The sequence below is a fragment of the Macaca mulatta genome, chromosome 10 (assembly GCF_049350105.2).
Source record: "Macaca mulatta isolate MMU2019108-1 chromosome 10, T2T-MMU8v2.0, whole genome shotgun sequence".
Taxonomy (NCBI): domain Eukaryota; kingdom Metazoa; phylum Chordata; class Mammalia; order Primates; family Cercopithecidae; genus Macaca; species Macaca mulatta.
The window spans coordinates 108,367,965-108,656,322 of NC_133415.1; the positions used below are offsets into that span (position 1 = coordinate 108,367,965).

General features: G+C 38.4%; 1 long non-coding RNA gene across 1 annotated transcript; it reads right to left on the reverse strand.

Moving 5' to 3' along the window:
* Positions 1–31,494: 31,494 nt before the first annotated feature.
* Positions 31,495–175,938, reverse strand: LOC144331561 (uncharacterized). The gene is made up of 4 exons (XR_013398847.1): positions 175,799–175,938; positions 152,982–153,094; positions 51,247–51,470; positions 31,495–34,878 (listed from the first exon to the last, which is right to left on the reverse strand). It is a non-coding gene; the product is annotated as an uncharacterized LOC144331561 (long non-coding RNA).
* Positions 175,939–288,358: the final 112,420 nt, after the last annotated feature.

Sequence of the window (288,358 nt, forward strand, 5' to 3'; positions counted from 1 at the left end):
GTTCACTGTGATGTTTGAGACCACTATTCCTGTGGGTGGGCAGAGAATAGTGAAAGTCATGAAGAAAGTGTAGATGCCAGAGTACGGTTAGAAAAGCAGGAATCATACAAGGTGTTTTAATTTTAACAGAATTTAATACAAGGAATTCACTTAAAGGGTATGAGAAAATTGAAAATCTAAAGGGGACAGTGAAGCAATACAGGCATATTAAATGCACCCATAAAAAGCAGGAGGAGCAGCCACACTGTCTAGGGTTGAGCAATTACGAGAAAGGTATTGGGATTACAAGAATTAGAATCTTTGAGATGTAACCCCATGCAGCCAGGACTCAGCTCTGAAAGCCAGGACTGGCTCGTTCTAGCACCTTAAAACCTTGGCAAAGGGCTCAGTAGACATTTTACCATGCTAGTCATTCTTTGCTCCAATGGGAAAGGATTTTCTGTCCCACATTGTGTTGTGTTCCTTTATTCTCTCATACCCACAGATACTGAACCAGGAATAATGACAATATAATATTGAAATAATAACGACAACCACATGAACTAAATGTGTCATTTACTGTGCTAAATACTTTTCACACATTTTCTCCCTTAATATTCAAAATATGTATATGAGTCGGAAATAATTATCCCAGAGCCTAACATTTTACAGCAGATGAAACTATGATTCTAAAGGTGAAGAAAACTGTACAAGGTACCAAAGTTAAAGTAGTAGAACTATGATTTTAAGATTTTTTTTTCCTCTGATTCCAAAGCCTCTGTTTTTAATCATTATGCTCCAATGCTTGAATCTTCAATCATAGATTAAAAAGTAAGTCATAGTATATCCACACAAGGGAACATTGTACATCTATAAAAAGTGGTGTTATAAAAGTACAGTTATTTATGTGAGGGAAAAAAACAGGTTGTAAGAGGATGTATACGCTGATCACATCTTTCTTTTCTTTTTTCTTTCTTTTTTTTTTTTTTTTTTGAAACAGAGTCTCACTGTGTTACCTAGGCTGGAGTGCAATGGCATGATCTCGGCTCACTGCAAGCTCTGCCTCCTGGGTTCAAGCGATTCTCCCGCCTTAGCCTCTGGAGTAGCTGGGATTACAGGCACCCGCCACTACGCCCAGCTAATTTTTTGTATTTTAGTAGAGACGGGGTTTCACCATGTTGGCCAGGCTGGTCTCAAACTCCTGACTTCAGGAGGTCCACCCACCTCGGCCTCCCAAAGTGCTGGGATTACAGGCATGAGCCACCATGCCCAGTGTGATCACATTTTTCTTTAAAAAAAAAAAAAATCTATTTATTTAAAAAATGAATAAAGATGATCACTCAGTGTGAAGGGTTAGGAATGTTTACTATCTTTCAGAAATCTATATTTACTTTTATAAAAGTAAGCATGTATTACACAAGAGCATGCTTTAAAGACATAGTTCATAAAAAAAGAAAGTTTTCATGATAAAATATATATACTTTAAATATGCTCTTCACCATGATCTCTATTTTGTTACTTTTTAAAAGTAAAATATTTAAAGGAAAATTAATATGTGTTGGCAATCTCTAGATACAAAAAGCCAGGTGATTTTAATTTTTTTCCTTATACTTTTTTAGTTTTATAGTTGTTTTCTAGAATTAACCATAGAATAAAAGTAAGAGCTAGTATTGTGTGTGTTTATCTGTGTATGAGTATGCATATATTTTATTCTAGACAATGTCCTAAATGTTGAGAATAAAACACATAGCTTATGTCATTTAAATTTATTATGAGGTAGTTTCCATTTCTACATTTTTTACTTTAGTGGACTAAAGCTGAGATTGTTTAAGTAACATGTTCAAGGTCACTCAGCTAACAGGCAGCAAAGCCAGAATTTTAACCCAGGTCTATAAAAACCAAAAAGAAAGACCTTAATGAATATACTATGTTATAATGCTAGTATGTATATTTTTAAATCGCCCTGCTAAATTAACTGACCTTTTACTCTTTGATGAGACTAAATTGAATTTACCTATATAATAACATTAATTCATCCAACAAATATTAATTAAGTGCCCTACTACATCTGACACATAGTGCCCTAATAGAGAACCAAACAAAACCCACTCTGGTAGATTTTATATTCTACTGGAAAGTCATAGAAAACAAACAAATAGGTCTTATTGCGGGATCTGGCCAGCAGCCCACAGTGCAACGGGGCTCTCTCTTTGCTCCCAGGCGGATCAGCAGGTCGAGAAATAATAGACACACACAAAATAGTGAAAGCTGCGTCCAGGGGGGTCACTGCCTTCTGGTCCCGTGGTGCCAACAATGCACTGGATATGCCAGCATTTATTAAGTTTAGTGAGGGCAGGGGTAGGTTAGTGAGGGATTTAGGATCATTTGATTATGAGGTGAGATGGTCACATGGGGATGAAGTAATTCTTTAACATAACATCGTTATGCAGAAGTACAGTATACAGAGGTAAGAATTTACAATATAGTGTGTGCATCAGTAATTTCTAACAGAGCCTTAAAACAGAAACACAATCTTTCCATAACCTATGATTAGCAAGATATTAATCAGCAGTAACAGTTGCAGCAAAAGCTGGTTACAAACAATCCATAGAGACAGGATGTGAAGCTAGACAACCGGTTAGACCAAAAATTCTCAGAAGGGAGTATGCCTTAACCCTAAAGAGGGCTAGAAGAGCCGTGGCAAGATGAGGGCATTTGTAGCCCTATCTTATCCATATGGACAGGCGCCCTCCATGCGTCCATTTATAAGCTCCCCACGAGGGTCGCATTCCATTCCCAGAGCTGTGAACATCTGCTTTTCTGGGATAGGAATCTTGGCGATGTGAAACCTCCCTGACTGCACGTCCATTCACAGGCTCTCTGCAGGCGGAAGCACATGACATGCTGTTGGCTCATTCTGGCACTCCATCCTGGCATTGTCTTGACACAATCCTGCATGCAGTTTTGTATTTACAATAATCAGGAGCATTTCATCTTTTATTCCGTAGCAATAGTTTCAGGGGGGTCTCCCTACAAGGTCTGACTCTGAAAAAATGAATGAATGAATGAATGAAAAAAACTGTGTAAAAGGCTGTCAAGTAAATATGGTATTCTGGTTTTTCTGATGAGGTAACATTTGGATAGAGGTCTAAATGCATTGAGGGAAAAGGCAACATTGATATATTTGGGGACAGTTTTTGAAGCAAGAAAATGATTAAATGCAAAGCTCCTGGGGTGGGATCAATAGGAATAGCGCCATTCAACCAAACAGAGAGGTTGGTTGCAGGTGAGGTGCAGATGAAGTCTTATATACCCTGATAATGACATTGTATATATGAAATGGGAAGTCATCCTAGAGTTTTAAGCCTAGAAAGTGTGATTATCTGGTTTATTTAAAATATATTATTTTCAATAATATGAGATTAGATTTTTCAGTATAGAAACAGTGAGAGCACGAAGCTTACTTAAAATGTCCAGATAAGAGATAATGGAGCCAGAGACTGGGATGATTCACAGTTGAAGTGTATGAAGATGTTTAGTAAGCAACCTTTTTTCTTTCATTTTTTTAAATTTAATAATGTAATATCTTTAAACCTTGGATTTAGCCCCAGGGTACTTAAAATGGTAAGGATTATTTTGGGGGAGTCAGGAGGTGAAGTTAAGCTCTTGATAGCATTCTGATGGCAGTGGGTGGTATAAAAGGTAGTACATCTGTGTCTGTTCAATTATTATACCCAGAAATTCACTTCAGATGGCAAATCTACTTTGGGACTCAGTGGATATGGGCTGGGATGCACAAATCTACTTGAGAACTTACCAGTTAACAACTACACATATATATATATATCTACCACGGATAGCCATTTCATGAGGACTTTCATATAGATATATATAAATATATATATGAGGACTTTCATATAGATATATAAAAATATATATGTGAGGACTTTCATATATATAGGAACAGTACCATGTAAGATGCACCATGTAATATATAATTCATATATATGAATATATATGTGAATAGCACCATGTAATATATAATTCATATATATGTGTATACATATGGGTGTTAGAAGTTTAAATGAACTCTGAACATCATCTGCAATATTTCCCTAGTTAGTAAGCTGAATAATTGTCTATTAAAAATGCACTCTATTCTCTCTTCAAACAAGAACAATTTAATGAGTGGCAGTGGATTGTTTTGCATTTGAAAAATATTTAAGTTGACTTGCCACACTTTGATTTCAATGCAGGTTGTGTGTTGTTTTTGTGTTGTTTCAAACCACACAGGTGTCATTTCTCAAAATGATCTGGAACATAATTACTCATCAATGAGTAAGAAAAATTTTTCTTAGTCCTTCTTTCTTCCTCTACATAAAGATTGACATTCATTTTCATAGAGCACAATTTTGAGGCTTAGATTTTAAGCTTTCTAATTGTATTTTCAAATAAATGTTATGCTTCCTGTAATTGAATAATGGAAACAGGAAATGATAGTTTATCTCAATGAGATAAGCAGCATCATTATTTTCCTATTTTTCTGGAACCCATAGGGCCAGATTCAGCACTTGAGGTGACTAGCAATACTCCAGCATCTCAATTAAGAAAATGCTTTGAGAGACATTATGAATATCTTCCAATCCTTATTGATCTAGTTTGTAGATGAGAATCCTGACATCTGTTCTTTGTTGTTCTCAAAGTGCTTTTCTGTAATCATTTGGTCCTTATACCACCTTCAGCATTAGGGAAATGAATTTTACTTTCATGTTTTATAGAAATGGGAAGTGACATGCTGAGTGATTAGGAGATCGGCCCCAGGTCATGTAGCCAAAAAATGATGAAGAAGAGAGTCAAACATAGGTCTGCAGATTGGAAGTTCACAGCTCATTTTGTGCCTCCACTGTCCCTCCCAATTTGGATGGGGTAGATGCAATAATAAAGCAGACTCCTCCAATTACAAGTGACCAAAAACCCAATTCAACCTGGTTGAAGCCAAAACATGAATCTATAACGTGATGTTAGAGTCCACAAGCATGACTGCTATAAGACTGGACTTACAGGTAAAAATGTGCTTACAGTAGAAAAGACAAGGTAGAAATGCTATCATTGCAAATCTGTTTCTTTCTATCAGCTCCGCCTTCTACTCTGTCAGCTTTAGTTTCAGGTTCCAAGTGGTGGTGTCCGGTCGGTCCAGGGCAAAAGAAAAAACTCACTTTCTAGTAGTTCTAGCATTGTCTTAGTCCATGTTGTGTCTCCATAACAGAATGCCTGAGGCTGGGTAATGTATAAAGAAAATAAGTATTTGGCTCATAATTCTGGTGGCTGAAAAGTTTAAGATTGAGCAGCTCCATCTGGTGAGGGCCTCATGGTGCTTCCAGTCATGGTGGAAAGTGGAAGGGGAGCAGGTATGTGTAAAGAGATCATATGTGTAAAGAGATCACCTGGGGAAAGAGAAAGCAAGAGAGAAATCGGGAAGGCCAGACACTTTTTAACAGCTCATTCTCATGGGAACGAATCCATCCCTGCCAGAGCAGGAATTTGTTCACCCCACAAGAAAGGGTTTTGATCTATTTTTGGGGGATGCACCCCCATGACCCAAACTGCCTCCTACTAGGTTCCATCTCTCAACATGGCCACACTGGGGATCAAATGTCAACATGAGTTTTGGTGAAGACAAACCATATCCAAATGATTCACTGTGATTGAATGACTTGGATCATGTGCCCGCCCTGGACCAATTGCATCATTCAGGAAGATAAAATTACTCTGATTAGCCAGGTCTAGGTCTCCATTCAGAGCATGTGGATTGAAAATAAAGAACTAATGTTTCCTCCAATAGGCTCAGGGTGCTGTTACAAAAAAAGGTTAATAGCAAAACAGATATCCATTACCAACTGACAAGAAAATGAGACAGTTTTATCTGACCTGGTCCTGACATGTTCAGTTTTTTCCTCTCTTTTAACAATTGTGTTAAGTGAGTGTTTCTAAAATTGCAATATGAAAATTTGTAGTTGATTAATTTAAAATGTCTGTTAATAATTTCTGTTAAATGCCTTTCAATTGTGTGTTTTCCTGTCTCCATCTCTCTAGAGGCTTCTGGTACATAAATAAATGGTGATAGCAGGTAACAGCCCCAGCAGCAGGCTGAGTGGGTTCAGGTCACAGCTCTGTGACTTTTCTTGACTTGGATAAGTTAGTTAACCTCCTGGGCTCCAGTCCCTTTTCTTCATTTGTAAAGTAGAGATAAAGAATACTCACCTCATCGGATTGTTGGGAGGATTAGAGATAATGCCTAAAAAGTGTTTGGCATATGTAAGTGTTCAGCAAATATTCAACATGATTATTGAACAAATCCCTAACTGATTGGGACAGCTTCTGGAATTTAGTAAGTTATCAATAAATATTACTTTTTGCTATCTTCCCTTCACCCAGCAGCATTTTTTGGGATCTCAAGAAAGGGTAGATTCAAATCTTCTCTTTTACATTGCTTTCGATTATCTTTCAGTAAATGCAAGATGAAGCCTTTACAAATTGATGTATGTGAAGCCCACACATCTGGCTAGTTGACTGGTTCTAATTGCCCAATCTAATGTTTTTAGAAAATAATCACTTTCTTACAAAACAAACAAACAAAAAAATTTGTACTTCGCCAAAGAGAAATCAATCCTGTGTTCTGAATAGCTGAGTTCTCAACATACAGAGCCATGCTCAGAATGGAAACAAGCATATAAATAACAGCTACAGAAAATTCAAAGCCTAGGTACAGAGCACCTTGATTCAGCACCTCTGGGAAATTAGAAACAGAGGCTCATTTCAATTTAGTCTTTTTGGCTCTAAAAAATCAGCTTCGTCCACTTTGTTCTTAAGAAAAATGGAAGTTACAGTCAGAATTAAGTTTCCTGTTACCTGTATTAGAGTGACCATTGTCCCTGTTCTTACTTGAAGCTGTAAATTTGATTATAAATACTTGCATACAAATGCCAAACGAAAGTCCTGGGGGAGAAGATGAAGCAGAGGAAGTTACCTCCAACTGTCTAAGTCAGTCATATCAATGACCAGCTTGGGATCATGTCATTGACCTTTGAAAATCCCCATTGCCTGCACCACCAGCTACCTCCAGTTAAGCCAGGTTTATGTGTAACTGTGGTTGAATATCAAGTGGATCAGCAGACTCAAAGCAGGAGTTGATGCTGGATGCTCCCATAGTAATATGACAATATCACGATTATTTTGATATTTTTCTTAGTTTATATATATATATAGAACTTCATGAAGTACTTACATTTTCTAATAGCATTCACTCTTTAATCCACTAAAATGGGTTACTGTGTTCATTTTTTAAATGTGGAGATGGAAATTGTAATTCAGGGAGGTTTGTGGTTTGTAAGCAGTAAGGAAGCCAGGCAAAAGCAAACACTGAGTCAGCGTAGTATCATAATTAGGGTGAGTTTAGGAGCTAGACTCCAAGTATGTGGTCGTATTTAACATTCTAAGACTGAGTTTCTACCTCCACAAATAATTATAATGAGACCTGCCAAGGATTAAACGAGTTAATACATGTAGGACATTGATGTAGAAATGGCTCACAGAAATGGTAATTGCAATACCATTGTGATAATGGTAGCTTTTAGTAGTAGTATTTTCATTCTCTCTCTAGAATTTTTTAGGCAACATATTTTATTTCCTCATAGTCAATAACATACATGTGTAGTTCCAGCCATGAGCATTTTCTATAGAAAAATCAACATGATCTTTTCTATTTCCCTGGGAAAATTTAGTTAGTTCATGATAGACAAAATCTCCAGCACCCATACAACTATTGCATTTGAAACCAGACCTCTGGGGATTATATGTCTAGATATTTGCTAAATCTTCATTGAAAATTGTTTCCTTGCAGAACATGCATGTTTAAAATAGCCGAAGAAATGTGCGTTGAATCACCTAGATTATTGACTTAAAAAAATTAAATGTCAAATATCCTCCTAAAAGCTTTCTGACAGAATGACAAGCTAAATTTTTCACAAAACGGTTTCGCCTCTAAAACAATCAGTTGCAAAATGCCAAAAGTAACCAGGAGGGGTGATTCATGACTTCCACACCTGTTTTGAGGTAAAGAAGCCAACAGTGGGTGGCAATTACGCCAAGGCAGCCATGTGGACTTCCCCTCCTACTTGGCCAATTAATGCTAAAAAAGATCCTTTGTATTTGTGTAAAAGATAACTTGGGCCTATCTCTTGAAAATTCAAGGTTGGCATATTATGGGTGCATATTGAAATATTCTGATCATTAGGCAAAAAAAGAGACTGTAAATAAGTTGGCTTTAATAATGCTATTTTTCAAGTCAACTTATTACTTTCAGGGTTTCTCAAAGCATGACACACAGCTCACCTTTATGAAAACCATCCAGAGTAATATAAATTTGGGTTTTCAGGCCCTGCCTTGGATGGACTAAATTAGAATCTTAGGGCATAAGGCCCTGAAATCTTTATTTCTAAAAAGAACCCCAAGCGATACTTCTATGAATGGGTTGAATAAGCTTGTATGCACGTGTGCAAATCTTTTTAAACAATCCTACAAGAAAAAATAAGTCAATGCTTGTTTGGATTTCAATCCAGAATGACTCTGATCCCTTTCTAAATATTTATCTTCTTGCGTGTGCAGTCCCAGGTTTCATCCTAACAATAAATTTCAATAAGAAACAGCTCTAAGAACTCTAGCAGCTTGAAGCTGGGAGCCATCATTCTCAGCAAGCTAAGACAAGAACAGAAAACCAAACACCGCATGTTCTCACTCACAAGTGGGAGTTGAACAATGAGAACACATGGACACAGGGAGGGGAACATCACACACCGGGGCCTGTCGGGGGGTGGGGAGCTAGGAGAGGGATAGTATTAGGAGAAATACCTAATGTAGATGACGGGTTGTTAAAAACAAAAACAAAAGAACTCTAGCAGCTTGTGCAACGTGGAGAACCAAGGCCATTTCTGGATCTCAGACCTGTTGGACACTGGGTGCGTTTCTGAGACACTGGGCAACTCACCATGTTCTTTTCCTTTCCCACTGGCCTTAATAGCAGATCTCTCCTCTCACTTCTTGTATATACATGGTCTTCAACTCTGTCATTTAGGGAATACAATTAGAAATAAAATTCTGGAGTCTGCCTGCAGTTATTTAAGTAGGTTACTAATAAACACACGGTAAAATTATTTTATATTTTTTCATTTTAGCAATGTAGTGATAGTTACATTCAAAACACATGCCCTCATGCAACTGTAGGTACACACACACACACACACACACACACACACACACACACTCACACACAAGTTGAGGTGTTCAATTAGAAAATTTAAAAAATATGTAGTATATATCTTAACAATTTTCTCCATCTTGTATTTTAAAATCCCTTCATATTGTATTCAGCTGTTCTGCAGTGGGGGAGGGACAGAATTGAAACGGGAGTCACCTTGTAATGTCATTAATGGGTAGGATGTTTTTCCTCATTCTTGCCAATTACAAACAATAATGTTCTCTGCCCTCCTGTCATAGGATGTAAAATGCCCTTTGCTCTCACTTAATTAAAAACAAAATTCAGCTTTTTTCAAATCTCTAAATTAACATAGGAAGAGTTATTAAATTAAACCTGTGCTGTGCAATTAAAAAAAAACTTTCACGTCATTTCTCTAGAGGTGATGAAAAAGGTTAAATGTGCAACCAGAGCTTTCTGCTAATCCATAAAGACGCCCACAGGGCCCAAGTGAGTTGCAGAGCCATCTCCGAGACGGAGTGACTGCCGCGCGAAGCAGTCAAGGCCCTCTGAAAGCGTAAGACTCATTTCCTGTATTTCAAGAAAAAGCAGCCACTTCACACTGTCTACAAGGGAATTGAGATTTATGGAATTTGTTGAATATGTGTATTCTATAGGCATACATGTTGTTTCATGTAATCCTTATAACTGCCCTAATGGGTGGGCCCAGCTATCTCCTTGATAATATGAAAATGAAGGTTGTTAAGCCAGCAAGGGGCAGGAAATACTCCATCCCACGATGGCCTGATTAGGGACATCCACCCTAATTGTTCATTCCACCAAGGAGGTTCCAGTTCAAGAGCCTACATGTGCTGGCAGTGTCTCTCCTCAGTGTCCCCACATTGAACCCCAATACCTTTTTTTTTTTTTTTTTTTTTTTTTTTTTTTTTTTTTTTTTTGAGACGGAGTCTCGCTCTGCCGCCCGGGCTGGAGTGCAGTGGCCAGATCTCAGCTCACTGCAAGCTCCGCCTCCCGGGTTCCCGCCATTCTCCTGCCTCAGCCTCCCGAGTAGCTGGGACTACAGGCGCCGCTACCTCGCCCGGCTAGTTTTTTGTATTTTTAGTAGAGACGGGGTTTCACCGTGTTAGCCAGGATGGTCTCGATCTCCTGACCTCGTGATCCGCCCGTCTCGGCCTCCCAAAGTGCTGGGATTACAGGCTTGAGCCACCGCGCCCGGCCACCCCAATACCTTTTATTCCTTCCATTCTTGTCTAGGGATTGGAAGACTATGGCCAAATCCAGCCACTGCCTGTTCTTGTAGATAAATTTTTATTGGAACTTAGCCACCTCCATTTATTTAAATATTGTTCATGGCTGCTTTTATGCTATTACAGTCAAGTAGTTGCAACAGAGACCTCATAGCCCACAGATACTAGAATATCTGTTACCTAGAATTTTTTTTTTTTTTTTTTTTTTTTTTTTTTTTTTTTTGAGACGGAGTTTCGCTCTGTTGCCCAGGCTGGAGTGTGGAGTGCAGTGGCACGATCTCCGCTCACTGCAAGCTCCGCCTCCCGGGTTAAGGCCATTCTCCTGCCTCAGCCTCCCAAGTAGCTGGGACTACAGGCTCCCGCCACCACGCCTGGCTAATTTTTTGTCTTTTTAGTAGAGATGGGGTTTCACCATGTTAGCCAGGATGGTCTCGATCTCGATCTCCTGACCTCGTGATCCACCCACCTCGGCCTCCCAAAGTGCTGGGATTACAGGTGTGAGCCACCGTGCCTTGCCTACCTGGATTTTCAAATAAGTTTGCTGGCCCCTGCTCTAGTCATACTGGGAGTCTTCTCTGTCCCAAGATTAGAACAGGTCCTTTCTTGTCCCTCAGGTTCTCCCCACATGCTGTCCCCTCTGCCTGAAGCTAACTTCATGATATCTTTTTATCGGGGACTCTCTCATCATTCAGGACTCATTTCAAAGGTCATTTCCCTGAGAGGTCACCACTCATTAGGCCCAAGCTTTATTTTTCGTGGCTGCCATCCTCTTTGTTTTAAGTGTAATACTTTATATGTTGTCAGCCTAGAATGGAGCTCCACTTGGGTAGGGATCACATCTATGTATTCATTTGACACAACCAAGGCCCAGCTGTCGTGAAATAGGTGCTCACATAACAAATTAATATTCTAGAAGAAATTTGGCAGAAAAAGATAAACAGTAGCAGAAATAGTCTCTCTGACTTATTCTGGAAAAACACTGTTTAAAATGAGAAAAATTCTCTCCTTAAAACTACCATCACAGGTAGAGATACAACTACATAGAGTTAAAAATATATTTGTAGATACAGAACTGGTCACATGAATAAGCTGTTGTTAAAAGAGATTAAACACGCCCAATTCTTATAAGGACAAGTAGCACCCAGAATTAGGTTAGATTTTATCTCAAAAGATGGCTTATTACAACCCCAGATGGTTTTTCCATTGTCATATCTGGTGGTTAAGTTTCAAACTGCTCCTCAAAAACTTTAAGAAGACTAACAATCTTAGTAGTTAGGAAGAAAGGCAGACATTTAGGGCATAAGAGAATATTCTAATTCTTCCTTTCCTAGATGAAAAGCAGACACCACGGGCATTTTTACAAACAGGTTAAAAGTGAATCGAATCTTGGTCAGCCTGTCTCACCAGACTTTGTGCACCTGCCCTCACTTCCTAATCAGTCCCTTCCAGGCCCTCATTAATGCACGATTTTATCTAGCAGATAGGAACTCAAGAATGTTATGGTTTAATAGACTGATTAAGCACACCTAATTGTGTTAGACAGTGCCCCCAAGAAAGGTAAGAAAAAGTGTAGTGAGGGCTAAAAAGCACTGTTCAGCCGAGCAGTTAAAAAAAAAGTTAGATTCAAATCCATGTATGTGAGGATGCGTGTGTGTGCACACGTGCCTATATATATGAAATACACATTTGATTAATGTTTCAGTATAACTTCTTCAGTGTTTTCCCCGGGGCAATATTTTTTATGTTGCAATCTTAAATATCTTCCCTATTCTTTTTAATGGCTGTGTAATATTCCACGAGAAATTAGACACTCTTGTGTTCCCTAAACATTTCAAGCTTCTGTTACGATAGCCCCCATGACTATTACTGTACATGGGCTGTGGGAACTGAGCTGATCGGGGCTGAGAAAACAGTTACTAGAGAGGCTGTTTTCAATCTCAGTGGTTTTAAGTCAGGAACTGAATGCACTTGAAGGACTTAGAATTTGGTATGCAATTAATATATAAAATATGAGTATATAGTTGAGTATAGAAAGGAGCATTATTAGTGGACATAGGTGGAATAAGATTTAGTGAAAAGAGTTTAGATCATTTTTATTTTTAGGCCTCAGAGATAAATCTGGAATGCTTAACAGAATAGAGTGTGGCAAAGAAATACTTTTCAAAATTATACAAAGTAATTTTCAGTAATTTACTAAAAGTAAATTTGGAACACCAAAATTTCAATATATTATTAGATTCTCCACCTAGAAGTCCCCACGTGTGCTATTTCCCAATACCATCATTCTGTCCCTATTATACCCTTGAAATACCTATGTTATTGCATTGTGTTGTGTTTATTTGTGCATGCCTGCTGCCTTAATTCTGAGCTTATTGTGAAGGTAGAAGGTCTTGTTCATTTGTATATTACCGGTATCTGACATGGTACCCGACACAATGTAGGTCCTAAAAAAGGTTTTGGAATGAATGAATTAATCAATGACTTCATTAAAAACATTTGATCCATATGCCAATGTTAGGAAGACTGTTTGCTTTGGGATCAAGCAAACCTGGTTTTTAAATTGCTCTGCCATTTACTAGCTACGTGACTTTGGAGGAAATAAACTCTCAAGGCCCGATTTTCCACCTGTAAAATGGAGGGTGATAATAGCCTTATAGAAGCATTGCAAGGATTAAATGAAGTAGGACATCTGTACTGGTTAGCTTTTGATGCATAACAGATCACCCCATATTTGGCGCCTTAAAACAATAAACATTTATTGTTTCTCACACATCAGTGTCAGTTCATCTAAGACGGTCTCGCTCACGTGTCCAATAATTGACAGGCTATTGGCTCAGACACCCTGGTTCTCCTCCACAGAACTTCTCTAGCAGATGATTTCAGGTTCATTCTCTTGGTGGCCTTGGGGTCCAAGGGAAGTGGGAGAGAGCAAGCCCAGATGTGCAAAGCACCCTTCAAGCCTCTATTTACATCACATTTCCCATTGTCTCATTTGCCAGAGTAAACTACATGACCAGTCCCGGGATCAGTATGGGAGGGGTCTACCCAAGATGCAGATGCAGCTAGAGGTTGGGCAATTATTGCAGCTATTTTGTAAACAATCGACACCCAGCATCTTAAGTGTTTAGCAGTGTCTAGAAAATAAAAACGTTTAATTTAGGTTAGCAATAATCATAGCACAATTGTTATACAGAAAAGCATTTTCTATAAAGAAAATATATATGATCATATACATCATATATGATCATATTTAATTTCCATGATACTTTGAGATCCTTCTTAGCTTCTGACTACTCCTTAAGTCTCTGCCTTACCAGGACTCCATCAGTCTTCCTTCACATAGAATTATTACTACTGACAGCTGATGATGATGCTTATATCTTGAGATGGAATCTAAGTCTGGGTTCCCTCCAAATCAGAATTCCAGCAAGAACTTGGAGGCAGATGGTTTATTTGGAAGGGAACGCTAGGAAACAGGAGAGAGACAGAACAAAGTGGGGAAGAGAAGACAGCCCATCATAGGAAGGAGATGCCTGTGATGTTGGCAGAAAAGCAGATGAATTGCTTTGGATCTCTGGGAAGCATAAATATGCTTCTCGGTATTGTCTAACCAACAGACAGGAGACTGAGCATTAATCCCCTGGCTCCTGCCTCCCCTGCGTTGAATTTGCTCATGGAGCATTAGGCCCTTCTTACCTCACTCCCGTACTTGGCAGCTATGCTTGCCCACGGGTGCAGGAGACTCACAGATCAGCCCTAGAGCTTGAGTTTCAGAGACTACAGGGGCACACTTTAGGTGGGAATCTTTCCGTGGGAGGTGAGTTGGAAATGGCCACCAAAGCTGCCACTGAAATGGAATACGTCCCAAAGAGATATAACAGGAACACCCTAGCATCTTCTGTGGATGGTAAAAAGAGAAAAAAAAAAAAATTGCAGGACTTGCAGACGAGAGTCTCCCATCATAACTCCACTCCACAAGTAAGTCCACACTGCCCTGGGGGGCTTTCACTGCCAGTGCATTTCTAGCAACATTGGAAACATAACCAGGAAAACAGTGATGCATGGCCCATCGAGGAAAAGGCATAATCATCAATAAAGCTACAGTTTCTTTCACAATTTGATCTGAGCAATATTTTATGCAAGTCTTTCTTCAAGTATCTTCCAAGCCACTTTACTTTTTAAATGTTACAAATCCTAATACCCATGTTTTGGTTGGTTTTGCTAATTTTTTTGAACAGGTAACTTTAAGAAACTGTCTCTCATATAAAGAACTGGCCATCAGGTTCTTCAAAGAAGCACTTAAACCTAAATGGAGAAGAAAATCCTGGAGTTGTATTTATTCGAATAAGTTGGTGCTTAAGGATTCAGTGTGATTTTCTTTTCTGATTTTTAGAAGCAGCAGAAACAATTATCTCTTGGCATACCCTTGATCAAGAGAGCCAATTACAAATCCTCTGTATTTACCTTTCCTGTGTTGGGTAAGACAATTTTCAATATAGACATCGTTGACATTGAAATTATACCCTGTCCAATTGTCTTGCATATACAAGGAACCTTACAGGTTGAAGAATTCACTCCAACTTCTCACTTGGTTTTTCAAAAAGAAAAGTGAAATTGGTTAAATTGAGAAAATCTAACAGATATCTTGATGTCAGAACACAAAGTCAATGGCGAAGTTTCCAGAACATCAGAGGCACTTACATCCTCTGCTCGGCTTGTAGAGAATGTGGCATGTTTTAGTTCCTAATTAATCACAGCTTAGTCACGTGGCACTTAAGTGCCCACAACTTGCTTGGAAACCAGTAGGAATTAAGCTCGGCTGGGAAGGCTGTTAAGATCAAGCCTTTTATGATTGTTCTTGCGAATTAACTGATAAATAATATATGCAACATCCCACTGATTCAAGGAACACTGAGTTTGATCGTAGAAATCCACTTACAGAATTTTTGTAAACAAGTCTGATATGATTCCTGATATATTGTATGCTTTCTCATGAGAGTAATATGCACACATAGGCAGTCTGATTCAGGCATATGTGTATTATGTCTTTATTATTCAATTTGACAAAACTTTTATTTGAAAGTAGTTTTAACAAAAGATAGATAAAAAATATGCTTTTGGGTTGCTCTTATGAAATAATGATATTGCCTTGTCATATGTAAATATGATTTTAACCAAGTAAAAACTTAGTTTCAAAAACACAGTAGTCTGATTTCAACAGTTACATTATACACACAAAATCTCCTGTGATATTGATGAAAAGAAAAGAGGCTTGAGAAAGCTGAATATGAAATTCTGCAATGATGCATGATCTTATAGACAAGAACTCGATATACTGGGGCATGAACAGGGATATATAGTTCTGATTAACACGTCAGCAAGACGCCATTCATGTGGCCCCTGGGTTGCAAATGACAGCCCATTTACTGGGGTTACACACATATTGCTCAAATGAAGAATCAGTCAACTAAGGCATTTTAACACACTTCATGTAAGCAGTGTTTTCTAGCAAGCATTACTAAAGAACATTGCATGGAGAGGGCTTTGTGCACATGAGCAGAATAAGATAATGTACCTGGTTGTGCAAACATAACCTCAAATATGTCATTTTTTTTCATTGTAATCCCTCTTTCTCCAAAAAAAAAGTATTTTATGTGAAAAAAAATAGGTAGATGAGCTAAGAAGGACATATGTCACGACACTGTTCAAGTTTCAAGATGGGAACCTGAGGTCTGAGCACAATTTCTCCCTCTCACTAAACCCTTAGAAATGAGGAAAAATAGATGAAATAACTTTTGAAAAAATATATTTTCATATTTGTTATGTTTTCCGCTATACTCTTCTGTGTGCTTAAAATACCATAATAAAATTACCAAAAAAACAAAAAGGAAAGAGAAGATACTTCATCAAGCAAAGAATTAATCTTTGTATTTCCAAGCTTTGGTAGGGATTGATCCTGACCTTGTTGCTCTTTAACCTTTCAGATGACTGTGCCTTGTCTCATAAACTGTCTCGGAATCATACCTCAGCTGCAACAAATCTCCCTCCACGTTGAAGCATCTGCATATTTAACCAATATGCTCCAATTCCAGTAGACTGTTTGTTTATGATGTAATTTTCTGCCTCCTGTGTCTAAAACAGAGGACTCTGACACCCTGCTGTCCCATAGGGAAGCCCTCTTACTGCTTAATTTTTAATCTTCATATATTAAAAACCCTCTGGTGCTCTTTCCAGGCAAAGTAAAATCAGAAGTGCAAGGCTGGTATCCACAGAAATCTGCCAGTCCTGACAACTGGGAAAGAAAGAAAAAAACTTGCCATTTCCTAATGAAATGGGAGAATTTCCTGATGCTCTCATGGGACTTGTGACATGGGTGCTTCATGCTCAAACCCATTAGGGGAAGGGGAGCATGCACACAGGCAGGTGCAGGAGCCAGGGAGAGCACTGTTTGGCTCCAGGGCAGTGGTAGCATCCAGGGGTGTGTTACAATTTAATGCTCTTTTAGCAGTTACCTGTCCACAGATGACTAAGTGTTAGAGTCAGGGTGACAGCCTTTTACACCCTGCCCTCTTGGTACCCAGGTCCTTGTCTGGTGTCCAGGAAAAATCAGGTCACACGTACTTGAAAAATGGTGAATGCAGGGATTTTATCGAGTGATCGAAGTGGCTCTCAGCAGGATAGATGGGGAGCTGGAAAGGGTATACAGTGGGAAGATGATCATCTTCTAGAGTTCAGCCATCGGTGGTTGATCTCCGCTCTGACCATCCCCAGTTGAAGTCCTCTTGATGTTCAGACACCCCTTCTCTTCTTTCCTTCTCTGCTGCTCTGCCGCTCTTTGGTTCCTCTGCTGTGGAGCTTGGAGTTTATATGGGTACAGGATAGGGGTGTGGTGAGCCAGAGTGGTCTTGGAAAAGGCAACATTTGGGCGTGAAAACAGGAATGCCTGTTCCCATTTAGGGCCACATGATTCCAGGCTTCAGGATGGGGCCTTTACTGGGGAACCACCCTCTTTTACCCAGTATTTCCTTGCCTCCTGTTCATATCACTAATTATTAACCTGTCTTGTGAATGACTACAATAGAAACACATTTTAATCATTGTTACTGATGCTCTGGAAAGCACTTTCTCTCATTAGGGTGAGTACTCCCAAAATGACTGAAAGAGTTCTTCAGCCTCTACATGATCAATAGTATAGCTAAATGATTCTCACTTGTGGGGATTGTGCTGTGAGACGTTTAGCAGCATCCCTGGTTTCTATCCAATAGCTTCCAGTAGGATTCTCCCAGTTGTAATGACAAAAATGTCTCCAGATTTACAAAATATCCATGCAGTGGGAGCAAAATTGCCCCCAGCTTAAAGCCACTGGTTTAAACACAAAAGGATTTAATGTATAAAATGATGTACTTAAAATGTGTTCCAAGTTATAGTGAATCAAGCTCCATGGAATCTTCTGAAGATACTTCTCAGGACACCACAGAAACTGAATCTCCAGAAAATAGTGGGAGATCAGGATGCCACTGACCTAACTCTTAGATGACTTGGGGATAAGGATGTCATAGACCCGACTCCTACATCCAAGACCACCTGGTCACCATCACATTTTTTTCCCAGTGCAATAGATAACTCTCTCTTCCTTTAACATCCACAACTTTAGAGACTGCACGCTATTCATCTTTGCCTACAGTCTAGTAACCAGCTAACACAATAGCTACAATCTGGCAAAACAGCTCACTTGGAATTGGATCTTCATGCAAAGGGCACAGCACATGGAACAGAATAAGCCCCCACTCAATAGAACTGTGTCTCTACAATAGAGAGATGGCACCGACTAACATCACAGATCTAAAACTTTACTGATGAGATATTTCATATTTTGTGTGTGTGTGTGTACTAAATCTTCAAAATCTGCCATGTATTTTATAGTCAGAGAACCTCTTGTTAAGTGGTTAACATGTTAAGTACTCAGTAGTATATAGCATATGGAACAGCCTGGGTCTAAATAATTTAAGGTCATCATTCCTAAAAGAAAAGCTTCATGCTGTGGAAAAAGTATATTGTCATTAGAGTAGTTGTAGTAACAACAATAGCTAACACTAATATGGTACTTATGATGTGTTCTGTTCTGAGCACTTCACAGAGATAAACTCAGTTACTCTTCTCAATAATGCTGTGAGGATAGCAATATTATTAAGAGATGAAGATTGAAAGGCATGGGAATATTTGATGCCTGTCCAAGGCCACAATAAGACATAAATCTCAGAACATACTTAAAAAATCAGGAGAATGGAAGAGAATATGGAAGGTAAATGTACTAATTGCCTGAGTTTTATTTTGTTTTTCTTGTTGTACAAAAGGAAGCAATGAAAGTTATTTTGTTCCGAAGTTGTTAATAATATAGGATTAAAATATGCTAATTAAGGAAATACAAGTAACATTAAAATACTTTCAAAATGCTGGAAGAAGTGCATGTGGGAAAATGCTAATTACCCGAAAATGAAATTAATGCTAAATAACTGCCCATGTACAACTAAAGCCATCTTACCACCACCAGGTGTAAGAATCCCACACACTGTGATATGTAGCAGAACCTTCCAGGAATAGCAAGAACACAAAAATCATATGAACACACTAGTGGTTGTAACCATCATCATACTATTCCATCCTTCAAAAATGACAAAGATATAACAAAAGTTAAATGCTGAAATCAGAGTACAGCATTTTAAAAAAGGAAACACACAGAGCCTACCACAGAAATAAGAGCAATGTCTCAAACATAATAAATAGAAATCACATATTCATTAAAAAGACTTTCATAATGAGTAAAAAATCAAAATATACTACAAAATAAAATACATACCAAATCAAAGTAATGAAAATTGTTTTAAAATAAAAGGATGAACAACAACATACAAGAGAAATAGAAAAATATTGTGATTATATAGCATCAGGCCTGGTATTACTGACTGCATTATAATGTATAAAGAAATAATGTATAATGTAGCTTTGAAATGTATAAAGCAGTGCTTTTAAAACTTGCTTAATTCATAGACTAGTTTCATAAGTTTTTGTTATGCCTTCATGAAATTTAAATTGTAATTTGCTCTATGATTTCTTTACATTGAGTTCTTTTAAATTAAATATATGCATCTTAAACAGAAGCAATATATCACTATCAAAATACAAAATCATTCTCTATTGCAAAAAATAGAAGGTAACCTATTAATGGGAAATTTCCCTAGATGTGCTAGTGTCACTGAAACTCTCAGAAAGAAACAGATAAAAGGAGTTTTGAAACTAGACTATTTACAAAGGTTTGGACTGGTGGGGACAAGTATAAAGAAGTTGACAAGGAATAGAGTGATGCCCTGGAAATAGCAGCCCCTGGGGACAGTTACCCACCCTTGGCAGGAAGGACACAGAGTGGACAGTTTTTCGGGAGGCATGGCTCCTAGAAGCTGTTGCATTTGGAGAAAAAAATGTAGCCAACCCTAAGTGGCCCAGAGAGAAGGATCCAGCAGTTCTCAAATCTCTTGCCATTGCCCTGTTCGAACATACGTGTCTGCCTCCTGGGGCAGAAAACAGAGGCAAGAAGAATGGAGAGTGGATGGGTGTGGGCAACTAGAAGATTCTCAAAACAACTCTATTCTACCCAATATTCTTACCAAGTCTTGCTCTTCTCTAGTAAAAATATACTAATACCGCCAAGTTCAGATTTTCTTCTATTATAATGAGACTTGAAGATAAATGAAACGGAAAGCACTGCCCACAATGGTCATGCCATGCCCATGTACAGTTGAAGCCATCTTACCACCAGTCATAAGAATCGCACACACTGAGATATGTAACAAACCTTCCAGATAGAGCACAAACACAAAATCACATCAACATACTATTAGTTGTGAACACAATCACTCCATTTCATCTTTTACAAGCACAAAGATACAAGACAAAAGTTAAATATAGATGAATCTGAATAGCATAGCCTGTAAATGTAGATTATATTTTATAGACAGAGAATGCAGCTACTACTTATGTGTATATGCGTTATTTAGAAATATTGACCACAAATTAGATTCCAAACAAATTCAAAATTCTGAAGAATAGAAATTACACATACATAATTGCCCATAATCTCTGACAACAATGTAATATACCTAGAAACACGTAACAAATGAAAAAACTGAAACTTGACTAATTTGAATTTAAAAGAAAATATTTTCTACTGAGTAACTCTTGAACCACAGAAAAAAATGAGAAAAGCAATTGCTAAATAGCTAAAACACAATGATACTGAAAACTCTCAGTATAAAAAATAGGGAATGATGCCAAAGAATTTGTTCAAAAGAAAATCAGAATCATAAATGTTTTCCTTACCAAAAACAAAGAATGAAAACAGAAAAATAGTGTATTCAACATAAAAAATATATTAAAAAAATAAAGAGCTAAGGAAAGCAGACAAGCAGATCAATATAAAAGCATGAATTAATTTGTTGGAAAAGAAAAGTAAAATTGATAAGTACATGAAATAATTGAAAAAAATAGAATCAATAGAGAAGAAAGCATACATTGGAAAATAGGAAAACAGAACTGAAAAATGTATAAAATAATTCTTTTTAAAATAAACAATTTTATTATAAGAAGGAAATAATAGATCAATATGTAACCTTATGATTAGGAAAATGGAACTGATTAAAAGAATATTTAACAGAATACTTGCTCAAATCTATGCTAATAAATTTGAGAATGTGAATAGACCATTTTCTATAAATATCAAAGTACTATACTGCAAATTGGTCCCACAAAAAAATAGAATTCTTCAACAAACTCAAAACCAAGGAAGAAATTGAGAAAGTTGTCAAAGATCTAGTTCTCAATAAAGTTTCAGACAATTTCATGCATGAATTCATACAAACCTTCAAGAAACAGATAATTCATGAGCTTTTTAGATTGTCCTAAAGCAGAAAGTTAGAATTAATGCTTTCTAATTCTTTTTACAAAACCACCACAGCACAAATACCTAAGCTTAACAAAAATACCACTGAAAACAGAACCTATAAACCAAACCCATGAATATTGATTGAAAAATTACAAAATATCAACAAATAGAATCCACATAACATTTTTAAAATAATACATTGAACTAAGCGGGTTTTAGTTCAGATATTCAAGAATAATCCAATGTTAGAAAAATATCATTTTCATTCAGCATATAAATCAGCAGAAAAGTAATAAAAATGATATGATCGTATCAATAAGGCCAAAAACACATATGATACAATTCAGCATTCAATCCTATATTTAGTAATATCTATATCATTTATTATAAAGTAGATGTAGCTGCTAAAATTTAACATGTGATATATAAATAACATTTCATAAATGAATGAATCACAATAATTTGTTCCTGCATCTACAGCTTTCAATCTGAATAGAAGAGTCGCTTCCTCCTGAACAGAAAATAGTAGCCTGGATAGGAAAGCATGTATGTCAAAATTGTGCAAACACAGGCACAAATAGGGCTCACCCAGGTATTAGCTAGGTAATTATGTCCAATTATGTAATCTATTCAAGACTCAAAGTTGTAAAAGTAACATGAGGGCAATAAAACACATCTTGCCAGGTTATTTTCAGGACTATAAAAAACAAATGCAGAACACAGTACAAAGCAGGCACTCAACTAATGCTCTCTTCATTGCCTTTGTTGCTAGCTGAGGTATAATAATTTGCACAATTTGCATTTGAATCCAAACTTACAAGATAACTATTTTCTTATAAGATCTCTACCCCTCTACCACATCCATTTAGGAAGAAGACATAACAGGTCAAAAATATTTTTTCCTTTATAAGATCATTCTTGCTTATGTGAAAAAGAATGTATAAAATGAAAATGCATAATACAGAATTAAAGTTTCTCATAGTTAATTCTCTGTCATAGGCTTCATTACATTTGACATATATTCCTCTATGCTTGGGATCCTAGTTGGAACTGTACCCTTTAAATACATTTTTTAAACAAAATTGTAAAGTCTTCAACAGAAAAATACTTAATTTGATAACTTCATTTCACACATTGCTTTACAGTTACTTACCTATTTTACAACACCCAAACTGGCTGTGTCTTTGATCTGATCCAAAGTCATATAGTACATAATATAATCTGTCAATATTTAAAAACCTAGGTCATTGGTCAAATGTGGAAATGTTTCAAGAGATTATGACTGTGCCAACCTTATCCCTTCTCATCATGTAAACAAACAAATCAGTTGGAAGTGGATGACTCTTAGTGGTAGCTCAGTCATAAACATTTTCAAATATGAAGGACCAGAAATAAAAACAGATGGAACAGAATCCCATCAGATGACATACAGGTATGCTTAATTATTAGTCTATATAACAAAACATTTTAAAGTTGCCCAGTTTTCCAGTTAATTTGATCAATATCGATAACTATAAATTGGAGGTTCCTCAGTGGCAAGTAATACAAATAAATCATTGTCTCATCTTGAATTATCTCATTGAACTGTCTACAATTGATGAGATTAACCATGTAATTGCCAAGATTCCAATTTCCACTGGGCTAATGAAAACCTCAACACACTGATAATACCTCAAAGTTTTTGCCTGTCCAAGTTTTTAATGTTGCTTATGGTTAAAGTTGGCCACAATTACATTCCAGACTATTGTCTAAAATGCTTATTGTTGTTCTTGTTTAGCTGTCTAATTTATTTTCATTAATATGCTCTTAAAGCTGTTACAAAATGCTTTTTCCAAGCTAATTTGGGAAACACATTTTACAAAGAGCAGGTAGTTTCAAAAGCATCATTCTAAAGTTGATCTTTCATTATTTCTCTAATAAACAACATAATTGGTAGGACCAAGGCCACCTACAGATCCGTATTTAGGCAAATCTTGTATATTCAAGGTATAAAACTTCTCTCTGAGCCCAATCTCATTATCTTATGGGAAAGTGTTGAGAAAGATCAAAGTTATAAGATTTTTTTTCCCCTTGCTTTCTACCCCACCTCCCTACTTTCACAAAACATCTTTTATCAGGTCATGTCCTGGAAAATCAGACATAATTGCAGTAACCTTAACAAATAAAGGGAAGAATCTGTCATATCCTATTTTTATCAACTTCGTTTTGAAAGCTTTCCGTGTGTGGCTTCTTCTATTAAATGACTTAATGCATATGTGCTCTGCAAGAGGAGAATAAGCCATGTGTATGCTGTCTGCTGTATCTAGGGGTGTCATTTTGAGAATCAACTTCAATTAAATGTAATTACATTCCCCTTCAACTAGAGAGGCATGAAAAGGACCCATAAACTTAATTTTAATTGTAAGCCAATTACATTGTGAAGACGCAGAAAAAATATTAAATGAGTATGACAGAGTCATCCTGCATGGATACTATACTCTCAGACCTCATGCAAAGAGCATTACTAGGAGTGAATTTAAATAAAAATCCATATTCAAATGTTCCCCAAAATATTGTACCCATTTTTTTTAACTAATACCCATATTTCCAATGGGAACACAATCTAATGTCAAAAGACATCATAGTTCATTGGGAATGAAGAATGAAAATTCCATGAATTCAGATCATTCAAGGGAATAGACAGACAGGGATTCTTTAAAACTCAGACAACCAGCCTGCTCTGTAATCATGGCCAAAAATAACAAAGTTATTTTTATACATACCTTTCAATTATTTAATAGACTTTTGGAAAATAATGCTCATAATTTTAGAGGAATGTGATGTTATCATTGGCCAGACCCAACTTACAGAACCTCTCCTATAACTAAAGGTGGAGACGGTGTCAAAGTGCATAGACCAAGAAACAGGGCAGGGTGCCCCTACAGGAATATGGCACATCGTGAACACAAGCGAGGCGAATGGATACTAAGTAACACAAACAACAGATTTCCATCATAGGCATTCTAAAATTATTTCTTAGATTAAGACATATTGGTGGCGATTTTAATTACTGTGCTATATTGCCTGTCCTCTCTCCAAGGCACTTTAATGAAACTGGTTTATTTTATGAGATTAAATGAAACAGTCTTCTAGAAATAGTCCTCATCTTCATTGTGAAGGTATTATTCAGGACATTTTTTTCGTATATTCCACACTGTTCTTTTTCTTTCTTTTTTAGAATCCATGTGAGAAATTTTTATCTGCTCTTAGCATCAAGAATAGTTATGACTCCTCTGAGAAATATGTTCAGTTTCATTTTCTAGAATCCTGGGGCTTGTGTAACTAATCATATTTCCCTAATGTTTTCCTATTTTTAACTCTCTGAGAATACTAGCACCCTTAGCAAGGAAATGTACAGGAAACTTATGTATGCTTTTTACAAAATTGTTATTACACAGACTTTTATTTACTTTTAACTTACTGTTTGAATTCAGTGCATTTTATATTTTCTTGTAAGATATAAAATTTGTTTCATCAAATGAGCAAAGATATGAATACATCAGGAGTAACAAACTCAGTAGCTTATGGGAATCAAGCTAGTGATGGAAATGGGTCAAGCATCCCACATAGGAAGGGCATCTGGTTCTCTTTCTAATGATACACTAGTTCCTCTGATCCAGCCAATTAGTGTCATATAAAGGATTGAGACCCATATGGCCAGATCTTTTAAGAAAAGGCAAAACTCCATCCTAAACCCATGCTCCCTTCAAAAATAGATGGTAGATAATACAGAACTATATAATCTTCCTTAACATATTTTTGTCTTCATTAAAAGCGTAACAAATGAGAAACATTTTATTTATTAAATCAGTAAAGAAAATGATGGAAAGGGTATTTGTTAGCTCATGGAGTCATTGAAGAGTCCACAGTGGCTGGTTGGGAAAATGGGCAAGAACCAAGGATGCGAGTCTGAGCACAAACTTGACTGCAGGAATGGGAAGCCCTAGTTCTGCCACTCTGGACATTCATCAACATGCTGCTGCATCGGCTGCCACCAGCACCCTGCACACTGGATTGTCTCCACCTTTGAAATTAATCCCAAATGCACCCTGCCTCTTACAGGAGCATTCAGTAGACTAAGCTTAACTGCATGTTTAAAGCAAAGCTGCCAGAAATTGGTGAGAACCTGCACCTGGGCTTTGATCCTTCATTGCAGGAGGGTTTTCTAAACATTGGACGGAGATTCACAGATGTGGTATGCATAAGAAGGGCACATCTCCACCATGTGACCCAAGTGCAATATCCAGCTAACAGTTTTTTGAAACGAACAACAAACAACCTATTTTATGTTAAGCAATATTTTTTTTTCTTCTAAAACATCCAGTTGACTATTCTCTTAATAGGCGATGAGAACAGTTTTATCTTTGGGACTAGTAGTTATTATCCATTAGGTTAGGGCTCTTTTTGAAACTTATGTGGCATTATTAAATAATAATATTCCCCTTATTGGGGTGATTAAACAAAAATTTAATGATCTGTGAGAGAGAAAAATAAAAATACCTAGATAACGAAGCAAAAGTCTTTCAAATACCCTTAGAGGAAACCAACTACAAGGCCTTAGTGACGGCCTCCACATGCTATCAAAAACCAGTAGCTCAACCTTATTTAGACTCACCTGGAAAGGTTAAAAGTTTTAAAGTACAGATTCCCAAGCCATCCCAGAGATTCTGATATAACCTGCCTGGGTTGGGGCCCAGCCTTGGTATTTGTTAAATGTTTTTCCAGGTATTTTCAGCACTGAGATCAGCAATGTTCTGATCCCAATAAGAAGGAATTGGTACCATAGATAAAGGGGAAAAAAAGGGGAAAGGAAACTTCCTTGAGAAGACCACAAGTAATCACCTTTATAAAAACATTTATCCCACTGGCATATTATTAGAGCCATTTATTTGCATCAAGGATGAGATGAGAAAAAAGTTTATATAATTTCCACAGGATTGTAGTACTATTGAGGGCTGATATAATAATGATGATGATAATAATTGTGAGCTCAACAGGAGAAAGTACAGTGACCAACTACCAAGGCCGGCCATGGGTGCAAGTAGAGTGACTTACCACGTACTCCAAGTATTTGCCATTCTTAAAGTGTTTTCTTGAAACATGCTACTCAGTATGTATGATCTCTGATTAAAACTATCCACTTGACTAGCTCTGACATAGCAGAGAATCTGGCTCTGCGAGGAGACAAGAAACAGGTGAATTATTTGCAAAGCAGAAAGAACTAAAGCAGTGGCAACAAGTCAAGACAATGAGACCAAACTGGACTAGTAGCCTCTGTATTCCTCTGCTCCAATCACTTGGCAGTTAATTATATACACAGTCAGCCCTTCTTATCCACAGTTCCACATCTGCATCTGGAGATTTAGCCAACTGCAGGTGGAAAACACAGTGATGGTAGGATGCAGAATCTGTGGATAAGGAAGATGGACTTTTTGTATCCATGGGTTCCACAGGGCTGACCACTGGACTTGAGCATCCTCAGATTTACGTATTGTTGGGGCTCCTGGAACCAATACGTGTGTATATGTGTGATATGGTTAAAATACATATTTAGTCTTCATTCCCATTTCTTGACAATATAGCTTCTAAAATGCTTGGAATCTCGGGAGTGATGTCTTCTGTACACCAGTGCTGAGCTGACTGGCAACTGGCAGTCCCTGGGCAGCTTCAGGTTGGGCTGGTAGCAAGAAACACTAAGGCAGGATTAAAGGGTTGGGGGTTTCAGACCCACCACAACCTTCAGGGACGGGAGGAGGATGAAAGCTAAGTTGATCGCCAACTATTTAATCAATCATTCCTACTTAATGAAGTTTCCATACCCAACCCCTCAACCTGAAACACAAAAACAAAAAAAAAATAAACAAAACACACAGGGTTTGGGGAGTTCACGGATAGCGGAACACGCAGAGGTTCCCAGAGTGCAGTGCACTCAGAGATGGCATAGAAGCTCCAAGCCCCTTCCCACACACCTCGCCCTATGCATCTCTTCCATCTGGTTCTTCATCTGTATCCCTTGTAATATCCTTTATAATGAACTTGTAGAGGTACTTCTGAGTGTTTCCCTGAGTTCTGTGAGCTGCTGTAGTAAATGAATGAAACCCAAGGAGGAGGTTGTGGGAAGCCTGATGTATAGCCAACTGGTCAGAAGCATGGGTGAAACAACCTTGAGCTTGTAATTGGCATGGGAAGTTTGGGGGCAGTCTTGTGGGACTGAGCCCTCAACCTGTGATATCCAATGCTATCTTCAGGTAGATAGTGTCAGAGCTGAATTGAATTAGAAGACATCCAACTGATGTCTGCTGGAGAATCTGTGGAATTGCTTGCTTGGTGCGAGAAATCCCCGCACTTTGGTGATTAGAAGTCACAGAAACATTTGTGTTATGTTGAGTACAGAGTAGAGTAGGAGAAACTATTTGTTCATTCCTGTATTATAGTATGAATTTAATTTGTATATGTCATTAATATAAGTAGATATACATGGCTCATTAGGTAAAGAGCAAGTGTTCATTTGAGAACATATATATTCAATTTAGTAAGTTCAAGGAAATATATGTGCTTGAATGAAAACTGGATCTTTACCCAATATATAAAATGTATAATATTAGAGAACCAGTTTTACTCAAGAATTCTTGATGAAGCAATAAATATTATTAATTTTATTAACTCTTGACCCTTAAATACATTGCCTTTTAGTGTTGTTTGGTGAAATGGGAAGTTCCCATAAAGCACACCAAAGTATTGGTGGCTATCACATACCAAGGAAAAGGACTTGCAGGGAAAATTAGCCTCTTTTTACCTGTAGTGCCATTTTTAACTATAGTATATGATAGGAAAATTATGGTTACTCAAACTTGTGTAGTTTGAAGGTATATTTTTGAAAGTGAATGAAAGGAGTTATCATTTTAAGGGGAAAAACAAACTGTTTGCCACCAGTGATAAAATTGGACTTTCAAGTGAACATTAGAATTTTTAAGTTGTGTGTGCCACCATGAGCCTGGCAACTTCACAATACTTAAAATACTTTTCTGCTGAGATAGCTGGTAACATTAATGAATGTGAGTTTTTTGTATATTTGAGAATGTATTAGATCAATATTTGGAAAAATGCATGATGCAGTGAACCAGTAGTTCCCAAATGACCCCTGTGAGATGCCATGCATGGGAAAAGGACCCCTTCATAGTGGAAGATAGACCAAATGGATTTTACCATCATAAAGTACAAATGCATTGATATAATTTTAGATTTTTCACCTAGCAACTAATGTATAACTGCTCACCTCTTGTTGAATTTCACTGTGCTATCAAGCAAAGTACCAACAATGAATCTAAAGAGACTTAACATTCTCCCTCCCAGTGGCATGTCATGGTCACTTTGCAAAGACAAAGACAGCCAAGGAGAAATAGAAGGAAGCAGAAGAAAGGGGAGAGTAGAGTACCCTGAAGACAAACTGACTAGCTCCACCTTTCTTTTTTTACCAAAAGAAGGGCCCTGTGATAATGGGAAGTGTCTATGAGTGTACTTTTAAATCTTGTACATTCTTGCCTTACCTTAGACCCAGCCCTATTCTCCCCTATATTATTAATTTCATTTTTTCCTGTAACTCATCTTTCCTTTACATGCGTTTGAAAAGCAAGGTTTATCTCAGTAATGCAAATGATACACCAAAAACATTTGTCTTAAGTGGAACTTAACTCTCAAATCAATGCACAGAATTAAGATAAATGTATCTTTCAGTCTATCCATATAACACCCAAAATCATTGACATTCTAACAGAGGTGCATCTATTGTTTTTCAAGTGTCTTCCTTAGCTTCATTTTAATTTCTCATGTGTTGTTCAAAAATTAATAAAAACCTTCAATGTGAAAATTCTTTCTACACTAAGAAATTTTCATTACAGTCTTTGGTGAATGTGTTTGATCTTGGAGTAAGATTAAGTGAAAATAACTAGCCAAACCAGTCACCTCTCCTTGACCATATCCTCTCCTACTATAATCTATTCTCCACCGCAGCCAGACTTATCTCTCTGGAAATTTTATCCAGTGATATTAATGCTCTGCTTATAGTTCTCTTCCTTAAACTCATTGTTTATTTCTAACTCAGGACCCTTGCACATGCTGTTTTCTCTGCCTGGAAAGCTATTCCCAGAGATCTTTAATGGCTGGTTCCTCTTTATAAATGCTGTCTTGACAACCTCCCCATCCCCCCGCCACCCAGTCTCAGGAATCACCCCTTTCCAGAGTGCAGTAACTGTGGCACCACTCTGTTTTCTTCAGATCACCAATCAATATCTGAAATTATTTGTGTACTTATTTTCTCTGCCTCTAGCATTAGGTTTCACTCATCACTTATGGAAGATTGATTGCAAAAATGGCTTTGATTATTCCCCTTCCTGTATCTTTACCCCTTACAATGTGGCTTTGCACCTCATCTTTGAAGAGGTAAAGTCTAGTCCCTGAGCCCTGAAATCTAGACTGGTTTTTAATTTGCTTTAGCTAACAGAATGCATAAGAACTGGTAGTAGGTGACTTCTGAGCATAGGTTTAAGTGCTTTCCACTTCCTCCTTAGTACTCTGGCTTTACTAGGAGATAAAACTCTGGCTAAGCTGAGGATGAAAGACTATAGGAGAGACTATAGGAGAGAGTCTAGTTGTCTAGACCCATCAACAACCAACTAACCCCCCAAACAAGTGGGAGGGCCCAGCCAAGATTAGCTCATCTGTGCACCCTATCTGTACCTGAGTGCAGATTTGTGAGTGAACCCAGATGAGAACGGCAACCTAGGTGCCCCATAGGCTGATGAGCAGTAATAGATGCTTATTGTTCTAGATAATTTTTTGCTGTTTTTGATAATTATTCACATAATTAATGTGTCAAATGATAACAGATTCACCACTGTATCCCAAGAATCTTGAGTAATGCTTGGCACATAGAAAAATATTTTGATTAAAAAAAAAAAAGTTAGTGGATATTTGAAAGAATGAAGAAATGAACTAAAAAATAACTTCTTTATATATTAGTCCAATTACATTTTCCCACCTTGGTCTAGAACTAACCTAAACAATATAATAAGTTTGCTCATGCAATTAATTCAGTTCTTCTAGGCATCCACACCAATTACTGGAAAAGACAAAAAAATAAAACATTAGAATAGACATTGCTACTAAATAAAAGGTATTCAAATATTTATATCTACTCACTCTGCAGTCTATAAATACACCTGTCCAGACAAGCTTTATTGGTGTTAGATGAAGCAGATTGCAGCTCAGAGACAACCGTTGTTTTCTACTTCCCTTTGAGCCACTGCTGGCTCATACAGAATGAAGATTTTCCTGTTTTGTTTCTGCCTAATCATTTACTGTAATGCCGAAGGGAAGAAAATAAATCTTGGAAACTTTGACCAAATCAGTTTAGTTTTTCCATTATCACAGCAGGAGAGGAAAGTGCAGGGTTTTCATTTTTAAGGATAATGTCTCTTAAAGTGTGTGCAATAACAAGCTAGGCTGAAATAATATTAAAGACATTGGAAATGTTTTTAAAGGGATTCAGGGCTACACTGGTTTCTGGCTTTAGTCAGAAGTTCATTTGTTGCCTCCTTTCATTTTCTCTGGACAGTTGCAAAGGAATTAAGTATTCTTATAGATAGATGCCATTGACCAATTCAGAGAAATGCCTGGCTTGAACTTTTCCAAATGATGTTACCATTTAAAGATTCTTCCTTGTATTTGGGGGGAAAAAGGTTAAATGCAATTTTTATTTGTTTTGAATGTAATGTTTTAATTAATTTCAACTCATAAGGCACTATCAATGTAATTAGAACATTGGACTTTGAAATTAATTGAATATTTATACAGAAATGAGTTTTCTGTGTGTGCCAACAATCTTCACCTACCTATGTGCCAAAAATTTTCTTTCATCTTTCCCTCTCTTCCTTCCTCGCTCAGTTGTTGATTTCCTCCTCCTTTTCTTCCTGCCTGCCTCCTTTTGTGAGCTCTCTCCACTTTTTCTTTCCTTCTTTACTTCCTTTCTGTCTGTTTTATTTCTTCCGTCCTTTTTCTCTTTCTATACTCCCTTCCTCTTCTGTCCCCTTCCTTCCGTCTTTTCTTTCTTTTTCTTCCTTGCTTGCTTGCTTGCTTCTTGTCTCTCCCTCTTCTCATCTTTACTCCTTCCGCCTTGCCCTTCCAGCCTCTCAGTAGCCTCTTGGTGATGGTAAGGAGGATGATAAGGATATTCCTTGTTTTAGCACATTTACTCAGATAATTCACAGCATGGGTCCAGCATGTCTAATTTATTCTTTTTCATGAGCCGAATATAATCACTGAGAGATAGAAAAATAGATTGAGTGTGGTCAAGGATCATTCAACTTCTAACATTCTCAAATGCAGACTGAATTTTGTCTTCTATCTGTTAGAATTAAGAAAAAAAAATCATGTTTGGAGTACCTTTTCTGTTAACCAACTTTCACATTTTACATATTTAACAGTTTTAGGCTAATTAACAACACGGTTGTGTATATGTAATTTTGATGTAATTCTGAAACATATTAGAACTTACCTTTGTTAACTATATGAAATTTCAATTGGATGCTAGATGCTGTTATTTGATCAATTTGTGATGTATACTTTGTATCTGTACCCACTTATATTAATCAAAACAGGTGTTTTAACTAAATTGGTATACTAGTTCAATTTGACTTCAGTTTCATCGACTTTATCAGTTGACTGATAATCTGATTTAATCAATGTCTTCTTTCTTCTGTATAACTTTCCTCAGGATTTAGAACTAGCTTTGTTACTGGAAGTCCAAAATTAATCTACATTTCAATAAGAGAATGAGAAAGAGCGTGGTTAGGATACTTGCTAAAGTGGGCTTGAAATTAAAATGACTAAACTCAAAGCAATTATAACCTCACTAATAAGATTTAAAAATCACGGTGAATGTTAACCCAATGTGGAGGTGAATCTTATAAAATATTTACACTTATGCCTTACTATAAAGAGTTCCTTTTTGATCTGTTGTAAGCTAATTTGATAAATTTTAAAATCATAGAAATGTTCAAACACTTAATGGTTTATCATAATAAGAAACATTTCTATCCTCAAAAATTAGAAAAATGCCTGGGCATGACACCATTCATAGTGGTGTTATTTATAATAGTAGAAATTGAAATGAACACAAATGCCCCACAATAAGAGAATGACCAAATAAATTGCAGTAACATGAAATTGATTAAATTTTATAGAACCAATAAAAATAAAAATGATGATGACTATGCAGGAACATAGAACATTCCTATAACAAACTGTTGTGTTATTTGTGTTATCATTAAATTTGTATGAGGATCATAGAACCATAACTATTTATTCAATATGTACTCACTGAGAATGCACTGGACCCTGTGCTAAAAGTGGCAGACATAAAACTGTCAGATAAAACGGAGGGAGATATGATCTCTGCCCTCTGCATTGGACAGACCCAGAGGAGCACCCCCAACTTCCCACTTAGGAGCTGTGCATACTTAATCTCTTTCAGTCTGTTTCTTTCTCATCTGCAAAATGGGGATGAAATGAGTAACCACCTCTACAGGGCATCTTTGAGTATTTAACTGATATTATGTGTATTTGTTTAATCCATTGCTTGGTGTGTTAGTTTGCTAGTTTGTAAACTGAGTGGCTTAAACAACAGGAATCTATTGTCTCAGTCCTGGAAGCTAGATGTCTCAGATTCAAGCACTAGTGGAGTTGAGTACTTCTGAGGGCTGTGAGGGAGAATCTGTTCCATATACCTCCCTTGGCTCTCGTAATTTGCTAGCAATCTTCGACGTTTCTTGGCTTGTAGAAGCATCACCGCAATCTCTCCCTTCATCTTCCCATGACATTCTCTCTCTCTACATGTCTGTCTTCATATTTCCCCTTTTTATCATGACACCTGTCAGATTGGATTGGGGCCAACTTTAATGACCTCCTTTTAGCCATATTACCTCTGTACAGATCTTATGTCCCAAGAAGGTCACATTCTGAGGTACTGAGGGTTAGAATCCCAACATAGCATTTTGGGGAGACACTAATCGATAATACTTTGTATGGTGTAAGTTTTCAATAAATGTTAGCTACTATTACTACCAATATTGTTAAGACTAATAGTCTTATGACATTATAATGGTGTATGTGGCAAGACCTGACATGCTAACCAAATAAGATGAAAACAGTAGATTAGTTGGATGATAAGAGTCTAAGTTATCAAGTATCTTTTTACATTTTTCTTATCATTTTTATAATGCCCACCCATCCCCCTGGAGTTTGCACTATTTAGGGAGGGGAAAAAATCTGCACTGTCTCTTAAATATAAGCAACTGCCATTCATCCATAAATACCATTTCACTCACTTCCCACTGATTCCCACTCTCAAATAGAAACATCCATAAAAAAGTCCAGCTCACTTTTGGAGAATGAAAAAGTCTCTCTTTTACTCTATTTTGTATTCTGTCTTAATTATTGCATGAAACAGTAGCCTTTTTACCTTCCTTTGTGTTCCTTCCTAGTATTTTATTTCAATATTTATGTCTTTCTTCTCCAGAAAAGAAAGCATTGTTTTCTAATTTCTCTCATCTCTCCTGACTGCTGTGTAGTGATTATGACATATGGATTACCACCTATAGATTCTTTATAGCAAGCAGGTCCTCGGGCCAAGTGACAAAATCTTTGACTTTCTTAGAGTTATTCTTTTCTCTCGCAGTCTTTTTAAATATTTATTTTCCTTCAGGTAACTTTGGCTGTTGGATTTCTTTCTTCCTAGTATGTCACAACCCTTGGCATAAAAACTCAATGTTTTATTTTCAAAATAAAGTATATTGAATTGTGCAGTTTTCAGATTAAGGGAAAGAAAGATAAAAGTAAGCATTAACTTGGAGTATTTGATGAACCATTTACAAAAATATTTTTTATGGATGATTCAGCTAAAATTGAATACATAAGTCCACATGAAAAATTGTGTCCACAAAAATATTTAATTTCAAGTCATGAAAAGTCCAAGTAAGTAGATTAATATAAAGAGAAGATGTCAGGTCATGTAACAGAAAAGTCCAAGATACATCTCTTCAGGTGAGGCTAGATCCAGCAACTTTAGTCATGCAACAGATGATTTTTCTCTTTATCCCTCTGTTCTGTTTTCTAAATACTGACTACATCCTCAGACAGAGACCTATCTGGAAATCTCAGGACATCTCCTCACAGTTATAAACAGTAGCTGTAGGTTCAAAGCTCTCATCCTCCTTTCACACACCCAAGAGAATTAGAACGAGTCACCTATTTGATTCTTCAGAAAAGAGAGGTAGCGTCTCCTCCTCAAATGTTTCCTCACAGGTCATTGGCATCGATGCTGCTTGACTTATGCATCCAGCTCTGAAAGGCTATGGACAAGAAGACATTAGCATTCTGTGTGAGCCACATGACTGAGAATGAAAGAAAGGTCCCTTCACAAAGAAAATTCAGGGTGCTGTTCTTAGCAGGAATGGGAGTGGGGCATTGCTGCCAAATAGAAAACAACAGATGTCCACCTCCAGAATATATTTAATAGTGGAAACAATTTTTTTTAATGATCATAGCCTTGTATTTTATAGAAAGGTGATCTATACCTTGCCTGAGGTGTTCAACAGACAAGTTTGTTTTATATAGTTTAGTCAAGATTTCAAATGTAGTGTTCTGTACAGCCCAAGAGGCAAGGACTCCTTCTCCTAGAAAGTGTTCTTTTCATACCTCACTCGAGGGGTTCGCAGAAGGGGCCCTGAAAAGCCAGTTTGGGTAGCTTGATCCCATTACCCTGTTCATAGGTGACTGAACCAGGGGTAAGCTGCCGACCTAAAATGAGCCATCAGATTCTCTAGCCTATGCATTTGGAAATGGTGGTGGGGATGGGGAAAAAAGCTACCTAATAAAGAACTTATCCCATTTATAATAAACAGAAGCATACGCCAATAAAAATACAGGAAAGGAAAATAAATGGGAAATTCACAAAATTAAAACTTTAAAAAGTTTGTATTAGCAAGGTTCATACAAAAAATAGAAAGAGTAAGAGCAACTTACTGAGAGATTTACTGCAAGGACTCAGCTTGGGCAACTGTGATGTCTGGTTGGGTAGGTCTAGAATCTGGGGAGCAAGTTTTCAGGAAGCTGAGACTCTAAAACATGGGCTGAGACTCTGTCCTCAGGCAGTATTTCTTCTTCAGGGAGCCTGAGCTCCTTCTCTTGAAACCTTTTATGTGATTGGATCAGGCCTGATCAGCTTATCTATGATAATATCTCTTACTTAAAATCAACTGATTATGGACTTATATCTACAAAGTACCTTCCCAGCAACACTTAGACAACTATTTGATTGAATAACTAGGAACTGTGGCCTCGCCATGTTGACACATCAAATTGTCCATCACGATATTCAATCACATTGATAACCTAGGAAGGGAATATGAAAGTCACAAGCATATTACTTTTACCTAATAAATTAAAAATTGTCTTAAAATACTAAGATTTGGTATTACTATGAAAGAAAAGCAAAAGACACATCTACTGGAGACCATAAGTTGTAAGCTCTCTGTCTAGCAGTGTGGCATTCAGGGACACCAACATTTTAAAAAGAAATTTAATGTGAAAGAAAATAGAGGATAAATTAGGTAAATTATTATTTAACCATAAGATAGAATGTCACATAACTATTAAACATTGAATTAAAGGACAATATTTCATGGTATAAAAAATGCCCTCAATATATTAAAGTAGGTATATTAAAGAGGTAGTTGATAAATATCATAGACATTCAATTTTGTACAGCAATAAATAAAAAGGGTAGAAGTATATAAATCAAACTATAAGAGTAATTAATTCTAGGTAATGGGTAAATTTGTGGCTTTTAGCAATTTCTAATTCTTACAATAAACATGCTCTTGTTCTGAAGTTAGTTAAAGTTGGGGTTTGTTAGAATATTGGGGAGTTAAATAATGCCATAATATAGAGAATCTTGAATATAAAATGCATTTGGAGGTTCACATACACTCATGTACTTTATCACTGAACCATTAACTCAACAAATACATTCTAACCTTTCATTTTATGATAGTCACTGTTTTAGGCAATAAAGATAACATAGTGAGCAAAGCAAACTGAGGCCCTGCTGTCATGGAGCTTAGCAGGTAAGACAGAAAATAAAGAATCAGATAAATACACTTGTAATTGCATTCTATAACAAGTGCACTGAAGGAAAGAGTGCTCTGAATGTACCAATATTTATATTAAAATTTTAAATTATTATATAATGAAAATATGTAGTGTGTGTTCGTTTGGTATGCTTGCGCATGTGCGTGCTGTGTGTTGTGTGCTGTCACCAGCATCAACATCTCAAATTAGCACTTGCAGAATGAGATTCCAGGAAAAAATATCCAGAAACGCCTAAAATTGCTGAAACTCTGCAAAAGAAATATTGAAAAAAAAATGCACCATTGCATAATGAATCCTGAGTAATTGGCTGAGGCTCTGAATGGCACACCCACATACATTTAGAGTTTTCCGCTGGGCTCATATCATTCATGCATTTTCCCCCAGAATCTGAAAGATAAATCTGACAAGCTCTGGATAAACACTGGCTGAGGCTCTATAGTTTCTGGGTATGGAGAGGTGACATGACTTATTCTCTGTTATCATCGGGTCTCCTATTAGGCAGCTTCAGCAAAGACTCTGGATAGATCAACATGTCAGGCTGGAGGCTTAGTGATAATTCAGACTGGGTTGAGTTGAAGCAACTGCTCAGGCAATCAGGAGAATATAGCCATGCATAGTTCCTTTCAAACTACAGGAAAACTGAGAAGAGAAATAGGGTTTTGAACTCTTAGGTATAATGAATCAGACCACAAAACTGGAAACTTGCCCACTAAATTAGGCCAATTTTATTGTTCCCCTCTAGATGAGATCAAATAATGGTCCTCATGGAGGTGTCAGAAATAGGATTGCAAACGAGAGTCCATATACAATCAGGAAAAATAGATCTTGCATTAAGATATCTTGGCATGCATGACTATGGTGATGGCTTCCTCATTTCCCCCCAGATACATTTTGAGTGAATTATTCCTCCTCATATAGTTGTAGCACAGGGAGAGATCATATTCTTAGAATGAGAAAGGAACTAGGTTTAGCTACCAACTATGACTTTTTGCCTGTGAAGACCCATCTGTCTGCTATTGATTTAATAACCAAACAAAGTTTCAGTAACTTGGTAAAATTTTCATTTGCTATCTGCATTAGGTGGAATTCTGAAATGGCCCCCAAATTCTCCTTGGATGTGGATGCCTTAGCATCATACCTTCTCCTTGAGTGTGGGTGGGTCTGCCCTAAGCAAGTGAGCCCTTTAAAAAGAGTCTCTAGGGTCAGAGACCAGAAGTTAGAGACATTCGAGGCAGCAGAATATATTCTCCTGCTGGTGTTGAATAAGAAAACTGCCGTGCTGTGCAGTGAACCATGTGGTAGGGAACATGGAGAACTAAGGGTCAGCCCTATAACTGCAATGAATTGAATTCAGCCAACAACCAGTGAGCCTGGAAGAGGACTCCTGGCCTCAGATGAAATCACAGCCCTGGCTGACACCTGAATGCAGAATTGTGAGATCCTGCACAAAGAAACCAGCTAAAACATACCAGAAAACTGCAAGAAAATAACTTCGTTTTTGTTGTTGTTGTTGTTAATTGTACTTTAAGTTCTGGGGTACATGTGCAGAATGTGCAAGTTTATTACATAGGTATACATGGGCCATGGTGGTTTGCTGTGCCCATCAACCTGTCATCTACATTAGTATTTCTACTAATGCTATCCCTCCCCTAGCCCCCCATCCCCTGACAGGCCCCAGTGTGTGATAGCCCCCTCCCTGTGTCCATGTGTTCCCATTGTTCAACTCCCACTTATGAGTGAGAACATGCAATGTTTGGTTTTCTGTTCTTGTGTCAGTTTGCTGAGAATGATGGTTTCCAGTTTCATCCATGTCCCTGCAAACAACATAAACTCATCCTTTTTATGGCTGTATAGTATTCCATGGTGTATATGTGCCACATTTTCTTAATCCAGTCTATCATTGATGGACATCTGAGTCAGTTCCAAGTCTTTGCTATTGTGAACAGTGCTGCATTAAACATACGTGTGCATGTGTCTTTACAGTAGAATGATTTATAATTCTTTGGGTATATGCCCAGTAATGGGATGGCTGGGTCAAATGGTATTTCTAGTTCTAGATCCTTGAGGAATCACCAAACTGTCTTCCACAATGGTTGAACTAATTTACTCTGTGTAAAAGTGTCCCTATTTCTCTACATCCTCTCTAGTATCAGTTGTTTACTGACTTTTTAATGATTGCCATTCTAACTGGTGTGAGATGGTATCTCATTGTGGTTTTGATTTCCGTTTCTCTAATGACCAGTGAGGATGAGCTTATGTTTGTTGGCTGCATAAATGTCTTCTTTTGAGAAGTGTGTGTTCATATTCTTTGCCCACTTTTTGATGGGGTTGTTTTTTTCTTGTAAATGTAAGTTCTTTGTAGATTCTGGATGTTAGCCCTTTTTCAGATGGATAGATTCCAAAAATTTTCTCCCATTCTGTAGGCTGCCTGTTCACTCTGATGATAGTTTCTTTTGCTGTGCAGAAGCTACAGTACCATTCAGGACATAGGCATGGGCAAAGACTTCATGACTCAAACACCGAAAGCAATGGCAACAAAAGCCAAAATAGATAAATGGGATCTAACTTTGTTACTGAGTTACGTTATGAGCTAAGTACGTGAGATTGCTTATGCAGAAATAGAAACCTAGTAACACTATCTATGCTTCCTTTCTGTTTTTTGTTTTTTTTTTTTAATTCAGTTAAATGAATTATTTCTTCCTCCATGGTCAAAACTCTAATCATGATGTGTCCAGAGACTGCAGATTTCAGTACAACATAAATGCAAAAATCATACCCAGTGATCTCTTTTAAAAATTTAACACTAACATTCACACTGAGATAATTTCTTTGGCTTGAATCTCATAAATAAAACTAAAAATATTACAGAAGTTAGCATCTAGAACTTGGTATCTGAATAACAATATTAAAGATTAACTCGTATTCATTGCTTGTTCTTTGCCATTCATTGAACTTTTTTCTTCACTACATTTTCTCATTTAATCCTCCCCCAAAATGATAAAAATGGGGAGATACTGTATAATTTATGGATGAAAACACTAAAATTTAGAAAATAGGTAACTTGCCAAGGGACACACACGGCTGTAAATAGTAGAGGCCAGATCGAAATTCCCCATTCAGCTGCTATGCCAGCACTATATATTAACGCAGGCTTTGTCTTTTAGCCTCCTATAACCAACCTCTTACCCTGGAAAGTGACTGCATTGTCATAGCAAATGCCTCTTGCCTGACTAAACAACAGATGTTGAGAGTTCTTCCTTTTTGCTTTTTCCTCCATGCTTGCTTTAGTAGGATCTAGATCTCTGGTCTCATGAAATGGCTCGCTTACATTATCACCACTTCGTTACATGTTTACTTAGTTACAATTAAAAAAAAAAAAAAAAGGACAGAAATCCCCCAGCTGGTCTGGGAATTTGCAACTAGAGAGGCGCCTGATACTCTCTCTGCTTAGCCTGCCTGGCCTCCAGCAGCTCCGCTGCTGGGCTCAGACATATTTTGATTCCCTAGTTTCCTACCGAGTCAGAGTCAGGTGCTGTATCACTTCCCAGCATCAATAAAGCAGGTCTAATTTCCCTAAGTTGATGAGGGTCTGATAGATCCGATGACCTTTTGTTGGAATGTCATTTACAAGTATGATTAAATTATTCTCCATGGCTGAATTGATACCTACAGCTGATATATCTTCCTCCAGAGGCAGCAGAAAAACCCACTGCTTCACCCTCTCATGCACGGCAGAGATCTTCTGTAGGCAGATTACAGATTTTCAGCTTTGAGTTTGAAAAGGTGACCCTGGTGATGACGACTTTTTTTTCAAATGTGTTTTAGCCGATACCATTTCTCTCCAAACCGATTAACTGTATCTCTATAGCTATACCTAAAAAGGCTATTTATTTAATCTGTTAGGGGAAATAGAAAAAAAAGAAAGGATGCCAGTCAAATTTCTTGAACTACATCTTCTTGGGAAGTAAGAAAAGTGACATTTTAGAGCATTGTCTATTTGCTATGTTAAACATTGTATTTTTGTTATTTTGACAATAACATATGAAGTATAATATTTGCATTAAACTTATATTTTGAGCCTACTGTGTGTCAAACACAGCTCAAATAACTAGAGATACAGTAAATTCTGCCCTTGTCGAACTTAACTGCATAGGAGGAAACTGAGGCAAGGAAGATTAAGTAGGCTCCCTGTGTGCACAGCTCGTGCCTAGAATATGGTATGTGTTCAATAAGTGTTGAATGAATAAAACAGAATCAAGGTTGACCCAGGTCTGCCTGCCTCTACAACCCAAGCTTTGTTCTCTACCATATGAGAAAAAGAGATGAGCATAAGAAATTCATAAAGTAAAAATATTCAAGGGGAAAGATGAGGCTTCAGAGTTTGCTGTGAGCTGCTAGTCTTGACCTCTGACTGCACCTCTTGTGTTAATTCTATACCATGCACAGAGCTAAGCTTACTGCTACATGTGTTGTCAATAGATGGTGGCTCATAGGCCAAATTCAGCCCACTGCCTGTTTTTGTAAATAAAGTTTCATTGGAACATAGCTAAGCTCATTTGTTTACCTATTGTCTACAGCTGCTTTTGTGCTAGTTTGAGTCATTGTGACAGAGACTGTATGATCTATGAAGCCTAAATGTATTTAGTATCTGGTCCTTTACAGAAATGTTTGCAGACTTCTGTAGGAACTTGTCAAAATAATCTTAACAATTCTAAAAGACAGATACTATTACTATCCCTGTTTTACGAATGTGGAAAGTCATGCAGTTAGTAGGTAATTATGTCAGTATTGGAGACCATAAATAAAGTCTTTTAAATAAATTATTACACCACCTCCCCCCCACACACAGATGCCTTCTGGGAGATGAGGGTGTGTGTGTCTAAAATGCTCGTGAATTGGAGAGGATGTGTCTTAGCTACTGGGCTTCCAGAGTTTTAAGCACTGACAACTTCTCTCAGCTCTAATCCCTCGATGTACAGTTGGTGAGCTGGCTCAGGTTCTTGACTTCACCATGCAAAAGAATTTGAGAGTGAGTCCAAAGGAAAAGTTAGCAAGAGACTTGATTGCACAGCAAAAGTGCACTCTGCCAGCTGATCAGAGCAGGTCGCTCAAAAGTGAGACAGCACTGAGTGACACTGGGGAAGCCCCCTTATGGTAGTCTGACCTGGTTATTCATAAAGGGGTGCTGCTGCTAAGCATGTTCTGGGCTGTCTTCGGGTGGCACGTGCGCTGTGGTTGAGCATGCTAGTACATACGTCACACGTCTTATTAGCATCATAAATCCCCACCCAGGTGTGGGTTCTTCACTATTATAATGAGCACAGGTCAGTCCAAGGACACTAATCATGGGTTTCTGCACTTGCATGAATTTGAGGATTTTCCCTTTTGCTCTTCTACCTCCTTGCTGGAGGATGTTCTAATCACAAACCCAGGATATGGCTCCTATTGTGTTGGGTGGCTTGTTCTCTCCATCTGTTTAGCAAGTCTGTTCACCTTTAAGGGAAGCTATGACCATGCCCCCAACCTACCTCCTGTGTAGCTGTGAAGCCCTGTGCTGAGACTTACCATGAACTTCTTTCAATTCCATTTTTATGCTGGTGATCATGGCATCTCATGCTACATATTCCCTTCCAAATGATGATGTCATCATCGATTGGAAAAGAAACCCAGAACCTTCAGAAGCAGACAATGTTTTGGTTGCCCTCAATTATTGGACTATCTTGAAGAGATTTTATTTTGCCTTAAATTAAAGGTGGTATCGCCATTTTCCACATAATCAAAAATGTTTCCATGTTTAATTTTTATTGTAAATTGAAATTTTACAATGATACTGAGTTTTTTATACCTACATTTTCTTTCATGATGCCTAAACGTTCTCTTTGAAATCTATAAAAATCTTCAAATTGTCTTCCAATAATAAATACCATTTGGTAACATTTCGTAACCTTTACAATATAAGGCTGTTACAACTCAGCTCCAGCTAATAATTGACATTCAGACGTGTAAGCCCGATATAGCCAGATCTTCCGTATTAAAAAAAAAAAAAATTTTTTTTACACGTGTTGAGTCATACAAACTTTGATGGCAGGCAGCTTCAGCTTGATGGGCACCAGGTTGTTTTCACCACAGTGTGCTAAACTGCATCCCCAGATAGCCCAGGGCTGCATAACTGAACTCACAGCTCCCAAATCTGGATGCACAAATAAACCATTGAATTTGGTGTAAAAAGAATTTAAATACCCACTTAAAATAATGTATGTCTTACAATTTTCAAAAAATAAGAAATAAATTAACTTTAGTAACACTCAATAATGCAGAGAGACACTGACATCCCTCACTTGGATCCATAAACCTGATGCTGCTGTGTCCGCTATGATTTGCTGGGTATCCCAAGAAAGACTGCAGTTTCCAATGGAGAGATGCCAGGGTAGGCTAGATGCATAATGAAACTTACTGAAAATCACAAATGACCAGGTGAGTGAGTTTTTGAACAATAATATGTCATTTCAATTAAGCTAACCCCTTCCCAAATGGGGAAGTAGCATAAAAATATTTATATAAAGGACTATAAACTGAAGATAATGCTAAGGAAACAAAAAACACAAGCATAGAAAGATAATGGAAAACGTGGCATTATACAACTCCTATTTCAATTGCTTGGTAAGCAATATAGTAAGAAGAACAGCAATCTAAAAAGAATTAGCCAATTATCGCAGCACCATTTGTTGAAAAGGGTGTCCTTTCCTCACTTGTTTTGCGTTGTCAAAAATCAGTTGACTGTAAGTATTTGGGTTTGTATCTGGGTTCTCTATTCTGTTCCATTGTTCTATGTGCCTATTTTGATATCAGTACCATGCTATTTTGGTGACTATGGCCTTAGTTTCAGATCAGGTAGTGTGATGCCTCCAGAGTTGTTCTTTTTGCTTAGTCTTGCTTTGGCTGTGCCAGTTATTTTTTGTTCCATATGAATTCTGGAATTGTTTTCTCTAATTCTGTGAAGAATGATGGTGCCATTTTGATGGGGATTGCATTAAATTTGGAGATTGCTTTTGGCAGTATGGTCATTTTCACAATACTGATTATACCCATCCATTAGCATGGAATGTGTTTCCATTTGTTTGTGTAGTCTATGATTTCTTTCAGCAGTGTTTTGTAGTTTTTCTTGTAGAGGTCTTTCACCTCCTTGGTTAGGTATATTCCTAAGTATTTTATGTTTCTTCTTCAGCTCTTGTGAAAGGGGTTGAGTTTTTTATTTGATTCCCCACTTGGTCACTGTTGGTATGTAGAAGAGCTACTGATGTGTGTACATTAATCTTGCACCCAGGAACTTTGCGGAATTCTTTTATCAGTTCTAGGAGCTTTCTGGAGGAGACTTTAGGGTTTTTGAGGTAAATGATCGTATTATCAGCAAACAGTGAGTTTGACTTCCTCTTTACCAATTTGGATACCCTTTCTTTCTCTTGTCTGATTGGTCTGGCTAGGACTTCCAGTACTATGTTGAAGAGGAGTGGTGAGAGTGGGCATTCTCATCTAGTTCCAGTTCTCAGAGGGAATGCTTTCTGCTTTCCCCTGTTCAGTATTATGTTGGCTGTGGGTTTGTCATTGATGGCTTTTATTACATTGAGGTATCTCTCTTGTATGCTGATTTTGCTGAGAGTTTTAATCATAAAGCAATGCTGGATTTTCCTGAATGCTTTTTCTGCATCTATTGACACTATCGTGTGATTTTTGTTTTTAAGTTTGTTTATGTGGTGTATCACATTTTTTGACTTGCATATGTTAAACCATCCCTGCATCCCTGTTATGAAACCCACTTGATCATGGTGGTTATTTTTCTGATCTGTGGTTGGATTTGGTTAGCTAATATTTTGTTAAGGGATTTTAGCATCTATGTTCATCAGGGATATTGGTATGTAGTTTTCTTTTTTGGTTATGTCCTTTCTTGGTTTTGGTATTAGGGTGAAACTGGCTTCACAGAATGCATTAGGGAGGGTTCCCTCTTTCTTTAGCTTGCGAAATAGTGTCAAAAGTATTGGTATCAATTCTTCTTTGAATGTCTGATAGAATTCTGCTTGCTATAGCAGCACAATTTGCAATTGCAAAATTGTAGAACCAACCCAAATGTCCAGCAATCAAAAAGTGGATAAAGAAACTGTGGTATATATGTATGTATGTATGTATGTATGTATGTATGTATGTATGTATGTGTATACACACATACACATACACACACAATGGAATACTACTTGGCCATGAAAAGGAATGAAATAATGGCACTTGCAGCAATCTGGATGAGATTGTAGACTACTATTCTAAGTGAAGTAACTCAGGAATGGAAAGCAAACATCATACTTCCTCACTGATATGTGGGAGCTAAGCGATGAGAATGCAAAGGCATAAGAATGATAGGATGGACTTTGGGGACAGGGTGGGAGGGAGGCGAGGGATAAAAGACTACAAATAGGGTACAGCATATACTCCAGTGAAGGATGCACCAAAATCTCACAAATCACCACTAAAGAACTTACTCATGTAACCAAATACAACCTGTACCCCCATAACCTGTGGAAAATAAATATAGAGATTAGAATAGTGTCTGACTTAAAGGGTTCAACAAATGAGTCAACTAGTTAAAAAGAACTAATGAACAGTCAGCCACAAATTTTCCAAATTATTAAGAATATTATTGCTATGTCACTTTATTTTTAATTTTTAGAACATGCTTTTATGTATGTTGAAACGTTAGTCAATGAGAGTAGTAGATGTGTATGAATGTATGAAGTCAGAATGCCTTCTTGAGATTAGGGAACATGATTGAAAATATAACACTATAAAATACTCAAAAAGCTATTCAGTTTACTTTGAGGTAAAAGGCATTTTTAAAATGGCAAATCCACATGGTAGAAGCAATCCAGGTGTCCATCAACAGATGACCAGCTAAGCAAAGTGTGGTGTAGATACACAAGAGAATAGTATTTAGCCTTAAAAAGGAAGGAAATTCTGACATATGCTATCACATGGATGAACCTTGAGGACATTATGCTAAATGAAATAATCCAGTCACAAAAGGACATATATGTATGATTCCACTTCTATGCGGTTCTTAGAGTAGTCAAATCCAAAAAGACAAAAAGCAGAAGAGTGGTTGTCAGGGGCCAAGCAGTGAGGGAGATGAGGGGGTTGGTGTTTAATGAGCCAGAGTTTCAGCTGGGGAAGATGAAAACATTCAGGAGATGAGTGGGGTAATAGTTGCACATCATTGTGAATGTACTTAATGCCACAGAACTGTACACTTAAAATTGTTGAGATAGTAAATTTTATGGCATGTTCTTTTTATCCATCCCCACAGAACAAACTTTTGAAAAAATACACCAAGATTGTCTATTTGGAATCACTAATGACATGTATACATTCATGGGGAAAAACATTTAAAAATCCCTAAAAATAAAAATGACAACTCACATGGCTCAGTCCCCTTATCCTCACATCATTGTAGGGAAATGGAGGACCAGCCTTGGGGCATTGCTGCTTTTCCCTTTCTCCAAACTTGTACATTTCAGAGTGAAAATCAGCACTGAGACTTTCTTAGCTGTCTCAGCTTATCTCCTCTACCCACATCATAGAAGAAAACTGAAGTGAATCATTTCCAATAGTTATAAAATGAAAAACAACAAAAGTAACCTCCCAATAAATATGTGACTAGTGCCAACATATTTCCAGAACTGCAATGCACATCTGCGAAATATGCCTGCTTCATTCTAGGAAGCTAACATAACAGCTGTACAATAAAGAAAGATCTCTGATAGCTTCTACCATAAGCTTTCTAACTTTAGAGAACATACGAAGTCTAACACAACTACATTCTTTTATAAAAAGCATCATCAACTAGTTACAACTCATAACTGATTGGCTCCTTACCATCTCATCTCATCTTTCTCATTAATAATTTTAGCATAGTGGCTAATTCTTCCTGGCTTTTAACCTTCACCCATATTAGTCAATATTGTTTTTACATTTATGGCAGTGGTTATTCATACTTGCTCACATTTTATCAATTTCTCTGCCTGCCATTGTTTATTTTTTGGAATTTTTACCATATATGATTAACATCCTATAAAATTTACTATTTTAAAATGGGCCATTTAGTAGCTTTAATATATTCAGAAAGTACATCACCATCATCACAATCTAATTGCAAAACATTACTATAAAAAAATCAAGTACTTATTAGTAGTCACTTCCCATTTTCTCATCCCCAAGACCTTGGCAGCCCCTAATCTATTTCTATGAATTTGCCTATTTTGGATTTCTACAAATGGAATTGTATAACATATAGCATTTTGTGGCTGATTTATTTCACATGCCTCATGTTTTGTTACTAAACACATTGTAGCCTGTATCGGTAATTCATTCCTTTTTATTGCCAAATAATATTCTATTGTATGGTATACTATATTTTGTTCATTCAACAGCTGATAGACATTTAGATTGTTTGAATATATGTTTAATTCTTGTTAGAAACAAATGCTTGGTGCCACAAAGAATAATCAGCACTCCAGCAAAAGTTTTCTCAGCAAGGCAATTTACTTCTATAGAAGGATGTAAATTTCTCCACGGATGGAGAAATGGCAAGAGCACACTGAATAAAGAAAAGCAGGGGTTTTTATATCCAATGCAATTGGTTTCTACTACTGTGTCCTGTCTCCATTGGCTGGAGCTGGACTGCACAATCTAAACTGGTCCTGGTTGGCTAATTTGAAGGGTGCAGGAAGGGGGTTACACTGGCAAGAACGACAGTTTTGATGGGAAAAACCATTGTGGTGGGAGGGGTAATTTACAGGGTGAGCAGCAGATATGGAACGTGGGCTCTATAGATTAGAACTGATGGGCAGATGTTTACTGAGACCAGGATAGGGAGACATAAAGAATAAGAAAGTTCCACCTTAAAAACAGGAAACAAAGAACAAGGGAACTTAGATAAGCTAAAACTTCTTACTGTATTTAACATTCCCTTGGGTATACACTTCTGAGTAGAATTGCTGGCTCACATGATGACTCTATATTTAACTTTTTGAAAAACTGCCAAACTTTTCAAAATTGGCTGCACTATTTTACATTCTTAACAATGTCTCCATATTCTCAACACTTACTATTGCCATATTTTTATTATAGCCATCTTAGGTATGAAGTGGCTTTGATTTTTATTTGTATTTCCCTAATAACGTTGAGCATTTTTCATGTTCACTGTTGGTTTTTGCATCCAATGTCTTCCTTCAGCATTCAAATTCCTTCCAGCTGAAGTATAACCTGTAACAGTTCTTTCAGAATACATCTTGGAGAGGTGAACTTTCTTAATTTACATATATCTGTAAATATCTTTTTGTCTGTATCTTTTGACTATTTTTTGTTGTTGTTGAGACGGAGTCTCACTCTGTCGCCCAGGCTGGAGTGCTGTGGCTGGATCTCAGCTCACTGCAAGCTCCGCCTCCCAGGTTTACGCCATTCTCCTGCCTCATCCTCCCAAGTAGCTGGGACTACAGGCGCCCGCCACCTCGCCCGGCTAGTTTTTTGTATTTTTTTAGTAGAGACGGGGTTTCACTGTGTTAGCCAGGATGGTCTCGATCTCCTGACCTCGTGATCCGCCCGTCTCGGCCTCCCAAAGTGCTGGGATTACAGGCTTGAGCCACCGCACCCAGCCTCTTTTGACTATTTATTGACGTAACAAATACAGTACAAATTATAATCATGTAGCTCAATACATTTTCACAAATTCAGAAAAAAACACTTGAATAACCAATACCTATAATAAGAAATAAAAGCTTAACAGCATCTTGGAAGCCCCACTGGGCCACTCTAAGTTACTGCTCTCTCTGCCCACCCCAGAGATAACGTTTATCCTGGCTTTTGCACCACACACCAGTTTGCCTAGGTTTAAACTTCAAATAATTGGAATAGTATCAATCTTTCCTAATTGTTTTAGTATATCATGTGCTGTGGGGATACATATTCTCTTTAGTTGTATCTATTGACTAATTATATTCTTATGCAATTTGCAAATTTTGTAGTGACCTTATATTTCATAGGGTCATATGTTATTTTCCTCTTGGATTCCCACGTTCCCTGGTTTAGAAAAACCCATACAGAAGAGGTTGTTTTTAGACTGACTGCACTGACCACTTGGAATGGCCTAGGATTATATATTAACTGGTCTGGCTTCAGATTTTCCTGCCTTAGAGTTAGTGAAAATGCAATGCAACACCTGTGCATCTTGCTTGAGATTAAAACATACACACCTCTGGCAGATCCTCAGGATTTTCCATAACTTGTCCTTCATAAGACTTTTTTCGAATTGAAGCAAATCTTTTTTTTGCCCCTTTTGTAAATTCAAAACCAGATTCTTTGTATGACAATGCAAATATGATAAACAAGTGTGTGGGTTAAATGACAAATAACCCAAAGACTCTCAGTTTTTATCAAGAGCTTATTTCTAGTTAGCACATAAATATATATTTTTGCTTATGTAAGACACTAAATGGGATCTGAATACTTAAAAGGATAGATATATTCTATGAAGACATGCAAATACAAATAATTAACTATCAAGTTTCCCTGTGGGCAGGTGTATTGAATCCAAGTTCCTCTTCTTGGTTTCTTGATCCCACCCCTCCTTACCAACATTTCCTTTTGCTTCTCAATCTGCATAATTCATCATAGTTTGAGTTCTTGATAGCCCTTTTCCCTGTAGCACATTCTAGATTTCTGGCCTTGCTATTGACAGCCCCACCTCTGAAAAACCAGCTCATTTTATTCTTTAACTATACTTTTTATAATATCCCTCAGGCTATATTTTTTTCTGAAGAACTATCATTTTTTTCTAACACTTTGTCTATGCTAAGACCATTAGTGCTTCATAAAATGTAGTTTAATTATTCATACGTAGCTATAACAGTAGGATCTGCTTTATATGCTCCTGAGCTTTGCATAGCTCAGGGTAGGCCGTATACTTCTTAATCCCTTAAGTGAAGATTTGGGATCTTGTTCTCAGCACCATGTTGTATGTTTAGTGGTCCTCTTTGACCCTCTAGTTATCTCTGCAGAGTTACTGTAGTGATACACCTTTCACGAAATGAGCATTGTTTCTGGGTCAACCAGTTGGATCCTTGGTGCAAATAGATTTGTCTTTATTTAAATTAAGAATGAGATGCTGGACGTAAAGATACAGGTTCTGAGAACTTAAATAGCATCCTTCACAGCAGTCTTTCTTGATTAACTTTCCTAGAACTGCTAGGTGGCAACTTCCAAATTGGATCCTCTCTTTCATCTTAGGATGCCTCTGGGGTCAAGATCTTCTTGTTTCTCATCTCTCCTACTTTCCCAAAACTTTCTTCCCCATACCCACTTACCCTTCACACCATAAATTTTATTACTCTCTTTACCTTTATCCCCTTCAATTATGAATCCCATCATTCAGCTCATTAAAATATGACTTCAGGCTTGGCACGGTGGCTCATGCCTGTAATCCCAGCACTTTGGGAGGCCACAGCAGGTGAATGATTTGAGGCCTGGAGTTCAAGACCAGCCTGGCCAACATGGCAATAACCCATCTCTACTAAAAATACAAAAATTAGCCAAGCGTGGTGGTGCACACCTGTAATCCCAGCTACGTGGGAGGCCGAGGCACAAAAATCACTTGAATCAGTGAGGTGGAGGCTGCAGTAAGCCAAGATCATGCCACTGCACCCCAGCCTAGGTGACAGAGTGAGGTCCTGTCTCCCTGTCTCATATACACACACACACACACACATAATATATAAAGACATATATATAGTCTTCAAAATGAAGATCCTGTATCCTATATAACTTCAAAAGTGAGATATATATATCATATATATGAAGTATCTCACTTTACTTCAAAAGTAAAGTATCTCACTTTTTACTTTTGAAGTAAAGTGAGATACTTCATATATATGATATATATATATTATATGAAGACATATACGTATGTCTTTAAAAGTGACATCCTGTCTCTCATATGTATATATGAAGACATACCTATACATACATATATATAATATACGATGTAGGAACTTTAGAATATACAAAATTCTCTTCTTCAGGATAAGAAAATCCTGATATTCAGCCTAACCTCCACTGCCTATAAAGGAAGAATTGGTTTCACTTTCAGGGAAGGTCACCTTCATCCTCATGAAGAACTGTCAAAAAATAGCCTGCAAAGAGTCCCAGATTAAACACCTTCTATGTAGGCGACAAAAGGACAACAAAAATAATCAGTTCATGGTTCACGGGCTGATACGGGATATTAACAAATGCAAACATTGTAATAGTTAATGTCATTCATTAAAGGCCATCGTGTGCTGGTAGGATGCTCCACATGAAACTGACTATGCAGATGGTATGTCATTCCAAGTCACTGTATGCTCCCTACAGATAATAACTATGTTATAACTACCTTGCAAAATCAGGACTGACCCCCACCCAAAGTTCAGATGGCAAGGCTGACGAAATCACACACACACAAAGAGGGTATGGAAAGGCTGATTACTTACATAACTGAGGTCTCTGGGAGAGCAGGGCAGACCTCTCAAGGTCAGAAATGGTCTGCAAGGGCCAGGAAAGGCGATTGGCTTGGGTCTTTATTATGATTCACGGTGGTTCCAGGGTGAGCATTCCATATGCGCAGGCGTTTCCATGGTTTGGATGTCTCACTGGTGCCAAAGGAGAAAGCACCCAGGATTTTTTTTTTTTTTTTAATGAACTTGTACAGATGTGACTACAAGGGAAAGCAGAGGGGTGAGGCTTAAAATCTATCAACAGTCAGACAGCAAAAATGGGAGTCAGACTCCTCATTACAGAGCATTTGTTGACAGTTCTTCATAGCTGTCATTTTGCTTCCATCATGCTAAATATTTTGTAGTCCACTCAGTAAATGCTTCTAGGTTGACTGTTTGGATCACAAACTTTATTTTTTGTCTAATGTCAAGAGGAAACTCTAAAAGCATAAAATCTTTGTAAGGGCATTAAGCTCAATCCCAAAAGTGCAATGCTTTCAGAAAGCCAAGCTGACGCTGGTTGAGTCCATCCAGCTCTATCCTGCTAGAGCTGCCAGCACTCTCCCTCAGTTGTCTGAAATATGCCTTCTTCCGTAATTGGCCTTGCACCTCTGCTCCAAAGGAAGGTTCAGTTCTGTCTACTCATTGTCTTCTAAGTCTTACTTCCTTTGGCAGTATCTAAGGTTAGGTCAGCAGCATGTTTTCTATTGTAGTAGGTGATCTCATCCCCTAGGACCCTACATGAATTGTGATCTCAACAATCACTCTCTCTTTCCCTTTGCGTCCCCATTAGCACCCCTTGGTTGATTTGTGCCAAAGCCTATTGTCCTTTAAGTTATGAGGAAGAAAAAGGAAATCTGATAAATCAATTTCCTCCTCAACAAAAAGGAAAATATTTTATACTTCTTAACTGTGCTTTGATATGCACATATTATCAGCTATCCACTACATACTTAGAAATTTAGCTAATTGTCATAACATAAATTAACATTTTATGGCCATGCAAAGAGAGTAGAAATGGATTTTAGAATGTCAAGTATTTATCACTAGTATGTGTTAATACAAATATCTAACTTAATTAAAAACAGGGCATTTATATGTATATATGTGGGTGTGCATGTGTACATGCACATGTGTGCATGCACACACACACAGATATGTTGGTTTTGTGTAATGCAACCACATGAATTAAGTATACATAGGATAGAGTCACTGCCCTGACTCTTAAATGTAACCCTTATTAGATAAAAAATGAACTAAAAAATTTTATCAACCCTGAAATCTGCAATCAATGATATTTGGTTATAAGCAAAATAACATGAATGATAATCTAAAATTTCTGACCAAATAACACTGGGATAATTGCATTGTTACCTCTAGTACTCTTAGAAATTTCATTCAGCAGTTATAATATTGTTGGGGGGTGAGTAAACTTTTCAATAGCAAGTACTTTACCATTGAAGAAATGCATTCTGGGTATTTCCCAAAGTACACCTGAAATTTAGATTATTTTATTGATAGTTTTTGAGAAGAAAATAATAATCATTTTTCTGGTTCACACCAAAAATTTTTAAACGAAGCTGGGCATTTTAAATACTCTTTGGATTTAGAGCTCTCTAATTATATTTGAATCAGATAATAAAATTCCATTAAAATAATTTTAATTTCCAATATTATGCACCAAGCATCTGATTTTTCATGAGTTTGCCAATGGAAGTTCATTCTGCTGGTCAACGTTCCCACTCATATAAGAATAATGCCTCTTACCCTTGAGGCCTCCTGATTGCTGCAAGCAGTTTGTCTCTGAAATTTAAAATTTTTTTTTTTTTTTTTTTTTTTTTTTTGAGATGGAGTCTTGCTTTTTCACCCAGGCCGGAGTGCAGTAGTTCACTGCAACCTCCGCCTCCCAGGTTTAAGCGATTCTCCTGCCTCAGCCTCCCAAGTAGCTGGGAATACAGGTGTGCACTACCACACCTGGCTAAATTTTGTATTTTTAGTAGAGTCAGGGTTTCACCATGTTGGTCAGGCTGGTCTCAAACTGCTGACCTCAGGTGATTCACCTGCCTTGGCCTTCCAAACTGCTGGGAGTACAGGCATGAGCCATCACACCCAGCCTGACCCATTCTTTAATGGAAAAAGAAAATGCACATATTATTCCCAAATGCTACTGTCAGCAGTCAACCTATCAATGATTGACATATTTTATTTTCTCAAATACAAGAAAAGCAATCCTTAGTATCTAAAAGGTGATGTTGTATAGTATATATGGTATTATCTCATCTGTTTTTTCAAATTAAAATAATTTTTAGTGAATGATTAAAATTTACTAAATCTCTCTATAGCCATGCCTAGGGATCTGACTTGTTCCATATCTAAGTACATGCCCCATATATTGACACAATTTTAGAAATGGCTTTTAGCTGTTATCTCTGGGAGGAAGGATTAGTAGAGACTCATTTTAACTTTTATATTACCATATTGTTTGAGGAATACATAATCACATTTATCAGATACAGATCTCAGTTTATAAACTCAAGTGTGAAAGAAATCTTTTCTCAGAGTGTGTCTTATTTCCGCAAGGGGACACACCTGTTGAAGTGGCATTTACAGGATGAGATAGCAATCTAGATTTCTGTATTTCCTTTCTTTTGTCTTGGTGTATGCAGACACCCTGTTCCCATCTGGCCTTTATATACTGACCCATGAAGCCATGCTGTATTATCCTCTTCCTGTCTGTGAATCCCTTCACCCTCACTGGCTGACCTTAAACCAAGTTATTTCTGCTCCCAGAGGAAAACATTCTCCATCTCCTGCTCTGCTACAGTTGGCAAAAGGAACTGTGAAGCCAAACTGCTCAGATATACTGTAATGATTTACAACAGACAAGAGAAGGTCAGGTGGTAAGAACGACTGGGAAGCATCTTACAACTGGACATTGTAATAGTTGGGAAGGCCACTTCATAGTGGACAGTCAAGGAGGGCTTCTTGGAAATCATGCCGTTTGCACTAGTAGCGTCCATTGCTGTCTCCATTAAAAAATTATGAATTCGATCATGTGTTATGACTGTAGAACATGATCAAATTCATTGAAGAGCTGATAACTTGGCTTGAAAGGGGTGCAAAATGGAACAACAACTAGCATCCAGGCAGCAGGTATCAATCAGCCATCACATCTCGGCCTGGCCTCCTAGGAGAAATTAGTTCCATTATTTGTTTTCTCCATCCCTGTGAGACCCCATTCAAGGCTCAACATTCATGAATGCCTTAAAGGCATTGTACTATGTATACCCGCTAAACAATCAATTTTATATGTAATCATAACATTGATTTGAAACATAGGTTCCTCTCCTTTTTTCAGTGGTGTGCCAGGTAAAGGAAAGAGTCCAGGGGCGTGTAGTTAAGGAGAATTGCAGGTGGAGAGGCTCTGCCTCACATCATCAGCTTCAGCTGTGATTTACATTCATATTAAATGTTAGCTTGTGTGTTGCACACCCTGAGGCTTTTTACTCCACCTGGGGGTGGAAATTTGCATTATTATGCATTTCTGACTCTAGATATAGTGGGGATTTTATTTTTGTCTCTGAGAACAAGCTAAAATCAAATCTTACTTAAATAGGGGCCGAATATGCTGCTTAGGAGAAGCACAGAGAGAAGATAGGGCAAAGATGGGGCAATGAAAACTTGGGAATGAGGCAGATATCAACATTCGATACATTATTGTCCATTCATTTTTTCTCAGTCTTACAATATGTAAGAATTAATTAAGCCAGTGCTTCACATTTCTTCTCCTTGCCTTATAAAATAAAGTTAACAAAATCTGTGTATAACACGTTTTCTGTCAACAAAACCCATTCCATACCAAGTACATTGAGTAAATATCTATGTAGGAAAATGTATGTTAGGCAGTGCCATCATGTCCTCCTACCAAAGACCAACACCCCATGTAGTATTTGAATTATTCCTTAAAGCCACATTGTCACCAGATTCTCTGGTATTTGTGTTTTGTTTATTTGTGAAATGGGTATTTTGGTGCCTTTTCTTCCCCCTTTCTTTTTTTTTGAAATAGGGTCTTACTCTGTTTCTGAGGCTGGAGTGCAGTAGGACAATCATGGCTCATGGCAGTCTGAACCTCCCCAGACTCAAGCAATCCTCCTGCCTCAGGTTCCCAAGTAGCTGTGACTACATGTGCACACCACCACCACACCTGGCTAATTTTTTTTTTTTCTTTATTTTTTTAAAGACAGGGTCTCACCATGTTGCCCAAGCTGGTCTCCAACTCCTGGACTCAAGCAATCCTCCTGCCTCAGCCTTTCAAAGTGCTAGGATTACAGGCGTGAGCCACCAGGCCTTGCCAAATCCTTCCATTTTTGCCTGTAAGTTTAAAAGGATTTAGAAGATTTAAGCTTGAAAAATCAAGCAGAGATTTGGCTCAGGTAAGGTTTTGGTTTTGTTTTGTTTTACCAAACAATAGGGTCAGAGAAATTGAGTATTCTCTCTCAGGGTAACTCCTACCAGCAGAGGCAGTTGCCAGGACAATAGGGGCTGTTTCTACACTGGCAAATAATATTGTGTAAAATTGCCTTGGTTATTGTTGTTGTTTTCTACTACTAGGGCAACAATCACACGTAGTTACTTTTTCTTCTACAATGTACATTGAGCTCATATTATTTTAGAAATGTATTTTACTTTGCCTAATTCTAGAACCAGTTACTTACATGTCTGCCTCTCCCTTAACTCCTAACAATGAGGCAGATAGCATATTTTTGACATTTCCCGATCCTTGTGTTACAGAATTTTTGGGATGTCACTTTTCTGGCCGGAAACCTCTGTGGCCAGTAGCACCTCTGCCTGAGTTTTGCTTGGGCCCACTGGGCTCGTTCTGCCCACTCAGCCTGGCAGGCTGTGCTTGGCTACACTACCAGTCTCAATCCCATGCCTGCCAAGGGTGAGTCAGGTGTGGAGTGGCAAGGGGTATGTGAGCGAGTGTAGGGTCCAGCCACTGTGTGCAGTCAGACATGCTGGCTGTTGCTGAGGGGTGGGCAGCTCCAGTGCCAGCACAGGTACCAGCTCTCTGCAAGGCTGCAGCTGGACAAGGCTCACCACAAGCAGCTTCCCCTGCTGGCACCAGGGAATGCAGCAGCACCTGGAACATTGCTTCCAGGTGGAAGGAAGTTCTAGGGGACTCCAGGAACCACAAGGCCCCAAAGAGGGAGTCACAGCCCTGGCTTTGGGAGCTCCCAAGTCTGGGTTCCCTGATGGACTGCAGCTCTTCTCTCCAACCACAATGTGGCAAGCAACATTCCATTCATAATGGATGAGGCCTTTCCAGGTCCTCAAAATTGCAGAGATGGCTGGGTCTGCAGCAGTAGTTCAGATGACTGCAGGTATACTGACAGGGAGGGTTGTGGGTGAGGTTCCTGCCTACTGCATGGAACAGGAGGCCCAGATCTGCAGCTACTACTTGGGCTGCTGAGGCTGCACCTGGGGAGCTCCTATCCCAACATGGAAAGGGCAGGTCTCCCATTTGTCCCTGATTCCCTCCGGCTCTATGGAGTGTGCAGTCCTGACTGCCTCCTCGAAGCCTGGGGCAGGGACTCTGGGTCCTTACTCGGCTCCTCTCTGCCTGCCCCCCTGTTAGTGGCCAGGCCCCATTGTGGTGGCCCCTAAGGCAATGGACTGGGAGTGTTGGGGGTTCCCACCAGCTCTGTGTAGTACAGCACCACCTCTGGCTCAGCTCCACCACCTGCTCGTGTCTTCCCTGCACTGGCCAGTGTGATGGCAGCAGCCATTCCAGGCAGTAATTAAGATATTATTTGGAATAGGTGAGAAAAATGAATGAATGGATAAAGAATAAAAGAAGCTGGGGGTAGGTGAGGAATATAATCTGTAAACCTAAAATTAGCATTGCTATAATATAATGGATATTTCACTATTATAATTTAGGAACGGAAACATTAGATCAATTACTTCCTTTATAACTTAATTTTTATAGGATAATAGTTGTTCACTCTAATCACTAAAAAAAAATGCACATATATGTAAGGATATTTCTTTATATTTTTAATCTTATGGTGATTCTTAATTTACTCTTATTAGTACATTAGTTCAGTCACTTCAAAGACTAAGGGCTAATGTTGCTCATGTATTTGCATGTAATTTTCACAAAAGTTATAAAAAAGGGGAAACAAGAAGTTGTATCCTCAAACTTGCAGGTTGAGATTAGACAATATAATTCAGATATAGAAGTAAACAAGGTTTAATTTTTCAGAATAGACCTCATCCCTAAAATTTATAAATAAAAGAGAAATTAAAAATCCTCTTTGAGCTTAGAATAACCAAGATTCCATTCATAATGAACAAGTCCAAAACTGCCAGTGGAGATTATCCTGAAGTTCAAGGCAACTGCAACTTGAAGTTACAGCTGAAAGGAGAACGCAGTCTGCTGTGGTGCTTTTTTTGCCTTCTCAGAAGGTTTTCTGAGGTGACACTCAGAAAGTAAATGGCACTTTGACACTGTTAAGCAGTAGCAAAGCGAATATTTAGTGTTTCAAAGCAGCATCAATGTCACTTTGATTGGGCTGTTTGTTTTTAAGGCCACTGTCATTTGGACTTGGATTGGTCACTGAATCACCCCTTTGTTATTGACTTGTGTATTGTTATGGAACTGATAAAAATGTTTGGGTTGGTTACAAGTTCCAGGGAACTTCAAACAGCCCTACAGCACAATTCTATGTGCGATTTGGAATCATTCATTTTCCGGATGTCAGGGTTTGAAAGACTTCTCTGTAGAGAATTGAAAATCGTTTGTGCCTGAGGACCTGGGCTATTTTTCTATTCCACACTGCCATTTAAAACATTTAATGACTTTTAATGTTATATTTTATAAGAAAAAAATGTAATGCATTCAACACTTTGGGAAAAAATGAAAAGGAAAACATTTTGACATATCTTGAGAGCATCACAAATGATGTGGGGTCTTGATGAAGGGCCCTCCAGTTTCTGTTTGCCTGTTTTCCACATTGAGATGCAGAAGACAAGGACACTCATGTAGCTGGTGTCATCCTCACCTTCTCTGCATGCCTTTCCGTCCATAAAATTCAACAAATATCAGTCTAGCAGTCCTTCATTAAACACTGCCTACCTATAGAGCTGAAACCAACATTTACATTAATCTTTATCCATTTTACTAGGACTTTTTAATTAATGCACCTCTAAGTCAGAAGGAATAACTGCAAAAATGAATTGATGTGTGATATTCTAGGTTTGGTGGATGTGTCCTAGAAAATGTCCTAGGGAAGACATCGTGGGGAATCAGGAGATGCCTTTATGTTCCTTGTTAGTTACCATGTACAAATTGTGAAAACAGTTTACTGTATAATTCCTGGTGACCAAGAGTTTGCATTTCTCTGTATAGACACAGATGTAGTAATGCTTGTAGTCCTGGTCACAGTCATGCTCAGAGATGTATTTACAGTTGTAGATGTCTCTCAATAGAGAGCCAGAAAAGAAATTATGTCTTACCATATGTCAGATACTGTGCTGGCTTGCAACCCAAGATCATGTTCCTTCTACAGGAAAGTAATGTGATTGCAAACAGGACCATCTGATGCTCTTCATCATTTCTTTACCAACGGGTGTTTTCAACACACCCTCCGAGAGAGTGGTAAAAGTAGAATTTCACTCTGTAGATCCCCTCAGTTTCCTTGGAACTCATTCTCTTTGTTTCTGTAGTACCTCTAACCCTGTTTTTCTTCCTTCTTCAGTGGCCACTGATCCTCGTTGGCAGTGACACCTTATCTCCCTCACCTCTAATGCTAGTGGACTCCAGCACTAAGTATGCAAAACCCATTGTCTACATTCATTTCCAATGTGGTCTGACCAAATCTCAGAGCCTTAAATCGAATCTTTGTCTTTACCAAATTATATTTCTTGCCCAATACTTATTTCCTATTTCCTTAGAGTGAACATTTATATCCAGTAGCCTACTCGAGATCTCCACTGGCATGTGTGGTAGGAATCTCAAATTTAATATGTATAAATTAAACCCTTGGTCTTCCTCCCCATATTTCTTGCTGACTTCCTATCTCTGTGACAACTCCACGGTTCCAGTTGCTTCAGCAAAGTTTCCCATGACCAATCCTGTCAGTTCAACCTTGCCATTATACCCATACTCCAGCCACTCCTTACCACCTCCACTGACAGCTAAAACTAGCACAACCACTTCCTAAAAGGAGTGAAAGACCCTCTACCAACTGATTCTGCTCCCTTCCACACACAAAGGAAAACACAGGGATCCTTTTAAAATGCAAATACAATGAATTTACTACTCTACTCAAAAACACCCAATGGGAAAAACCAAAGCCCTGCCTCATCTAGACCCAGCTCCCCACACCCTACCCATTCTTCTTTCTCATTGACTCCCGTCCAGCCACATTTTCTTCCTAGAATGCTCTTTTCCCTCCTGTGTGTGGCTGGACTCCCTGGCTTCCTTCAGGTCTTAGCCCACGATACTGGCTCAGTGAGAATTTCTTTTTTCATCATCTTCAAAATAGCAGTCTTCATCCTAGGAACAATTCATCTCCTTTCACTGCTTTATTTCGCTATTTCTCTTCTTCACACCTACTACCACAGTCTGACACACTTTGATAAATAGATAAGATATACACATAGATGTAGTGTAGTTATAGTGTAGGTACAGACACGTGTTTACTGTTTCTATATCTCTGCATTACAATGGGAGCAACATGAAAGACAGGACTTTGTTTTACCTACAATTATATTCTCAGCCCTAGAACAGTACCAGATATGCAGCAAGTGCTAAATACTTAAAATCAACAGATAACGGAAAGCACACATATTGCTTACCCTTAGTTAAGTCCTTCAGCCTCAGACATCTCTGGCTTCCCATTGTGTTGCTATTTAAAAATGAATATTGAAGGAGAATTTCATAGGATACAGTGCCTCATCCTTCCATGGACACATGGGAAACAAACGGAAAAAAGGCACCATAATGAAAGAATTGGTATTGATTCAATTCATTCTCGGACTGCGTACCACACAGACACTTTTATAGGGGCAAAAAAACTCATTTATATCTTAAGCATCTTGTGCGAATGGACTGGAAATTCAAGGTGAGTGGTGCCTGAGGGTATGTATTAGAAACACAAACATATGGAAATATTCTGTGTGTGTGTGCACGTGTGGCGTATGCATGATCCTTCCCCTTTATAAAAGAAAAATCCAAGCTGCTTTTGAAATTTGGAGAAGGGGTTAATGTCAAGTACATGCATCTTTACATCAATATCCTGGGTGAATTTCCCCTTTGGGTATATGACATCCTTGAGTCAGATCCTTCTATCAGAGAATGGGAAACAACCATTTCCAGCTTTATTTAGAAATAAATAAATAGTAGACAATAGCAGTTAAGGTATAAATTAATCCTGTCTCTGCCGCTTCCTAGCTGTGACTTCTCCATCAGTATGTAGGAACGATTATAGGTTCTACCTCACGAGTTTACTGGAAGATAAATTAACTAATTCATTTTCAAGTGAAGTACTTGAAAATGTATTTGGCAAATAGTAAGCTTAGAATTAATATCCTCTTTTTAAATTCAGGACTATTAACAATGATCTCTATGTAAGAAAGTTCTCATTCATTTTAGATATTACTTGTATTTAGATATTACTTGTATTTATTTAACAAAATGCCTAAATACTAAAGATCCAGAAGTGAATTCTATAATGCCTTCCCTTAGGAGTGCAAATTTTGATAGAGAAAGGGGTAACTTACTTTCTTTTGATAGAAAAAGGACAAGTAATTATAAATATATACAGCAAAAATTATTGCAGCACTGAAGTCAGGTTAGTTTTAGAATTTGACATAATCACAATGGAATAGTAGCTGCTATCCCCACTTTATTCTTTTACAGAAATAAAATGTTTAGTTAAAAATTAAATAATCACAATACAGGAGACAACACATATTTTAAAGATGACTTGGGAACAGAAATAGTAGCTAGTTCAGGAAAGATGCATCTAAGCCTACGCTGTAAACGAAATGTCAAAGCTAAGAATGAAATGTGACATTGACAAATTAATTTTTAAATGAGTAAGAAAATCAATACTTTGAACAAAACTGTGTTTGCAAAAGGATGTCATTAGAGTTTTAGAGTTTCATAGTCATATTTACTTCTAAGCTCAGGTAGAAATTAAAGGGTAACAGATTGTAGATCTATAAGCTAAGATCAGAAAATGGAAAGGAGAAATAATTAGTATCCAAAATGAATTTTTTTGTTTTGAGATGGAGTCTCCCTCTGTTGCCAGGCTGCAGTGCAGTGCTTGGCTCACTGCAACCTCCACCTCCTGGGTTCAAGCATTTCTCCTGCCTCAGCCTTCCAAGTAGCTGGGGTTGGCCAGCATGGTCCTGATCTCCTGACTTTGTGATCCACCCACCTCAGCCTCCCAACGTGCTGGGATTACAGGCGTGAGCCACCATACCCAGCCCAAAATGGATTTAAGTGCCTGCTAAATTTCAAGGAGACCCTGAAGACCAGGGGCCTTTCCATTAAAGCAGGGTGAGGGTTTCATGGGGTAGGGAAATTTGGGTACATAGTCTTCTGGTTTATGCTCCAAAAGAAGTTTGCATCTTGAAGAGGAACTTGGACAATCCCAGAAAACATCAGAATAGCAATTTCAGAGAACTGTGTTTTCCAACCTTTTGATATGTTAGTCAAAGTCCAACTTTCACAGGGTGAGGATAGAGAAAGAAAAGAGAAGCAACAGAAGTCAGGGAGATGCTAGAGACCCTCCAGGATGTGTGCTTTTGTCCATTCCCATTGGCTTCAGATGTCCCTGAATAAATGGACAGACTAAACTGCTGTCCTTATCCAAGAAGACAGTGTCTACCCCAAGAAAGTTACAATCTCCAACTGCAGTTGGAGTATGAAATTCCTTCAAAACAATTTGAATGTTGGAGAACTCAGTATCTCAATTTCCATGTTGAACACAGGTTCCAGTAAAGTAACAGATCTTGACTTTCTATTTTCTAAAATAATTTACATTTTGATGGGAGGAGAGGTGATTTTGTTTTGTTTTTCTGTCCTGAATGTTGAATAAATTGAAGATTATTTGTCATGGAAATTGGCCAATGATTTAGGGGTAATATATAATCTGTTAAACATGAAACAAGATGCCATTATTTCAAGGGAAATGATATTCCCACCCCAGAGGAAGTTTTTTTTTCTCAATGTCTTACTCAGGTAAAAATATCATTTTTTATTAAGGCTGTTTAAAACAGTAAAGTAGGCTAGATACAAACGATCACTTTGAAAATAAGATACTCTCCCATCTTGAGTTGAAATTTGCCAGGAAACTCGTTTTATAAAATGATCTATGGAACCGTTCTACAAGAATATAAAAAAAGTGTAAAATATTTAGAGTGCAATAAAAACGTAATGTTTTTGTTGTCTGTCTCATACTAATTTCTACATTTATTTTTATATCAAAGAATATTCAATACATCTTGAAACACGAACTCCTTCACAAATGTTAGGTAGAAGACACTAGTAAACCCTGAAGAGAGTTTTAGGGTGGTTGAGCCATTTTGTATGGACCCCTGAAATTGAAAAAGGGCTTGATGCATGACTGGTATCAGAATCAAAGATTACTACCAAGAACAGATTTCTGGCTAGTTTTTAAATCCATGCTTCCCTTTAATAAACAGAAAAAAAAAAAAAAAAGATATGCTCTTCTTTTAAAGCTATTGAAATTTTAGGATTGGTTATGATGATTAAATATGAATTAAAGCAAAGGGACAAAATACTGTTTATTTCCAAACTCTTATCTCCCAAGACTATAATCACTCTAAGGAGAATAGGACTGGACCTGCCTTCCACAGCCCTCTACTCACACAAATCGCTACTCATAGACTTATGCATATTCACCAGCTCTGTGTGTTCTAATGCCCTCAGCAATTTGAGGGGACATCAAAACAGGTAAAAATTACTGAGACCTGACAGCTGCAATAGGTGACCACATTAAATTCATGCGGGTCATCTCCAGTGTATCATAATATTCAGAGAGAAATGAACTCACCCTCACACTTTGGTAGAGGCATCCTTCAAATCTTTTACCATCTGGTTTCATAAGTGAGTCTGACTCCTTGGACTATTTTAGCCTCCACACATATCAGAACACAGATTAACCAGTTGTAAAATACACATTTTTCAAAAATCTTTGATTATCAGAATCAAACCCAAAAAGTTGTTAAAAAAAAAATGGGGTGAGGAGATTAAAGGAGAGAAAGATGAAGTAAAAGTCAATGATGCAGATACTTTAAAATGTGGTTCATTAATTGAAGGTTGAGAGCTCCATGCCTGCCCAAAACCATTTCAGGATTACCCTGATGAGCAGGGGCTCAAATTTGAGTTTAATTTAATTTAGACAAATATATTTGCATATTTTTTCCTTGTAACTGAGTCTTCTTGAAAATGTAGAGCATTGCATAAATTTAGACAATGATAATGATTTCAGGATGTAGTGAAGATGCAAAGGAGGACATTGGCAAATGGGGAAGGAGGCAAAGGGAAGAGCCCATGACCCAGAGAGAAACTGGGGCACCTGTGACAACATAGCTTCTCTGTGAGGACAATGGAAGCAGAGATGTGGGAGCTCCCAGGGTCCCGGAGAGAAGCAAATCTATAGAGAGGTCACTTTTCTGCTGCAGAGCCACATTTTACATCAGATAGACAGGCTAACAAAAAACTTAGGACCTAAGACAAGGGTAGGAGGCAGTTTGAAATGATTCCCAATGGCCCTATCATCTGGCATTCATGCGCTTGTGTAATGCTCTTCCCGAGTATAAACTGGAGCCAGGGACTCACTTCTAATGAAGAAAATGCAGTGATCATGAAGGACTGTCACTCCTGGGGCTAGATTATAAAAGACTGTGGCTTCTATCTTGGCGACACTCTGTCGCTCTCTGTCAGTTAAACACTTTGGCGAAGCCACAGTTTGTAAACTGCTCTATGGAGAGGCCCACGTGGCAGGGAACTGAAAGAGGCCTCCAGCCCACAACAAGGAAGGAACTAAGACCTCACTTCAACAGCTCACAAGGAACTGAATTCTGCCCGCGTGCAGAGTGAACGTGGAAGGGGATCCTGCCCCTGTTGAACTGCAGGATGACTGTGGCCCCCACTGACACCTTGATGGCAGCCTTGGGAGAGACAGACAGAGAACCCAGCTAAACTGCTACTAGATTCCTGATCCACAAAACTGTGAGTGTTATTTTTAGCTACTAATTTGGGGAGGTAAGTTGCTGCACAGTAATCGGTAACTAAAATAAGCTTTCCCATGTGCCATTGCTTGTCCATACCTCACCTTCACTTTTCCTTTGCATGTTATGATAGGCTGACAAGTGCTCATTTCTTCCCTGAAAATGTCGACTTCCTAATCCCCAGAACCTGCGAATATGTTACCTTCCATGGTGAAAGGGGCTTTGAAGATGTGATTAAGGATCCTGTGAGGGGCAAGTTTTCCTGGATGACCTGGGCAGGCCCAATGTCATTACATAGGTCGTTATATGAGAAGGAGAAGAGGGTCGATGTCAGGGAAAGAAAATGTGATATGGAAGCAGAAGTTGGAGCCATGCACTTTGAAGATGGAGATAGAGATGCCAGGAGCTAAGGAATATCATCTGCCTTTAGAAGCTGGAAAGGTAAGGACGTTGATTCTCCCCAGAGCCTCCACAAGGAACGCAGCTCTGCCATACCCTAATTTTAGCCCCCAAGACCCATTTTGGACTTCTGACCCTGGAATTTCAAGACAACAAATTTGTGTTGTTTTAAGCTACTAAATGTGCGGTAAACTAGTACATATGCATATACTCTGTCCTATTATTTTCATTAAATCAGCTCACTTTTGTATATACGTCTATTGTAAAAAGGCTCTGATACTATGAGTTTGGAGTGCTGATTGTATCCATCCCTCCACCATATATCATGAAAGTAAACAGCCAATGAAATTTAAAGATTTAAAAGTGTGCCCCTAACATCATGTTGTGTATAAGAAGTGTGAGGATCTTACTTTAGGATGCAGCACAGAAGGAGAAATGCCCCATCAGGCCTCTCAGAACTCAGTCCTTTGGGCAGGATAAGGCTTTGTGTGCTCAAGTTCATTTTGGCTTTGAGTACAACAGATTTGGAAATGGTCACTAACAACCACAAATCCTCCAGCTGAATTTATCTATCTAATTTGGCTTTCAAACTTGGAGAAAGACTTCACTGGGTCCCAATCTGCTGGCTACATGTAAGACTTCCTCTAAAAGCACAGATATTTTCCCCTCATCATGAAATTGACCTACACTGGAATGTTGTTTGCTGTCTGTGGACTCACTTGAAGAGGGAATTGGTGCCCTACTCAAAACCATGGTCCACAGCTGAGTGAAATAAGCCCATCAGGGCTGGTAGCTTCATGGTGGACCAGTGGTTCTCAACCTGGGTTGATTGGTTCCCCAGGCGACACTTGGAAATGCCTGGAGATTTCCAAGAGTCAAGACTCAAAAATGATACAGACATTTAGTAAGCAGACTCCAGGGATACTGCTATCTATCCTGTGATGTCATCCCCCCTCCTCACACATTCACACATACACAACAAATACTTATTCAGCCCCAAATAGTATTGGTGCTAAGGTTGAGAAACTCGATACAAACCAATACAAATGCTAACTCTACTAAATTACTAAAAACTCAGGGACAGATGGGATAAGATAACCTGGTCCTCTGGTATTATTGTAGACTATCCTTTAAAAGCATAAAGGGTTAAATACAAACAGCCCAGGCAATTACATCAGGACCGGGAAGGTAGAAGAAGAGAACGGTGACAATAACTTCTCTGCAGTGTCAGGTGCCACTTCGTGTCCTATCTGTTCCCAGCACATCAAAATCAGGGGAGAGATAAGTGCAGGGTTAAAGGGAGTGCCAGCTTCACAAGCCCTCGCCATCACCATCATAGCACCAAGTCAGAAACAAAAAGCGAAAAGAGAAGTCCCAACCCCATGAAGGCTAACATTTTAAAATAAATGAAATAAATGCTATATGAAGCAATTGCAGACAAACCAAGAATGCTCTTCAATCAGAATAGAGCTCACAGGAACCAAGGCTGCAATCCTAACATGGATAGGACAGAAGAGGACATGGGATATCCTGGGACATTTTCAAGAATTAGCAAATAACAAGTGATCAGAGTGCCAGAAAATATATGACGTCCCACAAACCAGAAGAAAAGCAAATCCCTTGTTCAAATACAGCAATCCTTCCTAAGTAACAGAAGATCACTAGTTCATGAAGAAGCACTCTATAAAGAATAGATCTGACAGCAGTTGGCCCAATCCTCCCCAGTTGCATTTCTTTTTCCTGTACACACAGAAAAGCTAAATTTCCAATTCTCCTGTGCAGTTAACTTGGCTTCATGTGACTTGATTCTAGACAATGAGATATTAATGGAAATGATGTTCACCATTACAGGCCTACTCTTAAATGTCCCCTTATGTCTGGTCACACTCTTTTTCTCCTCTGTAGCAACTAGGAATTCGAAGAGGTACAGATGATGTCTTCACCCTTTGAGGAGAACAATCCAGGAAAGCCTAATGACCTGCACTTGTCCATGGCATAAGTGATGAAATATATTAAGTCACTAAGATTTACAGCATATATATGCTATATATATAGGTGTGGCATGAGCCACCGCACCTGACTAGAGATTATCTTTTATAGACATCATTGGCTCTAATATAAGACCTTTGGCATATATATATATGCATATATATACACACATATATATGCTGTAAATCTTAATGACTTAGCATATATATATATGTTTATATATATAATATATATGCATATATAGAGAGAGATGCAATTTCACTCTTGTTTCCCAGGCTGGAGTGCAATGACACCATCTCAGCTCACCGCAACCTCCGCCTCCTGGGTTCGAGCAATTCTCCTGCCTCAGCCTCTCGAGTAGCTAGGATCACAGGCATGTGCCACCACACCCAGCTAATTTTGTATATTTAGTGGAGATTGGGGTTTCTTCATGTTGGTCAGGCTGGTCTCGAACTCTCGATCTCAGGTGCTCTGCCTGCCTTGGCCTCCCAAAGTGCTAGGATTACAGGCGTGAGCCACCGCACCTGACTAAAGCTTATCTTTTAGAGACATCACTGGCTCTAATATAAGACCTTTGGAATTCAAAGCCTTAACATATTAGTTTGAACTGTTTGAAAGTATATTAACAAATTACTACAAATTAGGCAGCTTAAAACAACATGTATTTATTATTTAAACTTTCATGGATCAGAAGTCTGGGCACAGAATGGCTCAGCCAGGCCTGCTGCTTAGGTTTCACAAGGCCAAGGTGTGGGCCATTCTGGGCCAGGCACTGAAGAAGATTCCACTTTCAGACTTATTCTGTTGGCCGCATTCAGTTCCTTGTGCTTGTGGGACTGAGGTCCGTACTCCCTTCCTGTCAGCCAAAGTCCCATATTTACACCTGAGGGTGCACACTTCCTTTTCTGCCGTGGCAGGTGGAGTTTCTCTCACTTTTCAGATCTGACTTCTCCTTCTGCCATCCAACTGGAAAAAGTTCTCTGCTTTTAAGGGCTCATGTGATTAGGCAGAGCCCACCCAGATAATCCAGGACCATCTCCCTTTTAAGGTTCAGCACCTTAAAATCTGCAGTCATTTTTGACATGTAACATAACATTTTCACAGGCTCTCAGCACTTAGGGTGTGGACATATTGGGGATCATTCTGCCTACCACAGGGAGTGATACCAAAGTTTCATAACCTGCAGTAAGGTGTCAGGTTTTCAGAGACCCATGTTTATATCATGATCCCTGATATCATGATCACTGCTATGCAACAGCACTTAGCTAGGATGGTCCAGGTCAACCACTCAGCATCCTCACATCCAAGCCCATTCCGCTTACTTACTGCTATTGCTGTGTGGTAACTCTTATGAACTGTTCCTGTGGGATTTTGCCCTTAGAGATTTGCAAGGATCTGAGATTTACCCACTGCCAATGTGAAGAATCAGTATTATTTTTTCACTTGGTTTATATATACATCATACGTATTGTCATTTGTCTAATAAATTACATTTAATTATCCAAGTAGAATAATCTCTTTATTAATACAAAGCATCTGTGGCAAATATACGGCATACATGTTACCTCCACTGCCTCCCATACCCAAGGCAGACATTGCTAGTCATTCATGGCACTCTTTTCTAGTGGATAATCAGCTACAGAATCTCTGAAATCAGAGTTCCAGTAAGTCACTACCAATCAAGTGGAGCTAGCAGGACTTTAATATCGGCAACTCAGAACTTTAACATCGGCAACTCAGAGAAAGCTGCCCAGGTAAACAGAATTATGTGAATTGGCTGCCTTTTCCTACTTGTGTTATTTTTAATATTAAATTTTACAGATTATATACAAGATTTGTTTGTAAGGTTTTTTTTAACTTATAACTTGCTTAAAGAAAAAAAAAATTCCTGAAAACAACCAAATGGGATTTTTTTCTTAAAGTCTAAATCTTTTTACTTATTTCAACCCCTCACTCTAATATCCCTGTAAAGTTCACAAAAGCCTCAATTCAGCCATAGATTCAGAAGCTGGATCACTTCTGAGCTCTACAGACAACAAAATTCTCTTTGTTATGAGCGGGGTAGTTTTTCAAGGTTTTTAAGGAACATTTTAAATGGCTCCAAACTTTATATAATAAAGCTTTATGATGAAATATCTGGCTATATTATAGCACTGACTCTTTTGCCTATTAAATCATATTCTCTTTACTCCATACCAGTAAAATGTTGTGCTATGGCTCTCTAACTTTAGTGTGGAGAGTTACAAACATGGTTGATCTATTTCCTGCACTTTGAGCAACTGTTCATTATACATCCCTCGGGACGTTGCATTTACATGAGTGTTTGTAGCTTTTCTGCTCTCAAGATCAAGATTACATGTGCAAAAGGATAGCAATGTTCTTTCAAGTTTCCTAAACGATACCATTTAGTGATGTGCATATTATCTAGCATTGTTCAGAGGATTCAACAGAGTAGGATGCATTAACCTAAACTCACAGATGGTGACCACAGAGAGATGGGAGATGTTAATTACCATGACTAGCTTAACCTTGTCCTATCTAACTAATAAGCTGATAAAACCATGATAACTCCAAGTTCCACTAACAAATAGATTCTTTATATGCATAACATATTAAAAACCAACTACTCCAGGCTGTCCTCTCTCCTGTCACCATTTGTTTTATAAGGTAATGCCATAGCCTACTGTCGATGGGTCATTAATCTACACTCATTAAGCCAGTGTGACTTTGAGGGCCATTGAGCATGGTGAATTTGCCCTTCTGCACCAGAATTAAATAAACATCGACACTAAATAAAACTGCAGTGATCTTCCAAGATCGCTGGTGGAGTAGTTAATAGCCCTTGGAATGTCTCATTTCCTTCTTGACATGGTGTGTTATGAACAGCTACCCATTTGGGGTGCTGTGTAAAACAGAATACAAGCTAGTTTAACACCTAACATTAAATTGTTGATCTTTTTTTCTTCATTTTATCACTGTCTATGTTTTTCATAATTATTTCATACAAAGGGAATCACAGATCTCCTCAATTTACAGAGGGGTCACATATGAGGTTAAACAATGAAAATCATACATATATACACACTCACACACACATACATACATATATATATATATATATATATATATATATATATATATATGTATGGCTCACTAGTGCTTTATAATTTTGTGACTTGGTTGCCAACACTAACAAATATGAAGATTTTATATAAAAATACAAATTCTTTTGAAGAGTAAGAAGACTGGCAACAATAGACTTGTGGCTAAAGAGGAGACACACACCCTCTAGTTTCTTACGGAGACAATGGTTTTGCTCCTTAGCAATGCATACCTAATGTAATTAATGACTTTCATACTTGCATGTTACCTATACCTAGCCTAAGTCCTTGCAACTCACAGTGTGGTCCATGAGTGTTGTTGTGTCAACATCGCCTGGGACATTACCAGACCTGCAGAATCCCAGACTTCGTCTCAGAAAAGATCCCCAGGCATTTCATGTGCCCTTAAAAGTTCAAAAAGTACTGAGAGAGATTCAGGTTCACACAGGATGGAAACCACATACTCAGTTTCTTTTGGGTTGTCTTGGCTTCTACCTTTGGCTTTTAGTCTCACTTCCACCTTCCTCCTCTACTTACTTTGCTCTTTGAATTTAATGCTACCATTGATACATTCTAGACCTCTCCAGTCTCCACTTGTCCTCTACAGACATTCACCGGATACTGATACCTAAGGGAGCAAAATCATCCTCGTTCTACATTAATAGTGCTATTAAAACTAAGCAAGTTTTCATTAGAATTATAGGATCTCTGGCTTAAATGTGGCATTGTGAAGGTCTTATAGCCACATGGATCCTTCAGTCCGTTGAATGGTTCCCCTACTCCCCAAGATATGTCTATGTCCTAATCCTTAGAATGTGTTAATATGACCTTAATTGGAAAAAGGGTTATTGCTGATGTAATTAAGAATATAGTGATGAGATCATCCTGAAATATCTGGGTTGGCCCTAAATCCAATGACAAGTGTCCTTAAAAGAGGCATACAGAGGAGAGACATGGAGGGGAGAAACCCATGTCAAGACAGAGACAAGGATTAAAGTAATGCAGCCACAAGCCAAGGAATGCTGACAGTCACAAGAAGCTGGAAGAGGCAAGAAACAGAATTGCTCTTAGAGCTTTTGGAGGGAGCACGGTCCTGCTAAAACCTTAGTTTCAAATGTCTGGCCTTCAGAACTGTTAGACAATAAATTTCTGTTCTTATAAGGCAACTGGTTTGTGGTGATTTGTTATGGCAGCCACAAGAAATTAATACAGTTCTCAAATGTGGTTGCCTATCAGCATCACCTGGGTGGTAGGATGAGTGGTGAAAATTGCAGAAGGCAGAGAGTGGAGGTGGGGAGAACTCTTTACAGCTGAGATAGAAAAATAGCCCGCAGCATTGACATCATCAGGAGCTTCTTAGGAATGAGTTAAACATAGAGAATCTGAGGCCCCAGACCTACTCAATCAGAAACTGCATTTTAACAGGATCTCTAAGTGATTCATAGATACATTTTTGAGAAGCCCTTCAATTTCAATTAGCAAATTTGGCAGTGTCTTCTTGATCCTGTGTTTGTGTTGATCAGAAGTACAAAGTGTTCCTTCTCCTCTGTCTTGTCTAAGTCTTTGAGATAATGTTCATAAAAACACAAATTCCAGAACAATTCAGAACCAAAAGACACTCAAATTCTAACTTAGGGGGCGAGAGCCCTTCCAACTCCTTAATAGGACACTGTGAGAACAAAGCTAGATAATGCACCAAACGAGATGTTCGAAACTTGTGAACAAAGGCAAGGTCTGCTAATGCATTCATTTCCACTTACTATCACTACCCAGGCAAAAGAAATTTGTGTATTAAAGTGTTTATCTCAAAAGGGGCTTAATCTGACAATTGAAAGCAACAAAGGTGCACGAAATTGCTGCTGAGAATTTGAATGTAAGAAATTCTCACCTAGGTCTCAAAATAATAGCCTATTAAAATCACATTGGGAGAGTGGAGGCTTATGCAAGCTGGACGATTAAACAAAGTCCAGAGCCAGTGGAAGGAGGGAGGAATGATGAGGGAATAATGACTACATCTGCTGATCCTAAATTCAGAAATGCCAACCCTACAAAGCAATGCCTGGAATGAAAGCCTTTATTGTTTCCGGCTCTCCACAAAGCTGGTACTGCCCAGTTTCCATGGATAACAGTACAGCTGATAGACTAGGGTGGGGAAGGAGTGAGTTTCATACCATCTGCAGATTTTCATGCAATACAGAAAAGAGGTAACGATGGATGAATTAGAAAAATTAGGGAAACTTGAATTGCTCCACCTCAAGGGAACATTTTTGGGTATTTTGAAATCAAAATTTCTATGATGTATGGAGTGAAGGCTTTCTCATTTCACTTTATGTAGATGGAGGAAAAGCAAAATGTGAGTGAATATTGGAAGAGATTCAGTAATGCAAGTAAGAGAATTTTAAAACAAGGCCCACCCAGTTAGGTAACCTATGGAAATACAGGGACACAGAGGATGAAACAGTAACCACAAAAAGGTAAAATGAAAAAAAGCACGAAAAAAAGTGGACAGAATTTAATACTTTTGTACCTACTATGTAGTGAGTATACTTCATATTATCTCATTAATTCATTTAAAATGGGTCAAAGTGGATAAATGTTATCTCTGTTGTACACATGAGAAAATTGAGGCTCAGAGAGGTGTTGACCAAGTCACACAAATAGCAAAATCACAGGGGAAAATGGAAATGAATAACTCATGTTTCAAGAGTCCACAGTATGAGATACTGTGGGTTACAATTATTAACTGATCATTGAAATATTGAGTGATATCTGAAGCAGAATTCAAGTGCATTTGTGTTATTCAAAACATTAATAATGGCCTATATAGTCTGTGTAAAAAACATTCATAGGTTTAAATGAATGATAGAGTTATTACAGATGGCTTTTAATCCCTAAGGCACCTGGGAATTAGCATGAATCTAGAAATATGTAAATGAAGAGAGCAGCTAAAATTGGCAGAAGAAAATAATCTGTTTCGCATAATTGAATCTCATTCATTTATTCAACAATTTGTATTGAATGACTATTTTTGGTTGGCACTTTCAGGCAGCAAGGATGCAAAGGTAAATTAGACAAGGTCTTCATTCTCAGCATTTTCCTTTAGTTGGGAAAGCAGAGGTAATTTGAAAATTAGAATTCAATGTGAAAAGTGCTTTAATAGAGATAAGAAGCACAAAGCACACAAGCATAAAAAACAAAAAGAGAACCAATCACAGCATGATGTTCAACCGCCTTGGGAATTCAGGCACTCAGAACAATAGAAGTTTATTCCATCTGCTAATAAGGCCAAATATCAAAGCAAAGAAATGAAAGAACAAGCCAGGGAAAAGAACCAAGATTCCATATAGAGATAATTTCACCCATGTCCTGTACTCCTCCACTTTCAGTTTGAATACCACAAGTTTTTTTTTTTTATGATTTGGTTAGCAGTTCCCTTTGGGCGTGTAATAATCTTGGCTGTTATGTATCAGCAGCTTTTTAATTGGTCTTCCTACTTCCATTTTGGCCAAGCTCCAATCCATTCTTTCCACTGCAGCCCAAAGTCTCTTTTGAAATTGCAAATCAGAACAAGCCACCTGCCCTCTCTTTGTTTCAAACCTTCAGTATTGTCTCATTGCTCTTAGAACAACATGAAACACCATACAACTTGGACAACCTCACCTGCTCTTCAACCCCATTCCCCCGCCCCTTCTACTTTCCAGCTACACTGATTCTTCCAATTCTGGGATCTGCGGTAGGCTCCTCACTGCCAGAAGTCTTTGCATGTGCTGTTTCTTGACTGCCAAGGTCTCCTGATCTGATCACCCAGTGAACTTCTCCTCATCCTGTATATTCCAATTGAGGATCATGTTACCCTTAAAAAATCTGTTCCTTTATTATAACAAGATAGAAGAGATTAGTCAAATCGCAGTGTTTCTAGAGCTAGAAGACCTGGGTTCAAATTATAGCTGTATCACTTACTAGCTCTGTGACTTTGATGTCAACTTCTTCATTGGTAAAGATGGGTAGCAAAATTAGTACCTGCTCCTAGAATAATTATAAAGTTATATGAATCATACATGCAAAACACTTCCCATTTCAAATTTAGAATTCAATCTCTATCAATCTTTTTACTATTTTTTCAAATATCACTTGTCCTTCTCTTAATTATTTTCCCTGCCTCTCTTAATGTCTGCACTTTTTCTATGATGTATCTGTGAAGAATCTAATTTTACAGATCTGCTTGTACTCACAGTAAAATATTGGTTTAAGGACTCACATCTTGCTTCAATCCCAGAAAAAAAAAAGTCAAGTATTCTCTTTAAATATTACTTCCTTACCATTCTCTCAATTTTCTAGAACTGTATTATTCATGTGGAGAAAATGTTGAGGCTCAATGGAAAAAAGGGCATTGTTTAGACAACCACATCAGCACCCACGTCCCATAAAGGCCAGCTAGTAAATCCTGTTTTGGGCTTCATGGGTTAGGCTTCATGTTACAGGTATTCAACTCTACATTGTAGTGTGAAAGTGGACATTGACAGCATGCAAACATGTGGCTGTGTTCCAACAACACATGACACTTTACTTACAAAAACAGGCAGCAGACTCAACCTGGCCCATTTCTATACTTTGCCAGCCCTTCGCTTGGCACATTCTGGGTCACCTGAGTCTGGCCTTCCATTGCCTTTGCCCTGCTTTACAACTCTTTAAGGATAACTGAAAGCAACGCAACAAATTCTTGTGCCTGGACATGAGAATTCTGACTCATGGAGACTTAGTTCACTTGGCCCTCAACCTTGCACAGAAAAAGCCTGTTTCATGTCATGTATTTGTAAGTTCATTTTAATATCTCTTTATTCTATACAAATTTGTCTTTAACTTATTCAAACCAGTTGTAACATTTTACAGATTCCCTAATTAATAATAGGCTAAATCAGACTGGGCATGGTGGTTCACGTCTGTAATCCCAACACTTTGGGAGGTTGAGGCGGGAGGATCACTTGAGGTCAGGAGTTCAAGACCAGCCTGGCCAACATAGTGAAACCCCCTCTCTACTAAAAATACAACAAAAAAGTAGCTGGGCATCATGGCGCATGCCTGTAATCCCAGCTACTCAGTAGGCCAAGGCAGGAGAATCTTGAACCCAGGAAGTTCTAATTTGATTGCACTGTGGTCATGGTGGCACAAAAAAGAGAGGCTTGAACCCAGGAAGCAGAGGTTGCAGTGAGCCAAGATTGTACCACCGCACTCCAGCCTGGGCAACAGAGTGAGACTCCATTTTCCATTTCAAATATATAGATAAATCAATCAATCAAATCTTTAATGTGTTCATTTTTCATCTGTATGAGAATTATGATTTGTATCTATTAATATTACGTTTCAACATACATGTGTTGGAATCTCTCAGTCTTCATAACACCTAACTGGTTTTTTCATAGTCTTAAACCTCTTAAACCTCATATATTATGGTGAATTCTCAGTAATACTGGCAATACTAATTCTCTTTTTGACAATGTCCATTCTAGAATTTGGCCATTCACTGCATGCCTTACTTGAAGGATTATGCTTCTAATGTCTAACATTTTATTTCCACATTTCCTGTTTCATTGCACCTTGTTTTATACTCTCTTATTCTTCCTCATGGACACAGTTTCTGCAGATAAGCCTTTGAATTTCTTAAACATACCTAAGAAAATAAGCTCCATCTGGGCAAGGCATCCTGAACAGTGCCTGACACATGTCCACACTCAAAAAATAGTTGCTGCCTTACATTAAGTTTTTCCAGACGGGTTGGTCTAATTGTTCTAATTGTTTATTTTGCAGGCTCCTTGGCATTAATTTCCTGTGCTTTATTTACAAACCATTCTGACATAGCACATCTGCACTTAACTGCACATACATATGAAAACTTTGAGTGGAATGCATTATTTTTCACTTTCTCTTGGTGATCACACATATGTACATGCACACATACACACACTACTTTTGTTTATGCCTCCACCAACCCTCTGAGTCTCCTATCTAGTATTGGCCTTTTAATGGCAATTTGAGATTCCAATTTTGTAGAGACAAAGAGGATATCCCATATCCAGCCACTGAATCAGGGGTGATTTCGTTCAAGACTTGGTTTCAAGGCTAAGACTGCAGTCTCATATTTCCCTAGGTCTTCAGCTTTCTGAAATCATAAGCCTGGCAACAATCTGCAGAGTTTCTTCTAGTGGGTTTACAGAGCAGTCCCATACCAACTCTACCTTCTAAGCCATAAGCATGCCTCTGTTTTCTTCATATTTTTAACCTGATTACCTGGAGACACTGTCCTCCTAGTCAGGGCTGCCTGAATCCAGACCAGGAGCTCAGCATGAGATGTTCATTCTGTTTCCAAGCCTAGCTATGTCTTTGTTGGTATTTCTGGCTTGACATTTCATCTATCATGACTTTGTTTCTGAAACTGAGAGATTAAGTCAAAGTATGATAATACCATAATATTTTGACCACAACTGTGTTTATTATTCACATTGTATAACATGACTCATTTGCATATTAACAAAATAAAATAAAACTTTGCATTAACAGAAAAGTCCGCTAGTTACACTTAGAAAGACATAAATAGAAGTGATTAAAAAAAAACTTAATGGGAGCTTGATACATTTTTTTTTCACGTGCCACCACGACCACAGTGCAATCAAATTAGAACTCAGGATTAAGAAACTCACTCACTACTGCATAACTACATGGAAACTGAACAACCTGCTCCTGAATGACTACTGGGTAAATAATGAAATGAAGGCAGAAATAAATAAGTTCTTTGAAACCAATGAGAACAAAGACACAACATACCAGAATCTCTGAGACACATTTAAAGCAGTATCTAAAGGGAAGTTTATAGCATTAACTGCCCACAAAACAAAGCAGGAAAAATCTAAAATCGACACCCTAGCATCACAATTAAAAGAACTAGAGAAGCAAGAGTAAACAAATTCAAAAGCTAGCAGAAGACAATAACTAAGATAATTAATTTTAAAATAACCTTTAGAAAAGCTAATGAATATTGCACTGATATCTACAAACTGATAAAAACTTTGCAGCCATCTCCAACATGCAATATTAAAATATTAAATATTTTTAAATCACTCTAAAAATAATTTTAACCCTTTTTCCCCATAATTTTCCAATTCTAAAGACAATCCACTAGTCTGGTGTACACTTTTGAGCTATTCTGTCTACCACCTATTAAGAAGATAACATCTTAATTCAAAGGAGGTTCATACAAAGAGCAAATTGAGTGCTTAATGAGTTTGCAATGATTCCTTTCAAATAAACTTAGCATATCTGCATTACTGGTCGTATATATGAAGAGTGAAGTTTGAATTTGTTCCTTGAAGCTTGTGTAGAAATGGGGAAAGCAGACATTTTTTCACTGTGATGTCTGAAGATACCTGTGTATTATTTGGGTTCTTCTCATCAAAACTCAGAATAACAGATCCTGGCCAGGTATGGTAGATCACGCCTATAATCCCAGCACTTCGGGAGGCTGAGGCAGGTGGATCACCTGAGGTCAGGAGTTTGAGGCCAACCTGGCCAACATGGTGAAACCCTGTCTGTACTGAAAATACAAGAAGTATCTGGGTGTAGTGGTGGACACATGTAATCCCAGCTACTTGGGAGGCTGAGGCAGGAGAATTGCTTGAACCTGGAAGGCAGAGGTTGCAGCAAGCTGAGATTGCGCCACTGCACGCCAACCTGGGTGACAAGGGCAAAACTCCATCTCAAAAAAAATAATAATAATCCTGGAGATTTTAAAGATGGGTAATATCAATTAGATTGGCAGAAACTCAGGCTAATTTAACTTCCAAGGGACATTCGACACTATCTATCTGGAGACATTTTTGATTATCAAAGTGGACAGAATATACGGTTGGCATTGAGTGGGTAAGAGGCCAGAGTTATTGCAAAACATCTTCCAATGCACAGGACACCCCCCATAAAGATTAATCTAGACCTAAATGTCAGTAGGGCAAATGCTGAGAAACTGAGGGGCAGACTTTACAATTCCCATTTGAGAAGCGTTTAATAAAGTTTATGTCTAATTATATATACATATATACACACATATACATATATATACACAGAGAAGATATGCATATATTTCTAAATTTATGTATACAACATCACTGTGTATGTATATGCAGGGTGTTTTAATTTATAGGAAAACATGTTAAGTTGTTATTAAATTTAGGAAATTTCCTCCCACATGTCGTGGTTTATCCCACAAGAGCTTGCTGTGCTCAAAGATACTGTCTTGACGGAGCACTTTCTAATAAACTTGCTGGACCCTCATCACAATCCCAAGTGGGCATTATTATTGTTCCCACAGTGCAGATGAGAATACTGAGATCTAGAAGCTTTCAGTAACTTCCCTGAGGCCATAGGACTGACAAGTGGAGCATTCTCACCCAGTCTAGTTCATCTTATTTATTTTGCATTGTTTAATTGCTGACCCAATAAAGTCATTAAGGCCCTTTTCACTGTTGCCTTCCATCTTTTAGGAATGACAAATATATGTACTAGGTGGCCCTTCAGAAGCGGTGATATCTGAAACATTAAGAAAACTTCAGCAGTGAAAGGCGGCACACATCAAAGCCACATAAATGAATGTTAATGAGAAGAGTAAACATATAAAACTGCATTTTTTTTCAAAAACAATTTCCAAGTCCCTACCAGGTGCCATGCAGATAAAGCAGGGTCACAGAAGTGCTTCTCTACACAGGTTGAACAGGAGGTGCACTGAGCCACAGTCTTAGCCCGAGGTGTTTCTTATAGCTAAGCCGAGAATTATGTTTGATTCATATTGGCTGGATTTCATTGCAGGATTCTGGAAGGCCCAGAAAACCCAAAAGAAGCAGACTCAGGCCGTGATCAGAAGAATTTTATTATCCAAGTTGCAACATGCAAATATCTTCTTTGCAGTCTGCTTTCCGCAAACATCAAGTGAAAAAAAAATAAGCAGGAAAAATGAGAAAAAAAAAAAAAGCGGTACAGTTCATGCTTCACAAAGTCCTGTAGGTTATTACCATGTTTTAAGTTGTGAGTTGCAAACACAAGCTGTTCTTAAACAAGAACAAAAAGAAAAAGCAGATGGTTTCTTTTTACATCCTGTGAAACTGTTCCTGAATATAAGCGTATGTTCCCTTCTCCCCAGCTGGCATTCCCCATGCAAATGATCAGTTTGGGGGTTTTTTTGGTTTTTTGTTTGTAATTTTGAGGAAAATTCTTGATGCCCATCCCCTATCCCACTCTAAATCCCATAATACCTAGAAATAAGCACAAGGAAAGGCAATCGCCAAAATATTTGTGCAAAGTAAGTCTTTGAGGCATCGTTGCTGTATAGAAGCATGTTTGAGCCTAAGTATCATCCTGACTTTACCACTATTACTATTATTTTTACATTATGTATGTTTTTCTCAACAAACATCTTTCTTGGTACTCAACTGTTTTTGCTATATGTGACATGGTAGAAAGAATGTGAGATTTGCAGTTATAAAGACATGGATTCAAGTTCACTTATTAAATGACTTACCTTTGGGAAAAGTATTTTAAATTTATTTTAAAATATTTTTATTCTCTGTGACCCTCAGTTTTATAATTTGCAAAGTGGAGACAGTAACATCTCCCTTTTCACAGAGATTTAGAAGAGAAATGTATATAAGGTACTGGAACTAAAGCTGACCCTCCATAAATGGTTACTATTTTGAACTCCCAGCAAACTGTTTAACCTCGAACCACTCACTTCTCAAAAATCTGGTTCTTGGACCAGCAGCATCGGCAGGACTCATAAGCTTATCAGAAATCCAAAAATCTCGATTTCCTAAATTTTGTTCTGCATTGTAAACAAGCCCCCCAGATGATTCTTAATCACATTTCAGTTTGAGAGACACTGCACTAAATCCTATTTGCCTCATTCACATATATAATGAGAGCACTAGCACTTACTTCATAGAAGTATTGGAAGATGAAATAAGATAGTGTATTATTTGTATAGTATTGCATAAAGTGCCTAGAACATACTACCTTTTAAATAAGTGGTAGTTATTATTGAGCAGTTGCTGTTTTATTGGTATTGTTGATCTGGAAATGTATATGGGAACTTCAAGAGCCTTGAATGGGCTTCAGTTTTGCTCAATTATCTGCATTGTTTTAAAAGAGTTTCCTACAGATGTTAACTATCATCCTGGCTTAGGTGGACTGCAATTGCGTTTGCTTCACTACACATATTAGCAGCCAAAAGAGTGTCTCTCTTGTTACTACTTAAATTCTTCTTGTGCCTTAAGACGTATAGGAGGAGGAGAATCCAATGTTTCTGAACAGTTTTGTTTCATAGCCAGATAAGAGCTGTTAAAGTCAAAAGCGCTACTTGCTCCAATGTTAGTTATCTATGGCTATGTAAAAAAACTATCTCAAACTTAGTACAAAACAAACAAAAAAAGCCATTTAAATCATGCAGTTTCAGGGGATCAGATATTCAGGAGAAGCCTAGCTGTGAAGATCTGGCATGAGATCATGCCTGAGATCACAGTCCATTTGATGACCAGAGCAGGAATCATCTGAAGGCTTGACTGAGGCTGGAGGTTCAGCTTTCAGGGTGGTTCACACACGTGACGGTTGGGTTGAACCAGCAATCAGAGAGAGACGTTGAGAGGTGAAGGAGAGAAAAGCTGTAGTGGCCTTTATAACCTCATCTCACAAGTGACACACCATCATTTCCATTGTATTCTACTGGTCACACACACCAACCCTGGTACAATGTGGGAACGTACTACAGAAGGGTGTGACTACCAGGAAGCAGAGATTGCTGGGGACCATCTTCAAGGCTGGCTACCACAGTCTCTGGCCCACTAATTTATACGAAAGTAGATGAGTGTAATGAATAAGATGGAAAACAACGCAACTTCCCAATTGATTATTTCATATCCGGTTCAACTTGTCTCTCTTCCAAGAAGCTTCTCTGCCAAGTTATATTTTTCAATCATCTCCCTCCTATAAATGTTGACAGCATTTGTTCATGCTCTACTCTTTTAAAGATGTCATTTTGCTTGATTTTTATTTCACAAATGCCAGTCTAGTCACCTTGAGGGCAAAAGTTGTGTCAAATTATTTTATGGATTCTTTAAAATTTTCAGTATGTGCTAAGTAGATAGTAGGCACTCATGATAATTATACTTTAAATGATTAAAATATAAGTGTTAGCTAAAAACTAAATTTTGTTGGATTAACTGGCTTAGATTCTACAGAATGGTCAAGGCAAAATGTGATTGTTTGCAATTAATGTTTTTTTTTTTTTTTTTTAGTTTCACCAATAATCCTATACAATCATTTTTAGGAAAATAGGTCTTGGAAAGCACATTCTAAACATTATAATGCAGTAAAATCTCAGTTTACAAGAATCCAACTAATTATACTCAGTAGTTTAAAACAGAACCAGAATCTACCTAGAATAAATTAACCACATAATTTTATCCTTAGAATGAATATATATATATATCTCAAAATAATATTAGGTTATTTATTCATAAGATGGGCCACCAGGGTATCTGTCAGAGTCAGTGTAAATTCAAACCCACCTCTTTGATCTTTCAAATACGTAGCCTGAACATTCTTTTTTAAATTGTCTTGAAACCTTATAGAACTCTTGGTCATTAAACTGCAGCTTCATGTTGTCCATTATATGCAAGATAAGAAAACATGCCTATTCACACTGAATCCTTGCACATATCTACTTGACGGTCTTGGCCTTGCCTTTCCCATTGCTACAACCTTCTTTCCCTAGATATCCACCACTCACAGAGCTTGCCTCCTCCTGAAGAACTTCACTCAAGTGGCACCATCTCAATGAGACTAACCCTGGTGATGATATTCCATGTAGCAATCATCATTTATACACCCTCAGCATGGGTGATTCCCATTAACCATGCCTAATGGTTTTCTGACCTAGTACATATCACCTTCTAAAAATATATATAATTTACTAATTTGTTATGTTTATTGTCTTTCTCTGGCAAGTGTCAGCTTCCCCAGGACAGGGACTGTTGCCTGTTTTACTTCCCAATGTATCTTAAGTGCCTGAACCAGTGCCTGGAACGTAACATATGCTTAATGGGAATTTTTTTGAGTAAATGAATGAATTGGAATAATCTTTTCACAATATAATTTGAAACAAAAAAAAATCTTTGCTGGTGAGTCTTGAACTAGGTAGATATTTAATCCAATAAAGACTACTTTCCCAATAATTCTGATTAATTACAGCACATCTCTTATCATATGTGGAAAGCAAATATATTATAAATGGAGAAAAATCTAATGTAAAGCATTTTATTTTAATCATTTCCAAAATTAATTAAAGCTACAATACAGAAGTTGGTAGAGTTTATTAGTCAATTCACTCAAAATCACTTTCAACTGTACAAGCAACTGGCTTGATTGACTTGAATTCAATGACTGAAGTCAACATTTAACCGAATTGATACACATTCTTTTGATATAAAAGTACATTAACTATTCTGAAGCTCTAAGTAATGATAGGTTTTTCTTTTTTTTAACTTTATCACTAAAACCATAAGTATGACTAATCCCTGCCTTCTGTATTAGAACATATGCAGGAAATTTACTTTTTTGTTCTCAAAATGGTAATTCCAGGAGACAATAAAGCCAATATATTTGAAAAGAAATGACATTAAAATAACAATGTAACTTTGGAATCAAATATTAATGTTTTTATAAATGTTTATTGTGCTGTTAAATTAAATGAATTCCATACATGGACAAAGTAAACTATGTCTATTCTGCCATGAAAGAAATGGTAAATCAAACAACTGGGTATTTAACAACCATTTACCTACTTTCAACACTTGCAATTTCCTCATTCCCAAATTAATCCCTAGGAGATAAAGTATGGAAAAATGTAAAAATGAATGAAAATACTCTTATGACATGGAGATTTGTGTAATTATTAGAGTCCAGAATTTACAAATTACATCTTGTGGTGACTGGTGTTTAGCTTGCTTTGTTAACCTTTCATTCATGTAAAAGCTGAATTAATTTTCCCTGAATGACACTGTTCTCTTTGGAAGATTATGTTTAACCACTTACATTAACATTCTAAACTTCTCTCGTATAATAGAAGCAAAATACACACAATTAAGGCAACCACATTAAAAGACCTATGATCCCAAGAGTTGACATATTTTTAATTATAATAATTTCTAGCAAATGTGTGTGAAACTTTTTTGACTTCCATTTCTTGGATGGCCCCAATCCAGTAAATTTTTTGCCTGCCAATAAATAGAGAAGAGCATGCCTGATTTTGCCTGCCAATAAATAGAGAAGAGCAAGGCAGTATGCTGTAGTGCACAAAAAGGTTTAGGTAGATAAATGTCCCAAAGAATCCACTGATACAACGCAAGTCCCTGATTAATGTATGATAGAAGAATGTAATGCTGGAAGACATACTCAATAGTTTAGAATGCCTCCAACATTAATTTAGTTCAGCAAATATTTTTGAGAGCCTATAAATTCAATTTCACAATCTTAAGGTCCTTTTCTATTGAACTGATGTTGCAAATTTGTCGTAACACTGTTGTTAGAAGAAATTCTGAATTTCTTATCAATGAAATTGACTTTGCTATGACCATCATCTACTCATCCACCAATGATGTAGTGGTTGATGTCATAAGAAAAATAGTATTGAGAGCCGTGCACGGTGGCTTGAGAGGTAATGACAACCTGGCCAAGCTCTAAGACAAAACAACCATTTCTGAGGGGATGCTTTCTCTTCAATATTCTACCAACCATCACCTAAGGAAGACAAGCTCTGAATGGCTTGGCTACAGTGTCAGTGCCAGTGTCAGAAACTACAGCATGGGGCAGATAGATTCCTTTTTCTAAGATCACCACAGGTCAAGGAAGGACAGAATGGGAAGCAGCAGCTGAGATCACCAAACTCTCTAATTTAATGCTTAAGAGGAGTGATGCCCAACAAACAGAAAATGGCTTCTCCAAATCCAGGAATTAAGTTGCAAAACTGGGGCCTCAGATTTTATTCTCAGATTTTATTCTGTGAGACCATGATGCCTCATGAACGATAACGTGCTGAGGAATTCTCAGTCTTCTGTCTCTGCCTTTCCAGCCAGTTAGACTAAATCGAAGCTTATTATGTGGCCCCCAGTTTTCCTGCATCAGGATCTCTGATGTGTTTGTTCAAGGTGCAGAATCCCAGAAGGCAAAGTCCTTCCACCTGCATTTTTAACAAGGCTAATTCTGATGCACACTCAAGCTTGATGACCACTGCTCTAGGCATAATTGAGTCCTAATTCATTCTTTTATTAACTCTTTTCTGAGCCCTTGTTGTGAGATGAAGTATGTTAAGCACTGTGACAAACACAGATATAGAAAAGAACCTTTAGGCATTACTAATACACTTTCCTGGGTTTAGATTGTAAATGCATTATCTGCCAACAGGATTACTATAACTTTTTTAAATCTCAGGGGAAAAAGTGTGTACATGTGTGCAAGTGTATACCAAAACAAATATGTTGTGTTACAACTCTTTTGATGACAAGTCACCAAATACTAACTGGAGCAGGAATTTATTTTAAAGAATATTGATACCTATAAACCAGGCTGGAAATCAATGGGGCTTCAGACACACCCAGAATGAGGAACACAAATGCTGTGAGAACACTCACTCCATTATTTATCTAGGTCTTTCTGTTGGTATATGCTTCATTCTTCTCCTCTTTCCTGCCCCCTTTCCCCTTTCTTCTCCCCTCTACAAGCTGAGGCATCTCCACTGACTTCCTGTTCATTTCACTTGTTCACCCCCATTCCCTACAAACACACACTGACCCATTTTTCAAACTCATTGAACTCTTTCTTGCCACAAATCATCTGCATTCACTATGCCCTCTGCCTGGCATGCACTTTGCATAACAGCTGCTTTCTCCATCATTATAATTCAGTTCAAATAGTTACTCTTAAAAGAGGAGTTCCCTAGGTATGTACTACTGGGTATTTACTCTGTGCAATGGGTGGCTCACAAAATCCCTGAATAATGAACAATCAGTTTCCATTTAATTATTCATATTCTATTCCACTGTTTATTTACTTTATAGAATTTATCCAAACCTGAAAGTATCTTGTTTATCTATTAGTTTACCCTTGTAACTCCTGTCTTCTCCCATTAGAGTGTGGGCCCCATGCAGTGGTGGGCTACTGCTAGCTGACACAGGCTCATGAGAGCCGATTGTCAAATATGAGGAGTTCTGTGAACTAGTTGTTACACTTGAAGCTTGAAATTGGTCATGGCAGATATACTTGCAACATGGAAACTGGCAAATGCTACAAGTTAGGACTTTTTTTTTTTTTTTTTAATATTCCCAGTGAGTTGGCACACCACTGGCCCCATGAAAGCAGAGATCTTCTTTCCTTTTTCTCTCTTGCACTCTTAGCAGCAGGTTGCAGTCAATAAGTTGTTGGATGAATACATGCATGACTATTATTACTTTAGACAACTCCTTTTGTCTCAAAAACAATATTCATAGGAAAATTACTCATTTGCTCAACAAGAATAAGGTACTCATGCTTGAACAATTAACTATTTAAAAAGACACCAGGATCATGTTTTAACTCAATGCTGGCCTACACTTAGCTAGCTGTGGTGATGGAGGCAGCGGTACCATTTCTAGTAAAAGGACTGGGTAAAGAAAAGGGAAAAAAATGATTGCTGCACTTATTTCTTCCACTGGATGAGGCTCTTCTTGAAGCTGAGATGATTTTGTATTCCACTTGGTGGTCTGCCTACTCACCAGCACACTTTAAGAATATTATTTATTTAGGTTAGAATGCAATTATATATTACCATTATCAAGTCTTATACTAGTATGCCATGGACACAAAAATAAATTCAGAAAATTTTTCTAAGACACTCCCCACTGGCCAGCAAGCTCTTTAGTAATAATTATCTGAGGATAGAGGGAGACTCCATTTGAAACCTTTTTTTCTAAATATTTTTTCTAAATATTCTAAACCTTAATTTCTAAATATTTGCAAACTATGGATCTGACAAAAGTCTAATATCCAGATTCTATAAGGAACTTAAAAATTAACAAGCAAAAACCTAACAATCTTATTAAAAATGGGCAAAGAGGCCGGGAGTGGTGGCTCACACCTGTAATCCTGGCAATTTGTGAGGCCGAGGCAGATGGATCACCTGAGGTCAGAAATTTAAGACCAGCCTGGCCAACATGGTGAAACCCTGTCTCTACTAAAAATACAAAAAAAAAAAATTAGCCGGGAATGGTGGCAGGCACCTGTGATCTCAGCTACTCAGGAGACTGAGGCAGTAAGAATTACTTGAAACCAGGAGGTGGAAGTTTCAGTAAGCTGAGAATGCTCCATTGCACTCTAGCCTGGGTGACAAGAGCGAAACTCCGTCTTAAAAAAAAAAAAAAAAAGAAAAAGAAAAAAAAGGGGCGGAGCAAGATGGCCGAATAGGAACAGCTCCCGTCTCCAACTCCCAGCGCGAGCGACACAGAAGACCGGTGATTTCTGCATTTTCAACTGAGGTACTGGGTTCATCTCACTGGGGAGTGCCGGACGATCGCTGCTGGTCAGCTGCTGCAGCCCGACCAGCGAGAGCTGAAGCAGGGCGAGTCATTGCCTCACCTGGGAAGTGCAAGGGGGAAGGGAATCCCTTTTCCTAGCCAGGGGAACTGAGACACACAACACCTGGAAAATCGGGTAACTCCCACCCCAATACTGTGCTTTAAGCAAACAGGCACACCAGGAAATCATATCCCACACCTGGCCGGGAGGGTCCCACACCCACGGAGCCTCCCTCATTGCTAGCACAGCAGTCTGTGATTTACCGGCAAGGCAGCAGCGAGGCTGGGGGAGGGGCGCCCGCCATTGCTGAGGCTTAAGTAGGTAAACAAAGCTGCTGGGAAGCTCGAACTGGGTGGAGCTCACAGCAGCTCAAGGAAACCTGCCTGTCTCTGTAGACTCCACCTCTGGGGACAGGGCACAGTAAACAATAACAAATGCAGCTGAAACCTCTGCAGACACAAACGACTCTGTTTGACAGCTTTGAAGAGAGCAGTGGATCTCCCAACACGGAGGTTGAGATCTGAGAAGGGACAGACTCCCTGCTCAAGTGGGTCCCTGACCCCTGAGTAGCCTAACTGGGAGACATCCCCCACTAGGGGCAGTCTGACACCCCACACCTCACAGGGTGGAGTACACCCCTGAGAGGAAGCTTCCAAAGCAAGAATCAGACAGGTACACTCGCTGTTCAGAAATATTCTATCTTCTGCAGCCTCTGCTGCTGATACCCAGGCAAACAGGGTCTGGAGTGGACCTCAAGCAATCTCCAACAGACCTACAGCTGAGGGTCCTGACTGTTAGAAGGAAAACTATCAAACAGGAAGGACACCTACACCAAAACCCCATCAGTACATCACCATCATCAAAGACCAGAGGCAGATAAAACCACAAAGATGGGGAAAAAGCAGGGCAGAAAAGCTGGAAATTCAAAAAATAAGAGCGCATCTCCCCCGGCAAAGGAGCGCAGCTCATCGCCAGCAACGGATCAAAGCTGGACGGAGAATGACTTTGACGAGATGAGAGAAGAAGGCTTCAGTCCATCAAATTTCTCAGAGCTAAAGGAGAAATTACGTACCCAGTGCAAAAAAACTAAAAATCTTGAAAAAAAAGTGGAAGAATTGATGGCTAGAGTAATTAATGCAGAGAAGGTCATAAACGAAAGAGATGAAAACCATGACACGAGAAATACGTGACAAATGCACAAGTTTCAGTAACCGACTCGATCAACTGGAAGAAAGAGTATCTGCGATTGAGGATCAAATGAATGAAATGAAACGAGAAGAGAAACCAAAAGAAAAAAGAAGAAAAAGAAATGAACAAAGCCTGCAAGAAGTATGGGATTATGTAAAAAGACCAAATCTACGTCTGATTGGGGTGCCTGAAAGTGAGGGGGAAAATGGAACCAAGTTGGAAAACACTCTTCAGGATATCATCCAGGAGAACTTCCCCAACCTAGTAGGGCAGGCCAACATTCAAATCCAGGAAATACAGAGAATGCCACAAAGACACTCCTCGAGAAGAGCAACTCCAAGACACATAATTGCCAGATTCACCAAAGTTGAAATGAAGGAAAAAATCTTAAGGGCAGCCAGAGAGAAAGGTCGGGTTACCCACAAAGGGAAGCCCATCAGACTAACAGCAGATCTCTCGGCAGGAACTCTACAAGCCAGAAGAGAGTGGGGGCCAATATTCAACATTCTTAAAGAAAAGGATTTTAAACCCAGAATTTCATATCCAGCCAAACTAAGTTTCATAAGTGAAGGAGAAATAAAATCCTTTACAGATAAGCAAATGCTTAGAGATTTTGTCACCACTAGGCCTGCCTTACAAGAGACCCTGAAGGAAGCACTAAACATGGAAAGGAACAACCGGTACCAGCCATTGCAAAAACATGCCAAAATGTAAAGACCATCGAGGCTAGGAAGAAACTGCATCAACTAACGAGCAAAATAACCAGTTAATATCATAATGGCAGGATCAAGTTCACACATAACAATCTTAACCTTAAATGTAAATGGACTAAATGCTCCAATTAAAAGACACAGACTGGCAAACTGGATCAAGAGTCAAGACCCATCAGTCTGCTGTATTCAGGAGACCCATCTCACACGCAGAGACATACATAGGCTCAAAATAAAGGGATGGAGGAAGATTTACCAAGCAAATGGAGAACAAAAAAAAGCGGGGGTTGCAATACTGGTCTCTGATAAAACAGACTTTAAACCATCAAAGATCAAAAGAGACAAAGAAGGCCATTACATAATGGTAAAGGGATCAATTCAACAGGAAGAGCTAACTATCCTAAATATATATGCACCCAATACAGGAGCACCCAGATTCATCAAGCAAGTCCTTAGAGACTTACAAAGAGACTTAGACTCCCATACAATAATAATGGGAGACTTCAACACTCCACTGTCAACATTAGACAGATCAACGAGACAGAAAGTTAACAAGGATATCCAGGAATTGAACTCATCTCTGCAGCAAGCAGACCTAATAGACATCTATAGAACTCTCCACCCCAAATCAACAGAATATACATTCTTCTCAGCACCACATCGTACTTACTCCAAAATCGACCACGTAATTGGAAGTAAAGCACTCCTCAGCAAATGTACAAGAACAGAAATTATAACAAACTGTCTCTCAGACCACAGTGCAATCAAACTAGAACTCAGGACTAAGAAACTCACTCAAAACCGCTCAACTACATGGAAACTGAACAACCTGCTCCTGAATGACTACTGGGTACATAACGAAATGAAGGCAGAAATAAAGATGTTCTTTGAAACCAATGAGAACAAAGATACAACATACCAGAATCTCTGGGACACATTTAAAGCAGTGTGTAGAGGGAAATTTATAGCACTAAATGCCCACAAGAGAAAGCAGGAAAGATCTAAAATTGACACTCTAACATCGCAATTAAAAGAACTAGAGAAGCAAGAGTAAACACATTCGAAAGCTAGCAGAAGGCAAGAAATAACTAAGATCAGAGCAGAACTGAAGGAGATAGAGACACAAAAAACTCTCCAAAAAATCAATGAATCCAGGAGTTGGTTTTTTGAAAAGATCAACAAAATTGACAGACCACTAGCAAGACTAATAAAGAAGAAAAGAGAGAAGAATCAAATCGACGCAATTAAAAATGATAAAGGGGATATCACCACCGACCCCACAGAAATACAAACTACCATCAGAGAATACTATAAACACCTCTACGCAAATAAACTGGAAAATCTAGAAGAAATGGATAATTTGCTGGACACTTACACTCTTCCAAGACTAAACCAGGAAGAAGTTGAATCCCTGAATAGACCAATAGCAGGCTCTGAAATTGATGCAATAATTAATAGCCTACCAACCAAAAAAAGTCCAGGACCAGATGGATTCACAGCTGAATTCTACCAGAGGTACAAGGAGGAGTTGGTACCATTCCTTCTGAAACTATTCCAATCAATAGAAAAAGAGGGATTCCTCCCTAACTCATTTTATGAGGCCAACATCATCCTGATACCAAAGCCTGGCAGAGACACAACAAAAAAAGAGAATTTTAGACCAATATCCCTGATGAACATCGATGCAAAAATCCTCAATAAAATACTGGCAAACCGGATTCAGCAACACATCAAAAAGCTTATCCACCATGATCAAGTGGGCTTCATCCCTGGGATGCAAGGCTGGTTCAACATTCGCAAATCAATAAACATAATCCAGCATATAAACAGAACCAAAGACAAGAACCACATGATTATCTCAATAGATGCAGAAAAGGCTTTTGACAAAATTCAACAGCCCTTCATGCTAAAAACGCTCAATAAATTCGGTATTGATGGAACGTACCTCAAAATAATAAGAGCTATTTATGACAAACCCACAGCCAATATCATACTGAATGGGCAAAAACTGGAAAAATTCCCTTTGAAAACTGGCACAAGACAGGGATGCCCTCTCTCACCACTACTATTCAACATAGTGTTGGAAGTTCTGGCTAGGGCAATCAGGCAAGAGAAAGAAATCAAGGGTATTCAGTTAGGAAAAGAAGAAGTCAAATTGTCCCTCTTTGCAGATGACATGATTGTATATTTAGAAAACCCCATTGTCTCAGCCCAAAATCTCCTTAAGCTGATAAGCAACTTCAGCAAAGTCTCAGGATACAAAATTAATGTGCAAAAATCACAAGCATTCTTATACAACAGTAACAGACAAACAGAGAGCCAAATCAGGAATGAACTTCCATTCACAATTGCTTCAAAGAGAATAAAATACCTAGGAATCCAACTTACAAGGGATGTAAAGGACCTCTTCAAGGAGAACTACAAACCACTGCTCAGTGAAATCAAAGAGGACACAAACAAATGGAAGAACATACCATACTCATGGATAGGAAGAATCAATATCGTGAAAATGGCCATACTGCCCAAGGTAATTTATAGATTCAATGCCATCCCCATCAAGCTACCAATGAGTTTCTTCACAGAATTGGAAAAAACTGCTTTAAAGTTCATATGGAACCAAAAAAGAGCCCGCATCTCCAAGACAATCCTAAGTCAAAAGAACAAAGCTGGAGGCATCACACTACCTGACTTCAAACTATACTACAAGGCTACAGTAACCAAAACAGCATGGTACTGGTACCAAAACAGAGATATAGACCAATGGAACAGAACAGAGTCCTCAGAAATAATACCACACATCTACAGCCATCTGATCTTTGACAAACCTGAGAGAAACAAGAAATGGGGAAAGGATTCCCTATTTAATAAATGGTGCTGGGAAAATTGGCTAGCCATAAGTAGAAAGCTGAAACTGGATCCTTTCCTTACTCCTTATACGAAAATTAATTCAAGATGGATTAGAGACTTAAATGTTAGACCTAATACCATAAAAATCCTAGAGGAAAACCTAGGTAGTACCATTCAGGACATAGGCATGGGCAAAGACTTCATGTCTAAAACACCAAAAGCAATGGCAGCAAAAGCCAAAATTGACAAATGGGATCTCATTAAACTAAAGAGCTTCTGCACAGCAAAAGAAACTACCATCAGAGTGAACAGGCAACCTACAGAATGGGAGAAAATTTTTGCAATCTACTCATCTGACAAAGGGCTAATATCCAGAACCTACAAAGAACTCAAACAAATTTACAAGAAAAAAACAAACCACCCCATCAAAAAGTGGGCAAAGGATATGAACAGACATTTCTCAAAAGAAGACATTCATACAGCCAACAGACACATGAAAAAATGCTCATCATCACTGGCCATCAGAGAAATGCAAATCAAAACCACAATGAGATACCATCTCACACCAGTTAGAATGGCGATCATTAAAAAGTCAGGAAACAACAGGTGCTGGAGAGGATGTGGAGAAATAGGAACACTTTTACACTGTTGGTGGGATTGTAAACTAGTTCAACCATTATGGAAAACAGTATGGCGATTCCTCAAGGATCTAGAACTAGATGTACCATATGACCCAGCCATCCCATTACTGGGTATATACTCAAAGGATTATAAATTATGCTGCTATAAAGACACATGCACACGTATGTTTATTGCAGCACTATTCACAATAGCAAAGACTTGGAATCAACCCAAATGTCCATCAGTGTCAGATTGGATTAAGAAAATGCGGCACATATACACCATGGAATACTATGCAGCCATCAAAAAGGATGAGTTTGTGTCCTTTGTAGGGACATGGATGCAGCTGGAAACCATCATTCTTAGCAAACTATCACAAGAACAGAAAACCAAACACCGCATGTTCTCACTCATAGGTGGGAACTGAACAATGAGATCACTTGGACTCAGGAAGGGGAACATCACACACCGGGGCCTATCATGGGGAGGGGGGAGGGAGGAGGGATTGCACTGGGAGTTATACCTGATGTAAATGACGAGTTGATGGGTGCAGCACACCAACATGGCACAAGTATACATATGTAACAAACCTGCACGTTATGCACATGTACCCTACAACTTAAAGTATAATAATAATAAATAAATTTTTTAAAAAATTCCACATCCCATATCAGTCAGAATGGCTATTAATAAAAAGCCAAAAAATAATAGGAACTGGTGAGGTTGTGGAAAAAACTGAATGCTTCTATAGTACTGGTGAAAACATAAATTAGTTTAGCCACTGTGGGAAGCAGTGTGGAGATTTCTCAAAGAACTCAAAACAGAACTACCATTTGATCCAGCAATTCCATTACTGGGTATATATACAAAAGAAAATAAATAATTCTACCAAAAAGACACATGTATTTGTATGTTCACTGCAGCACTATTTACAATAGCAAAGACATGGAATCAACCTAAATGCCCATCAGTGGTGGACTGGATAAAGAAAATGTACCATATATACACCATGGAATACTACACAGCCATAAAAAAAGAATGAGATCATGTCTTTTGCAGCCACATGGATAAAGCTAGAGGCTATTATCCTAAGTGAATTAACGCGGGAACAGAAAACCAAATACTTCATGTTCTCACTTACAAGTGGGAGCTAAACATTGACTACACATGGACACAAAGAAGAGAATAATAGACACCAGGGCCTGAGGTGTGGGGAGCGGGGTTGGAAACTGAGTATTGAAAAACTACCTATGGGGTACTATGCTTATTACCTGGTTGATGAAATCATCTGTACACCAAACCCCCATGACATGCAATTTACCTATACAACAAACCTGCACACAAACCCCTGACCCGAAAAAACAAATTGGAAAGAAAAAATTAAAAAAGAAACCTTTCCTCTAAAGCTTCTAGGGTTTATTTAAGGAAACTAGTGAATCTAGGGACACTCATCTGTTGCCTAAACCATTAGGAGAACCCCTCAGGCCAAATTCAACACGCATTCCCTCCATACTCCAATTTGTGCTAACAAGCCACATATTGCGGGCCCTTACGAAAATAATGAGCCATTTTTGGTAAGTAACTTTATTTTTAATTTTTCCCTTGTCCAAATATGTAGTAATAACAAGGGTGATGCGGAGCCCTTTTATAATTCTGCCCCTTAGGTGAGGGGATTTGGAATAGTCGTTAAAATCCAATTCTCTCTTTCAAAGAGTATAATCAAAGTACTATGTCTCTAAGTGGTTGCTTTACTGCCTGACAGAACATGTTATTTGCCTTTTTCTCCAAAAAGGCTTTCCAGCAAGTGCTCTTGGTAAAACGATCTTGACAAAGTTTTGGAGAGAAGAGTGATGCTCCAACATAAAACAGTCTGGAATTAAGCAGCCGAGCTGTATTCACAGTTGCTCTTCACATTCGTCAGAAACGTGGAGCTGATTAAATAGAGGTAACTTTTCTCTTCTTTGTCCCATTGATCGTTCTCCAGGCTTGGCCCGTAAGCAGGTTTTCCTGTGAATTGTGGTCCACTGGAAAAATCAGTTAACATAAAGATATTTGAAAGTTTTCTCTTCCATGGCCCCGGAGCAGGTGGAAGCACTTCACAGCAATGACAACAATCTTGGAAGGATAGTTTTCTGAAATTCACCTGCAATAAACTGCCTGCTAAAGATGGAAGGCCAGGAGGGCATGACCTGGGGATGCTCCCACCACCTCTCAGGTCTCTGAAGATTAGCGATCTCTCTTCTAGTTCTGGGGCAATAGACATTTGCCATTAACTACATTTTCTCAAACATATCTGGCAGCCAGGAGTCATTTTAGGAGGGTGCTATAAATTTTAACTCAGAGAAAGAAAAGGGAATCACGATGTTCAGTTTCTGGTAAAGTTTGGCACGTATTATCAAGTAAACTTCTCAGGCTTGATTTTCTAGATAGAAAACTTGTTCTGAATAAAGGCTTTAAAATCTAGTACTAAGTCAAATGCAAAAATAATAATGTCTAAAAGTTATGTTCTCTTAGGACCCCATTGGACAAAGGAGAGGGTCTCCTGTTCAGAAACTAGCTGTGCTGTTTAATTTTCTTCTCCACCCCTGTGTTTCATATCCTTTTATTTTTCTGATAAGGACAAACACACCCCAAGTAAAAGGTTAGCCAACTCAAGCTGCTATTCTCACCCAGATGGTGAGAATCCCAGGGTCACAACAGGTGGGACAATGTAAAGGTTGGCGATGTTCCCTCTGTGGTCACTAGAATTGTCTTAGGCTTAACCTTAGGCCAAGTCCATGCCAGGCCACCCTAACTGAATGACACTGTCTCCTGCAATAGAAATCAGGAATGAACATTTTCATGGTGGTCTTCCAACTTCACTGTATATTTAGAAATGTCTAAGAACATCAGAGAATTACCAATACTGGGCACCCCAGATCCCAGAAGCTTCTATTTAATTGGTCTGGGACTGGACTGGACATCAGTATTTTCTGTTTAAGTGGCACAGAACAAGTACCTTCAAGATTATCAGAATAGGGGGAAAAAAAAAAAAACTAGACTCACCAGGCTCACTTTGTGATGAGCCAGCTGTGCACACAGAAGGGAGGGGCGCCCACTCATGCTGGCACTGTGTTTGGGTGCATTTACTAAGACACAGGATACGATATTTCGGCTCACCCACACCACGTTGGGGACACATTCCATGTACATGGACACAGGAACATATACATGAGTTGAAGGGGCCTGTGGGGAGAATCCACTTTTTGTCCAAAGAGCCAGATGAGCCTCAGCTCCAGGCAGTGATGCCAGGGGGAACTTTGGCAGGTTTTCTAATTTTTAAGAAAACTAAGAATTGGATTTTTCTATGAAATTTCTTGATTTCCTAAGCATCTGCTACAAACATACAATTTTGACAGGTTGCCTAAAATTCCACCAATGAGATATGGATCTGGATATAACAAAAAATGTTTCACCTGCAAGTACTCTCATGCCTTGGAGTGAATTTGCTCAATGCCATGAGCACTGAAATAGAACCATGTAGGATAATAACAATAAAAGAGAGGTTATTTTGCATCAGAAGGGGATGCTTGCTGAGGGGCACTGGGAAGCCAGGGATCGATGTGTGAGCACTGAATACCTGAAAGACAGGCAGAGATGAGATAAACAGAAAGAAAGGAAGAAATAACAATGACATTGGCTATAAGAATAAACCTAATGCACCCCTGCCTTCCTGGAATTGACATCTTTGAAGAAGAGGCGGGCAATATGCAAATAAATATATGTCAAGTGATAAGTGATATTGAAGAAAAAGTAGAGCAAGGGAATAGATAGCGGAGAGTACTTTCTTAGACAGGGTGGTTCCGGAAGATCTCTTTCTTATGAGGCGTGAAGTAAGTAAGGGAGCAAGCCAGTGATATTCTTGTAATAAGATGGTTCCTGGCAAAGGAAAGAGGAAGAACAAAGACCCAGAAGTGGGAATGAGCCTGGGAAGATTGAGAAACAGCAGTGAGGTCAGCACAGCAGGGGCAGACTGTATGAGGGAAGAGTGATAGGGCATCAATTCAGAACAGTGAGGAGGGACAGAGATGTGCAAGACTCTGAACCATTGCACAGATACTTGCCTTTACCCTAAGGGAGACAGGTAGGTGCTGGGGGTTTTGAAACAGAAGAATCACATTATCTGACATACTTCAAAAGGATCACTTTGCATTGAGAACTGCTCGTGCTGAGAACATGCTGTTCTCAGCTATGGGAAAAGCTGGGATCCCACCTGAGGATATGCAGCAATCCATGCAATGCAGAATGCCTCCAAAGTCAACTCATATTTCTGCTGGCAGAATACTGGGAAACGCAGACTAGGGAGGCAAAGACAGCGGATGTCCAATGCAGGCTTAACCATCTTCCATTAAACCAGGCAATTACTGCTTGCCTTCAGCCTCATCCAGAAATTAACAGCAGAAGAGAGTATGACATTCTCAGCCAGCCCCATCTTAAGGAAAAGAAATTCCTCCACTCATGTTGCAAGGGTCTAAAGGTAGTGGAAGTCGGGGTGGTAAAAAGAGAATGATGGCTTTCCTCCGCAAACAGCCACAAATGTTTGAGTTATGGATAACAATTAAGTCCTAATTGGCAATAATGTAAACCTCTTCTGAATGGATGTGGTAAATATTGAAACAAACGAGCTGCTATTTTTCAGACCTGGATGGCAGTCAGTCAAAATGAAAAGCTAATTTCAGCCTTGGAGGCAAACTCTGTATTTTAATCAAGTGTGACAGAGTGGGAACAATAAATTGGCATTTAAGGTGAGGGGCTATTTACTTCCCTGCTGCAATCCTTGTGATAAGTTGCACTGCCCCCCTTGCAAAATGAAAGCAAGCTATGGCTTTGATCCAGAGCATAAACATCTGGGGAACTGGCCAGAGGCAGAGTTCAAAAGCTGAAGGCAAATGGTCCACCTTCCCAGATGTCCAGTGCTGGGAGGACGCCTTGTGCTATGTGGTTGTCCTCGCAATCGCTGGCCGGTATAATTAATCAAAAGTTTATACTGAGAATCATGAAAATAAAGGAGAGAGAGAGAGAGAGAATGTGTGTGTGTGTGTGTGTGTGTGTGTGTGTGTGTGTGTGTGTGTGAGAGAGAGAGAAAAGTGTGTGTGTGTGCTCTATCATACTGCAACACAGCACTAAAATCTAATTATTAAGGATCTGAAATAGTAATTTAGTAACTGATATATTCAAGAATTATTAGCTATGTGCCAATTACATCCAAGGCACTGTTATAGGCACCGAGGAATCAGCAGCAAACAAAACTTACAGTCCCTTTTCTCAAGTTAACTTACATTCTAGTGAAAATAACAGCTAAAACTTTGGAGTTCTATGCTGGGGGTCTGGACTGTTCTAAGTGTATGTGCATTGACATATGTGTTTTTCATTATAATCCTATGTGTTAACTACCTTTATTACCTCCAATGTACAACTGAGAATGCTGAGGCACAGAGAGGTTCAGGAATGAGGCCGAGGTCACACAACTATGTCTGCTGGGTACAACAGTAAGCCAGGCAATGACATTGTCTTCTTTAAACTTCAAGTCTAGAGGGGAATCAAGCATGAAACAAGGAATTTCAAGTGTTTCAACTGTTACAAAGGAAATGTATGAAATTGGGGCAGGGGAGGGTAATAAGACCCAATCTAGCTTGAATTTTTTTTTATTATAGCAATAAAACTTGTATTATGGCCTCTCATAAAAATGCATCTGTTTTCCTGAATAACATGTCTGGCCGATTTGAGGACAATAGTTGGTTTTGTTCTTTGCTAAAACTGGCAGTCCAAAATCCTAATTTCCTCTCTCCATATTCATTTTAACCTCCCTCCCCGAAACCCTATAAGGATGTGCTAAACATGGAAGAGTGAGATGAATATTTTCTAACACATTAAACTTCTAGAATCAAATGGTGTATATAATTTATATATGTAATGTTCTGAAGATTTCATATCTTCTGTGAGTCTGTCTCCATATAAATTATTTATATGTGTTAATATTTCAAGAAAGCCAGTAGGGTTCATGTTACTCTGAATCCCTCATTCTAATACTCAAGAAAGAAAATCAGCTTGTAAAATATTTACTTTATTAATCTTAACATATTGAGGGCACGTTATTAATTGTACAGGATTTAAGGGTATGATTTTTAAAAATGAAAAGAAAAAAGCTGTCCCTCATAGTCTCAGGTGCTCACCAAGTGACATGATGCTATGTCCTTGTATAACTCCTGCTGTAATTCTCGAGAGGTGAGGAGATGTAGCGAATCAAAAACAAAAACAAACCAAAACAAAAAAAAAAAACAAAAAAAAACCAAAAACAACTGACTTTCTAAATAGGCCTTGTTAATTACCTGAAGAAGGAATTGTGAGCTTTTTCACATTAGTGGGGACAATCTTAACACAGTAAAACTCCAAGTTTCCAGATCACATTCTCCAAAGGTGTTTTCAGGTGGTTAAGTACCACCCAGAAAATATAAAGTCATAGAGGAGGTCAGTTAGCCATGTCATTAAAAACATTTGGGAAGTCAATCAGCCTCTCTTCCTCTGATTCCTGAACTGTTAATGGGAACAATAACTGTGATCTAGTTTAGATATTTGTCCCTGCCCAAATCTCATGTTGAACTGTAATCTCCAATGTTGGAGGTGGAGCCTGGCGGGAAGTGTTTGGATCATGGGTGGCTTGGGCCATCCCACGGGTGACAAGTGAGCTCTCACTCTGGGTTTCCATGAGATCTGGTTGGTTAAAAGTATGTGGTATCCCCCCTTCCCACTCTTTCTGTCTCTCATTGGCCCCTGCTTTCACCATGTGACATGCCTGCTCCCTCTTGATTGTGAGCTCCCTGAGGCTTCACCAGACTCTGAGCAGATGCTGCACCATGCTTCCTGTAAAGCCTGCCAAACTGCTTTCTTTATAAATTAAACCTCCTTTCTTCATAGATTACCCAGTCTTGGGTATTTCTTCTTTCAAAATCTAAAATAAAATTCAGGCTGCGCACATTGGCTCATGCCTGTAATCCCAGCACTTTGGGAGGCCAAGGAGGGCAGATTACTTGAGGTCAGGAGTTCAAAACCAGCCAGGCCAACATGGTAAAACCCTGTCTCTACTAAAAATATATTTAAAAAATTACCTGGCCGTGGTGGTGGGCACCTGTAATTCCAGCTACTCAGGAGGCTGAGGCAAGAGAATCACTTGAACCAAGGAGGCAGAGGTTGCAGTGAGCCATGACTGTGCCACTGCACTCCAGCCTGGGTGACAGAGTGAGACTCTGTCTCAAAAAAATAATAATAAAATGTAATAATTTTTTAACTTTTAAGTTCACAGGTACATGTACAGGATAGGCATGTTTATTACAAAGGTAAATATGTGTCATGGGGTTTGTTGTACAGATTATTTCATCACCCAGGTATTAAGCCTAGTATTCATTAGTTATTTTTCCCGTTCGTCTCCTTCCTCCCATCCTCCCCCTCGGACAGGCCCCAGTGTGTGTTGTTTCACTCTATGTGTCCATGTATGCTCATCATTTAGCTCCCACTCGTAAGTCAGAACCTGAAGTATCTGGTTTTCTGTTCCTGCGTTAGTTTGCTAAGGATAATGGCCTCTAGCGCCAGTATTTCTTTATAGCAATGCAAAAACAACTTAATGTAAACTATATCCATCTCATAAGGCTGATAGTTCAATTGGTCAATATACAAAAACCCCTAGACCAAGCACAAAGTTGTACACACACGTAAGTTGTTATGTTGTCATGTAAATTTATTTTTTTTTTTTGATACAGAGTCTCTCTCACCCAGGCTGGAGTGCAATGGCATGATCTCTGCTCACTGCAACCTCTTCCTCTCGGGTTCAAGAGATTTGCCTGCCTCAGGCACCTGAGTACCTTGGATTACAGGCGTGCACCACCACACCTGGCTAGTTTTTGTGTTTTTAGTAGAGATGGGGTTTCATCATGTTGACCAGGCTGGTATCGAACTCCTGACTTCAAGTGATTGCCTGCCTTGGCCTCCAAAGTACTGAGATTATAGGCATGAGTCATCATGTCTAGCCCACTTTACACATATTTACTGGACACCTACTCTACTGTCTTCTATCTGTGAATGAGAGAGCAACAAAGACAAGTTCTTATTACCATATACTCTTACAGGGAAAACAAACAATAGATAAACAAGACAATTTCAGCTTTGGTTAATGGCTATTCATAAAATTTAAAAAGGCTTATGAGAAAGGATGCCTCCTCGGACATCAGAGAAGCTGCAGAAGCCTCCCTGTAGGGGTGACATTTGAGGTGAGACCTGAATGGTAGAGAAAGTCTTGGCCAGAAGAACAATTAGAAAGAAGTGTTCGACACAGAGAACAGCAAAGGCGAGAATCTTCCTCCAAAATATATTAGCTTGTATTGTGGAGCAAAGAAGCCCACTGGACTGGGGGAGAAGGGTGAGAGATGAGGTGTCAGAGGAGACCGGGGACGAGGTCCAGACATGAGGACTGGCGAGAAGTTGGCTTCTATGCCAAGTATGCTGGGAGGCCATGAGACACCTGCAGGCTTGGAAACAACACTCTTCAACCTACATCTTAAAAGACAACTCTGGTTGTTTCAGCCATTTTCCCAGGTCACCAGAGGTAAACACATCTTTTCCAGACACAGAAGGTAGACTGTTTGAGGGATTTATTGAGAATGTAAATCTCACGGGTGTCAGAGCTAGAGGAGGCCTCTAGAAGGTGAAGTCCAACATCTTCATCTTACAGAGAAGGAAACATGCACATATCTCCCAATACATCAGGCTCAGACTTGAGAGAAATGTTGATTGCTTTGCAAGTGCAGGTGTTGAATTAATTCAAGGTGTGGCCTGAAAGCATAAGCTGCACCTGTGTTCCAGAAACAGGAGGAACCTTGCTAGGTTCTTTATTACCCCATGGAAACAAATGGGCTGCTGCTTCCTAAGTTTTCCTAAGAATATGTCTCCAGCCCCTACCATCAATACTCAGTGTCAAGCAGGGTCTTGCATATGCCAGCTGTGTGCAGAGACCCACCTGAGCAAAGATATAGAAAAAGAAAAGAAATATGCATCAGGGCTCTGCTCCCCAAATTAAGTCTGTGCAGGAAGGACCCAGCCATTAGAGTGCAAGTTCATATGCCAGTTCTGACTGCATTAGGGCATTGGGTCCCAATCTAATGTCATGCTTTCATTAGGTAAGCACATGATCTTCAGGGTGAGAAAAAGGAAAAAATTTAAAAGATCACACCCACATTCTGTTACTGCATTGCACCTCAGAAACCTGAGCTTGGCAGATGGAAGTTAAAAAGAAGTGCTAGTTGCCTGAAGCATGTCTTAATTTGTTATGTTGGTTCTATTTGTTTCTCATTTTAATGGTTCACTTAGCCAAACTGGGGCTGGAAAAAAAAAATCAATCTTTGAAGATGCCCAAACTTTTTTGAAAATAATTTTGAATTAAGGTATCTAGAGAAAAATGAGTTTGGATAGGTCTTACTATTTAATTTACACCATCTAGAAGATTATATAAATCCAGTGCTGGAGTCCCCAACAGGAAGATGAAGTACACAGTTGGGGTACTGACAAAGCTGGGGCATTATTTTTTATTGTGGGGGGGAAGAAATAAATACTTTGCCATGTTCAAAAGTCTAAGTAATCATTACGGGGGGGAAGAAATTTGTTGGACATCCACTCATGCTTGTATTATTGATTACTCTGAACTTCACATGAAGTAGAAAGTTAGGTCATAATCCTAATAATACTGCTAAGGGCTTCTAAGGGGCTTAATCTGAGGACTGTCATAGTCAATGGGATAATGTCAGTAAAGTGTCGTGATTTCTTCCAAAGACCATGGTTGATAAATGTTAGTATTTGTCCTTTACCTGCCTTTTCTCTAAGCTCAGTCCACCTACTAATATAACATTATTCAAAACTTACCTGTATTTTTCATTTTATAGTTTCAAAGCAGTTTGGGGGAACCATCATCCTATGTGATTTTTACAATAAGCCTGCAAGGGAACACACACTAAGAGGCTCTGGCAATGACTGGATTGCTCATGGCATGTTAGAGTTATTTTTTTTAATACAGGCTGAATTGCCTTCTCCCTTACTATAGGTTTCAAGGAAATAGGGTGATGGGGAGGAGGAAGTTGTGAGTTTATTTATCATAAATATGAGTAATAAGATCAATTTTAAGAACATTTTCCTATGACAGAGTTTTATGATACATATTCTCTAAGACACATTTTGTAATTCTGGAGTTAACACATGTCTTGGGGATAAAGGTTGGAGTCCTAAATTAAGATTAAGCAAGTCTGTGTAGTCTAAGAGTTTGGTGGCTCTGAAAAGGTTTATCTTCTTTACATGGACTATGAGAAAACATGAGAAGATGATCTAACTTATGAAAAAGAATTGAGCGTAATCAAATTTCATTTTACCTGAAACCTTTGCCCCATATTTCATTCACAAGTTTTAAATACTCTGTATCCTTCTCTATCTTGTTTATAGAGAAAGATGCTGCACATCACTGCACCTGAATAAAAAAGAATTTGTAGGTCTTCAGGATTGCTTCCCCTTTGCAAAATCCCTTTCCTAACTTATGATTCCTCTCATCAAGGCTGAGTCACAAGAAGATATGAGAGTGGAGACAGGAGAAGACAGAAATGGAGATTTCATTTTCTCTACTCAAAAAGAAGACAACTTTCTGATTCCACAATAGGAGGCCAAGGTGTTATGAACCTTGTTACACAGACAGGCTTAAGTGATTTTCCCAAAATCTCATAGCTGGAAAATTACCACGAGGGGATAAGAACTCTGCCCCTTCAACTCCACCTCTGGAGCCATGCCATACAGGGAAATAAATAGTCCCATTTAACTTGGATCTAATGGGTGATCTGTTGAAAGATAAATGTCCACTTTTTTAAGCTGACATGATCTTGAAACTGCGCTTGAAAACTATGATAGAATCCTAGTGTGGAAAGCCCACCCCCTCCTGCGTCAGTCATTTCATTTTCATCAAACTGAAATGCAGCCATTCTTTGCCCTAATTATCCCCCCTTTGTCAATTCTGCTTGTTCACAATGGATCTTCATTCATTAATGTATACAACACTTTTTTTTATTCCATTCAGACAAACACATATAAGAGTGCTTACCAAATCCCAATGCTGTTCTGGGAACGGGGACTAAAGTGCTAAAGATAGGGCCAGGCATGGTGGCTCATGCCTGTAATCCCAGCACTTTGGAAGGCCCAGGCAGGGAATCTCCTGAGGTCAGGAGTTTGAGACCAGACTGGCCAGCATGGCAAAACTTCATCCCTACTAAAAATATGAAAATTAGCCGGGCGTGGTGGCACGCACCTGTAGCCCTAGCTACTCAGGAGGCTGAGGCAGGAGAATCACTTGAACTTGGGAGGCATAGGTTGCAGTGAGCCGAGATCACACTACTGCACTCTAGCCTGGGTGAAAGAGACTCTGTCTCATACATACATACATGTGCTAACAGTGGACAGTGGCCCAGCTTTCTAGAGTTTAGATTCTACTGTGACGAGAGAGGTAAGTACAAAGTCAATGAGACTGAAAGGACCCAAGATCCTTGGACAAAGTCCAAGGGGTCCTCTGATCAGGGGCTGGTGCTTTTGCAAGAGGAATACAAAAGCCTAGGAAGGTGGATGCACCTCGCCCTTGTCACTCTCTTCCTTTGATTCTTTTCTTGTTCTCTATCTTTAGAGAAGCAAGACCTAGAGCAGGCAATATTATAAACAGAAAAGGAAAAAACACCTCCGAAATATTTAATCAAACAAAATTGAATCCCAAGTTTAAATAACTAAACCAGATAAAAGCAGAGCTACTCAGATTGACTAGAGGGTGGAGGAATTTGAGTCAATCTGCTTGTTCTGTTTTCATTTTGCAAGGGGTCTTTGGCAGTGGTGTGGTTCAGAGGTGCATGGAGCTGTGAAGGCAATGGAGAGCCAAGTTATGAACCATTGACAGCGTTGGTTAGATTTTAGACCTAGCCCACGAAAAAGACCAAAAATGCCAGGTCAACCTGTTTTTAAAGAGGCCTTTGGTCAGTGAAGCCAAAAGACTCTAGGCAGCTCAGCCTTACCCTTCAGGGTCAGAATTTCTCTTTAAGGATATGGGCCATGCATCTTCCACAGAGCTTCTCTTTTTTACATCTTCCTCTCCTTCCAACATGGGAAAACTGTAGGTAACTGGTGAATAAATAATTCAATATTCTACCCACATATATTTTCATCTCAACATGTCTATCATGCTTGGTATTACATTTCAATGATTACTCATTCTAAAAATTTTAACATAAATGATAGACCTACAAAACATGCATACCTATAATAAATTTGGTTTACTCTCAACAGGCTTTTGATAAGTGATACAGATGGCTTTTAGATAATTTCAATATTTTTGGGAAGAGATAGGAACAAAATGGCAACAAAAAGGCAACGTGTAAGAAATGAACCAATTTAATTTTTTATTCTAAATCTGGAGAAACTTTGTCAATTTGTTCAGCATAGTATTACTCCACCTACCCCTCTCCTTGGAGAAAGATTTCTAAGAACTAAATTTTAGTACTAAGTAAGTCTGGATTCAAAGCTCCTCGGAGATCTACCAACTGTCAGCTCTGTAACCCAGAGCAAACAATTTAACTTCTCTTTGCTTCATTTGCTCAGCTGTAAAATGGGATGACAAAAATGACCTCATAGAGTTGTAGTGAGCACTGGATTGAATGAGATCATGTAGGTTAAGAGCTGGGGCCAGGGTCTAGCACATGGTGAGCACTCAATAAATGGTAGCTGTTATTATACACCATGCACCTATTTTTTTTTTCCATTTTGACACTTCCTGGCACAGGACTTCAAATATCTTCTGTGCTCTAGAATCAATCAACTGTTTGGGGGTAATAATTATTAAGCTTAATACGCAGATGTGGAACAGCCAAGTAGGATTAAATAGCAACCATGATCAAGCCTTGGGTCCACCAGACATTTTCACACAAATTATCACCTTTAATCCTTTATGCAGCCGATGAGGTACGTGTGGCCAAGTGGATAACAGAGTGGGAACAAGACTGTGTGACTAAATGCTGAGTCAGACCATGTCAATTCAAATTCTAACTGTACTTCCTAGTAGTTACTTAGCTTTTGGGAAATTACTTCTTTCATCAAATTTCATTTTGCTCCAGGAATATAACAATAATTAAAAGACATAATGCATGCAAACATATCACATGTTCCTAGTACATCAGTATGGAACAATGTTCAGTTTTATTATAGTAGAAGCTCTTTTAATCAACCTCCACTTAACTGACATGAGAATCTCCATTCCTTCAGGAAAACATAGTAACTTATTCTTACTCATCCCTGGATCTCTCATCTTTTTGCACACCTGTGCCTCCACCGGGTAAATTCTATATAAACCAAGATCATTTATGGTTGCTTATTTCACTTGTACCTATTACTGAAAGTATATAATTTTGTTAAACTTTACATAAATTATTGAATATTAGTGCAAAATAATTTCTCTATAAAAATTAAGTTAAAATATTTGGAAAGATAGAAGAAAGACTGCTTATTTTATAAGGCAATTGAACTAGGTTTAAATAGAAAAATCACATAAAAATAGAACAGTCATGAACATAACTAAAAATCATATATATAGCTTCACAATATGTTTTTAAATTTGCTGTTAAAAAAGAAACTGGAAAATTACCAACATGTGTCATGGGTATAGCTTACATAAGAAAGGTGCAGAACTCCAATAAGGAGACATATACTCAAAGAAAAAGCGCTCTCCTTACAAAAAGATTGGCGAATGAATGAACAATTACATGTTTTACTATAAAACAACTCCCACTATGTTAGCTATCATTTCCATCTAATAGAGGGGAGTCACGCTGGGAAGAATTACGGCTCCCAAAGATGTTTACAGACCCTAGATGGAACCTGAAAGATTCCCCTGGAGAAAGCTGGAATTTAGATGCAGGATCAGAAGACAAAGATAAATAAAGCACCACGTCAACAAAGAGCCCTCCCCTTGTAAAATTGCATGCAGTGCTAAGAGGCTCATTTTGGGACATGGTTGTCTCCTGTTCAATACATAGCAAATGACTTCCTTACATCCTCTTAAAGAAATGGGAAATATTGAATGAATTTATCTAACAGCCCACACACTGAGTATAAGCTATTTGCTTCATGTTTAACTATGAATGTGCGTACCTTTTAATCACTGACGTCTCCAAAGCAACTCTCTAACTTTAAATTCCTTTTTAGCCACAGTTCTGCTGATACCTTTAGATCTCCCAAGCCTTCTTACAAGACTGAATATATTACTCATTTATAATACAGTATTTAAATACCCTGTTTGATTTTTTCCTGCTAATCTTATCTTAACCTCCTCTCCTGAAGTACCACCTTTGCATTTCTTAAATCCAACATATACCTAATAAACAGAATTCAAATTTCCCTCATTTCATTGAGAAACCATATTTTTTTCAAGCACTTAGTTATGGGATTCGATACAAAAATCCCTAGGCAGAGTCCATCTCCTTCCCCAAGTTGAAAACAACAGCATTTGTTTTATTAATATTTAATATTTAGTGTGCACCAGCCAAATATACAACTCTGCATCAACTTCCACTGTTACACACTGTACTCTCATGGGTATTTCCAATCTAATGATGTTGTGATCAGATTTTCTTCCACATCAATTTATTTATCATACTTGGCACAAAGCCTAGCATTAGCTCCAAACCTACTCCAAGAGGCAAATCCTTTTTTCTCCAGCAAAAGGTATTTTCTTTAAGAAAGCCAAGAGAGGAGATGGAAGAGGCTATAAAATAATTTCCTACTTGTAAGTTGACTTATTTTTTAGCCAAAATATACTTTAAAATTCAGAGTTCTCATTTTTTAATCAGCAGGTCTTTCTTATCTGTACCAATATTTCTTCATCTGCTTACATCACGACTTGACTTCATATACTTTCCAGCAGTCCTCAGAGCAAAGACATTTAATTTCCTTAATGGTTTGCCAATCCTTGTTCGCAGCATAAGTGCAAATATTTATCTACTATTTTTCCTCTTATCTCCCCAGTCCAGTGCCACCCTCTCCTGTCCCTCATTCGTGTCCCTTGTGCCTTAGGAAAGCCCACGACTTCTGGGATTTTGTCACTAGGTGTTGCTTCAACACTAGGTACACTTGGTTGTCCAGCCAGGAAGTAACTTGTGCCACATCTGCACATGTATAGCCAAGCACTAAGCCACAAATTTGTGTTTCTACTTGCTCTCTTATATGAAATCCTTCTCATTTCTGAAAGCCACTTTTACTGACCCGGGTAGACACTATTTATGATTTTCACTTCTCAAAACTGTTAGATTGAAAATAACTCAAGAATTATCCATTAACCAACACATTCCCCAACTTACAAATTTAAAAAAAGCAAAAGGATCCAGACTGATTCTGTCTTTCCATTCTTTCTTTTTTTTCTCCTTCCCATTTGTTCACCCCTTCCTTTCTCCCTTTCATCCTTCTTTTCCATTCTAGAAATATCTATTGGGCGTCTCCTTTTTGCCAGGAACAGTTCCAAGTGCTGAAGACACAGTAAGGTATAAGGTAGGGGGTCTCCCATCTCACCGGACTTAACATTCTGGTGGAAGAGATGGGCATAAAACAACAAATTTAGTATTCGTTTAGGACTGTGATAAATGCCACTTAGGAGGACAAGATAACATGAAAAAATATTAAATAGGGGCCTGATGCATTATGGGAGTTGGGTGTGCTCCTTAGGGGATGTAGGCCTCAACTCTGCAAAGAAAGATCAAGCAGGAAGAACATCCCAGGCAGAAGGAAGGGAACCTGTGAAGCCCCAAGACGCAGCAGGTCTTGATCCTTCTGAGAAACTGGAACAACTTTAATGTATCTGTGCAGCACATGGCAGGAGGTGAGACCAGAGGGATGGGCTGGAAGCCACTCACTAAGGTTAATGATTGTGGATTTTAACCTAAGAGCAAAGAAGAGCCACCTAAAAGTTCTGGAAAAGTCCCTCTAATTGCTGTGTGGCAAAGGAGCCACTAATTCATAACCAGCAGATAATATATAAGAAGGCACTGCCACCTGTAGAATTCTATGCACCTACAAGAGATGACAGCAACGGTGAGGCAGTATCATTTTTCCTCTTCATGACCCATGACAATGGCCATTTCTTTGATAAATTCCCTGGCCTGGACCAGACAAATTGCTGAGTCTGAAACCTTGTTCAGCCAAGTGCACAGCTCGGTGTAATGGGGACTGAAAGTCACTGTTGATTGCTCCATATCCTTAAACAAGACACAGGTCTTTCAAGACAGCAGATAACTGGATGTCAAAATATGCCCTTTCATTATACTTTTTTTTGTTCAAAAGAACTTCAAAAGTATATCCCCCACTACCGAGGCAGAAGTTCAATCACTGCACCTGCCCCACACACCATAGAGCTTGTCCTCCTTGGGAGGCATTGATAGCAACAGAGTCAGATTGAAGCAAATGGCATCTAGGGACCTTTGAAAGAGGGTCTTTGTTCTCCTACAGCAAATATATAAGCAAGACAGGTAAGGAAGGGAATAAATGAGCAATCTGCAAAATAACAAATATGGTCAAAATGCATATGAAAAATATTCAACCTCACTAGTAATTAGGGCAAAGAATGTTCATACAGGAACAAGACAGCATTTTTCAGCAAATGTTTTAGAAAAGATGAAAAATAAATGACAAACTCTGGACCACAATAGGTATGGGTTCATATATCAGCACAAATTTTCTCAGTGGCCATTTGTTTCTCAGGGGCTGATTTGTTCAAAATCCTCAAAATGTTTGTTTCTTTCCAGGTAGAAATGACACTGCTAAAAATGTATACTAAAGAAATTAAGATGTGCTCAAATATGTATTTACAAGGGCAGTTATTGCAGTGCTACGTACCATAGCAAAGACGCAGTGAATATCCCACATATTCAATATTAGGTTAAATGAAATATGATAGAGTCATATGATGAGTTAGCATGCATTTATTCAAAATCATGCTGTCGGTGAGTATTCATGGCAGAAATGTTAACAATACTAAAAAGGAGACAGGCTATAAAACAATATGCATAGCATGATCCCATTTCATATAAAACATGAAAAGAAGAGACAGACGAGGCTGGGTCAGAGGGACATCAGCAACATCTTGCCAGTACCCATCTCCAAGGAGTGGGATTATGGAAGATTCATTCCCTCATGATTTTTCAGTTGTTCAAATTTTCTTAGATGAGTCTGTCTTGCTTATTTAATAGATCTACTTAATACTAATTGTTGCAAAGGATGTGCAGAAGCATATCCATCTGTGTATTTCCAGCACATAGGATATGCATTCATTAAATGTCTACTGAACAAACTCAAGATATTCAAGAGAAGAAAGTCAAAATTGCATGTGTTTGTGAGTAGTTTTATTCTAATTGAAAGCTTGTGATGTTCTATAAATATAATATCATTCCATGAGAATTTTGTAAATGCTGCCTCATTATAATGTATGTATATATCATAATGAACATCCCAAGCAGAGGGAAGGGATGTGTATGTATACACTGATTTGGGAGGAAAAAAAGGATATTATTGTTAAAAGCAAATAAATTCCCAGTTGAAAATGTAGGCTTCTCATAAGACATAATAATAATAATGGCTCAATACATTGAAGAGCTCTTATGAATGCAAATTCACTTTCAAGTTCTTTCACATTTGTTATCCCCAGTATTTTGTACAGGGTTAAACTCCTTAGGATTCTGGCTGCATTAGCATTTTCTCTTTACACTTTCAAATAAAGAAGTATATATGGGCCAGTTAAAATTCCGTCTTCTCCAACACTGCATGCTGTCACTCATATGTGGAATTTTAAACATTTGATATCCTAGAATTAGAGTAGAATGGTGGTTACTAGGGACTGGAGCAACTGAAAGGGGAGCGATTGCGGAGATGTTGGTCAAATAATACAAAATTTTAATTAGATAGGAGAAATAAGTTCAAGAGATCTATTGTACAACATGGTGGCTACAGTTAATAACATGTTATATCCTTGAAAAATGTTATACCACAACCTTAGTGATAAATTGTGTTCTCGCCACAACAATGGTAACTATGTGAAGTATTGCATATGTTAGTTCGCTAATCATTCCACAATGTATTTAAACTGCAAAACATCATGTTGACCAGGATAAATACAATTTTATCTAATTTCAAAAAATGTTTAAGTAAAATTAAAAGTAAATAGCAAATCTTCAAATATCTCAACAACCACAAACTTCTCATTCACAACTTTTCAAGGATTTCAGTTTCAGTAGGTGCTTAGACATTTCTAAAATCTACTTCATATGCTAACTTCTTCAGTTTGAATAGAAACCCAATCAACCACAGCTATCAAATGTGAGAAGAAAATTCTACCTGAGGTCTAGCACAAGGGGGTTGCATTGAGGTCCAGGCCACAGGGAGAATGGGAGAAAGCATGTCGGCGACAGCTAAGAATGCCTGGAATTACACTGTGCATTTATAATTTTCATAGGAAGTGTAAACTAACAGATGTTGATGTCACCCAAGCGAACACAATTTTTAGGTAAGCATTACTTGAATTCATCCTTAGAACATAATAAAATAGTTAAAGATAATAGTCTTCTCTCAGGTCGCATTTTTGCTTAACAAAATGAATGATAATTATGCTTTTATCTGACAATAAAGGTTACTGTATTTCTCACTCTAATTGAGCATTAATCTCAATGGGTGTCTTCCCCGCCCCCCCCCCCCCCACAACATATATCCTTGTGCTTTCCCTATTTCTACCCTACTTCTGAATACCCACAAATTAATGTTGACTAGATGATGAAAACTCTCTCCAAAAGGTTTGAAATACCAGCACCTTATCCAAGGCTTAATCTCGCACATTACCATCACAATCAAACAATTATCTGAACACACCTTAGATGCTTTCTACAAATCTTTTCAAATTCTACTAAATAGTTTTCATTATGCTGCTTTCAATTCACAATAATTAGGCAGCATTTTGCAATGTTACCTATTGGCCTCATTTTTTTCTGATTATGTGCTAAAGAATAAATTCAAAACAGATCTCTGAAACGAAATGATGCAGCTTAACAGTCTACAGGTATACGGTGAAGGCATTTAAACTCATGTTATGGCCCCAAGCGCCTTTTTGCATTAACTATTGACATATTTGTTTCAAACTTGCTTTGGGTAAAATTCCTCATTATAAGGTTTGGCTGGATGTGGCCAGGGTAAGACAATCTAACAAAACCTGTGACTGGAAGTCAGATCTCAGAGAGGTAATGACCACAATTTAGGAACTACAAATGAACTCGAATGTCAAAGCTCCATGACCAAGGAAGGTGATAGGAGTCTCAATTAAATCTGTAAATATAAAATGGTAGCAGTTCCTACAGTGCTATTGTGAGAAGAAGATGATATGAATGTCAGACTTTTAGTATCATACTTCACACATGGAGTTCAAGAAACATTATAATGATGATGATGATTTATATACAGTAATCATCTTATTTCTCAGAAGAAGAATCTCAAGCTCAGATCTTTTTATTTGCATCTCATTGCTGTTTTCAAATCATCCCACCACCTCTGGTTTAAAATGTTCATTGTATGTCTTAGTTTTGAGTATGTATGCGTGTGTCATATATATGCCTTCATACTAATTTTCTCTCCTCCCTGTTACAGATAAAATTTACACTTACGGTTATGCTTTAAGGTCTATGATTTCCTTATGTTAATCTCCTTTATGATAACTGTAGCTTTTCTATCTGCTAAATACTGTTCTAAACACTCCCCAGATAATAAGCTTATTTAATCCTCACAGCAACTGCATAAAGAAGGTACTACTATTACCTATGTTTTACATGTGAGGAAACAGAGACACAAAGAACTAGGTAATTAACCAAGGTTATCCTGTTAAATGGCAGAGCTCAGGTAATCTGGCTCCAAGGTTTATGGTCTTCCGTCATTCTCCATGGCCTCTGTAAACCAGTAAACTCAGAAATTCAGTTTGGAAGTGAACCTGTGCTTGAGGTTCCTTGCTGAGGCTCTTGATAACACAACAACCAGGCAGTTGTCAATGCCAGCAATCTCTCGGGTACCTACTCTTTGCAAGATGCTATACCCAATGCCTTGTAAGAAATAAGGTGAGACCTGGGCTGTGGATAACTTTTTTCACCTAGCAAGTGAAGTAACAGAGTCCTCTAACAATGATGACCTGTGGCAAAAATGCCAAGGGCTATTAAAGGGTTCTGAAATTAAGTACAACAGGAATTTTGAGAAAAGAGGCATGACTTCAGCAGAGAGCTTAGGGGGATATTGCTTTAATTTAGCCAGTTTCAAAATGGAGAATTTAGACAAGCCATATTAAGAAAATCAATGCCATCCCTAGTCTGAGGGTGGCAGTTTGCACCCTCAATTGAAATGAATTGATGCATCCCTAAGCTGCATCAATTCATTTCATTGTCCTGAATTGTCTGCTGTGAGCAGATTCCTTGATGTTATGTATTCACCACTGTAGAATAAATGGGAAAACTGGGTGATGATTGGACATAAAAGAGCAAGAATACCTAACTCATAGCTAAGTGCACAGATCTTTCAATCAGACAAAACATCTTTTAACAAAGAGTTGTATTTTCAATCTGGCATATAAAAGACTATAAAGAAAAACAGATTTCCTTCCCTGTGGAGTTAAGGATTTTGAGTTATGGAAAATTTAGGAGTATGGCAAATCCCTGTTGTGCCTACAGTCTTCCAAACAAACAGGGATTCAAATACTGAAATATGGGAATAGCTTCCAGGTCCTCAGGTCTCATTTCTCTGAGTTCCAACCAAATGCATTATAATATTATTTTTATAGATATTTAGATATAATATTATTTTACTGAGCAGCTATCATGTGCCATACACGCTACAAAACACCTCAAAATAATTATTTTCCATGATTATTACAACATAGCTATGAAGTAAAGATTATTATTCCCTATAGATGAAGAACTGAAGGCTGAGCTCAGTGGCTCACCTAAGGTCCGGGATTAGTGAATCTTCAAAGAATCACCCCCAGCTCTAACATGGTCCAGACTGAAAAATCTTAACTTGTGCAAAAAGCAGCCAGGGTTGTTTTAAAAATGAAAGTACTCGCTGAAAAGTAGCTCCCAAAAAGTAGCCTAATTTTCTTTCAAATAGAATAACTATTCTAATTGTGTTTTCTTAGATTCTGTATTAGGCAACCTATCATCACAGGGCCAATTATCCTAACTATGTTTTCTTATTTTCTGTCTTTTGGGGACCTTATGGTCCCAGGGTGAGACTGGCCCCCTCAGGGTTAGCTAATTCTTGATTATTTTTTTAATTTTAGCTAATTCACAAAGGCAGTAACAACTGGCCTGAAAGCGCCCCTCAGGATACAAATCAGCCAACCCCGAGTCTCCAGCCCCAGCTACTTCTAACTCTCCCACAGCAAGCCAGTGTTTCCCCTGCCCTACATCACTCAGGGTCAGGAACCAGACAACTGGAGACCACTCCTGGAGCCCAGAGCCTGCAATGTTACTCAAACTGGACTCTGCCCTGCCCTTCCTTTCTGGCAGTAACCCCAATAAAGGCTGTGGCCTAAGCCTTCTCCTTACTCCTGCTTCTGTGTGAGGTGGCGTGTCTCCCTCTCTCAGGAAATTAAATACACACCTCCTTTCAATAGCATTGGTCTCTCTGTATCACCACTTAGTCACCTCCATAAATTAAAATCCCATGGGTATAAATTTTAGAATAAGGGGGAAAATAAAATGACTTTATTGCCAAGTAATATAATAGAAAATCTTCTCTTGGTTGAGGAGAGCTGAAGAAAATACAATCATGAAAAAAAAATCTCAGCCAGGCACAATGGCTCACACCTGTAGTCTCAACTACTCTGGAGGTGGAAGCAGGAGGATCGTCTGAGCCCAGAAATTTGTGTCCAGTCTGGGCAAAATAGGGAGACCCTGGATCTAAAATAAAGAAAAATAAAAATAACCTCTTATGCTCATATGATATAGATAATCAGCAGAAGTGTGTGTGTATGTGTGTGTGTGTTTAAAAAGAACATTGGGAAGCGAAAGTATTCAAAAACAGGAATTTGGACATTTATATTTTTTGTGGGTGACTATTTTCTAAATAAACTTCTCACTTTTTTACTTTAAACTAATTTTAAACTCACTTTAAACTAATTTTAGGTTTTCAGAAGTGTTGCAAAGGTAGTACAGTGAGCCCTGCACACCCTGTATCCACTCTTCTATTGTTAACACATTTCATAACCATGGTACATTTGTCAAAACTTATGAAACCAACACTGATACGTTACCATTAACTCCAGATTTTATTCATATTTCAACAGTTTTCTCATGAAGGTCCTTCTATTCCAGGATCCAATCCAGAATACCACATTGCATCTAGAAAGGATGTTTTTTAATATCAGGTAGTAGGTTATGGATCTGTTATTAAGGAAGCAGAATACCTGCTTTGCACCTATATGGAAAGAAGACTAGGGCAAGGATGTTTCTCTTCAGGTCAGAAGAAATGAGCTAATCATCTTTAAGTGACAAAGCATTCCTACACACAGTTTATGCTTAGTACTCCCGGTTCTATATAAACAAGATAGTTTAGTGTGACAGAGGAAAGCTCCTCCAAAATTTAAGTAAACAGAATTCTATATCAGAGGCAAAAAAACAAAAAAACAAAAACAAAAAACAAGAAAACAAAAACCAAGCATGGGCAGTGAGCCCAGGAACAAGGGGGCAAAGTTGGATCTGTCTTTGGGTTATGCATTGAGGTTTGTGAGTGTCGTGGCCGATGCTCTCACGGAGCTCCAAGGCAGTGGTCAACAGACTTCCTTTGGCGATTACTGTTCATCAGCTATAGGGAGGGATTTGCCACATTTAGCTCCCAATGTGGCAGAAGAAAGAAAAAGTGATTCGGGCCTATTTTATGAGTCTGCCACAGAAAGGGATTTTAGTGGAGAAAAACAATGCAGATGGAGAAAAGGCAGTAATAAAAAATAAATAAAAAACAATGATCAGAACTGAAGGAAGACTTGAATTTTTAAATTGAAAGAGCTCACAGAATTCTGGGCAGAAATATTGATAAATCTGGTCATCTGTGACCGCATTTTAATTATTTTTAATCCTGAGGACTAAAGAAAGAATGCTCAAAAACTTTTGCAGTGGAGGACTAATACTAACTACTCACCTGACACTAAATGCTAGAAGACAATAAAGCATTGCTTTAAGTAATAGGGGAAACTATTGTCATCCAAGAATATTGTACAGAATCAGAATGGCAAAATAATGACAGCGATTTGTGGCAGGCAAAAATAAAAGATTAGGCTGGGCACAGTTGCTCATGCCTATAATCCCAGCACTTTCAGAGGCCAAAGCTGGTGGATCATGAGGTCAAGAGATCAAGACCATCCTGGCCAACATGGTGAAACCTCATCTCTACTAAAAATACAAAAATTAGCTGGGCATGGTAGCGTGCCTGTAGTCCCAGCTACTCAGGAGGCTGAGGCAGGAAAATTGCTTGAACCCGGCAGACGGAAGTTGCAGTGAGCTGAGATCGCACTACTGCACTCCAGCCTGGCGACAGAGTGAGACTCCATCTTAAATAAATAGATAAATAAATAAATAAATAAAAGATTATATTATCAACATATGCTTTTTAAAAAAAAAAAAAAAAAAGGTTATTCAAGGAAGTACTCCAACGAAATGATTATAACAGTCCCAATGAACCCATAAGAAAACCAAAGGCTCAGTGAACCAGGCATTCTGGTCTCAATCTTGGCTTAAGCCCTAATCACAGGTTAATGTGTTTATGTCATGGGGCCTCCTAATAAGCCCAAAGATCTTCTGATTTGGGGAAAGTGTCAGGTGGGTCACACATGGACTACATTTTGACATGTCCCTGCCCTTTTATGGGACTACTGACTTAACAAGGTCCCTGCTTATGCACATGCAAAAACCGCTTGGGTTTCCACCCAAGAATATCCATACCTTCCTTCACATGAAGAATAGGCCGGGCATGGTGGTTCACACCTGTAATCCCAGCACTTTGGGAGGCCGAGGCGGGTGGATCACCTGGGGTCAGGAGTTCGAGACTAGCCTAGCCAACATGGTGAAACCCCATCTCTACTAAAAATAAAAAAAATTAGCTGGGTGTGGTGGTGGGCACCCATAATCCCAGCTACTCAGGAGGCTGAGGCAGAAGAATCGTTTGAACCCAGGAGGCAGAGGTTGAGTGAGCTGAGATTGTGCCATTGCACTCCAGCCTAGGCGACAACAGCGAAACTCCGTCTTAAAAAAAAACAAAAACAAAACAAAAACAAAAAACCACAAAAAAAAACAAACAAAAGGAGTACTTATCAGTTATTATTGTCCTGCATAGTCATGCCAATATGTATGCCAGTTTACAAGACAGTTAGAAAATCAAAACAAGTGTTTATTTATTGGAGCAGGAAGAGGGGAGTGAAGCAGCTAGGGCACAGAATTCAAGGCTCACACTCTAGGGTCACACGAGGAGGGGACTTACACGCTGAGGGCCTCATTTAATTTTGTGCCCAAGTGCTTCACTTGGCTCATGCTATTCCTGAACCTGATAATTAGTCTTACTGATAAAATCAGAAGTTTATTGGTTTAAAAAAATCTATACAAAAAACCCAATCAATAATGTTGGTTGTAGTAAAAATCTGGAAACAACCTAAGTCAATAAGGTACTTCCTAAATAAATTATGATTAATCCATACAATAGAACACCAAGCAGTAATGGAAGGAGTAGTGTTGATCTCTATGTACTGACTTGGAAAGACATCCACAATATATTATCACAGGTGAAATGGCATACGATAGGACACTGTTCTATATTACCACCATGCACTACAAAAGGATGTTTGAATCAACGATGGACAGCATATCGACAGTGGCTCCATAAGATTATAATGAAGCAGAAAAATTCCTATCACCTAATGATGTCATAGCTGTTACAATGTTGTGGCACAATTACTTCTTTAAAAATAAACTTAGGGCCACACACAGTGGCTCATGCCTGTAATCCCAGCCCTTTGGGAGGCCGAGGCAGGCAGATCACTTGAGGTCAGGAGTTTGAAGCCAGAATGGCCAACATGGCAAAGCCACGTCTCCATTAACAAGAAATTAGCTGGGCATTGTGGCAGGCACCTGTAATCCCACCTACTAGGGAGGCTGAGAGGCAAGAATCACTTGAATCCAGGAGATGGAGGTTGTAGTAAGCCGAGATAGCTCCACTGCACTCCAGCCTGGGTGACAGAGCAAGACTCTATCTCAAAAATTAATAGATAACAAATAAATTTAGTTTAGCCTAGGTATATAATGTTCATAAAGTCTACAGTAGTGTATAGTCATGTCCTAGCCCTCTCACATTCACTCATCACTCACTCACTGACTCAGCCAGAGCAACTTCCAGTCCTGCGAGTGACCTATAAAGGCATACCATGTTCATCTTTCATATCATATTTTTGCTATACCTTTTCTATGTTTAGATATGTCTGGATACACAAATATTTGCCACTGTGATATAATTTCCTATAATATTCAGTACAGTAACTTGCTGCAGAGGTTTGTAACCTGGGAGCAACAGGCCATACCATATAGCCTAAGGGCGTACCATCTGGATTTGTGTTAAATACACACTGTGATGTTCAAACAAAGATGAAATCACCTAATGATGCATTTCTTAGAACATATTCATGTCATTAAGCCACACATGACTGTATTTTACTTGTAGAAAAAAATCAGAGATACATTTAATTATTGAGACAGACATCTCAAGCTATTAAAATTTATTTTACTTAATAATTTACACGCTTATTATATTTATGTATAGTTATATTCATCTGCTAATGGCAGAGATCTAAAATAATAGTGATTAAAGCAAGATACATTTTTCTTATCTCTCTCACATACACAACAATTAAGAAACCAGAATTGTTATGGAAGTACCCCATTGTCACCAGTATTCCAGGCTCCTTCTGCCTTTCTTCTTGGCAATTGAGTGACTTCTATCCCTTTATTCATCACATGCAGCAAGACAGCCACTGTAACTTTAACCTGACATTCTTTTTACATGTAGAAAAATTAGGGCATAGGGAAAAGACTATTTTCCAGCTATGTCAGTTAAGCTTTCCTGGAAGGTCCACCCAAATTTTCAATTTATATCTCATTGTCCAATTTTATCTGCAAAAGAGGCTAGGAAATGTAATTTTTAGGCCTGGAAAATTGCTGCCCCAGTGATACAAAGGCTCCTCCCAAGAAAGAAGAAAAACCTTTTTCCCAAGAAAGAAGAAATATTGTCTGTAGGTAATATGAGCTTGGGTAATGTGAGATTGTTTTCACAGTGAACTTGTATTACTTTCATATCTTTTATTATAATAAAAATTAGTTCCCTGTAATCCCAGCACTTTGGGAGGCCAAGGTGGGCAAATCACCTGAGGTTGGGAGTTCAAGACCAGCCTGACCAACACGGAGAAACCCGGGCTCTACAAAAAATACAAAAAATTAGCCAGTCGTGGTGGTGCATGCCTGTAATCCCAGCTACTAAGGAGGCTGAGGCAGGAGAATTGCTTGAACCTGGGAGGCAGAGGTTGCAGTGAGCCGAGGTCGAGCCATTGCACTCCAGCCTGGGCAACGAGAGCGAAACTCTATTTCAAACAAACAAAAAAATTGTTCCATTTTGGAAAAACAGAAAAGAGACTTAAAGATAGCTTATAAATGCCTGCCTTAATGGGGAGGTCTGAAGACCCTGAAATGGTGATTACCCTTTACTATAATTTAAAGCACTCTAGACATGTCTCTGGTCATCTGTCTGCACCGCCAACCCTGACATCCTACAAGGTCCCAGTGCCTCAAAGTCATCATAAGCCACCATCACTAAAGATCTTTGGGGGAATCTTTCAGAAATTATGGCAAATGAAATCTAGGGAAAAGCCTTGGAAAACAAGAGAAGAGAAGCCCTCAAAGGAAGGGCAGGACATTTGGACTACCTTTTACAAAAGGCAGGTAAACTATGAGACAATGTACCTTGTTTCTCAAAAAAATAATAATAATAATTAGACAATCTTTTTTTTTCGTTCCAAGATGCATTAGATGAAACGTTAGATCTCAAGGATTTCAATGTTTGTTGGTTGGAAATAGGATTCCTTGGTCAAATAAGCTTGAGAAAGACCTGAGTTAACACCACTAAGTCATGTATTTACTGCCAAATTTCTCAGAGGCCTTCATCAGTTAATCATGAGCACTGTGATGCTTCAAGGGATGGAGGAATGCTGCTCTTCATTTTCCCCATAGCACTACTTCTTCATGCATGATACATGTTTTGGAAGGTTACTCTGGGGAATTAGATAGTGAAGGTAACACAAGTGTGTTCTGACATCTAAAAAATTACTTTTCCATCATTTTAGTTAATCAGCCATCACACTGAGGTGTAATGTAAGGATAACTCATCATTATTCTTTACATTACCCCTCTGTGACACCTTATATCACACCCCAGTGTGATGCCTGAGCCAATGAAAAACATGAGATGATGCTACAAAGTCAAGGTGATCGTAATACAAAGACCAAGTCATTTGAAATTATTTCAATTCAAGTTTACATCGTGGTATCATCAATTACTGGTGGTGTGACCTTAACCAAGTCACTTCACTTTCTGAGCCTTTATTCTTTTACCTTTAAAATTAGAGAACTATATACCACCCATACATTTTTGCCCCTTAAAGAATAAACAGGGCCAGGTGCGGTGGCTCATGCCTGTAATCCCAGCACTTTGGGAGGCCAAGACCAGTGGATCACTAAGTCAGGAGATTGAGACCATCCTGGCTAACACAGTGAAACACTATCTCTACTAAAAATACAAAAAATGAGCCAGGCGTGGTGGCGGGTGCCTGTAGTCCCAGCTACTCAGGAGGCTGAGGCAGGAGAATGGCATGAACCTGGGAGGCAGAGTTTGCAGTGAGCTGAGATCGCACCACTGCACTCCAGCCTGGGCGGCAGAGCGAGACTCTGTCTCAAAAAAATAAATAAAATACAGTACGCACATTTTCTAGTATGAGATCTAGTCCATGGATACACTTTCTTTGTCCCAATAAAATAGCCAGGCATTCAAATCCTGGATCTCTGAGCTTTTCTGAGACTCAGTACTCTTCTAAGTGGGGGTATAATACCTACATAGAGAGTTACTGAGAAAATTGTAGGAGATGATCTGTGCAGCTTCCTATAATTGCTCAATACAACCTAGTTCAGTAGCACCTTTCCAGTGTCTAACATGTGCTGGATCTTCACTAAGCATCTGTTAAACTTAAGTGAGTCACTTTGTTAATTATAATTTACCCCCTCCCCAAATGGCTTTAATTCTTGTGGTCAATTGGAGTTTAATGAATGGGCTCTATGACTCAATTTTTTACAACCCTTAGCAGTACAAGCAAAGCCACCCAAAGATAGAAGTGATTTAACTTACCAACCACTTTTTCCAGGTTTTGCTCAGTATCTAAACTTACTGCAATTGTCACCAAAACCACATTGACTTACCTATTTCTCAGTGCTTCAGAGACATCCACAACTTTCTAAATTCAACAATCATTTGAGACTCTTTGTTTTCTACATAATTTCATGGCTGTTACACTGTCTTCTTCATATTTAAAGATAAAATATCCTGCTTTTTATTGATCTTTTTATTCTGTGTGATTTATTGCTCCCTCCATATAACAATAATTTTGTCTTTCTAGTTCTGGAGTTATATAAACCAAAGCTGCTTATAAACATGCAGGGTTTATTTTATTTCCATTCATTTCCATTTTAAAGACTGAAGAACAGGAACACTATGTCATCAACTAACTGTCGGAGTGCAATGAGATTGCCATGTGGCATCACTGCCCCCCAAATTTCCAGGAGCTTGGGAAATAATTGCAAAAAGACATCGGCAAATAAGGCAGAAGAGGAATTCACAATTGCTGTCTTGCTTTCCTGACATAATTCAGTTGGTCTCAACAGGCATGTCAAGAGAACTTTTGGGAAATGAAGGGACATTTCTTTTGATTGTCACAGTGGCTGGAAGATGGCATAGACCATGACTATCATTTGCATAGTGGGGTCCCAGGATAGTATATTTCTTTGTTCTAAAGAGCAGAAGATGCGCTTGTATTCTTAATGGCTTTGAAATGTTTCCATGGATGTCATGTAGGTGACAAATTTGTTTATAATCTTGAATCTGGAACCTAACTGAATGTCACATAATGAACATAAAGTATCTTTCGCACAGTTTTAACACTCAAATTTCCAGGGGGCTAATCTCTGAGTAAATTGATAGATATTATTCTGTTTGATTCTGAGCTTCACTGAGTCTTTTATTCATCATTTTGGAAAATCCCGATATTTTCCAAATACAACAACCAACACAACACACCTGTATTAGCTTGCATTTGGAGATGTATAGATGTGTATAAATAGGCAATTCTATATGTAAGTGCAAATTTTGATTATTACATCTTCTAACATGGTCAAGCCTAAATGTTCACGTATCAAAATGCACATTATTTTGTCATAAATCACAATAGTTTTCTCTTTTTTCTCTTTCTATGATTAGGACATTATAGTTTTACATTACATGGTAAATAGGTTGTAACTCCCATGAATTTTACTTCATGAGAGGAAAAGATATATAATGAAATATTTGTTATGAAAATTGGCATTGGATTGGATATACAGGTGTAGTAAAGAAATAATAGTAAATATCAATGAGTGCCAATATTCCATGCCTTTTCATGTACTTTTCCAATAATCCTCCATACTCCCGTGCTGTAGTTAGAGCAGGAGGTTTGTGAGTTCTTGCTGACTGGAGAGAGAAAACATTTTTTCAGGACTACATCATGTGGTCCTATAAATCAGGAAGGCATTAATTTAATACAAGCTCATTAAGCATGTACGAAGTGCAAGACATCGTTCTGAGCAATAAATGGAACCTATCTCCTCATCTTCAGATTTTGCCTAATTGTGGTCAAACTCATCCTTTGAAGATCTCATTGCAAACCAGGTTAAAGAGATGATGGTTACTCAATTTAGCATTTCCAGTTGGTATGGAGTCCATTCTCATTGCAGTCACATCACTGCAGAGTCTTTTTAAAGAAAACATTTTACTTGTATTTTATTTACATTTGTATTTTTATCTTATTAAAACATTTTTATGCAAAGTCTTGTTAGAACATTTTTATTTTTCAAATAATCTTCCTGGATTTTTTTCCTTTTTCTAGGAGCATTCTGTTTGTGCAAGTACTTAGCCGTATGATAAATATTTTTGATTTGTAGTAGCCTCCAGGACATAAAATATTACCAGATTGCAAGCCCAAAGTACCATAAAAGTTTTAAGAATTTGGAGATTATTTAGTAAATTACCGACAACTATATTGTTTGAAACACTTGCAAACTAAAAGTGCATATTTAAGGAGAAAGTCTGCTGATGTGGAATCTCTTAGGCTCTGACCTACCGGTTGGTATGCAACCTTATCTTCAATAGAACACCCTTTGAAATCAACAGAAATTCTGCTGATTTAAGGAGATAGGACTATGCCTCCAATAGTAATGTGTCTGCTGCAGGTACCCTACCTCTCACAGAAGGACTCCAGGCCACACAGGCTGACTACAAAGTCAGGCATCCAGGCCAAGTGAATAGGTTTATTCTTCTGCTTCTAACATGTGACTGATGAGACATATTCTTTTTTAAGGGAAACGGCAAAACTACAAATTCAAGCTTTAGACCCATGGGCCTTTCAAAGTCATATTACCATAAATATCCAACCTTTATCCACATATAAGGGAGACCCTGATATGATTAACAAGCTGAAATAAAGATTAGCTCTATCTTGCACAAATATATCTGCCTTTTGACAAAGCACCTCAAAAGGTTGAATATTTTAAAAACACAGAAAGATGCTTTCTGACCTCCTAACTAAAATAGCTGCTGCTTCAACATCATTGCTGTAACACTTCACCCTTCTTTGTGTGTGATAGTACTTATAACCCTCAATTTTTATATTAAAGACTTGTTCGTTGTCTCCCTGTGCTCCCGTCCAGGAAGATAAGGTCTCTGACAACAATGATTTTTGTCTGCATGTTAATTTCTATATCCTCAGTGCCTACCCACAATGCCTGATACAGAACAATAAGTATTTGTTGAACAAATGACCAAATACTCCTTTATCTTAAAGATCAGCAGGTGTAAGCTGAAGGGCAATTATAAAATAAAGCAGATAAATAAAAGAATTGATGGAACTGTTAAATATTTGAGCATATCATCTGAGATGGTGTGTGTAGGTTATACAGTGCCTAACAGAAAACGTCTGGATTTTGAATCACACTAGAATCTCCAATATCCTTATAACCTGTGGGAGGCTGATTATGCTGTTCCTTGCATCTTGATCTTTTTTAATAGAAACATTCTGATGATAAAGCATAGTGTTTTCTTCAACCTCCCCTATCAACTCTTTGATTCTAGGAGCAGGAATTCTCAGAGGTGAATTACCCTGAGACAGAGGGTCTTTGACTGATCTTTCATGCCAGGCTGCTTCAGAAACGTCATGATTATTCATTAGGAGAAGGCATAGGAGGGCAGACAGGGTCCGTGGGATGATTAGAAAATCCCCACCTTCACTAGTACTTGTCCTAAAAGTGGGATCTTATGCTCTGTGTGGAGACAGTTATAAATGCAGCTGTTCCAATCTCTTTTTGCATTCCAATGGTGAAATGGTCTCAGGTAGGACAGCGACCCTTCAGATGCTTTTATTAGTCTGTCTTAGAAGTAACCTTGCTGTACCTCCACCTAACACAAGACCCTTGCACGTTGATTAGTTTGTCTGATATAAGACTTTTAAAACACCTAAGCTTCTTTGAAGCATTGGTAAAAAATGGTCAGCCAGAATTTCATTGGCTCTGCTCAGTTTGTACTTAGAGAGTTAAGACAGTCTATGATTTTAGTTAATAAAATGACTCTATTTCAAAACACAAATTATGAGAGCAGAACAATCTACCCGGAAATATAAAATATTTTATTATAAAACCATGATATTATATTATTGTTTATGGTATAAAAATTAAAAGGATCTTTACAGGAGGAAAGGTATCTAATTTTATTAAAATATTTTGTTAGAAGGTAATGTTGTGTTTTAAAATTTGAACTACGTGTTCATGTGATAGGAAGCAAATTATAATCAAACATCACATTTTTGAACTAACTGAACTCCAGGTAAATTATAAAACAATTTCAATGAAATGCAATTTCAGTGCTCTCAAGTACCTTAATAAACAGGTAAGATCCTCCCTGGCCAAATTCCTTTACGTAGCAAAGCTAACTCTTTTTGAAGAGAAATAAACATAAATGTTAGTCTAGCCAAGGTCAAATTATTATAAACCTCAAATTCATGAATTATGACTAAATCTGTTTTTATGACGCATTTAAAGTTCCCATTATCTTTAAAGTTCTTAGGAGGAAAAAATAAATCAATAAAACAATGTTTACTATACTTCTCTTTCAAACTTTGCCTGAGTACAAAATCCTCAAATTATACTTCCCTGCTGTGCTTAAATTACAGTTTGGGGTTTGGTACATTTTGTGGCTACTATCAACATATTTATAATATTTTCATTGTCCTGCTATATGTTAGGACATATGTATATTCTTATGTATATATTTTTCTAATATATTTCCCTTTAAATACATGAATCTAACCATTATATACCAAGACTGTTTAAATGTTTATTATATGTGCTTTAATAGAATAAACTTACCAAAACTGGGCTCTTATTTGAAAAGTAGAGCAGTAACAAGTGAACGATTAAATGACCCGCCAAATCTTTTCTGTGATTGACCAATTAATTGCACGATTCAAGATTGCTGCCTGGTAACCCTAGATGCATCCTCTGTGAGATTTCTGTGCAACTTGCACATTGTGAGGGGAGGCCAAATATCCAAGCTTCCCCTCCTTGTGGATTCCTTTGAAAATATGATGCTGTATAAACCCCCAGCAAACCACCATAAATCTGGTAAATGTTCACTGTGTCTGTGAAGATGGAATGATTCTCCCCAGACAAGCTTTGGAAAATAATGTATTGATTTCTGATGGCAATTTATTATTCTTTGCAATCAACAGTGCTTATACTGTGGCCTTAAATTATGGCCCTTCCTTTTTCACTCCTGGTCTTTGGAATGTGAAATCAGAGATCCAGAAGGCTTCAAAGAGGTTATAGCACAAGTATAAGGAATTTAAAGTTATTTTTAGTCGTAAAATGTCTAGTCACTCTGGTCTTTTTTAGTAGAGTCACTTTAATTGACACAGCATTAACTAAATGTTAAGAACTAAACCAAAATATCTCCTGAGTCCTTTCAAAATGAACTAAAAGCAGTTATAGTTCCTAAAATCCACTCTTCTTCCAATACTGGATACTAGGGTCACCCAAGTGGAGGCTTGGGTGACTTGGAGGCTTGGATGACTTGACATTATAAATGTCTCACGAAAGCATATGAATTTGATTTGAGTCTGCATCGAGAGAGAGAGAGAGAGAAGGCACTGTATAAATTTTCTTTACTCTGAAAGGGTCTCAAACAATTGTTTCTGAAATCTCCTATGCACTAACCTGTGCACACATCCACCAAGTAGGAGCCACTGTCCTCTATTATCTCAGATCGTGCAAAAGAAGAACTCATCTCTAGATACATTGTTTTTTCTTGCAGTTTTAGGTCGGGTTTCCTAGAAACAGAGCCTGAGTCAGGGATGCAGAGAACAGTTGATTGAGAAAAATACTGAAAGAGCAATACACGTTTTTCTCCACTGGACTTAAAGCCAGAATAACATAGGTTAAGCATTTCTGTGAGTCCATCTTGCCATTACATAGAACCTGAGCATACAACCCACACAGAAGAGGAGAGAGACAAGAATGGCGAGAGACCTGCCCCCTGGTATTATCCAAGTCCCTGGATCAAACCACACTAAAAACCAACTCTAAATTGGGATGTTTTCATTATATAAATGAATAACTAGACTTTTTTTTCTGCTTAAGTCAATTTGAATGGGGATTCAATCGGAATTCCGGCAATCAGAAGAGTTTTAACCAGTGCAGACAGCAGACGAACTTTTTGAGACTACCAGGTTAAAAATGACTGAGGCGTCTTCGAAACTTCTGTGATCCAAGGCTCGCCTCCCTCCTGCAACATTCTAGCTGTGCCCTCCAGGTGTTTTACCATACTAAGACCATATGTTCCTTTACGGATTATGTATTATTATGTTTTCCTGTTTATGCATATAAATATATTGGGAAAGAGGAAAACTTTAAAAGAAATCAAACTATGAGAATCCTGTCATCAGAAGGAAAGGCACTGGCAGAAAGTTAAATGATGGTAGTATTTGAGCAAAGAGAGCTGGTGATTTTTGTAATAAATGGTTTTCAATGTGTCATGAATTCTCAAATTCACCGCCGTCCCCACTCATCCTAATTATCCTACACATGGACCTTTCAATTGGGGCCAGACGGGAAACAATCTATGGCTTTGATAGCCCCGATTTTAAACTTTATCTTCCCTGTAAGTAAAGATGAAAGTGAACGCTTCTTAATGTGATCTTTTATATTGATAATTGTTTATAAACAAAAACAATGGTTTCAACACAAAGCTTTACCAGTCACAAAATAATCAAATTTACTAACTCTCATAGATGTACCCGATTTTTGAAAATCAGACATTAAAGCACCATATCTGTAATCTACAGTGAGTTGAGAGAGAGATAAAATTGTATATAAGTCTCATGACAATATTCAATACCCTGGTTTTAAGTCCAGTCTCTTCTCTCCTAGGTATCATAAGACAAGTCATTAGGTTACCGGAAATACTATTGTAACTACATTTTTAAAAAATAATTTCAACTTTTATCTTAGATTCAGAGGGTACATGTACAGCTTCATTACGTGAGTATATTGTGTGATGCTGAGATTTAGGATACAACTGATCCCATTACCCAGGAAGTGAGCATAGTACCCAATAGGTAGTTTTTTCCTCCTCTACTAGTCCCCAGTGTTTACTGTAGGCATTTTTTTTTTTTTTTTTTTTTTTTGAGATAGAGTTTTGCTCTGTCACCCAGGCTGGAGTGCAGTGGCATGATTTTGGCTCACTGCAACCTCCGCCTCCTGAGTTCAAGTGATTCTCCTGCCTCAGCCTCTCATGTAGCTGGATTACAGGCACCCACCACCACACCCAGCTAGTGAGAACATGCAGTATTTGACTTTCTGTTTTGGCGTTCATTCACTTAGAGTAATGGCCTTCAGCTGTATCCATGTTGCTGCAAAGGACATGATTCTGTTCTTTTTTACAGCTGCATTATATTCCATGGTGTATTTGTACTATATTTTCTCTATTCAATCCACCATTAATGGGCACCTGAGTTGACTCCATCTCTTTTGTTATTTGAATAGTACTGCAATGAATGTATGAGTACAGGTATCTTTTTGGTAGAATGATTTCTTTTCCTTTGGGTATATACCCAATAATAGGATTGCTGGGTTGAATGGTAATTCTATTTTTAGTTATTTCAGAAATCTCCAAACTGATTTCCACAGGAGTTGAACTAATTTACATTCCAACCAACAGTATGTAAGTGTTCCCTTTTCTCTGCAGCCTTGCCAGCATCTGTTAATTTTTGACTTTGTAATTACAGCCATCCTGACTAGTGTGAGATGATATCTCATTATGATTTTGACGTGTTCTTCTATGACTGCGTTTTTTTTTAGTGTTTAAAAAAAGTTAGTCCTTCCTAATTTTTTAAAGAAACCAAATCAGAAACTATCCATCACTGAAAAACTTTCACTCTCCCCACCCTCCTTCTCACAATGGAATATTCTTTCTTTCTACCTTACATTTTAAGAATATATAGTGTCTCCATGCCATCCAACTTCTGTAGAATTTGAATGTCCAGCCCATCTTGCATCTCTCCCTTCTTCTGGCCTCTGAGAGAGGAAAAACTGTTTCTCCAAGCATAGATCCAAATCCTTATCTCATTGTTAGATGCCTGAGATCTTTGTCTATTATTTTCACTTTAGTGTGGTATTGGGCAGCTAAACACACAGGCAGCAAGTACATAAGCACTTTGAGATATAACCCTACTACCTGTTACTAAGAATTTTTTATAAGATTTCTGATGGCTGCATGATTTTCTATTACAGGGAACAGCCATAAATTATCTAATCCTTTCCCTATTTTGGGGCATCATTTTTAAAAAGGGTTTTCCACAATCTTGAAATGAAAGTGCTGTACTTAAATATCTGTTAATAGCACTAAGTATTTACTTGTAATATGTTCTTAGGCATGGAAATACTATACCAAACAACTAAATTTTTTAAGATAAATTTCATACTAGGGATATATTAGATAACAGCGTATTACTTGATTTGAGTGGACAATATAAAATATATGGAAATAATGCCATATAAGCAAGGACTGCAGTGTGCACATCTCAAGACTACTACTTTGGGATATTGTATTATTTGGTGACAAAGAGACTGTACTATAACCCTTCAAAAGTATGATAGGTTAAATGAAATGGCAGGTTGTCTAGGTGTTTGGAGGAGTGTCATTGGCAAATGTGATACCCTCCACATCTCCCTCTCCTCTACAGTAAGAGTATCATTCTGGCAGGGAGAAGGGGTAGAGCTGAGTATCTTCTATTGAGAGCACAGTTTTAATAAGGCAAGAATCCAACCTAAGAAACATCATATTTGCTGTATTTAGGGAAGATGCAACAGAGTTATTTTATTTCTTGCCAGTTCCATTCCAAATGCAAGCAAGCAGAATGTCTTTTCTTTTTGACAGGCATATGGAAAGCTTATGAATGTAATAATGAGAACTTTGCGTGCCCATTTGGACCCTAGGAAGTTATGTAACTTCATCCTTCTTTTTTATTTCTGGTTAGAAGAACCTAGTGATGCCTTCCATTACCTCCTACACATGGCCACCTACTGCATCCTCTGAGATGTTTCCAGTGACACAGAGGCTGGTGGTGTTGTGCCTAGGTTTATGGCTTAGAAAATGAGGGCAATTTTATTTGACTGTTCCCTTAGTGTTTCTGAAAATACCATCTTAAAATGTACACTTGAAATCATAGGCCATTGGTTTCAACAATATTCCCAAGCAGGACCAGCTACACAATTTGTGGACCTACTGCAAATGAAACTCTTAAGTCCATTGTTCCAAAATCATTAAGAATTTTACCACAGCATTAGGACAGTATTATACCAAGCTTGGGGTCCTTCTAAGTATGAGGCCCTGTGGGATTGTAGAAGTCCCCATCTCAAAAAGACAAAGCATTTTACTATTTTCTTTCCTAAAGTCTCCCAGGAAAAAGGTCCCTCTGCAGTAAATAAATTAAAAAATAATGAACACATGGAGGTAGAGGTATCACAAAGAAAAATAACAAACTGAGAAGGGTTGGTGGAGAGACAAAGGAGGAAGATAAAGAGAAGAGGGTTAAAGGGTACAAAAACATACAGATAGAAAAAATAAATGCAATGTTTGATAGCGGAAGAGGATGACTATAGTTGACAAAAACGTATTGCACTCAGGTGGCGGGCCTCAAATACTCTGACTTCATCGCTGCCTATGCATTTGGTATTAGTTCATTCTCACATTGCTATAAAGAACTACCTGAGACAGTGATTTACAAAGAAAAGCAGTTTGACTCACAGTTCTGCACGCTGTACAGGAAGCATAGCTGGGGAGGCCTCAGGAAACATACAGTCATGGCAGAAGGTAATGAAGAAGCAGACACATCTTACATGGCCAGAGAAAGAGGAAGAGAACAAAGCAGAAAGTCCTACACACTTCTAAACACCAGGTCTCATGAGAACTCACTAACTATCATGAGAACAGGAAGGGGGAAACCCACCGCCATGAACCAATCACTTCCCACAGGGCCGCTTCTCCAACACTGGGGATTACAATTCAACGTAAGATTTCAGCAAGGACACAAATCCAAACCATATCAGTATACATGTAATGAAATTTCACATGTACCCCATAAATTTGTACAAATGGAAAAAAAAATATGAGATTCTGGAGAGATTAATTCAGATTTAATATGCTACAGATGCTATCTTGAACCACATGAAATTGCCAGTATTAAAATATTTTTTATTTCTAAACACAGCAATTTTAAATGGTTCCAACTCATGGCAATTGTCATGGTAATACATTTTTCTTGGGATTAATATCCTTACGAGTTGACACACCACGGGAAAAAAGGGGGTAAGAAATTATGGTAATGATTGCTACACAAGGGTTCCTTTGTATATGTATGTTTGCTATTTGTGTAAAAACTGTGTACATGTGCGCTAAGATATAAACAATGATTCAGCTAGGGTACATTCTATGTTGCTATAACAAGGAGACCACAAAAATGCAGTGGATTAGTGAAGACAGAGTTGATTTCTCAACCCCAAAACAGTATGGGCAGGGAAGCAGAGGTGCTACAGGCTAATGATGCAGTTCCATCCCAGCACAGTACTGCCATCATTCTCTAGGGCCAAGGGAGTTGCTCCAGCACCCACTACTATGTCTGTTACTCAGCCTATGAGTAGGGGAAGATAAAGACGAGCATGTGCCCAGTCTTCTTAATGACTCAACACAAACGAGGCACATCCTTCTGCTCACATTCCAGTGACCGGAGCTTAGTCACATGGTCATACTGAGCTGCAGGGACAGCTTAGAAATTTAGTCTCTAGCTTGGATGCTATGGCATCCAAGAACTCAAAGCTTCTGTTATTAAAGGAAGTGGAAAATAGATACAAGTGGACAACTCACCATATATCTGCCTTAAGCAGTTTAACTTTTTTTTTTTTTTTGAGATGGAGTCTCACTCTGTCACCCAGGCTGGAGTGTAGTGGAGAGATCTTGGCTCACTGCAACCTCCACTTCCTGGTTCAATTGATTCTCCTGCCTCAGCCTCCCAAGTAGCTGGGATTACAGGTGCACACTACCAAACCCAGCTAATTTTTTGTAGAGATGGGATTTCACCATAATGGCCAGACTGGTCTTGAACTCCTGAACTCAAGTGATCCACCTGCCTCGGCCTCCCAAAATGCTGGGATTACAGGCATGAGCCACCATGCCCAGCCAAGTAGTTCAATTTTTTAAAAAAATAATTTCACATATACATCCATAACTTCTCCATATTTTGACATAGATTAGTCCTTGAGTGTAGATCTGCTGGTTGGGGTTCCACATTTTCTTCCTTACACAAAATATAACATAACTCTAATTTCTAGTTTTAATTCCCTGAAAACACTGTAAGATCTCAAAAACTTTTAATGTAATTTAAATTCAGACTCCTAGATTTTCATATTTTCATTGTCTTAACATTTGTCTCCCTTAAACCTAATTTGACAGCATTGTTAGCTAATTGTCGTTACCATTTTTCCCAAAGTATTAAATTTTATTTTCATAGAGATGATTCTCTTTCCACACTCATAATTTGTTTACATAATATTTAATTATATTGTATAGTTACAATAGCAAGCAAAATACCCATTAACATACTAAAGCACAACAAAACTAACACTTGCTGAGCATAGAGCTTAACAGAAGTGTGCAGGAGAAATAGCGATTAGCTTACCAGCCAAGTGTATTTAGCATGGAGGCAGAAGGAGTCAGTATCCTTTACAGAGAGAAGGAGAAGAGTCAATTAATCCAGCAAGTTGGTTGAGTCAATTAACACAGCTGCAACTGTGTCTTCAACAATATAAGTAATTCCTCCCTTCAACCTTCAAACCAATGATTTCCTTTAACCATTGAGCAAATCATTTTAGAGCGATCATGATATGGGAAACACAAATTTGCTATTTCTTCTGTCCATCTCTCTTCTCAATTGCATCTCAGAGTATAAGCATCAGACCCACTGGAGCTTAAAGATACATAACTCACTTTTCTAACAGCATTGTCTAAAACACAAACCATCCACTTCATCGGGTACTCACCTAAAAAGACAGAGGTATCTTCCAACCCAGAAGGAAAGTGGCCAGGTTGAAATTATTGACCTATGCTACACCACTTTCCAACATGATGCCTCCCAAAGAGATTTTCATAGGTGTTTTTCTCTGCAGATTAGTTTTGCCTTGTGTATTGGCCTTAGAACTTTACCTCGGATAGGATGAAAATCCACTGAAAAGGTTTTTGCATTGAAAATACGCCAGTGCTTTTCAATGGTATAATAGATAAAATACTAGGTAAAACAGATAAAATACTAGATAGATGGTACTTTATATTTTAGATAAAATACTGAAATAATTTGTAAACAGCATTCAGTGTTGCTGGGCGTACTCTGACACTTCCAGAAATTTATCTGTACCCCTCAACCCACAGTCTCATCTGATCAATAAATAGCCATCTCATCTCCCCCAACCCCTATTAAAAAATAGCATGGTGCTCACATAATGCTGTTCTAAGAGGATTTATTATTACAAAATTGAACAACATTGATCTTCAAATTGAATTACCAGACCCAAGGCATTTCCTTTAGGTTAACAAAGGGTGACTGATTCTTATCAAGCAACAAGCTCACTGTTACATCAGATACTCTGGGATTCCTGGTTTATCTTGAAATAAGGAAGTAGGTTTTTCAAAAATTCACTTAAAACTAACATATAACTGTTTAAGTTTTTTCTCTTTTTGATTTTATGTTAGGTAGTTAATAACTTACATCAAACAAATGAGTAGTTTATTACTGCCTACTGGTGTTAGAGAATATCTGTCCTCTAAGGAATGCAATGTTATTTTTTCTAATGGATTAATGTCTTCCGAAGTCTCCGCAAAAGTATGCCTGTGTTTACAAACATAGTGTTTGTTGGTGAACCGGAAACATGGAAAAATTCTGCTATTTTCCCTAGGATAAAGACATGTGTTTATGTAGCACTCAAACAATCATACATTTAAGATCCTACTTTGCACCCAGCTTGTCTTGGGATCTAAGGACACAGGACTGACAGAGCCTCTCTCTGCCCTCAGGGACTCTAAGTTTAGGTTGGAAAATGGACATAACTAGGCAGTTTAAATATTCAACATAGAGAAGTACAAGGTGTTAGGGGGATATAAAAATAATTATATTAATACAAGGTGTAATATTAGTACAAGTATATTAGTACTTGTATATTAGTACAAGAAGTACAAGGTGTTAGGGGGGTACCTAAATGCAGCTTATTTAGGGCAACAAATCAGTGATTCCCTTCAACTTCCTCCCTCTCAATAGCCATATAAAATTTGTGACACTCATCTTAGAAACTTGAGGCATTTTCAGATCCTTCTAGATTATTATTGCAAATACCTTACTGAAAGATATTCATGGATTGTCTCAGAGGTAAGAGCAACTAGGAATTTCTACTTTGGCCTAGGGCAGAGCACAGCCAACTACTTTGGCCCACAGGCCAAATCCTGCTGCCACCTGTTTTTACACGGGCCAGCAGCTAAGAATGGTTTCTACAGTTGTGTGAGGTTTTTTTTTTAATGGTTGAAAAACAATTTTTCAAACATGAAGATCACATGAAATGCACATTTTGGTGCCCCTACATAGAGTTCCATCAGAACACTACCTAACTACCATGCCCATTCATTTAATGTCTACGCTTTTGTACTGCAATGGCAGAAATAAGTAGTCGTAACAGAAGCTATGAAGGGTCTCCAGGCCTAAATTATTTACTGTCTGGCCCTTTACTGACAAATTTTGCCAATCCCTGGCTTAGAAAATCCATTGACTTTTAAGACGGTAGTAAAACACAAAGGCACAGGCCTTCCTAATACTCTTAGTTGCATGTTCCAAACAAACATCAATCAGCAGATTCCTCGGCACATTGTCTCTCTATTTATTGTCTTTCCTTTAGTGGTCCCCAGAAAGATATTACTCTGTGGCTGCCTACTCCTTTCTTGTTTTCATACTTAGCAAAGCCTGAGACATGGTAAGGGTACAGGGCTTTTCCGGAGGCTCTGAGATGAGTCCCTTCATTTGCTCTTGGCCATTTACCCTCAACACACCTGATTGCACAGGTGGACTCCATCCACCTGGAGCACCTGGTTGGCTTCCTGAACGTAATCTGAAATCTAAATGAATGGATATGCCTCTTTCTCAGGGCAAGGACTAATATGAGGGAATGGAGGGACTGGTCTTAGGCACAAAATTTAAGGGCAGGGAGGAAACATCAAAGCTCAATCATACAGATAAATAGCATTACAATGCAATATTTTAAAAATCCCAAATTACTACAAATATATCCATGATGGAAATTATATGTGTGTGTATATATATATAAAAAATATATTTATACAATAATATATAATTTATATATATTTATATAATAATTATATATATATATTTGAGACAGGGTCTTGTTCTGTTGCCCAGCCTGGAGTGCAGTAGTACCATCAAAACTCACTGCAGTCTCAACTTCCTGGGTGATTGATCACCTCAGCTTCTTGAGTAGCTGGGACTGCAGAAACAAGCCACCACGCCTGGCTAATTTTTTTGTATTTTACTGTAGAGTCAGGGTTTCGCCACATTGTCCAGGCTGGTCTCGAACTCCTGGGCTCAACTGATTCGCCCACTTCAGCCTCCCAAAGTGATGGGATTACAGACCTGACCTAATATTACAATATTTTTAAAAGACAGAATCAGTATTATGGATGTTTCTTTTGCCTCACGCTCCAATATGGATTGCCGTGGTGCAGTTACAGACCTTGTTTTTCTTTAAAATTTTGTTATTTTGTTCAGTGTGGGATTTTGTGCATTAATGTTGATTTAAAAAAAAATTACTGATTACTGAGTTTTTTGGCACCCACTTAAATTCTGTGCCGAGGTGAGAACCTCAGTCTCTGTACCCCCGTCTTGGCCTTGCTGTGGCTGATTCATGACTGACGTTCCCATAAGGACTAATAAACTTGTGTGGGGAATGAGGAAAGAGAGTAACCCTTAGCATTCGAATGATATAACAGGACTACATCAATTTAGGGAAAACTGAAGCCCATAATACTTAGCATTTTTATAATGGAAAAGTGAAATCCTCCCAGGGTTAAAAAGCCATATATTTGATGCGAATGGGAAGGCTCTAGCCTTCATTTGCTACATTATAATAGGAACCCCACGTGCCCCTCTCTCAAATTTCACTTTGTTCACTTTCACAGAGTGAAATTACTGTGCTACAAAACTATCCCAAGGGACCAACTCCCAAAACGTGTCTGCTGAGCTACTTTGGAGTCAAAAACGACAGAGAAAAAGTTTTGCAGTATTTGTTGGAAGCCAGGCACTGCAGATTCAATGCAATTGCAGAAATTCATTACACATCCAAATCTCTAAAATGCTGAATACAAAATTTTCTACATCAAGCCTCAGCAGTAGGAAAAGGTGAGTCTGGAACAATGTCCAGGAATGAAATGACCTCATTTGATTTAGTGAATATTGACCAAATCCCTACCACATGCTAGGAGCTAGAAATTTAAATATGAAGTCAAATAATGCTGAGCACCTACTGTGTGCTTCATTTTGCACATGAAGAAACTGAGACACAGGGGTGTTAAATAGTCCCAAGGTCACAGCTCACATAGCTAATGAGTAGTGTGCCTGAGATCCCAACCCCAACTGTGTGATGCAGAGATATGACTCTACGCTGAGATCGCTAAGACACTGCAGAACAGTCATTTGAACTTACAGAACCTCCTAATTTCTTTCTAGACAACTAGTGAGTCACTTTACCCATTTATTAGAAAAATATCTTTGCTATTAAATACAGGGTCTTTCAGCCACCATTAGAGTTGTAGAAACCTAAAATTTCAAACTGGAAGGGCCATTACTGTGTCTAGTTCAACCTCCCTCCCCAATTTTATAGTTGAAGGATCTGAGGCACCAAGAGGTTGTAGCTTGTTAGAGTCATAGACAATTATTAATCTTCTACCTGTCTGAAAAACAAGGATTCACTAGCTAAGAATTTTTTTTAATATGTTAATTAAAAAAAGACAGACAGGATGGAGAATTCAATCATTAAGAAAGAAATTTGTTTATTACCAGGAGCTAAAACTTTGGAAGAATGATTAAGGTCTTCTGCTGAACTAAAGCAGAATTGTGCCCTAGATATTTGCATGCAGCTGTGAATGTATTTCAGGTTAACATTTGCCCTCAAATCTTCCTCCAGTTTCCCTTGACAGCAAAGCAACTGAAATGTACTGAATAAGTCTACTTTAAGGTTCCTTTTAAGGAGTTTATACCTTGCCAGTTAGAAGCAAATTTCATCACCTTGTTTGCTATTACTTAGACCTTTCTGTAAATTTAGTACTTTTATACATCTTACAATAATGGGGCTATGACATTTGTAGCAAAAGATTGCTTTTGCCTTTTCTCCCTTAATATTTTTTTTCCCTCAGTAAATTCCATGTGAATAAAATCACACTCGTAAAGTCTGAGTGGGCACTAGGAAAAGCATAGGTGATTCGGTTAATAGGTCCACACAGAAGTGCACATTCATCTCAACCTACGTTAGCAACTAAGGGCAAAAACTTAGCTTTGTTACAACTTAAGTCTTTGGAAGAAGGCACATGAATGATAACTTCCATGCTTTTTGCTCCGAATGAACCTTGGTCCCAAAATCAGAGGAAAAATTATTCATCCATGTAGCTTCAGAGCGAGGCATGTCAATGGGAACAGTGTCATCTTCTAGGCAGCAGGCTGGAAATCCGTGGGAGCATATTTAGGGGCACTAATAGTATTTAGAGGATGGGTCAAGGCTGCTAGGCATCTGAGATATTAGACAGTCCTGAGGTAACAAGCCCATGTGACTTTGGATTGACTTCATTTAGCATATGGAAATGATTTATTTTTGATAATTTTAATAACAGTAAATTTTCCAGGAATGAGATTAGCATGCAAATCAAGGGATTTTTTTTTCTTAGTTTTGTTAAGGATCCATTCATTTTGTTAGGAATTTTACCAAAAGTTTGTTTTTCTTCATTTTGGAAAATATGTTAAAATGACATTATTACTTGGGATATTGCAGTGGCCCTGTATTAGCCCATTTTCACACTGCTATACAGATAGTACCTGAGACTGGTAATTTATAAATAAAAGAGGTTTAATTGATTCACAGTTACGCATGGATGGGGAGGTCTCAAGAAACTTACAGTCAATGAGGAAGGCAAAAGAGAAGCAAGCACCTTCTCGCATGGTAGCAGGAGAAAGGGAGGGGGGGAGAGAGAGGGGGAAGGAGAGAGAGAGGGGGAAGGAGAGAGAGAGGGGGAAGGAGAGAGAGAGGGGGAAGGAGGGAGAGAGAGAGGGGGAAGGAGAGAGAGAGGGAGGGAGGGAGGGAGGGAGAAAGAGGGAGAGAGGGAAGGAGGGAGGGATAGAGGGAGAGAGGGAGGGAGGGAGAGAGGGAGGGAGGGAGGGAGGGAGGGAGAGAGGGAGGGAGGGAGGGAGAGAGGGAGAGAGAGGGAGGGAGGGAGGGAGAGAGGGAGAGAGAGGGAGAGAGGGAGAGAGAGGGAGAGAGGGGGAGAGGGGGAGGGGGGAGAGAGGGGGAGAGGGGGAGGGGGGAGAGAGGGGGAGAGGGGGAGGGGGGAGGGAGGGAGGGGGAGGGGGAGGGGGGGAGGAGGGAGGGGGGAGGGGGAGGGAGGGAGAGGGGGAGTGAGGGAGGGAGAGAGAGAGAGAGAGAGTGAGCGAGCATACGCAAAGGGGAAGAGCCAGATACTTACCAAACAACCAGATCTCATGAGAACAGCAAAGTGGAAATCCACTCCCATGATTCAATCAGCGCACACTAGGCTACTCCCCCAACATGTGGGGATTACAATTCAAGGTGAGATTTGGGTGAGGACACACAGCCAAACCATATCAGGCCCATACAACCTAGCTGACACAGTCTGCATTTGTAACTGCCACAAACACTATAACTCGATGTAAATGCACAAACATAGACATGCCCTAAAATTGACATACTGATGCACACATGTAAGATATGGTTTGGCTGTGTCCCCACCCAAATCTCAGCTTGAATTGCATCTCCCAGAATTTCCACCTGTTGTCAGAGGGACCCAGGGGGAGGTAACTGAATCATGGGGGCCAGTCTTTCTCATGCCATTCTTGTGACAGTGAGTAGGTCTTACAAGATCTGATGGGTTTATCAGGGGTTTCCGCTTTTGCGTCTTCGTTTTTCTCTTGCTGCTGCCATGTAAGAAGTGCCTTTTGCCTCCCACCATGATTCTGAGGCCTCCCAAGTCATGTGTAACTGTAAGTTCACTTAAACCTCTTTTTCTTCCCAGTCTATGTCTTTATCAACATGGTGAAAATGGACTAATACAGTAAATTGGTACCAGTAGAGTGGGATGTTGCTGAAAAGATACCCAAAAATGTGGAAGTGACTTTGGAACCAGGTAACAGGCAGACTTTGGAACAGTTTGGAGGGCTCAGAAGAAGACACAAAAATGTGGCAATGTTTGGAACCTCCTAGAGGTTTGTTGAATGGCTTTGACAAAAATACTAATAGTGATATGAAAAAATAAGGTCCGGGCTGAGGTGGTCTCAGGTGGTGATGAGGAACTTGTTGGGAACTGGAGCAAAGGTGAGTCTTGTGATGTTTTGGCGAAGAGACTGGTGGCATTTTGCCCCTACCCTAGAGATTTGTGGAACATTGAACTTTAAAGAGATGATTTAGGGTATCAGGCAGATGAAATTTCTAAGCAGAAAAGCATGCAAAATGTGACTTGGGTGCTGTTAAAAAGCACTCAGTTTTAAAAGGGAAAGAGCATAAAAGTTTGGACAATTTGCAGCCTAAGTTATAGAAAAGAAAAACTGACACACAGTCCCTACTGGGTCACTGCTTAGTGGAGCTGTAAGATGAGGACCACCATCCTGTCCTCCAGACCCCAGAATGGTAGATCCACCGACAGCTTGCACCATGCACCTGGAAAGGCCAGAGATATTCAATGCCAGCCCATGTAGGCAGCCAGGATGGAGGGTGTACTCTGCAAAGCCACAGGGGTGGAGCTGCCCAAGACCATGGGAACCTACCTCTTGCATCAGCGTGACCTGGAGGTGAGACCTGGACTCAAAGGAGATCATTTTGGAACTTTAAAATGTGACTTCCCCACTGGATTTTGGACTTGCATGAGCCCTGCAACCTCCTTTGTTTTGGGCAATTTCTCCCATTTGGAATGGCTGTATTTACCCAATATTTGTACCCCCATTGTTTCGAGGAAGTAATTAGCCTACTTTTGATTTTACAGGCTCATAGACAGAAGGGACTTGCCTTGTCTCAGATGAGACTTTGACTGTGGACTTTTGGGTTAATGCTGAAATCAGTTAAGACTTTGGGGGACTGTTGGGAAGGCATGATTGCTTTTGAAATGTGAGGACATGAGATTTGGAGGGGCCAGGGGAAAAAATTATGTTTTAGCTGTGTCCCCATCCAAATCTCGACTTGAATTGTATCTCCCAAATTCCCACATGTTGTGGGATGGACCCAGGTGGAGGTAATTGAATCATGGGGCCGGTCTCTCTCAGGCCATTCTCGTGGTAGTGAATAAGTCTCATGAGATTTGATGGGTTTATCAGGGGTTTCCACTTTTGCTTCTTCCTCATTTTTCTCTTGCTGCTGCCATGTAAGAAGTACCTTTTGCCTCCTCCTCATGGTATGATTCTGAGGCCTCCTGAGCCACATGGAACTGTAAGTCCAATTAAACCTTCTTCCCAGTCTCAAGTATGTCTTTATCAGCAGCATGAAAACAGACTAATGTAACGCATATATAAGTCATACATCGTATATTTATTTTCTATTAGAGATACGGCATTTTCTTTGAAATTATATCTGTAAGTAGGTTATATTATCTAAATGTCACTTTTTGATGGTAAGGGTATATTACAAAAATATCTGCCATAAATCAGGGTTGTTCGTTCTAGTAGAAGAGCCACTCTTTTAGAAAGACATTCCAACTACGTACTATGTGTTGATTGTTCAGACACAGACAAGAATCATAAAATATTAGACCCAAAAAGAAAAGAACCTGAAAAATAATTGTGCACAATGCCCTTCTAACAGATGGAACAGAGAGATACGCATCTAAGAAGACCTGGGGTGAGGACAGTAGTTATTAACAGGAGAGCTGTCTTCAAATACGAAAAGAACTGCCCACACAGAAGAAAGATGATAATTGTTCTGTACATCTGTAAGTGATGTTCATGTAAACTAGTTCAGGTAAAGAAAAAACTAGTTCAGGTAAAGAAAAAAAAATTTTTTTCTTTAAAAACTAGTTCAGGTAAAGAGTGAGATTCAAAGAAAACTAGTTGAAGTAAAAATTAAGAAAAAAAACTAGTTCAGGTAAAGAGTGAGATTCAAACAAATTTACTTGATGCAGAAAGCTATACCATGTGATGTAGAATGAGAAGTATTTGTTTTATGGCTAAAAAAAAAATAAGCCAACAAAACACAAAATGGAAGAGAAGACAGAAATGGAGCAGGGAACAGGAAGAGGGAGATGGGCCCAGTGGCTGAGGTTGGGAGTATGGACCGTGCAGCTTCCCTGGTCATGGGTTGGCCAAAAGGCATCTTAAAAATAGGTCTAATCTTCAACCAATATGAACTTGTTTGTATCACTGCAACTTAAACCCATCACAACAAGGCCCTCAAATCTTCAATAAAACTTTTCTGTGTCACAAATACTTAAATTGTCCGGAGCTGCGCGCCCCGGCCATAGCGAATAATAACTGACGATTAAAAACGCCTGAGCTATATTCATTTCCACCCCACACCTTCTCCCTATCTTTGCCTTTTTTCCCTGTATTAATACCTCATAAAAGATGGCGCTCTTCCTGCTTCTTCTTCACCCATTTTTCCCGCGCCCGCGAAAATTACTACCTGACAGCGCAGGTGCAACATGACGTTCGACCAGAGAAACCAATACCTATCTGGCCACGCCTCCACTATGAGATCATTTTCGCCTTGGCCCAACCCTTTTCCCTCCAAGTGTATATAAGGCACTGCATTACCGCCATTAAAAGAGACTTGATCAGAGCACTGTCTTGTCTCCATTTCTCGTATCTCTTGTTCCCCAAATTCCCACCCCCTCCTCCAGGGCCTGCTTCGACTATCCCGCGGGCCGGGATATTAAATGAGTTGGGTTTGGAGGCATGTCTTCATTTAACATTTGGGTTGACATGGTGCAAGAGAGGCACCTTGCATGGAAGTAAGAGCTCAGAGCTAGAAGTGTCTGTGAGTCTACCCTCTGGCCGGTCCTGATCTCCATTTATGATAAAGTTCAAAGATACCTAGGCAGGAATTTTGATGTCTTTAAGGCTTGGAGTAAGTGTTTGAGCTACTCTAACAGGTTGAATCATATGAAGTTGCTTATATCCAACCATACATAAGCTAAAAATCTCAATTGCTTGTTTCACTTTGACAGAAAGTCTGACAGTGCCCATCTGGTGTTTGGTTTAGACTAGATTAAAACTCTCCTATAATCCAGTCTGCTGTGCCATCCTTATAGGTAAAATTCATTCACTGTGTCCTATTTCTCTTTGTGTACCCAGCACATAACACAAAACCAGGGATATGCAGTAAGCACTCTATAGACATGTGATAAACTAATTGAGTAAGTAATAATGGACTCCCCAATCCTGGAAAAATTTGAGAAGAGAAAAAACAATTGGCAATGACTTTATAGAACTCATTTATGCAGCAGGTATTCTCATTATGAGAAATAACTCATACTACATGGATGAGTATGTAGTAAAGGAAGCATTGGATAGTTTGACTTTTAAAGTCTCTTCCATACATGGGAATCTTTAGTAAATGCCACACATTAACTTCTAGAGCGCATCTTGCAGAAAGCTTCATCTGAAGCTAAAATGGTCAAAAAGGTCACCTTCAACCCTGTTATTTTAGAATACATAGTTAGAACTTGGGATGCCCTACAAAAGTCTCCTGCTTTGTAACCCAGTGTTCCTCTCAATTATTTTGCCTATTTTCTGGCATATTGTGAAATTAAGAATTAATTTTGTGGTGACAGGAAGTAATCACCAATAAATCTAAACACAAACTTGTTTCTATTTTACATAGCTTTTTCTGAACATCATTTGGAAGTACATGAAATCTAGGGGCCATCAGTTGTAGATGACAACAGAATAAGCAGTGACTGATCTGCTTTCTTTCTCTCTGTGGAAGACAGAAAAATAGGCTAAGCGAAGTAGTACTAGTGAAGACAACACAGGAAAGAAATGAGACTCATGGACACAGCATTCCAGAGAAAATAAAGCCATGGTTTTTTAGAAGGAAACTGACAGGTATGTTATAGGAACAGTAAAAAGACCAGCATGGCTGGAATAGAATAAAGTAGTAGAAAGGCAGTTGACAAAAATAAGCCAGACAGAGGGGATGCCAGAAAATGGGTGGGGAAGAGCTGTCAGCCATTGTAAGGCTCCTGACTTTTTCTCTGAGACAGGAAGTTGTTGCTAAGACCTCACAGCGTATTCCATCCACTTCACAATCACGAAAGCAAGGACATCTCTGAGTGAGACATTAACAGGAGGAAAGGACAAGGAATAGGATGAACAAAAATCAGGAAAAGTTGTCTTGACAGCTTAATTGTTGCTTTGCAATTTTCCTCCTTTATCTTACTTTTACCCAGTGCAATTTGATACCAAAGTTTTTCAGTGAGTTTCATCAATTCCTTTTATTTCTTTATCATAATCAATTGAACCTAGGTATCAAGACCACAGGCTGATCAAAATAACAGAGAAAGAATGTGGGTATTTTTAAATATGAAAATGTGGTTCCATTTTTGGATTCATTCATTTAGGTTAATCTTGATTACGGTTATTTGGTGAGAAATTAAATATTTTTGAGGACAAAAGGGAATGTCTATTTGGATAAAATATGTTGAACTAAATATGGTTCACCAATTTATTATATCTACAAATTGTCAGCAAACAATTTGAAATCTCCAGTTTCAGTGATCAACTTTTTAACCTTTCAAGGAAATTTTCCTATAGAAAGAAGTAATAGTATATAATGAGATGTGATTATGTTAAGTGGAAGGAGAGGTACTATCCTTGCCAACCGTGCTAGCAAGTTGCTTGCCTGGCCTTCCCGAATGCATCAGCAAGAATTTCTCCAAGACAAGACAAGAATTCCATCCAAGGCCATTTCTCATATAAAAAAGAAGATAGAAGAGTATTTTATATTAAAGGCAAATATGGCAAAGAATTATTCTTAAATCTCAGTCGTTTTTCTTCCAGATTAAAGAAAAGCCAGGCAACTTTTTCTCATCATTTCACATCCAAATTCTGGTTTAGGAATGTGTTCTGAGAAATTTATGAATCAGGAGACACTCTGCTTATTGCGATAGTAACTAGAATAAGAATCTGAATTGTTCCAATTTCAAAAAAAAAACTGGTTTATTTTCTCTGTCAGTTCATGGGCAAGAGCTGGAGGGGTGGGTGTGTGGGGGGAAGTGTGTGAATCCTATCATTTGAAAGTAGGCTTCATCTGGAAGCTAAAAAGATCATGAAGGTCACCTTCAATGCTATTATTCTAGAATTCTAAGACAATACATATAGCTTTTATTTACTATTAAAATAGATTAATACACCAAGACTTCAATAAATTGGATGCAACCTCTATGGCCACCTGAAATAGCCAGAAAAAGTGGATGACCATGTGGAGGCCCCTGTGAAGGCCATAAGATTGGCATCACTGTGGGGTGCACGGTTACTGTGGGAGCTCACTCAGCAGTGGCAGAGGGTAAGGTATTCATGTACCACAAGTATGGTTGAGTCACAGGTGGCTTCCAGGTCTAGCTGAGCCTCAGAACCAATTGCGGGGTTCTTGTTTGTTTTCTTTCTATATGCGGTGTCCAGGGATCTCAAATCAAAATCACCAAGAGTAACCCGAAACATCTATCATTTTAAAAGCTTCCCAGGGATTCTGATGTGGCCAGGTCCTATGCCAGGTTCAGCATCTAACATGTGTTTCTTAAGCCACCCGACGGACCTGGCATTGCTCTAAGCTTTGGCTACAAAGTGGGGTGTAGGGCTGGGGTTGGAGTTTAGGCCCCTGGAACTGTTTTCACGGTGTTCACATCTTCTGTCTCTTTCACTCTACAGATGTCATGATTCTGTGTCCATAATAATGAGAAGTCCACTTAAAAACATATTCTATTGTGAAATATAACCAAATAATATTCACAACTATTAATATTATTACTATTAATAACAGATTGTCAAAGGTACAATCTTAAGTACTAGGCAGGTAATATTTTAATTTTTATTTTAATCCATTTTACAGATGAGGAAATCTAGAATTCAAGAGATTAAATACATGGTTTACACCCCTCTGCCAAGGCAAGTGGGAGGGCATGAGGCAGAAGGAAGAGATAGGTTTAAAGCAACAAGGATGAGATTCTCTTCTACTTCCATCTCACCCTAGAGCCTGTGATCTTAACTCTAATGCTACTCCTCAAATATACATGAGTAGTTCAAAATACATGGTTGAATATACATGTTATTGACATTCCTACAATATGTAGAGTTTTGACAAGCAGAATGGAAAATGTCCCTAGATTCTAAGTAATCTAAAATGAACACCACCTAGGCAATTTCACACTATGATTATAGTGTCATATATCAAAGAGGAGTGAACTTTTTTATTTTCTACCACAGGCAAGGTGTCTATATACATTGTCACTTAATTTAACTATATCAGCAACAAGATTTAATCTAAGCCCCAATTAGTATTGAGAAAGCTGAGTCCGAGGTGGCTTAGTAAAGTTCAAAACTACCTGCCCCAAGAGTGGTATATTTCAGGTCTTTGGATCTAAATGTAGAATGTGCTTTTTTATTGCATCAACTTAGGAATCATATAATGAGCTCCTTTCAAAGGAAAGCTGGGTTTACATCTCAGCTCTGCTGCCACTTAAAAGCAGTATAATCTTGGACAAGTCATGAAACTTCTTTCAATTTCAGTTTCCTCATCTACAAAAGTAGAATAATAATAATAATAGCTATCTCAAAAGGTGAGGATTACATGTTAATAAAGCAGCTAATGAAATGTCTTGGAAATATAGACAATAATGCTATTGTTTATTATTAAAGTTAATTTTAACAATACTTGTGGACAGTATGTTCTATTAAACTCTCAGAAAATGGAAGTTCAAGAGGCAGAAAACAGTGAGAGATGAGAAGAAATTGGAAAGGATATTCCCCAAGAAACAATCAAAATTGTAAACTAAGTAAATAGATAGTGTGATTTATAGTTTTCTTTGCCTTTTTAAAAATTTACCCCTTCAACCAATATTATGAGTGCTTACTATGTGACAGATACTGTTCTAGGTATTGGAGATTCAGGAGTGAAGAAGACAAATAAGATTTTACTCCAGAAAGAACTTAACCTTCTAGAGAAAGAGAAAGTCAATGAGAAAGTAAGTAAGTTAGTTGGGTGTGGTGGCTCACGACTATAATCCCAGCAGTTTGGGAGGCTGAGGTTGCTGGATCATTGAGCTCAGGAGTTCAAGACCAGCCTGGCCAACATGGCAAAACCCTGTTCTAATAAAAATACAAAAATTAGCCAGGCATGATGACGGTACATGCCTATAGTATCAGCTACTTGGGAGGCTGAGGAAGGAGAGTCACTTGAACTCAAGAGGCAGAGGTTGCAATGAGCTGAGACTGTGCCACTGCACTCCAGCCTGGGTGACAGGGTGAGACCCCATCTCAAAAAAAAAAAAAAAAAGTAAATGAATAATATAGTTGCAATTAGTGACGAGGATATAGGGAAAATCAATGAAGAGTGCAATCAAGAAAGGGAACAGTGATTATCTGGACAGAATCAGGCAAGGAAAGACCTCAATGAGAAGATGAGATTTGAGCTGGGACCGGAGAACAAGAAGTTTGACGTGCAACAGTCTGGGGACAGAACCCACGGAGGAGAACAGGAACCCCAAGTGGAGTGTGCAGGAGATATAAAAAGCCTATCATATTTGACAAAAGGCAAACAGGCCAATGTGTGATAAGGTCAAAATGGCTATCAGGGATCAGGCCTTGTGGAACTGTATGGGTAGCATGCCTGTCTTTCAACAGGTTTGTGGAGAAACAGACAGGGAGATTTGCTCACAGCAAGTCCTTGAGAGCAACACCCGTCCAAGGAATGTAGGAGACAGGATTGAGCAGAGAGAAGTTGAGCTGCAATGCACTTGATATCATTTGGCTCTGTGTCCCTACCCAAATCTCATGCCAAATTGTAATCCCCAGTGTGGAAGGAGGGGCCTGATGGGAGGTGATTGGATCATAGGGGTGGATTTCCCCCTTTCTGATGTCGTGAGTTCTCACGAGATCTGGTTGTTTAGAAGTGTGTAGCACCTCCTGCTTTGCTCTCTTCTTCCTGCTCTGGCCACATAAGACATGCCTGCTTACTCTTCCTCTTCCACCATGATTTTAAGTTTCCTAAGGCCTCCCCAGCCATGCTTCCTGTACAGCCTGGGCAACTGTGGGTCAGTTAAAACCTCTTTTCTTTTTAAATTACCCAGTCTCAGGTAGTTCTTTATAACAACGCAACAACAGACTTTGTTTGCAACAAAGGGCTCAGCCAACCCCATGAGCTGCTCTGAGCTAGGATGTCCCAGCAGAATTGGCCTGCCTTTGGTTTATGAGATCAGATTTTCATGTCTATCTGTCTTCTTCCACCCACACATTGGCCAGCTATCCCTAGGAAGGGGATGTGACTGTATGCAAAGTGGTTCTCTTCACCTGATAGCAATTTCTGGATAAGACATCAACTGAGAACCATCAGCCACCATCACTCCCAGCAGCTGGGGAATGAGCATCTCTGTCATGGAAGGGGGATCTGGGTGACAGACTATAGCATCCGTCACAATGACCACATCATGTATCATTCAGACTGGGATACTTCTGAAAGTAAAAGGAGTTCTTACTAATATTAATAATAAGCTGAGGAAACAAACATATATAAAAAGTGTCCCAGCTAAACTGACACATAATTTACTCATTCATAGACTGCAGTACACAGTGTAGATTTAATTTTAAGTGTTATGGAAGGCCAGGTTACTTAGAATATATTTGCATTACTGGCCTCAAAACATGCTGGAGAGCCTCAACTCTACTTTCTTAGAAAATCTAGCTGCAGGTCTCTGACAAAGAAAATACCCCAGAACTGGGGTGTTGCTGCTGCCGCCTCTACCTTATCTTGACTGCTTTTGTTTCAGGGCTTTCCTAGGCATCGCTGCCTCGTCAGCCTCCTCCTGCCTTGACGCCTCTCGTATTGAATATCAATACCACGGTGATTTTGCAACCACTAAACTGATTTAAAGATGAAATGGAAACAGTTCAATATCAGCAAAGATGTTAAAATTACATATTCTGAGGCTCTGTGTCATGAGAGGAAAGTGAATAAAGGCTTTGTGTTCCCAGGAGGAGACTGAGAGCAAGGGTTGAAGGAGTGGGAGAGAAAGATTATGGTGCTGGTGGGCTCAAGGAGAGCCATTCCACCAAGGCTCAGAATAAACACAACAGCCAAGAGTTTACTCAGGCTAATGCGGATTTGAAAATGATATCAAACACTTCCAGATGCTGACTGTTAGCATAGATGAGTCAATTCACAGATGGTTGTAAACAGCCTGTGCCAATGGAGATGGAGAACAGTGTCCCTGTAGTGGGGATTCTTAATCAAGGACCCACAGACCCCTAAAGGAGTTCACAGGTAGAACTCAGGGAGTCTGTAAAGTTGGATGTAAAGGATGTCACACCTTTACTTTCACTAACCTCTGATTTAAATTTTGCAGTCCTTTTACTTACGAATGTGAGCAATAAACCCTAATAGGCTAGAAGCACCTGTGACTTTATCACAAATGGAAATCACTGATATGCTCATACCATAACATGGTTGCAAGTTCCTCAAAATCTCTTTCACTTTCATCACTTTTTAATTATAAGAATCATTAGACACATCACTAGATCTTATTTTTTAGTGTGTTAATAAGGAAGTATATCTATAAACCATAAATACTATACAATAAATATGGTTAAGTATTTTGATAATTGTTTTAATACTATTGATTTCTTTCTTGTTTCTAAGCCTATATATTTATGGCATATACTTAAAACCTTTATTCTGGAAGGGTTTCTATTGATTTCACCAGACTACCTAAAAGGTCCATGGGACACAAATTGGCAAGTGCTCTACCCTAGACTCCTGTATCTAGGGATATGCCACTACATCTTCACTTCATAGCAGGCAAAATTCTCAGTCCACAATATAGGTAGGTAAGATTTATTGCATTTGCTTGCTTTCTTTGAATCAAATGTTGAGGTTAGCTGCAGTCCAAATCTGGGAAGTTTTGTATTCCTCACCTTCTAGATATCACAGTGTGAACCCTAAAATTGGGGTACAGCCTGAGAGGGCACATGGGCTCTTGACTTCAAACAGGAAAGAATTCAAGAACAAGCCAACAAAGTGAAAGCAAGTTTATCAAAAAAGTAAAGAAATTAAAAAGTGGCTACTCCTTAGGCAGAGCAGCCCTGAGGGCTGCTAGTTGGCTTTTTAAAAATTATTATGTCTTAATCATATGCTAAACAAACTGTAGATAATTCATGAGTTTTCCAGGGAAAGTACAGGAAATTCCTAGAACTGACCCCCATACCCCCACCCTTTCGGGTCATATAGAGTAACTTCCAGATGTTGCCGTGACATTTGTAAACTGTCATGACACTGGTAGGAGTTTTCTTTAGTACGCTAATGTGTTATAATTAGCATATAATGAGGAGTGAGAAAGGCCACTGGTCACTGTCATTGCCATCTTGGTTTGGGTGGGTTTTGTCTAGCTTCTTTACCACATCCTGTTTTATTAGGAGTCTACATGACCTGTATCTTGTGAAACAAGTCCTGCCAAACTCTTATCTCCTAGAGGTTTCCATAATATCATGGAGATGGAGTAGAGAAATGTGCAATAGCTGATAATACAGTTTTACTCATGCAAAAATCATTTTGCACAGCCGCTGATTTCAAATGTGCCCAAGGTGTGGAGGGTGGTAGTAGAAGGACAGGTAAAAGGTGAATGATGCTGTTCTTTTTGAGATCCAGAGCATATGGACTGGCCCCCAACTGACTTAAAAAGGAAATGTCTCTTAGATGACTGGCACCAATAAACCAGCCCTTGTGGTTTTGATAGACGCAACTGACCTGTCTAGTGATGGCCTCTTTTAGTGGCTCTGAGTGTTACCCAAGACTTTTCATCAGTGATAGCAGTTGCTGTGCTGCTGAGGGTCACAGAGAACCACTTTCAAATACACACTCTTTCAACTGAGACCACAATCATGCTTCAACCATTTAAAATTTGTCATGTGCACTTCAAAGAACAAAGTCTCCCTGATACTACATTGCTGCAAGAAAAAAAATTAAAAACCCTCAAAATCAATTTAGCTCATTGCTCTTAAATACTCAAACTCTGTCATTACAAAAATCCAAAACATTCTTTTGAAACAATGTTTTTAGGTATCGAGCTTGCTAATGGCTTTCTAAAACTAGCACCTATGGGGGGCATAATAAAACTCTCTTTCAGGGACTGAAGATTTTTCAGTAATTCCCCTCAAAATCAACTTAGATGTGACCTTCCTGCTTCAGGGTCATGGGACTGCCCTGGAATCTTTCTCTGAGCTCAGGTGAGGCAGGAAAATTGGGTCTGGAGTCAGGGAACACAAGGCCAATTCACACTTCAGCTATGACAGGAAATATCCTCTCCATAGGGCATACGCCGAGTAAATGACTTTGCAACTTTTCCTCTTCATTTACATAGGGCATACGTACACCAAGTAACCAATGGAATCCTCTAAAGGGTATTTAAACTCCCAAAAACTCTGTACCAGGGCCCCTGAGCCCCTATGCTCCAGCCCGCTCCCACACTGTGGAGTGTACTTTCATTTTCAATAAATCTCTTCATTCCTTCCTCACTTTCTTTGTGCTTTTTGTCCAATTCTTTTCTCAAGACCTCAAGGACCTGGACACCCTCCACTGGTAACATAAACACTATGTCCCAGTTTGCCTGGCATTGTCCCAGTTTGTGCTGTTGCCCTGGCATAGGGCCTCCTTTCATCTTAAATGTGTCCTAGTCCAGATGATAAATTTCATGGTCATTCTGGCTATCAGTCCATGCAGGCTATGGCTGACACATCTACTTTATATGCCTGAGCCTTCCAGGTATGGGGGCTAGGCTACTCCTGAGCCGTTCTTGGGGAAGGCCATCTCCTCAGAGGCCTTGACACTTGTACAGGATTCTGCTACCAAAGTGTAAAGGGTCCCTGCTTTCCTGGCTGCCTCACAGAATTCCTCCTTACCCTTCCCTACTTCTCCCTGACTCCAATTAGAACTCCTTCCAAGGGTTAATTTCTTCATACATGGAAAAAAAGAATAACATGGCAGCTGGCTATGGCTTTGAGCCTGTGAAACAAACTTCCCTAGGGGCAAAGAGGCACAAAGGAGATTAGCAGACACCCTTTCATGGATGTGGGAGCGCCTTCACAGATTTAATTATCCTATAGGGGTATGCACATTTATTTAGACTAGGCTATTTTACAACTCTGTAGAGACACAAGTTAACTTGTAGAAAACTGGTTATAGCAAAAATATTTCATGTCTGTACACATGCAAAGTCCCTCCAGAGAAGACAAAATTATTTCTCTCCCCAGCGTAGAAAAATTCAGTTTGTACCTATTTGTCAATTTATGTCAGCACCTCTAATCTATAGAAGCAGTGTACTTGAATTCTCCTTTGAACCAGTTGTTACAGTTCCCTTATTAATTAGTTAAGAAAATCTTTGGCAGTTGTTCATTTTTATCTGTACAAAAGCCATGATCCTTTTATATTTTTTCTTCAAAATTATCCTTTAACACCTTGTTAGCTGCTTGAAACAAAACAGCAGAGAGAGGAAAATAAAGGAACAACACAAGCTAATAGTTCAATAAAATATCTTGTCACCTCTGCTTATTATTTCCTTTTATCCCATCACATACAGTCTAGGGTGACTGTGGCTCTGTACAATACAACTTTTCACTTGAGATGAGGATTCTATCTATTTAGTTCCGGATTTTCCTTTCCAGTCCTTGAGGCTGATTCTTAGACTTCACACTCTGAACACCAGTTCTCAACAAATCTATGGATACCTCCCTTGGTGGTCTACATTAACAATTTCCCCAGAGAGTAATTGCAAAGACCATTGGTGTTCGTTTTGCATAAGAAGGACAGAACCAAACAGAATTTGCATAGGCATTCATCTGCCATGCTTGAGCTAAAATATTACCCTTCAAAATCCCAATTCAACCAATTTTGAGTGACGGCCCAAAATTTGTGGCCGAGCCTGTCACCTCTCTTCTCAAATGACATCCACGGTACCCCGTTGCCTGAAGAGTAGGTTCCAAACCACTTACTTTGATGCATTCAAAGTCCTTTGGCATCTGGCTTACTCTACCCTATGACATAGCACTCCCCACGGAACACAGAAGTTATACAAAAGACCTATCATTTCCAAGCATAACAGGTGATTTTTCTGTCTTCTATTCTCAATTCATGCTGTGCCCTCTACCATGCAACTCCTTTCTCTGCCTTCTGAACTTTTACTCTGCAAATCTGAGCTTAGATTAACCTGACCCTCTGTTACCCTTTCCTCCCCAGTAAAATTTAATGGACCTCACATCTGTAATCTTATAACACTTCAACTATATCACAAATAAAACACCTGGCCATAGTTAAGATCAGCTACAACATTTGCAGGGCTCAGGGCAAAAAGAAAACTTGTGGGGTCCCTCATTCTAATTTATTAAGATGTCAACAGAAGCATTAAACCAAGTGCAAGGTCCTTCTGAGTATAGGGTCTGTGGGACTGCACAGGTCACACTCCCTTGAAGTCTGGTCACAGTTCTCACAAGTATTTGCTCACATGTCAGCCCGAGCCCCATGGCTTTTCATAGCCTGAGAATTAAAAATCAAGTCCCAAGATCCCCAACTGGACTGAATGGACCCCCTCTTGGTCAAGGGGACCCAAGAGAAGTCTTTTGTTTATTTATTTGTTTGTCACCCAGGCTGGAGTGCAGTGGCACAATCTCGGCTCACTACAAGCTCCACCTCCAGGGTTCCCACCATTCTCCTACCTCAGCCTCCCAAGTAACTGGGACTACAGGCACCCGCCACCATGCCCGGCAATATTTTTTGTTGTTGTTTTTTGTTTTTTGTATTTTTAGTAGAGACGGGGTTTCACCATGTTAGCCAGGATGGTCTCAGTCTCCTGACCTCGTGATCTGCCTGCCACGGCCTCCCAATGTGCTGGGATTACAGGCGTGAGCCACCGCACCGGGCACCAAGTCTTAAAAACTGAGTTCCTGGCTATGACTGGTCAGGAAGTCAGGCAAGCCTCATTATAGCCCCTCCCTCCCTAATTGCCATTGGACTTGCTTTCCTAAGGATTAAACAGAAACCAGCCCTTTCAAAAGATTTGCCATACTCCCCTCGCTTCTTGTTTTGACAAAACAACTGACCTGCATTTCTTCCTGATAAGAGAACACTGACCAGGAACTGGCTCTGGCTGATTTACAGAGACTGTGCATGAGATGCCTCTGTGTCCTCCATATCACCTTTTCATGTATAGAGCCAAACTGGAATGCATTTAAATGTTAAGCCTCCACCCCAAAGTGAACATGGGACGTACGCAACACACATTTGCTTACTACACACATATGTACCCTCCTTTGGGAATATTTATAGTTCTTCCTCTTACCTGTTGATAATGTACACTTAGCCTACCTGTTCAGCTTCAATTCCCGTCTTATCCTTCCTTCTCTGAAGTGCTCCCTTCCAGTTTCTACCAGAGGCTGTGCTTCCCAGCCTGCAGGATGGCCAGGCAGCAGGCTGCAATCCTTTATAAAAAAATAAAGAGGGGAGGAATAGCATCAGGATAAACAGCTAATGCATATGGGGCTTAACACCTCGGTGATGTGTTGATGGGTGCAGCAAACCATCATGGTACACGTTTTCCTATGTAACAAACCTGCGTGTCCTGCACATGTATCCCAGAACTTAAAATAAAATAAAAAATTAAAGAAATAAAATGGCAGTGTCAGAGGCATTGGAACCAGAGCGACTCCATCTTGGGTGAGGGCTGGAAAATGAGGCTGAGACCTGCTGGGCTGCATTCCCAGAAAGTCAGGCATTCCGAGACTCTAGATGTTTACGGTTAAGGAACAAATTAGTAATGTTTACTAAACAGACCCAGACGTGGGAGAGTCCACACATCCCGCTATCTAGAGAATGAAAGCATTCCTAATTTTGCTTTAATGATAATATCGATTCTTTCAAAATATAGGAATTAAGAAAATTAATCCTTTATCATAAACCATTGTAACAGAGCATATCTGCCTACACATACGAGCACTGTACCCAGAGTAGACGCGTTCCTCCTCTATTGGGAATGTCCTCCTCTGACTATGGAGTAGCTGTCCTTTCAACACTTTATTTTCTTAATAAACTTGCTTTTACTTTGCACTGTGGACTCACCCTGAATTCTTTCTCACTCAAGATCCAAGAACCCTGTCTTGGAGTCTGGATCAGGACCCCTTTCCTGTAACAGCAGGCTTTGGATGGGAAATTGTTAGAATATTTTTGAAAAAAACAATTGGTATTATCTAATACAATTTAAAATATAAAAAAATTAAAAATGAAGTTCTCCTTTCCAAATGTATGAACATCGTGGTTCATCAGTTGATAGCCCTGCCCCCATTGCAAATCTTCACTTTTCTCATTCTGAACTCAGTGGTCACTCTTAGAATTTTCTCTTGAAAATTACCAAAAACAAATTACCAAAAACGTGGTGGCTTAAAACAACACAAATCTATTCTCATACATTCTGGTGGCCAGCAGTCCTAATTCCCTGTAACTGAACTAAGATCAAGGTGTCAATAAGGTTGGTTTCTTCTGGAGGCTCCAGGGAAGAATACATGTCCCTGCCTTTCCCAGCTTCCAGAAGCTGCCAGCATTCCTTGACAGGTGGCCCCTTCCTTCATCTTGAAAGCACATGACTCCAATATTTTCTTCCTTTGTTACATCACCTTCTCTCTGATTCTGACTTCTCTTACCTTCCTCTTATAGACTGCTATGGTTATATCAAGTACACTTGGATAATCCAGCATAATCTTCTCCCCATCTCAAAATCATTAACTTAATCACACCTGCAAAGCCATTTTGCGCTATATAAAGTAACAGTTACAGGTTCTGAGGATTAGGACATGAATTTTTTTAGGATAGGGGAGGTTATTTTTCTGGCTACCACAGTCTGCAAACCAGGGTATCAAGTGCAGGACTTAGGCACACAACACAGATGCAACACAATGCAGGCTGGAAGGCCCAAGTGCTGATCAGCAGGAAGTCCTAAGCAACACACAGAGAGGCATGATTGGCCTGGTTTCGGAGGGTTGGACTCTTTTCACTACTCTCCCTGTAGTGGCAATCTTGGGCAATCAGCCTTGTAATATTATAAGAAGGGGGGTGAGCAGTGGGGAGATGGGAGAGGAACCAGAGGCAAAGTGGCAGAGTGTTGAGTCAGAACTGGCGAGAGAGAAGTTGACAGGCAGAAGACGCTGAGGGGACAGAGTGAGGGCAGCCTTGTAATCTGAGCCTGGACACTAGCTGTACAGAGGAAATGCATGGCACTAATAGAATCTGGAAGCCAGGAGGTTGAGGGAGAGGGAACCCAGTCCTGGATAACTCATTGCAAGAGAGCCTGTAGGGCTGAAGTAGGGCTGCAAGATTTAGCAAATGAAAACACAAGATGCCAAGCTAAGCTTGAATTTCAGATGAACAATTAATTTTTTAGTTTAAGTATGTGCCATGTAATTTTGTCTGGCAACATTAGCCTAGAGAGAGCCATTATAGGCCATTCAGCATAAAAACTCTATTCCTAGGCCACACATAGACAGAATTAGAATTCACTGGGCATTCTAAGTCATAACAGGGGACCTATTTACCACTTTCTTAATATGCTCATGCTTTCTCTTTCTCAGCCCTCTGCAAGGAATGAGCTTCTTCTATTCCAGCATGAGAGAGCTTGGTCATCCTTCAAGTCCCAGTCAAGGTTGAGAAATTGATTCATCTATCCCCACACTCAGCCTGGATGCTAAGAGCTGAAAATAGGTCCCCTTCCCAGGCAAATTGTTTGAATGTTCATTACAGGAACCTCCCTAAAGATGTATCAACTCTTTAATGGAAAACATCCATACACAATTTAACCCTAACATTCTTTGAAGCCATCACCCCAAAATTGCTATTTCCAATAATCCTGGTAATCCTTATCCGATCCTAATCAAGACCCTCTTCCTTTGGGGGTTGGTGGGGGGCAACTTTCTTAAAATTTCCAGCTTTCAACAAATTCTGACCTTACTTTTCCCTCTCTGAGACATTTCCAAAGTTTGGGAGATGATGGTCTTCCTTACCAGGGTAAGCAAGAAACTCAGCTTTGTCTTATCAATAAGTTGTCCTGGTGATATGTGAGGAGCCAGCTGCTAACAAGAAGAAACCTCCTTTGGGAAGCCCTTCTGGTTAATTCCAAGGGTAAGAAATCATTTCAGGCAGACCCAGAGCTCTTCATTAGGTCTGATCAGGTCCCTATAGCAAGCATCACAGGCCTCCATGGAACGGAGTTATTAGTGAGGACAGCTGATCAGAACCGAGCACCCCATGGGCAGAAGACCTGTCTGCTATAAGTCTATACCCTCCGTGGGAACCAAGGCCTTTACCTCCTTCAAGAGCTGCTGAAACATCACTGACATGAGGCAGACTGATTAATAAAAGCAAACAAATGTATTTAACATCTGTACACAGAAACTTCAGAATGAAGACTCAACCCCTGAAACAAGGAACAGAAAAGTATACACCATCGTGAAGTTACAGAAAAAATGCAGGCTCAGCACATGGCCAAAAACAGATTATTTTGGTAAATCAGGTTTTAGTGGCAAGCCAGGTTACGGGAGGGAGAGACCCTCCTTGGCCAGCAAAGGTAGCCTTGTTATGTAGATAAAGCCTCATAGGTAGTAGCCCTCAGAAAGAATAGACAGTAAATGCTTCTTTTCAGACTTTTTTTAGGTGTCAGACTCTCAGTTTATCTCTCCTAATTCCTGGAAAGGCCTAGAAAGAGAAGGCCTGGCTGCATTAATGGAGATTCTCTACAAATGCAAATTTCTCTCCCTTTTCTGCTGCCTCTGTAACAGCCATTTCAAAATATGTCAAAGAAACATATTTTGGGCTAAAATATTTTTATTTCCCTTACCTTCCAGTGTATCTGACCTATGAAGGGTAATCAATATACATGTATGAAAGAAAGGTTAAGAAGGAATTAAGAGAAATAGTATTTGATTGTAGTGAAGTCCTATAAAGAAAAATTTGTGCTTCAGTGGAAAATTATGCTCTGCCTGCAACAAACCAGTCTGGGCTACCTAACTCTGATTCTAGGGGAGCTATTTACAACTCTGTAAATTGGAGATAACTTCTAGCAGTCCAAAATAATTCTCATGTATGGACGTGCAAATCCTGTCCAGTACAAACCCAATTGATCTCTGTATTAGTCTATTTTGCATTGGCATAAAGGAATATTTGAAACTGGGTAATTTATAAAGAAAAGATAATCATTTTGTTACTGGGAGGTTCCTTGCTCCCAGAGCACCCAAAATGGTGGCGGACCGCTTCCAAAATGGCAGTGGGTCACTTTCAAGATGGTGGCAAGCCTTGTGTTCTCTGACCTGGGGCTCTTGGCCTCATGGATTCCAAGGAACGGAATCTTGGGCCATGCGGTGTTATAGCTCTATTAGAAGCCGCGGGTCATGGAAGAGAACTGTGGAACCCAGCAACTAGTGTTCAGCTCGATTAGGATGAACCTGGGCACTTAGCTGTGCAGGAACAATGGCAAGCCTTTGGCCCGATTGGGAGCAGCAATGGGCACCTCCCTGGATCAGGAGCACAGCAGACACCCTGCCGGATCTGGAGGGATAGAAGTCAGCGGTGGGTTTGCCACAGCAGCAAACAGTAGTGGTGGATGGCGAGCGAAAGCTCAGCTCAAGCCATAACAAACACGGACCAAAGGAGACTGCAGTTGCAAGATTTAATAGAGTGAAGACAGAGCTTCCATACAAAGGGAGGGGACCCAAAGAGGGTAGCCGTTGTTGGCTCCAGTGCCTGGGTTTATATCCCGATCATTGTCCCGCCCACTGTGCTCTCAGGCAATAGATGATTGGCTATTTCTTTACCTCCTGTTTTTGCCTAATTAGCATTTTAGTGAGCTCTCTTTACTATCTGATTGGTTGGGTATGAGCTAAGTTGCAAGCCCCTTGTTTAAAGGTGGATGCAGTCACCTTCCCAGCTAGTCTTAGGGATTCTTAGTCTGCCTAGGAAATCCAACTAGTCCTGTCTTTCAATTTGGCTCATGGTTCTGCAGACTGTACAAAAAGCATAGTGCTGGCACCTGATTCTGGTGGAGCCTCAGGAACCTTACAATCATGGCAGAAGGTAAACAGGAACCTGTTACATGGTGAGAGAGGGAGCAAAAGAGAATGGGAGGGGCGTGACACCCTTTTTACAACCAGCTCTCATGTAACTAACAGTGAGAACTCATTCATTACCATGAGGAAGGCACCAAGCCATTCTTGTGAAATTTGCCCCTATGACCTAAACCCTTCCCACTAGGCCCCACCTCTAATATATAGGGACACATTTCAACGTGGGTTTGGAGAGGAGAACTGTCAGAGGCATGTGAACCAGAGCAACACCATCTTGAATAGGAGCTGGGTAAAATAAAGCTGAGACCTATTGCGCTGCAGTCCCAGATGGTTAAGGGATTCTAAGTTACAGGATGAGATAGGAGGTCGGCACAAGATACAGGTCATGAAGACCTTGCTGATAAAACAGACTGCAGTAAAGAAGCCGGCCAAAACCCACCAAAACCAAGATGGCAACAAGAGTGACCTCTGGTTGTCCTCACTGCTACACTCCGACCAGCGCCGTGACAGTTTCAAATGCCATGGTAACATCAGTAAGTTACCCTATATGGTCTAAAAGGGAAAGGCATGAATAATCCACCCTTTGTTTAGCATATCATCAAGAAATAACCATAAAAGTAAGCATGGAGTCCCACTTTTATGTCTATGGAGTAGACATTCTTGTATTTCTTGATTATGCTAATAAACTTGCTTTCACTTTACGAATCGCCCTGAATTCTGTCTTGAGAGAGATCCAATAACCCTCTCTTAGGACCCTCTTTTGGGGTCTGGATCAGGACCCCTTTCCTATAACACAACCATCCAAACGATATGAATGTCCCTCCCTTGATATGGAAAAAGCTAGTGTTGCCTCTGTTTGCACCCTCATTCCAATATTTCTGATCTATAAGTTTGTTGTTTCCATTTTCATTTGAGCCAGTTATAAAATCTTTCTGGCTTTCTCATTTAATTAATGAGCTCAATAAATTTTTTAAACATGTATTTCTTTCTATATCTGCATGAAAATTTTACATTTTCAAAAATTGCTTTTTCACAAAGTCTAATTCTAATACAAGAAACACAATTAAGATTTTAAAAAATGGGGAGGTATGGAGGGAGGGAGACTAGGATTTTCTTTCAATGTTCCACTCAGCTGGACCCAACTTTAGAGAGGTTTCTTCCTGACTATAGCCCCCACACCTCCTTTATCTTAGAGCATTTACTTTTGAAAACCTTCTCAAGGACTTGGGAGCCATCCCTTTGAAATGTGATTATCAAACATGATAGGGCCCCTATCTCCCAGTCTTTGCAGGGTTGTAGGTGAGGGGGAGACAAGGGGCCTATTCTAGAAAAGTGCCCATTAGCAAATTCAAGTGACCTAATCACATTGACCAGCCCCTCTCCGTCACACTCCAGCACTTGACAACTTGTCCACCTTTTGTTTCAGTGGAACTGAGTTCAATCTCTTTCCTACCGCAATAGTCTTGACCTCTATTGCAATAGTCTTGAATGGTCTTCTTTACCTGCCTAACTCTACCCAGTGCAATTATTCTTAGATAAGAAAGGAAAGAAGAAAAAACAAAAAAAGGAAAAGGGAAAAAAAAAAACTTAAGCAATAAAATCCCATTTCCATTTGCAAGATGAAAATAATGCATTTCAGTGAGTTTAATTAATTTGCAAATTCAGGATCTGTACCCAGATCTTCAGTCTGTATGAGACCTGTGCTTTCAGCACTCTCTCTCATGTTAATCTTGTGTTCCATCGATAGAGCAGAAATATCTCCTTGTAAGAGTTGCTCTCAATTTTTGAGTGTGCTTTATTCCTCCAGAACCCCCCAGGCCAGGCTGTTTGTAGCCTTGGCTAACAGATATGCCAAGGGCCATACGACAGCTTCTCTTTGCCTCTGTGTTCTGTATGTCCAGAGGCAGGCAGAGGAGGAAACATCTTGGATTGTCCCTGACGGTCAGAGATCTGCGTTACCAGAAAGCCCTTTTCGGGATTTGTATTCTGGCCACGTGTGGAACTTAACTGCACATCAGAAACGTGCTGGTGATTGCAAGCAGCTCTGTAAAATATTTATTCAATATTAGCTTGCAATGTATACTCCCATTAGGTAATGGAACCGGAGAGCTTTGGCTCAAAAGAAAAGAACAAGTGTGAGCATGAAAGCATTAGGAGTCAACTAAGTTCTCTGAATTTGTAAATCACAAAAGATATATACCAAACTCTCAAAATTAGAAACGCCATTACTTTTGCAGTCACTAAAGGAAGAAAACAAGGGATGAGGTCAACACTGTGGAGGTGACATTTTCTGCATTCACTTTTTATCTTTGCAAGAAGATATGATAAAAAAAAATTTTCTTTGATGAAAATTAATCTAAAGATTGTGGATAAATTAAAATTCAACTGACTGGGTTTCCCCCCCACCCCCAAGAATGAGATCTTTGGGAGAAAAATAAGATATTTTTATATGGGTAGCAGATTCATTTATTTACTTAACCAACATGCATTGAGGAAATTAGCTAGGTGCTAGGATATAGTATTCTTTTTAATGATGCTGATTTATAATATAGTACAAAAGACAGCTATCAATAAAAATTATCACATGGATAAATATTTATGTATTTATTTATTTTTGAGACAGTATTTCACTCTTGTTGCCCAGGCTAGAGTGCAATAGCAAGATCTCAACTCACTGCAGCCTCCATTTCCTGGGTTCAAGTGATTCTCCTGCCTTGGCCTCCCGAGTAGCTGGGATTACAGGTACACACCACCATGCCATGCTAATTTTTATATTTTGAGCAGAGATGGGATTTCACCTTGTTGGGCAGGCTGGCCTCAAACTCATGACCTCAGGTGATCCACCGCCTTGGCCTCCCAAAGTGCCAGGATTACAAGCAGAAGCCACCTTGCCTAGCCAGAAATTATCACATGGATAAATATTTAAATACAAGCTGATTTAAGACTCTGCAAATAAACAACTTGTCACTTTGATAGCACACAATAAGAGTTTGACCTCTGCTTCAGGCTTCCCTGAGAAAGTGGTTTTTAGTCAAGAACCTTAGGGATGACTACAAGTTGACTAGGTAGAGGAGGAAAAGAAGGGGCCATGGTGGGCAACCATGTGTGCATACTGAAAACTAAAGCCGGACCACTGGCAGTTGCCAGACGAAGCAATGATTTATAGGTCAAATTAACGATTTTGGTCTTCCTCTCAAAAGCAATAGAAAGTCATGAGGGTTTCCGAAGGCTACCTTTTGCAAAGATTTGCTTCGGCTGCAGTTTGGAAAATGGTTTCAGACCAGGTGGAAGACTGAAAATCAAGGAGACTAGTTGGGCATTAGTGACCAGCTAGTCAGGTGAGAGATCCTGGTAGCTTGAATAGGAAGGTGGCCATGAATAGGGAGAGAAATGAACAACTCTGAATAACAATGAGATTTAAATTAGCACCCATTAAATAACTGAATCAAAGCCAATTAGAGCCCCTTCTGGAAAACTGCATGAGTGATGGGAATGGCTGGCCATTGTGGTAGTTTGTTAAAGTGAGTGTGTTGATAAGCATGCTTTCTCACCTTTAGGCAGTTATTACTACATCGCTCATTCTCAAACCCTTTCTCCCAAATGATCAAAGTCTTTCTTTAAGACCAGAAAAGGTATTTGTTGTCCATAATTATTCATCTCAGAATTGTCATTGAGGCCATGTGAGCAAAGTCCTTTTGCTCCAGGCAATTCAGAGAGACTGCAGAATCCTCCACTGAAATGGTATTTGCACTTATCCTAGCAAAAGGAAGGTATGAGTTTTTTCACTATTGTTATAAGGCAGGTTAAAGCCGTGCAGTCTGTTTATCAAGTCGTAGAACTGTTCTAGTCCTGGAATTGTGTACCTTAGCCTATGCTTTACAATTTTGTATAAAGTTGGCTAAGAGGTGGGATGTTTTTCAGAAAAAAAAACAAAGGTATTAATTAAATATCATAAAGAGAAGTGGCAGCTGAATGCCACCATTGCTTGCTGGTATATGATGAGCTGACAATTCTAAAGTATTGTGTTTTAAACTTTAACATGGAAATCATTTCCCAGCAGTCCTAAATCCAGGATCTGGGATGGGGCCTAGCAGTCGTCACTTTAAACAGTCACTCTGGAAGATTCTGACTCAGGTAGTCCTAGAAACACACATAGGAAATACTCTACAGCATAAAAGCCTCTTTTAATCCTCAGCTAAATTCAAGAAAATATCAGATGGTTCAAATAAGTCCAGTGACTCTATCTGAAATACAGTATTTCCGCTTATACAAGGCACCTCTGAAAATCCATCCTTTCTACAGATGAAATGTTTTCTGGGTACTGTGATTTGCTTTCTTTAAAATTCTACACAGTATTACATACACTTCACTGACTTAACATTTTCTCCTCCATAAACTTCGACAAGTTGTTGATGCATTTCTGCACAGAAACGTTTTTTTTACTTTGAATAAAACCAACACTTCCTGCAGGGATTATGGGTTTAGGAGAAGAGATATTTTTTAAGTAAAAGAATTTCAAAATTGTAGCAAAATTAGTGCCTAGTGGTCCAAACTTTGCCTGTGATGAAGAGATCCGGGTTCAGGGAAGGTGCTGGCTCCTGCCTATACCCCAAGACAATAGTAATGACTTCTCCTCGGAAGTGAAAAACTGAAATCCTATAAAATTGAAGGTATTAACCATCTATTAGGAATAAACTACCAGTTTGTCAAAACATCTGTTAACAGACGCTAATTGTTGGATATGGAAGAGTTTCTTAGAAATTATCTTTGTGTCCTAAATAAGAGAAAAATAAACTAGTAATTAAAACATGGTCGCCAGGCGCGGTGGCTCAAGCCTGTAATCCCAGCACTTTGGGAGGCCGAGGCGGGTGGATCACGAGGTCAGGAGATCGAGACCATCCTGGCTAACACGGTGAAACCCCGTCTCTACTAAAAATACAAAAAACTAGCCGGGCGCGGTGGCGGGCGCCTGTAGTCCCAGCTACTCGGAGGCTGAGGCAGGAGAATGGCGTGAACCCGGGAGGCGGAGCTTGCAGTGAGCCGAGATCGCGCCACTGCACTCCAGCCTGGGTGACACAGCGCGAGACTCCGTCTCAAAAAAAAAAAAAAAAACATGGTCTACACACAGTGTGACTGTGGGCATTTGATAATCTCGCTAAACCTTGCTTCTTTTATTGATAACACATGGAAGGAGAAATAATTATGTTGAACAAATTTTTTATTTTATATGGATTAAATAACATTCACTATAACATACTTAGATGCTACTTAATTTCATTCTGTGGTTTGGTATTTTTGTTGTTTTATGTTGTCTGACTAGGATTAATAACATTAAAAGTCAGTTTCTTTCCTATACAATCATTTTAACTAGTTAAATTTTATTATGGAGAAGATTCCATCTGCATAGCAATTAAAAACTACAAATTACCTAAGAATAAACTTATTTTTTTTTAAAAAAAGTTTAAGACTATAAGAAAAAAACCATAAAGCTTTACTAAAGAAAGACTAAGATAAATTCAGTATTATAAATCTATCCATTCTTCTAAAATTAATAATCTCACCAATATCACATTGAATAGAACTCTCAAAAAATCTTCATGGTGGTTTTTTTTTTTATAATTTAAGAAGTTGATTCTAAGTCCATCTGAAAAAGTAAATGTAGAAAAAGCAGCAAAATTATCTTAATAAAGAATTTGTATTACCAGGATCACCATACAGGAAGTAAAAGCCACAAGATTTTAACAATGTGACGTCGATGTAGGTATATGGATGCAATGGATGCAGGGGTGTGTGTGTGTATATATATACACATATATGTGTGTGTGTGTGTGTGTATGTGTGTGTATTTTAATTTAAGCTAGTTTTAAAAGAGTATCTCATTTGCTCCTAAAACAAAACAAACAAAAAGACTACTACACTGTTGATAAATATTTGGTCCCAAGTTTTGATGTCATGAAATTATCTTATATAAATTGATATATTTCCTATATAGAAAAATGCCAGAAGGTACACTAAATATTATATCATTTGAACATTATTTGTAATTGTAAAAAAAAAAAAAAAATTAAACACAACCCAAATACCAACAGATAACGTGTATCTGAGCTTTTTTAGTATAGCTGAGAAATTGCCTGCTGCATCTCACCTTCTCTCAGATAACAACATAAGAGCCGGGGTAGGGGAAGCCTGAAAGTACTAGTGTATTAGTCTGTTTTCACACTGCTACAAAGAACTGCCTGATACTGGTAATTTATAAAGAAAAGAGATTTAATTGAGTCACAGTTCCACATGACTGGGGAGGCCTCAGGAAACTTACAATCATGGCGGAAGGGGAAGCAGGCAACTTCTTCACAAGGCAGCAGGAGAGAGAAGTGTGTGAAGGAGAAACTGTCGGACACATAAAACCATCAGATCTTGTGAGAACTCACTATCAAGTGAACAGCATGGGGGACTCTGCCCCCATGATTCAGTCACCTCCACCAGGTCTCTTGCTCGATATGTGGGGATTATGAGGATTATAATTTAGGATGAGATTTGGGTGGGGACAGAGACAAACCATATCAACTAGGGAGTAAACAAAAGCCAGCAGATTTCAAGTCAAAACTTGGAACATCACAAAGTTAGTTGTTATTTTTGCAACATAAGAGGCGAGAAAGAAAACCTGAAAGTACTAGTATATTTGTCGGTTTTCATGCTGCTATAAAGAACTGCCTGAGACTAGGTAATTTGTAAAGACAAGAGGTTTAATTGAGTCACGGTTCCAAATGGCCAGGGAGGTCTCAGGAAACTTGCAATCATGGCGGAAGGGTCAGGTCAATGTCAGCATTGCATGGGGCATCTAAAACTCCAGAGAAGAAAACCCACAGTTGCAGAAAAAGCATTTGATAAAATTTAACACCTACTTATGGTTAAATACTCTCAGCTAAATAGGAATAGAGTAAAACTCCACCAGTCTCATGAGCACATCTACAACAACCTGCATCTGGTATCCTGCTTTTATTAAAGATGCACAAAACTTCCACCCTACAGACAATGTATAAGACTCCATAACAGAAAGGCAGCCTAGAGCTCTGTCTGCATAACAAAGCACTGCTGAGAGGAATACAACACAACCTAAAGAAATAGAATTATGTACCCCTGTTACAGTTTGAAGATTCAATGTTGTTAAGGTGTCAGTTTTTCTTAAATTGACCTAGAGATTTAATGCAGTCCTACCAGAAATCCATGCAGGTTTTTTTTTTTTTTTTTAGAAACTGAAAATCTGATTTTTAATGTTTCGATCATTTATGAAGTAAACAAATAAATGAAGAGGATTGAGAATACCCAAATACATGTTTGAAATAAAGAGAATTAGATAACTTACCTTGCCTGATTTTGAGACTTACTATACTGCTACCATAATTAAAACAGTGTGGAACTGGTAACAGTCCACAAATAGACCAATAGCATAGCCTACAGAGTCCAGAAATAGACCCCTACATATATGATGTTTACATACTTTTTTTTTTTAACCTAAGTGCCAAAATAATCCAACAATGAAGAGAAAGTCTTTTCAACAAATGATGATGGAATAAATGAGCATCCAGATAGGAAACAGATATTCCTCAACCCATACTTCTCATTATACACAAAAATATCACTGGAGTATAAGCATAGCCCTAAACCTTGAAACTAAAACTGTAGACTTTAAAGGAAATATCTTTACGAGTTGGGGGTAGGCAAAGTTTAGACAACCCACACGAAACAATAACCATAAAATTAAAACTTGATAAATTAGACTCTATCAAATTAAATCTGCTCGTAAGACACCATTAAGAAAATTACTAGGCAAACCACAGACTGGGAAAAAATATTTACAAAACATATGTCTGTCTGGCCAAGACTTTTGATGTATTACATATATAGGTTTTAACATATAAAGAATAGGTGCAACTCATCATTGAAATCCCAACAACCCAATTTTTTAAATGGACAAAAGACTTGAATTGTCATTTCACAAAAGGAGATACACAGATGGCCAATATGGAGGCTAAAGATGCTTCACATCATTGGTCGTCAGGCAAATGCAAATTAAAACTACAGTGAGCTACTAATACATACCCACTAGAATGGCTCAAATAAAAAAGACTGACAACACCAAATATTGGCAAGATTGTGATGCAACTAGAGCTCTCATACATCGTTTGTTGGAATGTACAGTCATACAACCTTTTTAAGAAAATTTCTGAACATGCAAATACCCTATTTCCCAGCAAACTAGGAAATTTTACTGCTAAGTATTTCCTCTAGAGAAACTAAAACATATGTCCACACAAAGGTTAGAACAAGAATGTTTGTTCATAGTGGCTTTATAGAAGCTCAGATATTCACCAACAAATAGTATATTCATACAACAAAATATTCAGCAATAACAAGGAACATATTAACTCATATAATGTGACTGCATCTCAAAAAAACACCATTCTGATTAATAGAAGCCTCACACAACAGTATAAAGTCTGTGATTCCATTTATATAATTTCTAGAAGAGGCAAAATTAATCTATGATTTTTCAAAAAATTGGAAGAGTAGTTACCTCTGGGTGGGGTTAACGTTGGGAAGGGGCATGCAGGAACTTTCTAGACTAATAAAAAGTTGTCTTGATAAGGATTCGGGTTATACAGGTTTGTTGGTTTTCTGTGGCTGTTGTAAGAAATTACCACAAACTTGGTGGCTTAAAATGATATAAATTTGTTCTCTAAAAGTTGTGGAAGAAGTTCAGATGGAAGTCTAAAATCAATTTCAATGGGCTGAAACCAGGTGTCCTAGAACAATGCCTCCTTGAGAAGCTCTAAGGGAGAACAGCCCATTTCCCTGCTTCTTCCAGCATCCTGAGCTGCATTTTTTGCTTTTTTAGCTTCAAGACTGTATACCTAGGCTCAGGCCCTTTCCTCCATCTTTAAGACCTGTAAAGTAGCATGTTCAAATTTTCTCTATCCCTATTTTTCTCCCTCTTTTTCTTTTTCTCTTCCTCTTTCTCTCTCTCTGCCTTCTTATCTCCATCCTTCCTCTTTCTCCTGAGATCATTACAGTGCTTTCTCTCTTCTCTGTGTATCAAACCTCTTTGCCCCCTCTTACAAGGTCATTTGTCGTAGCATTTAGGACCCACCCAGATAATTCAAGAAAACATCCCCATCTCAGGATTTCTAATCAATCATATCTGTAAAGTCTTTGACATCTTAACATTCACAGTTTCCAGGGATTAGGGGGAAGTGTGTGAAGGTTACATAGATAAAGAAGCAAGGATAGCAAAATCTTAATGTTAGAATCTAGGTGGTAGGTATATATGTGACCATGATAAAACTCTCCTAATTTTGCTGTATTAGAAAATTTTGAATGCATAGTTTGCAAAAATTTTATCCAATTCTGTAGGTTGTTTACACCATTTATAGTTTCTTTTGCTGTGCAGAAGCCCTTTAATTAGATCCCATTTGTCAATTTTTTGGTTTTTTTGCAGTTGCTTTTGACATCTTTGTACAAAATCTTTGCCCAGGCCTATGTCCTGAATGGTGTTGCCTAGGTTGTCTTCCAGGGTTTTTATAGTTTTGGGTTTTACATTTAAATCTTTAATCCATCTTGAGTTAAATTTTGTATATGGTGTAAGGAAGGGATCCAGTTTCAATCTTCTGCATATTAGCCATTTATTTAATCAGGATGTCTTCCCCCATTTCACATGGACACATAGAGGGGAACAACACATACTGGGCCCCTTGGGAGGCTGAAGGCAGGAGGGAGAAGATGAGAAAAAAATAATGGATACTAGGCTTAATACCTGGGTGATAAAATAATATGTACAACAAACCCCCATGACCCAAGTTTACTCAAGTAACAAACCTACAGTTGTAACCCTGAACTTAAAAAAAGATAAAATTTTAGGTAAGAGCTTTGCCTGAAATTGTCATAATATATTGAAAAAATCAAGGCATGTCCATTCTATAAAATAACACACAACTCTTTAAAAGAGTGAGTTGAGTAGCATAATGTATAGCCCTATACATTTTTTGAAAATATCAAGTTGTAGAACAATAGATATAGTATACAAATAGGTAGCATATAATATATAGCTGATATTTTTGTGTGTGCAAAAGCCTCATAGGTATCACCAACTATCTCAATAAATGGAGAAATATATACTCTTTCCCCAGACTACAAATAAAATAAGCAGTCTTCTTCATAAATTTTAATAAATCCTCATTAGCTTTTACATATAAAAGAATGTACACATCAACAATAGCTAATGATATATGCTACTTCTTATTGAGGTCTCACTTTATAATAGGTACTTAGGACTAACCACGTATTACCTGAGACATACATAAAAGAAAGGCACCATCACTACTGATTGTGCAGATGAGTAAGCTCAACCAATAAAAGCTTGGAAGGATTTCACCTGGAGCTTCTATTTATCATTAAAGAAGAATAAATCAATTTTCTATATACTCCTGTCTTTTTTGAGTACAAATTCTTTGTTCCAATTCCTAATTAGTTGATCTCTCCTGAAAAAAATTATTTCTAAAACTTCAAAAATAACTATACCCCGATCTGAAGTTCAAAATACTGCCCAAATATATGAGGCCCTGTCTAACCGGACATTACCCTATACAGATGAAATATCTTTCTAAACCTTCTTTAACACCTACAAAGTTTAATACCTAACAAAATCTCGTGAAGATGATAAATATTTATTGAGTGTTTACTATGTACTAGACACTCTGCTTAATTTTTCACTGTTTCATTTACATATTACAAAAATCTCAGGAAATAGGACCTTTAGGATACCACTATTATTTCTAGTTTACAGATGAGGAAGCCAAAGTTCAGAAAGATTAACCAACTTGCTGAATGTCTTGCAGCCGGGACTCATGCTAAAGTCAGCCTAGCATTAAAGCAATACTGTGCACTGTCTCTTAACAACAGCAACAACAAAAGAGTCTGCTGTGAGGTACTAATCAAACTTCCTCAAAATCTTGAGTAACTGTCATACATCAGAGATGGATTTGGGTGGCACTAGAGATGATACTGTTTTCCTAAAAGTGTTTGCTCATCATTTTTATGCATTTCTGCTAAGGAAATCTAATTCATTTTTTCTTGAGATGAGTTTGCTATCTGTAGAAGATATTTAATATTTATACTATATCCTACATTATTAGTGATTTTCCATATATATTGATATTTGGACCATGAATCATATTTCATTATAACCCATACATCACAAAACATGAAAAAAACACTCCAACATGTACAATCCTGATAATGATGATGATGGCATTCAAACATATACAATACTGATGATAATAATGTTTAATATCTAACATTTTATTTCATGTTCCCACCATTCAACAGATTCAAAACAAAGTAAAAATGTCTTTTGGAGCAACTTGGATGGAACAGGAGGCCATGATTGTAAGTGAAGTAACTCAGAAACGGAAAATCAAGCAATGTACATTTTCACATAAATGGGAGCTAAGCTACGGAAACGCAAAAGTATGCAGAGTGGTATAATGGACTTTGGAGACTCAGAATGGGGAAGATGGAGGGGAAGTGAAGGATTAAAAATTACACATTGGATACAATGTATCCCACTCAGGTAATGGTGCACTAAAACTTAGAATTCAACACTATATAATTCATCCATGAAACCAAAAACCACTTGTATCACAAAGACTATTCAAATAAAATCAATAAAGTAGTTGATGTAGAAAAAAAAAGTTACATGCAGAACAGAAAAAATAAGTACCTGTGGAAAATATCTAGGTTTTTTTTTCTTTTCACTCACTCTTCTTTTAACATACTATCCTAAATAGGAAGGATTTATTTAGCAGCTTGAGTTTCTCCAATATCATTCTCCTAACTCTTAGAGAGACAAAAGTAAACATTAATTAGTTTCTTATTTTATTTACAGTTTAATACTAACAACACCTGTTAGCTCCATACTGAGAAACTTTTTTCTCCTGATTCTCATCTGCTGATTTGAAATTACTTTTGCAGTTTGTTTCTATAACAATTTCACTATCTGAAAAATATCTCAGTCTCAAAGTAAAAGTGATTTGATCACATTATGCAGATTTGCTTTCTCTCAGGTTTTAATATCAAGTTAGCATGTAAGGGTTTTTTCTACAATGAGAATTAAACATGCTGACTATGTATAACTTATGTTCTTTTAATAGTTAATATAATTTAATCCAAAGCTATTACTAGCCTAATTGGGTTAACTTGTGCCTTGGCTTAAGGTCTAGAATATAATAAACTTAAAGGTCTGAACACAGTGAGGTTAATTATGCTTAAAACTTTCAAAGCAGCAAGTTTTAGGTCCATTACACACACACACACACACACACACTCCGCAACAGGAAAACGAGTCAAAAAAATTCTTCCAACAAGAAGTGAAATCACACCTTCCTTCTCAATTCTGTGTGCCGCCATATCTCAGCACTTGCTTTTTTCCCACCTCTTGGCAGAGTTTTCTGCCAAATTGTTTGTCCTTAAGGGCTATTCGGCTCACAGTTCTATGTTCAAAATGGCTCACCAGTGCCTATGAAATTACGTATAAACACCTCACTCAGGCTTTCAAGAATTCTCTAATTTGAACCCAATTTATCTGCACAATCTCATTGCCCTCTACTTCACTGCATGATCTTTAGCTTAATTAAGGTAGCTTAAGTATTGTGCCCTCAGCACTCAAGCAACTTCCCACCTCTGTTACTACCCACCCCTTTTCATACTGCCCCAGTTGCCTTTGGTATCCTCTTGATCCTCCTGCTCACCATTATTCTGTAGTCTTGCGGGGGACAAGGGCAGGGTAAGGCAGTCAAGAGCAGGACACGGTCACAGTCCAGCTCACTGGACCTCAGTGCAATGCCACCGGCTTGCTTTTTGATGACATTTCATTTGCCTTGCATATACATTTTCCAAAAGCGAAGGTTTAACAGATTCAGCCGTTCACCATAAAATATAGAACTATCTTGTAGGACACAAGTTAGTGTCAAGGAACCTCAGAGGTAGTTAGCTTCCCTTGGGTCCAGACTATCAAAAATCTTTATACTGTGTATCAATCAGTCTTTCATCCAGTCTACTGCTGTGGCCAAATGATTGGGCTGGGAGAGCAGAGTCCAACAGGAATGTGTGCAGGCATAGGCCAGATCAAGCCAGCAAAAGACACCCATAGCATGGCAAACATTGAAGACTTGTGGACTCCTTTCTATCAAGTCCCATTTTAGTGTCCCACAGACAGATACTTCCTTATTTGTTAAGAAATGAAAATGGAGGAGAATATGGACTCTGCAATAAAAAGGAATGAACCACGGACACACAAAACATCATCGACGAATCTCAGAAACATTATGCTGAGTGAAAGAAGTCAGATACAATCGAGTACCTACTGCATGGATGTACGTATAAGAAGACTTTGAACAGGCAAAACTAATCTATTGTGATAGAAATCAGAACAGCAGTTGCCTCATTGGGGATGCAGGGGTTGTCTGGGCAGAATCCTATCAGACAGGAAAATGATCTGTGGTGATGTCAATGATTTACATCTTGATATGATATGAATTTCATAGGTATGCACATTTGCCTAACTCATCAAACTGTATACTTCAAATTTGTGTATTTCACAATGAGGACATTATTCTTCCACATTTAAAATGAGATTTAGAAAGTCAATAGAAGTTCTTATGCTGTTTTTCCCCGTATGTAAATGAATTTTCTCATTTTCATTGGACTTAGAGGTGAGGAGCTGCATAGGGGTAGTCTCTGAAATCAGAATTTCTGGGTCCAAACCCCAGTTCTACAAATTTCAGGCTTTATGATTTGAAGTTGCCCAAGCACTCTTAAGTTTAAGGCAGTTTTATCCAAAGAACAATCATCATCATCATCATAAAAACCTCACAGAATTATTGTAAAGATTAAATAAAAGAGATAATACAAATAAAATCTTAGATCTCAAGGACTAAGTATTCATCTATTAGCTACAAGTGTCAATACCAGATTTAAGCACCTTAAAAGGTAAGGCTGTGCTTTCTTAGTCTTTTCGTTGGTCTCCCCACACATTTTTGTGATCTGTGCTTCTCAAACACTGGGATGTATGTACCAGGGCTGTGAACAGTAGATATGGAGGTTTTCCAAACTATATAAATATAACTTAATATTTCATAGAGGGGGGAGTGAAAACACCTTAGATATTATAAATGCATGACATATTTGTGGAATAGAATGAAATTTCTAGGTATGCTGAAGATAAAACAAGAGGGTTCAGAGTGGTTTCAGACATTCCCCTAGTGGCTTTCTGTTATCCCCAGAACTGTCTTCCCTATTCTCCACTGATTTCAAGGTAAATTCAGTGGAGAAGTATCAGAAGTATCAGAAGTAACATGATACTGCTGAATTCAATCAAAATATATAGTATAGGTCATTTGGGCTTCATATTTGGAATATCTGCTAGTTCATATTAATTTATTGGCTTGACTATATTAATCTACTTAATCTGTTAATTCCTTAAACTTCAAGCAAGTAGCAATCCAATTATCCCACGAATGGAGGAACAATGTTGTGCACTTTGCATATTTTTTAAAAATAAATTTAAAAAAGGAAATGTCAACAAGAAGTAGTGAATGAAGCCAATATGTCATTGCCTGGGTTCTTTTGCAAAGTGGCTGTCCATTAATGTTTGATCATACGACAGATGTGATCCACTAGCAATGTTGTCCAAATGGCAAGTTCCGTCAGTGAAGACTTTCGGGGAACAGAATGCTGAGGACCCATTGGTTCTTAGTGCTCTCAAAATTCATCCTGATTTAGCATCAGGTGTTTTGAACACTGTACACATGAATGCTATGCACTGATATGCAAAAGAACTCCTAAAATACTAAAAACAAACAACTCTAGGTACAATAGGATTATTTTTTAAGCAGTATTTTTCTTAGGGAGTGAGATAAGGACTGGGACCCTTTTGGGAATTCTATTTTACATAGATGGAAACTGCCAAGATATGAAGCCTTGAGAAATCAACAGCTTTTGGGTTAGCTTAGCGTATATGCTCCCTGAATCCCAATACAAGAGCTCAGAATGGGCATCTGCTTAAGCACCCTGAATTGCTGTGTGTGCACTCCTATAACACACAGACACGCACTCCTGCCTGGGCTGATCATCGTTCAGCACCATCTGCTTCACAGTCATTGGGTTTCCAAGTCATGCATGTAGATCCTTTACTTTAAAGCATAATTGTTGATTTCCACACCCAGCCTTCCTTAGTCTGCAGCCATTTCTTCCATAATTGGCACAATCATTCTCCAAGTATTCATTGACCTCCCACTATCTACAGCACAGCTTAGAAGTTAAAAGCACAGACTCCAGAATCAGACTCCCTAGATTTAATCCTGTACCATTTCCTAGCTTTCTGACCTTGGTCAATTCTCTTAACCCTTCTGCACCTGTTCTTCATCTATAAAATGGGTCTGATAATTCTTAACACACAGAATGTTGTGAGCATTAAATGTGTTAACATACACAAAGCACTCAGTGTTTTGGCTAGCACACAGCAAACACCCGATAACTATTGCTGTTCCTGTTGTTGTTAGTGTAGTCGGGGACTAATACTGAGGACATAGCAGTGAGCAAGACCAACTCTGCCTTACTCCTAGAGGGGCTTGTGGTCTACTATGGAGAACAAAGCATTTAAAAAATTAAGTGAATGAAGGGTATGTCAAGGAAAGACAAAACAGAAGTACACAGGAAGAGCACCTAAAACAATTAGTCAGCACTCTTTACGTACTGCTTCTTCCCCCAGTCTACGAAAGACATTTGTAGGAAAAGCAAGAAGACAAGACGTATCTTTGTGGTTTAGTTGCTATAGGAGTAACCTATAAAGCACATAGAAAACATGAGCACCAAGTCATAGAGAGATGGCTGGGAACTTCAGCTACAACGGTGGTTCTCCATGGGGTACTTTTCCCAGGTGACGTGTGGCAATGTCCAGACATTTTTGCTTGTCACAATGTGGGGGTGGGGGAGTTTGGCATCTAGCAGGCAGAGGTGAGGGGAGGTGCTAAACCTCCTGCAAACACAGGACAGCCCACAACAAAGAATTATTCAATTGATGTCACTAGTGCCAAAAATGAGAAACTCTGGTCTAGAAGGAGAGACTGGATTTTGATGAGTTTACAGGACAGAATGTAGGTCTGCTTTTGTGTCTGCTTGTCTAAATACATATTATATACACCGATGTCTCCATCATTCAGACTGAAATTGCATTCATTTTAATATGCCACCCTGGAAAAAACCTGTGGTAAATATTTACAGCTGTTTTCTACCTCTAAATATTAAAGGCTATGAACAAATACCTTTTTTTAAAAAAGTGACCATATTGTCTTACACCAATTTGCATAACCTACTTCAAATCATCCCTGGCCCTACTGGACTATGCCATGGTCTCTTTCACATAGTTTGTGTTTCAAGTAGACAAAAGTTTAAGGGGATAAACATGAGGAGTTGAAGTGACACCCTGTTAAGTAGCTATTAGATTTGAACTTTCTCCCCAGGATTCTATAGTGAATACTTAAATATATTGTTATATAGAGGCCTAAATTGCACATAAAAATAATTCCAAGTACTGTACTTAACTTTAATCTGATTTTAAAAGTAGCTTACCAATTGCTTAAATTAAACAGATATTTTATCAACTGGGGTTCCTACTAATTATGCTGTTCCTCTTATTAAAAATTACTCACTGTAGTATGTTCGAATTTCTGTAAAACAATGAAACATTTTTTCACGTTTTTATTTTTAGAATGAACTGCGCAATGAAAAAGAAAAACACATGAACATACCCTGTTAAAATAAGTATTTATCTTGGAAAGGCAAATTTATGGTTTCTGTAAAGCTAGATTTAAGTACATCAAGCCTTTTAAACTCAATGACTGACTTACGGTCTGTGTGAAAAACCACCCATCCAAGTGGTAGAGCTCATTTAAGTATTTAAAACTGTGTCTTTTTGCAGTAACTGATTTGGGGACTTCTTTTTCCTTTTTTGTGGAAAGTGTCAATGTTAAGCACTGGGGCCAATATTCATTAAATTGTGAATACAGCTTTAAATGGATACAATCTTTCTTTGTCAATTATAGCTCAATAAAGCTGGGAAAGAAAACTAAAACAAAGTCAAATGAATAAAAACCTAATGTAAACTATGGACCTTGGGTAACAATGAGGTGTCAATGTCGATTCACACACTGTGACTTGTGTACCCATCTGGTGCGGAGTCTGACAGTGGGGGAGGCTGTGCATCTGTGGGGAAATGGGGGCAGAGGGTGTATGGGAACCTTTTGTACTGTTTTTTGGTTTTGTTTTGTTTTGTTTTGTTTTGTTTTTTGAGACAGAGTCTTACTCTGTTGCCCAGGCTGGAGTACAATGGCCGGATCTCAGCTCACTGCAATCTCTGCCTCCCAGGTTCAAGCAAGTCTCCTGCCTCAGCCTCCCATGTAGCTGAGATTGCAGGCACATGCCACTACGCCTGGCTAATTTTTTGTATTTTTAGTAGAGTTGGGGTTTTCCCATGTCGGCCAGGCTAGTCTCAAACTCCTGACCTCAGGTTATCTACCCTCCCCGGCCTCCCAAAATGCTGGGAATACAGAAGTGAGCCACCACACCCGACCCCTTTTGTACTTTTTACTCAATTTTGTAGTAAACTTAAAACTGCTCTAAAATATAAACCTAAAAAACAACTATCAGAAACACTGTAAGAAAAGCAGATTAGTAAACTCATAGAATATTAGTGTTGAGAGGGCCTTAGGAATAATTTAGTTTAGTATATTCAGTGTATAAGCAGGGAAATCAAGGCCCAGAGATGGGCTATGCCTTGCACTCAGCAATATGATGCGTTCATGGTAAACTAAAAACATTTGGGATAGAAAAATTCTACCATGGCCCTCAGTGAGGCCCTTGTTTCATCCCTTCCCCTATGAACATGGTAGAATAATGTAAAAGTTCTTAGGTCTAGTCCAGTGAAATAGAACGCTCACGTAAGTCTGGCAAAGCAGACCTGTCACTCACAGATTAGCAGCAAGGATAAATGGAAGTCTAGGAGCCATGACGAAACTATCCTCCAAGGCCCAGGAAAGCAGCTTCGGACAGATGGAGTCTCATCTGCGCATGCCCCACATCGCATCACAGCTGAGAAACCCCAGCACTGCTCTGGATTTATATACCATGGGCTGCACCTGGCTCGCTGAGCCCACGTGCTGCAGAACACCCTGTTCTAGGAAGAATGCAGACATAGCCTGGGTTGTTCCGCCCCCTTCCTCCTTATCTCAGGGTGCAACATTCTCAGTACATTCTAGAGTTATTCTGAGAACTACAAACAGGAGGTGGGAAAGCTAGGTCCGCCAAAGGCATCCAGGAATCCGCCCTCCTCCAAGTAATACTCCCTTGATTAGACTACATTATATGAAAAGGTCAAAGGATATATTTGTAGACATAATTAAAAATCGTAATTGGTTAACTTCAATTAAAAGGGAGACTATCCTGGGTGAGCCTGCGCGAATCAGCGAAGCCCATTCAAAGAGGGTGCACTGGTCAGAGACTCAGAGGAATGGAGACGAAAACTGCCCTGTTTTGGGCAATTCCACATAACAGGAAACAGCGGGTGGCCTCTGTGAGCTGTGGGATTCAGTCTTACAATAGCAAGGAGCTAAATTTTTCCACCAGTGAGCTTGGAAGAGGACCCCAAGCCTCAGATGCGCGTGCAGCCATGGCTAGCACCTGATTTCAATCTGGTGAGGTTCCAAGCACGAGAATCAGCTGTGTACCCAGACTCCTGATCTATGGAGACTGATATAATAAATGAGTGTTGTTTTAAGTCACTAAATTTGTGGTAAAGCATATACCGCAGAAAATTAATACAACAACCTTGATCTGATTTTCCACATTTATGACTGCCTCCCTCCCATCTCTGGGCCAGACCATTCTTAGAACCTTTGAGATGATATGGACATTTCAAGACACAAATTAACAAGGGGCAAGCCAAGGAGTTTCACATGCCCTTCATTACCCCTATCCAATCTCCTGTTATATAATGCCCAGACAGCCTAGGCTTGACTTCCTTGCCTCAGCTGGTGGGAATTCTGATAGTCCTAAGACTTAGTGCTGACTTTGCTATATTGGCCTATGAAGACAATTAGTACAATTCATTAAAACAACAAAATAAGTTTAAATCCATACATTTATACTGATTCTTTTTTTTTTTTTTCTTTTTTTTTTTTTTTGGAGACGGAGTCTTGCTCTGCTGCCCAGGCTGGAGTGCAGTGGCCGGATCTCAGCTCACTGCAAGCTCCGCCTCCCGGGTTTACGCCATTCTCCTGCCTCAGCCTCCCTAGTAGCTGGGACTACAGGCGCCCGCCACCTCGCCCGGCTAGTTTTTTTGTATTTTTTAGTAGAGACGGGGTTTCATCGTGTTAGCCAGGATGGTCTCGATCTCCTGACCTCGTGATCCGCCCGTCTCGGCCTCCCAAAGTGCTGGGATTACAGGCTTGAGCCACCGCGCCCGGCCACATTTATACTGATTCTAAAAATAAAGTCAAATGAAAAAAAAAATCCCTCATTGGAGAAATTTAGAAAACTTATTTGTTATTTTTAAAATGTTAAGTAAAGGGAAAGACCAGCATATTTCTCCTCCCTCTCCTATGTGGATTCGAACTCAGGGTAACTAAACAGCTGATGAAGAAACTTCTCTTTATAAAACTTTCCACTTCTTGGAATGAATGAAGAAGAAATAATAGAACTCAAACAACACTATTTAAAGCTCCAGTAAATTAATGGAAGTTAGGCAATGATTGTCAATGGCTGCTAATATCACTAAAAGAGGGAAAAAACAGACAACTATGTGTCTCCTCATGATCAAAACACCACCTATGAGATCGACATGAAAAAAAACGGAAATCTGCAATGTATAAAGCCTCTCGAGATCTAATTTGCAGGAAATACCAAAGGCAGAGAAATATGTTAAAGCCACCATGGAAACGCACCAATCAAAACTCAGACAGTGGGATATGCCATAGCCTAAACAACATGGTTCTTTACAAATGAATTGCGAGGAATAAAAATAGAGATGGTAGAAAAGTGTACAGTTTAAAACACACCTGAGATATATCAATAACTGCAACTTATGAATCTTATTTGAACCCTGATTCAAAGAAAGTATACATATGCACACACTACAAATGGGAAAATTTGAACACCGGATATTTGATGATATTATGTATTAAAAATTACTGGAGCTTTTAAAAGATATTCTTGCTTACTTTCTGGAACAAGAGTTCTTGACTTTTAAAGATATGCTTAGTGATGTAATGATAAGGTATGTGAGATTTACTTCAAATAAATGTGACAAGATGCAGGGGAATGTAGGTTGGGTCATAGGTGAAACGTAATTGGCCATGAGTTGAACAGTGTTAGCCAGTAGACCGAGGTTTAACATTTTTCCATTTTTAAAATATACTTGAAATTCTCTATAGAAAGTTTATTTACAAAAAGCAAAAACAATCATGTCACCCTCTACTTAAAATATTTCAGTGACTTTTTATTGCTCTTAGGATCAAAGACTAAAATCCTGCAAGGTTCTGAATAATTGAGCCTTTGCTTCCTACCCCAGCCTCAATAGATCTCATCTTCTTTCTCTCTTGAGTTTCATCTACAAAGGCCTTTCATTCTTCCAATGTTTCAGTGTCTTTGTAGGCCCTTTCTTTTGCCAGAAATCCTCCTCTCCATCTACTTTTTCTTACTGAGTCAAACAATCCTACTAAACAATCTCATAGCATTATGTTCATTACCATTAAGGTATTTTTATTGGTAGCAATTACGTGTAGATTTGGTTGAGGATTTTATTAATGTATGATTCCCAGCAGAGACCTGGGGTGATTTGGTTCCAGTGCTTTGCTCCTAAAAGGTGAACAAAATACTTAAGTGCCAAGGAATGGAATAAATAAAATCACTCAAGAACATCCAACCAATTTTTGCTAAGTAATTTGTGTGTAAAGGGATGTTAAAGATATACACAAATAAGAAAAAAAAATGAGAAAATGATAGTGCTCATAAAGTATCTTTTTCATGGGTGTGTGGGAAAGTTCAAAGAAAGATGGGTTGACTACAAAGAGCTATGCCGCACCGGATCCCTCACACTGGGTTCCTCAGAGAGGAGAAGAAAGAACCAAAGTCAAAGGCTTTGTTGTGATACAAGTTATGCAACGGGAAGTTTGTGATAGCCAATGCGATTCTCAAGAGCCCGTGCCTGAATGTGATGTCCTCATCAGACAGAATAGAATACAAGCCTGCAAACCACCAATGGTTAGACAGTCATCAATGGAGAGCTGGGTTTCACTTATTTTTCTTGTTCTTCTAGCTTGTAAGGAAACTAAAGTGGGCTTAGGAGTGAGAAAACATATTAATTCTCTTGTTGGAAAGGATTTTCTTTAATCAAAACTGAAACTCTAACCTCTGCCATTTCTTTTTTTGTTACCTCTTGTGTGCAATATGTCCTCTAGATTAAGAAAATTTTCATATGAGCCTAAACCTCTTACAGTATTCCGTCATCTATAACTAAAGAATATGGGTTTCTCTCTGTGCATCAGGTATATTTTGATCATCCTCTATGAGTAAGGTTTTATAATGATGAACAAAATGACTCTGGATATTCGCCTTGAGGGAGTCACATATAAATTAATTAGGGAAATAAGCCCCTTATTCTTTGATGAATAAGGTAAAAATAACTCTGAAACACATATATTCAATTTTTGCTAGATGCCACAAAGCTTTAACACATTCCAAATGACCTGGTTTCTATATTTTAAAGTAGGCATAGATCTGCTATTCAAATTTTAAGAGGAAAATAGTATTTCCATCCAAAGGAATATAAATTATTCTATTAACAAGACACACAGCAAAGACATGGATTCAGCCTAAATGCCCATCATTGATAGACCAGATTAAAAAAGTGGTACATACATACCATGGAATGCTATGCAGCCGTAAAAAGGAAAGAGATCATGTGAGTTGGAAGCCATTATCGTCAGCAAACTAATACAAGGGACAGAAAACCAAACACTGGCCAGGTGCAGTGGCTCACACCCATAATCCCAACACTATAAGAGGCCGACGGGTGGATCACAAAGTCAGGAGTTTAAGACCAGCCTGGACAAGATGGTGAAACCTCATCTCTACTAAAAATAGAAAAATTAGCAGGGCGTGGTGGTGGGTGCCTGTAATCCCAGCTACTCGAGAGGCTGAGGCAGAGAATTGCTTGAACCCAGCAGGTGGAGGTTGCAGTGAGCCGACATCGCACCACTGTACTCCAGCCTGGGTGACAGAGCGAGACTCCATCTCAAAAAGAAAAGAAAAAGAAAGAAAACCAAACACCACACACCAAACACCATGGCACATGCTTACCTATGTAACAAACCTGCACATCTGCACATGTACCACTGAACTTAAAAGCTGAAGAAAAAAAAAAATCTTCAACACATTTCTATACATATTCCCATAAAGGGTAGCTAATTAGGGATTGGATGCAGGTGGTGGGAGGACCATCTAAATAGAAAAGTATTCAACGCCATGCTTTTCTGAGAAACTAATAATAGAGTGACAGGGATGGTTGCTCTGATTAAAAAAAAAGTCAAAATGTTATCATTCAATAAGCAGCTATTTCTTCTAGGCTCTCATAACATCTATACCTACTATCCTATGCAACACAATCTACAACTTTTAGGCTTCTGAAAATTGAAGGTGCCTTGTGGTCCATATTATTTTAGGGAACACTCTATTTTAAACCACTGGGAGCTTGTAATATGAATCCATCAAACTGGTCATCTTCTTAAATAAAACAGCAATATTCAGCAAAGGCAATGGCATACCATAAGAATTCCCTTTCACTGTGTTAGTGAAATTGGCAGCACTTTCTGAAAAATGTGTTGATGTACATCAGATGCCTTAAGATAGTCTCAAACCTTTAACCAATTACTTCATAGGTAGGAGTCAATTCTTACCAAACTGTGGGAGAAAAAAAAATAAAAGCACACATATATACAAGGATATTCAACTAAATGCCAAAGAACAGAATACTGCTTAAATCATGTTGATGTATCCGTGTAATGTCATATTGTACAACCACTGGGAGAAAAATATTCTCAAAGAATATTTAATGACATGGGGAAATAATTCTAATATAATGCTGAATAAAATAAAAGCAGGCCTGAAAATACCACGTAATCACAATAATACACACATACAGAAATAACTAAAAATGGACTTATTATAAATATCCATAGAAAGTTTATCAAGAAAGTAATAGTATTATCTGAATGGCATAGATATTTTTGGTATGGTTCTTTTTTTTTTCAACATTTTCTATAGTAAGCTTTACTTTTTATAATCAGACAGCAGAAAATAAAAATTATCAAAGGAACACTGGAAAATACTACATGGAATGTATAACTCTCTATTAATGAGAAAACTAACTTAATAATATTGTAATAGTGAGAAAACTGACTTAAAATAGAATATGTCATTTTTAACCATTGTAGAACATTGGAATTATTTTTATATGCATTTGTTTATATGCCACCTACTTACCAAAGAGATTTCAGGCATTTAATTGGCAATACACTAAAGTTGGGCTTCATTTCTTGGCATTGTCCCTTAATTTTAACTAAACTCTTAAATGAAAAAACTCTCAGACACACAACTTGCCTACAGCATATCTATCAGTACCTAGATTCCTATACTAGAAATCAGTAGGTCGCCATTTCTATAAACAAATAATAAAAAAGAGTATTAACCTAATTCAAACTTTGTCAACTATTCAAAAACAATTAATCAGTGTTCTTCCATGCACTTATCCTCATTCATTCAACAAACATTGGTGGAGTCTCCATGTGCAGGCAGTGTACCTTGGGAACACCATGACCCAGATCCCAAGGAACCGTGTCCTAATACTACTGGGCAAGATCCTACGAGGTACACAGAAGATGAAGAAAATGTATCTGTCCTCACCTGCTAACAGTTGTTTTATAAGATAATAAATGTATTAAGTAAAGCAGATAGTTGAGGCACAGCTATAGAATTCCTGAAGAAAAAATATATATGGAATATTTTTCAGAAGTTGAATGAGGAACAATACTGAAGAAACCTTCAGTCAAGTGGAACACACTGTCATATTACCAGGAAGCCCTGATTTAAAACAGATCAAATTATCACCTCCCCATTATTGAAACAAGTCATCAGAAATAATATCCAATAGACATGGCCAAATGTCACATTTACAACTAAGAACTGGGATTGATATCGAAATACATGCCCTGGTTCATTAGTAAGCACTAGAGCACAAGAACAAAAAGTTATATATATATATATAAAATATATATAACAGTTTAATATATATTACATATAATATATATAGTAATTATTGCCAATAATTACATAGTATACTATTCTACATTAATATAATGTATAAATATGTAATGGATATTACTATATATAACTATATTATATTAATATATGATACATTGATATAATGTATACTATAATTATACAATATAATTATGTAATATAAAAATGTAATAAAAAATGCCTATGTAATATAAAAATGCCTATAATTATTATATATAATTTAAATATATAGCATTCTCCCAGGTACTTGTCCTCATTCTTTTTTATTATATTAAAAAATGGATGATATATAATATATTATATATCATAATATATAATAATATATTCATTACATGAACAATATATACTCATAATATATACTTATATAATTGTATGTATTATGGCATTATAGCATATATGTAATATATGATATATAATATATGATTTATATAATTATATCAGATAATATACTAATATATAATGTCATATATTAATATATAATATATAATTGGTAATATAATATATATTATATAATATATAATACAAATATATAAAATATATAATTGTATATATCAGATATTAAATATATAGCAGATATATGTCATATATTTATATAATATATAACATATATGTAATATATTTATATGATATATAACATATATTATATGTAATATATTTATATAATATATAACATATATGTAATATTAATATATGTAATTATATTATATGATGACATATAATATATGTATTATAATAATGTATTATAATAGTATGTTATATATTAATATATAATATATTAATATACATTATATACATTATGTCAGATGATGTTATATTTTTTATATTATTTCATATTATTTTATGTTATATATAATATATAAATATTATATGATATATTATAATGTTATATATTTATATTACTATATATTAATATATGGCATTAATTAAATCAGATATTATAAAAATATGTTAAATATTATTTTATTATATATTATATAATATATATTTATATTACACTATTTTATATAATATATATTCTGATATACTTAATATCAACTGATATGTATAATTATGCATTGTGATGAGCTGAGTCACAATTTTTGTGGAAAAACTTCTGATTACACAGAGCCACAGTCAGACTTGACCCAATATTCAGAGCCAAATAATTGCTGTAAAAGCAACCCACCCTATCACATGAGTAGGAACAGGATAGTGGCAAATACTAGAGGAAGAAATCCTCAGGATAGGAAGATTTTCTCATTATCAAGAGAGAGGTGATTGCCCAATTTGAGAATCCTGGAAGAACCTTGACAAGCACTAACACAAAAGAATCAACGGATATACCAGCAAATGTGATGCAGTTGTTAAAAAGAAAGGCTACTGCTCAAAACAGAAATTTCCAGTTAATGCAACTGAGAGGACTAGATCACTGTAGAATGACTGACCTCTGAGTAGTCATCAATAAAAATGTAACAGAGGGCATCATAATTTTGAAGAGTTTGGAGTTTTGGGAGCAAGGAGGATGTAATAAGCTGAATAATGTTTCTCCAAAATGCCTATGTCCTAATCCCTCAAGCTTGTGAATGTGTTACTTGACATGGCAGAAAGAGCTTTGCACGTGGGATTCAGTTAAGGATCTCGAGAGAGGAAGATGATTCTGGGCTGTCCATCCAGGCGATCCCAGTGCCATCACAGGAGTTTTTATGAGAAGGGAGAGGAGAGTCAGAAAGAGAGAGACTGGAAAATGCTATGCTGCTGGTGTTGGAGATGGAAGATGGGGTCATGTGTCAAGAAATGCAGGGACCTCTAGAAGCTGGGAAAGACGGAGAAACAGATTCAGCCCCAGAGCCTCTAGAAGGAATGCAGCTCCATCAACAAAGCTTGATTTTAGCCCCGTGAGACTTCTGACCTTCAAAAATGTTCAGAAATTAAATCTGCATTGTTTTAAGCCACCAAGTTTGTGCTAATTGCTACAGCAGCAATTGGAATGAATGCAGATGAAAACCTATTGTGGTTGGTTTTGTCTGTTTCTTTGATCTGGAATTTAACAGAGATGGGGATACAGTCGAAATTTCCAGGTGTCCTCCAAGAGCCATTCTCCCATATCCCACAGAAACAGAAGCTCAGTTTTCAGTTGACCTACAGCTTCCTGGAATGGAGAATTCAATGCTAGCCTCCCCTGTGTCCTCCTCCCAAGAATACAATCTTCAGCTGCACCCAATGTGAACATGTGTCTAAATTCCAGCCAAGGGGACACAGAAAGAAGCATCATGCACAAGCACTGGGAAATGTCTTTACAGGATATCTCCATCCCCACTGTCTCCTTCCCCTATCTGGGCTAGAACTTAGACAAGACGGCTGAACCTCAAAGATGACATGGGAACAAAAGCCACACATGAGGCACCAACACAGGAGAAGAAGCTTGGATCCCATCTCTGCATTGCAAGCATGTGAAACAAACAAACAATAAAAGCTGCTACACGGTTCAGGCAACTGTTATTTTAGGGTTTCTGTTACAGCTGAATGCCATCCGTAACTAAGACAGAAATCAGCTGCAGTACAAACATGATTGTATTTTCATTTAAGCAACATCTAGTCCCACAGGCCAGCTATGCATACATGCTCCCCTTACAGGCCACCAGACTCCTACTCACTCTACCCTATTCCCACCTCTAAATATTTCCAACTTGGCTTTCATATGGTATTAACTAATAAGTAGTGGCAATGATAGCTAACATTCATCGACTTTTTGGTTTTTTTTTTTTTTTTTTTTTTTGGAGACGGAGTCTCACTCTGTGTCCCAGGCTGGGTTGCACTGGTGCCATCTCCACTCATTGCCACCTCCGGCTCCTGGGTTCAAGAAATTCTCCTGCCTCAACCTCCTGAGTAGCTGGGATTACAGGTGTGCACCATCACACCCGGCTAATTGTTGTCTTTTTAGTAGAGACGGGGTTTCACCATGTTGGTCGGGCTGGTCTGGAACTCCTGACCTCAGGTGATCCACCCACCTCAGCCTCCCAAAGTGTTGGGATTACAGGCATGAGCCCCCATGCCAGACAACATTCATTGACTTTTATGTGCCAAACACTCATTAGTTCTTTACATGCATTAACTAAATTATTTTTCACAGAAACCCTAAGAAGTAATATTACCTCCATTATACCAATTAATAAACTGAGGTACAGAGATTTAAAGTTACCTGAATTATCTGTTATCTTATTTATCTTTCATTTATTTTTAGGATTGATAAGATAGATAAGAAAACATAGGCTTTTAGGAATAAAATAATTCATGACAGAAGAACAGTGCAAGTTTGATCTATAAAGGCTCAAGCTAAAATGTGATTCCAGTTCAAACTAGGTCACAGATTGTGGAGAGGATCATTTTTGTATTCTTAAATTATTTGCACAAAGAAAGAATAGGGTGCCTTAAAATAAAATAAATAAATAAGCAAATAAAAGGAAGACAGAAAGGAGGTAGGGGGAAGAGAGAGCAAGAGAAAGGAAGAAATTGGGGAAGGAAGACTGGCAAGATAAAAGTAAGCAAAGAAAACAAAATACTGATTTTTCCTGGATTACTAGTTAGATGCAGTTTCTGTAAGTTCCAACATCCAATTCTAAAATTGCTCTCTAGTTTGGAACGCTTATTTCGCTGATGCTGTCAAGATGTACTGCTTCTTCCACTGAGTCACCCTGGTGCCTCAACCTCACCTCTCCACCCCCACCTTGTCCTGAACAAAGATTCTCAAACTGTAGACCCAGGACAACCACCAGCAGCAGCAGCAGCAGCAGCACCTGAGAACATGTTGGAAATGCACATTTTCAGTCTCCATCTTGCACTTACTGATACAGAAATGGGTAGAATTCTGTAGTTTCTTTTAACAAGCCCCATCTCCCGCTCCTGCCCCAGGTGATCTTGATGCTTAGAAAAGTTTTGAGAATCACTCCCCTAAATCACCCAGATTACAGGAAACTCTGTCAGGCTGAGTGGCCACAGGGCACCATCATCCATAGGTTGCTACCTGGATGCCAGAAGCACAAGGTGGAGGAGACATGTCATATGCTGACATGTGGCTGACAGATCATGTGCCATGGACTTAGTGCTTCACAGGCCGCCTCTCACCTAAACCACAGCATAAACTTGTGTATTAGAAGCTATCTTAGTCCATTTTGTGCTGCTGTAACAGAATACCTGAGACTGGGTAATTTATAATGAGCAGAAATGTAATGACTCAGTTCTGGATGTTGGAAAGTCCAATATCAAGGTGCTAGAATCTGGTCAAAGTCTTCCTGCTGCATCATCACATGGCAAAAAAATGGAAGGGCAAGAGTGTAGAAGAGAGAACCTACTCCCATAAACCCTTTTTAAATGGGAAGAAATCTATTTTTTAGGGAAGAAACCTCATTATTTATTTATTAGGGAAGAAACCTCATTATCTAAACACCTTCCATTAGATGCAGTGTCCCAACACTGTCACACTGGGAATTAGGTTTCCAATACGTGAATTCTGGAGGACATATTCAAACCATAGCATATGCTATTATCCTCTTTTGATACATAAAATCACATAGAATTAGAGATTCTGAAATATAATCTGCCAGCACTTAGGCAAATAAAGTATACACCCATGTACCAGCAATTTGGCTCCTGGGTGTATAATCTGAAGAAATTATCACAGAGGTCCACAGGAAATCTGTGTAATAATTTTCACTGCAGGAGGTTAAGAATCAATCTATGTGTCCATCACTGAGAGAGATGAAAAACAAAATGTGAGGGTAAGAAAGAAATATAGATGGATCTTAAATCCCTAGTGCTGAAAAGGATGAAGGCTCATTCCAAAGAAAGAACCATATTTATCCACCTATGTTAAAATTACACACACACACACACACATGCATATGTGCACACCCACATACACTTCACAGTGTATTTACATCACATACAAATGTGTGCATGATGAACAATACTTGCATTAGTTTTGCAAGAACAAACGTAAACAAAGAGATTGAAATTAAATACATTTGAATGGGTGCCTATGGGTTGAGTAGGTGAGCTAGAGGGAATTATGGGGACAAAATGACAAATGAATGACAAATTAAAATGAAAGAGGAGCCCTGTAAGAAACTGTATAGGGAAAAAACTCTCTGAAACTCCCAAACTATGTTTTTCCTCTGCTCTCACACAGCAGTAACAATCATCAACACAGAAGAAGACTTCTGTGATCAACTGTGTGGGCTTTCTCCCCACCACCAAGCAGCAGGCACCAGCTGGGTGACCTCCAATTCAGTTATGACCCTACCCGGAGATAGTGTCAGATTCCACAGGTTGAAGGCTCAGTCCCCAAGACTGCCCCACTCCACAGCCACCAGTAGCAAGTCTAGGCCTCCAGAACTTCTGACCAACCTCCTTCAAGTTGGGGTTTGCACAACTGCCTCTTTGGGTTTGATCAGTGCGCTAGAGTGGTTCACAGAGCTCAGGGAAACACGTACTTACATTTACAACTTTCTTATAAAGGATATTACAAAGAATACAGATGAAGAGATGCCTAGGGTGAGGTGTGGGGAACAGGGAGCAGAGAGCTTCCATGTCACCCTTAACGGGAGCCACCTTCCAGAAACCTCCACCTGATCAACCACTGGGAACTCTCCAAACCCAGTGCTCTTGGGTTTTTATGGAAGTTTGATGAAATTAGCATTCCTTTCCCTCATAGTATAGGGTGGGACCCTCCCTGGGGAGGATGCTAAGACCCACAATCAGAAAGGTAGGGGGAGACAGGTGAAAGAAGAGTGGGGGAAGGTCAGAGGCTGCCCCTGAAGCCTACGACACCCCCAACAGTGCAACAAAAGACTGTAACAGGGCTAAAGGAGTTAGGAGCCAGGAGCCCTGGATGAAAACCGATATATATCGTAACACCACAGGACAAATGATAAAGTAATATGACATCAACGAAGAAATACGACTAAATCCAAGTTTTTAAATATGAGGAGAGAGAAAGTGAAAGAGAAGAAGAAACAGAGGAGGAGGAGGAGGGAGGAGAGGAAAGAAAACAGATGAGAGAGAAAGACACACCACACTTTTCCCAGTATTCAGCTGGTCAGTGACTGCTGGAATTTGAGACCAGCTCTCTGTCAGAATTTGAACACATTAACCCATTCAGCATTTCCTTAATGAAGAGCCAAGCTGCTTTCTTTTACATGTTGCCTTTAACGAAGGATTTATATTATGTAAGTTTCTTCAGATATATATTTATTCATTTGCTGCATGAATATTTACTGAATTTCTAGTACATCCCAGGCTACACAGGTAAGCCTGATGTTCACAGTGTAAGAATCTCCAGGACCTGGCTCTGGAATGTTTATTTGGTTGTCTCCAACATTGCCTTTGTATATCAAAAAGGGCAAAGTGCATAAAAAATCCAAAGAGTATCTCCTAGTAACCCACGTATTCATTGGATTCCTCTCTGACAATCAGAATCACAATGAGGGACCTGGGAGGCAATGTCTAGCGCTAAGAATATCTCTAGCAAGAAGACTTAGATGCATAAAACAAGAGTTGAATGATCGAGAACAAAAAGGCACACCATCGGCTGTTTTCTGTGCTGCAAGAATATGCATGAACTCATGATACATAACACTTCCTTAAATTGCATGCCAAACTTGTTCTGGCAGCTGGGGGAGAAATTGATAACTATTGTGATAGTAACCCCTTACTTTTAGATGGCACTTTACAGTTGAAAAAATGCTTTCTCCCACTGTTTCACTTGAACTTCACCACAGGCAAAGCAAGCCTCATGATGCCCATTCTGTATGATCTGAATTTATTTAAATGCAATTATTATTTGAATTTTATCTTTTTCATATTCTAAATAAGCATACATAAAGCCAAACCAAACAATAAACAAAAGCATTTCCTGTTCATCTTATTTTTTTTACTGCCTCCTCTCTCTGCCTATGTACAAGTCTACCACCATTGTTTTTTCACAATGAGTAGCCACTCTTTTTCCATTCACCTAAATTGCATAAAGCTACCAGTGTTTTAAAACACTGAAATTGCAGAAATCAATCATCTTCATTTATTTCCCATTCCCATCAGAGGGTTCTTATTAAGTGATCTAGAAGCTTTGCAGCCAGCTTTAGAGAGATTAGTGGTCCTGATTAACATATCACAAAGACACTCAATTTGGCAGACCAAAAACAGAATACTGGGAACTTCAGTTTGAACTGAGGTTTGTTGGGGAGCAAGGGATGGCTAGTTCATAATTCTCCTCCTTGTTTTTAGGTTCATCTCTTTGGGAGACGGCATGCCATTGTGACCTGTTAGGAGGTAATCCTGTTGCAAAATTCTGCCAGGAGACGAGGGGAACTGCAAAGATTCTCCTCTCTCCCGCTAACTTCCTGTGTGACCTGGTAACGGAAATTTCATTGATGTAAAAGCTTTTCTAGCCTTGACTCAGCTGCTCAGCTGCATTGAACCTTGGCTTGCACATTTGTACAGCAAAGATAGAAATAGGACTTAGGGCCAGACGCAATGGCTCACGCTTGTAATCCCAGCACTTTGGGAGACTGAGGGAGGCAGACCATGAGATCAGGAGTTCGAGACCAGCCTGACCAACGTGGTGAAACCCCATCTCTACTAAAAAATACAAAAATTAGCTGGGCATGGTGGTGCGTGCCTGTAATCCCAGTTACTCAGGAGACTGAGGCAGGAGAATCACTTCAACTTGGGAAGTGGAGGTTGCAGTGAGCCAAGATTGTGCCACTGCACTCCAGCCTAGGCGACAGAGTGAGACTCCATCCCAAAAATAAAAAATAAAAATAAAAAAAGGACTTAGCCACTTAGGGTTTTCCTGAGGATAAAATGACAAGAGCTGAGTAAAGGACTTAGCACACAGTCAGCCTTTTCAAAAGATGTTATTCTTAGAGTGGCTATTTTCTTTCTAAAACTTTTTTTTTCCAATATTTAAGTTTTACAGAATTTCCAAAATTAAAATACATGTGACAATCAGTGTGCTATATTTAACACGGTAGTGTTGTTCTTCTTTCTCTCGTGAAATAAACAGCTCTTTAAATTGAAAGTGTATTTTACAATTAATGACTTATTAAAATCAAGAAAATTTGCTATTTGTTTTATAATGACAAGCTGGGAGTTAAAAAATCTTTAAAGTTTTTTTTTTTTCCTTAGTGATGTCTTTTATCAACTGTATTGGATCATTTTATTGTATCTTTTGGAGAGACTAAACCTCAGCAGTGACTTCTACATTCATAATTGGTGATCGAATTTGTGAATGGTTTTATTATTTGTTATCTTTGTGCAAAACGATTTGACCTTCCCTTCAGGGAATTTGAATCCAGCTAATACTTATAAAACCAATCACACTGAAAAAAATCAAGAAACACTATGTATTGTTCATGCTTCAAACTGTATGTTCCCAGAAATGAAATGCCCCAAAAGCAGAACACAAAAATCTATAGCAAATTAGTCCATAAAAGTTAAAATATAAAAGTAACATAGATTCCAAAGACAAGATGATCGATCTTTTTTTCATATAAAACAACAGACTGGGCATTTATAAGCAATAGTTTTTGAAATATCCATAACTTAAAAGACTACTTTGGCTAATTTCCTTCTTCCAAGCACCCCTTAGCTTAGCACATGCTGTTTCCTCTGCCTAGAATGTTCCTCCTCAACAGTCCATGCCATTCAGCCTCCTGTTCCTTCCTTCAGGCTCTTTCACTTTTTCTTTGAGACAAGTCTCACTCTTGTTGCCCAGGCTGGAGCGCAGTGGTGCAATCTCGGCTCACTGCAACCTCCACCTCCCAGGTTCAAGCAATTCTCTGCCTCAGCCTCTGGAGTGGCTGGGATTACAGGTGCCTGCCTGGCTATTATTTTTTTCTTTTTTGTATTTTTAGTAGAGACGGAGTTTCATCATCTTGGCCAGGCTGGTCTTGAACTCCTGACCTCGTGATCCACCCACCTCGGCCTCACAAAGTGCTGGGATTACAGGTGTGAGCCACTGTGCCTGGCCTGTTTCACTTTTCAAATCTCAGTTCAGCCCTCCCTCTCTCAGGCAAGGCTGGCTTGACATCCTATCCCACCCTAGACAGCAGATACTTCCACAGCCCCCTTGATGCCCTCCCTGACATTGATAATGCTTATAATTGCTGACTTTGGCAGTGTTTGTCTCCCCTGGTGGGCTCTGAACCCAAAAGGAAAAAGGTTGGCACATCTGCATTGCAAGGCACTTGGTCTGAGTTCAATGACTATTTTTCAAATCAATACAATGACTAAGTCACACTTCTGTTAAGATTGGCATGTAAGGCATGTCCTCCAACCACAAGTTAACCACCTTTTTTCTTTATCTGAGTTACCTGCTGTAGACAGACATGTATGCATGCTTGCACACACATGATCACTTAATTAGGGCCACTGCAAACCCAGCAAGGATTAGTGAGCAAAACTGTGGTCAGAAGTGCACATGGGCTGTGGGCTGATGTTACTAGTGATTCACACGACTAACTTCTCATGCCTGGCCAGCAGTGTGTTCTCCTCATGTTTCTGCCTTAGCAAAATACCAACTGCTCCCCATCCTGGGTCTTTGAGATGTCTGGGAGCTGTTGAAACTGTGAATGTCAAAGCTATAAATGCCAAGGATCAACTGTAATTTCAGAATATTTTAAACCACGAGATCTATGACAGGCAGAATGATTGTGCAATTATCTAGATTAGTTTATGAGACAAATAATTATTACTCTGATATGACTGGGATTCCATATCATTCTCATATGCAATATCTAATGTTATTTAGGATGTCATTTGTCTCCTCTAGAAAGAGTTTACATTTTAGTAATATCCACTGAATTAGAGGAGAAATAATCAGATCATTTGAGCAAAACATCATGCAATGTTAAGTTTTTTTAAACAACTTTATCAAGTATAATTGAAGTAAATTGCATAAATTTAAGTTATAAGATGTGATCAGTTTTGACATATACATATATGTATAAAGTCATTACAATAATCATAACAACAAATCTTTTTATCACTCCCTCACATTGTTTGGCTCTGTGTCCCCACACAAATCTCATCTCAAATTGTGATCTTTTCATGTCAAGGGAGGGATCTGATGGAAGGTAATTAGATTGTGGGGGTGGTTTCTCCTGCTGTTCTCATGATAATGAGTGAGTTCTTACAAGATTTGATGGTTTTGTAAGTGGCAGTTTCCCCTGCTCCTGTCCTTCCTGCCACCTTGTGAAGAAGGATGTGTTCGCTTCTCCATCCATCATGATTGTAAGTTTCCTGAGGCCTCCCCAGCCATATGGAATTGTGAGTCAGGTAAACCTCTTTCCTTTATAAATTACCCAGTCTCAGGGAAGTTATAGCAGTGTGAAAATGGACTAATACACTCCCCCAAATTTCTTCACACTCTGTGATCAGAAATCCTTTCCTCCACCCCATATCCAATAACGACAGACCTGCTTTCTTCTCTATGGAATAGTTTATGTTTTAGAACTTTATATAAATAGTATAATACAATGTATATTCTTTTTGGGCCTGAGTTTCTTTCAATTCAGTATAATTATTCTGAGGTCCAGTCATGTTGTGGAAGACATCTAAAAGCACATGTCTTTTTATTCCTTAATAGTATCCGCTACATGGATACACTATGACTGTTTTTCATTCTCCAGTTGACAGACATTTGGGTTTGTTTCCAGTTTTTGGATATTATAAATACAGCTACTATGACTATTAACATAGAAGTTTTGATGTGAACATACATTTTCATTTTTGGGGGGTAAATACCTAGAATGGGATTGCTAAGTTCTATGGTAAGTATATGTTTAACTTCTTAAAAAATTTCCAAACTGACTTCCAAAGTGAATGTATCATTTTACAGTCTCGTTGACAGTGTTCAAGACTCCCAGCAGCTCCAGATTTTCTCCACTTGAAATCAATGTTTTTTTGTATGTTTGTTTACTTCCAATCTAATATTATGTGGGGTATCTCGCTGTGGTTAAATCCGTTAACATTTCTCTGATGACTACTGATTAGCAGCATTGACCATTCACACACATTATTTTGTCACATTTGTGTTCAAGTTTTGTGCCCAATTTTTTGAGTTATTATTGTGTTGAAATACTTCTGTGTTGTAGATATAAGTCATTTGTTGAATATATGATTTGCAAATGTTTCCTCCCAGTCCGTAGGCTGCCTTTGACTTTCTTCTTGTTATCTTTCAAAAAGTTTTAATTTTGATGAAATACAATGTTTCAGGTTTTGTTTGTTTGTTTTTGTTTCTTTTTAAGATGGAGTTTAGCTCTTGTCCCCCAGGTTGGAGTGCAATGGCACAATCTCTGCTCACCACATTCTCCGCCTCCTAGGTTCAAGCAATTCTCCTGCCTCAGCCTCCCAAGTAGCTGGGACTATAGGCATGCGCCACCACGCCCAGTTAATTGTTGTATTTTTAGTAGAGACAGGGTTTCACCATGTTGGCCAGGCTGGTCTCGAACTCCTGACCTCGTGATCCACCCACCTCAGCCTCCCAAAGTGCTAGGATTATAGACGTGAGCCACCATGCCTGGCCACAATGTATCAGCTTTATTAAAGTTTTTATTTTGCACTGTTCATGTTTTATGAGTTTGTTTTTTGCTTTTAATATTTTTTCTATGCTTTCAGTATAATGGGAATGTATTGGCATTTTTCCCCTTTTTCTATGAAGGCTAACATCTTTAGCTAACTGCAGCTCTCCTTACATGCAGCAGAAACTGCATCATATCCTGAGGCCACAGATGCACATAGTTCTCAGTCCCTGGCCAGTGTGAGCTAACTGTCTTTAGGCTGCAGTTCCCACAGAAGCTCCCAGAGCAATGTCATGTCCTCTGACTTGCTAAAATGAAGCACCAAGTGAAACTCAGCCACAGGTTTTTGCCGCTGCATTTCCCTAAGGAAAAATGGAAGAGCCAGTAACTACGTTGAAAAGTCGTATACAAAGACTTTTCAGCTTGTTATTTTCAAAGAAGTATTTTCAGAGAAATGAACTTCTGGCATCTGTTCATGAGAGTAGACACCTTTTTCAGTGTATCCTTAGGCCTATCACATTGTAAGTATTCAGCAAATTTTTTTGTTGTTTGCGTTTTCCGATAGACCAATGTTTTCAAACCAATTGGAAGGTATAAGTGTTTTGCCAATGTAGAGGTTGTCTCTGGAATATCCGCCAACCCTCTTGAACTCTTAAAGTAGTCTGAGATGCAAGTTGCCATAGTTTATCTGCACTGAATAAATTATTCTACTCTAGATAAGTGACATTTGTGTTAGAAAAATGCTCCATGAAAGTTGGCAGAAATGCCTTCCAGACTTGCCAGCAATTCATCTTTTGTTCTTTTTGCTAAATCCCTGTGGGACCATGTATCTTCCAACATTTTAATAAAGGAATTTTCATTTTTATTTTCAAAAGAAAACAAAGATTAGTATTTGAGGCTAGCCCTTCTGTTTTACAGATGAAAATCAAGAATACATTTCAGGGACACTTTGTTATATAAATACTTCAAATCACAAAGACCAGAGGGACTAACGATATCACTCTACATGTAGAGTGGGACTTGATTTACAGGGAAAATGCACCCCCCAACACAAATTTCATTTTTATAAATGGGCTTATAGAGACAAATCTTTCTTACAAAATAGTCTATTTACTATCTGTAGACACTTCTACCTCCAGGAAAGCTCCCGAGGTTAACTCTTCATCCCTCCTGTCTTGAAAGGGGGCCATACTTATTGACTTGCTTTCAAAGAGTAGAGTATGGAAAGGTAGAAAGAATAACATACAGTGGAGAAGCCTAGCAAGGACCAGTTTTACCAAGTGATGAAGGTCAACCTCACCAGAGATGTCATCTGGATATAATGTGCCACCTGATGTGATGTGATGAGAAGGACACTTCACCCCTGCGGCTTCTTTCCCCAAAAATCTATAACCCCAGCCTATTCATAAACAAAACATCAGACAGGCCCAGATTGGGAACATTCTGCTGGTTATGAGGCCAGTGCTCCTCAAGGCCCTTGAGGTCATGAAAAATAAATTCTGAGAAATTCACAGAACAGAAAGGACAGAGGAGAATATGACATATAAATGCAATGTGATGCCCTGGATTGAATCCTAGAACAGAAACAGGATGTTAATTTTTTTAAGTGAAATCTAATGAAAGCCTGGAATTTAGAATTTTGTTTAAAATGTACTTATAAATAGGAAATTATACCTTTTCTGTTAAATAAAACCTTTTAACTTCTGAGAGATATGAAGCATGAGACATACTCCACTCCCAAGTCTTACCATGCACACTTCATTTTTGCACTGAGCCTACAATAAAAATATCTTCACACCATCACAGTGAACATGGCAATTGGTAAATAAAAACACGGAATGGTTGTCTCGTTTGTTGGAATGCTGACTGCACATCAGAAACAGGCCTAACAAGAATTTGCCTTTTGCTTGATAATTGTGAAAAAGAAATGCAGAACTAGGAACCTGATTTTTTTAAAGCCTTATACAAATTCAAGCAAAAAGCAATGTGCTGGGTAATGGTGGATACAAGATAAAGAGTAAATTCAGATCTGCCAGAAGGAGAACATCATCAAAATAGTAGGAGAGATTGGAGGCAGCAAGGCAGGAACTAATGTTTACACCATTGCCATGTGCTAAACTCTCTGCTCAGCGTTTCCTAGTAAGTGTCCGCGTGAGTTCTCCAAAAACCAAAAATCAATGCTGTAGGTTCCATTAACCCATTTCACAGGTTTTAAAACTAGCATGCAGTGAAATGGATTAACTTTCCCAAGATGTGATTTAGTAAACCTGAGATTCAAAGCAGGATTCAGATCTCCAGAAATGCATATTTTGTTTATGAAAATAATATTCCCCAACTGTCAGTCAATATATCAGAGTGTGTACCACCTAAACTACCATTTCCTTTATACTCATCTGAGCAATCTTCTTTTTAACTAAAACATATGAACATGAATACACGTATGGAGTGTGTGTGCATACGTGCATATGTGTGTTATGTTTGTACTCAGTACTACATATGCTACCAAAGCAAAAAGAACAAGCATTTCACTGTGAAAATTTAGAAAGTCAATAGGGAAGGCCCTTTATAACACACAGCTTTGCTACAGTGGGGTTTCACCATAATCGGTGTGCATAGAAGGGGAGTGTCAGAGCATGGGTCGAGGTGTGGACTGGAGAAGATAGTGGGCTAATCAGCCAATCTTTGATGTGTGTCTGGAGGTGAAGTACAAGGCACAGGCAGACTGCCTTTTGACAGTCACCTTATTTCTGTGATTCAAGGAGGTCACTCATTGTTGACAAAGTGAGAATTATGTAGTTACAAACACTCCAAGGTCCATTACCATCTATCATGCTCTAACAGGCGTCAAAGGAAGGAGACGCCACAAATTCCCCTTACAATCAACTCCCAGTTTTAACTTCATTTGGGAAGATTATTCCTAATACCTTTACTACAATTCTCCCAGTGCCTCCTGGCATTTGTTAAATCAATCAGCACGTAACCCAGAATCCTCACCTTTCTCAGGCTGCTCCATGTTCAGGATACATCACACAAAAGTCACCTATCCTGGGACCGCACAGTTCTACAGCTATCTGGATCATATGACTCTGCTCTAGGCCTTTGTACAGCAATTTTCCCTTCTTGGAGCACCTTGCCTTTCGCTTTCAGCCATGCCCTTTGTATTAGTCTATTTTCACACTGCTATAAAGATGCTACCTGGGACTGGGTAATTTATAAAGAAAAGAGGTTTAATTGACTCACAGTTCTGCCTGCCTGCGGAGGCCTCAGAAAACCTACGGTCATGACGGAAGGTAACAGGGAAGGAAGGCATGTCTTACATGGCAGCAGGAGAAAGAGCAAGTGAAGTGGGAAGCACCAGACATCTATCAACAACCAGATCTCATGAGAACTCCCTCACTATCATGAAAACAGCATGGAGGAAACTGCCACCATGATCCAATCACCTCCCACCAGGTCCCTCCCTCAACATACGGGGATTAAAATTCGAGATGAGACTTGGATAGGGACACAGAGCCAAACCGTATCATTCTACCCCAGACCCTCCCAAATCTCATGTTCTTTTCACATTTCAAAACCCATCATGCCTTCCCAATAGTCCCCCAAAAAGTCTTTAACTCATTCCAGCATTAACTCAAAGGTTCAAGTCCACAGTCTCATCTGACACCTGACACAAGGCAAGTGCCTTCCACCTATGAGCCTGTAAAATCAAAAGCAAGTTAGTTACTTTCAAGATACAATGGGGGTACATGTATTGGGTAAATGTTCCCATTCCAAATAGGGGAAATTGGCCAAAACGAAGGGGCTATATGCCCCAAGCAAGTTTGAAACTTGTCAGGGCAGTTATTAAAACTTAAAGCTCTGAAATGATCTCCTTTGACTCCATGTCTCATATCCAGGGCTTGCTGATGCAAGGGGTGGACTCTCATGGCATTTCGCAGCTCACCCCTGTGGCTGTTGAGGGTACAGCCCCTTTGGCTGCCTTCACAAGCTGGCGTTGAATGCCTGTGGCTTTTCTAAGTGCATAGTGCAAGCTGTCAGTGGATCAACCATTCTAGGGGCTGGAGGATGGTAGCCCTCTACTCAAAGCTCCACTAGGCAGTGCACCAGTGGGGACTCTGCGTGTGGGCTCCAACACCACATTTCCTTTCTGCACTGTCCTAGCAGAGGTTTTCCATGAGGCCTGCACCCTTGCAGCAGACTTCTGTCTGGACATCCAGGCATTTCCATTTATCCTCTGAAATCCAGGTGGAGGTTCTCAAAGCTCAATTCTTGTCTTGTGCATACCTGCAGGCCCAACACCACATGAAAGTCATCAAGGCTTGGGGCTTATGCCCTCTGAAGCAATAGCCTGAGCTTTACCTTGGCCACTTTTAGCCTTAGCTGGAGCTAGAGCAGCTGAGATGCAGGGCACCAAGACCCAAAACTGCAAAGAGCAATGTAGTCATTTTTCCCTTCTAGGCCTCCAGGTTTGTGATGAGAGGGGCTGCTGTGAAGGTCTCTAACAAGCCCTGAAGATATTTTCCTCATTGTCTTGGCTCATAAGCTCCTTGTTACTTATGCAAATTTCTGCAGCCAGCTTGAATTCCTCCACAGAAAATGAATTTTTCTTTTCTACCACATGTCCAAGCTGCAAATTTTCCAAACCTTCATTCCCTGCTTCGCATTTAAACATAAGTTCTGATTTCAAATCATCTCTCTGTGAATGCTGATAACTGAACACTTTCAGAATAATTCAGGTCACCTCTTGAATGCTTTGCTGTTTAGAAATTCTTTCCACCAGATACCCTAAATCATCTCTCTCAAGTTCAAAGTTCCACAGATCTTTAGGGTGGGGCAAAATGCCACCAGTCTCTTTGCTAAAGCATATCATGAGTGACCTTCACTCCAGTTCCCAATAAGTTTCTTATCTCCATCTGAGACCACCCCAGCTTGGACTTCACTGTCCATGTCACTATCAGCATTTTGGTCAAAACCATTCAACAAGTCTCTAGTAAGTTCCAAACTTTTCAACATCTTCCTGTCTTTTTCTGAGCCCTCCAAACTCTTTCAACATCTGCCCATTACCTAGTTCCAACATTGCTTCCATATTTCCAGGTTAACTTTATAGCAGTGCCCCAAAACCTCAGTACCAATTCTTTGTATTATTCCATTATCACACTGCTATAAGGATACTACCTGAGACTGGGTAATTTATAAAGAAAATACGTTTAATTGACTCACAGCTCTACATGGCTGGGGAGGCCTCCAAAAACTTACAGTTATGGCAGAAGGTGAAGCAGAAGCAAGACACACCTTACATGGCAGTAGGAGAGACAGAGCATGAAGGGAGAAATGCCAGACACTTATCAAACAGCCAGATCTCATGAGAACTCCCTCACTATCACAAGAACAACATGGGGGAAACCACCTCCATGATCCAATCTCCTCCCACCAAATCCCTCCTTTGACATATGGGGATTACAATTCAAGATGAGATTTGGGTGGGGACACAGAGTCAAACCATATCACCCTTCACCTGGGTAACCCCTAAATATCTATTCTTTGGTCCCAGCTTGTATGTCACTCTCTGCAGAAAGCTGTCTTGGACCTTGCTATCATGTTCAGGACGCTTCTCTCTCTCTCCTGATACCTTCTGTTTTTCCTTACAAAGGAACTGGGTTACCACTGCCTGTGAGAGTGTCCACCTTTCCCACTGGCCTAGAGCTCCTCCAGAAAAGAGACTACACTTTTTTCCTTTTTTCTTTTTCCCCAACACTTGGTCACCAGCACAATGTGTACCAGATGCCAGTAAGTTACTAAAGAATTGCTAAATATACAATTATATAAGAGAATGATCAAAACTTCCCAATCATCCCAAGATTGGTGATGCTATTTAAGGATCAGGGCAATGTCCACCAATAGATGAATTGATAGAGAAAATGTAATATATCTATACAACAGAATATTATTCAGCCTTAAAAAGGAAGGAAATCCTGTCATTTGTGACAACATGGATGAACCTGGAGGACATTAGGCTAAGTGAAATAAGCCAGGCCCAGAAAGTCAAATACTGCGTGGTGTCACTTACATGTAGAATCTAAAAACAATGAACTCATAAAAGCAGAGTAAAGTGATGGTTGCCAGGGAGTCGGGGTGGTGGTGGGAAGAGTTAGGGAGATGTTGGTCAAATGATACAAAATTTCAGTTAGATAGAAGGAATAAGTTCAAGAGAACTGTTTTACAGCATGGTGACTTTAGTTAATTATAGTGTATTGTATACTTGAAAACTGCTAAGATAATAGATTTGAAGTCTTCTCACTACAAAAAATATATAAGAATATAGGAGATAATGTATAGCTTCATTAGCTCGTTAGACATTCCACAGTATATGTGTATTTCAAAACAACAGGTTGTACACAATATATACAATTTTAATTTGTTAATTGAAATAAATAAATACAAATTCATCCCTCTGCTCCTCTGCCCCAGAGGATAAGCAGCTTTGTGAAGAAATGAAAAAAAAAAAAAAAGATGAGATTAGCAATGTCCATCTCTGACAAGTAAATGAGAGGACCTAGGTCATACAATGAGCTCATCACTTGAGTTTACTTTGTACAGAACTGGCTTATATGGCTCTCTCATGTAACCAAAATGTATTTTTTTAATGAATATATTTAGAAGAATGAGCATTATCTGAACCAGACAATCCTCTAACCCAGTCATTGTGTAGTAAAAATATATTCATTTGTTAACTGTGTATTCGGTCTTCTGCTAAATGTTGTGGCTGATGTGGACAGCCATGAGTTAGTAGCATGGTTGGGTGGACACAGCCAGCACACACTGAAGAGAAGAATGAAGGATTTAAGGTGGTCTATATATAAATAATTGAGTGCTAAATTCCCTGATATGCAGGAATCTTAGCATGCACAAATACAAAATTTTTCAGTTTCCATTCTTCATCTAGGATGCTGAAGGTCACTGGTGTGGTCCATTTAAAGGGTGGGCCTGTGGGAGTGAATCCCTTGAGCTGGTGCCTGGCCTATCATCTGGCCTCTACACATCAGCACAGTTTCATCATCCTCTGCCTGTCTATGTGCAATAATTGTGGTAAAGGGATAAGATATTGCAGATTCAGGTTAAGTTCATGGTCAATAGTAAAATAATACTGATATAATGTACAATTGCACAGAGTTCATTTTAAGGGCAGAATTAACTTTAATGGTTTTATAGGCAACTTTAGTTTTATATTTATAGAGTCGTAAGGGTGTGAGGAAGTCACTAAGATTTCTTAGTTTTACCTGACTCAGCTTTGTGGGAAAAACTATATGCTGCAGAGCAACAGTGAATAAACTAAATCTGGCCCACCACCTGTAACTAAAGTTGTATCCGAACACAGCCATGTTCATTCATTTACATATTGTCAATGGCCAATTTAATGCTATAATGGCAGAGTTGAGTAGTTGCAACAAACACTGTATAGTCCAAAAACAAACTATTTACTATTTGGTTCTTCATAGAAAAGGGTTCTCAACACCTGCTATAAAGATGCTCTCAAATTTAGAAGTTCACAAAAATCTCATATTGAATCCCTTATGAAAACCAAGAATTGATTGTTAACTTGGGGGTTCACAAGAGAAAGGGGTGGCATGGGAGAATAGAAGGTAGACAAAGAAAGATTCATAGGGAGAGAACTGTAACTTTAATGCTGGTTAAACATTTGCATGAACCAAAAAAGACGACCCAAATCACTTTTTACAATTGTCTGCTTTTAGAAAAGCAGGTGTAAAAGAATAAACACGTCAGCCAGACACAGTGGCTCACGCCTGTAATCCCAGCACTTTGGGAGGTCGAGGCGGGCAGATCACCTAAGGTCGGCAGTTCGAGGCCAGCCTGACCAACATGGAGAAAACCTGCCTCTACTAAAAATGCATAATTAGCCGGGCGTAGTGGAGCATGCCTGTAATCCCAGCTACTTGGGAGGCTGAGGCAGGAGAATCACTTGAACCCAGGAGGCAGAGATTGTGGTGAGCTGAGACTGCACCATTGCACTCCAGCCTGGGCAACAAGAGCGAAACGCCATCTTAAAAAAAAAAAAAAAAAAAAAAAAAAAAAAAAAAAAAGAATAAACAGACCAATGTGGAGGCAGGGAAATTACTTCCTATCTCTGGTAGTCTGGATGTTGAAGGGTTGATATTTTATATTTCAGTTCTCAAATCATAAAGTATTTCAGCATCCAGTCTGAATATATTGGACAAAATAAATTTTTTACATGCTTAACCTCCAAATGTGTATGCATTCAATAGTTATCTGGCAATTATTTGTAGAATAAAAATAAAACAAAAATCAATTATCATGAAAGTAGATAACCTTTAACCTCACCTGCTCTGGTTGAGACATTTGAGAGTGGGAGTCTGGGCACAATCCAGAGTGGGAGTCAGATGCATGGAGGAGAGAAAAGGGAGCCGAATTTAGTATTTTAAATAATGCAGGAATCACTCTCTAACTCAGGCCAGAAGAGTGTTTTTATACCCTGAAAACTAAGGAGATCTATCAACAAATTGACCACTGCAGTTATAGGAAATATGTAGAGACAACATCTTATAGAAAGCAGTCTCAAATACTTTACAAAATTTTGCTGCAGGTTCATTTGCACTGTAGAAAAGTTATTATTTCCAACTTTTGCATGGAATTTTCACAGTGTTATGTAGGTCACATATAGCTAGAATGACAAAAATTCGATTATAAAATCTGCATAATGGAGACAAGAAACTAGTGTAAATGTTGGAACTCAAACCATGACAACAGAAAGATCAAGAACTCCCTGCCTCTAATATTTCAGTTTTGGTTCAACAAAATCGTTGACTAGTGTGGGCTCAGTGGATTGGCATGGAATGTGAATTTAGACAGGTCAGATTAGAGAACGATCCAGAAGTGGGTGAAAGAAAGAAAGAAATCAGACACAATCGCTGAACTAGGATGACACCTTAGCCCCACAGTTCTGAACCATGGCTGCACAATGAAGTCACCAGGGAGCTTTACAGTATTCCTAATGCCCAGATTCCATGCCTGGAGATTTGCATTTAACTGCTCTAGGCTGAAGACCGATGGTAGTTGTAAATGCTTCCCAAGTTATTCCAATGCAGGGTCAGCTTTGGGAACCACTAGTTTAACCACTGCATTTGGTACGAGAGACTGGTAATTGCAACTAGTCTCATGAGACAGTAAACTTAGAGCTTCCCAAACATCAATCATTCACATAACTATTTAGAGATTTTTGCCCTGTATCACTTATATTACTAATGCTTATAACATTTTTATTTAAATTAGCTCATTTTCTAAGACCTTAGGCTGATTTTAGCTTCATTCTAAACAGTAGTAACTGGAAAAATCACAAGTTTGGTGTGCTGGTTGCATTTTTTTTTCCTGATACTTATTAAAATATGCAGTGTTAACATGAGTGTGATACCAGTACACAAGTTCATTTCAGGTGATAAAAACAATTTAGAAAAATTAAGCAATATATTTCCTAAACCCACCTTGTATATGATACTACAGAATTCACGGCATTACACCACTCCTTCAATAGTGACCAAAAATACATACCAAATATTCATGATATATAGTAAGTTATCATTTTGCTCATTCATTAATTTGAATTATGTGATCTCTGAATTACTTCATGGAGAAGAAAAGTTCCTTAGAAAATGAGTAAGCCAACTAATATGAGTCAGTTCTAGGTCAACAATGCTTTGGTATTCTCTATGCAATGTGTATGTAATAATACTTGTAAAATTATATTGTACTAGATTTTTACGAACAAAATAATAAGTTATTGCAATAATCAAAAATATGAAATCTTCAGGAAGTTCTTGGGGCTTTATCCTCCATTAAAACAAAGGTATAATGATGCTATTAACTTGCTATTGATAAAAAGCTACTTATTAACTTAATAGCTATACCTAGAAAACAGTATTATCTGGTGCAAATAAGTTTACTTGCTTCATTATAAATGATACTGATCTTTTTTTACTGGCTGGGAGAGTTCTCTGAACCTTTAATATGCAAATATAATTTGTGAATGTAAAGGAGAGAGCCTTAGTTTATGGAATTTTTCAAGTTTGGTTGATTCTCCTTGGATCACCAGATAAGGTTCCCAAGGAATTTGCTTTTCTACTACGTGGTTTGAGAAACACCAGCCTACAATATAACTATAAAAACTATTCCTGCATTTAGTTCCAGTTATGTGGTCTCTAGGTATGTTGAATTTGCCTATCAGTAAAAGGTACGTATTCTTCACTCTGTTTTGTTCCCACAGAATAGAACCCCCTTTTAGCAAGTTGAGTTTCTGAGATGTCTTATATGGAAATTAACTGCCAGGAAAAATCTCAGGGGAATTCTTTGCCTATATGATGTACATCACACTTTGGGAGGCAAATAAGGCTCAGGGTCAACCCTAATATAGAAGAGAAAAGATTTCACAGGTTTTTAAGCCCCACTTTTACATGTTCATGGGACTGACTTCCTACTTGAGGAGTGTGGACATAACATTATTTTATAGCAATTAGTTGAAGCAACAGAAAAAAAAAGATAAAAAGAAAATAATTCTGCAATTTTTTTTAAGAATAATTACTCAAGGTCGTCCAAGATTTTGTTCTGTCTTTCTTCACTAAATACTATTTCCTTTTTAGAGATAAGGTCTTGCTCTGTCACCCAGGCTGGAGTGCAGTGGCGCAGTCTCAGCTCACTGCAGCCTCAACCTCCCAGGCTCGAGCAATCCTCCTACCTCAGCCCCTGGAGTCGCTGGGACTACAGGCATGCACCACTGTGCCAGGGTTTGTTGTTGTTGTTGTTGTTGTTTGTACAGACAGGGTCTCACTATGTTGCTTGAGCTGCCATTGCCCTTAAAAGTTTTTTAAAAACATTAATTTTGGAAACCTCATGCCATCTCATCATTACAAATACACTCTAATGCATTTTTTTCAATTTCCCTATTGTTTAACACTCAGGTTCCCCTTCCAACCACCACAATAAACAATATTCAATGGACATTCTTTCATATAAACTTGTTATTCACCCACAAATATCTGTATGTCTATTATGTGTCCACCCTAGCATTAGGTTCTAGGAATTCAATGGTAAGCAAATAATTATGCTGTCCTTGCCCTTGAGAACTTATACCAATGCATTTAACATTTCAACCTTGAAAGTGCTTCAAATGAAGGTAGGCTGTGGTATAAAAACATGAAATAAGATATTCTTTTTGGGCAGGCAAACTGGGAATAAATAATTCTCTGAGGAGAAAGAAAGTTTTCTGCTTCTCCGAGTTTATTCCATTTATATTTTAATGTTAAATAAGACTTCATATGATTGTGAATTCTTCAAACTATTCCAAATCTCAGGGTGTATGCTTACCACGTAAACATTTTCACTGTTCTAACAGGCTCATTGAGAATTAGAATTAGTTGAATTAGATGAATTACCCTTTGGCAAGCAAACTGCACCTCATACAGGTCAGTGTTACCTTTTCCTTGTGTTACTCAAAGTGACTGTCTTGGGACTGCCCATTCAGATAATTTTAAAATATTCTACTCTACTTTGGACATTTGGAAAAATGAAAGATTGTTCAGGGTCACTGTTTTCCATTCTTAGCCATGGCCCGAAGCACAGCGGAAGAGTCTGGATGAACTGCAGGATGATTTCAGCTCATGCGTCTGGAATGGGGATCTGATAAGTTTTCTGTCTTCTTCAAATTGGTTCAATTTGTCAAAAAAAAAATACCACCAACCATTTTTTGTTTTATGTATTTTCAGTTCTATCATAGTTTATAAATAAGGTTTTGTTGAATTGGAACAAATAGTGCACTTTTGCTGGAACATAATGGGAAAAGATAAGAAATGGTCTCCAGTCTGATGAGAGAAGTGACGGACAAAGGAACCCACAACAAGATAGCTGCAGAATACAAATGTCTGTGTGAAATGGCATAGGGGAAATTGTAAAAGAAACCTCCTCCAGGGGCCAGATCTCAATAACACAGCATCCTGGACTTATTTCTCATTTGCATGTGCATCATTTCATGTCTTTTCTCTGAAAGTAAAATAAAGTCTTAAAACTTTTCTGCTGGGGAACATATTAAATTATGGAATCTTTCCAACCAGAAGTCGCCATGGTGAAGAAATAAAAAAAAACAATCAAGTTATGTATATTGCCTCTAAAATGACCATGACTATGAATATGCAAAAGAAAGAATATGGGCTAACATGCTGATTGCAAAAGATAAAAGCACTGACTGTCCCTTAATAACAATAATGCCTCAAACTGGTGTGTTTTTCTCTGAATTTAGTATTAACCATAAATCATCAAAAGACTTAATATTTTGCCGGACTCATTTGTGTTTAATGTTCCAAGCAGACAGAGAAAGAGACAGGATGTTTTTGTAAAGAAAATGATCCAGCGTTTAATGCTTTTCAAATCGCATTCTACTAACAGTATATCTTTCCCTAAATAGCTTACATTTTTATGGTCATTCCATCACTATGAATCTTACTGATTAATAGCACTCTTATTTATCACGAGTTTCAATTCTCAAGAACTTTATCTAATTGAGGTAGGTGTTTAGGCTCATTGAAGGTCTTTTTCTGATAACTTATAACCAGCTCAACAGGAGAGGAGGGTTTCTAATTGTCAGGTGAAGGAGGACTATATAAAAAGTAGGCAAATATTATGGAAAACCTTTTGTCTAAATTGTCTAGCTAATGCTAAAGAAGGGTAAGCTTGGGCCTTATTTTTCAACTGTACTATTGCTGTATGCTCTAGTTGGATTTATAGGCTAATTTCAAACCCTCTGCTAGTCTTTTGTGATCCTCATCTTGCAAACATCTAGAGTCTTGGTTTTAGATTTTTTCTTGATACTAGATTATTTAGATTCTAGAGAATAAAGCTAGAACACATTTCTTATTTTATAATTCTATGCTGGATGCAGCAGATCTAGTTAAATTTTTTTTGGTTGCACAGGACAAAAGTACATGTCAAATATACTTAAGCTAAAGGGGGATTTCTTTATTTATGTAGCTAAAAAGTGCAGAATTAGAATTGGCTGACCACGTGGCTCGATCTACTGGGTCAAATGATGTCACCAGGACCTAGACTGTCTGTCTTCTCTGTTCTCCTCTATGTTGGCCTCAATTTTAGACCCCTTCTGGTAGAAGATGGCTGTCAATAGAGCCACATTAATGGACTCCTAGGTTCAAGACTGAAAGAAAATAAAGTTCCTCTCACTCCACACTTGAAAAGATGTCCCCAACTTTTTGTGCCCAAACCTAAACCAAACCCTATGACAAGGAAGAAGAAATACTAGACCCAGGTCATGTGAGCATCCCTAGAGCTGGGAATAGAACAAGTCCCATTTCAACTGCTTTGACTTAAAACACTGGTTCTCTCAGATGAAATTTGGTCTGTAACTAGAAGAAGAATAGATGGAAGTTAGGCAGCAAATAAAATAATAAGTTAATTAAAGAAAATAAATCCAAAACAAACACATAAACATACAAATGTCTACTACAACCTAAACCCAGGAGGGCAGCTTAAGTCTTCCTTTCATGATTTCCCATAGAAAATAAATAACATCCTTTGCTAACCCCCAAAGGAGCCCATAAAGGGCTGGCAGAATAGCAGATATCTGACTCTCATTTAAGTTAACTTGCAGAGCATGGATCGGATCCACATTGTGTTTGTCCTACTGTCCCTTTTCTTTGCTGGTTTGATAAGAAAAGTTGACCAACAGGGAAATAATAGGAAAACAATGACAAAATAAAAATAATTCTTATTTGTAGAGCTTAAAAATAAGTCTCTCATAAGCTAACTCCATTATACACTTTCTCATCATTGCCTGAATGTTTCACTCAACCAAGAGAAGGAATAAACCAATCCACCAAAGCTGCACACTCAAGTTTTAAGTGTGCCGTAGAATGAAGCCAAATAGCATTCATTCATTTCAGAGCTGCGGTAAAGTGGCGACTGCGTTTTGGGTGTTGCCGTGGTTCAGATCCACTCAACTTTAAATTCTAGTCATTCTCAGAATACCCCAAAGCATTCTACTTTTAGTTATCTCAAATTCATTTACTTCCGACTATTTTATTGCTCATATACTCTGTGATAGTCACAGTACTGGACATCTGGGAAAATGGCACTGCCTCTCTTCTTCATCACTTTTAAACCAGGGTTAACCACCCCCTCGTCAAAACACTTTCTTTTATTGGATTCTGGTTGTCTTCAGCATGTAACTGGCAACTAAAGCCATGAGCATGGATGAGAGTGTAGAGGGAAAAGAGAAAAGGAAAGAAGCAACGAGGAGGGTGGTGGAGGGAAGAGGGGTCATTGATTCCAAGTGAGGTATTCTAATTAAAAGGGACAACATACAAGAACTTCAAATCCTAGCACCTACCCACTACATACTCCCAGTTTCCCCTCTGCCCTCCCACCCATTCTCCTGAGGCTTCTCTTAGATAAAAATTCTGAAATGACTTAAGCAGGCCTAGCTCAGCACTGAGTACCACTTCAGGAGACAGCCACCAGGACCCTCAGTCGACAACAATTACAGGTCTGAGACATTTTCCTCTGGCACTGTATTGTATTAGCTTTTTTGTTTGTTTCCTTTAAATTACAGGGTGACCTCCTTTCAGTTTGGAAGTTATAACCAGTGGCCGAATGGGAGCAATACTTTCCCTATAAAAAGAACAGAAGAGTCAAGGATACTTCAAAGATTCCTGGCCACTGAGAAAACAAATATAAAATTCAGCTATGAAAATTACAGACATCATCAAAAATCTTTTAAAAAAGACAAACTTTCTTCATTAAAATATAATTTGTGTGATCTGTAATTATATATCTGTGCCCTGCCACTGTATCATTAAATATATTTGAAGTTGTATATATAATGCATTAATTTGGCAGATTATCACATTATCTAGTTAACTTTATCTTACATGTTACCTTCTGGGCCAGTGGTGCTAGAACTCTGATCAAATTCACTTCACAGTAAATTAATAATTAATTCATTTTAAGAAATGCATCTGCCTCAAAGTCTGTTTGGACCAAAAAAATATATATAGCAATAATACATTGCAGCCGTAAATAAATACATAGCAGATTAACAAGGGCTAAGTGTTGCTCTTGTCTGGCACTGGAAGTTAACAGTATGTACTTCATGATAACTGAAAAATTGGCAGGAATTGAGTATCTGCAAACTAAGTATGAAGACAAGCAATACAGCTTTTAATTCTAATTGTTTACAAAAATTATAAAGCATTGTTGGGAAATGAGTTGAATATTACCAAGGGTTTGAAATAAAGCTGAAAACAATATCAAAGGTTATTCAAAAATAAATTATTTTACAATGACAAGAGAATCCATCAGCAGTATCTGATGTATCTCAGGATCCCAAAATTTCAGGAGCCGTGAACTCTAATTCTAAACAATGCATTATTTATGGACTTTCCAGCCTTTGCTTAAATGTCTCTATTGATGAGCATCCCTTACTTCTCCAAAGCAATCGAACTGCGTTTCAGATCACTCTGAAGGAAACAGAAAGAAGGGAGAATTCCTCAGCTGGAGTTCAAATTGGCCGTTCTACAATTCTTTCCCAATGGTCCCAGGATTCTTTTCTGACTTCACAAGGACCACACTTCAGATGTGAGAGTTCCTCTGTGTGCATCCTCTAAGTTTATCTGCTAAACCAAGATAAACATCCCCAGTTCCTCTTTTTAAGTGTTTAAGTTCTGGGGTACATGTGCAGGATGTGCAGGTTTGTTGCATAGGTAAACATGTGCCATGGTGGTTTGCTGCACCCATCAACCCATCACTAGGTATTGAGCCCAGCATGCATTAGCTATTTTTTCTGATGCTCTCCCTCCCCCTCCCCCCACCCCCCGACAGGTCCCAGTGTGTGTTGTTCCCCTCCGTGTGTCCATGTGTTCCCATTGTTCAGCTACCACTTATAAGTGAGAACATGTAGTATTTGGTTTTCTGTCTTTCTGTCCCTGCGTTAGTTTGCTGAGGATAATGGCTTCCAACTCCATCCATGTTCCTGCAAAGGACATGAGCTTGTTCCTTTTTATGGCTGCATAGTATCCCATGGTGTATATGTACCACATTTTCTTTATCCAGTCTATCCTGATGGGCATTTGGGTTGATTCCATGTCTTTGCTATTTTGAATAGTGCAACTTGCTTTATTTCTTTTATCAAATTCACTTAATTGTAAATGGCAAGGCTGAAGTTCTCTTAACGCTGCTTCAGTTTTCTTAATGAGAATCCCCACATATAAAACTTAATGCTTAAAGAACAGCTTGATAGAAAATACAGAACACATTTTTTACAAACAAAATTTAATTTAGGATTTAAAGATAAATGCCTGACAAATCTAGTCAGTTAGATGTAGTAAGATACAGATAACGTAATACATAATAATATATAAATAACAGGCCAAATTACACATATGTGTGTGAAGAGTATTTGTGTATACAAGTGTGCATATATACAGAGAGAGAGAGAGAGACAATGGTCCTCTTCATTTTTCCTGGAAGGTGCACCCAGTTTAAAAACAAAAGTTTTGACAAAATGTTAAGTGTCCTCACTAATCTTCTTAAGAAATCCCAAAGATCAACAATCTCCCTTGAGGGAAAACTGGATATAAATGCTGAAAATCAGTCCTAGGGGTAGGAGAGGGGGGCATTGTTTTGGGAAGGTGGGGCAGGAAAAGTCAAATTCCACTGGAAAAAAAAACTATTTAATTCGATAAATATAAATTGAGCAATTAATATATGTTCCACCTTTGTGGGCATGAGATATACAAACAACAGACATCATAAAACAGATGTCAGAGGCCAGTACAAATTAAACATTCATGTCCCTTTAAACAAGGATGCTTGTTAACTCAACAAACATTCACTGAGCACCTCCTATGCAACTGCACTGTTCTGAGAAATAGATCACCAGTGTAGCTGGAACAGAGTGAGCAGTAGGAAGTTGGATTTCAAATCATTCTAGATGACTCTGGAACTAAGTGGTTGGGTAGCTTCAGCCAGTACAGGGAAAAGAGCAAACCCAGCAGAAAGAGCTATTTGCTTTTCTAAATAATTTGGTGTTCTGGCAGTAGTAATCATAGACAGTGTTAATAACAACCTTTCCTGAGGGTTTATTGTGTCCAGACAACGAGCTAAGCTCTTTACAATCCTTCTATCACTTAATCATCACAACACCACTTTGAGAGTAATTATTATTTCTATTTTACATGCAAAGAGGCTAAAGAGTAGTTATCTAAAAGCCCACAGCTGATGAATGTACATGATAAATTATTTGCAAATATGGTCACAATACTCCCGAAAGCCAGGCTCTTTGCAACGTAACCTTGTGGTTTCTCCAATCAAGAGGTGAAATCTATTTCTTCACTCTCTGAATCTTGCTGGCCTTGTGGCTTACCTTGGCCAATCAAATGCAGTGTAAGTGACAGTGTCCCGGTTCAAGTCTCAGGCCCAAGAGCCTCAAGGAAGCAGAACTTGCTTCTGTTGTGTCTCTTAGACCCCTGAGATTGCCATATGAACCCAGCCCAGTCAGCCTACTAGAGAATGAGAGACCACATGGGGAAGAGCCTACCAGGTGAGGTCATCTTACACTAGACAATACTAACTGATAGGCCAACCAACCACAGAAGCATAAAAGAGCCTAACAGAGATTAGCTGAGCCCTGCCAAGCCCTGACCCAGGCCAGAATTACCATCCAGCCAACCTGTAGACTTGTAAGCAATAATAAATGTTCCTTAAGACACTAAATTTGGGGATGGTTTGTTATGAAGTTGAAAACCAAGGTTATATGACTCCAGATACTATGCATTGAATTGCTATATTGTGTCATGCCAAATATTGAAACAGAATCCTCTGCCTTAGAATTATGAGAGTTTCTATTGCAGATATACGGATACTGCATTTTCATGATTTTGCTTTTTTTCCTCCAATCCTCTCCAACAAAAAGTCCATCTTGTTTATGCAAATTGACTTTTCCGTTCTGAGGTTGTTTTTCCTCTCAAAATCCTCATTTCCAGCTGCTCTGGGTCAGGGGTAAAGGCAAAGCCTTCCAACAAGCCTTTTGGCATTACAGAGCCGAGAGCCATCTGTTTGGCTGTAGGCTATTCACCATGGACCCCGCAAGTAACATGTTTCTGACCAGTGGTTGATAATTTGATAGCTCATCATTACCCAATAAATATGCTAATCATCACCCCTGAAGTGGGACTAAAACAGTAATTTGCTTGCAAAACATTTAGTGCATGTCTAGAAGATACAGAATCAATGTGATTCAGGCTTAACTTTATAAAACTGTCATTTTGTCATTTATCCCATTTCACTTGCAACCACACTTTGATCTATCCATGATCATGCACAGGAGATTAAACGGTACTCTCTGTTTTCTGATAAATAAGTAGATACTCACTTTCTCTGACATGTTATCATTTTACCTCTTTCCCATCTAGCTTTGTCAGGATAAATTTTCCTCTTCGATAGCTCTAATAGATTACCCTAGAAGTCTAAGAGAGAATAATGAGACAAAAGTTTGGATCAAGAAAACATTTATTCATTTGTCCAACATTTGACCATTCCAAATCATCCAGTAAGCACGTTATACTTGCAACATGCCTTAAAATTTGATTCTGGAATCTCTTAAGCCACTTAAATTGAATAACTGTTCTTTCTAATAAAACAGCCATAATGACACCCAATATTTGAAAGAACATAAAAATGTTTAAGCCATTTATCGCCATTGCATTTTAATAAGAAAATGAGTTTAAAATCATAAAATTATTTATCTTTAATCACACTATATTTTAAATGTAATAAATTTAATTATAATTTAATTAAATGATTTATTTCTAACTCAATTTATTTCTAAAATAAACTTTAAATCAAATCCTTTTATTTAAAACCTTTTATTTAAAGGTTATTATAAATAAATTAGCAAAAAATGAGGACCTAGGTCTTGTGCATTACCTCTACCTTGACTATTTATCTCATCAAGTACATAAACAGTCTTAGAATTTAGGCAGTATATAACCTATAAGACTATACATGGCAGTGGATGGATCATGGATGTACCAGAAATAAGTGGTTGATAACAGCCATGGAAACTTGTCTTATTCTAAAGTGTAGACCCTTTAAAAAATAAGCAAACTCAATTCTGAATGGAAAAAAAAATGATTTTTGAGTGCACATTGTGTGCTAAATATTGGATGCATGGTATCTCACTTAATGCTTAAAACAACCCACTGCAGTAGTTATTAGTGTTATCTCCATGCTGTAAAGAAATAGAAAAAAGTTAGAGACAGTAAGTATCTTCCCCAAGTTCATCCAGCTAGCAAAGGTTATGATTCACTGTTAGGGTCAATCCAAAGCCATTTTCTGCTTTGGGAAGCTGAAATGGTAAGTCTTTAGGGAGGGGAGAATAAAGTAGATATTCTAGAAAAGAAGCCGAGTTGAGAGATGAAGGTGTGAGTCTTCATTTAGCGGGGGTCAAACCTTGGTTTCCCAAAGACGGTGCTGCTCAAACTGTCTATAATGAAGAGACAGATTACTCTCAACTCCAATTCAGCTCAAACGAATACTTTTTTGCAAAATACGATAAAAATAAAATACTAATAAACAAAATTTTAAAATAACCAAAAACACAAGGATTCCATTTTAGTTATTAGAATAAAATTATTCTAGGAAATAGCTATAAAAGTCTCTAAGCACTTTTAGTATCTCCTCTTCTCTTGTGAATGGGTAGAAATTAGTTATGGAATAGGTGGAAATTAGTTAGGGAATTGGCATAGGTTTGAGGACCACACTTTGAGAAGCACAACTCCAAGTTATCTGAGCTGTTCTTCACTCCCAGGAAATCAACTTACCTTATTCTAGGGGTCAACCCTCAAACTCTACCCTCAACTACTAAAACCTCAAATTGCAGTTATTAGAACTTCAGCAGTAGGAAAGAGTCTGGGGCCTACTGTACATTGATGTACATTAAATACAGAAGGCTGAGTGGGTCCTCTGAGTATGATGATAAAGCTGAAACATTTTTTAAAAGCCTTAGGGATGAAAATCTTCAAAGCAACATAAACATAAATAAAAAAATATAATGGCTAAACAGAGTCTACATTTATAACATTTGCTTATTAACTTCCTTTTCTTCCTTCACAGACTTTCAAAAATCCCTACAGCTGGAAAAGGCTCAGAGGTTTATCTCTCTGTTACCATTCATGAAACTGCTTCCTCTTCCACATCCACCCCTAACTTTCCTGCAGAACTACCATTAGATAAATAAAGGTTATTTTATTTCAAGATTTTTAAAGACAGAAATTTCGTGCGTATTTTTTTTTTTTTTAATTGAGGGGTCAGGGGTGGGGAGAATCAATCAAATCACAAATCAACGGCTAGTTCAGGAGGATAAAAAGGTGGGCTATGGCCTTATAAAAAGAAAAGACCCCTGTGTTGATTGGTTAGTTAGCTAGCCAGCTGGATCCCAGCAACATTAAACAGAGAAATGTCTCAGGACAACGGCAGCCAATGGGATACTTCCAAAAGGATCTAAATTCCTCCGAAGGGCCTGCAAAACCATAGTGAATGGAGTCCAAACTGAGCGGGGAATTGTCCAAATGGAGAAGCAGCTTGGTCTATTCCTCTCAGGCTCCCAAAAATCCCAAGTGGAGGGGAGCATGCCTTTTGCTCTGTCCACTAGTCCAGATATGAAGGAAAGGACAGGTGACATGAACTTACAAACAGCCAACGGGGTCCTGCAGGCTAGAGTAAGGGCTCTAGGACAGCTGGTGCCTGCAGCGCCCCTAGTAGTGTACAAATGAGCCTCAGGTGTCTCCAAGCCTCTGCTCCCCATCCCATCCTTTTTTCCTCCCACCCACTTCCCCCTTGCTTCTTTTTCAACTTTTCATCTTGAAAACATTCAAACTTAAAGAAAAACTTGCAAAAATGGTAACCTATTGACTAAGATGGATTCATTAATTCAATATACTGCACACCTGAATCACTAGTGCTTTCTCTGTGCATATGCAGGTACACATATATAATATGTGTATGCAGTATACATACATTCAATTATTTTGCTGAACAATTTGTTCTTTCATCCTAAATATATCAGTACACATCTCCTGAAAATAAGAATTTTTTTTTACATAATCCCAAATCATTGATTAAATTCAGGACATTATTATGGACATAATACTGTTATCTAATACATATTCCATATTCAAGTTTCACTAATTGTCCCCATAACATACTTTGCACCATTTTTTCTTTGATCCAGGGTCCAATCCAGGGTCATCCTCTGCATTTAATTGTCTTGTCTCTTTTGTGCCCTCAATCTGGAACAGGCTTTCATGACATTGACATTTTTTGAAGGGCAAAGAGAGTTGTTTTGTAGAATATTCTTAAATTTAGGTCTGTCTGGTAGTTTCCTTATGATTAGATCAGAGTTACACATGAATGCTATAGGAGTGATATTGTGTCTTTCTCGGCACACGATAGTAATTTGTTCTATTGTTGATGTTAATGCAGATCACATGAGTGAGGTAGTTTCTGGGAGGCTTCTCTGCTTTAAAAGCATCTTCTTTTATCTAAATAAAAATGATCTGTGGGAAGATTCATTGAATTGTATAAATGTTCTGTTCCCCCAACAAATTCATCCAGTGGTTTTAACACAAACTCCTGTCATTTTTGTTTGTATTGATGGGCAAATTGTTTATCTCAGTAGTTCTGGAGTTTAACTGCAGCTTGTGCCAGCCCTGACCTGATAAGTCCTCTCAGTTTATTGCACACTCTGAACCTTTCTACTCATTTTGAAACTACTTACTTGATATTTTAACGTGAGGGTTTAGAGAACAACCCACACTCACACTTTACTACTGAGTCATGGTGACATAGGAAGAGGCCACTGTTATTTTGTGACATTACCTCTTTTCCCATTTCACCCCGTGGATATGAAGACCTTTCCCCATGAAAACAATGACTGGTTTTTAGAAAGGACGAACAAAACAGGTGGGGAAAAGCTCTCATGTTCAAAAATCAAAGCAAGTCCCAGCCAATCTGAGAAGCAAAATGCCCACTCAGTCTGCAAAGCCACAGCACGCCATCCTGCTGACTTTTGAGCAAAATTAATTGCAAGAACCTGGCAGGTCTCCAAACAACTGCCGTTCTTCCCTTCATTACTGAAAAATCTCTGCTGTCACTTCTTAATCAGCGCTTCGTTCGTAATTCTATAGACTGTACTTTGCTTGCACTTAGGGAGGAATTGGTGCAAATACCACTTTTACTCAGCAATTATTTTGCATAAGGATTTAAGTTGGAGCTCACAGTATGGCAAGATTTGGAGTTTAGATAGCAAAAAACCCTCAGAGCTCTTTGAAAACCAAGCTGGACTCACACTTACACTGGGTAGACATGTGGAAACTCTCTTTTAAGGTCATGAAGGTGAAACCTGCAAATAATGGTATGTAAAGTGAAATCAGCAACTCTTCTTTCTTTTGCTAGGGATGCAAAAATGAGAGAAACCAATACAGAACTGATGTACACAAAGGGAAATACGTTTTAACATTTATTGGGAGGTTTTTGACTGACTTGTTTTCCTGCTTGCTATGGGAACGTGACAAAACAAGACGTAACTTGTTTATCTCCAGACCATGTCTTAATCTGCCAATCCTTTCCTCATCTGAAAAAACAAATAATTCAAAAGAAGTAGTGAAATGTCATTCGAATAAAGGGCTGTATGACCACGGATACTGCAGATTGAGAAATTAACTAATAAAGACAGGAAAGAGAAATGTTAAGGAGTTTGATCTCATGACATTGCAGGAAAATCCTAAGATATACCTACCAAAGCTAGGTAAGCTGAGGGGTTTAAGGAAGACACGAAAAATGCCTCTGTTGATAAACAAGACAGATAATTCAAGCCAATTATTTTTCACTGGAAATTGTCATAGCCCAGCTGATGACTTCAGGGGTTGGACAGTCTAAAACTCTGATTTTCAAATAAATTACTTTTAGTTGCAAAAACCATGATTACTTTTGCACCAACCTTTAAAACTGTCGATGGCTCAATTCTGTTTTCTTAAACATTCATTTGAGATAAACATTTTTTAACCTCTCTTAGAAAGAATGAAATTAGAGTAGTCCTGACTTTAGTAAGGAGTTGGCAGGTCATATTCTGTTTATACAAAAGGACACAGTCAATTCCATTGGTATTAATTGAGCACATATATAGGTTATGTTAACATAATGAGATTTGGAGAAGTCCCAGACACCTGGACCTTGTTAATTTATTTGACTCGAGTTATCTCTGGCTTAAAATTCTCCAATGGCTCCTTCTCTTTACAGTTAGAATAGACTCAAGCCCTTTTCCAAGGCATGTAAGGCTCTCTAACCTGGCCTCTGCTATTTGTCAGTCTCTCTTCTATCACCCACTCTTCCCCTGAAGTTCACAATCCTTCAGTCACATAGGATTTCTCTCAGTTTCTGGAGCATGCCAACACATCTCAAGGAATTGTGGATTTGCTGTTTCTACTGCCTACATAGCAAGATTCTTGCATGCCTGCTCTTCAGATCTCCGCTCAGAAAAACCTTCCATGCTTGCAGTATCCAAAGCTCCCTTGCCCAGTCACTCTCTCTCTGTGAACCTGTTCTCTTTATACCACAGCCCCCACTCCCTACAGAAGACGTTTTCGATCCTGTTCACTGCAGTATCTGCAGTACTTGGAATAGAATTTAATAACTGTATGTTGAAATAACAAAAGACCAAATGAATGACTGTATAAAATATGAAGGTAATATGGTATAAATAACATTGGATTCTGCTTACTACTAGCCACCTCTGTCTTGAATTTTAAGTATTCAGGACCAGATTTAATATTTTCCAACAGACTGAGAGTTCTTTGAGGCTGGAGATTATACCTTATATATCCTTCTTTCTCCCTGTGGCACCCCTTGTTCAGGAAAGTTTGCTAAATGTCTACAGGAAGGAAAGAAGAAAGAGGGGGAGAGAGGAAAGAAAGAATTTGTCACCAGATGGACAATGACTTTTTCTGCGGCAACACACTGAAGCAGACAACCACAAATTTGCTGCTGGGGCTTGTACAATAAGGATTCCACTCTCAGTATTAATTCAGAGCAGAGAAGTGCTGTCAAGTGTCTGAGGGAGTGTGGAAGGTGGTACTGGAGAATTCTCTACTGGGCAGCTCCTAAACCATGGGAAGGCAAAGCTGACGAAGTGAGAGACATGCTTTCCCAAGAGCCCTGAGGAAAGATCTTTTAAATCAGGGTACCAGATGGTCTGCCTTATTAAAGGGTGCCTCTCAAAGACAAATTCTTTTTTTATTCCTTTAATGCTCACCTTGGTGAAAGGTGAACTACTTTTGAATCAATCTCTCTAAGGTCTCCTGTTTTCAGCCTTAACCTCTGCTCAAAAGCAGGACATTCAACCTCTGCTGTCTTTCTGGTGTGTATGAGGATGGAGGAGAGCACATCCTCAGAAGCTGGAGGGCACCATTTTTGTTCATAAGAGCAAAGATGCATCTCAGAGCTGAGGTATGAATCCCATTTCCATCTAAAGCTTGGCTATAGGAGACAGCACGCAAACTGCTGCATTTACTTTTGAAATGCTGTGTTCCTATAGTACCACTCTCCTACCAGGATACTTCCTATAAAATGCCCTAGAATGGTGTCCCATCATCCATTCTGTAAAGACAGCAAGATATAGTTAAAAAAGAAAAAAATTTAAAAAAAGAGATCTTCTCTAAGTTTGGCCACAAAGTACCTATGGCACCTGGAAAAATCAAATCACCTCCGTGGACCTGGTTATTTGAAGGATCTTGAAAAATAAAATAAAAATAAAAACATGATTTAAAATGACAACTAAAGGTAGCTTCATCTGATTTCAGAGGGATTGCTTATTGTTTGGTTTGATCCAGTCTAACTCGGTGGCTTTCCAACTTCTGTTCCTAGACTGGCAGCATGAGTGTCGCCTGGTGAACTCATTGGAAATAAAAATTCTCAGGCCCTGTCCCAGATCAGAAACTCTGGGAATAGGACCCACAATTCTGTGTTTCAACAGGCTTTCTAGGCGGTTCTGATGTAAGCTCATATATGAGAACCGTTAGTCTAAAAGAATACTTTTATGGGCCCTGTTGTGCACATATGTATGCGGCCTTTCCTACTTCTGACAGCTCTCATTACCATCTGTTGTCCTCAGGGTTCCAGTGACTCGCATGCCACTCATCTCTAAGGACAGAACACTTGACTTCACTAAGCCAATCAGCATTTTACTTCTCTGTCTACAGTAACTGGTACGGGATGGGCATTTGGGTGAAGAGCTGGAAAAAAAAGAAAAAAGAGTTTCAGGATTTTGCTGGAAAAGAGACATTCCCAGTGAGAAAGTGGCTGGTAGGTAACAGCAATGTGGGGACCATAAAGGGAACTGGGGTTAGAATAAATCAGACATCATGGAAGGAAGACGGGACATAGAAGGAAAGCAGGGCTTTGAAGACACTGTTAGTGCGGGACCAAGCTGTGCTTGGTGTAAATTCTACAGAGGCTCTACCTTTTCTGTAACAAGAGCCAGTTAATGTCATTTATTTTTTAAGCTTGCTTGAACCATGTCTGGTGTCACCTGCAACTGAGTATCCTAACAGTCCACTTAGAGTGTAAAAAATGAGGATTCCTCTACCCTGGTCTTGAAAGAGAGGATGAAGCAAAACACAAAGAAAATAAAGTATTCCCCACAAGAAGAATATGGAGTTGTTTTCTGGTTAAGACTAAAAAGAATGCAGATAGGGTGTGAGATGGGGGAGGTAAGGGGACCAGGAAGAAGAAAAATATTTGAGAAGAAGATCTAAGTTTATGACTAAAGTTAGATACTTGTGGGAACGTGGCCATTAAGAAATGAACTTCAGTGGAGATGGGCTGATATATTTTCAGTAACAGAGTTCTAAGCATGTTCCGTGCACTAGCTTGATTTAACCCTCACACCACCGTTATGTGTGAGTGACACATAAGAGTCACTCAAGGTTAGATGTGAGAGGTAAAACTGAGATCCACAGCCAGGCAGCTGGCTCCAGAGTCCATTCTCTTCCCATTAGGGCATGCTTGTGCACTTCAGCTGAAATTCTCTTTAGTGCCTAGGGAACCATCCCCAAAAGTCTGCTCTACCACTCCGTCTGGCTTAGTGCTGCTTTGAGAAGAATGAGGAAAGGCAAGTGGGTCCTAGCATGGGGTAGAGCCATGCAGAAGATTGTGATGGCACCATAGGTGGTGGTCTTGAGACAGGCAGTGGCAGAGAAACTGGCAGCAGCACAAACTGACTCAGGAGGGAGTGTGCAATAGTCAACCCCTCTCAATCACAAAAGTTCTGCTTTGGAGGGGAAAAGGGAATAAAGGAGAGAAATAAAGTTTTTAAAAACGTGCGTTTACATAAGGCTTCTACTTGGTCTAAAAGTCTACAAGCCTGTGCATCTGAATTCTTCCTTGATGTTTAAGAGTCTCTATAATTTGAATAGGCCTTATTTCAGAGGCTAAACTGGTAGAGGAAGACCAAATTTGACTTACAGTGTGTTTTATTAATCCTGCAAAGGGCTTATTAAAAAATATAATTTATTTGTAGTATTTACAAATTGGGATGCAACATAGGAAATCCAGATTTCCAGCTTCCCTTGAATCTCAGAAGATCTAGAAATACTGGGCCTCTATTCCTACAAGAAAATAACTGCCCAGGCCAGGCGCGGTGGCTCAAGCCTGTAATCCCAGCACTTTGGGAGGCCGAGACGGGTGGATCACGAGGTCAGGACATCGAGACCATCCCGGCTAACACTGTGAAACCCCGTCTCTACTAAGAAATACAAAAAACTAGCCGGGCGAGGTGGCGGGCGCCTGTAGTCCCAGCTACTCGGGAGGCTGAGGCAGGAGAATGGCGTAAACCCGGGAGGCGGAGCTTGCAGTGAGCTGAGATCAGGCCACTGCACTCCAGCCTGGGCAACAGAGCGAGACTCCGCCTCAAAAAAAAAAAAGAAAAGAAAAGAAAAGAAAATAACTGCCCAAGAATGAGTAAGGGCTGGCCCCTCTACACAGGGCTCGTGGCCTCACAGTTTCCACTACTCTTGTTATATTCTGTTCAGCTTTATTCATTTTTGTCACCTGTCTGTCCCCTGAACTCACCAAAAGTTGCACCCTCTGCCTTACTTAGTCAGAACTTGCTCTAGAAGTTCCCCAAATATATTACTGTGCTAGTTTGGCTACACACCCTCCTGATTCAACCTATAATTATTCCTCTCTGCCATATATTGAGTTACAGTCTATCCTATAAGAGTGGAAATCCATGTCTTTCCTTCCTCTTTCATTTCCACTTCCCTGAATTTATCTGAGCATTCAGGAGCCAGATTGTACCCAACATATTCAGAAAAGCTTCAGATAACTTTGATCAATGTTGGGTTCTTCCTTTTCTGATCAGTGGAATTTATTTTTCACTGAAGAATTCTAGATCATATATGCAATGATATGCCATTTTGTTTTAGCATTTCTCTTCCTTGAAAGTGGAGATAGAGATGGTAATGTTGCAGAAAGTGTCAATTAACTCTACTAAGGGTACTAAAAAGGAGGTAAAACGTGCTAACTTTTACCTAGACCAGAGTTTCTCAACATCAAGACTGTTGACATTTGAAACCAGATAATTATTTCTCGTGGGGGGCTGTCCTGTGTATTGCAGTATGTTTAGCAGCATCCTCAGCCTCTACCCACTAGATGCCAGTAGGAATGCCCCCAGTTTTGACAACTAAATATGTCTCCAGACATGGCCAAATGTTCCCTAGGGTACCAAACCACTCCTGGTTGAGAATCACTAGCCTAGAGGAACTCAAAATCTCATTGAAGATATAAATGTGACCAAAAAGTAGTTAGAAAATCATGGCAACAGACATTGGTTATGTCCAGGCATCACATTCATCCCATCTTCTTTCAGTAACACTTTTTTTCTGATTTCTTTAAAAGAAACAATCTTTTCTTCTTCTGGACATAGTCTGGAAAATTAATCATTGTGTCCTGATCGTTGCTCCCTTTCAGCTAAAGGGAAGACTCATTACCTAAGTCTGGGCCAACTAGGCACACTCTCCCTTGAATTTCTCTCAAGAGTGGCAAATAGGACTCACGTTTGCTGAAATTCATTCTCTACAGAAGGAGCAGTTGAATGAAACTGTCAAGCAGTCTCTGCAATCAACACCTTCTGGAACTAATTTCTGTTCTTTCTAAGTCTGGTTCCTTCAACTCTTTGAGCATTCATCAACCCTTCAGATAAACTCCTTTTTCAGTTATGTCAGTCAAAGTTGGTTTCTGATGCTTGCTACCAAAGAATCCTTACTGATGGAATCATTCATTGTACCTTAGGAAGATAGGAAATAAGAAAACAGAAAAGTCCGAACAGAATCTAAAACTTAATATATGAATATGTGCACTTATATAAACAAATGCAAGTGGATTATGAGCTCAATTAATATATCTGATTATATATAACTATATGTGCATCTAAACATGAAGATACACATGAAAACTTCAATGTTGAAAACAGTTATAATTGGGACATGACATTACAGATTATTTTTATAAGATTTTCTATATTTTAATTTATTAATTTTAATGTCTTCTTATACTTTATATACAGGTCTATTCATTTTATCTTAAAAAAAAGCACTTTATGCATTTTTAAAAGAAACATCTAAAATTCCCATAGCTATTGTGTATGATATATGTGATTTCATGTTTTATCTGTCAAGCATGTAGTGCTGTGCTAACAGCTGAACCTCATTTGAACAAAAAATGTATTTATTCTACTTATCTGAAATCAAGGTGAGTAACTCTCATAGATTTGAATGGCCCTCCTTTTTCCTCCACTTTTACCTACAACCGATCTCACAATATGACCTCAAGACACTTCAATTTTGAGGTCAGATAGATGCACTAATTATAAAGTATTTTTACTAATTACAGGGAGTTTATAGCTATTACCCTTAATAACTTAGAATATTTGCTGTGTTCTAAATCAGTTAAGTGAAATTGGAAAAAGCCATGATAACAAAAGCAAATGGAAAAGGACCACATTGGGAGACAGATATATAATTAACAAGCCCCTTTATCTAAACTTTCATTAAAGACAAACAAACGTTGAGATGTAAAAGGCACAGCTTTTAATTAAAGTGTAGCTTCCTTTCAAGACCTGCTTCGCCTTGGGCAAACATTTGTCAACCTATGTCCCAAACCATCATTCCTTCCCAGTTTGGATAGTTGATATTTTAGCTCATTCTCAAGTCGCTCAAAGTAATAAATTACATTATAAACGCAACAACAATAATGAATTAAGCTGAGAAGTGCAGTATAATACTTTGTCACACAAAAAAAAATGTCTCTTTGGAGATATAGGATATTTAAATATTCACTGTGTGAGATAACTTCTTTATTTCTACACTTATCCCTTCACAGACTTCCTTCAATATCAAGGACAAATATTTTCTAAAACTTTTAATTATTTGCTTTCAAGACCAGGAGAAATACCTAACTCTTCTATTTAAAAAAAAAAATTATGAACCACAAAATCAGATTAAGATGGAAAAAAAAAAAGTGCAAATTAGCCCTGCCAAAAGCATGTAGCCAGGCTGCAGAGAAAGAGGGCAATAGAGTTTCTGGATTTCCCCCAGCACTGCTTCCACTTCTTTCATCAGTCCAAATATCCCGGCTGCTCTCACCTGCCTTTGCTCTGTCTGGGTGAGCCTCCACTGGTGCCCCTCAGTTGGTTTCATTTCCACCTGATGTTGGCGCATTTCCAGTAAGTCCCCATCGGTTAAGCATTAACATTCTGTTTGCATGCAGCAGGCTCTGTCTGTCAGCCTTTATCACACCCTCATATTATCTTCCCTCCCCAAACTGTGCAATATTGTCATTCAACTGAATAACCAGAAAACACAGCAGGGCAACCCTGCAATCTGTTGGGAGGTAGTAAATACAGGGTACCACTTAAGAGGATGTGGAGTCAGACAGACCAGGTTCAAATACCAACTGTGTTTCTTATTAGCTAAATGACCTTGGCAAAATTACCTATTTTCTCCACCTTTATTATTTTCTCTGTAAAAAGGAGGGTAATGATACCACCTTTTGGGGAGTACAGTTAGGATTAATCAAAGGGAGTGAATGCATATTTGAACTGCTTAGCACAGTCCCCAGCACACAGTGAACACTCAGCAACTGGCAGCTTTCATAATTTCCCATTTATATATTTAGGGCAAGTGTTGTACCTAGATAGACATCTGCCTACACGATACGATGTGAGGATTACCAAGTGTGTCTATCTCTGAAATTCTGGAATCTATCTCAGGACCTCAAATACCCACTGTTGAAGTCATCAAAAACTTTTCTAATAGCAGGAGACTCCTATATAAACACAAAAATATTAACTAGGAAGAAGCGCAGATTAAGTCATTTTCACTCATTAACAGCAATTACTTTATCAAATTAGCTATCCCAGTCAACTAGCATATTCTTGTTTCAACTCAGCAAACTCATACTGAACCCTTGCTAGTGTAAGAGAGTGTGCTAAAAGCTGAGGGGAAAACAGAGTTGAGTAAGAGGTGATCCCTGGTTTCAAGGGGCTCATAAATGAATGGCAACAACAGACGTACATGGATGTACACACAAAATGTAAGGAACACCATTAGATAGGAAATTGTGGTGCACACATGCTTTTATGGTAACAAGGTAGACATTCCTTTCTACATAAAAGAAACCATACTTGAGCTGCAGCACTCATTAATCCATCTATCCATCCCATCCAGTCTTCTATTCATCCATCTATCCATCCATCCATCCATCCATTTATCCATTCATCCATCTATCTCATTCATCTACCCATCTGTCCATTTGTCCATCCATCCATCCGCCCATCCATCCAACCATCCATCCATCCAACAGATATGTATTAATGCCAATGAGGTACAAGCATGTGTTAGGCACTTAATTTAAATAGTGAATAAAAAAGATATTAACACTGTCTGCATGAAACTCCTAGTCCAATATGATGACAGAGAAACACACAATTGGATATATAATTACAATTTGGAAGAGGAGATAGCAAAGAAAACTGGTATGTTTTATGATAAAAAATAAAAGCAGGCCAAGCGCAGTGGCTCATGCCTGTAATCCCAGCACTTTGGGAGGCCGAGGTGGGCAGATCACCTGAGGTCAGGAGTTTGAGACCAGCTTGGCCAACATGGCAAAACCCCATCTCTACTAAAAATACAAAAATTAGCCGGGCATGGTGGCATGCGCGTGTAGTCCTAGCTACTCAGGAGGCTGAGGCAGGAGAATCGCTTGAACCTAGGAGGTGGAGATTGCAGTGAGCCCAGATGGTGCCATTGCACTCCAGCCTGGGCAACAGAGCGAGAGTCTGTCTCAAAAACAGAAAAAAAAAAAAAAGAATAAAAGCAGAAAGCATAAGGATTTCATAGAAATCCTGTGGAAGAGGAGACATTTAACGGGAGATTTGGAGGAGGCCCAAGAGTTGTCCATGTAAAAACAGAGGGAAAATAATTATAGGGAGAAGAAATGGGGGCAAGAAAACAATATGGCACTGTTCAAGGACTTGGAAAGACCCTCCATTGTGGCTAGAAATTGATGAGTAAGAAAAAGTGGCCTGAGTTGAGACTGTTCAAGTGAGCAGATCAGATAGAGCCTTGAAGGCCTTGCTAAGACATTGGGATTGTACTTTCTCCAACAGAATAGAAAACTACTGCAGAGTTTGAAGTAGAGGGTGGGATTGATGTTATTTAGTTTGCATTTTAACAATTTTTCTTTCTGTTGTGACAAGAATGGATTAGAGGTAGACATAATTTATGGAAAGCAAGAATACTGCAGTCATCCATGACAATAGATGAAATCAAGCATAAGAAAGCCTCATTTATCCCATCTGCAAAATGGGGAAAATACCTGCAAATAGGGTTGTTTGTGAAGAGAAACTGAGTTACTACACATAAAGTGTTTAGAACAGTGCCTAGCATATAAAACAGATTGAGACTGCTAGCTATTATAGTTATATATTACTATGGTCGTGATTATGTGGATTAACAAATGAGAATTAATCTGTTACAATCAGGTACAAGAAGTATCACCGCCCAGTTATTTGCCCAACAAAGGATATGAATAGACATTTCTCAAAAGAAGATGTACAAACAGCCAACAAATATATGAAAAAATGGTCAACTTCACTAATCACCAGAAACATGCAAATTAAAACCACTAGGAGATACTACCTTACTCCTGTAAGAACACCCCTATTTAAAAAGTCTAAAAACAGTAGATGTTGGTGTGGATGAGGTGAAAAGGGAACACTTTGACACTGCTGGTGGGAATGTAAATTAGTACAATCACTATGGAAAACAGTATGGAGATTCTTTACATAACTAAAAGTAGATCCACCACTAGATCCAGTAATCCCACTACCGGATATCTACCCAAAGGAAAAGAAGTCTTTCTACGAAAAAGACACAAGTACATGCATGTTTCTAGCAGCACAATTCACAATTGCAAAGGTATGCGACCAGCCTAAGTGCTCACTGACTAACAAGTGGATAAAGAAAAAATGTGGTATCTGTACACTATGGAATACTTAGCCAGAAAAAGGAATGAAATAACATCTTTCACAGCAACTTTGATGGAGCTGGAGGCCATTACTCTAAGTGAAGTAACTCAGGAATGGAAAACCAAATATAGTATGTTCTCACTAGGAGCTAAGCTATAGGAACTAAGTTACGAGGCGATAAGCTGCAAGTAGAAGCTAAACTATGAGGAAGCAAGCAGTAGGAGCTAAGCTATGAGGAAGCAAAGACATACAGAGAGTGATATAGTGGACTTTGGAATTTGGTAGGAGGAGGTTGGGAAGGGGTGAAGAATAAAAGACTACACATTGGCTGTAGTGTACACTGCTCAGGTGATGGGTGCACTAAAATCTCAGAATTCACCACTACAGAGATCATCCATGTAACCAAAAACCACCTGTACCCCAAAAACTACTGAAATAAAAAACAAGTAATTCAAAAAAGAATCAATCTAAAAGAAATAATAATTTGCCCAAGTTCACGAGGCTAGTTAGTGGCAAGACAGCTTAAACACAAGCAGTCTGGCTCCAGAGCTCAGCTCTTAACTGTACTATTGACCTTCCAATGCACACATTAACTTGTACTGTATAGGCTTTTGTAATAGCATTTTAAACTTTAACAGTATATTAAAACATTTTTCATGTCTATAAAAATAATCTATAACATTATTTTTAATACATGCAGCTTAATTTAACTGTATGCAGAGCATAGAGATTAGTTCCAGGCTTTTGGATATTATAAATAATGCTATGATGAACATCTCATTATCATACTTTTGAGAGTTATTTCTTAGGAGAGAGATTATTGGTCAATACGCATGAATATTTTAAGGATTTTGCCATGTGATGCTAAGTTATTCTCCAGAAATGCCTCACCAGTGTCTACTATTACAAACTTTTCTACTGATGCTTCTCTCCTGTCACAGATGCAGCCATGGAGCACCGTTGTGGCTACTCCCAGGACCACATCGGTAATGCCTCTAAATGACTTGCACCCTCTTTCTTTCTATTTCACTCATGGGTTTTTGTGGTGGAGGTGCTTCAGGTGGAAACCCTTGGACCTCCGCAGATAGAGGCAATAAGAGAGGAGCTATGGAACATACAGGAAGATCCAGAGAAAAGGGGCAGCTTTTCTCCCAGCCTGTTCTGTGTAGACTTGCTGCCTGTTATCTGGTCTGTCCTTAAAAGCAGCCAGTTTTCTTTGGCTGGTGGGTAGAAGTCAGAAAGATTCAAAGTGGATCAGAGATTATCTCAGCCCTTGGCTAAAGATGATTTTGTATTTGTACTTTTCTGCACACCTTGTCACTCTAAACAAATTCACTCTGTAATAAACTCAGAGAACATGGATATTGAATAGACATTAGTGGCGCCAGCCTTATACCCCTACTCTACCCTTGGTGGAGGCGGAGTGGGGATTTCCATTTTCATCCCTCAATTTTTGTCTTTTAACCTCTTTGATGTATGTCTCAAAAATGGCTGACCCAAAATACTAGTTCTAGAATCGCTGTGACTAAATATTCTTGGATTTGGACACTTAAGAGTTTTCAGAATTTTTCATCTACACTCCTGTACTTTACTAGGAACTTTTTTTTCCCTTTTAATGACAAAAATAATGCTTTATCTACTTTTGACTATTTTCTTTCTGTCTGAATCCAAGGTTCTCAGAAGTAATCAAATAAGAATAGCTCTTCAAATTTTCTAGTACTTCCCTCAAAAGCCCTCAGGCATTACTTAGGAGAAAAAAATAAATACCAATGCTCTCTCATGAGTCAGAAAGTCACCCAGTGCTTAGGAGTTCTTTGGAATTTCTGTTCACGTTCTCTAAGTTATTCAAATGACAATAACGAATTTCTAAAGAAGGGAAAGTTTTTACTGATTTTTAAGTAAACAAAAAAATGCATTCAATCTGTCTATAAGAGTTACTTTCAGCCACATTTTGTTTTTCCTCTTAGAAGGACAGGATATGTCCCTGCTCCCCGCCGACAAAAAAAATTACCAGCAAACTTTTAAAGAAGATGGCTTTTATTTAATTTTGCAAATCAAGGGAAATTGCTGAGCATTTCCAAATTGAGGCTGGATTTCTTGTTCTCTAATTTATTTTTGGCACTTGGAATATTGGTAAAAACAATGTTATTGGAGTTGTGTTTGCATTGTGCATATTTAGTGTAAGGGAATGAATGTGGGCTAAGGAAACAAAGATGATGAGGGAGCTGGATTCGCAAATAAATGGTGTGGATGCAATCACAATACTTAACATCCAAGGCATAAACTTCCAAATTTACAATAAAAGGGAAAAATATCCACCACATAAAATTTCTAGATTAAGTAAGCCAGCACTTTGTGTGTGTATGTAAATATATGTATGCATGCATATCACATGCATTTCATGAAACATGTAAGTATTAAATAATTTGGACTTCAAAATAAAATAGCATCATCAGCACAAATCTATAGTCTCCCCATGCTGCAATAGAAGTGATCAACAGAGTAAAAAATTTCAAAAACAGCCAATAGTAGACTTAGAAAATAGAATTTTATCTATGTGCTGGAAACTTTAAGCAATTTCTACCCAAAATTGCACAGTTCTAATCAGTTTGAAAAAGGAAGAAAGTGGTGACTTAATCCCCAAATCTCTATCGGAGTTTTATGGATTGTAACATGGTGGAGTCTGTGTCATGCCCGTCCGTGGGAAGAGACCACCAAACAGGCTTTGTGAGAGCAACGAGGCTGTTTATTCCACCTGGGTGCAGGCGGGTTGAGTCTGAAAAGAGAGTCAGCAAAGGGTGGTGGGATTGTCATTAATTCTTACAGGTTTTGGGATAGGCGGTGGAGTTAGAAGCAATGTTTTGCGGGCAGGGGGTGGATCTCACAAAGTGCATTCTCAAGGGTGGGGAGAATTACAAAGAACCTTCTTAAGGGAGGGGAGATTACAAAGTACATTGATCAGTCAGGGTGGGGCAGAAACAAATCACAACGGTGGAATGTCATCAGTTCAGGCTATTTTCACTTCTTTTGTGGATCTTCAGTTGTTCAGGCCATCTGGATGTCTACGCGCAGGTCACAGGGGATATGATGGCTTAGCTTGGGCTCAGAGGCCTGACAGTCTAACCTTACAGAACTCCTCAGGATCACACTTCATTCCAAGGAGTGACGGCAGGTCATGAGGCTGAAGGTTTCAATCAGCATTGGGCTGTCATATCAAATATTAAAAGTATAACAAACATATACTAAAGAAAATTCACTGTGTATCTGAAATTCAAATTTAACTGTATGTCCTGTATTTTTATTTGCCAAATTTGGCAACCCTAAACCAGCGTAATACAGAAGTTCGCCTTCTGTAAAAGTAGAAAACTACAACCAGCCATAAGCCAAGTGCCAACAGATAAAAATGGTTAGGACTATGAAAAGATCCTGCAAATCATCAAAAAGAGATCAATCTCTGATTATCAAACAAGTAGGAAAGGATTTTAGAGACTGTTTAATTTATGGTTTCAAAAGACCCTATAGCACACTGTTATGCCCAGACCATTTATTCCCCGAAGAAGACCACCAGAGTCCAGAGTCAAAGCTAAGCAGCAAGGATCTTTATTACAGGTTCGAACCTGGAACTCTCACTCGCTCGTGAAACGAGATGGGCAGGGGAGAGCTCCCCCACTGAGCCCCGAACAGTGTTATATAGTCTAAAAAAAGTGGGCATAGAATTATTATACAAATCAGATGTATGATTGGCTAGTGTTTGAACAAGGCGATTTGGCTAACTGATTGGTTCCCGCCATTTCTGATATATCGGTTAAACCTTTGAGGCGGGAGAGCAGTTTTACACAAAGGCAGTTAATTATATTGCGTCAGGTTGCACAACCGGTTTATGGCAGCAAGAGTTTATCTTACTTAAACACGTCTTGTGACCCTGCCTCAGAACTTATAAAATCTCTGGTACGTGCAGAAAAACAGGTACTCACAGAACTTACGAAATCTCTGGTATGTGCAAAGATTAGAGAGCAGAACGGGGGGGGTGGGTACACATCTTTGTGTCCTTTCAACACTCCATTTTATAAAACTAGAAGCAGCTGGTACAAAGAAAATCAAAATACATGACCTAGTGTTGAATTACCAAACAGGTAAATGAAAATTTCTACTTTATTTAAAAATGAAAACCCACAGGTGTGTGCATATATTAAAGTGGAAAAGTATCAGTGTTCCTGGCTGCAAGTAATAAAAATTGACTGGCTCATCACTGTAGACAAAGAATCTATGAAAAGCCTATTGAGAAGCTGAGGAAATCTTTAAGAGGGTTGCTGGAATAGGGCTTAGAAAATTAGCAGGAGAAGGCTGGGCGCGGTGGCTCATGCCTGTAATCCCAGCACTTTCGGAGGCCGAGACGGGCAGATCAAGAGGTCAGGAGTTTGAGATCAGCCTGGGCAACATGGTGAAACCCCGCCTCTACTAATAATACAAAAATTAGCCGGGCATGGTGGCGCATGCCCGTAGTTCCAGCTACTCGGGAGGCTGAGGCAGGAGAATCACTTGAACCCGGGAGGAAGAGGTTGCAGTGAGCCAAGATGCATCACTGCACTCCAGCCTGGGCAACACAGCAAGACTCTGTCAAAAAAAAAGGGGGGGAAGGAGGGAAGGAGGGAAGGAGGGAAGGAGGGAGGGAAGGAAGGAGGGAGGGAGGGAGGGAGGGAGGGAGGGAAGGAAGGAAGGAAGGAAGGAAGGAAGGAAGGAAGGAAGGAAGGAAGGAAAATTAGGAAGACAAAACGGAAGAGGCAGGAACGCGAGGCCCACCCAAATCATGCCACTTCATCAATCAGCCTCAAAACAGTGAGCACCAAAGGTGGCCTGACCAGCAACAGTCACTGCAGCTCTGGGCTCTGGGCCCCACCAGGTGCACCTCCACCGAAGGGCAGTCTCTCGTATTCCCGAAACTACCATGTTGCTGCTGCTGCTGCTGCTGCTGCTGCTGCTGATTCTGTCACCAAGAACTCTCGCAGTCCCTGGTCCTTCCAATCTCTACTCCCAATTCAAACTGGGAAGGCTTCATCCCATTAGGCTAGCCAGGGTCATGGTTCCACAATTCAGCTGTAGAAGTGAGTGGAAAAGCCAAAATTTGGCAATAGAGCTCTTCAATGCATATTATATTTTATATATATTGTATATGTAAATATATAGTTATACAGTTATATATAATTATATAATTGTATTTTTAAAAGGTTATTTTAAAAAGACATCAAATGTCTCTTACAAACCTGATGATCATTATTCCTATCCATTTAATGTTTTATGTCCTTTTGGTGGTAATGAAACATTGTTCACGGTTTCATTTTTCATCAGGATATTAAAATATTTTTTCTGCTCACAAATTTTTTTCAAATGTGTCAAGGAAAATTCCCTCAAGAAGTGGCTGTGCACAGCAGAACTCGACATATTAGAAAATATTACTGATTCTCTTAAACAAGCTGCCTAAGAGGGAGTGAATGATGCCTCTTCCTCACAGTAATAGTACTTGATACAGTAAAGGGGCAAGGCTGGCAAGTAGAGGTTCCATCCATTATTGTCTCTGTAGTACATGTGCCGTAGGAGAATGAGAGCCATCAGGATAAAATGTGGCGTGCAGCCCATGTAAATCAACCAAGGTGAGTGAAAACGCTGGAGACACTTGTATTTGTTTTGCTGGCGGTGTGCTCCCCACATCAGCCCAGAACTCATTATGGTCTTATTTATACAGCTACAGAGATTCCATTCAATGTGCATGGCAATATCATATTATGTCTTTAAAGAAGGAGAAAGTATTAGCTAAAGCATAAACAGGTCCTGTTTGCATTAACTTGAGAAAGACAATCATTTACAAGGAAAATTTTTAAAAAACAAAACCCAGATCCCTTCATAAAAACCACACTTCTGTGAAGATTTGGACTGAGAAATCTGAGCATGTAATCAGAGGCAGTTGCAGAGCTTAGGAGGCGTACGTGAAAGTCAAAGGTGAGGCAAGTTCCATTTATCTTGCAGTGTCGCATTGGTCTCCCTGTAGAACCTCATCGTAATGCTCTGCCCTTGTCATGTTCTTTTTCATTTGTAGACACTTGGAAGCAGCCCTAACCTTATTATATCCATTATTAGTTACTAGCTATAGATAATTCAATTTTTCAGTTCATCTGCCATTGCTTAGAAAACATCACATCGTTAGTATTTCTGTTTAGTCGCCACGTCTTGGTAGTCAGCACACACAAGCAACGCTGTGCAGCCACGGTCTCATGCTTCATCTCTTCTGTCATTTGTTAGTTTACACACTGGTTATCACACGTTCTCTGGCCAGCACCTACACATAGCAGTGGTTGAGAGCAGAGACTGAAGCCTGAACACCTGGCTTTCAAATCATGCCTACCTGGCTCACCAGCTAGGTGAGCTTGAGCAAGTCTCTTCACTTCTCAGAGCTCAAGATAAACGTCTACAAAAGGGCAATAATAAACATATCTCAAAATGCTGTCACTGGGGATAAATAATGTAATAATTTGTAGATGCTTATTATTCTTAATGTATAAATGATACATATGCAGTTGTCCCTTGGTACCCACAGGGGACTGGTTCCAGGACCTACCACAGATATGAAAATCTGCAAATACTGCAGTCCCTGATATAAAGTGGCATAGTATTTGCATATAATTTATGCACATCTGCCCATATACTTTAAATCATCTCCAAGTTACTTATACCTAATGCAGTGCAATGTAAATGCTAGGTAAATCGCTGTTATAGTGCATTATTTAGGGAATAATGACAAGATCTAAGAGTTTGTACATGTTCAGTACAGAAGTAATTTTTCCTAAATATTTTTGATGTACATTTAGTTGAATCCGCAGAGGCAAAACCCTCTGATACAGAGGGATGACCGAATATGTGTATATATGAACTTATAAGATGAATTTATATACTTTACAGAGAGGGTTTTCTCTAAGTATAAGGAATTTCTTTCTTCTGCAAGAATCCAGTTCTAAAGTCTTATCTAGTCATAACTGTTCTTGAAAAATCCCCTGGGTCACTCATAGAGAACAGAATTTTAACAACTCTTGAGAAGTCTGAACTACTGATTTTTTCTCCAGTGTCAAATGAGATCGTTTCATTGACCAAGTGCCAGATATAGTGGCTGACTCACAAATATCAGCAGCACAACCGAAAGACAGGAACCTCCATGGGCACGTAGAACCTAACAACACCAGGCAAAGCGAATTCAATTCCTCCATCTCATGCTAAGGCAGATGTCATGTTCTAAAATTCTCTGTCTTCATCCTTCCTCTCTCCCTCAGGGATAAGTTTTAGTTGACTGGATATGGATAATTTTCATAATTCACACTAGTATAAAGATTAAAGAAGAAATGTGTCTGCCACAACAATGGTGCAAATACTGTGTGCTTATGTTTTAGTTTGGACTCTTGTTTAAGGGTGTCTCTTGCACATGAGAGGTTCTATACTAGTGGATCTCAAAGATAGCATGCATTCAGTCACCTGAAAAGTCTATTTAAAATGCTGATTTCAGGCCTCCCTCACCCCACAGAGAGTAGATTCAGTATATCTGGGGCTGGCCCTGGCGTGATGGATGGCCACTGGAAAATGCTAGGTCAGAGGTCAGAGTCATGAAGTTCTCAGCATGTATCAGGGCCTAATTCAGGTCCATTTTGCATATCTGAAAAATCAAAGGGAATTCTCTCTCACTAAAACTGGGGAAGGGAGGGGAGGGGGAGGGGGAGGGGAGAGAAAAACAACTATTCTTTTTTTTTTCTTCCAACTTGGAAAAGACCAAGAGCAAATATTGCATTTATTCGTTCCAAAGGCTCCAATATGAAAGGGATTCACAAAAAGACAGCAGAGCTAAATGCAGTATGATGCCCTGGATAAGATACAAGCACAACTGATAGACAATAATGGATATGCTGGTGAAATCCAAGTAAATCAAGGGGCTTTAGTAAATAATAATGTACCAATGTTGATTTCTTAGTTTTGACAAATGTACCACGGGCATGTGACATAACAGAATTCTCTGTATTATCTTTGCAAATATTTTTTCTTCTTTCATTATGTATACATAATAGTTGTACATATTTATGGGGTACATATGATATTTTGATACAAGTATACAATGTGGAAGGATCAAACCAGAGTAATTGGGATATCCATCATCTCATGCATTTATCATTTCTTTGTGTCTCATTTCCGTATTTTCTATAAGTCTAAAGATACTCCATATTTAAATATGGTAAAAAATATTTTAAAAACATGGCAGTACACCCTAATATTCATGAGCATGAGACTGCAAGTCAGATGGATCGCAGTTTGATCTGTAGACCTGTATTATGGGCTGGCTCAGCCCTCAGCAGCTCTGTGGCCTCAAGTTCTTCATCTTTTAAGTGGAAATGATAGTACTACCTGCCTCATAGAATAGTCATGAAGATTTAATGAGTCAGAATACAAAAAGTGTTTAAAACTATGCCTAATACCTAACAAGGACCTGTTGAATGATGCCTATTATTACCCAGCAAGTCAGCCTCAGTTTCTTCCTGTGTAAAATGGGGACAATAAAACCATCAACTCACCAGTGTGCTGGGATGATCAAATGAAATGATGTGAGTAAACAGTGAGCACAGGGTCTGTACATAGAGCACTTTAAATAGAATTTGGCACAGACTAAGCACGCAATAAATGGTAGCTGTAATTACTATCATTAATACTAACAAAAACTGATGGGTGACCTGCCCCAGTTCTAGCTTCAAAGTAACAAGGATCTCAGATTTGACTTCATTAGCTCCTTGCAGGCCGCTGCCTGGCACACGGATCTAAAATGGAAAGACGAATACACCATGGGGCCTGTATAACCTCTACCCTTTCTTTTTTCCAGCACGTAAGAAGTATCCCTATCTCAGGGCTCAGGTTTTGACTGACCAAAAACACAATCCAAGCTGACTTCGAAGGGGAGGGTTGCCATTGACTTGTGAAACACCCAGGGAAGGCTGACTCCAGGGATGCAAAGATGCTGCCAGGATCCATCTTGCTCCACCTCCTAGCTTGGCTCTCCTCCAGGATGGCTTCACTCTCAAGCTTTCCACAGTGGAAAAATACCAGCCAAAAGCTCTAAGAGGTAGATTCCTCAGTGGCTCAAATCCAGAGGGGGAACCTCTTTTCCCTGAATTTGAATCAAAGTCCAGAGCCCCGTCTCAACGGCCCAGCAGGGATCCTGTCTGTCCCAGACCAATCACAGTGTTCAGGGGGATAGGATCACCGATTGACTTGGTTTGACCCACATGCCCATCCCAGGTACTGAAAGTGAGGTCAACTCCATTCAAACTAAATGGACTGCAAATATGAAGGGGTGTTTTGCCAAAAGAAATTTGAGATATTGCTGCCAAACTAAGAGGTATGGGAAGCCGTGTGACTCTAAACCACCATATGTTCACTATAATCATGTGGATTTTGTAATTGACGATCACAGTTGGCTGAGCAGATGTAGAAACTCAGGAAGAGAAGCGTTAGCCATCCTGCTGCCGGTCCTCTCCAGCTAGACTGCAGAATCCAGCTGCCTTCAGAGTCAGGCATGCACATGTACAGACCTCCCTGGCTCTTTCGAGGGACACAACTTTGATTCAATTCAACATATATTTATTAAGCAATTATTACATGCCAGGCACTCTATATGTCCCTGGTTACAAATTAGGTGCACTTTATTAAAAGAAATAGAGTCCACGGTGAGCCCCTGAAATATTTAAAACAGTTTTATTGAGATATCACTTCCATACCATAAAACTCATCCACGTTAGGCCGGGCACGGTGGCTCATGCCTGTAATCCCAGCACTTTGGGAGGCTGAGGCAGGTGGATCACAAGATCAGGAGATCGAGACCAACCTGGCTAACATGGTGAAATCCCATCTCTACTAAAAATACAAAATATTAGCTGGGTGCGGTGGCGGGCACCTGTAGTCCCAGTTACTTGGGAGGCTGAGGCAGGGGAATGGCATGAACCCAAGAGGCGGAGTTGCAGTGAGTGGAGATCATGCCACTGCACTCTAGCCTGGGCAACAGAGTGAGACTCCATCTAAGGAAACAAACAAACAAACAAAACCTCACCCATTTTAAGTATAAAATTCAATAATTTTTAATAGATTTATAGTTGTACAGCCATCACCAGGATTCAGTTTCAGAACATTCTCATCACTCAAACACTCATCATCATGCCCATTTAAATTAATCTGCGTTCACACTCCCAGATCCAAGCAACTCCTCATCTCTATTCTGCCTTCATAGATGTGCCTTTTCTGGACATTTCTTATAAATGTAATCATATTTTCGTATGTGCTTGGTTTCTTTCATTTAGCATTTCTGTTTAAGATTCATCCTATAAATTCTTTGTTGCAGATATCAGCATCTTTCTCCTTTTTATGGCTGAATAGTATTCTACTCTATGGCCCTACTGTATTTATTTATTCATCAGTTGATGGATATTTATACTATTGAAACTTTTGGGGCATTATGAATAATGTTGCCACAAACATTTACATACAAGTCTTTGTGTGTATATGTTTTTATTTCTGTTGGGTAGTTATCTAGGAGTGGAATTTCTAGGTCATATGGCAAACATTCCTAAGTCTTACTGAATAAAAATTAAAATATTTATTGCCTGCCCAACTTTCCCAAAAATTTAAATTAAGCCTTCACTCCAAACAAATCATATTCTTGGTATTATATACATCACCTTAATAAAGGTTAGAATCTTTATGGACCAGCCTTTCAACAAAGTTAAACAAAAGTAGCACATTCTAAACAAGGTGATCACATAAGTAGTCTGATCTTTGCTTGTATCACTTGAGGAAAACTCGTGATAAACTAAGTTATATCCCAACACTTTATAGAATCTTCCCCCCTTTTATTTCTAATTTTTCTACCCTCCACTCCAAAAAATGAACACTCTCTTCACCCACACATGCGGCATCTCATCTGTTTCCTCCTCTTTCTTCTTCTCCAGTCCTTTACTGTGTCCTCTATACAGCCTCTCTGACTTGTCCCTGTGCAGGGCACTGTTTGCAGAAACCAGGGACATGCCTCTAGGTCTTCAATGCCAAAACTTGCGCTCAGGAAAATAATTGTCCAACCAGTCATCCCATTGAAAAACTATTTGTAAGCCAGTTTATCTCACGGATCAGAGGGAATTTAGCTTTAGTGCCTTTGTCTATAACTGAGTCATGATACCAGTGGGTCAGTCCGGATAGGCTAGGTTCTAATGTAGTAACCAACAATTCCAAAATCTCCACGGGCACTGCGGGTAGGCAGGGATCTCTGCTCCTATCAGTCACTCATGGCTGAGGCACAAATATTGGTGACCTTCCTACCTCCAGAGCTCTAGCGGGTCTCCCACTGGTAACTAAATATTTATCCCAGAAGTAACACTTCTGCTTGCAGCTCATTGGCAAGAGTCAGTCAACAGCCTCACTCAATCACAAGGAAGCCAGGAAGAATCCTACTACATGCCCCTAAGATAGGTCAACAGGCCGTGTTTGAGAAATAGGAGGAGTGACTATCCTTCATGGCCATCAGTTTCTCCACAACACTTGACACTTGTAAAAATGTGGGTGTTTAAAAGTGGGGCATTTGTAAGAAAAGAAAAAAGAATTGGTATAATTTCTTTCAGCCCATTGGCAGGCTGCAGAACATTTGTATGTAATTCACATGTTCACATATTGAAATTTTAAATGTTTTGAGTAAATCTCTTGTTTAAAGAAGAATGTTGGTAAATCTTTTTCTTTCTTTTTTGAGGAAAATTTGCCCCTAACTATAAATTCTCAATTTATGAGCTTCACTAACATGGGATGCATCCAGTCGTTCATAGAGTCAATGAATCACAAATACTTAGCAAGCGACTATTACCTGGGTTGCTCCTCCAAACTCCAGGAACAATTTGTTTGTGTCACATAATTGGAAAGTCTTCAGCTGAGGGTCTGACCACCAAGGATCTCTTTCTTTATGGCCTCCCCTCTGCCCTCCCTCACACCTGCTTTGTCCAATTTCTGCTTCTGTTGAGAATCACGAGCATTTCCCAGGGCTCAGCACCTGCTGTTTCACACATAACAGAAGACGCAGAATTGCTCTTACTAGCCCTCTTGGAACAAAAGGAGGCATCTCAGTGTTCCCAAGAGTCATCTCCACCTCAATTACGACACATTAATGCACATCACAAAAACAAGTTCACATTCCTCACACTGTGGGACAGGCCTGTTCTCCCCAACATGCAAGACCAAAAATGGAAAAGGAATAAATTCCCAGAGAAAACCATGAGTGTTAGGGGAAAAAAAGGAGACTAAGAAATGGTTGCTCTCAAGGCAATCAATATGTGCTCACAAATTTATGTTATTTGAGGATCCTAACTCTCTACTGTGATACTAAACCATTATAATATTGTGTGCCTGCTGCCTCATAACATTTATCTAAAAAACACAGAACTCTTTAGTATGTAAAACAAGAAGCCAATAGCTACTGAGAATTTTTTTTAAAAAGATGATTATGAAAGATTATTGTTCTTAAACTTCAAAAATGTAGAGCATCATCAAGATTATAGTGATGGCATGAATTTTTAATCCTCCTCATTTAAATCATGTCAAATACAATGCAAGGTCCCCGAATTGTAAAATTATTTCACCCAGATTGTTTCACCAAGATATCATGACTTGACACAAGCCATATGTCATCACTCAACCTCCTTGCTTAAAGAAAAAAAATTCAGAAATTAGAGTCAAGCCCTGTCTGACACAGGAAACATTTATTTTAGTGGTCTTCAGAGTGCTGTACATAAAGTTTTTCAAACCATGGTCATTAGACTCCAATTTATATTTCTGTTTTTACATTTCCGCCTGTAAAACTAATTCAGTCTAATCTATCTCTTGTGGATGATTGGGAAACCTTCAAAAGATAAATACTGACTGTGGTGAAATGTAGCCAGAAGAGGAAGCAATTCATATTAATCTCACTAAATATCACCATTAGTGAGCAATGATTTATTTCACTCACTCAGAAGGGAGGATTTTTTCACACAAAGCCTCTATAACTGTTCTTTGATATTGGGGCTAGCCCTAGTTGACAAGAATTGTTTCAAGAAACAAAAACAGCACCAAAGCTAATGGTTGTTTTCAGTGTAATCTTGGGTTTACCCAGCCCACTTGAAAAGCAGGTCTTACCAGAATCACACTCGAAAATATAGCATTAGAGATCTTAAATTAGTATTTGTTGTCTGAGCAATGCTTAAGGTTAAATAAATATAAAAACTCTCAATTTATACATGTATTTTAGGTGAGATGAAGGGCAAAGTATACTTTATGGCAAACCAGAATATCAGGTATGTGGTTTGAACTCGACCACTCATGTATTAAATGATACCAGGTAAATAACATCAATTTCTTCCTATTTAAAATAAACCCAAGACATCTACTCTCATAACATCTGATTCACACAACAGAGAAAATAAATTGTACACTATTGATAGTGTTTCCTCTCCACCGAGAGAAGGAACAAGTTGAACAGACAAAGCACTGAGGTCAGGGATCTTTTTCAGGTTTAAAATTCCCCGAAGCTCTGTGCACATGATGAGCCCTGGTTGATTTTTACCCAACACCCAAGTTTCTGTTGCTACTGCGACTTCTCGCCAGAGGTTCTGATTTTTGGTGCATCAGCTACAGCAGACATTGGGACCTACACATAAGTAATTTTGATCACTGAGTCATGTTGGTAAATTCATAAGATGAATTTGTGTGAACTTCAGGATAAAATATAAGTGCACAGATTGATAATTTATGAGTAGGAGCTTAGCAGATGTTTTCAGAGCTGTGGGGATGAGGTCCAGGGGCTGTGAGGTTTTATATGTGACAATCTCTGATCCTGAGGGTCTGAGTCATTTTAACTCTCTAAATCTCCCGCTCTCTGTGGTCAAATTGAAGACTAATAATCTGGAATAATAATCTATAAAGGAATTGCCCTGTTTGTCCAGCATCTCCGCCTTCTTAAGGGAAGAATACCCAGCCTACTCCCTGTTCCAGGGAAATCCCTTGCCCCTCATGCCCAAGGCCATCTGCCCTTCACGAAACCCCACCTCTGACCACAGAGACATCATGTACCCAAGATGAGCCAATTGGAGGCCTTCTCCAAGATGTTTAACGTAGAAAGTAAGAAACGAGAATAGCATCTAATGAGTGCCACCTGCTCCGGGTACACCCCTAGCTTCTCTGCTGGAAGCAACAGCAGCAAACAAAACTCGGTTTGTCAAATATCAATTCACAGAGGACCCTTTTGCCAGAAATCAATTTATTTTTTACAAGATGAATAAATTTACCACTTTTTGTCAAGGAGCTATTGAAGATGTTTACCATAAACTATTACTGGATGAGATGCTATCAAGAATGTCTGAATAGTCCTACCGAGTTGTAGTTGAAAGTTGGTTGTTTTTTTCTTCAGAGAAGCAGTTTAGGAATGTTCATCTTTGTCTCTGCAGCTCCCTATTACCCAGCTGCCCACCATATACCTTTGGCCTCAGTCCCACAAAGTGCCAGGAAGCCAAGCCAAACTTGGTCATAATAGCACAGACCTATTATGACCTAGTTTTACTTCCCTTTTATACCAGTTATTAATCAAAGTCCAAGCATCTCCACGCATCCTTCATTTTATCCCCAGAGGGTGGGTGCATGCTCTGATATGGTCCAATCTGCAACTTCCAACTCCTGTCCTATACTGGAACTCATGGTCTGTCATCAGAAAAATCACCCCGACTCCCCATCTCTTCTTGAAATATTCTCTTTTTCTTCTGGCTCTAACAAACTTTACTGTAATCAAAATACAACTTCTCCTGCACATCCCAGGTCCTACCAGGCCTGTGAGTAAGGTAGTTGTCCTTCCAGCTCTTCATAGCTCCCTCAAAACAATTTGTTCCACCTTCTTCCATGAAGTAAATGCCATCTAAGATGCAAACTCATATTTATCCTTGTTGCTATCTCCTAGAAACATGACATCCCCCATTATTCAATGAAGACTGTGGCCCAGAGGCCTGCATTTTCATTTCTCCCATCAGTTCCCTTGGGACCTTAAACAACCACATAGGCTGATAATCTGAATTCACACATACCACAGTGTTTCCTCTAGTTAACCTCAGTCTTGCACTTATATAATTACACTATTAACTGCATCACTGAGAGCCATACCACCTCAAAACAAGTCAAATCTTAATTCCATGGGTCTCACTTGCTAACCACCACAATCTATCTTTCCAGTTCAGTTTCTCTCTAGTATTTCTATGCAACAATTCTCTAACCCTACTGAGACATTGATATAGTTTGGTTGTGTCTCCACTCAAATCTCATCTTGAATTGTAGTTCCCATAATCCCTACACGTGGTAGAAGAGAACTGGTGGGAGATAACTGCATCATGGGGGCAGTTTCCCCCATGCTATTTTTGTGATAACGAGTAAGCTCTCACAAGATCGGGTGGTTTTATAAGGGGCTTCCCCTCTTGCTTGGCTCTCATTCTTCTCTCTCCTGCCACCATGTGAAGAAGGACATGTTTGCTTCCCCTTCCACCATGACTGTAAGTTTCCTAAGGCCTCCCCAGCCCTGTGGAACTATAAGCTAATTAAGCCTCTTTTCCTTGTAAATCACCTGGTCTTGGGCAGTTCTTTATAGGAGCCTGAGAATGGAATAATATAGGCATCCAATCCATCCTCTCTGCTACTTTTTTATCTTACATTTTCATGTTCTCACTTCCATTCTTGTCTAGTTTGGCTCCCGTTGCCCCACATTATAATCACTTGCTAGCTGCTCTATCTCTTTCGCATTTGCATGAGAAAACCACTAGATGGGTAGTTCACTGCTCCATATTTGGGCACAAGGGACTGACCAGTTGAGCATAGCCACTCTTTGGGCTCCTCTCCTGCCACTCTCTTTTCAATCTCTACATTTTAACTGCTTCTATCCCTAGACTTCTGAAAGTAACCCAAGCATCCCAACCTGCCCCAATTCAGAATCTATCAATTTTTGCTTCCCTCTACTTGGAGCAGTCTGCAACATTCAAATGCTCTTACCTGGCTCAGCTTCTCATTCTTCAAATCTCTGCTTTAACATTTTGCCCTTTTTTCATTTTTAGTTTTATTGTGATGAAATTAACATAAAAGTAAGCATTTTAAAGTGAACAATTCAGTGGTATTTAGTACATTTAGTGCAACCAACACTTCTACTTCCAAAACATTTTCATCACCTCAAAAGACAACCCAGTGCTCATTAAGCAGTCCTTCCTCATTCCCACCTCCCACCAGCCCCTAGAAATCACTGATCTGTTCTCTGTCTCTATGGATCTGCCTATTCTGGAATATCCTTCCTTTGATAGGCTTTCTCTAAGGATCCTCAGAGAACAAACTTTATGATTCCCTATCCTCTCCTACTCACTGGTTTCTCTTAATAGCACATATTACTATCTGAAACCGTGTTATTTATATACTAGTCTGTCTTTTCCTCTAAGATGTGAACTCCGTAAGCAAAGATCTTATTTATTTTTCTGTTCTCAATGTTTGGAATGGTGGCTGGCATAGAAAGTTCTCAATACATATTTGTCAAGTGAATAAAGATAATCTTATGAGGTGGTATAGTCTTAGATTCTATTTAGTTTTCAGGTAAGTAACAATACTAAATTTAAACTAATTCAGGCAAAAATAAGTAAACATATGAGGTGACTCTCTCCATCATCATTGTCATCATCATCATCATCATCATCATCTCAGGCCATTTTCTTCATATGCATGGCTTCCAGATGAATTATGTAAACATTACCAGTTTATTTTCAATCCACCCATTCACTCTTCTAACCACTCATCCATTCATCCACCTACCCATCCATCCACCTATCCATCTATCAATCCAAACATCTGCTTCACCCATCCATTCATTAATCCATCTAACCATCCATCAATCCAACAACTTATTTATTGAAACCCACTTCTATGTTTAAGCACTTTTATCAGAGCTGTGCATGAAGCAATAACTAAGACTATATCAGATAAGACGTTTTTCCCTCCAAGTCACATAAAATATGACCAACAAGTGAGAGATATGTAAGAGAAAAGGCTTCTAAGTTGAGGAAATGATGAAAACAAATGTTTTGATGAGTAACTGTGCTAAATGTGTTTAAAGAACAGCAAGGAGTCAAGTGTGACTGCAGTAACACAAATAAGAGGGAGATAAGTAGGACATGTGGTCAGAGAAATGGCAAAGGGTAAGGTTACATAGGGCCATATCGGCCATTGCAAAGACACTAGATTTTGTTTTGCCGGAAATAAGGAGCTAGTGAAGAGTTTTAAGCAGAGTAACAGCATGACCTGACTTACATTTTAAAAGTTTCACTCCAGCTATTATGATGAGATGTAGGCTGCAGGTAGGCAAAAGTATAAGCAGCAAGGTCTGTTAGGAGATGATGGTCAGTCTGAGAGAGATGCAAGTGGTAGGATGGAAGCAGCACATGTGTAAGCAGTGGGTTTTTGAACTAATTTTTAATGTAGCTAATGGGATTAGCTAATTTTAATGTAGTCAATGGGATTAGCTAACAAATAGGAAATGAGTAAAGAGGGAGGTAAAAATCCCTTGGGATTTGGGCCTGATAAATGGAAAAGGATGAGTTGTCATTTACTGAGAAGGTGAGATATCTGGGGAAGAGGCATATTTGGTGGAGAATCAAGATTTCCAATTTTGTCATGTTAAGTCTGAGATGTCTAATGATGCATATAAGGCAGTTGTGTACATAAATCTGGAACTCTAGGAACAGGTTAGAGCATGGGATAAAAATAGTTTAAACATAAAATGAAACAACATATATTTAAAAATTTGTACATGTTGGTCAGACCCGCTTACTCTTCTGCTCAACTGTGCAATAGTTGCCAACCTGAAAGAAACTTCTGAGCCTTTATGGAGGCCTGCAGAGCTCAGTTCCTCTATACTCTCCCTCCATCCAGCCACACCATCCTCCTAGATGTGTCTTATCCTGGCAAGCATGTTTTTTCCTAAGCCTTTTTTGCTTATCTTCCCATACCTGGCATGCTCTGTCCCCATATATCATCTCACCTTACCTCATCAACAACTTTAAGTCTTTACTCAGATGTCACCTTCTTAATGAGGTCTACCTAGATCACTCTACCAAATTTTTAGGCCACCCCCACTGCGTTGCATACATCTCCTTCTTTGGGGCTTCTATAATTTACTATTTTCCATCTCTTAACATATAAATATCCTACCAACTCCATGAGAGTAGAAACTTAGTTTGTTCCATTACTGTATTGCAAGTGCCCAAAATAGAAAACCCTGGATCAACATTTGTTCAGTGAATTGAATGAATAAAAGAAAATACTGCCCTTTGGGTGTGACCTAGTTTGGCAAGTATTTCACTTTTCTAAAATTTTGCTTCCTTCTAGAAACTGAGACTTTTTCAAGGAGGTTCTCTCCTATTTTCTTCTAGGAGTTTTATAGTTTCAGGTCTTACATTTAAGTCTGTATTTTGAGTTGATTTTTGTATATGGTAAAAGATAAGGATTCAATTTTATTCTTTTGCATGTAGATAATCCAGTATTTCTAACACCATTTGTTAAAAAGACTGTCCTTTCTCCACTGATAATCTTGACACTCTCATTGAAGATCAGTTGACCATATATGTAGGTATTTCTTGGCTCTTTATTCTGTTCCACTGGTCTATATGTCTGTCTTTGTGCCAGGATCATGGTCTTTTAATTAGAATAGTTTTATTATATATTTAGAAGTCAATAATTGTGGTGTTTCTAGCTTTATTCTTCTTTATCAACATTGCTTTGTCTATTCTTGGTCTTTGGGAGTTCCATAGAAATCTTATGATTGTTTTTACTATTCTGAAACACTGCCATTAGGATTTTGATGAGGATAGTATGGAATCTGTAGTATGGATTAGATGTAGTATGGATTAGATGTCTTTCCATTTATTTGTGTCTTTTAAATTATTTTTAATCAATTTTGTGTCATTTTCAATGTATAAGTCTTCTACATCCTTGATTAAGCTTATTATTATGGTTATTTTTTGATATTATAAATGGTATTTTCTCAACTTCCTTTTTGTATTGTTCACTGTTAGTGTATAGAAATATAATTGATTTTTGCAGGTTGATTTCATATCCTGTAATTGAATTTATTAATTCTAAGAGGGATTTTTTTTTTTTGTAGATTATAGGGTTTCCCATACATAAGATTATGTCACCTACAAGGAGAATTTTGCTGGATGCCTTTTCTTTCTTTTTCTTGCCTGACTGCTCTGGCTAGGACTTCCAGTACTATGTTTAATATAAGTGTTGAGAGTGGGCATCCTTATCTTGTGCTGATATTAGAGGAAAAGCTTTCAGTTTTTCACCACAGAGTACAATATTAGTTGTATTAAACATTTTCTATGGTCTCTCCCAATTCAGACTTCTAAATTTAAGATCCAGAAGAGCAATGGGGTATAAGGGAGTTTGACACTGAAGTCAAACTGCCTTAGTTCAAACACGGTTTCTATCCATTAGCTATAATTTTCCCTTCTGTGGGTTTCTTTACCTGAAATGTGGGTAAAATAACAATACATAACATCAGCCAGGAACCAGTAAGGAAAACAGAAACCATACTAGGTATTACAATTATGGGGATTGAACATGGGGAGTTGGTCATACTCAGGGTCCACTGGGGCTTGTGGATAATTGTCAAGGTCCTGACACACAGTAAATGTACTAAAAATATAAGCTATGGGTACAAAATAGTTAATGACATTGTGCCTTACATTGAGGTTTTGTCATTTCTGTTGTTGGATGCTTAAAAATGAATTATTTAGAAAGAAAAGGGGAATAATTCAATTGGGGAATAATTCAATTGGGGAATAATTCAAATGACTAATAATTTAAAAAAGGAAAATTGAGATGAAGGAGTAGAAAACAGTTATTCAACTCACTCATTCTTTGCTTCCAAAAGAACACTTGTGAGGCTTTCTACTTAAGAGCAAAGAAAAAGAAAAACTAATTTGTGCTGTCAGAGTCAGCCATTATTTTAGTCCCACAGTCCCCTGGTGAGCATACGGTATTTTTATTACGAAAGTTCATCACTAGTGCTTACTCAATAATTAGATAATCCCCATTGCAATCTATTCTAATCATGCCTGAAAAAAAATTCCTTATTGCATCTCCACATGTCAATAGCTTTCACAAACCATAAATCAGTAATATATTGCTGGCATCAGAGTTTTAAGCAATTAATGTTAATCAATATGAAAACAAAAAGATTGATGTGGTTGGGCTTTTTTTCTTTCTCTACGTACAATAAAGAAACTGCAACTCTATTTATTTGAATTAGTTCAACACCTTTTTATGTTTGTCATTAACTGAAATCACAATTACTGTCAAATCATCATCATGATCTAATGATTTTCTACAAATCTAACTTTGCATAGCACATAGTATGAGACTTTGAGCACATCTCTAATATTATAGTTCATGTTCTTAGAAAGGACCATGCTAAATTCTAGTAGAGAACAAAGACTCAAGGGAGATGTTAATTTGAATAGTTCCAAGACACCTTATGGTATGCCAGTGTGGAAGATATTGCAAAGCATAGTGTTTTAAATTACAATAATACATGCTCTTTCAGATTAAAATATAGATAAGATTATGGAGAAGCACCCCAGGCAACTACCTATATTCAGACTGTTAGTCTTGGCCCTGACACGGGGAAAGACAATATATCTATCAAATCTTGCACATGGCAATGTTCTTTGATAGCCCTCTTGGAATAGGCTGTAGATTGCCTGCTGAGCATCTCCTTACTCCTTTCTCAGTTCCGGACAGGATTCTCACTTTAAACAGGTACGCACCTCTTTGCTGTGCAACCCATGTACTTTGGGTAAGGTGGCATCACTCTCAGCGTTCTAAGTGGACTTTATTGGTGTAAAGATCCTCTTGCCAGAGATTGGCTTAGGACCCGTCATGTGGCTCATATCTGGCCAATAAAACATAAAGAGACATCTCTTAAGAGAGTCCTGAGAAGGGTTTTCTTTCTCCTAAGAAGGAACCAAAGGGGAGAAAACTCTCTTTGCTTCTAGACATTGTTTCTGTAGATGTAAAGGCTGCAACTTCTGCAGTCATCTTGCTGAGAATAAATTCAGAATAAAGATGGCAAAATGGAGCAAGAAATAAGTTAATGACCCTGAAGGCCTCCTTCTGAAGTTGCTATTAGAGAGATAATATACTTCTTTATTGTTTAAGCTGGTTTCAGTTGGGGTTTTTTTTCACTGCAGCCAAAATGCCATTAGCCGAAATCTAAACTGGTATAATTTTCACTTTATTAAGCAGCATATCCTCCTGCTATGTTTTTTCCTACACTCATTTTAAGCCTTCCTATGAATGAATAGACTTAATTTATTCAACTGTACTATTAAAGCCAATTCAAATGTCATCTGGTCCTTGAAGCCTTCTTCAGATCTGCCAAAATAACTGGCTCCTTTTTCTGTGTTTTTGGAGCAATAGTATCTACATCTACCCTAGAATGCATCATTCTGTATTGTAATTATTTCCTGCCTCCCAATATCATTTGATTTTGAGTACCTTAAGGTAAGACACTGTTTCCCAGTCTTCTTCAGATTATCAGGTACTCTCACGATCCCATTACTTAGGGGATTTTCAATACTTATTCTAGAATGAATAAATAAACAAATGCATGAATGAATGAACTTCTAATCAGATACCCACAACTCTCCATACACCTTCCCTTGCCCTTGCATTTTTGAATTTATCCAGCACAATATTCAGCTCTTTTTAATTATACCTCCCTTCTGTCATTTGAAAATGTGTCACTTTTTCCTACACTTATTTAAGCCTTCCTAAAACATCATGAAATGGTAACTGAAATGCATGTATGCCATTAAGTAAACATTATCAGACCTCAAAGAACCCAGTGAAGGCCACCAACATTCCTTGAAGAATTAAAGATGAAATGGACTAGGTCAGCATTACTAATAATGCATTCCTCAGAAGAATTATCTTTTAAGATGTAAACAGGTGTTTTTTTTGGATAAGAAGCTCTATAATCAAGTAAATTAGAATACACTGTGTTTAAAAAATGTAAACAGGTTCTTAAGTGCAGAATTGCTTAGGGCTTACTATATGCCAATGGCTCTAGGAATCTCTGAGAGAGATATAGTATATATTTTCAAAATGTATTTGAACATAGAGTCAATTTTTCAAGGTACAACTATTAAAATACCATAACAATTATTTAAACACAGTTTGAAATACGTTATTAGATCCACTGAGCTTTGACTGTTACACTCTGCTATTTTCCTAAAAAAGAATTAGAAACAAGACATTATCTTTACAAAACTTCTTATGTATTTTATATTTTTATATTATTAGGTTTTAGTAGCAACCTTAAGAGAATCATAAAATCTTGGATCTGAGAGGAAATCTCAAAATCCTTAAGATTTTACATTGTACAGTATGGGGAGTGATAATTGATTATGTTTATATTCATGAACCCCTTCAAAAATCTGATGAAAATAGCCCAGCCTCACTCCAGAAAAATGCACCTACACAGAAAAGTTACAAGAAGTTCACCAACTTTTTGATGATCATTCATATATCCCATGTTTTGAATGTCTTTCCTCCTGTCATGACTACTGTATATATTGAAGAAATTTAGGTCCAAAAGTCATACAGCTTTCAAGATCAAAGTCAAGATAAGAATTTGGGAATTCTAGCAACCTCTCTGCTTGTTTTTAGATTCAGTCTAGCTGAAAATAATTTTTTATAATATTATTTTTGGACTCTATCAGGCCTCTCTGCTCCTCTAAAGCTGCTAGTGCAATTAACTGAACCTACCTCAGTCCATCACTAAAGACAGTGTGGTTGACCAGTGTTTTCCAACACCTTAGGCAGTTGTCCTAAGATTAATTCCCTACTACTGTCATACTATAATTATACCACTATTTCCATAATTCAGTTTTTTATATTCATTTCTAGCTAGTGAAGTACATTAATATGAATGTTCTAGACCTCCTACAACATGCAAAGTACAAATAAAGAAGGATTCAGAAGTCTGACTGTGGTCACAAATTCCAGAATAGAAAAAACATGAATGTTCGTAGCGTGCTTCTTTGTAAATAAGTTTGATGACCCTTGCTGAAAAAAAAAATTCATGAGTAGAAAATATTGCTAGTGATAATTACCACCGAAACTTTACTGATGTCTATGTGTCTGTATCTAGTTGATAGATGATAGATAGATACAGATAGACAGATAAAAGTGGCCTGTGTAGACATTAAATGCTTTAATGTTTATGAAATGTTATTACTATGGACAATGCTCATGAATACTAATGAATGAAAATCGCATGCTTTTACTCAAAATAGAGACCATAAAATTCATTTATTAAGCATTTATTAAGCAGAACATAGGATGGCACTGTTATGAGCTGATACTCCAGTATTGTCCTAAAATTTCAGCTTGGGGAAAGAGTCCCAAGCAAATGCAACTGCCTTCAAATAGACCTACACAGTGTTAGCATTTATGAGATACCAGAGCCATGTGTCAGGTACCCAACTAATCACTGTACATACAATCTTTCTATTGAATCTTTACAATACCTAAAAAAGGTGTCTACTTTTCACTCTCTTTTAACAGATGAGGAAGTGGAAGTTCAGAAAAGTTCAATAACTGGCTCATGCTCATATGGATAGTAATGGTGAGAGCTTGGGTTTGAACCCTTGACTTTTTGATTCAGGATCCTAAGCTTCTAACCATTATACATCTTGCCTCTAGGTAACTACTGGCAGTCTGCAACTATCTAGGGCCAAATGCAAGCTCCTGATTCACATTTTTATTTCCCCTACATTTGTTAGCATAATCAGTCACTTTTGTTGAAAGATACTCTTTTCAAAAGCCAGCTATTACTGAGTTTTTCCACTTCATTCAAACTCTTCATTCAATATTCATCATCCTGGTTTTCCTGAGTCATCAATTCCTTCACCTATGCATGCATATATTATGAAGGACACTATGCAAAGCACAGTTGAATGAAACATGGCCCCTGCCCTCAAGAAACTTGGAATTCAGAGGAGGAAGAAACAATTAAATCAATTAGTACAGTACAACTTAAAATGTCAGCACATGGGTTACAAGATCATGGAAGAAACTTACCCAAATTGCCTTGATGTGTAGGATGGAATTGCTGAAGGAACTGTTGCCTGAGCTGAGTTTTGAAGAACAGTGACAATTTGCTGAATAAAGAAGAGTTGGGGCTGGGAGTAAGCATTGTAGACCTAGGGAACAATATGCATGAGGCCTAACCTAACAGGATGAATTCTACAAATTATAACTAGTTCAGAGCAAATGAATTCTGCAGCATGGGTGCCCTGTATCTGTGTGCTTTTATGCATATGTAAGCTATGGCTTAGCCTTTACAAAGCCTTAGGATGCTGTCCAGAAGTTCTCTCTGGGTCTAGCTCCCAGCTTCTCTCTCTAATATGTTGTGAGTGTGTGTGTGGTGTGTGTATTTTGAGTATATGCCTGTTGCAAATGTATATGCATGTGTTCCACATGTGCAGAACCTGTGAAAAACTTAATTCACGTCCTTTATTCTCACAGAGAACTCTACATCATCCTACACATCTCTTCTGGCTCTTTCCTCCTTATGAGGAAGGCCGTGAGAAACTTCCTTCATGATCCTCCATACCCTTTGTATGACTGTATCCCATTCTCTCTTCTTAAGAGAAGCAGATGGGATGAACAGACTATGATTATTACCAAAATAAATTATACTAGCAACTGTCAGTCCCTTCCTGGGCAGTATATCTGTAGCAATTAAAAAGATATCTCTAGTGTCCCTGTTCAATATCCCTATGTTCATAAATTTTGCTTTCTCAATTTTTAATTTCTACTAAAACAGAAACTGGCTCCTCGATATCTCCAGTGAGACAAGAGATTCGAGATTAGATGCCACAACATACCTCAAAAGTATATAAGCAGGTAGAATATTCCACCCAATCTCAATTCCTTGGGTCCCTCAGTCTTGGCCAATCTCCAGGGTCTTGGCTATGGACTTTGTGTTCATTCCCACGGACAAGCCAGTCATCCAACCCTGGGAGCAGAACCACACAGACCACTGGAGAAGCTCACCATGAGAAGAGCTCTGTAATGTCTGTATGTAACTTACGTAGGGAGTAACCTGAATGTGGCACTCTGTAATTTTCTCTGTCTCCTTGGAATCTACCATTTCTCTCTGTAGTTCTTTCAAGGTACAGTCTGATGCAAAGAGAAGAGTCATCCCTGATTTGAGTAAATTCTAAGACTAACCCCATGAACTCTGTTCCTCTTCTTACATACTTAGCCTTTTTAAAATGAAGTCTTCTATGAGACAGAGAAGCCCAGGATACATCTTCCTGCTTGAATGATTTTTAAAAGACAAAAAAATGGGTAGAGGAGACGTAAGGAATAAAAACTCTTCTTCAATTACATATGCCTATGTAGATTGTTCTGGTTATGAGATCACACTTTTCATGAAAATCTCAGAGGACTTGGTGTCCTCTAAAAGGTTAAGAACCCCTGATTGAGAGAGATCTTGAGCAATGGAATAAAAATTCTGCTTCTTCAGAATAAAGTGGATGTGCGTATGTCATCTCCCCTCAGATAAGTTTGATGCTAATTGCTCATTCAGGTATGAATCCTTTCCATCTGACACCACTGCTGCTTCCTGATGTACCTGCAACTTTTGTGATTTTACTACCCATGCAAAGAGTCGCTTGCCGCCTCCAGCAAAAGACACGAGCTATTTATTGCCTCACTTTACAGATGCTGCTGGAGATCACATTTAACAATACAAATATCACAGAATTGTCTTTGGATGTCACAAGCTGCCAAAGTATAGTTCAAACCAGAGCCTGATAACCTACTTTGCAAAACTCTATGCTAGTGATTTTACACACATTCCAGGCTTACTTAGACAGGGCTAAAATGGAACCTAGCTTTTAGCAGTTATACTCTTTTGTTGATATCTAAACAGTAGTGCTTATCTCTTGCTTTGTGACTTATCTCACAAGTATGTATAATTGCAGTATTTCATTACTGGAAACAAACTTCAACATTTACTACAGCATGCAACAATGCAGTGAGCAGTTCTATTTGAGCTGCAGATGTACCGCAAAATAAATGTAATCTTGTCTTACCTAAATATTCATCTTTCATTTTGGAGGAACACACACACTCACATGCACACACCACTTCTAGTGCTTGCTTTGTTCTGAGTTAACTGTAGACATATCTAAAACTTTCCAGGTTTGCATGGAGCTGTCTACCAGACAGGAAGGTGAAGGTAGCGATGGCAGGTACAGTAGGACAAGATTACCTGAGAAATCCTGGCAAGCCCCTTCACCCCTCCATGCCTCAATTTTCTCAGCTTTAAAATTGGATAATAACAATTTCAGAGAGTTGTTACATGAGGATTAAATCAAATGAGTTAATCAGTGTAGAGTCTTCAAACCAGAACATGCCACTACACAAATGTTCATTAGTAGTACTGTTATTATCTCACAAGTGGGCGCAAGAATGGCACCTTATAGCATGACAGGGCTTCCCTCAAGTCAGACGGGTTAGTGCACATGCAGCATTTAGAAGCATTTCCACATGTGTGAAAATGATGCAAGTGCTAACTGTTGCTATTTCATCTCCTGGAGGCATTATTGTAAAGACAGTGTTCAAATGCACTTGTTGTATTCACTGACCCTCCACTATCGATTTTGTGGACTTATGTGCATTTTGGACCTTTTTGTTACACGGCCAAATATTGTGCCAGGTGAAGAGGCCAAGGTTGGAAATTAGGACAAAGGAAAAGGAAAAGAGAAAGAAACAGTAATCGATACAAGAGGCACTTACTGAACTATTTTATGACTGATTAGCAAGTGTAGCTTCTTCTGCATTCTCTGTTTTCTTCCTTCAGGGAATTTTCCATCATTTTAGGCTGGTTTAAACTGTGTCCAATCACTATAACCAAGCTTTATAAAGAGATAGGAGATTCTCTTTTTATTATTTTTGGTCAGTGATGTTCCAGCTTAAACTAATTACCAGGAGGCCCAAGGTGCTCATTCACTCACTTTTATATGAAACTGCAACACTTTTGTTTTCAGTTGGGAAGAAATTTAAAGTGTCTGGATTTGAAAAAGAAACGCTTCTAGCTAGTACCCATCTATACCTGTAGTCATAATGATGATGACAACAACATCAACGCAATCCAGGCATCATTTGGGGTCCCACATCCCTCAAGATCTGGGCAGCGTTGCTCCCAATCCAATGTCACAGGCTAACGGAGCCTTCAAGAGTACTTGTCTCACCCATATGACTGCTAGTGCCCATTGGATTCTGCTCTCAGCATCCCATTCCCAACCACATATGTACAACCTTTGGTAAACCCAGAAGTTCCATGAAGCATATAGCTCCACTGAGGGCTTTGACCTTCCTTTCCTCTTTCCATCTCATATCTTCCTCCTCTCTCACTCTCATGAGCTAGCATTTTCTCTCATCTCATGCTAGGAGATATTGCTCCCTTCTTGACAGATTTGGTGTCAGCCAAAATCCATGTTCCGGCAACAGATGCAACTAAGAGAATAAAAATATCCTTGATGCATTACATTCTTTAAGTTCTTACTATTAAAATTTTCAAGCTTTTGTCTATCTCATTTAAAATGTCCATTTTATGGTTTAATGACACCATTAAGTAGGTGTAATCACTATTATCATCCTCACTAATCTTGATACCAGTAATTCTCAACTGGGAGCAATTTTTCACCTACCCTACCCCTCTGGCAACATTTGGCAATGTCTGGAGACATTTTTGGTTGTCATGGATTGGGGGCAGGAGATGATTTAATGGGTAGAGGCCAGGAATGCTGCTAAAGGTCCTACAATGCATAGAATAGTCTCCCAGCTCCAAAAGTCAATAGTGCCAAGGTTGAGTAACCTTGCTTTATGCCTATTGCAAAACTCAGCCTTAGGTTAGCCAAGTCATCCAAGGATACAAGTATGAAAGGGCAGAGGTGAGGCTCTACTGGTTCTAATGGCTTTCCAAATCCAGGCTCTCATCTATGACATAAGCTACCTGTCGTAGTTATCTATCACTAAGAAGCAATATTACCAGAAACCTAGAAGCTTAAAACAACATCCTGTGTACAGCTTACCAAGGTACTCAGAGTCTCACAAGGGTGTAATTCAGGTGTCTACTGGGGCTGTGGTCCCATCTAAGGCTGGGATAGGGAAGATTAGCTTCCACAATTAATTAGTTATCAAAATTTATTTTCTTGCCACTATAGGACCAAAGTCCACAGTTTCTGCTGCCCCAGTTCCTTGAGGCTGTCCACGATTCCTTGCCACAAGGGGCTCCTCAACATGACCACTTGCTTCCCCAAAGCTAATAAGGGACAGACTCCAGTATGATGTCATGTAATCATGTACAGTCCCATCATCTTTGCTGCATTCTATGTGTAAGAAGCAAGTCACAATCCCCCCTACACTTAATAGAAGGAGATCACACAAGCTCATGAACACCAGGAGGTGGGGATGGGACCATCATAAAAACCTTTCCACTGCACTGTTAATGGTTTCACTACCTTGAAGATAGTTTCCTTCCTGGGTAGCAATTTCAAGAGCTGTATCCTCACAAATGTGTACGTATCCATCAATTCTTACAGACCTCGACGAGTATGTACAGAAGGTCTACTGTAAGCGTGAAGGCCCCGTGCTGAGGGAGGTGAGGATTCCTGACACTGACTTAAGGCAAACACAGCAAACGTAATTCTGGAAGTTGGCTTGATGAGGTCGTTGGACCACTGCACTGAATCCATACCCCCTGCTACAGTGTGAAGATGATGATCAACAGAGCCCTTTAAAAAACAAAAGAATTCAGACTGTCTCATGAAAGACAAACAAATTCATTACCTTAACTTTGAATGGCACACAACTGATTCCTTCCTCTAGCCCCTTCTCCTGTCTCTTCTTGTCCTGTTCTTCCCCATAGTTACTTTTATTTATCCTTCCATTCTATTTCTTACTTTTCCCACCCAGGCCCTTGCTAGACACTCATGAGGGCTTTCAGGCATAGAGAGGTCAGAAAATTCAGAATGAAAATGCTACAATTATTCCAATAATTGTCACATATATTGATTGGAGACTTTGGGTGCAAACAACAGAAATGAATTCTGGCAAAGTTAAATAGGGAACAAAGGAAAAGGTATATGATGGCTCAAATAGTTGAAGCAACCAGCGTTAGAGTAGAAAACTGAGAAACTCATAGCTTCAGGTAGGAGTTGATTGACTGCTTTCTAATGGCCGTGAACACAGTGCCTGACAGGTATTTTTTCAACCTTGCCTCCCCTTTCCTTCCCTTCATTTAGAATTCCCAGTGTCTCTTTTTTTTTTTTTTTAAGATGGGTTTTGCCATATTGCCCAGGCTGGTCTCAAACTCCTGAGCTTAAGCACCACCTCAGCCTCCCAAAGTGCTGGGATTACAGGCATGAGCCACCGTGCCCGACCCCCAGGGTCTATTTTTCCCACCTTTGTGCCTATGTATATCAAATGTTTTGCTCCCATTTACTAGTGAAAATATGTGGGTTTTGCGTTTCTGTTTCTGCATTAAAGCATATAAGATAATGGCATCTAGCTGCATCTATGTTGCTGCAAAGGACATTATTGCATTCTTGTTTATGGCTGTGTTGTATTCGGTGGTGTATATGTGCATTTTCTTTATCCAATCCACTGATGAGCATCTAGGTCAATTCCACGTTTTTGCTATCATGAATGGTGCTGTGATAAACATACTAGCGCAGGTGTCTTTTTGTTAGAACAATTTATTTTCTTTTGGGTACATACCCAATAACGGGACTGTTGGGTTGAATGGTAATTCTATTTTTAGTTAAGAAATCTGCAAACCACTTTTTTGCAAGGACTAAACTAATTTAAATTTCCACCAACAGCATCCAAGTGTTCCCTTTTCTAGACAACCTCGCCAACATCTGTTGTTTTTAACGTTTTAATAGTAGCCATTATGAAACGACACCCTATTCAATCAATAGTACTGGGGAAACTGACTAACCAAATGCAGAGGAATGAAACTGGATCCAGTTTAACTCTTTCTTGGGGCTAAGAGCAGTGGTTTGGGTACTCATGCCAGAGACTTGGTTCTGAGGTTTGCTCAACTGCTTAAAGGACACATGACCTTGTGTAATTCATTAAGTCACTCGGTGTCCTCATCTGCAACACGCAGATGGAAATAACCTCCTATATCAATAGAGCTGTTGAGAGAATTAAATAAGCAGCCTGATATGTTGTAAGTATTCAACATTCAATATATGTTAGAAATGTCTCTTTCTTTTCTCTTTTACTAGATGTTTGCCTTCAATTCGTGTACTATTTTTGGTTTTGGCTTTCATATTCTCACACAGTTTTTTAAAAGCACCCAAGGGTAGCTTCAAGAGTGTGTGACCCACAAGTCATTCAGGGCTCCATGCTCAGAAGCACCCCTTGTTTGGTTGAATGCCCTGCTGTTACTATCTTGAAATTCTTAATTTTTTAAGGGGCTTCACATTTTCAGTGTTGCTCTTTATTATTTTACACAGCTATATTAGGTTGTCCTTGCATTACTATAAAGAGATGCCTAAAACTGGGTAATTGATAAGGTAAAGAGGTTTAATTGGCTCGCTATTCTGCAGGCTGTGCAGGAAGCATGCTGCTGACATCTGCTTCTGGTGAGGCCTTAGGAAGCTTAAAATTATGGCAGAAGGGGCAGGGAGCAGGCACATCACAAGGCAAGTGGGAGCAGGAGAAAGGGAGTGGGGAGGTGCCACACTCTTTTAAACAACCAGATCTCACTTGAACTCAATATCACTCATTGCTGTGGGGAGAACACGAAGCCATTTGTGAAGAGTCCACCCCCCATGACCCAAACACCTCCCTCCAGGCCCCACCTCCAACACTGGGGATTACATTTCAACATGAGATTTGCAGGACAAACACCAAAGCCATATAAAAACCTATGCTCTGGCTGGGTGCGGTGGCTCATGCTTGTAATCCCAGCACTTTGAGAGGCCAAGGAGCCGGATCACTTGAGATCAGGAGTTGGAGACCAGTCCAGTCAACACGGTGAAACCCTGTCTCTACTAAAAATACAAAAATTAGCTGGGTTTGGTGGTGGGCGCCTGTAATCCTAGCTACTTAGGAGGCTGAGGCAGGAGAATTCCTTGATCCCAGGAGGTGTAGGTTGGGTGCAGTGAGCTGAGGTCACACCACTGCACTCCAGCCTCCAGCCTGGGCGACAGAGCAAGAATTCACCTCAGGGGAAAAAAAAAAAAAAAACTATGCTCTCAGACAGTTGTCAATCAATCCCCAAGGTGCAGCTATCTCATAACACTTGTAGCACTGTGATGGGCAGGATACATATTTGGAGAGTGGAGACATCCCAGGACTGAAGACACAAGCCTCCTGTCCAGCTCTGAGCAATACAGCAATGCAAGGACAGGGCACAGAACAAGTTTGGAAAAGTTTCTCTTTTTCTGGAACTGTGGGCAGAGAAGGGATCTCAGATCTACCTCAGGTCAGCAGCATAGTTAGAGCAAACCTCCATTTCACTTTGTTTAGAGAGGTTACAGATAAAGTACGTTTTTGTTTGTTGCTTGTTTTATATTGTATTGTTTTGTTACCCAATTTAGATCTTGCTTTTTTTATTAATGCTGCTTGATCACAACCTGTGGTAATTAACCAACCCTTTGGATGTGGCTTAATTTTAATTAAACAATGCTCCAATTCTTAAAAGGCTAAATGTTTGTTTCTCCTGCAACTCTTATCACAAGGCAATTTTGTAGTACTTTATATAGATTTTCTGAGAAATTGCTTTATCAATTTTTCCCTGCAGCTGTACACTGAATCTGACTTGTATTGCTAGCTGTTGCTTTAAATTAATTTCCTAATTTTTCCAGTTCTTTCTATTTGGCTAGTTAGTCCCTACATTAAATTTCTTCACCTTGTGATTAACAATTAACAGTACTTATGACTGTTCCATGGCTATCAAATTGGCCTTGCTGGGTTCCACATTTATCTTGCCTTAATGATCAAATGTGTTTGGTGTAAGATTTTTTTTTTCTTGACTTCAGCTTTCTATATTCTGGGATCTACAACTCAAGCTGTGTCCCTTTAGCCTCTTACATCATCACCAGCAATAAAGATTTTACTGTCAGGACTTGGCTGACAAATTTGCAGGCTCTTTATTACTGGTGATGATGGACTATAAGAAGCAGAAAAAACACAGCTTGAATCTCATTCCCAGCTTGAATTTGCAAGGCTGGCATTTAGAAAAATGATGTTGTGATTTCACAAACCAAGAAAATATGAAGATGCAAGTCGGAGAATTAATAAAACACCTTCCCCCATCTTCTTCTGAAATGGCTTTGGTGAAGTCATTGCGCAGTGTGGATTTGGTCAAGTCTCCACCAACAAAATTGAATGTTTACATAATTCACGTGAATTCCTCTCACCTCAGGTACCTGCGTAACTTCAGCTAGAGGCATGTGAAGGACTGAACTATCTTACTGCATGGCAAGAAATTTTCGTGTTGGGTTCTAAGGGTACACCAGAAAAATCATGCTTCAATGGAAACCTAAGCATTGTCTAGCCCAGAGAATTATCTACTCTATGGGAGCTATTTTACAACTCTGTAAATGACAGATAACTAATAGCAAAGCAAAATAATTCTTGTCTATAGACATCCAAATTCTGCCTTGTTCAGCAGTTCAACTGACTTCCTTCTCTCATTGCAGAAGGAGCTGATTTTGCCTCCATTTGCACTTTTGGTTCAACATTCCTTTATTTCAGACTTCTCCTTTCCACCAATTATAAGATCCCCCAGGTTTCCTCATTGAGTTAAAATATCTAACACATGTTCATTTTATCTGAGTCATAATTTTTTTTAAAATTATATTTTAACAATATTTAATCGCTGTAGATAAACTGTAAAATTATAGTTCGATAAAGTAATAAGGTAAAGTACTGCTAGAAAGTAGTTGAAGGCCACATTTGGGAGTCACTACACATGGTTTCTAACGCCAGATTTTTTCTTTGCTATCTGGGCAAATTTAAATGCTTCTAATTTCATTACCTCATATATAAAATGTAGATAATAATAATATCTACATTGTGGGTAAATGAAATAATACAAATTACTACACATTTTGATTAGTCAGTATTATGTGTTATTATGTTTATAATATTAATTATCCTTATACAGAATTTAAAATGTACTGATGCATTATTTAAACATTATCAAAATGAACTTGTTAATTGCTTAAGAATTCCAATTGAAGTATTTTTACTCTACTCTTGAGCTTCTAATATAGTGCATCCCATCCCTTCAAAAAGGAGTGATTTGTTTCATAAGTATCTTGTCATAAGACTTTAAAACTTTCTGAGCCACTTCAATTATTTACCTGCATAGTGGGTGTATATATATATATACACACACACACACACACACACATATATACACATAGTGTGTATATATTTCATATATATATATATAGATAAAATTCCAGATCAGACCCAGTTTCTGCCTTTCTGTTTCTGAGAAAGTAACAAGAATCTAAATGTATATTGTCAGCAAATTCAGATGTGACTAGGATCCTGGCAGGAGAGGAAAGCACAGAAGCAGCCTGCTCCACTGACACTGATTCGGCTCCCACCTGAAGTACCGCTTTCTGGCTGTGCGGTCAAAGCCACACGAAAAAAGAAAGGGGAGGTCCCAAAACCTCACCCACCGTGTGGACGCTGCTGTATCTCAGCAATATGGATTGAGAGCCTCAGGGTCATTCATGTATCCTTTGAAGCTGGTATTACACTTTTGGGAAAAGATCCTTAAAAAAAAATCCAAGCTATATATAGAGACTTAGGTACAAAGGTCTTTACCACAGGACAATTTCTGACAGTGAAAAATTAGAGATAACCTTAATACCCTACACAAATAAACAAAGATGCTTCTTCCTTAGGATGGAATATTACTCAGCTATCGTCAGCCAGGTTTTTCAAAACTGTTAATAACATGAAAAATTCTCACAATGTTAAATGTAAAAACAAACATAAAATTATATAGTCTATGCCTCCTATTTTGTAACAATTCACACACACACACACACACTCCAGTAGCACGCGCACACACGCCAGTGTATGCAAAATGCACAGAATGAAAAGTTAGAGCAAACTGACCAAAATATTTACAATTATTAAGTAATTATTTCTGTGTAGTAAGATTGTGGGGATATTTCCATTTTTCCTTAGATCATTATGAATGGTCCCAACACTAAACAGTGAGCATGTGTTACTATTATAGTCGATGAAAAAAAGTTATTTAAAAAACAAGAACCTGCAGGCCATATTAATAACCGTATTCAAAGCCTACGGAAGTTACCACTGATAGCTGAGGACATCATGCAAAAAGAACAGGAGAAGGAGAAGGGTTGTTGCCATCACCACAAAAGTCCCAATGTGCTACCTCTATCAGCCACATTGTCAATAACAGTTGGAGGTTTTTTGGTTTTGTTTTGTTTTTTTACCAGGGATTAATTTCCGGCAGAAGACTTAATTGAGCTAAATATAGATTCTGTTACAAGCTATTGTTTTGTTTGCATAGCCAGCAGTCTACATTGTTTCTAGAGGACCTTAATGTGCTTCTACCTCAAGATGACCTTTGAAGAGTTACCCTTTAGTAGAAAGAAGTACAATGGTCACCAAAAGTGGTTATTCCACAACCATCAAAACAATATTAGACAATTTTGCATTCATATTTTAGTCTTATTCCTGATTTCTGACAACCCTGATGTTAACAGCTTTTAGAAGTTTTAGATGTTTGCTTTATTTTCTCTCTTTCACACCATTACCAAGAATTCATTATCAGATAACTAAAGTTTGCACATTTTAAAGGATTAACACAGTAAATTTAAAATTTTCATTAAGCTGCCCTACTGCTAAAATGTACAACTTGATTATGTACAAAATAATTTCAATTAAGAAGGTAATATATTTTTGCTGTGGTAACAGAAAGCATTTGGAAATAAATTACCTATGTTTATCACTAGCAGCGAGTTAAGCTATTATGTATTCAGAAACAAACAAAAATAAAGCTTATCATATATATATACACACACACACATATATCCTTTTAGAAAGTTATTTTATGTATGCAAATGCAAATACCCTTGTGGTTGACAACTGTAATTAAGGTTTCTCTCCAGCCTTCAAAGAAATAGTGTGTTTCCCTTTCTTCCCGCAAAGTAGTTCATCCAGTTGGTACACCTAATTGAACCTGAAATTTCATACGTTCCACAAGATCATGTTAATCTCATCATTTTCTTCCTCTCTTAGCTTGGTTAAAGGCAAAGAGTTTATTGAGAGAAGCTGTGATTGGCATGTCTTCTGCTGACCAATTGCAATTTCCTCTCCTTGTAAACTCTATTTAGTGTTATAAAAACAATTCAAAGGCAGATTGTAGATGCCAGGCTTTTCCTCTGACCTTTAAATCAAATTTAGAATTTCACAGGGTAGTATGCCTTCAAGCAAAATCTGTCAGCTTAATAAAGTGGAAATTTTCTGCAATAAATCTGCAATAAATTTCTACCATTCATGAAGAAAGGTAAGCTTTACTTATTGTTGAATAGTTCTGAACAAGGGCACAAGCTTCTTGGGTGAAATAAAAACAAGTGCTGTTAAATGTAAGAACAACTCTAAATAATGAAAGAAAAAGGGTGAGTGGCATAAATATAATGAGAAAACGAAAGAAACACAGAGGAAGAAAAACACGATAGAAGAAAAAAGATGACAGAATTACAAAGAGGCAAGACCAAGACAGGAACAATGGGGAAACAAAGAAGGGACACAAGGAAAAACAGATGATTAATTTTTGTCTCATTTTGCCAATGAGTACAAGATCATTATAATCGTAAGATCTCCTGTGTAGGATGCATAAAATCACTGTTTTGGGGGTGATGAACCACAACTGTACTTTAATCCTTGCTGAGTCTCCGTGTGTGTTTGTTATAGCACAAAATGATCTAATGGCTTATTCTATTTTCCAAACAAGTAAATGCCAAGTATTTGCTAAGGAAACTAAGGTCAAATATATACATTTGTTTTCTCTAGTTTCTAAAGGAAATCCTACTGATTCCCACTGACAGAGGACCACATACATTTAAGAGACCAACAGATATACCCATTCGCAAAGAAGCTGGTAACAAATCACCAAAACAAATTAAAAAACCCCAAAACATCACAGATAAACTGTCACATGATTAAAATACTCTCCAATGCAAGACCTCTTCCTAGATGTGGATTGATTGACTTGCTCAATATTTTTAAAACATTGAATTAGCTGCCAATACCCAAAAACAGAAGAACTCATGGTTTTAAAAATCCAGATTTCTCAGCTCCTCAAAAAATCAGAACTTTAGCAGCATTCCTATGTACTGATGATTAACTGGAGCATAAGCTGCTCTTGCCACAGACCCCCACACTACCCACTGCCATCCTTGCACCTGCTCATTTGGATTATTTGTTTGAGCACTGCTGTTGGTGAAATTTACCTCTCACTATTAAGATGATTCGGCTCGGTATTAGTTTCCTATTGCTGCTGTAACAAATACTGCAAACATAGTGTCATCTAACGCTACAGCTTTATCATCTTACAGTTCTGAAGGTCAGAATTTCAAGATGGTTCTCACAGGGCTAAAATCACAGTGTTGGCAGAACTGCGTGATTTCTAGAGGGTCTCAGGTAAAATCCATTTCCTTGCCTTTTCCAGCTTATGGAGGCCACCTGCATTCTCTGCATGCTCATGTCCCCTTCCTCAATCTTCAAGCCAGCTGTGTAGCATCTTCCATGTCTCTTTCCCTCTGACATTCCTGCCTCCCTCTTATAAAGACCCTTGTGATTACACACCTGGATAATACAGTATAATCAATGCTTCTTGTGCTTTTATTTTTATTTATGTAATTTTTTTTGAGATGGAGTCTCACTCTGTTGTCCAGGCTGGAGTGCAGTGGTGTGATCTCACTTCCTGTGCTCTTTAACTTCATCTGCAAAGGCTTTTTCACCACATAGGCACAGGTTCCAGAGATTAGAACATGGACATCTTTGAGGGGCCATTTATCAGCGTGCCACAGGCTCCATCCTCAAAAGAACAAAGAACCTTCAAAAGCCATACATGTTGAAGGCATTGGCTCACACATTCAGGAAAACCAAGACAAATAACAAGGCAAACGTTGTAAAGGCATATCTCAGACATAGAAGCATAAAGAGGTTAGAACACAGGTTTTTCCTGATGCTCCCTCCACTTCACTATACCATTTACCATTTCTCTCTTAAAATGTATTTCGACACAATGTTTTCTTCAAATTGCAGCATTCTTCATATTGAGAACAAGTTTTCACACCAAATCATTTGCCTGTCAGTGGAAGATGCATGAAACCATCTTTGTTACCTCTACCCTCTTCTACCTTCTACATTTCTACTGATTACAATTAATTAGCCCCTTTTTGGGCACCAGTGTTGTCCCAGGCATTGTGCAAAGTTCTGTCCAACTTTACAGGGCTCATTTTGTCTAATCTTCACAGTAGGAGATTTATCTTACAGATGATACTTAGGCCCAAAAACAGCTCATTGACTTGTCCAAACCCACACAGTTATTAAATACAGTATGGCTTGACCTTGGAAGTCAGATCCTCTTGGTCATCAATTTATAACAACTGATTTATGGCACTAATTTATGACACTCTGGTCAACTATCCCCATATTCTTGTTTGAAAGTGTTTGTACTAGATGGAGAATTTCATGGAAATTTTTAAAAATGGATTTGAATGTTTTAAATTGTTCACCAAAAACAGTAAATAATCAGATCAATTTCCTCTTAACTACGTTTTGAATAAGCTCATGGTGCTGCTTTGGAGAAAGCAAACAGCCTGAAAACACCTTGAACTTTGGAGAAAGAGGGGAGAAATACATTTTACTTAAGACAGGACTTTAAATCAAATACATATGAGGTTATGAAGGAAAATGAATTAAATAACGTGACAGTGAGATGCTTCTAGTGCTGTCTGGTGGCCAGTGAAAGGTGACTCCTTGGTATGTTTTTGCCAATCTGTTTGCATTTTCCTTGGCCATGTTCTTTCCATGACCTTGAGATAGTCATGTAGCCTTCTATCTTGGTGTTTTCGGTTAGACATCTATCAAATAAAAAGTATTATTTCAGCCCCTGTTTTCTTAAATGGATAGAGAGTAACTCAAAAATGAAAATCTCGACCTGAAAAATCATTTAAGAAATAATTCTCAAATTTGCCTCTTCTCTCCACCTACACCACTACCTCTGTAATCAAGTTAATCATCTCTCACTTACTGTGTGCCTTAGCTTCCTGACTGGTCTTGGTGATTCCATTCTTGTCCCCAGCACACCTGATCTTCATATTGCCACTGGTGCAACCTTAATACAATTACTGAACTCTTCCATTTGACACACCTCAATGGCTTCCCAGTTGCCGTCTAAATAAGAGTTACAGGGCATAACATAACTTACCTGTTTATCTGTCTCCCCACTAACCACTTTGACCCCATCTTCCCCAAGTTTAACTAACCCCTTTGACTTCCTCTCCTTCAAGTTTAACTAACCCCTTTGACCTCATTTCCTCCAAAGTTTCCCATAGGTATATGCCTTAGTCAAACATGCTCTTGACTAAACATGCTCTATTCCTACCTCTCTCATTAACTGCTTCTCATTCTTGCAGGCTTTGATTCTCATAGAGGAGGCTTATAAAGAAGTCCTAATACAGAAATATCATCATAGGCTTTCTAGGTTGACCTAATATTTAACTTTCTGCTGTACTTAGCAAATAGACACTTAGTTGTTTCCATTTATCCAACCTCAAATCCTGGGCCATTAACACATTTATGTAAATGAAAAGATCCCAACTCTTACTGCAAACACTTAGGGGAGATTATTAAAAACAAACAGGGCTATTGGCCTGTAGTTTTCTTTTCTTGCAATGTCTTTGACTAGATTTGGTATCAAGATAGGTAGGGCTGGCCTCATACAATAAGTTTGGAAGTATTCCTTCTTCAATTTTTTTGGAAGAATTTAAGAGGGCTTGGTGTAAATTATTTAAATGGTAGAATTTAGCTATGGAGCTATCTAGTCCTGGGCATCTCTTGGTTGGGAGATTTTTTTTATTACTGACTCAATATTCTTATCCATGATTGGTCCATTCCAATTTTGTTTCTTCATGATTTAGTCTTGATAGGTTGTACATTTCAAAAAAATGTATTCGTTTCTTCTGGGTTATCCAATTTGTTGGCAGATAATGGTGCATAGTAGTCTCTTATAATCCTTTATATTTCTACAGCATCAGTTGCAATGTCTCCTCTTTCATATATGATTTTATTTGTTTTAGTCTTTCTCTTTTTTCTTAATCTAGCTAAGGGTTGGTCTATTTTGTTTATCTTTTCAAAAAAAGAGCGTGGTGTTTAATTTTTACATATCTGTGAATTTTCCATTTTCCCTTCTCTTTTTAATTTCCAGTTTCATTCTATTGTGATTAGCAAAGATACTTGGTATAATTTCAATTTTTATTAAATTTGTTGGGATTTGTTTAAGCCCAGACATATGATCAATCCTGCTATGTGTGCTTGAGAAATATGTACATTCCATGCTGGGTGGAATGTTCTGCATATTTCTGTTAGGTCCATTTGGTGTATAGCTTTGTTCAAGTTTGCTGTTTCCTTGTTAATTTTTGGTCTGGATAACCTATCTGTTATTGAAAGTGGTGATTAAAGTATTCTACTATTATTATATTTCTGTTTCTCCCTTCAGCTATGTCAATGTTTGCTGATATATATTTGGATTTATATGCATAGCTCTTATATAGGTGCTCTGATGTTATATGCATATATATTTATAATTATTACATCTTCCTGATTAATTGACCTTTTCCTTTATCATTATGTATTGAACTTCTTTGTCTCCTGTTACAGTTTTTGATTTAGAGTCTATATTGTCTATGTGTAGACACCCCTGCTCTCTTTTGGTTACCACTTGCATGGAATATCATTGTTTTATTCCTTCACTGTATGTTTTTAAATTTAAAGTGAGTCTCTTATAAACAGCATACAGTTTGATCTAATCTTTTTATTCATTCAACTACTCTATGTCTTTTCGTTGGGAAATCTAATACATTTATATTTTGTTTGTTTTGTTTTTAGAGACTTTATTTATAGAAACATTTTAGATTTACAGAAAGATTGGGCAAAAGGTAGAGCTTTCACATACCCTCTCCCACTCCTCCAAATAGTTTCCCTTATTATTAACAGCCTGCATTAGTTCAGTGCATTTGTTAAAATTGTTGAATCAACAGTGTACATCATCATTAACTAAAATTTATACTTTACATTAAGGTTTATTTGTGGTGTACATTTCTATGGGTTTTGACAAATGTATATCATAAAATGCATTCATGTTTAAAGTATATTCCTCAAAATTTTGGTGATATTTAGCTATGTTTAATTGACTTATAACAACAGTACAGATTTATGAGGTATATGTAATATTTTGATGCATGTATACAATGTGTAATTATCAAATTAAGGTAATTGGCATATCCATCACCTCAAATATTTATCATTTCTCTGTGTTAAGAACATTCAAAAATTTTTTTCTAGCTTTTTTGTAATATACAATAAATTATTGTTAACAATAGTCACTGTGCTGTAGAATACTAGAACATATTCCTTATAACAATGATACTGGTAAACAACCTTTCTCCATCTGCCCTTCCTCCATTCCCTTCCCAGCCTCTGGTAACCATTATTCTACTCTCTACTTCTATGAGTTCAACTTTTTCATTTATGGGTAAGAACTTACTATCGTCATTTTGCTAATTGTTTTCCATCTGTCCTGTAGTTCTTTTGTGTATCTTTTTCTCTCTTGTTGTCTTCTCCCTTGTGATTTGTTGACTTTTTGTATTAATAAGCTTTGATTCCTTCTCTTTTTCTTTTGTGTAGATTTTATACATATTTTCTTTGTGGTTACCATGAGGCTTACATAAAATATCTTACAGTTAGAAAGTCTATTTTAAGCCAGTAACAACTTAACTTCAATCATATACAAAAACTCTGCACTTTTACTTCCTCCCTACAACACTTCATGTTATTTATATCATAATCTATATTGTTTTATATTGTGTATCAATAACAAATTTTTGTAGTTACAGTTATCAATACTTATTTTTTATTTTTATACTAGAATTAAAAGTGATTTATATACCACCATTGCAGTATTACAGTATTCTGTGTTTGTATACATACTAAACTTTACCAATGAGTTTTATACTTCCATATGCTTTTGTGTTGCTATTTAGCAACCTTTTTTCAACTTAAAGAATTTCCTGTAGCATTCCCCTTAAGTGCAGGGGCAATGAACTCTCTAAGCTCTTGTTTGTTTTGGAAAGTCTTTATCTCCCCTTCTTTTTTGAAGAAGAGATTACTAGGTATAGTTTTTAGTGGTTGGCAGTTTTTGTCTTTCATGATTTTAAATATGTTATCCAATTTCCTTTTGTCCTGAAAAATGTCTCCGAAAAATCTGTTGATAGTCTAGGAAACCATAAGTCAATATCCCTTGTGAACATAGATGCAAATATCTGCAACAGAATACTGGCAAACATAAATCAATAGAACATTAAAGGGATCATATATTATGACCAAGTGGCATTTATCCTTGGGATGCCAGGATGGTTCAACATGCTCAAGTCAATAATGTGATATACCACATTAACAGAATGAAGGACAAAAATCACAATCATTTCAAGAGATGCACAGAAAGAATTTGAAAAAATTCAACATCCTTTCAGGATAAAAACTCTCAACAAACTACATACAGAAGGAATTTGCCCGAACATTAAAGGCCATAAATAGAAAGCCTGCAGCTAATTTCATATTCAACAGTGAAAAACTGAAATCTTTTCCTCTAAGATCAAGAACAAGGCAAGGATTCCCACACTCACCACTTCTATTTAACATAGTACTGAAAGTACTAGCCAGAGCAATTAGACAAGAAAAATAAATAAAAATTACTTAAATCCTGATAGAAGAAGTAAAATTCTCTGCTTGCAGATGATATAGTCTTATACCTAGAAAACCCTAAAGACACCACAAAAATACTCTTAGAATAACCAAATTAAATAAAATTTCATAATACAAAATCAACATACAAAAATCAATTTCATGTCTATATACTAACAATAAATAATCCAAAATAATTACAAGAACAATTCTATTCACAATAACAACAAAATAAATAAATACTTAGAGATAAATTTAAACAAGGAGATTAAAGAGTTATTAACTGGAAACTACACAACATTGATGAAAGGAATTAAAGAAGACACAAAGAAATGGAAAGCCATCTCATGGTCATGGATTGGAAGACTTAATATTATTAAAATGTCTAAAAAACTATCTAGATATTTAATCCAATCTTTATCAAAATGCTGGTGTCATTTGTTTACAGAAATAGAAAAAAGTCCTAAAATCCATAAGATGCCACAAAAATACTCAGAAGCAATACTGAGAAAGAATAAGGGTAAAGGCATCACACTTCCTGGTTTGAAAATACATTACAAAGCTACAGTAACCAAAACAGTATGGTACTGACAAAAAGAAATGTATACACCAATAGAACAGAACAGAAAGCCCAAGAATAAATGCAGACATATACAGAAACTGATCTTTGACCAGGTGCCAAGAATACACAGGGAAAGGATAGTCTCATCAACAAATGATGTCAGAAATACTGAATATCCAGAAGCAAAAGAATGAAATTGCACCCTTTTCATATACCATACACAAAAGTAAACTCGAAATGGATTAAAGACTTAAAGGAACTGACACGATAAAACTCCTACAAGAAAATGTAAGACAAAAGCAAAATTTTTCCAGTCAATGATTTCTTGGATATGACACCAAAGGCACAAGCAATGAAAGCAAAAATAGATTAGTGGGACTACATCCAACTAAAGAGCTTCTACACAGAAAATAAAAAAAATCAACAGAGTGAAAAATGTAATTTATAAAATGGAAAGAAATATTTGCAACTACATATATAATAAGGTGTTAATATTCTACAAATATAATGAACTACTACAATTCAATAGCCAAAAAAAAAAAAGAAACCTGATTTTTTAAATAGCCAAAGGACTTGAAAAGACATTTCTTCAAATAAGTTGTACAAATGGCCAAAAGGTATATGAACAGATTCTCAGCATCATGAATCATTAGGGACATGCAAATCAAAAACATAATGAGATATTATTTCACACCTGTTAGGACAGCTATTATCATTTTTTAAAAGATAATAAGTGCTGGTGGGATTTGGAAAACTTGGAATCCTTGTGCACTGTTAGCAGGAATCTAAAATGGTACAGCACTATAGAAACAGTATTAAGGTTCTTTTAAAATTTTAAAGCAGAGCTACCATACGATCCAGCAATCCTACTTCCTGGTATATATCCAAAAGATTGAAATAAGGATTCTGAAGAGTTATTAGAATGCTCATATTCATTGTAGTGTAATTTACAATATTCACAACCAAGATACGGAAACAAATGTTCATCAATAAATGAATATACATAAATGTGGCATATACGGCCAGGCACAGTGGCTCATGCCTGTAATCCCAACACTTTGGGAGACCGAGGCGGGAGGATCACGAGGTCAGATCAAGACCATCATGACTAATACAGTGAAATCCTGTCTCTACTAAAAATACAAAAACATTAGCCAGGCATGGTGGCAGGTGCCTGTAGACCCAGCTACTCGGGAGGCTGAGGCAGGAGAATAGTGTGAACCCAGGAGGCGGAGCTTGCAGTGAGCTGAGATCGTGCCACTGCACTCCAGCCTGGGCGACAGAGCGAGACTCCGTCCCCCCCCCTCCCCAAAAAAAAAAAGTGGCATATACATACAACAGAATACTATTCAGCTTTATAAAAAGGAAACCCATTATATGTGGCATGTATGAAGTTGGAGGACACTATGCTGAGTGAAATAACCTAATCACAGAAGTTCAAATACACAAGATTTTAACTATATACCTAAAATAGTTGAATTCATAGAAACAGAGTGTAGATGCTGCTTACCAAGGGCTGGAGGTGGGGAGGAATGTGGAGTTGCTGATCGATGAGAATAAAGTTTCAGTTGTACAAGATGCATAAGTTCTCGATGCCTGCTGTACAACATTGTGCCTATAGTTAACAATAGTGTGCTGTGCACATAAAACTTAATCAGAGGGTAATCTCATGTTACATATTCTTATCACAATTAAAAATTAATTAAAGACTCTTTCCCCAAAGATTCTGACCCAATTTGTCTACGGTGGTTGTACAGATATTTAAGTTTCCAGGTGAATTTATCATGAACCAATGTTGAGAAGCACCGGTCTATGAGGATGAGTCGAGAATAAACTGAGTAATTACACAAACTTTTCTATCAAGGATGTCATCAGTCTAGATTATTTAATAAGGTAAATTTTCAGCAAGCAAGGAGTATATATTTTAGCTGTCCAGGGTGCATAGTTACGTATCAGGTGTACACTTAATTGTACACCTTGTCTTATAAGATGAACTTAGAATAGATGAGGTGGTGAATAGACCAAAATGTAATCTTCCAATATCTCAGCATACACATTTAAACATGCACAAGCAGTATAATTACAACACTTATGATTTGTAAGGTTGATGGAAGAGTTCTGCTTAAAGGTAGCAGAGTATGAGGGTGAATGAAGAATTAAGCACATATTACTATTACCTATATATACCCCAGGAAGATGATAGTGAGACCTCCTTGCACCGCAGGATCCACTAAAATGTTCTACATCTCATTTTTTTTCCATAAAAAGAGCTCTAGTCTGTTTTAAATAAGACTTTTTGTGAAAATGCCAATTTATGATTTTATATTTAAAACTATAGTTTTGAAGACAGAAATATTAGAAAATACAAAAAAAATAAATTTGGAAAAAAATTATATTGACACAACATGAATATTTTAGTTAATTCTCTTATCTGTATAAATGCATGGTTTATGAACTTAAATTAACACAATACATATAAAGGTTTATGCCCTTTTTAAAACTAAATTTCAATTGTATCATGGGCATTTCTAATAGCATGTGTTTTTGAGAAACAATTCTATTGTGTATACATATAGTACCTATTATACAAATTTACATGTTTTATTTAACTATGTCTATCTTGTACATTTAGATTGATCTTAATTTTTCACTTTTACAAAGATATAAAAATAGAATAATGTGTGTGTGCAGGGGGATTGTTTATTGTTAAAGAGAATAATTGGGTTTAGGGCAACTAGCAATTCCATACACTGGTTTCTATGAATCTCACCATTGTGTCCTTGATATACCTACAAATTACAGATTTACCTGCCACTCCGCCCCAAGTGTTTGGAATCATTAGGTCTCAGACAATATGCATTTTTTAGTAAGTCCCACAAGCAATTCTTATGCAGACAGATGGTTCATAGCTTCTACTTGTGAAACTGGTATCAGCCTTTTTAAAATTCTTACACATACTGGCAAACAGTCCATCAGAAAGATAACTTTTTATTTCCTTAAGCAATATATGATCATGCCAATTAAGATAAACTTTTAGAAATCCTGTGCTAATTTGATAAGCAATAAGTACATGTTGCTTTTCAAGATGTAACTTTTTGATTGCTAGTGAAGATGAAGGCCTATATATATTCTCCAGTCATAATGTATATTGTTCTGTAAATTTCTATTTCTTTTCATATCCTTTGCCCATTTTTTTCCATTAAGGTATCATTTTCTTCAATGGTTTTTAAGAATTCTTTTTATTTTAAAATTACTCCTTGGCTGAAAATATATTTCCTGGTTTATTGTTTGAATTTGAATTTTATGGTGTTTATTTCTTGTCCTACAGAAGTTCTGGGTATTTACACAGGCACACAGTATATCTTTTGCTAAGCAGCCATCCAATCTTATTTCTGGCTTTTTTATGTCATTCTTTCCAGTCTTTCTATGCTGCCACTCTTGTTTTTTTTTTGTTTGTTTGTTTTATTTTTTACTTTTAACTCTTTAAGCCATCTGAAATTTATGTTAATACGTTTTCTTTTCTTTGTTTTTCTTTGAGACAGAGTCTTGCTCTGTCACCCAGGCTGGAGTGCAGTGGTGTGATCTTGGCTCACTGCAACCTCTGCCTCCCAGGTTCCAGCAATTCTCCTGCCTCAGCCTCTCAAGTAGCTGGGATTACAGGGACCCTGCCACCACACCCAGCTTTTTTTTTTTTCCAGTAGAGATGGGGTTTCACTTTCTCTAAGAAAATTAACTCATTTGTCGCCGGGCATGGTGGCTCATGCCTGTAATCCAAGCGCTTTGGGAGGCTGAGGTGGGACCAGCCTGGCCAACATGGTGAAACTGCATCTCCACTAAACTACAAAAATTAGCCAGATGTGGTGGTGCATGTCTGTAATTCCAGATACTCAGGAGGCTGAGACATGAGAATCACTTGAACCCAAGAGACCAAGGCTGCAGTGAGCTGAGATTGCACCACTGCACTCCAACCTGAGTGACAGAGCAAGACCCTGCCCCCCCATCAAAAAAGAAAGAAAATTATTTTTCAAGAGGTCTGTTTTTAATATTTTTTTTATTATTTCTTGCTGTTATATGGCACAACTTTCTCTAACTAATATGTCAACTTGTTTCTCATATGAGCCTAGGAGGAGGTGTGTCATAGTCAGAGGCAACAGATGCTAATTATCTTATCACACTTCTCATGATTAGCACAAGTTGGAGATAAAGCTTCACCTGATGTGGTTTCATGTCCCTTTAATGTGCATTAGAATATATTGTTATTTTTAAAACAATAACACATTTTCTTAGAGAAAAACAATGCCTCTTTCCCAAATGAATTTTTAGAGGTTGCCACTTGGAACTCATTTATACAACCTTCAAACAGTAACAAAATGTCACATGCTCATGCTGCAACTGTTACTAGGTTATTTCAAGATTTTTATTAATATAACAAGATTCACTGGTGTCTACAGGATGTAAACGGAAATGTGATTAATATATGATTAATATATATCAGGGAAATATTTTGAGCTAATAAATGTTGCCTTTCCCCTTCTTTCTATATACATATATATAAATTTCTCTCACTCTCTCTATATATATTCCTATATACTTTTTTCTCTATATACATATATAATATAGAGAGAGTAAAGTGAGAGAGAGACATATACATGTGTATGTATACATGCATAAGTATGTGTTTTGTTTTAACCTAGAGACCAGTGCCCCCATTAAAACTGGACCCATTCTAGAATAGCCTGCCCAAAAAAATCAGGACATAAAAGAGCCCAACAATAACAAAGTCTGGAAATCCTTGCCTTTTGATTGCAAGAGCTGAGCACTAGAAAAAGGTTTTTCTCTTTTTCTTTTTAATTTCAAAGTTGTAGCGGTATCTCAAAGAAGAGTTTATAACAGCTAATACAATTTTCTCACCACACAGCGTGGAAATAACCCTTTCTGGGATGAGGTAAGGGAAAATTTGACGAGAGAGAGAGAGTAAAAGATACCTTAAAGACAGACAAGAGGTTTCTAACTCTTGTTTTTACCCTGTACTTCAGCCAGGCCATGACCTTAGTGGGAAGATGGCAGCAATCCCAGAGAAATTGTACAAAACAGAGAGATGAGACGTCTTTTCCCGTGGTAGAGCCCAAGAAGACTAAAGAGCCCTTCATGGACTCCCTGCCCCCTTAACCTAACCAGGCCAACAGAGTGGCAGAGCAGCAGAGCTGGGTGAAAAGATAAAGGCAGAGAACCTGAGTATGGTCTCACACAGTCCTATAGACCAAGGTTTGGCAAACTGTCTGCAAAGAGCCGAACAGTAAGTATTTTAGCCTCTGTTGATCTTTGACTCTGCCGCTGTAATGAGGAGGCAGTCATAGACGACATGCAAACACACAGGCCGGGCTGTGTTCTGGTACACTTTATTTGTGGACTCAGAAATTTGAATTTCATGTAATTTTTGCATGTCATATGATTTTTGTGAGATTAGTTTTCAACAAATATAAAATTAAAAACATATTCTTAGGTCGCAGGCCAGACAAAAACTACAGCCAGAAGGCCACAGGCATGCAACCAGTGTGGCACACATGAGGATGGTAGAAAAGAACTTCTGTAAGCTTCGCATGAATACCCAAGGATGGGTGAAGATATGGATGAGAGAGTGGGTGAACTAGAAGATGACTTTCAGGAATGACAAGAGGATACTTGTAAAGGATCCACTGTTAACTGTACAAGCAGTAAACCATGAAAGTAGGGACATCAGTGGCAGTACAGTGGTGACACAGCAAAGACCTGGAAGCTTGTTAGGGTGAGAAAAGAGCACTGGCAAGGACCACACGCCCCTCCTCTGAGGCCAAGCTGGCACACGACAACTGCACACCCACATCCCACACATCCCAGAACTCAGATCATCCCCAGAGAGAAGGTAAGAATAATATAACACCAGAAGAGACTGAGTTGCTTTAACATGGCAAATTTAAAGGTTTTTTTTGCTATCAAAAGAAATAAGGATGTACAAATTGAACTAGTATCATTTATGAAGAAATAAGGAAAGTTATGTTTCAACATCTTAGTTATATGGCCCCTTAATATTCCTGACTGCCTGACGTATATCCAGTCTTATGTTTGTAGTGTCCCCCCACTTTTGAGAAAAATAAAATTCCCACCTGAAAGCACACAGCCAAAAAATTGTCCCCTTGATTTGAAGTGACCCCTCCAACACATCAAATACTTGGGTCTATTTATCTGATTTGTCTGTTGGTCTACATATTTCTTCTTGGTTTATAATCATACTGTGTAAATTGCTATAACTTCAGAAGAACCTAAAAACTGGCAACAAGTCTCATTTAATTACACTGCTTTTAGAAAATTTAATCAACTTTCTGTATCATTCTTTCAAATGAGCATCAGATTTTGCTACAAGGGAAAAAATGAATTCCTCTGGGATGTTGATTAAAATTCATTTAAAGCTACAAATTAATTGGGAAAGATTTCACATCTTCAGAATACTAAACTTTACCATTTAGAAATATGGGTTTCTATATCAGAGTTAAGTATTCTATGTCTCCATTAAGGTTTCCATTATTTTAAAAATACAAATATCCTTTAGGATTCTGTAGGTGAGTTTTTTAATTGTTAATGCAAATTTAATACATTTTATTATATATTCCGAGTATAAATTACTGCTATAAAGATCTTCATTTGTGTGCATTTATTGTGTATATAATCTTTTTTACTAAAAGCTCTTATTTCTTCTAATGGATTTCCAGATGATTCTCTAAGTTCCGCAGATAGATACACTATCCTCAAATAATAATTTTTTGTAATTGTACTAAGAGATATAAAAGTTCATAGTTCACCGAAAAGAATGCAAATTGATCCTTAAAGATGTGGGGAATAAAAACGCACCTTGGGCCGGGCGCGGTGGCTCAAGCCTGTAATCCCAGCACTTTGGGAGGCCGAGACGGGCGGATCACGAGGTCAGGAGATCGAGACCATCCTGGCTAATACGGTGAAACCCCGTCTCTACTAAAAATACAAAAAACTAGCCGGGCGAGGTGGCGGGCGCCTGTAGTCCCAGCTACTCGGGAGGCTGAGGCAGGAGAATGGCGGGAACCCGGGAGGCGGAGCTTTCAGTGAGCTGAGGTCCGGCCACTGCACTCCAGCCTGGGCGACAGAGCGAGACTCCGTCTCAAAAAAAAAAAAAAAAAACGCACCTTGGCTCATGAATAATGAGCTCCTATAACATGCTACCATCTACTCTTCACCCATCAGATAGGCAAAAATCCAAAGGCTTTGCAATACACTCTGTTGAGGAAGCTCTGAAAAAAGAGCCTGTTACCAATGGTGTCAATGACATTGCAAAGTGAGGCACCTTCTCTGAGAGGAAGTTGGCAATATCTATCAAGAATCCATACAAATTTATCCTTTAACCTAGAAATTCCACTTCATGGAATCTTTCTCAGATACACTGCAAAAAATAAGAAAAGGAAATGCCAAAAACAGGAACAAGAATATTCATTGCTTTTGTACTTAGATTTTTTTTTTTTTTTTTTTTTAGACAAGGCCTTACTCTGTCACTCAGGCTGGACTGCAGTAGCACAATCACAGCTTACTACAGCCTCAACATACCAGGCTCAAGCGATCCTCCAATCTCAGCCTCCAAGTAGCTGGGACCACAGGTGCACACCAAAATACCTGGCTCATTTTTAAACTTTTTGTAGAGATGGGGTCTCACCATGTTGTCCAGGCTGGTCTCAAACTTCTGGGCTCAAGCAATACTCCTGCCTTCTTTGGCTTTCCAAAGTGCTAGAATTACAAGAGTGAGCCACTATGCTCAGGCTTAGAATTTTTTTAAATTACTATTTATCAAGTAGTTCAACAATTTCTGTTCTTCCTTAATAACAAAAGCATTCAGAAAAATAAATTGTTCTCCAAGAATAGATTTAGCAAGGCTCCCTATATTCTAATCTCTTGTTTTACTGTTATTTTCAAAGACTTTAATTTATTTGAGAGATTTTTCTTCATTTTTGGCAACCTGTTTATCTGAAAATCCACAGTACTGAAAGATCATTTCTTTATCCTTGAAATGTAAATGTTTTACTAATATGTTTGTCTTATTTAATTTGGCAACACTAATTGTTGGTCTTTTTTATTTTTAGATTTAATTATTTGGCTGGTTGGGTTTTTTAATGTTTGAGATTTAGACTCACTATACCTGTGTTCTCTTTTTCTGCAATTCTCGTTTTGTAGATTTCCTGGAACTATCCCCATCTCTTATTTTTTTCACTCATCATTTTTAGCACTTCTTTTTTGCCTGGGAATTATGGGTAATTTTTTTGATTTGCCTTCCATGAAACAAATTTTTTTTTTCAGTACCCACTCTGCAGTTCATTATCCCCACCTAAATTCAATCATTACTTAAATTTCCTTGCAGACATTTCAGTGACAGATTATTCCTTCCTACTTATTCTAACTCTGTAAACGTACTCATAAAGTAAATCTTCTTAACAATGCAAATATTCTTTCAAATATTCCCCTAGTTTTGTAGCCAATCTATTTTTTAAAGAGGCATTTCCCTTAATTCTTTACGGTTGTTCATGACTTAAAACTGCAGTAGATTGAATACATTCTTTTGTGAACAATTTCTGTTTTAGCAGCTTTTGTTTTGTGTACCTGCAGGCCCCTTTTCTGGTTCACCACCACCTTCTAAAGTAAAGGCCTGATTTATTATTCTCATCTACTTATTTCCTGGAAATTGTACTGTAGTTCTCACAAGTATTTAGGTTAGTCCCATCTGCACTCTATGTGGCTAAAAGTACTCAAAATATCGACCATATTTAGGGCCTTTTCCTGAGTTCTAAAATTATTCCTACTTTTATCTTCAGCTGGTCATATCCTGAAGACTTTAGAACTTTGGTCACATGTTACCCAGAAGATGACAGATGATGGATCATGATTTTGAATTTCAGGAACAACCACTACCTCTTTATCCAATAAACACACAAGCAATCACAAATCAAGTAAGAAGCAAAATCTTCAGGGATGCTGGGATGGAGACATGTAAGTGTTCAGAAAGTACCAAAATATACATGATTTTGAAATAGGTTGATTTTAAAAGGAGGCCTATATCCTTGAGGTAAACTTTTCCCAATAACAAGCTTATTAAAATCTCTTTCTGCTACACTCCGTGAGAAAGACAGAGGAACAGAAGAGAAAAGGGCTCTTAGTAAGAGTATATGGACTTCTTTTTTTTTTCTGACACAAGGTCTTGCTTTGTCACCCAGGATGCAGTGCAGTGACAGGATCACAGCTCACTGAAGTGTTGAGATCGTAGGCTCAAGCAATCCTCCCACCCCAGCTTCCCAAGCAGCTGGGACTACAGGTGCAAGCCACCATCTCCAGCTAATTTTTCTATTTTTTGTAGACATGGGGTCTCACTATGTTCCCCACGCTGGTCTCAAACCCCTGGCCTCAAGCAATCCTCCTGCCTTAGCTTCCCAAAGTGCTGGGATTACAGACATGAGCCACCATGCCCATGACCTTTTAAAACTGTTTTATAATGAAATTTTTAAACATCTCCACACTATTGTTAGAAGCTGATTTTTGTTTACCTTTTACGGGAAAGAGTTTTGCTAACATCTTAGTGAAAAACAGTTGATGGTTTGTAACAAAACTATGAATAGTCATTCATTTATTCAATCAGCAAGACTAGGTTCTAGAATAGTGGCTGGTACATTATATATATTGATATAATGAGGAACAAATCCAATCCCCAACCTCAATCTATATAATTTGCAAGTCTCTACAGAGAGATAGACAGATTATGGATAGATAGATGACAGATAGATATCATACATATATATATATATACACACACACACACACAATAAACCACAAGTACACATATACTTTTAGAATTGAACCAATGTGTATTATCTCCTTAAATAGAACTAGGTATAGAATATTCATTGATATGTAAGTGTTCTAGTTAATTGTTACAGGTTGAAATCAATGTGAGTGTATATATGCACTCATATGAACAACTTTATAGTAAATGATGTAGAACACATTGCTTACACCAACACAACCCTTTTGTCTTCTCAACACATCCTTTTTATCCTTTAATAAAGTCCCATGGTTTTCAAAAAATAGACATTATTAAGGGAATGAGCTGAATTTCGGGCATCTACAGTTGGTTTATCATCAACTTACATTTTGCAAGTGTTAAACATCAACACTTACAAAAGAAATTTTACATTTGGCTGTACCACACTGTAAAAATAAAAAGCAACAATAATCACATCAACAAGAAGACTATGTTTGTTAAATATTTCCATGACTTCTGCCTGTTGATGCCTTCTGGCTTTCCTACAATGGATAACATTTCAGATTCTGACTGATAAAGAAAGAACTAAAGTGATTGCTAAAAGCTCTAGAGAATTTTAGGTTTAAAAAGTCATAGGTGTTTCACATTCATGTCTTTTGATTTACTTTCCATGTGTATGGCTCTAACAAATTTCTGGAAAAATAAAAATGATCAGAGAGAAGGTCTGAAATAGTGAGAAAATCATAGTGAAAAAAACACCAACATGATCAGAGATTGTAACTAAGTCTAAATTTCGAAACTTATTTCAGGTTATTTTTATTTTTACTCATCACAGTCAATAATGCTGTTGATATTCAAATCGCCATCAAACCTTTAGCTAAGACATGTTAGAATAAGGGCTCATCTTTGAGGAAATTCGTTGAATCTCTCTTCATTGAAAGGGGATGGGCATTTTAACTTTAGGCTTTAATTAAAAATTAAGAACGTATCTCCTGACTTAGATATAACTATAAAAACACATTGAAATCTAATTACTTTAATAAAAACATGCCAGCCTTGAAATTAAAGGCCTGTTATATTTACATCGAGAAGGACAATTTATTTCCTAAGATGCATATAGGCACATACAAATAAACTCCCTCTTTTCTCATTCCTACAAACTTGAATTGTCTTAAAGTTTTGCCAATGAGAGTATGTGACCTACCTTGGAAATCAATTATATACTTTTTACTCTTTCATAAGGTCTATAGTTTTTTGGCTCAATTCATGTGAAATGCAATAAACTTGTCCTTCAATCACAGAACACAGGTAAAAATACCTATAAAGCATTTTTAGATATTATTATATAAAATATCAAGTTAAAAGTAAAATTATTGTATAATAGTTTGGGGATAAACTCTTGATAAGTATTCAATAGTCAAGATATAATATGATCTTCAAACTCTTACATACTAACTAAAATGTAAAATCTTAGGTTGCCAAGTACAGAAATCAACATGAGAGTTTTTTTTCTTCTGTTATTTTCCAGGGTTAGGGGAGAGAGAATAGTAAGGGCAGAGATCTTGTTTTTATCTAAGACATTATTCGTAAAATAACAGGCTAACATGTTCCCTGAGTAAAAGTATGTAACTTCATACTGGCCTTGTTTTTTTAATAGGGAATGAACTGGCATTTTCTCCTGTCAGCTAATGAAACAATTGAGGATTATTGGAGAATAATAAATGGACAATTAACAGCTTTATCTGGAAACAAAGATTTGCCCATCTTTGAATGATGAGTTGGCAGTTCTGTGTTTTGGGAGCTTGTTTTGAATGTTCAGAGGGGGAACAATGGAGAACTACAAGTTACTGCATTAAGGGATTTGTTTACGCATTTATGTATGTATGTATTTATTTTTATAGTTGTAAACACAAATGATAAAAACATGCAAAACCCTGTTGCTGCTCAAGGTAACCATTCCCTTTCATATCATCCCAAGAATATTTCTAGCCTCGGCACAACGAAAAGTTTAAAATTTAAAACTGGAAAACTCTAAGATGAAGCATAAGAATTGGACTCCAGGCTGGGTGCAGTGGCTCACACCTGTAATCCCAGCACTTTGGGAGGCCTAGGTGGGAGGATCATGAGATCAAGAGTTCAAGACCAGCCTGACCAACATGGTGAAACCCTATCTCTACTAAAAATACAAAAGTTAGCTGGGTGCGGTGACACGTGCCTGTAATCCCAGCTACTCAGGGGGCTGAGGCAGGAGAATCGCTTGAACCCGGGAGGCAGAGGTTGCAGTGAGCCGAGATCGTGCCACTGCATTCCAGCCTGGGTGACAGAGCAAGACTCCATCTCAAAAAAAAAAAGAATTGGATTCCAAGGAATAGATCAGTTATTTTTGTGATTCGTATCCCATCTACAGAGTTAGATAGCTGAATGTGATAGAATATTTTTTCTAGCCACCCTAAAAAAATTGAGACATAACACAATGGAATGCAAATGAGTCATTAAAAATAATCATGTCAACAGTATAACACAGTGTTTAAGGTCATAGACATTGGTATCAGATAAGCCAAGCTTTAAGTCCCCATTCTAGCATTTATTAGCTTTATTACTTTAAGCAGGTTATATCACCTCTCCAGAAGTAACTGACTCAGAGAGTTGTAGAAATTAAGTATAGAAGTGTAAAAATTAAGTTGTAGAAATTAAGGATGCATTTGAAATGCTTAGCACAGGGCCTGGTGGATCCTCAAAACACTTTTATTAAATGAATAAGTAAACATTTAATAGATGTTTGTTCTTATCACAATAATTTTTGACATGGCAATATATCCGTGACATTTCTGAGTTAAAAGAAATCAGCTGCAGAACCACAGGTAGACTATGATGTCATACCCATGAGCGCCCTGCATGTATTTCACATCGCTGTGTGCACATGAGCTATCTGGAAGGAAGTTCGGACAATGAATTGTTGCTCTCATGTCATGATCATTTCACTGTATATCACTCTTTGCTTTGTATTCTCAAGATATCATCTTAGAGAAACAGTTAAGGTATATATAAAATCAGTATTGATCAGAGAGGCTTTAACATTTATTCAAATATTCATCAGATGGGGCTGAAGTCTTACTGGAGACAGAGACTGGGAATAAAAGATATCAGGTGTAATCTATCTTTAGAGATATTATTCAAAGATAAAAGATACAAGCATGGTCCCCCTGCTCATCAGGACCACAAAGAAAATTGTATTACCATTTCTACACTACTGTACCACTGTCTTTTTTATTTTTAATTGATACTTAATAATTGAACATATTTATGGGGTACAGTGTGATGTTCCTGTACATATATACAATGCATTCTACTGTCTTCTGATGTCTTTTAAACTTCCCATGTAATAAAGAGAAGTGTATTATCATTTCAAATAACCTCTTAGAGAACTTCTGATACTAGATATCCATAATGTTTTTAAAAGAAAAATGAAGGGGTAGAAGTTTCTCTTTGGATTCTTGTCAAACTGCACCTTATCACTAACCAGCTTTTCACAAAAGGAACTCACAGTAACACGCAACGGAATTGGATGGCACAGGAGAAACCCATCACCTCAACTGGCATTGAAACTTCAATAGTGTTATACTCATACACAAAGTCATTCATTGCCATGCATGATGAAATCCCCAGACAGTCTCTTTCTGCTTTGAGTTTGTTTAGAAGAGTTTTTAGGATACATCCAGGAAAACTTTAGGGAAAATACTAACCAGGAAGAGCTGACATTTCCTAGTCTGTGACCCTGAGGGAGATGGCCACCAATGGAGCTTCCTATCCTTTTCCTCTGAGTCAGTAATCCCTCCAGCAAAGGCTAAGTTGATGGGGTCAATCAGAGAGACAGGATCTGCCCCAGCTGACCCATATGGCATAGCTTTTATGTACTGAGATCACACCATGGAAAACCAAAGAATACACACACCCTGGAAACAGAAGTAACTTGGCAAATAAGAGGCCTAATGGCTAGAGCCGTGTTTTCTAATACTATAGCTATATGGAGTTTTTAAATTAAAATTAAAAATCCAGTTCTTTAGTTCTACTAGCCACATTTCAAATGTGCAGGTATCTCACGTGACTAGTAGATACCATACTAGTCACAAATCAGATACATACATAGCACAAATCAGAACATTTACATCACTGTGGTAAGTTCTACTTCACAGCATTGGGAGAGGAGCCACCACATAACCTTTTGACCTTCAAAATGTTGTATTACGTGTATGTATTAACAATTCAAAATTAGTTATCATACATTCAGATGTTTAAGTAGTAATGTTTTAATTGTTTTATATAATTTGTATTAGAAACTTCAAAAAGTTTACCCATTTTTCATCTGGGGCTAGTAGGATTACAATCACAAGCACAACCTTAAGTGGCTACATTCAGAAATATTTTATAGGTTGTTCTCTCCATAGCAAGTGTAACAATTTTAAAATAATGTAAGGCACATTTTAATTATAATGATGAAATAAAAAGCCCTGGTTTGGCTTCAAAGGCTAATAACAAATTGCTTTCTTAACATTTATTTTCACTCCCAGGTACAGGAACCATATCACAGACGGAGAGTATAATGAGACAAATGTCAAATGGTACATATTGAGCATTACATTCCAACTGTGCACAGCAGGGCCAGAGAGTGACACTCACAGGTATGTGATGCTTGGTTCTCTCCCTCCCTGTTGTCTGTATAAAGCAGAAAATCAGAATATTTAGTAAGTAATGGCATTTGCAGTATTGGTCTCTGTCAGCATTAACAGGAGTCCAAAATAGTAGCCTTGTGAAATTCTCTTTCATACTATTTGTAGGGGAGAAAAGATGCATTTATGAAGTTATTTATTTATTTAAAAATATATATTGATTGCAGGGGTGGTGGTTCATGCCTGTAATCCCAGCAATGTGGGAGGCGGAGGCAGGTGAATCACTTGAGGCCGGGAGTTAGAGATGAGCCTGGCCAACATGGCAAAACCACATCTCTACTAAAAATACAAAAAGTTAGCCAGTTGTGGTGGCACACACCTGTAATTGCAGCTACTTGGGAGGCTAATGCATGAGAATCGCTTAAACTTGGGAGGCAGAGATTGCAGTGAGCCAAGATTGCACCATCCAGCCTGGGCAACAGAGCAAGATGCCATCTCAAAATGCGCACGTACATGCACACATACACACACACACACACACGTGTGTGTGTATATATATGTGTGTGTGTGTATATGTATATATATGTGTGTATATATGTGTGTGTGTGTGTATGTATTTTCACATACATATATAATGCTTACTATAAGTGAGGCTGTATTCCAGTCCCTGGTAAGATAGTAGATAAAGCCCCCATCTCACATTGCTCACTTTCTAAGCTACTAAGTAGAGTCAATGAACAAATAAAAAAGAAAGCATGTCAGAAAGAGGGATAGAGTGTGCTGGCAAAGGCATGCTAATTTACGTAAAGTGGCTGTCCTCCAAGGATGTCCATGTTGTAATTTCAGAAACCTATGAATATGTTACCTTACATGGCAAAAGGTACTTAGGTGTGAGTAAGTTAAGGCTCCTGAGATGAAATGATTATCCTGGATTATCCGGATGGGTCCAACATAGTCAGAAGGGTCCTCATAAGGAGGCAGAAGAGATGTGGAGATGGGAGCAGATGTTGAAGAAATATCACTGCTTCTGGAAGGGGGCCACAAGCCAAGAAATATGGGCAACCTCTAGAAGCTGGAAAAGACAAAACAAACAGCCAACAACAAAAACCCCAGTTCTCCACTATAGTGTCCAGAAGAAACACAGATCTGCTGACACCTTGATTATAGCACAGGGGAAAACATGTGGGACTCTGACCTCTAGAAGCATAACATAATAAATCTGTGGTGTCTCAAGTCACTAAGTTTATAGTGATTCATTATAGCAGCCAGAGGAAACTAATATGATAGTCATAGAAGGCTTCATTGGAAAGTGGACATTTGGACAAAGATCTAAAAGGAGGGGTAGCACCCTTCCTGTGCAGAGATTGTGGTGACGTGGAGCCTTCTACACTCCATGCCCAGTCAGGTCTCCAGGCATCTGGAACACCCACTTTCCTGGATTAGGAATTTAGGCTGCCCCACCCAGCAGATCACTGGGGACTGAGGAGGTTTCCCAGCTTCACGACTAAGCACATCTCACCCACTAAATTCTCCCTTGGCAATGATGCTTATGCCTGCCACTGGGGACCTTGTAGGTGGGCCTGCCCAGACTGGCCCCACCCATCTTGCTCCATAACCCCCAGGGCTGAGCAGGGAGCTCAGACTACCGTTCACTCTATGGATCAGCCCACCGTCTGAGGCAACAGAGAGACTCTCCTGGTAAAAAAATAATCAAGTATATACCCAGCCACATTGGTTGCAGCTGGCTCTTACCCATAAGCATCATCTATTGACTTACAGGTTGAATTGCACAGCCCAATTTTAAAAAACCTGCTAAAAGAAGTATGTAGGGTTATAGAGGCAAAGCCAAAAAGCTCTACCCAACATTCTCTATACTTACACTCCCTAGGGAGGGGTAGAGTCGAAGGAAAATAAATACAATAATATCATGGGGAAAGAAAAAAATCTTACTTGCATGAAAATAATTATGAAAATTAGAAGTGCCACCATCTCTAGACGAGAAAAAAACCAGCATGAGAATTATGACACCATGAAAATTCTGCTTGTAGAGACACTACCAAAGGATACTAGCTCTCTATCAATGATCCCTAACCAAAATGTAAACTCAGAAATGGCAGATAAAGAAGTCAAGGCATGGATTGCAAGGAAGCTCAATGAGATCCAAGAGAAGGTTGAAAATCAACACAAAGAAACTTCTAAAGCTTCCATCAATCTAGGAATTGAAGGAAGGGATAAAAATGTTAAAAAGAAATCAATCAGAGCTTCTGGAATTGAAAAACTCACATTTCAAAATATAATTGAAAGCTTATATTTGCTTACGTCTTCTATTTGACCAGACCAAACAGAAGAAAGAATTTTAAACCTTGAAGACTGGGTCTTTTGAACTTAGACAACATAAAGAAAAAAGAATTAAGAAAAATGAACAAAGTATTCAAGAAATATGGGATTATGTAAAGTGGTCAAACCTACAAATTACTGGCATTTCTGAGAGAAGAAGAAAAATAACCTGAAAAACACATGTCAGAGAATAATTCAAGAAAATGGCTCTAATTTTGACAGAGAGGTAGACATCCAGATACAAGAAATCCAGAGATACTATACAAAATGAATGTCCTCAAGGCATATAGTCACCAGAATGGCAGCCAGAGAAAAAGGCCAGATCATATACAAAGGGAACCTGATCTGGCTAACAGCAGACTTCTCGGCAGAAATCTTACAAGCCAGGAGAAGATTGGGAGCCTGTTTTCAGCAATCTTAAAATAAATTCCAACCAACTATTTCGTATCCCACCAAACTAAGCTTCGTAAGTGGCGGAAAAATAAATTTTTTTCCAGAAAAGAAAGCACTAAGGAAATTTGTTACCACTAGACCAGCTTTACAAGAGATTCTTAAGGGAGTTCTAAACATTGAAACAAAAGAATACGTACTACCAAAAATATACTTAAGTACATAGACCACAGATGCTATAAAGCAACCACACAATAGAAACTACAGAGTAGCTAAAAATACAATCAAAAATCTCAATATCAAATATTAATCTCAAATATCAGTATTAATCTTGAATGTAAATGGTCTAAACACTCCCACTTAAAAGGCACAGGGATGTAAACTGGATTTTAAAAAAGGCTTATCTATCTTTTGTCTTCAAAAGACCAATCTTACATGTAACAACACCCACAGGCTCAAAATAAAGGGTTAAAAAGATCTATCATGAAAACAAAAGACAAAAAAGAGCTGGGATCACTATTCTTATATCAGACAAAAACAGACTTTAAATGAATGATAGTTAAAAAAAAAGGACAAAGAAAAACATTACATCATGATAAAAGGTTCAATCCAACAAGATGACTTAACTATTCTAAATATATATGCACTCAACAGTGCAGCACTCAGATTCATAAAACAACTACTTTAAGACCTAAAAAAGATTTATACAGCCACGCAGTAATACTGAGAGACTTCAACACACCACTGACAGCATTAAACAGAGGCAGAAAACTAACAAGGAAATTCTAAACTTGAATTCAACACTTGACTAACTGGACTTAAAAGGCATCTATGGAATACTCCCCCTGTCAACCACAGAATAATACATTCTCTCATCTGCACACAGAACATACTCCAAGATTGACCACAGGCTTACCCATAAAGCAAGTCTCAGTAAATTAAAAAAAATCAAAACCATACCAACCACACTCTTAGACTACAGTGGGATAAAAAGAAAAAAAAAACCAGTACCCCAGTCCTCTCAAAACCATACAACTACATGAAAATTAAACAACTTGCTTCTAATTCGCTTTTGGATAAATGACAAAATTAAGGCAGTAATTTAAAAAAAATTGAAATAAATGAAAACAGAGACGCAACATAGCAAAGTTTCTGGAATGCAGAAAAACCAGGGCAAAAAAAGTTTACAGCATGAGATTCTTACGTGAAAAAGTTAGAAAGATCTCAAACTGACAACCTAATATTACACTTAGAGGAACTAGAAAAACAAGAACAAATAAACTCCAAGGCTAGAAGAACAAATAAAATAAGTAAAATCGGAGTGGAACTGAACAAAATTGAGACCAAAAAATCTATACAAACAATCAATGAAAGAGAAAGTTGTTTCTTTGAAAGGAAAAACAAGATTGATAGATCACTAGCTAGATTTAAAAAAAAGAGAGAGAGAGAGATCCAAATAAGCACAATTAGAAATGACAAAAATGACATTACGTCCAATCCCACAGAAATGCAAAACATCCTCAGAGACTATTATGAACACCTCTATGCACTCAAACTAGAAAATCCAGAGGAAATGGATGAATTCCTGGAAACACACAACCTCCCAACGTTAAATCAGGAATAAATTGAAACCCCAAACAGACCAATATCAAGTTTTGAAATTCAATCAGTAATAAAAACCTACCAACCATAAAAGCTCAGACCAGATGGATTCTGCCTTAGTCTATTCTTGCACTTCTATAAAGAATACCTGAGATGGGATAATTTATAAAGAAAAGACGTTTAACTGGCTCATGATTCCACGGGCTATAAGGAAGCATGACTGGGGAGGTCTCAGGAAACATAATCATGGTGGAAGGTGAAGGGGAAGCAGGTACTTCTTCACATGGCCAGAGAAGGAATAAGCGAGGCAGGAGGTGCTACACACTTTGAAACAACCAGATCTCACAATAACTCACTCACTA